Source organism: Nothobranchius furzeri, chromosome 3, assembly GCF_043380555.1.
Source record: "Nothobranchius furzeri strain GRZ-AD chromosome 3, NfurGRZ-RIMD1, whole genome shotgun sequence".
In the NCBI taxonomy this organism is placed as follows: domain Eukaryota; kingdom Metazoa; phylum Chordata; class Actinopteri; order Cyprinodontiformes; family Nothobranchiidae; genus Nothobranchius; species Nothobranchius furzeri.
Genome location: NC_091743.1, coordinates 65,493,570 through 65,781,927, shown reverse-complemented (window position 1 = coordinate 65,781,927; position 288,358 = coordinate 65,493,570). Strand labels below are relative to the sequence as shown.

The 288,358-nt window shown below is 40.6% G+C and overlaps 9 protein-coding genes across 13 annotated transcripts in view; 8 read left to right on the top strand and 1 right to left on the bottom strand.

The window, feature by feature from the left end:
• The first annotated feature begins 53,866 nt into the window (after positions 1-53,866).
• On the top strand, positions 53,867-55,157 carry gpx1a (glutathione peroxidase 1a). Its single transcript, XM_015958913.3, has 2 exons — positions 53,867-54,306; positions 54,476-55,157. Exons 1-2 carry the CDS (start codon positions 54,082-54,084, stop codon positions 54,827-54,829), a joined length of 579 nt encoding a protein of 192 aa, XP_015814399.3. The 5' UTR covers positions 53,867-54,081; the 3' UTR covers positions 54,830-55,157.
• A 688-nt stretch (positions 55,158-55,845) lies between these two features.
• On the top strand, positions 55,846-57,011 carry brk1 (BRICK1 subunit of SCAR/WAVE actin nucleating complex). The gene is made up of 3 exons (XM_015958914.3): positions 55,846-56,020; positions 56,393-56,475; positions 56,546-57,011. Exons 1-3 carry the CDS (start codon positions 55,903-55,905, stop codon positions 56,570-56,572), a joined length of 228 nt encoding a protein of 75 aa, XP_015814400.1. The 5' UTR covers positions 55,846-55,902; the 3' UTR covers positions 56,573-57,011.
• Positions 57,012-58,347: 1,336 nt separating this feature from the next.
• Positions 58,348-65,502, top strand: rbm5 (RNA binding motif protein 5). 3 transcript variants are annotated; one of them, XM_015958917.3, is made up of 25 exons: positions 58,348-58,486; positions 58,711-58,765; positions 59,549-59,714; positions 59,781-59,939; positions 60,015-60,084; positions 60,505-60,578; positions 61,223-61,306; positions 61,519-61,579; positions 61,826-61,891; positions 61,979-62,139; positions 62,221-62,318; positions 62,432-62,519; positions 62,593-62,661; positions 62,773-62,839; positions 63,009-63,109; positions 63,188-63,338; positions 63,421-63,512; positions 63,591-63,755; positions 63,839-63,979; positions 64,058-64,141; positions 64,236-64,421; positions 64,504-64,578; positions 64,661-64,764; positions 64,849-64,978; positions 65,067-65,502. In XM_015958917.3, exons 2-25 carry the CDS (start codon positions 58,734-58,736, stop codon positions 65,190-65,192), a joined length of 2,550 nt encoding a protein of 849 aa, XP_015814403.1. In that variant the 5' UTR covers positions 58,348-58,486; positions 58,711-58,733; the 3' UTR covers positions 65,193-65,502. The 3 variants fall into 3 exon arrangements, with proteins under 3 accessions (XP_015814403.1, XP_015814402.1, XP_015814401.1); XM_015958916.3 differs by having other exon boundaries at positions 59,549-59,939; positions 63,424-63,512; XM_015958915.3 differs by having other exon boundaries at positions 59,549-59,939.
• Positions 65,503-70,076: 4,574 nt separating this feature from the next.
• slc38a3b (solute carrier family 38 member 3b) lies at positions 70,077-103,568 on the top strand. The gene is made up of 16 exons (XM_015958918.3): positions 70,077-70,284; positions 84,519-84,670; positions 85,053-85,134; positions 86,957-87,072; positions 88,658-88,731; positions 90,072-90,164; positions 92,866-92,947; positions 98,153-98,235; positions 99,156-99,214; positions 100,366-100,539; positions 100,654-100,733; positions 100,817-100,917; positions 101,624-101,748; positions 101,830-101,974; positions 103,032-103,135; positions 103,233-103,568. The coding sequence occupies exons 2-16, from the start codon at positions 84,567-84,569 to the stop codon at positions 103,335-103,337; spliced, it is 1,527 nt and encodes a 508-aa protein (XP_015814404.1). The 5' UTR covers positions 70,077-70,284; positions 84,519-84,566; the 3' UTR covers positions 103,338-103,568.
• Positions 103,569-110,004: 6,436 nt separating this feature from the next.
• Positions 110,005-188,976, top strand: gnai2b (guanine nucleotide binding protein (G protein), alpha inhibiting activity polypeptide 2b). 2 transcript variants are annotated; one of them, XM_054730552.2, is made up of 9 exons: positions 110,005-112,663; positions 152,341-152,383; positions 160,596-160,737; positions 177,495-177,655; positions 184,685-184,813; positions 186,733-186,793; positions 187,209-187,362; positions 187,444-187,636; positions 187,969-188,976. In XM_054730552.2, exons 1-8 carry the CDS (start codon positions 112,546-112,548, stop codon positions 187,632-187,634), a joined length of 999 nt encoding a protein of 332 aa, XP_054586527.1. In that variant the 5' UTR covers positions 110,005-112,545; the 3' UTR covers positions 187,635-187,636; positions 187,969-188,976. The 2 variants fall into 2 exon arrangements, with proteins under 2 accessions (XP_054586527.1, XP_015814405.1); XM_015958919.3 differs by having other exon boundaries at positions 186,733-186,862.
• Positions 188,977-190,848: 1,872 nt separating this feature from the next.
• On the top strand, positions 190,849-193,430 carry inka1b (inka box actin regulator 1b). The gene is made up of 2 exons (XM_015958920.3): positions 190,849-191,031; positions 192,375-193,430. The coding sequence occupies exons 1-2, from the start codon at positions 191,029-191,031 to the stop codon at positions 193,275-193,277; spliced, it is 906 nt and encodes a 301-aa protein (XP_015814406.3). The 5' UTR covers positions 190,849-191,028; the 3' UTR covers positions 193,278-193,430.
• A 383-nt stretch (positions 193,431-193,813) lies between these two features.
• Positions 193,814-240,059, bottom strand: uba7 (ubiquitin-like modifier activating enzyme 7). The gene is made up of 24 exons (XM_054730540.2): positions 239,840-240,059; positions 239,593-239,761; positions 239,097-239,231; positions 238,894-239,000; positions 238,728-238,818; positions 237,912-238,044; positions 237,624-237,721; positions 237,391-237,540; positions 237,151-237,315; positions 232,236-232,340; positions 232,070-232,150; positions 230,543-230,698; positions 230,241-230,406; positions 229,958-230,154; positions 229,675-229,739; positions 228,426-228,636; positions 224,329-224,403; positions 223,488-223,689; positions 223,321-223,403; positions 220,346-220,438; positions 218,346-218,537; positions 201,267-201,368; positions 200,766-200,848; positions 193,814-194,085 (listed from the first exon to the last, which is right to left on the bottom strand). Exons 1-24 carry the CDS (start codon positions 239,884-239,886, stop codon positions 193,953-193,955), a joined length of 3,039 nt encoding a protein of 1,012 aa, XP_054586515.2. The 5' UTR covers positions 239,887-240,059; the 3' UTR covers positions 193,814-193,952.
• A 7,217-nt stretch (positions 240,060-247,276) lies between these two features.
• LOC107385200 (macrophage-stimulating protein receptor) lies at positions 247,277-266,879 on the top strand. 2 transcript variants are annotated; one of them, XM_015958922.3, is made up of 21 exons: positions 247,277-247,417; positions 248,051-249,320; positions 257,020-257,196; positions 257,274-257,393; positions 257,473-257,643; positions 257,715-257,881; positions 257,999-258,128; positions 258,207-258,343; positions 258,864-259,043; positions 260,482-260,578; positions 260,680-260,910; positions 261,016-261,162; positions 261,255-261,417; positions 262,711-262,800; positions 262,900-263,109; positions 263,206-263,286; positions 263,826-264,007; positions 264,081-264,190; positions 265,419-265,584; positions 265,662-265,798; positions 265,880-266,879. In XM_015958922.3, the coding sequence occupies exons 2-21, from the start codon at positions 248,115-248,117 to the stop codon at positions 266,103-266,105; spliced, it is 4,128 nt and encodes a 1,375-aa protein (XP_015814408.3). In that variant the 5' UTR covers positions 247,277-247,417; positions 248,051-248,114; the 3' UTR covers positions 266,106-266,879. The 2 variants fall into 2 exon arrangements, with proteins under 2 accessions (XP_015814408.3, XP_015814410.3); XM_015958924.3 differs by having other exon boundaries at positions 247,284-247,412.
• A 19,752-nt stretch (positions 266,880-286,631) lies between these two features.
• camkva (CaM kinase-like vesicle-associated a) overlaps positions 286,632-288,358 on the top strand; it is an 18,046-nt gene continuing 16,319 nt past the window's right edge. The window contains exon 1 of the mRNA XM_015958925.3: positions 286,632-286,771. The gene's annotated coding sequence lies outside the window, so the exon portion shown is untranslated. The remainder of the gene's footprint in view (positions 286,772-288,358) is intronic.

Genomic DNA, 288,358 nt, shown 5'->3' with positions numbered 1-288,358 from the left:
ACGCAATGTTGCAGAGACGTTTCATCCACGACAGCCCTACAACATCCATAGCCTTGAGATACCCAGGATGAATCTCATCTGCCCCCGGTGCTCCACCGCTGTGTAGTTGTTTGACTACCTCAGCAACTTCTGCCCCAGAGATTGGACAGTCCATCCCCAGGTCTCCCGGCTCTGGTTTCTCCTCGGAATGCACGTAGGTGGGATTGAGGAGCTCCTCAAAGTATTCCTTCCACTGTCCGACTATAGCCCCAAATGACGTCAGCAGCTCCCCATCCCCACTGTAAACAGTGTGAGCGAGTTGCTGCCTTCCTCTCCTGAGGCGGCGAACAGTTTGCCAGAACCTCTTTGGAGCCGATCGATAGTCTTTCTCCATGGCCTCACCAAACTCCTCCCACGCCCGAGATTTTGCCTTGGCAACTGCCACTGCTGCACCCTGCTTGGCTATCCGGTACCTGTCTGCTGCCTCCGGAGACCCACAGACCAGCCACGCCCTGTAGGCCTCCTTCTTCAGCCTGACGGCTCCCCGAACCTCTGGTGTCCACCAGCGGGTACGGGGGTTGCCACCACGACTGGCACCGGCCACCTTGTGACCACAGCTAGCAACAGCCGCCTCAACAATCCCAGAATGGAACAAGGCCCACTCGAAGTCAATGTCCCCCACTGCTCTCGGGACGCGGTCAAAGCTCTGCCGGAGGTGGGAGTTGAAGACCGTCTTGACAGGTTCTTCTGCCAGGCGTTCCCAGCAAACCCTCACTATGCGTTTGGGTCTGCCAGGTCTACGGGGCATCTTCCCCTGCCATCTGATCCAACTCACCACCAGGTGGTGATCAGTTGACAGCTCCGCTCCTCTCTTCACTCGGGTGTCCAAAACATAATGATTTTAGTCTCAAAAGTGTTTGTGAAATGTTGTCAAAACTGAAATTATTGGAAATAATTTTTATTTAATCCATGTGGGAAAATAATCAGGATTAATTCTCACCTTGTATGAAAATAGTAGGTGTTTATTAAGTTAACTGATACTAAAATCTATATTAAAAACAAAAATTAAGCTTTTTTCATCCAGAAACTTACTTTAGAGAAGTAACACACCACCCTTCATCAAACTTTTTGACAGGTCTATTGTTCTTTGACCTTTATGACCTTTCCCACCATGAATCAAATTGACAGGTGTATTGTTTTATGACCTTTATGCCCTTTCGCCCAACCCACCTTTCGTCAAACTTGACAGGTGTATTGTCTGTAGTCCCTTTTGTGATATGGTCTTTAATGACCCTATATGTCAAGATGATAGTTGTATAATGGTGCATGAAGTCCCCTTTTCTGAAGATGCATAATGATGATCTGCTTTGATGTGCACCTTATATGTCAAGAAATGAATGTTGTGTAGTGACACATGGTCTCCTTTTGTCTGAACCATTTTAGTTACGCTTGATAACTGTTTTGTGTTAACCCCACAGTTCCCACAGCCCTGCTTGCCTTTTTAAAAGCTCGGATCCATTTCAGCGGACAGACTGAGATCGTATCAGAATGGTGAAAGGCCGAAGAAATACCTCTAAGAAAATGTTGAAGCAAGAGTCTACAACCTCTACCTGAGATGCTTTCAAGAGCGCATTTTGAGGTCGATGACGTCACAGCGCAGCGACGAGTACTGTCCGAATTCCAAGAATACTCATTCTCGCGTCCTCAAATGCGTCCTTGCTCCGCCCACATTTCGAGGATGGGTCTGTTGCATCCTCACAGAACAAGGCTCTCCCAGCATGCTTTGCATTGATTTTCAACAGGAAGAGAAAATGGGGAGAGCTACAAAGTTTTACACGTAAGTTTGTTAAAAACTAGCCGTAGAAACCTAAAAAGCTTAAAGCGGTTCAGTTTATAAACATTTTTCGTGTGTATATTTGTTTTTTAATCAGTTAAATGTTTCACTTCTAAACTGTAAAAAAAAAAAAAACATTTTTCTCTGCAGCACAACGCTGAACCACAGCTCTTTTAAACAGCTGCTATAAAACAACAGTGTTGATTCAGTCTGCCTGAAAACTGGATCGGATCTCCAGAATCTAGGATGGTGTGCGGATCTGCAGCACCAAATGTGAACCCATCTTTAGCTTGGAGTGCAACACCACCCGTGGACTTTTAGTAAACATGAAACTGCATTCAGACGAGGTTTGTTGTAAAAAAAATTCCTAAAACATCTTTTTCTAACAAGTTTCACTTTACCCCCCCCCCCCCCCCCCCCCCCCCCAACACCACCCCAATTCCCCACAGCTCCTGGTGGGAGCTTCTGGACTCTTTGGTTCGGAGACTCCGCAATGCTGCTTGTCTCTCTCATCCTGTTGTCCAACAGTCCACTCCCAGTCCAGACCTTTGGACGAGCTTCCCCTGGAGCTCCTCCCTTTGGTGTCTCCTTGATCTTGGAAGGACGACACCACCGGTGACGTGTCTCTGCTGTCGGACAGGAGAACCCCGCTCCCTGAGCTGTACTTAATGTTGGAGTCTTCACCTAGAGCAGCGAGAAAACAAAGGGAGGGGGGGCGGGGGGCAGACAGATGGCAAGAAGGCTTTTATAAACAAACACCACATGAGAACAAGTCTGCCCAAAAACTCCACGCTGAAAATCAGCACGGTGTCGTTTAAGCTGCACTTTGATTTCATTCCAGAATGACACCTTTCACAATTCTCCCTTCCTTTTACAACAAATGATCAATTTTTGTTACATGAATTATGAATAGCCAATAATCACTTGTTGAGCAGGTTTCTTATAATAAAATGTCTTCAGTATACAAGGTTTTCTTCAAAGAGATTAAAGGTAACATCTGAGATTTTTCTCAAACACTTTTTATCATTATACTTGAAATGTGCGTCACCGATCGCTAAATTAAATGTTTTGTCAAAAAAAAAGAAAAATTCAGCTCTGTAACCTATAGTCCTGGAAAACACCACCCAATCCTTGTGCTGGTCCCCGTTTAAATGATTGGATCATAAATCAAACTGCTCTTCTGAACGTTTCTCACCCTTGTGCATAGAACACCCTCTGAGCAGCCGAACACGAAGCCAGCTAAACTGCCGAGTCACGGACAAAATGTTTCGTTATGTTTGCAGATCTTATTTAAGGAATTGTTTTACACACACTGTTTAGATTCTGTTCATGTTGGAAAACGTTTAGGTGACGGAGTTATTGTCTGGAAACACAGCTGTCTCAGCTCTGTCAGCTGTGCAAGAATGTGTGTGTGTGTGTGTGTGTGTGTGTGTGTGTGTGTGTGTGTGTGTGTGTGTGTGTGTGTGTGTGTGTGTGTGTGTGTGTGTGTGTGTGTGTGTGTGTGTGTGTGTGCATCTGTGTGTGTGTCTGTGTGTGTGTGTGTGTGTGTGTGTGTTAATCACAGAGAAGCTAAGGCATACAGTATATTTCTTGTCATATTTCTCTGCTTGTTAACGATCTAGGAGATACCAGCTCAACACCTTGGGCTGTTAGAGTCGGAAACTGAAAATAGGCACTGAGGTGGTGTTAATTAGAAACTTCGATGAGCTAAAGATTTTAATTGGATAGGATCACAGAAGAGCCCAAACACTTAAAACTCCCCAGATTCATCCCCGAATGAGAGCTGAGTTTGTTGACCTCTTATCTCCGTGTGGATGTTTAGCATTCCCACACAATACTTTTGATTTTTCCCACTTTTGAATCAGCACATAAAAGCAGACCCGAAGATCCTTCACAAAAACATCAGGAGCACACAGAAACATCCAAAAATCACAGATTTGTTAGAACTGAGACTTGGAGCTCCTTCCATCTCCTACGCATCTTTGGGGGGGGGGGGAAGACACAGATCTGTGGCCCCTCACACTCTCTATTGGATGCTCCTATAGAGAAACCTTACATATACAAGCGCGGGTATGCATACAGGTGCTCACATGGTGCTCTCATAAGTATGGACTTGGGCACGTTCAACACATGCTGTGGTTGGCACTTAATGCACTTGTTCAGTAAAACATGAAACTACGTGTGTGAAAATTATGTTATTTATTTAGCTTGATGAGCTCTGTCGTTAAGAGATATCCTCCCCAGATGACAGTAGCACGTGCAGCGTGCACAGACACTAATAACATTTAAAGTTAAATTCTGCCGAAGTACGGCGTACTTTAATCGAGTCAGATGACCAGAAAAGTGTCTCTGTGATGCAAAATGTGATGTTCAGTGAACAGGAGAAGCATTGTTTTTTTTTATGGTGCTCTTTGAGACAACACAGTCTCATCAATTGCGCCATTTTGGAGGGATTTCTGATGCATTTTTGGGGGTTGGAAATTAAGCAATAGCAATATTAAAGCAGCATCAATGCTTATTTTATTTTCCTTCTATTTTGCTTCACCAGCAACCCTTAAAATTTTACAAATAGTGGTCTTTTAGGCAAAATCTGCAGATGTCATTTCCCACTGAGGTACAACCAATCAGCGAGAGTTAACTCAAACTTCTGCTCTGGGACTCTACCGGGTCACTTCGAGTACATACACCAGCTCAGTTACACAGGCACCAGAAAAAGGCCCAGAAAATAGTCCATTTGCTCAGCCAAGTGCACACAGACAAGTTCTTTTTAAATTATCCTGAAGTTCCGATACTGGAAACGACCCTTATGGCATAAGTGGCGTGGGGAGAATTCCGGAAAAAATGGCGAATGGAATAAATCATGTGAACACAACAGCAGGGAAAAGGTAAGAGTCGGTTTCTAACTAATTTTTGTAAACACAGTTCTCTATGAGCTCCCTCTAGGTGTGCTACTTCTTCTGACAAGTAAACTGAGCTTGAACTAGTTAGTAGAACCCACTCTAAAATGGCAACAATCAATCTTAGTTGGTACCTTTGCCCTCCATTTACTACTCCCATAATTCACTGTTGATGTCCACCATGGACCCACGTGATCAGGGGCATAGGTGCAAAGGGTCAATAATATGAAAAAAATAGATCTTAAATATCTCTTTTGTGAAATCAAACTGAATAAAATTCATAAGAGGAGATCAATAATGATGCTGTATTTGAACATTACAACTAAATAGATAGCATTCTTGAAGGGTGGTGATTTTTATACCTTTAAATATTATTTAACTAGGGTTGCAAACTTTTCAAAGCAAGAATTTGGTCTAGTTCACTAGGCTAACATGTTTTAGCATTGTCGCCTCTTAGAAAGGAGACCCATGGATTCAACAGTCAGCTGTGTGAGTGGCTTTACTGTGGGTGCCCAAGTTTCCAACAGCAGTCGAAAAACTTGTATTTTGGGTTTTGTTCTAAATTTGTGATGGACCAGAGATCTGTGCTGGCTGTCCACTACTATAGGTTGTGCTACAATTTGACAAATCAAAAAATAAAGGATGACACTGATGGATCTCGAGGGCATTGTGCATTTTCTATTAAGGCTCTTGCCCTCGAATATTAATCAGGCTCCATCCCTCGCATCCTTTAAGTCACATTTGAAAACTCATTATTCCTCTTTAGTTTTTGGTTGAGATGAAAAATGCACTTACCGTCTTTTATTGTTTTCATGGGTTGTAAGTCCTATTTTATCGTGTTTTTATTTAATTTTAAAGCTATTGTTGTGCATGTCAATGTTCCATGATGTGTCCGGCCCTGGTCTCCCGGTTGGGCGTGTAAAAGTGTGTTATAAATTAAAGTGACTTGACTTGGCGTTACATTTAAAAATATATTAAACGGAAAAAGTGACCCTTTGTCCTATAAGTAAAAAAGCAAACGCTCAGTGAGATTCAACAAGAAGCCAAACAAGGAAATTTGTAAATGATTAATTTCTAACAGTAAATGTGCATCTCTAAAATGATTTTAACATGTTTTAATGTGTTAAACTTTACACAAATATAAACAGAAGAGGAAAGTCAGCACAATATAAAACTAAAATCCTATTTAGATTAACAAAAATGCACAGAAATGCCAATAAAAGATAACTTAGAATCTAGCCACGAGCACCACATGATTCATTTTCACCCACCTCGTACTCACGTGGTTGATGAGATGAGAAATAAATAAATAAAAACCCACAAAAAAGTAGCAAGAGTTTGGTTTGAAGCCCCGAAGCAAGTCGCAAAATGTAATCAGTCAGTGGGGAGGGTATAAAAAAATCCCATTTAAAGTGGAAAACACACATTAGGCATCAGATCTTCATTTGCAGGCTAAATGAGAGTTTCTTTGTGAGTTTTAGAGGCGACTTTAAGCAAAGGTCTCTAGATAAATCTGACTAATGACTGATCCACTATTAAAACAATAGATGACTGGGTTAAGATTTCACATCCTTTATGTGTTATGGAGGAAAGATTCAGGTTTAAAGCCCTCAGAGTAACAAGCAACACACACCGAGATGTTTGGTGTGCGGGGAGTTCAAAACTTGAGCTTCAGGATGGATTTGAGGCTCAAAAGCAAAAACATTCACATGATGCATCAGTTGCAAGTTGATACACGGATGTGGAGCTCCTCAAGAATGCAGGAACACATTAGGGTCTGGAGAGCGGGAGGCGTTCGGAGATGAGGGACTGCATGCAACGTGAGTGGCAGCGTGTATTTTCCTCCCACAATGCTCTGACGCTGCTAAAGACTGTCAGGAGAGAATAATGTGTAGAGAAGGTTTCTCAAGGACCATTTTCTTCTCCTTTCAGCACACCCGGCGAAACCAATTTGTCCGTGAACCCTCACACGTGTCACATTATTCCTGAAAATGACAGAGTAAATACTGGCAACTGAAGGAGAGTAATTAAATAAGGTAGATATTCACACAGGTGCTGGTTTCACAACACAGATAAAGCATCCTAAAAAAACACTAAAATGTCTAAACATACGAGAAACATCCCTCCAGTGTCATTGTGTTGATGGAGAAAAACAGAGACTTCTAATTTTAGTATTTTTTAATTTTTTTATCAAAAATAACATTTTTACAAACAAATAAAGGTACTCCATCGTGCCAATTAAGATTTTCCCCAATTTATTTTAAAGAACAATGACGGGAGCACACAAGCAGAGTTTAAACCATCTCTTTCTTCATTGGTGGCTGGCACCATAAAGGAAAACTGTATCTTATTTTTCAGAGAACAGCATTCCTCCAGAGAGTATCCCTGATTCTTTTTAGTAGCAGCTCAAAGCTTATTGTGCTTTCTCCGACCTTTAAAAACATTTTACAGTTTTTCTGCAGGAAAACATCCACATCGAAGATGTGCTACAAAATAACACAAATTTGTGGGATTTTTCAATGCTGGATATTGGTTAAAGCTGAAAAACAGAGGATTCCAGTTAGCTGCCGCAGAAATCGGTGTGTGCCAATAGCATACTAAATATTTCCTTGCTGCCTACTGAAAAAAATGACATTATGAGTCAGAGAAAGACCATATCGATTTCATCTGCTGATACAAATGCTGATTTCATGCTAGCATCCTCTAGACTCACTCTCTGTCAGTGTTTGGAGTGAGTTAATGATTGGATGCAGTCAAACTTCCTTCCGTTAAACAAAGACTGGTTATTTTCTTTGGAAATAAGAAGGATAGGACGGAGGCTATTGCTCAACCCTGCTCCACAGGAGTGAAAAGAAAACTTTGGTTAGAAATGTTGTTTTCATAACTGATTCAGACTTGAGCTTCACTTGTCACATTAAGGCACTAGATAAGTGTTTTATCATCTTCATCAAACAGCACGATTCAGAGGTCCCATGCACTGACAGGACCTAGAAAAACCTCATTCATGCACTCATTTCCAGCAACCTGGAATACTGCAATGGTCTTTGACTAGTCTTCCCAAAAAGCTATGAAGCAAATGCAGCTTATTCAGAATGCTGCAGCTAGAGTCTTGACAAGAACCAAGAGAACTGAACACATCACTCCTGTTCTTAAACCTCCACACTGGTTACAGATAAACTACAGAATCGATTGCAAAGTGTCACTACTAGTTTATAAATCATTCAATGGCATGGGGCCAAAAAACATGATCTCCTTCCAGTATAAATACCCAGCAGGGTTCTGAGATCCTTAGGAAACAGTTAGCTGGTAGAACCTCGGGTCAGAACCAAACAGGGTGAATCTGCTTTTAGCTACTACGCTGCACACAGATGGAATCAGCTTCCTCATGACCTCGAACGTGCCCCAACTCTAGTAACTCTAGTAACTCTAGTAACTCTAGTAACTCTTGCGTTCATCAGCTTTTGAATGAATGTTTCTTATGCTGCACCTTCTGCACTGTAACTGCTCACCCTTTAACTTAGTCTTTTTGATTCGTAAATCTAAAATTAATTTGTGTATTTAATTTGATCTAATTTTATTTGCGTTTTTAATTGTGTTGTCATGTTGATTTTAATGTTCTTGCTATTCCTGCTAATGTAAAGCACATTGAATTGCCTATGTGTATGAAATGATCCCTAAATTGCTGTCTAAATGACAAAACAAATTGTCGACTAACTTTCTTTAAAAAGCTCCTTGTCTGGTAAAATGGCCACACAGTAGATCTGATACACGAAGTGATCAGTCAGGGACAAAGGTTTCATGTGAAGCTGACCTGCTGCAGGACAGACTGCAAGGTGTTGAAGGAAAAGTGAGCCAGAGGGGCTAATCTGGTGCCTCTCTTCAGTGGAGAGTAGCTCAAATCCATCCAGATGGGTGGATTTGGAGCTTGATTGATTTGGGAAAACAGTAGCAGTTCACAGGAGTTTGAAATTAATCATGTTTTCTTACCGACACAGAAGGAAGGTGTGTTAGAGGGCTGTATGGAGAATAGAGAGTAAATATAAAGACCTCTGCAGCTTCAATAAAGTAACAGCTCCTCTATTGCAGTGCAGATTAGCATCAACTATTGTTTTGATTAATAAATATGTTAAACATGCTGATCAGCCACAAACATATCTTAGATAAACCACATTTTATGACTGAAAGTCAGTTTGTCATTGGGATCTTGGCAAATTACAAACTAAATTCATATCGGCGTACCAAAACATCTAAAGTTTGGGAGCTTTCTAGCCTGGATTCTGCAAATAAAAAGATTACCTGCATTATTTGCAAAGCAGTCCTCGCGAATCACGGCAGCACCTCGGTGATGCATGAACACTTAAAGAGAAAGCACGTCGGACAGTTGAATGAAACAGTCTGACTCACCTCGGTAAGATATAAATAACACGAAAGCCAATATGTTTTATTTTGGATGTATATTGTACATTTTTTAAACATATTTTTGCTTTTAAAAAAGAGATATTTAATGTTATGCCCGACTGTGCCGGATAAAAGTATTTTAATTTTGTTTATGCATTTATGTCTATACTGACTGAGCACAGTGCCTAATTGGTGTTAGACAGGGCATTTTTATTTACTTTTAGCATGAATTGGCCTATCAGCAGCAAAGTTAAATAAAATATGCATTTTCCATTGAAGTACCCATCTTTCTTTTGTTTATTGTAATTTTTCACATAATTAAAGCAATCTCATGCTAAATTTAAGAAAAATTTAATAATTATCCGATTAGTCGACTAATCGTTTCAATAGTCAGTGACTAGTCGACTATTAAAATAGTCATTAGTTTCAGCCCTAACAAACATTATATAATCTGCATGACCTAGATATGTTTATGTGGCATGTAACATTAAGAAAATGTGTGTTGGGTAAATATTTCCTTGTTGAAATATAACTTCTTGAAATTAAATCCCGGCCTGATTAGTCGCCTGTAGGAAAAGTTATAACTTGTAAGGACTGTGGATTCAAACAGCTAAACATGTCGGTAGAGCACCCAAAGAAATTGCCAAAATCTGTAGAAATACTCTTCAGTTGCTTCTTTCTGCAGCTTCAGTGCTGCCAGGTGTGTGTCAGTCACAGGTGTATGACTGGCACTGGGATGACAGCTCTCAGACAGCTTAGACATCCCCTATGTGCTAGTTACCAACACCACCATGCTGGGTGACCTTCAATGACTCCTGGTTGAAGAGTGGGATGCTGTTCTCCTGCTAAATGTAATCAGACTAGTGACCGGCCTGAAGAAAAGAAATAAAGGTTGGTAGAACGGCTTCCTTATGAACGTTACTTAGTGCATAATTAAGCATTAATAACCCCTTTTTTAACGTGTCCGATATTGTTAATTAATAAATGTCCACAAGGTTTGGACAAAAGGCTGGGGGGAGGGGGGGGGGATATCATTGCATTATTAACATTAATAATAAGTAGTTGTCAATTCTTAATAATGCCCTAAGTAACATTAATAAAGGGACCCTTATTGTAAAGTGTTATCAAAAGTTTTATTTTTCTTTTTGTATAGGGCCCTTCCAGATTCAAATATCAAGATGCTTCATAAAAACAACAAAAACTAAAAAAAAGGGGAGTTCAAAAATGTTTAGAAAATGGTAGAAACAACAGCAAAAAACAGACATGGCGATGAGGAGGAGCCAAGATCCTTTGTGGCTACATTAGGATGTTGGATGAATAAAATGTAAAAATGGCCAATATGTGTTTATTGTTCTTTATAGTAGTGGAAACGTGCAATCATCCAATGCACCAACAGCCCAGAACACATGTGAACACCCAAAAGAGAATGTTGGACAGGGCTGGGGTGAGGGGTCTTGGTATTTTTTTGGAGTGGCACTAAAGATACGAGCAACTGCTCATTGCATGTAGCATATATATATATATATATATATGATAGATAGATAGATAGATAGATAGATAGATAGATAGATAGATAGATAGATAGATAGATAGATAGATGATAGATGATAGATGATAGATAGATAGATAGATAGATAGATAGATAGATAGATAGATAGATAGATAGATAGATAGATAGATAGATAGATAGATAGATAGATAGATGATAGATAGATAGATAGATAGATAGATAGATAGATAGATAGATAGATAGATAGATAGATAGATAGATAGATAGATAGATAGATGTTAAACTTCATTGCAAATGGAACTAATCATTGTTTCCAAAGACGTAAGGCTACCAAAAAGTTTTGTTGCCAGAAAGAAAGAGATCAATTAAAAATAACTTTACTAGCCTAACAATGGACTAGCAACCTGTCCAGGGTCTACCCTGACTATTCTCCCACTGGCCCTGCAAGGGTAAGCGGGTAACAATAGATGGATGGATAGAAAGATTGATAAATGTACTAATCTGCGGAGCCAAAAAATGGGAACACGGTACTTCACTCCTGGTGGCTTTGAAAAGGCTCTTGGTAAAATTTTGTATTCATATTCCTGGTTTTGTTTCTCAGTCTCTTTCTGGATTGGCACCACTCTATTTAGCCCAGCTTGTCATGGTATTCACCTGTAAACTGTCTTTGCTCTGCTCAGAATGACCTGCTAGTGGTCCCTCCATCTAAACAGAAGTCTAGAGGTGACCAACCATTTTTTTTAATGTAACGTTATTGTGTATTTAGTGCTTTCTACATACAGCACATTGGGCCTCCATGGCTTGCAGTAGGAAGATGCTTTATGCATTTTTGGATGGTTGGTTGGTTTATTCATTGAGTATTTAATACTAATCACAAAGAGTAATAATTTGGTGTGATTCCAACAGAAAATGTGTGTGTTGAATCCAAACTTTGATTTGATTTGATGCTTGATAAGCCCCAAAACAGAAACAGGAGAAAACTGTGACTTGTTTAAAATCAACAGTTTGAGAAAGACCAGAAGCAAAATATACAATTTAGCACTGGAGCAAATTATACCGATGACTGACAGGATAATTGTTGGGATGCTGTCTTCCTACATGAGAAACAGAAGCAGAAGCTCCAGGTTGATAAGGTCACCAAGACAAGATTGGTATGGGGTGTGGGGGATGACGGGGAGGTTGAGTGCGAGTGTGCGTGTTGGATTGGTTGTCAATAGATTGAAGAAGCTTCCCAGTGGCCTGAATGCTCCACTGGCTCACTCTGGTTTGAGTTGATCCCAGTGTGACAGGAGCACCACTATCTGTCACATTACCATTCAAAGACATGGACCTGAATGTCACTCCCACTCTGCACTGTGCTCATGACACATGGGGAGCAGGATTTGTCACCAGCACTCCGCTTATCTCTGTTTAAAAAAAAAGGCAGAGGGACACTTTCCAGGTCTGGTTTTCTACTGTTGGGTGAAATTAGGATAAAAAATATTTGGCACAGGGGACAAAAAAAAAATATCCTGGACACTGACACAATTTTTGTTTTCTTAGCTTCACCAAAACAAATTAGAATTGGAGCTTTATGATGATTAAGTTAGACTTGTTGTGCTTCTCAATTCTTGAGTATTGAGTTCCAAATTACAGGCAGAAATTAAAGCTTTTTCAAATGTATTCTTAAACTGAATGAGTAAAGGATTTGGCAATAATTCAAAGTGTGGCAGTTTCATTTTGAAACGACTGCTATGAACCAAACACGGGTAGTCAAAGCTGCTCTCGCTGCATCGTTAGGCTGCAAAAACAAAACGAATCTGACAAATATCCTCAGAACACGGGAGGCACACTCAAAAGGAGCAAAAACGTACTAAAAAGGCATTAGAAAGAAAACGATCTCATGATTTCAAGATAAAAATCATGAGGCACTTCAGAAAAACTAAAAATAATTAAAGTATAAAAAAGATTTCAAAAAATTATTAAAAATATGTTTAAAATGAGAAAGAAATTAAAATTGTGACGTTGAAAATAAAGGAAAGGGAGAGAGAAAATGACTAAGAAAGAGGGAAATCAGTGGATCTTGGGAAAGGCAGAATAAGAGCAGAATAAGGACAGGGTGGTGACGAAGGTCACGCAAAATCCAGCTTGAACAGGAGAGTTTTCAGCTGCTTCTTGAAGGAGACCACTGAGTCCACTGATCTCAGGCTCAGAAAGAGAGAGTTCCAGAGCCTGGAGGCCACAGCAGCAAATGATCTGTCACCTCTGGTCTTTAACCTGGTGCGCTGCACAACCAGTAGGCTTTGGTCACTGGACCTCAGGGACCTGCTGGGGTGTAGGGACTAAGAAGATTACCAATGTAAGATGGTGCTTGTCCATGAACGGCCCTAAAGTCCAGAACCAGGGTCTTTAAATGAACCCTGAAGTTGACTGGCAACCATTGAAGCTGGAGGAGAAGCGGAGTGCTGTGGGTGTGGACTTGGTCAGAAGCCGAGCACAGGCAATCCGAACCACCTGTAGACAGTTCAGGGAGGATTTGCTCAGACACGTGAAAAGAGAGTTGCAGTAGTCTAAGCATGAGGAGATGAAGGTGTGGAGAACAGTCTCAAGTTCAGAGCGGAATAGAATGGGACTCAGCTTAGCAACGTTCCTGAGATGGAAGAAGGAAGTCAATAAGGTTAGATCTGGCACCCACAAAAACCTGACTGGAAGCTATCATAGATGTTATGTTCATCAAGAGCAGCTGTGAGTTGATTAGCCACAACCTTTTCCAAGATCTTGGAGATAAACAGAAGTTTAGAGATGGGTCTGAAGCCACTATGGAGAGAGGGGTCAAGACTCGGTTTTTTAAAGAAGTGGGTGGATTACAGCATTCTTAAAGTAAGCAGGGACCTGACTGGACACCAGAGAAGCATTAATTATGGACAGCACACAGGGACCGATGGGCTGGAAAGCATTTTTAAACAAAGATTAGGGTAAGATGTCGAGGGGACATGCAGAGGTCTTCATAGAGTTAACTAGTTTGGTTAGCTCAGGAGCAAAGCTATCTAGGATGACGGGCCGGGTTGAAGTCGGGAGAGATAAGATAAGGAGATGCTAGATCTAACCTTATTGACTTTTTCCACAAAGAAAGACAGAATGTTTTCGCAGTCTGCAACAGAGTAGATAGTGGCTGTAGGAGAAGCAGGAGAGACAATACTGCTGATGGTGTTAAACAGCACCTTCGGATTCCCTTTGCTCTGAGACACCAGGTTGGAGAAAAAGGTGTCTCTGACTGCAGAGTTAAAGGAGGTCAGAAGATCCTTTAGATGGAGCAGATTAACGTGGAGACGGGTTTTCTTCCACAAGCGCTCAACTTTTCTGCATTGGTGCTTCAGGCTGTGAAGTTTGTCATTAAACCAGGGAGTAGGGTTCACTGCAGGAACTGATCTGGTTCTGACAGGACAGATGTTGTCCAGAATGGAGAGGCAGTGCTCGTTAAACTGAGAAGATAAGAAATCTTGGTCGTTATCAGAAGAACAGGCTGGATCAAAAGCAGCAGAAAAATTGCTATCTGCTCTCATTAAGAAAACGAGAACTAACCAGACGGTGAGCAGGAGGTGGGAATGCAGAAGCTGACAAGTTAAAGAGATTGCAACAGTGATCTGAAATATAAACGTCTTCATTACAAACACTGTCAACATTTAGACTCAGGGTAAAAACAAGGTCGAGAGTGTGCCCCCGGTGTGTGTGGGGCCAAAAACACGCTGGGTAAAGCTGAAGGAGTCCATGAGGCTGGAGAAGCTCACGGCAAAGTGGTCTGAGGGATCATCAGTGCGAATGGGAAAATCACCAACAATCACCAGTCTAGACAACTTCACAGTGGAGGATTAAAAGTCGCAAAACTCCTGAAGAAAAGAACTGTTTGGGTCAGGAGGACAATAAACCACAGCACAGTAAAACGGGTCCTTACGCCCGACTTTAATCAGCTGCAGTTCAAAGGAAGCAAAGAGATGGGAGACTCTAAAGATGCAGAATATCATGCAATACCTAGAAAGGCACCTGATCTCAATCAGACCAAACTGAACATGTGATGACAACAGCTGTTTTAGCCTGGCAGGGTTACAAATGAAGAAACCTACTCTTTTATTTTCCAGTCTTTAGACAGCCATTCTACTTTATAAATACATTTTTAAAGAAACAATGTTTTATTTACAGCTGTGTTCATTTTTCCAGTTATATCTAAATCTAAAATATCATCAAATTTGCAGAGCTGTAACTCAGATCTTTTACATTGCAAAATTACATCAGCCTAACATTTCTGCATCTTACTGCATGCCAGTGGAAATCACTGCCAGCTCAGACCGTACAAAACATGACCGGCACCCCTTCATCCTCGGAAAGGTAAGAATTTAAACCAATTGAGTTTATGTCATCAGCATCTTCCGAAAAGATGGAGGATGTGTAAAACTAGTAGCAGTTTTATAATTAAAGGACTAAGTCTTAAACCATGCATGCAGAGGTCCCTTTATATACAGTACATACAGTAAAATATTTAGTCACCACTCAGCTCATTATTAGTGTGTTGACACAATAAAGTGTAACACCGGTGCACCATTTCCAGGAACCAGCAGTGAGCCACATCACAGCTGAGCTTCATACAACAGGTTTTGGAGTCTTATTTCCTGATATTTGGACATCTCGCCTGATTGGATAACAGCAACATGACTCTACCACTGACTTGCAACATTGATGTTTTATCTCCACAAACAACACAAGCCTGGAAGAGTTCTGCTGTGTGGTGGAGCTGCAAATGCTAATGGTTAGATTCTACTAGCCTAGACGTTATATGCTGATTCTTTAAACAATGCCAAAAAAGATTACAACTCAAACAATGAGCAAAGGAAGAAAAACAAGAAACATTTTTATGAAGAGATGCAGTGAGGAGATTGCTATTAGAGCAATGGATCATTCAGGGATTAAAATTAGTTTATAGAAGGTTGAATCATTTTTCATTAAAAAATACTGGTCTTTAAGTGATAAATCATCCTTGTTAGTTTTCTTCTTCTGCTTGTGGCCTTCTTTGTCTTTGATGCCACAAACTCTTGGATTAGAGACCTGGCTAACCCCAAAAAACAGGTAGAGTTGACAAAAAGGAATGAAACCTTTATGTGACTCCAGAACAACTCTCCTGATTCTAACTGAATGGACTCACACGGCGACAAAGCTGTTTCTACAAGTTTAATGGACTACTGATAAAAACAAACACTTCATCAGGACCTTTCACGTCTCCCTAGGATGATTTACCATTGTGTGGAAAGGCGTTTAAGGTGTTTTGTATCCGTTTCAGTGAAAGCTGGATTTCCATATGGTGTTTTTATATCTGCAGACAGCCTCTTAGTGAGTGGCAGCTCAGCTCCAGCAGAAGCTGTTGTGTTTGGGCTTTTCATTAACACCTAAGAAGGTGTCAGTAACAGTTTGCTTCTGCCTATAAACAAAACACCAGTAGAGACAAGGTCCAATTCCCCTTGATCTGCGGCCAAAGACCAAGACAGCAAATTACAACATCTTGTTTCCTTAATCCAACAGAAAGTAACTGTCAATTATCATATTTACCATATTTTCCGGACTATAAACCGCAACTTTTTCCCACGCTTTGAACCACGTGGCTAATAATGAGGTGCGGCTTTAGTCAACCAGAAAGGATGGATACTGGAAAGTCTAATGAAGGAATGGTTAAAGGAGTGCTACGGAAAGCGCCCAGGAGGATTTTTTTCACAGTAAAACGGCGCTGCTTGTTTTTCCAGCTTCACCCCGGGATGATGACAGCAACACGGAGAGCGACACTGACATCGCTACAGAAAAGGTATGTGACGAAGCTCTTCTGAGGCTGTTCAACTCCAACACTGAAGAAGATGACTTCAGTGGTTTTGGTGCACAGGAGGACGATGAATAAACTAATCAATAACTTTTCTGTTTTGTTTGATACTGATCAGTTCAGTTAGTTCAGTTAAACTATGTTTTCAATTCAGTAGATATCTGCGGCTTTTAGCCCGGTACGGCTTATATTGAGATGCGCTCTATAGTCTGGAAATTATGGTACTTTGCTTTTTGAAAAAAGTAAAAAACTCTCAGTGGGGATTAAAATGACTGAGGAAGATCAGTATTTCTATATTACCATGAACCAGAGCTGGAACTAATGAGATATCCTAACTCTGACATCCCCCTCAGCTCTGTGGAGCTTTTTAGTGTCCATCAGCTCACTGTTTTGCATTTACTGCCTTTTCTGCTTTGTTTCACTTTTACTGCTGAAAAGCTGGGAGCCAGAAAACACTGTGGAGCATATAGCAGCTTAACAGCAAGATATTTCCCTCAGGACCTCGTAGAGACAAAAACTGTGAGAGCCACGGCAGCTTGGGGCATCGCGGTGGACGAAGAGCTGCACTGCAACTCAATACTGTAAAAGTGGGCTGAACAAAACATATCTGAAGTCTGAGCTTAATATCCAGACATGTTAAAATTATAATTTTCGGATTTTACTAGATTTAATGTTGCATTGTGTGTGTGTGCATATCCAGCACACGAAGGCTCACATACTTGAGATGTCTGTATCGCTGTGAGACTCCTCTTGCTCTGACAGCCACCTTTCCACCTGCCGGACTTCAGGCACATAAAATTCCCCTGTCGTGCCAAGGGGACAATGAACTGGATCTCGTTGTCTCTGTAGATTTCAAGGAATGGATGAGCACAGAGCCGCCTATCCTGAGAGAAAAGAAGATAACAATTAAACTGAGATGATGGCAAAAAGAAAACATGTCAATCAGTTAAGAGAAAAACTCATTTTTGTATGTGTATTCATACAGTAGCTATTTGCAAGCTCTTGCTTCAAAGGCATGGATTGTTATTGTGCTATTAAAGAGAGCATATACTTGTTATTTCAATTATTCAATTATTTCAATATTTCAAATTTGCTGTGGTCTTTAGTATGAAAGGATGTCTTGAGAGTAATTTTCAGTAGGAAAATGGCTCTAACGCTCCAGTTTCAGGAAGTAGAGGTTAGTGGGGAGAGCGTGTGGCAGAAAACGGTGGGATTTGGAATCTTAATTATTAATACTCATGATATGCAAACATCTCACCTCTGATTGACTAACAGCAATGCAAAGCTTTCACTGCTTTCATTCACTCTTCTTTCTTTAGTAAAAAATGCAACGTTGATATTTTATCTCCACAAATAACACAAGTCTTTTTTCCGCCATGCTCTGCCATGGCCACACATTTTCATGTGTGGCCATGGCAGAGTGTGCCTGTATGTGTGCCTGTATGAAAAACTCTGAGTGACTGATTATAATCAGAAATAACCATTAAAAATTTCTTTCAGTGAACTACACCTTGAAAATATGTCAGAGTAGCTAACTAAGAAAGATATAAAGCCTTAGTTTATGTAATACTTCCATAAATCAATCCACCATCTTCTTTAAAGTCCCCATAATCAATAAGTGACCTGATCTGAGAATGAACGTGTCACTTTTTATGAATCTCAGCGAACGCTTCAGCTCATCAGAGTGAAACCCTGTCCTGACAACAACCATCTAACTCCCACAAGCTTTAAATGTCATGTGACACATTTACATTCTCAATGCAAGCTGAAGTAGCAATAGATTTCTAATCAGTATGAACTGCTTTATGACCATAATTCATCACATTGCACCAGCACATACACTAAAATCAAATGCATGTGAAATCCCTTTAGCACATCCTGACTTCACTCTGAGTTCTCCTAATGGTGGGGAAAGAACCTCAACCCCTTTCCAGGAAGGCTTGCCGGTTCCTCCTACAGGACGCTGGAAGAAACAGAACTACAGTGCTTCTCTTGTCATCCACCCTGCTAACAGTGATGGTGAAATTCTGTTTCCTCCCACTGAAGAATCTAAGGGTTTGCTAGGATCTCTTTATGTTAGACTGCAACTTCACCAAGACGGTATTTTAAGGGTGCGTTTTTAGAAATTGCGAGCCACTTCAGCCTTAAAATTAGATTTTACAATCACACCTATGCAGACATTGTCAAAGACAAAAGTTTCAACGGATTTAAGGCCTGCCTGCCACCTTTTATGGCAGTGTTTCTAAGATCACCTTATGTCAGAGTTTTAGCCCGTTTCAGTGTAGGCAGTAAAGTATGAATTTCATTGCACATATGACAATAAAGGTTTTAACCTTGAATCTTGATTTTAGTGAAAAATGAACAATGCCGGATCTCATGCAACATTGCAAGACCTCACATTATGTCTTTGTCCACAAACTAAGTTTTCTGAATGACTTTTTTTGTTCAATATCTTCAGAACTTACTGGGTTATTGCTGCTTGTTCAGTTTCTTAATGTTTTTCAGTCAGTTGGTTAAGGCAGCCATCTTTAATTGGGAGGACACCAAAAGTTTTTCAGTTGTAGATGTTCATTCAATGACTGCTGTCCAATTGTTCATGTGATATTTCACTAACCAACGTGCAGACACACACAGGAATGTTTATCAATTATTTTGCCAATATCCAATACCGATATTTCTGATACTGATATAAACCAATACCAACATATCTAGGATTCCCCCTCATATAAAAAACTAAATAATTTTAGGTAACCAACACCACATCTCCTATCAAGCATATTTCAATTTTAAATATTATCTAAAATGCGACAACAGTTTCAGTTAGGCCAGTTGTGCCAAACAAACAAAAGTATCTGAAAAACTAAAACTTGGATCTGTCATGTTTCAACATTTTGAGCGAGAAAAGTAGTTGAAGAGATTGATATATAACATGTGCATGGTATGTAAATGTTGTGTCATTAAATTAATATCAACAATATCAATAAGTTCCTGTTTTAAACTTTATTGCCAATATTGGCTGATAGTAATAGTAGGCTGATAATGCCGGATATTTTTACACAAAGCTAAGCAAGCTGCAGCCAATCTCCATGAATGATCAACGCCACATTACTCAATGCTTCAAAAGACCCCGCTGCTGTCCGCCCTCTGCTCCTCTCCTCCCACCTGTGAGTGGGGAGTCTCACATTTAATTATTTGGCTTAATTGATGATTCATGCACCTATTTTGTCTCTCTGTTCATTTTCCAGTTCTCACTAAAACACACGGCTACAGCAATCCAACATCTCAATATAAGGGAATGTTTCTAGTTTTAAATAGTTTTCTGATTTTATTGTGTTCATTTTACTGATAAAACGTGGGCGCTGACACTGTTTTGAATGTACATTTAATGGTGAATAAAGTGCAATGACTCAAAATCTTTTAGCTGTCATCTTTTGGAAAAGTTAAGACTTTTCTCAAGCAGTCAAGACATATGATTACTAATTCCAGACAGCTTCTGTAAGTATAATCCCAGCATGTCAGTGGATGTTCCAGATTCAGGTGAGGTGAGAAAAATGACATGTAGTTAAATCAAGAGGGGTTGCAGCCATCTGATAATCAGGTTCGTAGACTCAGCAGACACAAGCAAGTTAAGTTTTGAAGAGGAAACAGCTGACTTCTCTTCAGACTCCATCTTATCTTCTCTCTTACCATCTGTCTCAGCCTAATTATGACAGCAGCGGCATCCCTCTGGCTGCTGTCTGCAGGAATAATGCTGTCAGTCTCAGTCGTTTCAACAGTATGAATTATTGCTGCTTTTTTTCCCTTCAGAAACATCTGGGTATCTTTTTCATCTTCAGTTGAATGTGGACTACGTCTTAATGAATGTATTCATGTGTGTGGATTCATGGAAACAAACACAAGTTCAGATCTATTCACTCAATGACCTAAAGTGAAAATGAAATGCGATGCTAATCTATAGGGAAACTCTGCTTGCCAACATGATGTATAATTGACTAAAACAAACGATTAAGAAACTGGATCCGGTGGAACGGTGCTCACAGAAGTAATGAGGATGTAGCTAAAGTAAACACATCCATCATGTCACGTCTACTTAAGTTACCAAGGATGTAAGCAAAGAGTGGATTGGGAAGGTGTGATATATTTTATAATAATAATAAAAGACTAGCAGGTCTGGCAGGAAAGCATACCAGTCACAGACTTACGTTTAGTTTTTGCTATAAGGTAGAATCTCATGGAAAAAACTAATAATCAGATGTGGATTTATATCCAATGGTTACTTTCTGGAGTTGCGTGGTGTTGCAGTTGTTAGGACTGTTGCCTCAAAACAACAGGGTCACTGGTTTGATTCCCATTTGTGCACCCTTTCTGAATTAGCATGTTCTCCCTTCCATGACCCAAACCAAAAACATGTATATGTAATTAGATATTTTAAATTGTCCCAGTGTGTGAGGGAGTATTTGAGTGGATTTTATGTCTCTGTTTGTCCCTGTGATGGACTTCTAACCTGTCCACCACCAATATTTTATACTAGTGGTGGTAATGGTAACCACAAGAAAATGGAAGCCCAACCTAATGCCTCAAACAGGAGGAAAATAACAAATAAAGGTTGCAGCACACATGTAACGTTCCAGGATGTACTGGGAAACTTGAATTAATCCCAGACTGACCCACAGCTTACAATTTGAGTTATCTGAACACACGACAAAGTCTAGCTGCTTCAGGTCATGTAGGGCCATCAGGGTAAACCAGACAATCAGCGCGCAGCTCATTTAATATTCATATACTGGCCAATAGGGTTGGGCAAATCAGTCTTTCTATTGTAGGGCATTAGTATGGTATTGTGTTTGGCCACTAATCAGCACTCCTTGGTCGTTGTGAGCCCCAACAAACTTGCATAAACTATATAGATGCTAAAAGAACAGTTTCTTATGGTAAAGTAAAGTTTTTCTGCAATGCTTGACTTCTGAATTATAACCACAGAGGTAAAATGATGTCTAGAGGTTGGAATATGTGATAAAGATGCCACTCAGTTACTGAAAGACCAAATTTTAGCTGCATATCATTACCCAAGTTATTCACGTTAGTAGATCTGAAGGTCAGTTGGCTGTGGTGGCCATTTTGAATCACATTGCCTCCAACTGTTAATAAAAATTCGATCTTCATTTATTTTACATTATTAATTTTAATCCCAGTGGTTCATTTAAGGACAATCAAACTGATCACAGGCTGGTTTTCACATTTTGAGCAAAAAATAAACTGTCATGTTAACATTTGACGAAACAAGAAAGCTTCAAAGCATGTGATTAAGTATTTTTATTATTAATGATGCTGTTTTTTCTTCTTCAGTGATTTCTCAAAGCTTCTATGAGCCACTTTGAGAAGTCGTGTGTAAAAAAGAAACAAATAAAACAAATGAGTCCAGCTGCCTTTTACAAATCCCTTAGGAATGATCTCTGATGACAACAAGGGAACTGCCTGTTGACGTTTAAAGTCTGGTGTAACTGAGAAATAGTAATGATGAAATTCAAACAAAGAAAACCATCAGTTGCTGAAATTCAGAGCAAAAATGTGGAGATACCGAGCTAAAACAAGACATATGCACTTCAGCTTTAAAAAAGAACATCATTTCCTGTGTGAAATAATTGAAATAAAATAAAGCAGTAACTTCTCATTACCAGCCACTGGAAGATTCCCTGACAAAGCTGTTTTACTTTGGGTTTGAAAAACTTTCCGAGTTTGCCTGAAACTTTTTCAAACTGAATGACTCGGTAAAGTAATCTACGTTTCGAAATAAGGAGCTTTTTAAGTGCTGAGAGGAATGAAAATGGGGTGGAGAAACACAGTGACTTAATCTTTATTAAGCCAAAAAAACATGTTGTCACCTGGATTTAACTAAGCAAATGGGTACGAGCCTCCTATTGGATAATTACTACATCGATGATTACCTTTAACCCAACTGGTGCAATGTGCATCTTCTCATTTCTTTAACAATCATTTGGAAAGACAATTATTTGATTTTGTCACATTTCATGCTTCAAATAAAATGCCACAAATATTTGTATTAAGACAAATGACTAACTTTATGTATCTCACTAAGTTTTAGTAGTTATTTATGTTTGTTATATAAACAGCAAAGCAGTTTATATAACAAACAGTATTAAACCGCAGCAGTGTAGACGCACAGAAAACAAAAGGAAAGTCGTGGTGGATCATAATCAGCATTTCTTTTCTTTTTCTGAGCTGAAAGGGAAACAGACTACTCAATGATTTTGGTCCAGGAAGACAAGTAATGAATGAATTATGAATGTATGATTGCAATGTGGTAGCAAATCAGAACAGAGCCAGCAGATAATATGAGCTTTTTAATATTTTATGCAGTTCTTTAATCCAAATGTTATAAAAACACACTTGGACACGTTTAGTTCCTGCAGACAACTGCAAATTAAATGTTTATATTAAATTATTATAAAAATCATTAGAAAAAATATTTTCTTCCAGCAATGTTTCCAACAGAAATACAGAAAACACTTCACAAACAAAACACTATACACTCACTTCTTTAGGACCAGTTTTTGAGCACAGTATGTAATACACGCTGGTAAAACTGTGCACCGATCTTTTCCAACAGTTCAGGACATCCTTACTATTCGAGTGCACACACACACACACACACACACACACACACACACACACACACACACACACACACACACACACACACACACACACACACACACACACACACACACACACACACACACACAAACCATATAGCTATTACTTTGCTGTCAGGAGAGTCAAACAAAGGACTGACCTATAAAGACTGGCACAATAATGAGGTCAGTTTTCCTGTGCCTCTAAAGCAGACGACCTGGACCAGAAGGGAAGCTAATAATTAGACGAGCTGGGGAAACGTTGAGCCAAAGTGTTCATGGTGGACCCTTGTAATTGTGTAAAGGATTGTGGATGGTGTATTTATTATTTTTTGTTTGATTTTCCTCATGCGCCTCCCCTGAAGGATCATGACATTGAGCCCCAGGAGAGCCCCTTAAGGCACTCCAAAGTAACGGGGTCAGTTAAAGGTCATTTTTCTTCACATCCAATAACAGCACTACTCTAGGACAGAGAAAAATCAGGTGTCTGGTTTCATTTGGACGAAAACATTACTGCATTTGAGCATCATTTAGTGGCCAGCAGAGCATGACCCAGTGTTAGGCTGATTAACAGGACTAAAAACACGAGGTAAAAAGGAGGCTGAAGCAGATGCAGAAACATTTTATGATAGCTGTTTCAGGAGAGTCATGTCACACTAGTCTACTTTGAATTTCCACATTATTGAATCAAGATAATACACTAATAAACAAGCATTTCCAACTACCAAGACTATCAGGGAGTAAGGGATGGATGGATGGACAGATGGACTGAAATGGATGGACAGATTGACAGATGAATGAATGGATAGATGAATGGATGGATGGATGGATGGATGGATGAACAGATGGGTGGACAAAAGATTGATTTACTGATGGATGGCTGGACAGACAGGTAGAAGGACATACTATTGATGGATGGATGGACGGACGGACGGACTTATGGATGGACACACAAACGGACGAAGATGGCTGGATGGAAGGATGAACAACAGACTGAAGAATCAACAGATTGATTCCATCCATATGTAATTGTTCCGTACTCGGTTGATTTGCATCAAGATAATTCTCTGCTCTTGAATTCCAGCAGTACTAAATGTAACGTTCTGTAATTAAAAACCTCCAGAGCTTAAAGACAAATAGTAATTCAAGAGAAGAAATTACAAACACTGCAGATACCTTGTATTGTCAGGAATGGCACTGACGCTAAAAATCATGCACTAACAAAGAAAAACAACAAAGACTTGTCTCCATTTGAGTACAGTTGTCATTTCAGGGTCATTCTGGTCAGTTTTGCTGAGGGATATTCATATTCAGCTTTCTGTCATCATGGTTCAGTAAGAGGACATGCAGCAGATTTCTTTTACCCAAGCAGGAAACAAACAATAACAGTAATTTCATTAATGCAAAGAAAATTTGTGAAAAAAAAACTATGTAATATCTTGCTTTAAAATTCTTCAGCACCTGATGGATGACGTTAGTGGCAGCTTTCAGTAGCTGCAGAAAATCACCATCTCTTTCACAGATAACATGACTATGTCCTGTTTCTCAATACCATATTTTCTGAACAAAAAACACAGAAATATTGCAGTATTTAATGTTATGATACTAAAATTGATGTTTAAAAACAGGGTATTGATTTTCCTTTGATCATTTACGTGTAAACATCTATGTACAGTATGTACAGTCTATGGTAAACATTTACTGTATTTCGTGTGTCAGGAGCGATTCAAACTCTGACCACTAGGTGGCAGAGGTTTTTACAGCCTTCATTCTGACAGAACAAGATTTCGGAACAACACTCAAGGTGTCTTGGAAGCATCTGGTCTTAGTTTTCCAATTAAATACAGGCTTAAAATTGTAAATACCATCGGGCTTTTTGTGTTGTAATTTTAGTGTTGCAATATATTGTATCATCTCCCCTGAGATATATGTCGTATTGCCAGATTCCTGTCAAACCAAAACCCCTACTTTCAAGGTATACTGATTTCATGAGATTTTCAAGAAATTTAAGTCATAAATATCCTAAGGTGCCTCTGACATTGGAGCTCATTGAAAGAAATGTTAATGGTGTGGATTATGAAGACATGGTGACACTGGCTCATAAAGCGTTCTATAGGCCAAGGCTCACAACGATGTCACAATTAAAAGAAATGCACAAAAGTGAAGATCTAATGATTTTAAGGACCTTCCTGGACCTTCTGTGAAGTATTAAATCCAAGTAAAGCTCTTTTGAGAATGCAGTGGATCAGTGTGTATGGCGATGATAAAATAATACTCAAGAACAAAAGTAGAATCTTTCCACAGTAAAATAATACATATGGAGCTTCTGGAACTTGATGTGCTGAATCTGAGTTACAGGCTAAAGTCATATAATCTTTTAGATCATATGTGCATTCTTATGAAGTCCAAGTGAATTAGACCAGGATGGGACCCAGTGCATGGGCTGATCCTAGGCTTATGTGGTGGGATGATCTTGGGAATGAGCTGCTGACTTATGGAGCACGGTATTTTAAATGTTCAAACAACAGAATGACAATAGTGATCCCATAATGATACAACAGAGTGTGACTGCTTCACAATGAAGGCCCATATCTCTACAACCTTATTACAGCCTTCGTTTTATTTCATAGCTTTGAAGGAAAAGTCGGTTCAAAGAGCCTGAGGGCTTAATAAGTGACGGTCGCTACCGCCAGGATGAACAATCCAGGTGTCACTCAAGCAAAACCAGTTTTGACTCTGACTTATTCAACCTTGACAAATGACCAAGGACTGGAAGTCACACAGCTGAATAGAGCCGCTAAGTCTAAAGACGCCCCCACACTTTTCTTATCTTTAAGTTTGTTCAATGAGGTTCCAGAACTTCACACCTTGGTAAGATGCCCCCACACTGTTGTCACACTCATACTTGACTGATTTGAAATTGCCTCCTGAATTGGTTTTTAGAAAATCCCTCAAGGGGACACTAGGCAAATTCATTTAATTTGCATATCTATCTCAATAAAAGACACAGCCATATTGTTGGAATAATTTTTGCAGACAGAGAATGAGTGTGTTGAAGTGTGTATTTTCCTTATTTCTAATTTTCTATACTGGCGCTTAATGACAGAAATTGTTTGAAAATGTGTTGTTTTTTTACAGAATAATGTCACTTTAGTGATTTATCACAAAAAAAGTAGTAGTAGTGGTAGTTTGTCCTAAAGTTGAAGTGGTAGCAGCCGGTTGTTTCCCCTTCTCTGATAGTATTGAGCCGAGAACCTCTCATACCAGTGGTGTTCTGTTGCTAAATACGCAAGTGCATAACGAATAGAGGACCCAGGGAAGTGCTACAGTTAGGCAGCACCAAGAACTGTATGGTCCAATAGTTGCTTTCATTTCAAAACGTGTTATTGGTTTTTAGGTGTAGCGTACCCAAGGTCACGTTTTTCATCCAAATGAACAGAAATTAACTTTTAATTTAGAGCCACAAACTGCGTCACACATCCAGAGACGCATTACATCTGTCTGGCATCCAAGAAAGAAAAGCATGGCAGAAGAAGACACTCCTGGCTGGCTCACCATTAATATGTGGCCAATCCTTAACACTACATAGGGTTTTTAGACAAATTTGAGAGAACTACTTTAAAAGAAGAAATAATCTCTTATATAGCACCTCTCAACTCAAGATAAAATTCACGAGTCACTTCACAACAATGACAAAAAAATTTAAATTAAAAAGATTAAAAAATGATTAAAACATTAAATGCTGGGGATATTTTTTCTTCCCTTTTTGTTAAATCTCCACAATATATTTATAAATATAATTTATTAGACATTTGTTAATGAATGAAAAAAAATGTATTTTTGCCAAATTTGCCTTTGCAGCTTTAAAGGTATAAATGATCTTTTTCTTCCAGGTGGATCATCTGAACCATTGATCTGCTTAACTGTCAATCATTCTGGTGAACCATTCACGCAAGGCTGTCACCGTGCATCATTGTACGTTGTTGGGTAGTGTTCACTTCCTGCGCATGTGCAAAGCAAAGGTTGGGCTCCCCACAGACGCCTCTGTCGCCGGTTTTCTGCTCGACAGGTAAGCTGCAGTTTGGCAATAAAACGACCGCATATGTCATTTGAATGTTAGTCAATTGTCACATCTAAACAAATTGATCAAATGGTCCTCAAGCAAAAAAAATAAAATAAAAAAGCACAAAAACAAACAAACAATTTGTCTCATGTCTAAAAATAAACACCCCTCTTAAACAGCAATCACACTCTCCTGTCTGATCTTAATTCAGGGTGACAGTGCATGAGTGCATAAAGTTTAAATCAGATCAATCATATGTAGATGTGACATTTAACTCCAAGAGTAGATTCCTAGCTGCTGCTGCTGCTGGATGAAAGTCATGTTTGAACATTCAACACGCAAACTCCACAGCGGTTCCTGAGGGAAGAGTTCGCTTGCAGGGTCGTGATGCAACATACTTGATAAAGAGAGGCCGTTGACTTTGCATATTAATACAACTAGCAGGTTAAAAATAGAAGTGCATGCAAGAGATGCTGATTTAAAGTAACTGCATACAAGTCTTACAAAAAACTGCATGCACACAGATGTACAGTAAACACAGCAGAAAACAGCTTTACTTATACATTTGACAAGATTAATGATTAAATACTTTAATTTACAAAGATAAACACAGAAACTCACTTCTATCCTGTAATAACTTTCAGTTTACCCTGAAGATGTGTCATCAATCAATCAATCAATCAAACTTTATTTCAGACAAGGGATATGTCCATAACAAGAATAAAAAATAAAAAAGTAAAATACAAACACATTCTAATTACAAACCGTATAGGCAGTTGCTCCAATGTTTAAAAAGGACTGAGGAGTACCTCGTGTCACTGTAAGATAAAGATGACAGAGCTCTAACAACAGCGTTAGCTGACAAACTCAGTCGGCAGATGAATTTGTACATGAAGAGCCTCAGAAGCGCATGAAAAGTAGTGATGTTACTCGTAACAAACATGTGACTTGCCGAAGTCCATCTAGGGAGCTTCATGAGGATTCTAAAAGCATCCTGATAAGCCACTTGAAGCTTCTTCATTACTACCTTACTATAGTTGCACCACAAGTGGGCTGTATAGAAAGGAGTACAAAAGGAACGAAAGAGGGACACTTTAACAGGATCTGAGCACATGCCAAAGTTACGTGCCAGAGTGTTAGCCTGCATGTACAGCTTACTGCATTGCCTCTTAATGTCCTCGTCATCACAGAGGTCACTTCTTAAAATGTGCCCCAAATATTTTACTTTGCTTACCACTTCCAGGACCTGATTTGTTAAGTTAAAAGATGGAAAATTAAGCTTCAGGTCCCCTTTAGTAGCAGCAATCATAACCACACTCTTTTTAGGGTTAAACAGGATGTCAAATTGCTCATCACACTTAGCACATGCCCTGAGCAGCTGCTGCAGGCCTGCGCTATAGGGAGACATGAGGACTAGGTCATCTGCATATATGATTTACAAGGCGGTCACCCACCAAGCATCCAGTCTTACTTTCATTCAGAGTGACAGACAGCTCGTCAAGGTACAGGTTAAAAAGGACAGGAGACAGAATCCCGCCTTGTCTGACTCCATTCGACACAGAGAAAGGTTCAGTCACTTCTGTCCCCCACTTTACCTGCATCAGTTGATGAGAGTACCAGAAGTGCAAAATCCTAACTAGGTAAGAAGGGACCCCTCTGTTTTGTAGCTTGATGAATAATTTCTGATGATTGACTCTGTCAAAGGCCTTAGATGCGTCTAAAAAACACATAAAAACAGAAGTATTATGCCTCATGTATTTGCTTACAGTTTCTTTTAAAGCATAAATACACAAGTCAGTACTAAGTTTACCTTTAAAACCAAACTGATTCTCTGTCGTAGTTATAAAATTCTGCAGTCTTTCCAGCAAAATATGTTCAAGCTCTTTGGACAACACACTTGCCATCGCAATAGGCCTGTAGTTATCAATACAGGCGATTTTTCCAGTTTTCTCTTTGACTATAGGGACTAAGAGAACAGATAACATATGGTCAGGCAAGATTCCATGCTTCAAAAAGCCGGTAAAGCACAATGAAACTAACACCTGAGCTCTACAACTAGCGTACCTCATGTGCTCTGCTGATAGTTGTTTAGGGCCGCAAGCTTTGTTTAAAGACATTTTCTCTATAGCGAGACGGACTTCATCAGCTCTGACAATCATACCATGATTGTAGTCAATGTTGCCAAGATTGAACCTTTCACTATTTACACAGTTAAAAATTCTGCTAAAGTGATTCCTCCAGGCTTCAACAATGTTCTTGTCTCCTGATACCCCATTTATAGATGCAGGTAGCAGCTGCTTACTGATACAGGAGCGTTTTAACTCCTTCCAGAACTCCGAAACATCATTATTCTTTAGTTTGTTCGCTAAGGAGTTTGCCCGCATTGTTTGCTCATTTCTTTTAATGTAGCGAACAGCAATCTTGAACTTAACGTTCGCGGCTTTCTTAGACTCCAATATTGAACCGGATTTTGGTTTACCAGCAGCTGCCCAGGCTTTATAGGCTGCTCTGGACTCCGCATGTAACGCATAAGCATGCTCACTTCATCCTGGAAGCGGTTTAAATTTTGTTGATCCTTTTTGGCAGAGGAACTCGCTGGCAATAATCAAGCTGTCCACAATATTTTGATACAAAGTGCATAAGTGCAGCCTGTGCTCCATATGTTCACAGTTAACATCTTTACACTGTAACGTTTCTTTGTGGACATTAACAGATCTCAGACTACAGTCTGACAGTAAGGAATATTTCCTAATATCCTCGACTGACACTTTAGTCCAAGTAAGCTTCTCTGTGTGTGAGGGCCTCTGGTGTTGGAGCAGCACAGGCAAAGATTCACAGTTTACCACTAAGGAAACAGGGAAGTGATCAGTTGTTGCCAGGGAGTATAAGATTTCCACCCTGGATATGCATTCATGTGCATCCTCAGTGCATATACAGTGATCAAGCCAGGAAGTTGAGTGCCATGCCTCACTGACATACGTGTGGCTGTCTGCTGGCAGTCTCTCTTTGCTAGTTAAAACCAAGTTATTATTTACACAAAACTGAATCAGATGTTGCCCAAAGGTGGAGCGAGTGTCTGAAATATCAGCATTCGTATCACCAACAATAAAAACACAATTAAACTCACACTGACTGATAAATGAGCTTAAAAAACCAAGTTTCGCCAGATATTCATCTTCATTCTTCTGACTCTCATATGGCATATAAATATTTAAGATCATGAATGCCTTGTCATCCATAACAATTTTTACTGCTATGCACCAGTCCACATTTAGCCTGACAACAGAAATAAAAGGATCATAATCCTTGTGCCATAGGATGGCCACGCCTCCAGGTATCCTTCCTTGAATAATTCCAGATGACAGATCAGTAGTGGACTCCCCAGCACCAAAAAAATTGCAGTGAAAGGAGTTTAACCGATCCAGGTTCTGTTTGGGCAGCATTGTCTCTTGCAGACATAAAATGTCAACATCTTCCAAAAGTTTATCGACAACAATACGACGTGCCCTATCCCCAGCCCCGTTACCAAGGCGCAGGCCACGGGAGTTATATGACACAATTCTCATGCTTTACTGGATGCTCCCTGAGTAAGTGGCTCCCCACTGGGCCCACCCGCAGCTCCATCTACAGCCACAGCTCTGCGCTTCTCATAGAAACGCCTCACGAAGGTTCCTTCAGGCCACAGTTGAGGATCATACAGTTCAGATACCTCCTCAACTTCTGCCGAAACTTTAAAGGAACTACATCAACAATTAACGTCTTTCCTGTTGTGGACAATGCTTTGAACACACTCAAATTTGTAGAAACAGAAGGGACAGCGAGCTAACGGCTAGCCGCCACAGCAGTTATGCGTCCAGCCAGTCATCTAGTGTGACGTCATCGACAAACCCAGGAACCTGAGCCGTCCAGAAGAAAACATGGCATCTAATATGGCGTTCCACAAAGATGCTAGACCCACGCTTTATGTACTTTAGACCTGATTTTTATAGTTATAAAGCTGCCAATCTTTTTCAACTGGACATCATTTCATTAATTTTTAACATTTCTATGGATATTTCCAGAGATAAAAGGTAAAAGTACACACTGTCACTTTAATCAGTTTATATACATATCCAGCAACTCTACAAAGTTTAGATTCCTTCTGCATGAAACTGGATTCCTGGCATTCTCAAATATGTAAACCTGACAACCTTTTCTGACCTTTCTGAAAGGGCGTCACAGTTAGCTGGAAGTTGGCGTGTTTAACAAACCTTGCCAACCAGCATCTGTGCATCCATCTTGCTTGTTTGAAAAACAAGAACCATTTTGTCTTCTTGTCCCAAAGTGAGCTTCAATTCTCTGCTAGGTAACTTCATCAACACTTTAATCTGTGTCTGAAAACAGCTTTTTATCACTAACCAATTAAACCTTGCTTGACATTCAGCACATAACTTCAGTGTTGGCAGGAAACTCGAGTGCCCTCCAGCAAACAAATGCCCCATCATCTGCCTTTCACGAACTTTAGATCTTGGTGAATGTCAGGAATATTATCCTCCCTCTTCAGTATCCATACTCGTCTGCAGGCCTGGCCACCACCACGTTAAAACCAAGTCTCAGGATGCCAGTGCTTCGGTGATCTAGTCCTCCACTGAGAAGCCAAGGCACAGAAGAAAAACATCCAGGCCAATCGATGGTCTGACAAGGCAAATATCAGGTCTGGCCGTGGGGCAACGATTCAAAGTGTCTAACAGACAGAAATCATTCTGCCATGACAAGTTAGGCATGCTAAATGCTAATGAGCTTGTTTGAAAAGGTCTCACCATTTGGGATTTGCTCAGCCATCAACAGAATACTTTAATCACAGAATTAAAAAAAATACTGTAAACTTTTCTATTTATTTGCTTCTTGTAGACGTTAATTCAAGTTTAAATATTCTAGCTGATGATGTGAACAACAGAGTATAGTGCTCTGAACAGTCTCAGCTTAGAGAAACAGAGAATAGTTGTGACCTGAGGTAAAAGTCTGGACCAAGGCAAGTGGATTATTGCTGTCTTAAATCAACTACAACCTCAAAGATTTTTTTATCATGGAATTGATTTCATAAAGCTTTACATGGCCATCATCATCATCAAACGTGTCAAACATATGGCCAGTGGGCCAAACCAGGCCAGCTAGGGAGCTTAATGCAGGCCCATTGGTTAAATTTTGAAAGTAAAAGAAAAAAACACACACACATCAAAATTGTTGGAGAGATCAGCAAATCAAAACAGAGTTTTGCACAATAGCTGAAATCTGAGCAAAATGTAGAAGCAGCAGAAAATATAGAAGCAGGAGAAGAACGAGAGATCTGTCTATGGGTTGTGGCCAGACTATATGATCACATATAGAGGATGGCTTACCAGGCTAGTAGTTATTAGCAGTCAGAGAAATGAAGCTAGTTACAAGTAGGGGCAGCAGTATCTCAGGACACAGAGCCGGTTGCCTCGAGCCTGGGGCACACCGGAGACAGACACGCCGTGCTATGACTTTGAGAAGTCAACCTCTTGTGACATTTGAGAAAGCGAAGCTGTATAACACTCATAATGTATTAATTGTAGAGCAAAAAAAGGATTTGTGCCAAGTCTAAAAAGATCTCATTTGTGTACATTTCAGCTGTATTCCTGAACTGCTAATGAAACATTTAGTAATAATAAAAAATAATTAAAAAAAAGTTTTTCCCAGTCTGTTTTGAAATCTAAATTCAGAAATTCTAATTATACTGTAAAATTCCTGAAACACATCTAACCATCACGTAACATAATTAAGTGGGAAATTCTGAGAGGTAATATCATCAAGTAGAAAAATTCTGAATGTGCTACTTTTTAAATAGAATTTCATTAAAAAAAATAACCTGATAAAAAATAACAATAAATACTGCGCCTCTCGAGGGGGGCGGGGGTCTTTCTGGTTGCAGTCCCCTTGGGGTTCCTGTGTTCTGGGGCAGCGCCTGGATCTCTGGGACTTGGAGCTCCCCCCCCGTCTCCTGCGCATCTTTGGGGGGCGGATCTGTGGTCCCTCACACTCTCTGTTGGACACTTTTATAGAGAAACCTTACATAAACAAGCGCATGTACACACACAGGTGCTCACATGGTGCTCTCAAAAGTATGGGCTTGGGCACGTTAAACACAGGTCTTAAGACTGTGGTGGGCACTTAATGCACTGTGATTTATTATCGTGATTCTTCAGTTAAACAATGTTCATATATATTTCTTCATCAAGTTGACGCAGTGATAGCTTGCTCCTGATGTATTGTTGTGTGTCCCATTTTTTTCCGCTCTTCTCTTTCTGCAGGTCTAGAAACAGACTCTTGTTCATTACTGTTTATTTTTGTGGAACATCCACCCCCCCCACCCCCCCACCCCCCCCACCACCACCATTTGTCTTTTCCTTTCTCTTTCACCTCTGTCTCCGTGTCTGGTCGGAATTACAAAGCATTCAACAACAATAACAATAAAACTTGAAGCATCAGGCGTGACATTTAAAGCAGACGCTTTGATGCTCCACCTGAGAAAAATTCTGTAAGGCTTGTTACCAGCATTCAGACATCAATTCTGCTTGCTTCACAGCCAGACAGGACACGGTTAAAAAAAAAACAATAAATACATATTCTTTGTAAAATAATGATAAAATACTAAAAGAAAGAAGGAAGAAAAGAAAAAAGTTTATTTTGCATCAAAAGGTGCATGAAGAACGAGGAAGGCATGATTAATAGTCGATGGCTGCAGACCCGCAGATTTGCTGCTGCAGGCGTGAGTCTGCAGTCATGCCCTTCTTGGCGTGACCTTCCAAAGGTCCGCTCACCTGTTCTCCGCTTAGACGTCACAATCTTCCTCCTTCCTAGTGTCATGGTCTGCATCAGCCCCTTCCTTTTTTGTGCCTCCTGGTGTCCTCCATCCCTCTCTAGATTCCCTCTTGTGTCCCTTTGTTCCCCAGCTCCTCTTGTGCTCCACTCCAGGTTCCCCCCTTGTGCTCTCTTAGCACCCTCATGTGTCTTTGTCTGCATCCCTGTTATGTGTCTTATGTTGAAGCCCTTTGGCGCCCTCATGTGTCCTTTTTCTGCATGTCAGTTTAGTGTCTTATGTTATCTTTTCTACCCTTTCCTCCCAAGTCAGCTCCAGCCTCGTTCTCCCCAGCTCAGTGTGTGTGGGTATATGTGCTATGTCCTCCTCCAGCTAGTTTGTGTGAGTCCTTCCCTCGGTCTTTTGGTAATATTTGTTTAGTTTTGTGTTTAGGTATTTGCCCTCCTGTTTCTGTTTTCCCCATTGAGTTGATTAGTGTCACCTGCCTTCCCTCCAGCCCTCACTCCACACACCTGCTTCCTGTTTCCTTAATTTGTCTCCCAGTCTATTTAAGCCCGGTATTGTCTCTGTCTTGTGTCGGTCCATTAATGTATCTGTATGTTTATTCTGACAGTGTTTGCGCATGCTCTTGGTGAGCTTTGTTTCTCCAGCCTTGGAGTTTTTGGACTTTGGCTCAGTGTTTGTTCGTGCTCTTGATGAGCTTTGTTTCTCCAGCGTTGGAGTTCTGGACTTTAGGCTCGCTGCCTGGATTTACTTTTGTTCCTCCTTCAAAAATAAAGGATTTTACTTTTCATCATCTCTGCCTCGTGTCATCCTGGGTAACTGCATATTTGGGTCCTAACATCCTCAGAACGTGACACCTAGATCATCCAGCTGTAACCTGTTTCTGATCGTGTCTTTAGTCCCGCTGTAACACTGATGCATCAGTCTCAGACGTCATGGAGCTCAGGTGTTCGTAGAACCACCTGTGTGTCTTTACCACCCAGCTTCAGCTCTTCTGTGTTTGGGTCTGACACAAGTTAGTAAATGTAAGTCCTCCATCAGGCTTGTGCCTCTTCTAGTGTCATTTTAAAAGATTTTATTTATTTATTTAACCATAACTAGATTACCAGCAACAGAAATGCTATTAAAACACACAATTATGTTAAGCTGGAAAAATTAGAAAACTGTGCAAAATTTAATTTATTTCAGTAATTTAACTAGACTGAGAGACTGTTTAAAGGCTCAGAAACCTTTACAGGTGTTTCTCTTTGCAATTATAAATTTTAGCTGATTGGGGTCTTGTTAAATATTGCACAGTGACAATTTAATAGTCTAGATTAGTGTAATGTTCTGTTTATAGTTCCTCCTGTTAAGTGCCCATTTATTTAAATGATTCAGTTTAATAAAAATAATTGGACATATATTTCATTATGTTCCAGTCATTAGTCATTTATATTTCAGTATTGTAGTAATTTGTAGTAAGTTAAGTATGTTTAATTAAGAGGAGAATCCATTTTTCTTGCTTTCTTTAATGAAAAAAAAAGTATCAAAATTGTTATTTTTCTTGGTAATTAGTTACTTTTATTATCTTGTAACTTAATAAGTAACTGAGTTACTTGTTTTACAAAGTCATTGCTATGGATGCTGGACTCCCGCACCATGAACAAGCCCAGTGCCGCTCCTTTTGTGTTGGTTTCAGGACCTTGGACAGGTCCTCAGTCAGGCTGGCCTCTCCACCTCAGCCTGCTCTCAGTGCCCCAGTTGCAAATCATCAGCTGACGTGAGTTTCCACATCACTGACACAGGTATTGGTTAGATTTAAAACAATCATGTTTTTAGAATTAATCAGCCTACAAATACATTTATAAATAACATTTCTTGAGACAGCTTGTTTGGCGCTCACCCTTGCATTTACAAAAGTCTCACTTGCACTTTTCCATCTAAGCTTCCTTAGAATCAAACGTAGAGCATCATTATAGGCAACCTGCAGCATAGCATACTACGTTTCTTATAGGTAATCCATAGGTGGGTCGTGTACAGCGGTGTACAATGAGCCTTAAACAAAGTTATCTTTACTTTGTCAGAACAGGATCCAAACTTACAAGCAAGTGTATTACCCTGAGCATATAACATACGGCACTGCATATACATGTTATCATCATCTGTCATGTCCTCTGTGATGATATGACCAAGTTATTTGACTTTCTTGGTGACACTAATCACTAATCACAGAGTCTGACAGATAAAACTCTGGAAATTTCATTTGCTTGTCTTCCTTGGCCCGGAAAACCATAACCACACATTTAGCTGCATTATACACAATGTTGTGTTCTACTCCATAGTCAGAGCTGCTGCAGACCAGCGGTGCTCGGACTTAGAACCACTAAGTCATCTACTGATCAGCTCCAGAGTAATTATGATTGGCAGGTTAGGCAGATTCAAGATTTTTCCACGTGCTGTATCAAGAAAACGATTCATCAAATTACAGATATTTAATTTCTTTATATTCCTTATTTCATAGTAAGAGCTAAATTGTATAAATGTGATCAAACTACATAATCTTTGGCCCTGAACAGAAACTAGCTGCAGGCAGGCTTAGTAAGTTGACCTTTCAGACGGGCTAAGTGCCACTGGAGCAAAGCCAGACTCAAACAGCATCCAAACAGATGGCAGAAGCAGCAACAGACGGGTCACGCAAACACGTTCCTTCATTCAGCAGGCGCACAGCCACCGAGACAACCTACGGTGTCGCCACCTGCTTTCACCATATTTACAAAGTCCTCTGCTCATCCCAATAACTCACTGACACCATCCCTCAAGCAGCACTAAGTCAGATCACCCATCACAAGCTCAGGATGTTATATTTTTTGCTTGTGTGTGTGTGTGTGTGTGTGTGTGTGTGTGTGTGTGTGAGTGTGTGTGTGTGTGTGTGTGTGTGTGTGTGTGTGTGTGTGTGTGTGTGTGTGTGTGTGTGTGTGTGTGTGTGTGTGTGTGTGTGTGTGTGTGTGTGTGTGTGTGTGTGTGTGTGCGTGCGCGTGCGTGTGTGTGTGTCCTTCCCCAGTCAGGTCTGGTGTCCTTCTCTGCTCCTCCTCTAATTATTGGTTTCACCTGTGCCAGTTCACCACACACCTGCTCCACATCTCCTCTATCACTCCAGTCCCAGTGCATATAAGCCCTGTCTTGTCTCAATGTCTTGTCGGTCCATTGTTGTTGTCAGCGTGGTTTTTGGTGCTCTGTGTGAGCTTCGTGTCTTGTCCCGAGTTTGTGCTCAAAGTGAGCTTTTGTTCTCCTGATTCAGGGTTTTTGGCTTTTTGGCTCCCTGCTTTTGGATTTATTTTTGTTCATCCTTCAAAATAAAGGATTTTTCTTTATATCATCTCCTGCCTCGTGTCATCCTGGGGTATCTGCATTTTGGGTCCTAACCATCTCCTACTCATCCCGTGACAGAATGGACCGACCAACCCAAGACCCAGCAGAACCTCCAGGTACACCAACGCAGATGTACCGTTACTATGGTGACCCGGACACCTGTTTGAACTTCATTTGGGACTGTGCCCATTTTTTAGACTTGGAATTATCAGAGTTTAACAAAGTCTCGTTTATGGTGCTTTGTTTGGGAGGTAAAGCCATGCGGTGGGTTGCTGACCATTTTAACGTAGAAGAGCTAAAGACTGTATCGTTCTGGGATTTTGCTTCATTGCTGCTCCACGCTTTTGGCCGTGATCCTCCTCCTTCTGCTCCGAGACTTCAGTCCTTTCCTGCCCCGGTCCAAACCATCAGAACCGGTTTCATCTCCTTCTCCCCTGAACCTGTTGGCGCCATCTCAGCACCTCTGATGGGCCAACCCACCACACCTTCGTCTGGTCCTGAACATAGCACCTCCACCTCCTCTCGATTACGGCGTCGCCATCATCGCCAGCAGCCTCCAGTCCAGCCCGTCCACCAGGCTCCAGTCCAGCCCATCCACGAGGCTCCGGTCCAGCCCATCCACGAGGCTCCAGTCCAGCCCGTCCACGAGGTTCCGGTCCAGCCCGTTCACAAGGCTCCGCCCCGATCCAGCCCATCCACGAGGTTCCGCCCCCGGCCCAGCCTGTCCAAGAGGCTCCGCCCAGTCCAGTGCCTTCAGGTCAGAAGTCGACGCCCCCAGGCCAGAAGTTGACGCCTCCAGTCCAAGGGTCGACGTCTCTGCCTCCAGTCCAAGGGTCGACATCTCCGCCTCCAGTCCAAGGTTCGACGTCTCCGCCTCCAGTCCCGAAGTCGACGTCTCCGCCTCCTGCTCCAGGGTCCCCGGTGTTCCTGTCGCCAGTGTCACCAGAGTCCCTGGTGTTCCTGTCGCCAGTGTCTCCAGAGTCCCCGGTGTTCCTGTCGCCAGTGTCTCCAGAGTCCCCGGTGTTCCTGTCGCCAGTGTCTCCAGAGTCCCTGGTGTTCCTGTCGCCAGTGTCTCCAGAGTCCCCGGTGTTCCTGTCGCCAGTGTCTCCAGAGTCCCCGGTGTTCCTGTCGCCAGTGTCTCCAGAGTCCCCAGTGTCTCCGTCTCCAGAGTTCCAGTCACTGTCTCTGTCTCCAGAGTTCCAGTCACTGTCTCTGTCTCCAGAGTTCCAGTCAATGTCACTGTCTCCAGAGTTCCAGTCACTGTCTCTGTCTCCAGAGTTCCAGTCACAGTCCCCGTCTCCAGAGCTCCCAATCTTCCGACCTCCCAGCTCCAGGTTCCTGGTTCCCCGTTGCCGGCCCCCTAGACTTGCATGTTCCCACCTCCTGGTTCCCCGTCGCCGGCCCCCAAGACTTGCATGTTACCGCCTCCTGGTTCCCCGTCGCCGGCCTCTCAGAGTCTCTTGTTTTCCTGGTTCCCTGCCGCCGGCCTCCCTGGGTCTCCTGTTCCCTCCTCGCCCACCCTAGTGGGTTGTTTTTTGTTTTGGTCCCTCCTCTCCCACCCTGTGGTTTCTCGTGTCCTGTTTTTGTCTTGTCTTTTGCTTGTGTTGTGGTTTGTCTGTCTTGTGGGCGTCTGGTATCCGCCCTTAGAGGGGAGGTACTGTCATGTGTCACGTCTGCGTCTTCCCTCATGTGTCTCCTCGTGTTCTCCATCCTCAAGGTTCCCATTTTGGGTCTCATAAGCGCCCTCATGTATCCTTTGTCTGCGTCTCATTTATGTGTCTTCTCTTGTAGCTCCAGCCTTTTTGTCCCCAGCTCCCTCCTGGTTTTCTTCATGTATCTTAGTCTCCCCACCTCAGTTCATATCGGTCTTTTATTTCAGTGTGTGTGTGTGTGTGTGTGTGTGTGTGTGTGTGTGTGTGTGTGTGTGTGTGTGTGTGTGTGTGTCCTTCCCCAGCTCGGTGTGTGTGTGTGTGTGTGTGTGTGTGTGTGTGTGTGTGTGTGTGTGTGTGTGTGTGTGTGTGTGTGTGTGTGTGTGTGTGTGTGTGTGAGTGTGAGAGTGTGTGTGTCCTTCCCCAGTCAGGTCTGGTGTCCTTCTCTGCTCCTCCTCTAATTAATGGTTTCACCTGTGCCAGTTCCCCAAACACCTGCTCCTCGTCTCCTATCACTCCAGTCCCAGTGTATATAAGCCCTGTCTTGTCTCAGGCCCTGTCCACACGTAGCCAGGGATCTGCCAAAACGTAGATATTTTTCTACGTTTTGGCCTTTCATCCACACGAAAATGGAGTTTTTTCACATGAAAACGGATCTTTTTAAAAACTCCGGCCAAAGTGAAGATCTGCGTTTTCTCCGTTTTGGGTGTCTGCGTGTGGACAGACAAAACCGGAGTTTTAAGGTCCGCAACTGTTGGCGCCAAAAAGGTCAAGAGGTCATCTACAAAATGTATTGAGTTAAAGCTGAGTTCTTAGGTTGAAAGTGTTTTCTGGCTAGAGTTCGTGTGCTGTTCCAACATCAGCTCCAAAGGAATTTCCTGTTTTGGTCTCTGCTTGCTTCCAGTAGAATTGCTTAAAGCTTATCTGACTTGCTAAATACTTGATGTGATTCCAAAAGTGTTGCTGTGTCCCAGACAGAAGTCTCCACCCACAGTTTCCACAGAAGAGATGTGAGCTATAAAAAGGGGAACCACTCTTTTGTCGGGGTCTTTCAGCTGTCCTGACATGTGAGAAGACAAATAAAAGACCACGCTGTTCTTGACTGAAAAACTCTCTCCGACCTCTTGACCTTTTTGGCGCCAACACAACGTCATTTTCCGCAACAATTAAATGCTGACATCACGTGTGCGACCTGTGTTTACACTAGCCGACAGCATGGATGCCCTCAGAGCTGCTCTCGCTTTATCAGTTGTCCAAGCGCTTTTTGCTTGTTTGTTTTTTGCAAGCGGAATTACTGCTCCTTGCGGAAGCCCACAGACGAAGGGCGAGGTTAAGAACGGGGGAAGTACTGCCGCCTACAGGTCTAGCATGTCCTTAACAACGTATTTATCTGGGTACGTTCTTTTTAAAATGAGGTGGTGTGGATGCAAGTTTTTGGAGGGGCGGATATTCGTTTTTTTTAAAACCCGGCTACGTGTGGACTAGGCCTCATTGTCTTGTCGGTCCATTGTTGTTGTCAGCGTGATTTTTGGTGCTCTGTGTGAGCTTTGTGTCTTGTCTCCAGTTTGTGCTCTAAGTGAGCTTTTGTTCTCCTGATTCAGGGTTTTTGGATTTTTGGCTCCCTGCTTTTGGATTTATTTTTGTTCATCCTTCAAAATAAAGGATTTTTCTTTATATCAACTCCTGCCTCGTGTCATCCTGGGGTATCTGCATTTTGGGTTCTAACCATCTCCTACTCATCCCGTGACAACTGTAAGGACTATAATGTAAATTAGAATGTTATTGTTGACCAATTCAGCACAGACAGAATTGTGGGGACCCCCTGCAATCTTGTGGGGGACACCAGTTTGGGAACCACTGCACTAGGCTTCTTGTTTCAGTCACATATACACCAACTGAAAATTTATGTATTTTAGTGCAAAGCAAATGAACCAAATATGGATATCTAGAGAATAAAATATGGATGGTAAAAAATAATAGGAAATCAGAATTTAGATTTATAGATTTAACATCCAACTACACTTAAATTCAGTTTACTGGAATGGCATAATTGATCTGGAAGGTATTTTTGTCTTTGTGTTTTTAAACAATAACCAGCAGAAATAAAATAGGTTATACATAGAAATAGGCTATTTTAAAAATGTAAGAAGTAAAATGTTTGCTAACAGATAACTACAGACACCCAAATTTTCTATTTACGTAACAAAGCTTTTGGACTTTGTTACTTGACACCTTTGCGCTTCAACTGACCTACCAGACACTTCTTAGCTGTTCTAGGCCGGCATTCTTTAGAACAGAGATTTGTAGCTTATTGTTAAAAGCCTCCAAGACTCACTCTACCAGTTTGGAAGTAAAAGACTAAAAGTCCTTCGATTGGCACCAGCACCACAGCAGTTTTAACGTTCCACTAATTCTCTCTTCCAATTCTTTTTTGTTGCTCAAAATGTGTTTCTTCTTCTTGAATAATTTGTAACTGCCAAAATTATTTACAGCCTCCCCCAACATGACAACACCAGGAGTGACAGATAAACTGTACTGAAACTGATTGGACCAAAGATGTAGTTTGTGCATTATTTTCAATGTGCCGTTTAAATTTGTGAAAGAAAAAAACGAAGAAATTAAACATATGAAATATGACCTTTCAAGAATTTAATAATTTCCGCCACTATAAACAAAGGGCCATAAACACAAGGGTGTGTAATGTGAAGCAATGACAACAGCGAAACAAAACAATATATACAATCTTGGCATGTCAGCCAGGGTCCTATGATTAATCCAAACAAATACAACATTGAGTTCTATCTGGAAAATTGGACACAACAGCAATTATTTATGTTTCCTCTGTTTTTGAGCACCCTGGAGCCCATTAAACAAAAAAAAAAAGTATGCAACTATAAATGAATATTCCAGGTACAGGCTAGATGCTCTCCTACTGTGCTGAGATGAGCACAACGGAAGGCTCATGTAATAAATAATCTAAAATGATCTCATTTGCTCATACTTCATTCTTTCAAACACAGTTTGCAAGTCTAGGAAAGCATGTAGCATCGAGTTGTTTTTTTTATTTCTCAGACTTTCTTGAATTCTGTTTAAAATCTTCATCGGTATTCCTTCAGGTTTCCAGATGGTTTTTCAAGGTTTGTTTGTTTGACTTCGGCTGCTTTAAATGATGAAATTAATATAAATCTAGACCATCAGTTGCTGAAGCTAAATGATTTTGCTCTGCATGTTGGTCTAGCCTCGCTCCATTGGAATCTCCGCAGCCCCGGTTTCTCTGGTGCCTGACCAAACACAGCGTTCTGTTTGGTGGGCCAATCACAGTGCTTTATAAGTTTAGCGGGCAGGATGTTACTACAACTGAGCAAAACTAAGTTGGTGGCAGCTCGTTTGAAATGGCTTTAGCATCAAATTTGGACTATTTAGAATTTTCTTTGAGTCCAAGAGCAGATAAAGTTACTAAAGTTTATTTAGGAAAATAATGCTTTTTCGTCTTCTTCAACGTGTATGGTGGACTGCCCCATTGAGTGATATCCGTAACGGTGAGTACGTCATGTTGTTTGTTGTCAAATAGCATGCTTTGAAAATCCCTGAAAGTACAATTGCAGCTGTCTGGGAAACGGATCCAGAAGCCAATTTGTCCTACTGCCCAGAAAAACTGAGATGTTGGGGGATGGGTGAGTTTATTAGAGGTAGCAGTAACTCAGTAGGTAGAGTGGGTTGTCCAGTAAATTGGAAGGTTGCAGGTTCGATCCCGGCTCCCGGCAGAAAACTCTGCTGTTGTATCATTGGGCAAGATGAAGCTGGGAAGTTTTCGCCACTGTTGGTGCACTCCAGAGCAGCTGTGACTACATTGTAGCTCATCACCATCAGCGTGTGAATGTATGTATGAATGGATTAATGAAACCCTGTAGTGTAAAGCACTTTGGAGTCCTCTGACTCCAAAATGCGGGTCATTTATCATTCATTGATATATCGGTCGGTTGACATATTGGGCCAATATTCACCTTTTTTTATATCGACATTGGCTGATTTAACTCTTTAGTAAAACTGATTTAAAGCTACAAGGGCAAATTTGGAAAACAAATGAGCCTAAAACATTTTTCCATGCCTCTTAACAACGATGTATCATAGTATAGCTATAAATATATTTTGGAGATTTTTAAAAAACGTAAAATAAACTATCAAAGTGGTTATCTCGCATTTGTCTAAAAACCTCTGCTAATTAACCTGTTTCAGACCAAAAGCATATATTGGACCATCCGGTTGTTGGTCTCGCTGAACCGCCGCACTTCCGAGTCCTCCATTCTTTATGCAATCGTGTATTTAGCAACAGAACACCACTGGTGTGAGAGGATCTCTGCGCAGTAATACCAGAGAAGAAGAAACAGCCAGCTGCTACCACTTCAACTTTAGGACAAACTACCAGTCCCAAAAAGAAAAGCACCATTTGAAGTTGTGGACAACAAACAACGCTTGGACCTCACAGGTGTTTTCCGCTATCTCGTTTCCTCTGGCAATGCGGGTATCTGGTTCCAGCCAAAGCATCTCAGGGAAGATACTCGAGGGAAGGGGTGAGTGTTCCATGAATGTGTTTGCGTTCATAACCTAGCCTGTTCTGTAGATTTGCCATAACAGCTTTAATAAATATAGAGGTAGTTTACATTTCCTGTAAGCATATTTGTTTACATGAAAGGTAAGTTGTGGCTGGAAGTTTGGGGCCCACGATGCTCTGCACAGCCAGCCGATTCATCACACACACACACACACAGTCTTTGTTTTGCTCCTCAAGCTGCCCTCATTATGACACAAGTGTGATGCCTTTTGATGTTTCTTCACCACACTGACAGCTCATATAAAACAAAAAGTTGTGAAACTCAACTCAAGGAATCAAGCCGTCTTGTGTCTCAGTTGTACAACAGCAGAACAGGCGTCAATGAGGCGGTGTAGGAAAAAGAATATCAAAGTATCTTCTTCAGCATACAAAGCATTTTCTATGCATATTTGGATTCTGTAAAGCTTCAGTTTGTAAATGTTTTAAAGTAACTTTGTGGAAGGACAAGTACTAAATAGATTACACGATTCACCCCAAAGACTGAAACATTTCCCAAGCAGCCCCTCGTATCACAGCTTTTATCGCACTGTGACAGACACAATTGTCCCTTAAGAGTAACATATCCATCAATCTGCTGCATTTCCACTTGTCGCCTTTTTGTCTTTTACTCAGTCAACTTTCTCCGGTCCACAAACGCTAACCGTAATCACCCACTTCAAGAATCAAGTTTGACAGCATTTGTTCTATCTCCCCCACATAGACTCCCTCTAATGTTTGCAGGTTTCCAAGTTTGAAAGTAGAGGTGAAGTGCACACACTGGGTCACACAGCCCTCCTCCCCTGGCTTTGAAGCTGTGAAGAGGCTGATGGAGGAGAAGGTTTTAGTGGATCCCTAAATGCATGCTAGCTGGTTTTTTTGAAGGAGCAGAAAGAGCTGTTTCCATGGTAACCATCTCAGGACCAAATCAAGTTCTCATCGAGGTCTTTGTTTCTCCAGAGGAGCTGATTAAAGAAGGTAAAAGTGAGAAAACCGGGAACAGAATATGAGATAGCCTAGGCTTGCACTTATCCTCTGTCTGCAGTACTTTTGTGGGTTTTTTTCTAAATCCTTCCCACTGCAAATTTACTGGTGGACAGTGTCCCCCTATTTAAACACCAAACACAAGTCCTTCTATGTGAGAGCTCTCTCTGGGGGCTCCTTGTGAAGTTGGTGAATGGCATCCTGAGGCTTGGACGCTAATGAGCAGATCATTACCACAATTATTCCAACTTAGATCAGGAGTTGGCTGTGATTGTGCAGAGGAACCAGGACCCACTGCTGGTCTAATTGCTAGCTTTGGAAAAAAAATAGAGCATAAGCATGACAAAAGTGTTTTGATGCAGAACTGAGGAGAACCCATCACTGAACTCTGGTTACATTCTATCAGGTTGCTGTGGCAGGTAGCGCGACTCATGTTGCGAATGACCGCAGTCACCAATTCTTGTCATGTGTCTTACCCATGTATGTCTGATTTTTGATTTGTGTGTGCTGAAACTCAATTTCGTTTCTCTGTATGTCCTGCACATGTGGTAGAAATGACAATAAATTACTTGACTTGACTTAAAACACGGTGAATCCACAAACTGTTTAAATTAGCCTATTATTAAATAATACAGGAAGAGAAAGTCTGGAAATGTTAACACTGAGAAACCCTGACATAGTTAAACCCTGTTACAGTAAACTCACCATCTAAATATCTCAAAAGAACACAATGCAGATGTGGCTTGGATGCATCAGAGGTGTTTAGGAACCAAAAAGTTCTCAGAAATGACTTATGCATCACTGATCAGCATGTTTGTTTATGTTTATATGTTTATGTATTTAGCAGACGCTTTTGTCCAAAGCGACTTACAAGTGATAACCGGCATGTTGCCCTTGAGGCTAACAACAACAATAACAACAACAACTTGACATCAGTCATGGAGAGTAGGGAACAAGGAGTGGACAGTCGAGAGGGGGGACGGGTGCAGGGAGGGGTGTTTGACCATTCACGTTATAATTTAAGTTCGGCCTTCACCACTCTCTAGCCTGAAACTGACTGAAGTGAGCTGCATGCCCAGAAAAAGACGTCACATGCAGCTTGTTCTTACGGAAATAAATATGGAAGCTACAAATGTCAGCATATCTAATCTGAAGTTGTTCTGTGATCCGAGTTGACAAATAGTGACAAAATGGTAAAGGAAAACTTGTTTTGTGCATTGTTTACAGATGATTTTCCCCCAATTTCCACCTCCCTCAGAGCAGAATTGTGACATTCGTCACACTTCAGTGACATCAAAGCCAGATGAAAAGCAACATGACCGATCAAACAGGGGAGGCTTTGAAAAACATCAGATATGAATCCAATTCAGGACCACATATGAAAGTGACCTGAATCAGACTTGTGCTCCTGAGAATGCCTTATAAAATAATCTGCCATGGATGATGACCACTTTTGCTTGCAGAATAAACGTTGTCTTAGACGATCTTGTGTTGAGAAAAGCTAGAGTCGCAACCGTTATGGTCAAATATTGAAAATAACGTTATGAACGATCTACACCAAAACTGCATGAATTGCCTCAACCTATTACGACTCAAGAGAATAACATCTTGTGAATAACCCTTGTCTACTACCATAATAGCATTTAGCTCAATAAATGTTTAACTAACTGAGTTTTAGCTACTTTGTGTTGACTAATATCAGTTAGCTTTGATAACCATCTTGGTTCCATTATTCAATCAGCTAGATGAACATCCAGTTTTTTTTTTGTTTGTTTTTTTTTGGGGGGGGGGGAGAATTTCATTCAGTGGTGGATCGCTTTTTTTTTCAAACATGCCACCACACACACACACACACACACACACACACACACACACACAGACATACAGGCAAAAAAATCACCACCTTCCTTTAACAGGTGACAATAAAATAATGGTGAGTTTATAAAAGCAATTCTCTATCAGACAAAAATCTGTTCCTCAAACTTGAATCTGTTCACTAAAAAAGAACACTGAATTAATTGAAAGGCTGGAACCACATGATGTTGGTTGAAGAGATTTAATTTTTAAACCACTTCAGCCTTTTAACGAGTATCACCTGATTTCATGATTGCTTGATTAGACCGGAGTTTTGGCTCCAACAACAAAATAGGAACTTTATTATTTTATCTAATGTCACAGTTCATATCATTTAGTTACATTTCAGAACAGCAGACTGGTGCAGGTATAGCAGCCAGTTGGATACCAGTTTTGGCTAAAGTGTGGGCGGATCACACTCTCATTACTTACAATCCAAAAACGCTAAATACAAGAAAACAATAACTGACTATTTTTATAAGATGGTCCATCTTTTTTAGTTATTTCCACATTATAAAACCATTACCCATCCAAAAAATAATTTCAAAAAGTGAAAACAAGGTGCTTGGAAAATCACTTAAAAGTATGGTTGCAGATCCAGATGCTATTATGTCCTGCTGCTTAGAAAAACATCGATTTTTGGGAAATGATGAGTTCAAACTAGGGGTGGTTTGATATATGGTCGGCCAATATATTGGGCCTGTATTCACTTTTTTTTTTTTGTATATATCGATATTAGCTTATATCTCTCCTTAGTTTAACCAATTTAAGCTACAATGGCAAATTTGGAAAACAAATTAGCTTAAATGTGTGGATTACTCATTTATATATTTGCATTGATCTCTACTAGGAATTAATGCCTTGCAGGCAAAACTCAGGGCACTAAAAGCCCACAAACCCCTAGCACAGCATGATCAGGCTGCGACATCAGAGCTGTGCTTCAAACGGGAGGATATGGAGTCTTATTTCCTGATAATTAGACATATTGCCTTGGATTGGATAAAAGCAATGTGACTATCACTGACTCTGTTTGCTTGTATCCCACATGTTTTAATGTTTTCTCTGTTTCAACACACCTGATTTCAATCAGCAGGTGATTAGCGGGCTTCTGGAGAGCTTGATGAGCTGATGCACAAGTGATTCAACTGTGTTGAAACAGAGAAACAACAAAAAGATGCAGGATACCGGCCCTCAAGGACTGGAATTTGACACCCCTGGTCTATAGAGAGCCAAAGTCACGCCCATCTACTTGGACCTAGAAAACAGGGACTGGTGTTTAGCGCTCTTGTGGGTTTCCCGTTCCGGCAGAAGCATCTCAGGGAAGATAACCGAGGGGAGGGTTGAGTGTTCCGTGACCATGTTCGCATTCATAACCTAGCTTGTTCTGTAGATTCGCTATAGCAGCTTTAAAGCACATCTCCACCCCAGGCAGCCCGCATTTCAAAATTCAATTTTAAATGGATATTTATGTTCCTGAATGATGTCTGCATAATAAATGCTCAAAATATTGTTTCAAATAAAATGTATTTTAATTTAATACTCTTAAATATTTAATACTAGGTCAGTGAATTAATTTGTTAGATTAAATTCGGCTAAATATCTGATTTGAACCAGTCATGCTGCCAGGGAGTGCTTTCTAAGAAGGAAACCAATAGTCAAGTGTACTGCACAATGTCAGTATAGCACAGCAGTTGATATATGCTAATTACATAACCATAACTAGTCAAAACATTCATGTTACAGCTCACATCAGTCCTTGAAATTTCTGTGTATTATTTAAGGCTCCTGGAGGGATGTTGTTGGGAACTAATCTACAATTTCTACTCTGATTCCAAGGAGCCTTTTGGGAAATGACAGCTCACAGGTTCAAATGGAAAAAAATCAACAAGTATGGATTAAAAGAAAACACATCCAAACCAAATATGCAATGATACAATCAGGAAACAAAACAGGAAAGTCTCAGCTGTTTCAACCAAATATCAAAGCAGCAATCTTTAAAATATTTATTGAAAACACAAAAAGTCACCAAGGTGCTTATTTTTGTTTAAAGGAGCATTTTAATACAATAACTAATATTAACAGGTGAGAAAGGACTTCCTTCACTTGACATAAGAATGACATTATTGCCATCTAGTGGCAACCTATATCATCTTCCACTTCATTTCTTCACTTACGTTATTTCACAGTGCTGTGATAAAGTGTTTCGCTTATCTACATATTTCTAGTGGTTTTGCTTCTTTGTTGCAATTAAAATTTCTCAATCATTAAGCAAATGTCAATGTCAGAGAAAAGTAAACTATTTCATTAGTTAATAAAAACAAGTTATGGAAACCAACCTAGTGGCATGCAAAAAAGGATTGCATCCTATTGTTAAATGACGAAATCACTGATTAATCCCATTATTTTGAAATCTGTGATCATTTTTACTCACAGGGCTGATTATACCTGATTTATGCTAAAAGACCTCAAAAAGCAACATGTCACGCCCAGAAAATAGCACACAATGAAATACTTTTTCAAAGCACTGTAACGTGTAACCCTTAAATTGATCACTTAATCTGCTAAGAGAATGTAAATGGATTTTCTTTTCTGTATCTCTCCCATAAATTAACATACATGTTTCAGAATTCAAGGTATTTTCTTGTTATTAATCAAAAATATGTAATATCTAGTCCACTTTATTGATATCATTTTAAATACTTCAGCCATTTTACTGCGGAATTTCAATTTTTCTGTACCTTATTTTAAAATAGAGAATTCCCAATATTTTGTTAAATGTTCATTTATGATATAAGTAATTAATATACTAATAAGTAATTAATTAACTTGTTAAATGTTCATTTATGATATAAGTAATTAATTAATTGAATTTAATTTATTCAGGACTTATAGTCCAATTCACAGAGGAAGGAAGGTTATTATAGAAAGTTATAATTTGCTGATTCACACGTATTATTTGACAAGTGTGTGAATGTTTACCTTTTTAGGGCCATCATAAAACACCTTGATAAATGAATGCCCTGGTCCAACACAACGCGCTTCTTTAAAAAATTGCCAGCTTTTTTTTGCATAGTCCTCCTTCTTGGAATTTGTAGGCAAATGTGATCTTGTTTAAGGGAGAACAGCAAGTTTACAGTGATGTTTGTAAGAAACCCTGAATAAAAAATACATAGAAGAGAGGCGGGAGCATTCGTAACAAACGCAAAGTGATAGTCAAAACTTTAAGCATGAAATGGAGTTATCCTAGTGGCTCCAATAAGAGAAAGAAGCAGCATGCTTCATAAAAGCTTTTATCTTCACTTCTGAAAGTGACGTTGTTTTTCGATGTAAACATCAAAAGGAAGCAGAAAGGAAAGACAATGGAAAATGTTTAAAGGGAGGAAAACAGACCAAAATGGAAAATAGAAAAAAAAATAACTAAGGCTAAAGCACAGGAGCGCTGACAGAAAAAAGAAAGCAGAGCAAATATTGAAAGCACTCAAAGGGAGGGAAATACAGGAAAAAAAGAGGAGGACTAATAAAAAGGGAAAATAACTCATGTCAGAAGAGGGGAGAGTTTCGCAAATCCAGTTAAAGATAAGATTGTCGAAAATTTAGTGTAAGGAGCCCCATGTCTGTGTTCGCCTTGGGACCCCAAATTGCTAAATCCGCCCCTGATTATAAGCCTGTATTTAAAATATTATGAATTAAATGTGCGTTATATGGAAGAACATCAGCCATCCCCCCACCCCCTCTGTTTCATTTGGGAGAGATCCAGAGGTGAATTCCCCTGCGTCCCTCCCTATTCTGTTCTTCACACACGGCGCTCGCCTATACCTGAACCCTCTCGGTGAGTAGGAGCGCCGGCAGCTGCAGAGGGCGCCAACGTGCTCGTTCGAATCCAGACTGTCATATCTGACAGATAGAAAACCATGTTTTGGCCATAGACTGTACATACATACATACATACATACATACATACATGGTTTTGGCGCAGGTTTCATTGTTGTTGTTGTTTTTACTCAGCGATTTTGCGCCCCCTTTGTGTCATGAAATAATAATAATAATAACAATAATAATAATAATAATGCATTGAACTTACATAGCGCTTTTTAGGGCACTCAAAGATGCTTTCACACACTCACATTCACACACTGCTAGTGATGGTAAGCTACTTTGTAGCCACAGCCACCCTGGGGCGGTCTGACAGAGGCGAGGCTGCCATTTGGCGCCGTCGGCAAAACAGGCAAGTTGGGTGAAGTGTCTTGCCCAAGGACACAACAGCAGAAAACCCCTGGCGGGAGCTGGAATCGAACCCTCCGATCATGAGGCAACCCACTGTACCTCTGAGCTACTGCTGCCCACAGCACAGAATGCCGCCCCGGGCAGCCGCCCGGTCTGCCCGTGCCTAAAACCGCTACTGCGATGAGCACACACAGACTCGACCAGTCCGACATGATGTTAGCTCACATACAGGAGTAGCAGCTAACGTTATAAATCGCTGCTACTGAACACTTAACACTGTCATAGGCGTCATTTTAACCGGGGACGCCGGGGACATGTACCCGGCAAAATTTGTGATTGGCAGCTGTGTCCCTCCCACTTTCAAAAAAGCCTGCTGATGAGGATTTTTGTTTTACCAGCTCAGATCTTATGGGGTCGGCAACCTGTTCCCATCAAAGAGCCATTATTACCCATTTCCCACGGTAATTTTGGACGGACCTTAATAAGCAGTGACTTAAGTGAAGCAGGCAGGTCGCGCTAGAAAATTTCGTTTAAAAAGACGTCATAAATGTTTCCCCCATCATTTTTATTTATAAAATATGAAGTAAAAACTCCCAATTTAATTTTCATTCATTTGTCATTAATATTTAGTCTACACCCGTGCGTTAAGTGGACCATCTTCCAGTAAAAGCAAAGCATCCAGCCCACCTCTCCAAATGCGTAAAATGTGCATCAGCCGCTAGTTAGCCTGATCATCATTTAAATACGTAACCCATCACCTGTCGTCTAGTCCACGCTATCAACATTATTTTAATTGGTCTGTGTGTGTGTTTTCCACTTCAAACACTGGTCTAACCAACCAGACCAGCGTGTCCAGTAACATATTAATGTTACAATTGAACAGTTTCACTTCATGTAGGCTAGGAACATTTCACCTGCCGTGGCCCGACCGCTTCTGCTCCACATAAACTTTGTGCGTGATCAAATGTCTCTACAGGTGCTTTCTGAGCTGAAGAGGCGATTCTGCCTCAGACTGGATGCGTCATGCGTCTCCATATTGGAGACGGGAACAAGCGCTGTTCAGCCAAAGTTTCATAATTTCATAAAAAGAACATTTTTCCAAGTGACACATCCCTCAGAGAGACCGGGTTTCCAGACCGCTTCAGTGGGAGGAAATCTTATCGCATGCACCGACCGTGGTTCTGCGCTGCGCTGCAAACCCCTCTACAGATCTTCAGCCCACTGTCCACCGTGGGCGCTCCGAGCCGCGCTGAACACAGTGTCCAGTATACAGCTCTGATGTTCTGATGGGAATCATTTCTTGATGGATTTAGTTACCTCTGCGATGTGCGTAACGATTAAAGCAGCTCATCTGTGTGTGCATCACTGCGCGTCGGGGTAATTCTTTCAAAACAACCAACATCTTTGAGTTTATCCGTCAAAATAAAAGTCAAATGTAAATATCTGTAACCTGCCATTTAACTGTTTTGCCTTCCTGTGAAGATTGTTGCAAAGAGAAACAATTAAACTTGATTAACCCCAGAGCCACGCGTATAAGCTGTACTTCGTGACTGTAAAAGAGGGGGAAACGATTTAATCAGATCCTTTTCTTTTCAACATGGTTTAATGTAGTTTCATTCAGTAGTTGCACCAATCTAACGAGACAGAGCCTGGATTTGTATTCTGAACAGTTTAAACTGGGGAAGGTCAGAAAAGGATCCGATCAATTTGTTTTTCCCTCATTTACAGTGACGGAGATAACGGCGCAGTACGCCTGGCTCTGGTGTTAATCAAGTTTAATTTTATCTCTTTGCAACAATTTTCACAAGAAAACAGAACAGTTAAAAGCAGGGCTTGTGTTGACCGGATAGTTCTCGTATTTGACCGTTTATTTTGACGGAGAAAGAATAGAAAGAATTACCCCGACGCATGCAGACGAACTGACATTTTATTCCACTTAAATCGCAGATGTAGCTAAATCACTCAAGAAAAGATTCCCATCTGAACATCTGAGCTGGACATTGCTCGCTGTCAGCGTGCACTAGCGAGCTGAAGATGTGGAGAGAGGCTTGGAGCGCGTCGCAGAACCAGAGCGCATGCGGGAAGATTCCTCCGACTGAAGCGAGACTTGTCACTTAGAAAATGTTCCCTGATTATGAAACTTTGGCTGAATAGTGCTTGTTCCTGTCTCCAATGTGGCGACACATCCAGGAGCCGTCTGAGGAGAAGCCCAGAATCTCACATCCTCGTCAGCTCAGGAAGCGGCTATGATTACGCACAAGCGTGACGCGTCAACCCGGTCTCACAGTAAGACCGGGTTGGAACTGTTCAGGTTTACGCAGACAATCTTAACATTTAGAATTGACATACAGATGTAAAATTAATGCAGTAAAATATAAAGCTTTTTATTTAAATATCCACTCATTATTTTACAAGCACAGAGAGCCGCATCAGATGGATGGAAGAGCCGCATGCGGCTCCAGAGCCACGGGTTGCCGACCCCTGTGCTAGCCTACTTTATTGTCCCCAGCAATTTTTAAACCCCACTCAAGTGTATGGTTATTGTCCCCAGCAATTCTGAAAACAAACTGACGCCCTTGAACACTGTCATTTCCTACAGGAAGCAACGTGTCTAAAATGCGTTTTGCTCCTTATTTACAAAGCCTGCGCGTGATTAAAAATGGTCAGTTTTAGCCTGGCAAGCCAGACTAAATAAATTTATTATTGTGGTGGTTCCAATGGAGCGTGCCTAGACCAAACTTTGCAAAGAAAGAATTTGGTCTAGTACACTAGGCTAGGTTAGTTTTCCTCTAAGGGCAAAACACCAGCTCACACAGAACTTCCTGGAATGTACCACTTTTACCAAGATAGGGGTGAGTATCAGAATGGCAATAGTGAAATAAATATATACTAAATGGTAAATTGGTTATTTGTATGAATACATTTATCAATATATACGTTTATTAATGTATTGTGTTAGGTAGTGTTTAAACCAATAATTATTTAAAATGTTTAAGGTTTTGTCTGTGTGTGTGTGTGGCTGTTGGTTGATGGAGGCATGCCAAATTAAGAATAACCCAAAATGGCGGTAAAGTTAGGGAAAAATTAATTACAATTTACTGCTTGTGTATTTCTCGCTATCAGAAGAACAGTGATTTTGGAATTCTAGGATCACATTGATTATTCTTTTAGTCTTGATGTTTTGGACGAAATGACATAAAACGATGACTTTTTTATGTTTCGTTCCTTGTAGCTTTACCGGTGCGTCGTCCGGTTAAACTCCAATCCAAGGCCAATCAGCTGTGCCCCCGCTGTGTGTGCCGGTGTATAAACAGAGCAGACCCAGTAGCGTAGTCTTGAGTGGGTGGGAGCACTTCTAGGCGAAGGTTGGACTTTAAGCCAACTTGTTAACAGGAAGAGCGCGCGTACACACCTTCGTGCGATTTACAAGATATCGCAAACATGGCCCAAAACTTGAAAAAGTTTTACAACCTTACAGCTAATCTGCTGACTGGTGAAGCTTTTAATTTCTCCACACTTAAAGGGAAAGTCGTTCTCATTGAGAACGTGGCATCTCTCTGAGGAACAACAATCAGGGATTACACTCAGATGAACGAGCTTCATTCTCGCTATTCCGCAGAGGGACTCGTTATCCTGGGTGTGCCCTGCAATCAGTTTGGGCACCAGGTAAGTTCCAGTAGATATACGGAGAAACAAATAATGCACAGTACTTGTTTTTGTTACTTGTAGAAGGGTTAAGGAAAGTGAATTAGTAGAGTGGTTTAGAATCAAAGGTGCTTCCACATTTAAATTCATGCTACTTTAATGTATTTAAATATTTCGATTTGCACAATAGGAGAATGCCAAAAATGATGAGATCCTGAGATCCCTAAAGTATGTCCGCCCAGGGAATGGCTTTGAACCCAAGTTCCAGCTCCTGGAGAAGGTAGACGTCAATGGAAAAGCTGCTCATCCCTTGTTTGTGTACCTTAAGGAGACGCTCCCAACCCCCAGCGACAATGCCACGGCCCTCATGACCGATCCAAAGTTCATCATCTGGAGTCCTGTGTGCAGGACCGACATATCCTGGAATTTTGAGAAATTCCTGATCGGAGCTGATGGGGAGCCTTTCAAGCGCTACAGCAGAAACTTCCTCACCATAGATATTGAGGAAGATATTAAGGAGCTACTGAAAAGGAGGATCAAGTAAAATGTGCTACAACATTACTATTGCTGGCAGTGAAAGATATCTGTCGTGACCACACTGGCTTTGTAATGCTTATCTGTAGACCCAGGCGTTTCGGGTATTTCTTCTTGCTTTCCTGCTCACAGTTGAATTAATTGCCACAGTCCAAATATTGTGAAATTTTCAGTGGTATATACTTGGTTTTTCAACCCATTTACTTAATGATGAGGCTCCTGCAAACCTTTTTGTGTAGGGAGACTCTGATAAAGATGTAAATGTCTGTATTTACCCCTGACTGTACTGCAATTGGAATATTAGTTGAAAAAATGAAATAAACATCTTTTATCAAACACTTTTTAAAATTACATTTATAAAACGCACATATAAATCCTAGATTTTCTTTGGTGTCCGACAAATGTAGGCAACTATATCTTTATCTCATTTCAATTTTACTTTTTGGCATTTAAATAGAAGCATTTGCATTGAGGGTTTTTCTTTACATGATGCATCAAACCATAAAAACTACAGATTATTGAAAATTACTTCTGGAGAATAAAACATCTCCTATGATTGTTAGATTCAGAAGGTATTTTTAATGTTTCTTATTCTCACATTTATACAACGCTGCCACAAGGTGCTACCTTTAGGAGCCAATTGAGGTTCACTGGTCCCAAAACAAACCTGGGCTTATCACATGAGACACCTCAGCCACACGTTCGTAAAACCTTATGTGTGTTTGCATCATAGACAACAATGTGTAGTCTGTGGCGTATGCACATGTGCATAAAATAGTTAAATAACTTTAATAGATTAACTTTCTCAACTAGATTTTTTGTCTTTGTTTTTAGATGTTTTTTAAATATTTTTTCTGTCAAAACTATATATATATATGTATAAATTTCATTTTCTGGGTTTTTCTTTATATTCTAAATTTGAAAATTGACAAAATAATCTTCACTTTTACATACAGTGTTTGAACCGAGCGAAATAAAAAGCAATATTTTATTGATAATTATGAATCTCGCTAAATCTCGTGCCCAGTTTACGCCCGATGGCGCTTCCTGGATGAAAGCTTCTGCAACGACAAAACTGCTAACATGGCTGGCCAGGAAGACCCCGTTCAGAGGGAGATCCACCAAGACTGGGCGAATCGAGAGTACATAGAGGTCATAACAAGCAGCATCAAGAAAATCGCAGACTTTCTCAACTCGTTCGGTGAGCTTTTAGGAAAAGCTACAAAGGATTCGACCGCTGTGTTGTAGAAATATTTGAGCTGGAAGGTCGCGCTAGCTAGAGAAGCTAGCTGTCGGGCTGCTGCTAACACTGATGTTGATGTTTTTAAATGGCCACTCCCAGCTAGCTCGGACATTAGCACCGAGCTAATCGCTTTGTTTTAAAGGGTAATGATATTTCAAAGGAGAATTGCGTTTGCTTAGTTTATTATATTTATTAATTCAAGTGTCGAAGCTCTGCCACATCTTTAGGAACACAATAGCTACCAGTGAAGTTCATCTTCAATCAGTGCTCCCTACAGTTGTATCGTTGATATACCAAACTAACATTCAAAATAAATTTTAACCCAAACAGATATGTCTTGTCGGTCCCGCCTGGCCACTCTAAACGAGAAGTTGACAGCACTGGAAAGAAGGATCGAATATATAGAAGCAAGAGTAAGTAGAAGAATCACAGTTAGATGCATTGTTTTGAGTGATTTAATCAAGCAATTATATCTCTTTTCAGGTGACGAAAGGAGAAACCTTGACCTAGACTTCCATCATGAGGATCCTTAATATCTAACTACTTCCCCACCCTTTACCCTGAATTATTTTGGACTAAATGTGCTGGACTCCACTGTCCTGTTTTGGGGATTATGTGGACCATTTTTATATTATGTGACTGAGTTTTGTGTTTTTATCTCATGGCACATTTGTAAAATATATATAAAAACATGAAACAGATTCTGTATTAGTGGCACAAACACCATCATTAGATTTAAAATTGATCTCCATAAGTATTCAAAAGATATTCTGGGACTAAGTTGTGAATCTATTGTCAGCAGTATATATACAGTATGCCATTACTAAATCAGAGACATAAAGAGGGAACATTCATGTGTGCCAAGTTTAACATTGTCTAGTCTCCTTTATTTGCCTGTTTGGTAAGGTTTCAGACTTTAAATACTGAAATAAAAGCTATACGATGATAATACTTGATTTTCATCTTATTTTAAGTACTCCATTTGGTGTTTAAATTTAATTCAATGGCTAAGTGTGAACAAAAGCTACTAAAACATCTGTCAAGTAAACAAACATCAAAGATAGTTTGTTGCATAGATAAGTTAGATGCATTGGTTATGTGTATCGAAAAAGTCCACTTACATTAATGTGAACCAATATTAAGAAAAATAATTGAATATATCTATCCATTTTCATCCGGAGTCGGGTCGCGGGGGCAGTAGCCTAAGGCGAGAGGCCCAGACTTCCCTCTCCCCCAGCCAATTCGGCCAGCTCCTCCGGGGGAATTCCCAAGGCGTTTCCTGGCCAGGTGAGACATAGTCCCTCCAACGTGTTCTAGGTCTACCTTTAGGTCTCCTCCCGGTTGGACGTGCCCGGAAAACCTCAGCAGGGAGGCATCTTGACCAGATGCCCGAGCCACCTCAACTGGCTCCTCTCGATGTGGAGGAGCAGCGGGTATACTCAGAGCCCCTCCCGGATGACCAAGCTTCTCACCCTATCTCTAAGGGAGAGCCCAGCCACTTTGCGGAGAAAACTCATTTCAACCGCTTGTATCCGCGATCTTGTTCTTTCCGTCACTACCCAAAACTCATGACCATAGGTGAGGGTAGGAACGTAGATCATCTGGTAAATTGAGAGCTTTGCCTTCTGACAGCTCTCTCTTCACCACGACAGACCGGTACAACACTCGCATCACTGCAGATGCAGCACCAATCTGCCTATCTATCTCACACTCCAGTTTTCCCTCACTCGTGAACAAGACCATACACTTAAACTCCTCCATTTGGGGCAGGTCTCTCTCTCTCTCTCTCTCTCTCTCTCTCTCTCTCTCTCTCTCTCTCTCTCTCTCTCGACAGCTGTACATTTATGTGCGTTTAAGAGTAAATAAAGTAGTATTTATAGTATCTCATCGAAGTATGCTGTCTACCCTGTGTAAACTGACTGGGAACTATTTATTTGGTTAACCATAAACTATCGTGAAAACGTCGAGAAGTTAAAGACAAGTATCACCCAAAATTGCAAAATGGCGGATTTTGATAACTGGGTAAATTTTGCCCTGAAACTTACCGTTCAGGCATACTTCTGAAATTTCTTATCCAAGTTTAGATTAACATAAGGATAATTAATTAATGATATGCATAAAAACGTACTAAAATATTAATTTTACTCATGGCATAAATCATATCGAAGTCAACATCGAATTTGTTATTGTTGGAAACAAACCGACTGGAATTCAGGACTGCCTGTAAGGCAAACTCAGGGAATATTTTAACCCAATGAATGCCCACCCTGTTCTGCCCCCGATGCATTGTGGGATAAAGAAGGTTCTGGCGTCGAGCTGAGAACGTTTCTCCAAAGTCAGATGTAATTTCATCCCACAATTTACTGAATGGTTCAATAAAGAAACTTTTTTTTGCATTTTCCGGCGACAGAAGAACATAATTTGGTAAGTTTTTGTTTAATTACACTTGAAGCGAACTGCAGGTTGTCCATGGACTCATCGGCGTTATTTGCGTAACGCAGAAGCGGTGTCCATTTTACGTTTAACAGTCATTATTGTGTGTGTTTTTTAACCACGTCTGGCTTTAAGATGTGACGTTGATCTTGAGCAGTGAACGAAATGGCCGAAAGTTGAAATAAAAATGTTGTTTTCTTGTCTTTGTGTTTCAGGCAGCTGTTGCGGGAGTATACTCATGTCTTCGGAGAAAATGGGAGCTGATAAAAGGTACGTTCATCTGTGACGGAAGTCGGAGCAGATGCGTGGTATCCCGGCCGTCTCTTCCTTAACCATTGTATGTACCGATTGCGATAAAGACCCAACGATTACACCACATCATCAGAAATCCCAATCCATGTCTCCTGATAGTGGGTTGGTCGCATCTGAGAAGCACAAACAATTAAAACTATTCAAACTAATAAAATGTGTTTTCTTTATCTGAACCCGACGATCACACCTTAGTTTCGTTACACTCGTTCAACATGTTTCATTTTGTATAATTACGCAGCATACATTAGGGATGTGGAAAAGTATCTATGCACTCAAATATCGCGATGTTTCGTGTTTTGAAACTGAGTCAAGTAGTATCGGTTTTGTAAATCTGGATTTTCTCGGAAACATTTACTTTATTTAATTTATTTTTTGTGGTGCAGTTCTATTTCCGACCACTAGTTGGCAGCAATTTTTATCTCCTTCAGTCTGACGGCTAGCCATCTTATATAAATGAATATATAGGCCCAAACACAATACTCCACTTCCACCCTTGCACCCTTCAATTGCGTGATCCCGATATGGGTCTCCATAACCCAAAAAATAAATGGCTGTGTATTGAGTGATAAGTAATTTTCTGATGGATACATGCCATTAATTTAACATGATGTGTGTGAATTTTAAAGGCACGTTTTGATGCCAACAGAGCAATGTGATGGACAAGCCGTCGTCTTCCCCCCCCCCCCAAAAAAAAAAAGTGGAAACACCGCTATTCATTTAATTTTACACCTCTTTGAACAGGATTAGTCGGACCGAGCGCAGTGGTCGGTATGGTTCTGAGCAGTCCCGTGATGAATCAGACTGGCGAGACAGACGAGAGAGGGACCAAGATCGTGATCGCCGCTGGAGTGATGAGAGACGTGACCGTTACGATGGTGATCGCAGAGGGTCTCGAGACAGTCCAGAGGTACCCTCTCTAATATCTTTAGGCTTTTGTTTGTATTTTGTTTGTGATAATGTTTTTGTTTTGCAGCATAGAGAAAGAAAAAGGCGAAACAGTGACCGGTCAGAGGATGGTTATCCATCAGACGGTGACTACTCTGAGCAAGATTACAGACGGGAACCAGGGGACGACAAGAAGAGTAAGACCATCATGCTTGGGGGTCTGTCTCCTCACACTACTGAGGAAGATGTAAGTGTTTCATGTCTGGTCACCCAAAGAAAAGTTCTATAAAACTGTAAATTGTAATTTCAACATTGTGTTTAGATCCGTTTTGCCATAGACCAGTTGGAGGGACCTCAGCCAGTGGACGTCAGACTGATGAAAAAGAGGACAGGTGAGAACCGGGTGTAAGCCAGATCCGAAACCTCCCACCCCCCCAGAGTCTTTGACCATAGGGCAAATCTGCTTCCATTCAGACCCATTTTCCCATAGCAGCCAGGGCAAATCAGTTAAAGGGATTAAAAAAATAAATGGAATAAAAACGTTTTAATGCAAGACTTGTCATTTCAGTACGTTGTGGAACTCTTGAAGGTAAGTGAGAACAGCAGTAATAGTTTTAGGACAGACTGAAGCACTTGTCTATCAGTGTGGTATTCATGAGGATTTCTTGCTATGGTAAAACTCTTAAAGGCGTGGCCTATTGTTTACCAAACTTGGCCTGGGTCGTGAAGCAGTTTGTGGAAGAGTTTGAATAATATGCCCTTGGACTCTTAACTAACACACCCTCCCGTCTATATTTGAATGCTGTCTCTAGGTATAAGCCGTGGTTTCGCCTTCGTGGACTTTTATCACTTGCAAGATGCTACCAGATGGATGGAGACCAATCAGGTTGCTTCACAATCGCCAAGTCTAGTTTTAATCTTGGGGATCTGGAGAAATTACCCTAAAGGCAACCAGAATGTGTTCAACATGTAGTGTGGAAAAACTATAGAAAAGAAAAACAGTTGATAGAATGAATACCACACAGAAAATTCATGTTTGTGTATTAATTTCTGTGATTTGAAACGTATTTAACAAACTGAGTTTAGCTAATTATTTAGCAATTAATATAAAAAGTGCAGATTTGATTCATTCTTGGTCAATATTCATTATAAGAAAATATTTACTTCATTAGAGATGACAGATTTAAGTTCCAATTCTTTTTTTAGGCCAACTCTTCTAGGGATGGGGATTTTTTTTTTTTGTGTCTTTTTTTGTTGTTATGGGAAGTCCATAGAAGTTGATTTCAAAGCAGTATGAAAATGTCTTGCTAGGATCACACTGTATACACACTGCCCCAGCCTAGTCTGGGCACTCGGGTCCCAAACACCTTAAATCCTCTTTACATCCAGCTCACTTATGCCTGTCTTTAACTCAGAGGCTGTCTGTTGGGGGTCCCTCTCCCCGTTCTCTCCCTTCCAACACTGCTTGCTCCAAATGATTAGATCATTTCTCACCATGAACTTTTGAGTGATTTGGCTTTCCTCTTTCAGAAACTCCTCATCATCCAAGGCAAGGTCGTCGACATGCACTTCAGTAACCCTAGAAACAAGTATGAAGACTGGCTCTGCAACACTGTAAGTATTTTGTTTTCCTAATCCCAAGCACACATGTGAGAACTTCCTGTTTGTTAGGTTTGCTTCATGCTTTGTTGGAGATGGACGTGCGTAAGGATGATGGGTTGCTATGGTGCGCTGCACCAAAATAGATTCCCCTTTTCCCTCTGCAGCAGCACTTTTCCAGCCTGCAGTTGATGTGTAATAAAAATGATGTGAACGGTTACTTGCAGTGTGGCCTGTACAATTTCCGGAGGAGGCTGAAGTGCTTCAGATGTGGAGCAGCCAAGTCTGGTAAGTAGCTGAATCAGCGAGAGGCCAACCACTGCAAACATCTGGACTAGCTGGCCCTAAAGTGCTGGGATGTAGAGACCAAAGACTTCTATCGTGTCCCCCCTCCTAACTATTGACATGATGAAAGCTAGTTTATATTTCACATGTTGGCTCGTTTTTTCTTTTAGACTTTATCTAAACTTATTTCACAACACCTTTCATCATGGCTTTATTGATAATCTTACTACTTTGTAATTCTCTCAACAGATGGTGAAGCTAGCAATAATGCTGGAGCCTCTGAATCTCAACCCAGTGGAGATTTCTATGGCGACAGTAAGAACTAATCAGATGTCTAACAGAGTGGGACGAGAATATCTCCATCCATGAGGCAAAAACCTAACGGCGTCTCTTGTCTCATAGCAATCATCCTAAGAAATATCACCCCTCTGACCACGGTGGAAGCCATATTGTCCGCTCTGGCGCCATACGCTAATCTGTCATCCAACAACATTCGCCTCATTAAGGACAAGCAAACGGGCCAGAATCGAGGTTTTGCTTTTGTTCAGCTGTCCTCTCCTCTGGTAAAGCATCCTCATCCATATACAGATGGAAACAAAAGTAAAGAAATAAGTTTAAATGTGTAATGTGCCACTTTTTCACAGGAGGCTTCTCAGCTGCTAACCATCTTACTAGGACTGCAGCCTTCATTGAAGTTGGATGGGAAAACCATCGGGGTGGATTATGCAAAGAGTGCCAGAAAGTGGGTGCATTTAGTGATACAGGAAAAATTCAAATCTGCAAGTTTGAGTGATTTATTAAGATTTAACAGCAGAGGATTGATGGCCTTAAAAACTTATCCTCACCTTGCATTAGGAATCTCTTGCTGCCTGATGGGAATCGTGTCAGTGCCTTTTCTGTGGCCAGCACGGCCATCGCAGCAGCCCAGTGGTCATCAGCACAGGTAGACTCCTTTTCTCTAACCTGCTTGTTCTAATGTCCGAGTCGCTGTTCGATACTCATGATCCACCTCACAGCCTTCGCAGAGCTCCGATGGAATGTCCGAGTACGCCTACCTTCAAGAAGGATACGCTCCGCTACCACAGGTCTGTGTGACAAACTGCTTCTAAATCTGTTCAAATCTTTTTTTAATGAAAACAGGATTTCTAGTGAGTCTTGGGTGTTCTACGTTAACTTTTGTAACAAACGTTCTACAGGAATACCAGACCTATCAGCAAGGAGCTGCTGGCGCCAGTACCTCTCAGGGAAATGGACTCCTGGGAGGTAAAAGATTCTTTCATCACTCTGAGATTGATTCACATGGATGTTTTTGTCTTTATTGGGTTCTTGGGCAGTTATGTTGCATTTTTCTTTTTACTAACAAGCACAAAGAGCAGGATTTGATTATATTTGCATGATGAGCTCATAGAAACTCTTCTGTTCCCAACTGTAGCTGCTCCGGGTGTTAAGATTCTTCCAGCTGCAGTTGGAGTTGTTCTCTCACAGAGTGCCCAGGTCTACCAGCCGCATATCATCGCCCAGCCTACTGTAAAGGTAACCAATGCTTCTTGTTAGTTCTGTACTAAACTATTAGATGTTTAATTCCTTCAGTAACTATATTGCTTATTATAGGCTCTGCCGCTTGCCCAACCACTGGAGGTTAAAGCCCAAACTGGACTGGTACCAGCAGTGATGTCTGTGCCAGTTGTAGCTGTAGCTGCTCCTCCGATCGGTGCTTCCAGCACAGCGCCCCCCGCTGGACAGGCTGTAGACATCAGTACAGGTACATGGAGAAATGACGTGCTTGTTTATAACGTGTGTAATATGTTTTGTGTTTTTAAAAGATTTATTTTTATATTTCCCAGCAGCTCCTAACATATCCAATTACCAATACGACGAGTCTTCTGGCTACTATTATGACCCTCATTCTGGCCTCTACTATGATCCCAATTCACATGTAAGGAACATGCAGCCACTCTGTTTTGTCATGCGTGTAAGACCTGATGTTGTTTTTAATGCTTTGGGTTTTTTGTAGTATTATTACAATGGGCAGACCCAGCAGTATCTTTACTGGGATGTGGAGAAGCAGTCATACCTACCAGCCCCCACAGGAGAAAACGACAAATCAAACGGATCTGCAGCCGGAAGCAAGGAGCCCAAAGAGAAAAAAGAGAAACCCAAAAGCAAGACCGCACAGCAGGTGGCGACAGGACCATCACATTAGCTTATAGAGCTGTTGCTTTAAATGTTTAGTTCTCATTTTGTTGAATTTGAATCTTTCAGATCGCTAAAGACATGGAGCGATGGGCTAAAAGTCTCAACAAGCAGAAGGAGAACTTCAAGAGTAGCTTTCAGCCCATCAGTCAGGAGGAGAGGAAAGAGGCAGCAGCAGCTGATGCTGGATTCACGCTGTTTGAGAAGAAGGTATCTAATAATATAAACATGCTAGATGTGTGAAACATTTTTTACTCCTAAAGAGTAAACCCTTTTGTGTTTTTACAGCCGTGTGGTTTAGATCGACTCACGCAGGAAGTGTCGAGGAGCGCGGAAGAAGAGGCACCGATGAGCTCGGCTGCTGCTTCAAAGGTGAGTCTTTCTGTTTTGTTTTGTTTTTTTTCTCTTTTCAGGGACAAATAATTTAAACAGGACTAAATAAGGACTCATGCTGTGTTGTGGACAGTGTGGCCTTGTGGCAGCGTACAGTGGAGACAGTGATCCAGAGGAAGGAGGAGCAGAACTTGATGGCGGTGATGGAGTCCAAGACAAGTTGACGGACTGGAAGAAGTTGGCTTGTCTTCTCTGTAGGAGACAGTTTCCTAATAAAGAGGGGCTGGTTCGACATCAGCAGCTCTCCGACCTCCACAAGGTATGGTCTCCTTTATGTCTTCAGAGTTTGAGCCAGAAATCTCATTCGTTCACGTTCTCATTCTGGGTTCGGTCTCTTCTAGAAAAACCTGGAGGTTCTTCATAGATCCAAAATGAGTGAAGCAGAGCTGGAAGAGCTGGAAAGAAAAGAATCTGAGGTTCTGTCTAACATCGGATCCTTTCGATTCTTTTTGTTTTTCATAATTTCCTTATTAAAGATGTTTTTTCTTCCATAAACAGCTGAAATACAGAGACAGAGCAGCTGAAAGGAGAGAAAAATATGGCATCCCAGAGCCTCCAGTACCTAAAAAGAAGAAATTTAGCCAGCCAGCAGCTGCAGCTGTGTAAGCATCACTGGTCATTGTTGGTCACTAATCTGATTTCATGTTCTGTGAAAAAAATGTTGACATAAATATTTTTGTTTGCAGTAACTACGAGCAGCCCACGAAAGACGGCCTTAACAGTGATAATATTGGGAACAAAATGCTCCAGGCCATGGGTTGGAAGGAGGGCAAAGGTCTCGGTCGCAACCAGCAGGGCATCACTACTCCTATTGAGGTATTTACAGCTGCATTAGCTGGGTCATCAGCATTATTAACCAGAATAAACTCTAAATGGGTCTAATATCTGTGTGTTTCCTGTTCAGGCACAGCTAAGAACTAAAGGAGCTGGGCTCGGCACTAAAGGCACCAACTACACCCTCTCTCCTTCAGACACCTATAAAGATGCGGTTCGAAAAGCCATGTTTGCTCGCTTCACGGAGCTGGAATAGTGAGATGGGGTGGTGTTGATGTGGTGATCTGTATTACATCCGCTTCCTGAGGCACAAAAGTCTTCATAAATAACCCGTGAGGAGTTTACCTCCAACCAGACTAAACATCTGTCAGTTTACTGACATCAAGGAAATAATTTATAAGATGTACATGAGCATAATTAGTTCTTTCCTGGTTTACATAGTTGTCTTTTTTTTTTTTTTTTGTAAATCTGATCTATTATATATTTTTTTTGTGTTGACATGTTCAGTTTGTACAGTTTATACAAAATGTTGTCAAATTGTAAATAAAATAAATGGTGAGACATGATTCTTTTCTTTTTTTTATTTGTTCTTAACATACATCTTAACTTGTAAAACTAACAGCTGAAATAACAAAAACCACATGAAGTTGGAAGCTAAAACAAGATTTTAACAGCTTATGGCTAAGCTGTGACGTTTGCATTGTTCTCAAAGAGCTTCCCTCACATTCAGACCTACAGAGAGTCTACTAACCAGCTGCATAAGGGTCTGGTGTAGGAGATGCAACGCCTCAGACTGGATGTCCCTGCAGGATCATGAGAACAATGGAGAAAATCACTGGGACCCCTCCATTCAAGATTGGCCACTTGAGCCTGACCAGAGTACAGCACGGCACCTGAGACGTCCCCCATCCCCACCATGCAAGCTTCTGCAGGACGTCCAGATTCAGAGACTGCTTCTTTCCCCTGACTGTTGAAAACCCTCAGGCTATAAATACAAACTCACCAGCCCATGCTTGGGAAAACACCCCCACCCTCCAAAAAATATCCTCATGTTTTCCCTCCACATCTTATAAGAACCTTGGAGACCATAATATGCTGCAATGGTGATGTCCCTCAGTGCAGTAGCTGATTACACAGTCACTTATTTTTGACTCAAGGCAAGAATTCTTTACTTGGACTTTTAGTCCAATTCAGAGAGGTAGAAAAACATTGCAAGATAAAAGGAAAGGAGAACAATATGACATGCTAGAGACAAAATAATTACGAGAACAAGAGATAACAGTAGTGTGGAAAACCTATAAATTATAGTAACTCCCTGTCTAAAAACAAAGACTGTTATAGCAGTGTTCCCACATCTTTGACTGGTAACGTATTGCACTGACAGGTATTTATTGGTTAGATTTAAAACAATCGCATTTTTAGAATTGTTCAGCCTACAAATAAATTTATAAATACAATTTCTTAAGACGACTTGTAGGGCGCTCACCCTCGCATTTGTAAGTCTCACTTGCACTTGTCCATCTAGGCTTCCTGATGTGACAGGGTGAGCAACCTGTCACTGTATCCTGATTGATCATGCACCCTGGCTACTTGGCCATGGGGATATGTCTTTGGTTGGCTGGTTAGCATGCGTGACTCTCACCCGGGAGTCTGGGGATCGAATCCCGCCCGGGCCCTCACCTTTCTCCACCCTGCAACACTTACAATCAAATGCAGAGCATCATTATAGGCAACCTGCAGCATAGCATGCTATCAATGGTTCTTATCATTAGTCCATAGGTGGGCCATGTACAGCAGGTTATGTTTACTTTATCAGAGCAAGATCCAAACACTCAAGCGAGTGTATTACACTGAGCATATAACACACAGCATTGCCTATACATGTCATCATCATCTGTCATGTGCTCAGTGGTGATATGACCAAGATATTTGACTTTCTTGGTGACACTAATCACAGGGTCTGACATATACAATTCTAGAAACTTCATTTGCTTGTCCTCCTTGGCCTGGTAAATCACTACCACACTTTTAGCTGCATTATACACAATGTTGTGTTCTACTCCGTAGTCAGAGCTGCTGCAGACCAGCGGTGCTCGGACTTAGAACCACCAAGTCATCTGCATACATCAGATGATTTATGACAACACCACCAGCACAACCAGTCCTGCAGGCCTTTAACCTCACTGATAAGTCATCCATATACAGGTTAAAAAGAAGAGGAGATAGAATCTCCTATCTCTGAGGTACTGTTACCCCATTTTAGCTGTAACATTTGTGACCAATAAACCAGGATGTATACAATGTATCTTGGAACCTCTCTTTGCAGCAGCTTTATGAGCAGTTTCCAATGGCTAACTCTATCAAATGCCTTGGATGCATCTGAAGCACATAGAGAGAGAAGAGTTCATGTCTGTACCAAGCTCTGACTTAAAGCCAAACTGATTATCTGTGATTTTTAAGATGTCATTAATTCTGTCCAGCAGAATTCTTTCCAAGACTTTAGAGAGTATGCTAGCCAGAGCAACGGGCCAATAGTTATCCATGCTACCAACTCTCCCACCCTTATCTTTCATCACTGGGACCAATAGAACAGCTAGCATTGAATCAGTCAAACATCCAAGCAAGAAAAGATGAAAGGCATGTAGCAAGGAGTGGTGCTAATCTACTGCTAGCATGCTTTAGGTGTTAAGCAGGTATGCCATCCAGCCCAGCGGCTTTGTCATTAGGTAGTTTAGTACAGTCTTCCCCAACCCTGGTCCTCAGGGCACACTGACCTGCATGTTTTCCATGTCTCTGCACCTGATTTACATCGGCTCCTCAGGAAGACATCAAGTGCTGCAGATTGCAGTTAATCACTCATTCATGCAGAGACACACCAGTGTTTGAAAGGGCAACATGGAAAACATGCAGGACAGTGTGCCTTGATGACCAGGGTTTGGAAACACTGGTTTAGTAATAGCTTGATGGACCTCATGTGACATGATTTCAGCTATACTTTCACTTTGGTAAAAACTACAGATTATCTCTTTAATTCCAATAAATGTTTAACAAATCATTAGGTGATTCAAAAGCCATTATATGTGACAGTTAACTGTCTGAAAAAGGCTTTTTAAATCTGATTTTGTGTATTTTAGCTTTTCAGCCAGTCACCTGTAAAATTCATACAAATAACGTTTTCCCTGCCCCCCGTGTGCCATCCTTATGAAGTGAAACATCATCCTCTGTAAGTTTTTGATTTCATGAACCTCGTGTTGCTTCCATTTTCTTATATTTTCACTTCTTGGGGAGAAACGTGCACACCGGCCTCGGGACATCAATAGAACTTAGCAGCACAGAGTATGTGTAGATTTTGTTCGAACATCTTGGTATTTGAGCACCGTGTGGATGTCTCCACATACTGCGTAACGCAACCCCTAAAATCCAGCAGAGAGAATAAATATTAGAACATATGGTGTCCAAAAGCAACAGCCAGCTGCTGTCTTTGAATGCAGTTTGGCTTCTTAGGTTTCGGGCTCAAATCACAAAACCAACTGTTTTGCCTAAAATCATCAGGTGGCCACGTTTAAACATCCACAGGATGGAGTTTTCACATTTTGATCAGTTGAAATCGCAGGTAGATTAGTGGCGTTTGCTGCAGAGTTCGTGTTAATTGCGTCGTTAAGCATGGAAAAAATGATTAAATGTGTCGTGAACAGCAAACTGTGTTTAACTGTGCACCAACTGTAAGTGAAGCTTATGTATATAGCAGCTAACAGAAGAAAATCACACCAAAGCTAAAACATATTTAAAAGATGAGAAACAAAAGATCACAAAAGAATAAAGATCATAGAACAAATAAAGAAAGACAATTTTTAACAAATAAAGAAAGACAATTTTTAAAAGATCATAAAACAAATGAATCAAAAGAAATAAAAGGGTCAAAAGCACATCTGTTTCGGTACTTTGAGACTGAAAAAAATAAATATAATTTCCTCCATTAATATTAGTTTGTCCAGACCAACCAGTTGACTTGAGGTCATTTATCATTTACTTTTAGAACAACAAGCCAAGGCTTTTTTTTTTTTTTTTTTTTTTAGCTTTGGTGAATATTTTTAATCAAGAATTGTCCCAATTTTAAACCATTTTAGATAATTGAAAATGATGGGTTTTTTTTTTTTTTTTTTGTTATTTGTCTGATCTTTTAAATTGATATCGTACTTTTTAAAAATATCGTATTGTTTCAGTGATTCTGGCCGGGTGCACGTTTGCAGTGTCTCACGTGTTTTACAATGTGTTCATTAGCTCATTGTGGCCTCTAGAGGTCGCTAATCAAGCTGCTAATCCCATCATTTAGAAAAAATATTTGGCTTTTTGGTTTATTGGCTTTTTGGTGAATTTATTCCTGAGCCAACGTGGATGAGAAACTTCCTCTGCGTTTGTTTTTTAACTATTGCCCATTTCAAAACTTTATTTCAGACAAGGGATATGTCCATAACAAGAATAAAATAAAAAATAAAAATAAAATACAAACACATGCTAACTACAAACCGTATAGGCAGTTGTTCCAATGTTTAAAAAGGACTGAGGAGTACCTCGTGTCACTGTAAATTACAGATGACAGCGCTCTAACAACTTTTCTCAACTTCATCCCGTTGATGCTGCAGGCTTTCGAGTCAGGGCAACGTTTTGATTATCTGATAAATCTGATTATGTTACTGGATTAAACCGAAAGATTGTCCAAAATCTGGATATGTTTCAAATGCAACGTTTGATGAACTAGAATTCACATTAAAATCCTCAACGCACCCACCCAAATAAAACACGACTTAACGTTTCTGCTCTTTTTATGTAAAAGTCACGTTCTCACCTCAGGAGTTGTCCACTCAGAGGGAAAACGGATCTCCCCATTATTCTACAGGAAGCTGACAAAAAGGGCTGTTGTCACTTTTAGAAGTGACTTTTCAGTTTGAGCTGGATTACGCAAAGCGCGACGCAATCCCTTATCCTTTTATGCACCAAACATTTTCCGAAGAAGCCAGAACAAGTGTAACCTGACCTCTCAGAGGGCGCGCGCAGCAGCCAAGGAGAGGAGTGGGGGAGTGGGAGTGTGTGGGGGTTGAGGTTACTTAGGAGGCGGACCTAACGCGACCCCCACAGCTTGGATGAATTTTTTTTTACGATGCTGACCATTTCCCAAAACGCACTTTAGCCGTCGCGTTTGGGGAGAGTCTGTGCGTAAAAAGCCGCGCGCCAGCGTGTAGAAATCATAGATCAGAATAGAGATTAAAGAGGAGAGCCGCGCTCATCTCCACATCAAACCCTGGTTCAGACTCGGATTTAGACTGAAACCTTTGTAAGAAGATTCTTTGGTAAGGCTCAACTAATCTGTTTTTATTTGATCTTAGAGGGAAATTGATCCAATTGATGCATAATTATAGCTTTTTTTATTATAATAAATGATTTATATTATTTAAAGTCCCACATGTGGAGTTCTAACACCTGGTTGGCAGTAAGCAGGATAAAAACCGGCAGAATTTGAGAGTTTGTGTTTCAGGATCTTTTAGTGAGAAGATAGCTGTTTTTAGCAATCAGGGCTGATCCATGCAGAAAGGATGTTTCGGTCTGCGCCCCAAGTCCAGATGTCAACCACCACGACCATGTGCTGCTCGGAGTCTCGGTGACAGACTGTTTGGAGTCCCATCTATTGTTCGTGCGACTCATGCTGCGTGTAAAACTCATGCTTTAGCACAAGGAAACCCAAATCGCGCGTCGCACGCGCAGATTTCTGCTGTGCGGCATGAGGTGTCTTCTTCAGTTTGAGTTTTTCCATCTCTCTCTCAGCTCAGAATAAAACAGTTTGTTGGTGATCCTCAACACCTCATTACGAGTCATCCGCGTCTAGTTAGCACCTATTAAGATGTTTACGAGTGAAACCAAAACCTGTAAATTCTGATAAAATGTCAACGTTGGTTTATTTTTGCACTCGTGGGAAACAGAAACACGTTTATTAAGCTGAAGAAGCAGTTAAATATATTTTATTGTTGGTTAAACATGTGGAGGGAGTGCGTCACGCGAGGAAAGAGAATGCCGCACATTTTCACTTTTCTCACATCATTTTGTGGCTTTGGGTGACAAGAACGACGTTTTCATTAAGCTCGGCTGCGATGATAACCCGAAGGACATTTTTCTTTACTATAAATACGTTTTAGATGTTGTCATTTAAATACAGGGATGTGAAACTGATTTCCTGTCAGTTATGGGGTAAACCAAATAGTTATGATTAAATATTTAAACTAAAACTGATGTAGATTAGTTTTCTAAGCATTGTGAATATGTGTACATCTTTTTAACATTTTAAACGATTGTTTACACAAAGTACAGTAAATGATCTCTGGGCATTGAAGGATATTAACAGACATTTGGATGAAAAAATCAATAAAAGGAAACAAACAAAAAAGTCAATGTAATGACTGCCTGAAGCCACCTTAACGTGACTGGCCTGAAGTTGTTTTTCTTCTGGATAACAGAGCAACAGAGTCTGAAAAAACAGGAAAATCACCCCGATTTAACCAAACAAAGGCTGTTTTATCCTGTGTGTTGTAGCGGATACGTTTGTTTGAGTCTTTTCTAGTGATTTTTAACACATCTGATTCAATCATTGTTTCAGTGGCACTTGATATCATTGAGTGATTTAATGATGTGGTTCACAGAAAAACAGTGTTTAATGATTATTTCTGATTAAAATGTGTTTTTCTTGCAGCCTGAACATGAAAATAGACTCCTACACCTAGCTCCTGCATTAGATTCTGATAGAAAACAGACAGGAAAACTCTAGGATTTGAAAAGTCTGACAGATCTACGTCACACTGTCACTTAACGTTCATGGATTCACCCATCTTGGCTCACGGGGAAGACTGCTGTTGGTTTAGCATCCAGGAGACAGCAGAGATCGTCTCAACTAGAGGAAGCTAGCATTAGCAACTCTGCCACACACCAGAACTCCTCTGGGCTTGTGTTATTTATTTATTTAACCTTTATTTAACCAGATGGATCAATTGAGCAAACATGCTCATTTACAATGACGATCTGACCAAGAGGCAGCAGCTACTTTCCTCTCCAGCTGAATTCTCTGAGCGGATACAGGTGCTAATGGTGCTAATGCCCCCCAGTAGATACAATACATCCCTGTCTAGTAGAGACCACTGCAAATGTATTGATTAAACAAGTGATCCACATCTTTAATGGCTTTTGATTCTTTATTTAACAGTTTCTGCACTTCAATGATCCACAGCAATAAAGTGATCAGACTAAACCTTTTAAGATTTGTATTCAATTTCAGAAATATGTCTTTAGCATGGGCAGCTATATCTTTGTAAGGAACAACTGTTGACCCAGCAGGAAATGAAGTACTCATCTCATGCTTGCTCTAAAGTGAGCGCTGAATGGATGTTACAGAAAACTGAATGAGGAGAAGATGACTTTTGAAACAGTTTTCCAGCTTCTGGGATGCAGGAAGCATGCCTGAAAAACTGACACTGGTTTCCTTTTCCCACAACCTTATATGGGCTTCCATGCTCGGTTCATCTGAGTGGAGAAAATGGAACAGATAAGCTTTTGTGCGTTTGTTGACCTTGACATGTGCAGCGACTAAAGTAGCAGATCGTTTTAGAGAATCAGGACAGGTGCGTGGTGTGTGGAAATCAAGGTTCTGTCCACGCTGGACCCGGTCAGCTGTCCTTGTGTCTCTGGGAACAGATTTGTGTTAGCCTCAGTATCAGCCTCTCCACAGTTTATTATTACCTTATTATAGGGCTCATAATCTCAACGCTCTGTTTTCTATTTATAATGAAGTCATTAAAAATCCATGATCCTCTGTGGACTTTGTATATGTTCAGTCAGGAAGTGCTTCATAATTTTATGAGACACTGTTCCGACTAAAGCTCTCAAGCTGCATCTGTCAGCTGTGCATGAGTCTCTTTAGATTATTTCCTCTTGCACCGTCTGAGCCAACTCTTTAATTTATGCAGCCATAATATGTAAATTATTGCTTCACATGATCAGATGGCAAATTCATGTTTGTTCTAAATACCACAAACAAGTAAAAGCAATAATAAAAGTTTTACTAAGCTGTAACCTGATGGTAGAAATCAAAAGGAAAATTGGCACGACTGTTGTCCACATGACCGGCATGAGAAATACATAGTTTCTCTTCATGAAATTTAGAAATTTCAAGTCTCCAACTACTAATTTTATGGCCACTTCTGCCTTTTCACCTTACAACAGGTGTATGAGGTTAACTGAGAGCTGTGTTGAAGCTAGCTGACTTTAGGGAACTGGACTCTGGTCACTGGTTGCCAGATTTGCTCAGAGTTTGGATGGATGGATTTGAGCCAGTTCAGACTAAGCATTTGGCATCCAAAGACCTGGATTTGAGCTCGGTGTGGACCCAGGTTAGTTTCAGCAGCTGAGCTTGGGCCAGCGTTCTCAGGACGGCATTTGTTCCTGGTTATTTTCTCCCTGACCTCAACGTTGGTCATTATTGAATCTGAACCATTTTGGCTATTAAATCTGAAGAGTGACAGATGATAAACACAAGTCCAAATTCAATGTAAAGGTTCCTCGTTTGCTGGTTGTAAACAAAAGGGGGAGATGAGATGTTTTTCTGTGGGTTTATCTTCTAAGACAGCTGTTGTTCTGGTCTACTAACTCGTGCCTTATCACAGGACTGTTTGGCATGTTTTCTGTTTATTTGATGCCTTTTTAGAGTTTTCTGAAGCAGTTCGTTTAGATATGAATTACTTTTTAATTTTGTGTCAGGAAAACACGTTCGCTGATGTTTTCTGCAGTGGGCATCAAAGGGCCCCAATATTCATAGAGGGGCTAAGTATTGGCCATTTTAAAGTCCTATTAGTCATTTGACCCACCCTTGTGGGGAGCGGTGAGCTGCAGCAGTGGCCGCGTTCAGGAATTATTTGGTGGCTTAACCCCCTAATCCAATTTAAAGCTGAGTGTCAAGCAAGGAGGAATTGAGTCCCATTTTTAGTCTTGGTATGACCCAACTGGAATTGAACCTCAATCTCCCAGAGACTCATACCACTCAGCCACCAAGCAGTGCCTTTAAAGTACTTTAGTAAAGTACTTTAATATAATTATATCTGTATTTTTACTGCACATATACAAAATATAAACACGCACAGTCTTTAACAAATGGGTAATGTATCATTTAAAGTATGTTTTGTGGGTGAAATAAACCAGTGTTTCCCAAAGCTGGGATCAGGACCCCTCTGTGGGTCTCCAAGAAATAAGCAGGGGGTCTTTAGATGGTTTCCAGAAATCAAAATAAAATTCAAAAACATTTACAGAAGTTATGTTTTTAGCATTAATGTTACAAATTTGTCACAAGTGGAGCAGAAGGGGTTTTCTTTATGCTATTTAAACTTTTTCAAGGATTTTGTATTGTCAAATCAGAGATGTCTGGGTTTGTGTGTCTGCACAGTTGCTATTATGTTCATCTGAAGCTGAAAAGTTTGGGCACTACTGCGAAAAATATCCTAAATTCCTATTTGGTTCATTAACGCCACTAGTGTTTGGACTTGGAAATACATCCACATATAATGTGACCATCACGCAAAAGACTGATGAGTGACAAGCCTGGGGCACTTCAGATTTTAGAAGGGGCCAATGCCCCCATGGTCTCACCCCTAGAACCGGCAATGGATTTCTGACAGTTTAGATTTTTTACACTTGCACATGGATAAGTTTAGTGAATATAACAAGAAACTTTGAAATTCAGGTTATCGTATGCATTTTGTATTTATATAGTTAAATAGATTTTGCAATGGATCCTTTAAGGAATTAGCCAGCAGTCTGACATGATTGAATATGTTATCTTCTTCATTTAATTTAGATGGATTTCAATGATACAGAAACTTAATCTAAAGAAATGAGCTACCTCCATCTACATTGTTTTTACTGTAAACAGGTGCATACTTAAAAAGGCCATGAATAAATGTCACCCTGGAACATTTTAAACACACTTTGGTGCTGTAAAAAGGCAGCAGATGGTCATTTTGAAATGACCATATTTCAGAATCAAGGCTGCTCTAAAAGCGTATTGAAGTGCGTGACTGAAGGATCATTACTAAGGGACCCACTGCTGTTATCTACTGTGCTAGCTCAGAATGACCTGCCACATTTCTGCAACCATTCAGGTTTAATTTGAGTTAATTGACTCTTTATGTAACTAACAAAGTTTTATAGAAAATAAGGACTTAATCAGGCACATTCTCTAAAAACATGAAGAAAAATTTACTTGTCCTTGTTTTATTGGTATTTTATATTAAAAAAACAAATTGAACTCTCAAGAATATGGTCACTATCTCACACTTTACTCTTTAATTACATGTAATTAACATTAAGCTCCTCCTTGAACCGTCACCTTATCGTGGTAGAGGAGTTTGAGTGCCCTAATGATCCTAGGAGCTATGTTGTCTGGGGCACTTAGTGCCCCTGGTAGGGTCTCCCATGACAAATTGGTCTTAGGTGAAGGGTGAGACAAAGAACGGTTCGAAGGATCTTTCATGGCGGTTAAAACGAAGAGTCGGAGTACCCGGCCCGGAGGGTTACCGGGGTCCCACCCTGGAGCCAGGCCTGGGGTTGGGGCCCGTGAGCGAGCGCCTGGTGGCCGGGCTTTCGCCCATGGGGCCCGGCCGGGCCCAGCCCGAACCGGATACATGGGCTCGTCCAACTGTGGACCCACCACCCGCAGGAGGAACATGAAGGGTCCGGTGCAATGCGAATCGGGTGGCAGACCAAGGCGGGAGCCTTGGCGGTCCAATCCCCGGACAAGAAAACTAGTTTTTGGGACATGGAACGTCACCTCGCTGGCGGGGAAGGAGCCGGAGCTTGTGGCAGAGGTTGAGCGGTACCGGCTAGATATAGTCGGACTCACCTCGACACATTGCATTGGCTCTGGAACCCGAGACCTGGAGAGGGGTTGGACACTCTACTTTGCTGGAGTTGCTCCGGGTGAGAGGCGGAGGGCTGGGGTTGGCTTTTTGTTAGCCCCGAGACTCTCTGCCTGTGTGTTGGGGTTTACCCCGGGGGACAAGAGGGTAGCTTCCTTGCGCCTTCGGGTCGGGGAACGGGTCCTGACTGTTGTTTGTGCTTATGGGCCAAATATCAGTTCAGAGTACCCACCCTTTTTGGAGTCCCTGGGACGAGTGCTAGATAGTGCTCCATCAGGGGACTCCATTGTCCTGCTGGGGGACTTCAATGCTCACGTGGGCAATGACAGCTTGACCTGGAGGGGTGTGATTGGGAGGAACGGCCCACCTAATCTGAACTCGAGCGGTGTTTTGTTATTGGACTTCTGTGCAAGCCGCAGTTTGGCCATAACGAACACCATGTTCGAACATAAGGATGCCCACCGGTACACTTGGTACCAGGGCAGCCTAGGTCACAGGTCGATGATAGATTTTGTAGTCGTATCATCTGACCTGCGGCCGTATGTTTTGGACACCCGAGTGAAGAGAGGGGCGGAGCTGTCAACTGATCACCACCTGGTGGTGAGTTGGATCAGATGGCAAGGGAACATGCCGCGTAGACCTGGCAGACCCAAACGCATAGTGAGGGTCTGCTGGGAACGCCTAGCAGAGGAACCTGTCAAGACGGTCTTCAACTCCCGCCTCCGGCAGAGCTTTGACCACGTCCCGAGAGCAGTGGGGGACATTGAGTCCGAGTGGGCCTTGTTCCACTCTGCGATTGTCGAGGCGGCTGTTGCTAGCTGTGGTCGTAAGGTGGCCGGTGCCAGTCGTGGTGGCAACCCCCGTACCCGCTGGTGGACACCAGAGGTTCGGGGAGCCGTCAGGCTGAAGAAGGAGGCCTACAGGGTGTGGCTGGTCTGTGGGTCTCCGGAGGCAGCAGACAGGTACCGGATAGCCAAGCGGGGTGCAGCAGTGGCAGTTGGCGAGGCAAAATCTCGGGCGTGGGAGGAGTTTGGTGAGGCCATGGAGAAAGACTATCGATCGGCTCCAAAGAGGTTCTGGCAAACTGTCCGGCGCCTCAGGAGAGGAAGGCAGCAACTCGCTCACACTGTTTACAGTGGGGATGGGGAGCTGCTGACGTCAACTGAGGCTATAGTCGGACGGTGGAAGGAATACTTTGAGGAGCTCCTCAATCCCACCAATGCGCATTCCGAGGAGGAACCAGAGCTGGGAGGCCTGGGGATGGACTGTCCGATCTCGGGGGCAGAAGTTGCGGAGGTAGTCAAACAACTACACAGCGGCGGAGCCCCGGGGGCGGATGAGGTTCGTCCTGGGTATCTCAAGGCTATGGATGTTGTAGGGCTGTCATGGTTGACACGTCTCTGCAACATTGCGTGGTCATCGGGGGCAGTTCCTAGGGAGTGGCAGACCGGGGTGGTGGTCCCCATCTTTAAGAAGGGTGACCTGAGGGTGTGTTCCAACTATAGGGGGATCACACTCCTCAGCCTCCCTGGAAAGGTCTACTCCAAGGTACTGGAGAGGAGGGTCCGATCGATAGTTGAATCTCAGATAGAGGAGGAGCAATGTGGTTTTCGTCCTGGCCGTGGAACTGTGGACCAGCTCTATACCCTTGCAAGGGTGATGGAGGGGGCATGGGAGTTTGCCCAACCAATCCACATGTGCTTTGTGGATTTGGAGAAGGCTTATGACCGTGTCCCCAGGGGCACCCTGTGGGGGACGCTCCAGGAGTATGGGGTGGGTGGCTTTCTGTTAAGGGCCATTCAGTCCCTTTACCAGAGGAGCGTGAGTTTGGTCCGCATAGCCGGTAGTAAGTCGGACCTGTTCCTAGTGAGGGTTGGATTCCGCCAGGGCTGCCCTTTGTCACCGGTTCTGTTCATCACTTTTATGGACAGAATTTCTAGACGCAGCCGTGGTGTGGAGTGTGTCGAGTTTGGTGGCAGGAGAATCTCGTCTCTGCTTTTTGCGGATGATGTGGTCCTCCTAGCTTCATCCAGCTCTGACCTTCAGCTCTTGCTGGGTAGGTTCGCGGCCGAATGTGAAGCGGCTGGGATGAGGATCAGCACCTCCAAATCTGAGACCATGGTTCTCGACCGGAAAAGGGTGGCTTGCCACCTCCGGGTCGGGGGAGAGGTCCTACCTCAAGTGGAGGAGTTTAAGTATCTCGGGGTCTTGTTCACGAGTGAGGGTAGGAGGGATCGGGAGATCGACAGGCGGATTGGTTCGGCGTCTGCAGTGATGCGGACGCTGAGCCGATCTGTCGTGGGGAAGAGGGAGCTGAGCCAGAAAGCCAGGCTCTCGATTTACTGGTCGATCTACGTCCCAATCCTCACCTATGGTCATGAGCTTTGGGTAATGACCGAAAGAACGAGATCGCGGATACAAGCGGCCGAAATGAGTTTCCTCCGTAGGGTGGCCGGGCTCAGCCTGAGAGATAGGGTGAGGAGCTCGGACGTTCGGGAGGGACTCGGAGTAGAACCGCTGCTCCTCCGGATCGAAAGGAGCCAGTTGAGGTGGTTTGGGCATCTGGTCAGGATGCCTCCTGGACGCCTCCCCGGGGAGGTGTTTCGGGCATGTCCTGCCGGCAGAAGGCCCCCGGGTCGACCCAGGACACGTTGGAGAGGTTACATCTCCAATCTGGTCCGGGAACGCCTTGGGGTCCTGCCGGAGGAGCTGGTGGACAAGGCCGGGGAGAGGACGGCCTGGAGCTCCCTAGTTGGGATGCTGCCCCCGCGACCCGGACCCGGATAAGCGGAGGAAGACGACGACGACGACGACGACGTAATTAACATTAGTAAACGATCAGTAAATTACATGAAATTAGTTGAAGCTACAGTCTGCTTTAGAGAGTACACACAACCAGGGTTTACAGATGTCTTCAATGGTGTTCTGCAGCATTTTGTGACGCTCCTGCATTCACACCAGATCAGGTGATTCATTCTCATCATTATGGCACAGGTAGTTACACCCTTTTAGTTAATATCTACCAAAATCAGCACAAAAGAGAATGTCCTGTAACCCGTTAGTGATTCCTAAAGGTGTGGTCCATAAATGTGGTGTCACATCTGCCAGGAACCACACTGATAGGACTAACAGAACCTTTAAGGAACATTTGGGCTACACTTTGAAGATGCTCAGCATCAACAGCTAAGTTTATTATTATTAACTAAACCCTTCAAAACGGACTGTCTGTGGCGTGATTTACCAAACCGTGTTAGAGTGTGTATCCCTTTGAATTACCATTATCTCTTCTATCTCTGGAAACAATCTCAATCAGAGGATGATGATGATGAAGCAGGATGAACAGGTGTTCGGTTTAAAGCCACATGAAGGAAATTTTAAATTGGATGGAAAACAAGGCTGCATCACGTTTTTCTGAAATGACGCAAATGAAGATTTAAAGTTTGAATTTCTTTTTGATTTCTGGGAATACCTGCTTTTAAAGACTTGCTTGCGGAATGATTTATCAAAAGGTGTTAAGAGTTTTTTTTTTAACAATTCCGTTATGTCAGATGATGCGAGAGTCTAAGCGCCACATATGTAGGAGTCACCTTTTACGCTTTCTTCTCCTTCTTTCTTATTTGATTTTAGATTGAATATAAGATTTAAAAAAAAAAAGATTTAATAGCCTAACTTTTAAATTTCTTTAACATAGAACGTGCTACTACTAGTTCATCTGTTGAATTAATTACAGATTTACTTAGATAAAGGCAATAAATTTCATTTAGTTAAGAAAGAGTCTCTACTAAGAAATCGCAACGTATGCAGTCATAAAAACATTACTTGTGTGTGTGTGTGAGTGTGTGTGTGTGTGTGTGTGTGTGTGTGTGTGTGTGCGTGTGCGTGTCTGTGTGTCTGTGTGTGTGTGTCCTGTCTTCTCAATCCCCAATAAGTCGGATGGCTTCTCATGTTCTGTTGGCTTCTTCCTGTTAAAAGGGAGTTTTCCTCTCCACTGTCGCCACATGCTTGCTTAGTATGAGGATTGCTGTACAGTCACACAAACAACAAGTCAGTGACTTGATGCAACCTCCTTATAAACCTTTTAATTAACTGACATAATGAACTGAACTCAGTTGTAATGTTTACTTTGTGAAGTGCCTTGAGATGACTTGTAGTAATTTGGCGCTATGTAAATAAACTGAATTAAATAGAGATGAATTTAGTTCTCATATTTAAACATTTACACACATTTAATGTGTTATTAAATGATACAGCCATAGTTTTGGAAAAGTAAAAGTAAAACTTTACCCCTTGTAAATATTTTAAGGGAATGTCACATTTAAAATAATCCATTTTTAACTAATTATGTCAGCTCTGATTTTTCTTACTTCATTGTGAACATTATAGTTTTAAATTATTTTCTTTCTTGTCAGATGTTATTCTTTTAATTTGATTTCTCAAAAGAAATGACTAAAGTTGAACTGTATCTGTTTCTAACTGCATTTATATGGTTGAATTCATTATAAAATCTGGAAATTTTCAGAGTTCGTAATTGCACATGACATGAAAGTTATTAGTAATCAGCTGAGTGATCCGACTCATCATCTAAATAGAGTCAGTTGGTTTAGATCCAAGTGTGACCGACACGCGTTTGTTTTCATCTCTCCTCATCAGACACACTTCTGGGCTGATTTCCTTATCTTCATCCTCCTTTACTCCACTTTTCTCTAAATCACTGTCTGGTTTTATTCAGACATTAACAAGCAGAAACACTTTCTTAATCGTTTTTGCTCTGGTTCTTCCTCCAAGTGATTCAGACTTTTGTAATGACTAACAAGTACAGGTCACGGTATCCGAAGTGGTTGAAATGAAGGCAACTGAACTTCTTTGGTTTCTTGAAGACATTTCAGTTCTCGTTCGGGGAGCTTTGTCAGTTCTGAGTGGAATGGGAGGGTCAAGCTTATAACTGGCTGTCTATTGTTGCTTAACAAGGTAGTTTCTTCTCATGAAGTAGCAATAGACAGCTACAGTTTATAACCATGACTCCTATATTCCAGTCAGAATTGACAAAGATTCGAACCCTTTTGGGTCACTAACAAGACTTTTCACCTTCGATTTACCTCAAAACTGATTTTAAAAATCTTGTTAACCCTCTCACTGTCTTTATGGGTGACCTTGCGAGGAAAGTTGGCCATTGAGCAGGATTGATGGTTTATCTCTTGAGGTCCATGTGGCAGGGGTGAGGTGGTGCTCACTCCTCACCCCTGCCACATAGACCCAAGAGATAAACCATCAATCCTGCTCAATGGTCAACTTTCATTGCGGGGTCACACCCATTGTGGGAGGGTTACATATTTCTCACTCTAGAGAGGTCCAAGTAAATATTTCTATCAGAATTTAAAAGGTGAAAGTTGGATCCAAAGTTGTTTCTCTAACATTTAGAGATGGATTTGGTCTAATCAGCCATCAGTTTAAACAATTTCCTTTAGAAAATGTTATTCAGTAATGTTGAAATTTTATTTTATTATGTTTTTGGTTGTACTGTCAAATTGCCTATCCGGCATTTTCTATATTTGTCTCCAGAACAACTAAGATTCAGTTTTTATTAGTGTTTTAATATTTTTCTAATATTAGATTGATTTATTTCAATTCCATAAAGTATATACGTATTTCCCTTTCTATCCTGGTCTTGAGTGGACAGATTTGGGTTCAACGCCCAAAGGATTCATGGATTTGATCTTTTAAGCAAAATGCACAAATGAAACTTCTCGTGTTGCCCAACAGTCGTTCCAGCCTGTGACACGTTTTCACAGCCATGTGGTTTCTGCCCGCGCCACGCTGATGGAAACAACCAAGTCACAGTCTCAGTATGAAAAAAAACAACCTATTATATTTACTGTAAATTCAGTAATCCTGAACTTCAACAATGCTCATGAACAATAAACTGTGTTTTCTCCTGGGATCGATGACACAACACTGCCTTTGTGTTTGTGCTATTTTTCTATTTTGCTTTCACCAAATGCACAACAGTAATTTAGCTCTTAAAGGAAGAGATTAGGGGAATTCTGTGGAAACGTTTTTAACAAACTTGTTTTAGGTGGCTGTATTGATGGCCTCATTTCGAGTAATGGAGATTAGTTCCGACCAGATTGATAAGCTAACGGCTAGTCTGAGTTAGGCCAAAACCAAAGGAGATACTTATAAATAACTTTGATTTCAAACATTTTAAAGCACTCACTGCAAAAACAATTTCATGAAAAAATTGGTTTGCAGTCAATTTTGAATTTATTTGATATTATTCTGCTAGAAAAACTGCTTGAAAACTCACTACTTCAACCTAGCTTATACAACATAATTATGGACCTCACTGACATCTGCACTGTTTATAAATGGACTCCACAATTATCGACTTCCGTATTATTGAGGTTCTTTGTAAAATGTTTTTTCCTATTTTTATTTCACCCTGTGTCTTATTGATTTTTAGCTGTTATTTTTGGGAATTTTGTTGTATTTCCTTTTTATCTTTTATCTGGGTTTGACATGTTTCTATAACGCCTGTTTAATTAACCAACATTTTTAGTGTACAGCGCCTTGTTTGGTTGTAATGCCTTGTGAATGCACTTTATAAATAAAATTGGATTGGATTGGATTGGATAGAAAGTTGCTAGCTCAGATACCTAGCTCAGCTGCTAATCTGCATCACAAAGAACCAAAAACATGTCCGTAAATCTTTGGTTTATGTGAAAGCTATTATAATAAATGTTATAATGCTGTCAGTTTCACATAATGCTGCTTTTTTATTTGCAAAAACAAATGGCAGCAGCAGCTAGCAGTAGCTCTAGCATAGTTTGGGGCAATTTTTCCTTGTGTCAGTCTGAAGGTTTTTAGGACAGCATTCAGATGAAATTTTATGTAACTTTTGATGTTATTTAAAGAAGATACGGATAATCTTTCTGTGTTTAGCTGTTAGCTTATCAATTTGTTCAAAATTCATCTCTGCATCTCTAAACCAAGAACATTCAAATGATATTGTTCATAAGCTTTCAACAAAAACCCTTTAAAAAAAACCTGGACTATCCCTTTAAAATAACATTATTTCCTCTATCTCTGGAAACAATCACTATCAGGTGATGTTGAAGCAGGGTGCATGGATGTTTGGTTTAAAGCCACATCAAGGAACTTAAATTTGGTGGAAACGAGGCTGTGTCACGTTTTTCCTGACATGACACAGATATAGATTTTATCTTTGAATGTTCTTCTGATTTCTGGAAACACCTGCTTTTACTGTAATAGCCGCTACTTCTGATTATTGCATCCGGTATCATGATCACATCACTGACTAGCCTTGACTGTGCAGCATGAATAACAGTGATCATCCGGAGGAGAGAACAATGGGAACACTGTGAATCGGTCACAGCAGAAGCTGCTAATAAAACACAATTGTCCATCTGAGTTCACACTTGTTCAGTTGAGGAGGAGTATTTGGTGTGCTTCTGTGAGCCCATAGCTATGGCAAGTTTAATAATATTGAATTAGAGCTAAATGCAATCTTTGGGTTTTGCTTTTGGTTGGTTTTAGACTTTCATTGATTAAAGCTGATTACATTAAACTAGCCTCAGCGTTAGAGTAATAACTGTTTTGCAGATCGTGTTCTCAGAGACGTAATCGTGTCTTGCTTTATGCTTCTGTTCATGGTTAAAAATCCAGTGACTATATGAATAGAACACTGAGAATCTGCACTTTTACTTCATGAAAGAGCAAACAGAACGTAGAAAACTCAAACAGACTTTAACCTCTTGGCTTGTTTGCCTTCCTCTGTACAAAAAAGCCAGACTCATAATTTCTGGAATATTATCTCAACCTGTCAGTGTGTGTGTGTGTGTGTGTGTGTGTGTGTGTGTGTGTGTGTGTGTGTGTGTGTGCATTGCAAAATGTCCAGGCTGAGAGCCGAATGAGCGGAGGAGGTCAGATCTTCTTTGTTGGAAGTCACTGTGTCAAAGTAGAGTTAAATCACTGCAGCTTGTTTGCTGCACAAATATTTTGCATAGTCTAGAAAGGGAAGTCAAATATGTAGAAATGTGAGATCAGACTGACGTGATAAACGCTAACAAAGTCAGATCCAAACCAATGTTCAGTTACTTTGAATCTGCTTTTTGGGACATGCTGTCTGAGAGCTCTGCATCCGCTGACCTGAGATCTGTTATTTCTGGAGTAAACTGGAGTAAAGTCTTCAGCATCTTCTTTTCTCATGTTGCATAATGTGTTTTTTCCCATCTTTGTGTTTCAGTGAAACTGAATTGAAATAAATATGCCACAAATAAAATGCGATGTTAATAAAAGTATTAATTTTTTTATCCTGCATATTAATGGAAAATAGAATTACTCACAGGCATATCTTTAAACCCGCTGAGCAAGCATGTAGCGGCAGAGGAGAGGAAAACAGCAAAAAGATTTTTTTGCAGACAAAAATATAAATGTATAAAATACACAAGAAAACTGTGGAATGGCTTCAAAAAGTGTAAGATCTATGCACAAATACATAAATACATTAAAAAAACTTATTTTAAAGTTTTAAAAATTAAAGCATGTTGTGCAAAAAATAAGAAAATGGTGTAGAAATAAACCTTGGCCTACTCACAACCTTTCATCTTCTGGTTTAGGTTCACATCAAACCCACTCAGACCAAAGAGAGTCCGGCATCTCTGAAGATGGAGCCCTCTCAGTCAGAGATGAACATATTAGCTAACGGGAAAATCCACGATCTTGGAGATGACTTGGTTGTGACGATGAAGACGCTGCTCGGCGAGGATCAGTGAGTCTTGCCTTGTTTGTTGAGTTTGCAGCATCACTTTTGTTTCTCTGTATCAATATCAAAAGATAAGGCGGAACAGATGTCTTCATTTATTTATTAAAAACAACATATGTAGTGTGACTTATTTTGGGAAAAAGAGCTTTTTAAAAAATTTGCCCTGCTTTTGTGCTTGCCTGAACTGTTGGATCATTAAAGAAATGGCACTGAACCATTCAGGTACGTTCGGAGAGAGCTGTGTGAAGCACTTTTATCTGCAGATTTGTTTTAACAGCATCAACAATTACGTTAAATGTGATTTACTGCTGAGTGCATCAGATACTTTTACACTTTTAAGAGCTGGATAAAGAAACCATCGATTAATAGGTGTATCTTCTGCTCGTAGATATGATGACACAGAGGGCGGACTGGAGAGTGAGAAGTTTTTGCCCAGTGCAGATGGAAAGAAGCCTGTACGCTTCACTGATGTGAGAAAGTTGAAGTTTTATGTTATTACCTCTTCTTTATCATCTCCACCTAATTTGAATTTCCATTCTTGCTGCTTTAATGGTGCCTTTAAAGTGGAATCTTTACTTTTAGCAGCTCCATGTTAGGGGAAAACAATGACTTTAAAATTGCTTAAAGGGGACATTTTATGACTTGAAGCTACAATAGCAAATTTGGGAAAACAAATTAGCTTAAAACATTTTTTTTCATGTCTCTCAACAACATTTTAACATAGATATAAATATATTGTGGAGATAAACAAAAACGGTTCTGTCGTGATTGTCTTAAAACTTCCACCAGTAACACTTTTTGGACCTAAAGTGACCATCAGACAATCCCGTTGTCGGGCTCGTCAAATCACCACACTTCGGGACTTTCCTGGGTCCTCCATTTATTACGCACCCACATATTTAGCAACACACCCTTGGTGTGAGAGGTTCTCCACTCACTATCAGAGAAGGGGAAACAGCCAGCTGCCATCACTTCAACTTTAGGACAAACTACCGTTCCCCCCAAAAGAAAAACACCATTTGAAGTCACAGACAACAAAAGAAGTTTGGACCTAGAAAACGGCAACAGGTGTTTAGCGCTATCTCGTTTCCTTTGGCATTGTGGGTTTCCGGTTCTAGTGGATGTGGATGTAGGGAAGATACCCGGGAGGTGTGTTCTGTGGCTGTGTTTGCATTCAAAACCTAGTTTGTTCGTAAATTATGATAGTTTTATATTATATAGAAACACATTTATTTACAAGTGATTTCAGAGGTTTCATTCTTGACAGTTTCAGTAGTACCTTCCAGAATGGGCCGTTTCAGGGCTCAGTACCTTTAAAGCTGAGGCAGTATCAGCGAGCCTTTTGTCATTCATAAGTGGACAGTAATGTGATGTGATCTTGTTTTTCACAAAAGATAAAAGCAATGGCGGGATAAACAAGGTGTGGGAGTAGTTTCTGTGCTGTTGATGTGCAATCACGGATATCCTTTTAGGTTGGATTTTACTTGTTTTTATCCTGATTGAAGCCACGCTCTGTAATTTTCTTCACAAGCCACTCCAAAACTTGGATGTCCTTCACAGTCCCAGCCTGGCCATCTGTTCTTCAGCTCTAAAGGCCAGAAGCTCTGAGATATCTGCATTGCTCCAGTTTGCCACCTCAGCTGCAACTGCTTGCAAATGCAAAAGGAACTCCCCATGTTTACACGCATTTTAAATATTGTTGCCATCTTGATCTTTGTTCAAAAGTTCAGCATTGCAGTAATATTAGTATCAAGATCTAACAGTGCTTTACTGTCACCTCGCAATGCCGCCACAACGCTTTCAAAGGACAGGCATTGGCGACCGTATTACCCTGATATACCACTACGGTGTGTCTTTTGAAACTGGCTTAAGGAAACAAATTGGAGCTGGTCAAGTCCACCCATTCCTTGTTTGGCTGCTATGAGGTGTGGAGCTCCAAAACCTAGGAGAGGTTCAAAGTAGAGCTGCAGCTCCTCCAACCTGCAGAGGTGCTTCTATGCAAATTTCCCCAACTGTGATGTCACACACGGGGACTTTTGGATCATAATTCCTAAATAGCAGAAAATGAATGGATGAGTATTCCTTTTTACATTGGGAGTTTTAGATAGGCAGTAGAGACCCACTTGGCAGCACAAAAACATGTCCCCTTTAAGCAACACCTAAACTAAAATTTAATCTTGTATTTTGACGAAATTAACACATTTTGGTAAAACTGCACTACAAAATATTTTTAATAAAGATGATGTCCTCCACGATGCTTTCCCTTTAAAAAATTATCAAATTCTCTTACAGTTTGAAGGAAAGACGTCTTTCGGCATGTCAGTCTTCAACCTGGGCAACGCTATCATGGGCAGTGGTATCCTTGGACTGGCTTATGCCATGGCCAACACTGGCATACTACTCTTCTTGTGAGTACATGGATTGATGCCGTAAATGAGACTTAACCTGATACCTTAAAATGACCAAAATGCTGATGTCAAATGTTCTAAATGCTCACTGGTTTGGTTAAAGTCTGTAAGAATAGTCAACTAAAGTAAAAAAACATATCTAATTAAAGCAGTTGGTAACCAACATCTTTAATATTTAATAATATAAGTCTGCCAGAGCTTCTAAAAGTCAATGTTAAATGGTTAGTTGTTCATTTTGGCTAAATTAGGCTTATTTCTCTGCATAAATCTTATAATCTGCTATGTTTTTGCCAAGTTTTTTTTGGGAAATTGAACAAATGGTGGCTATAAAAAGTATTCTTTGTATTTCATTTACTTTCAAACAAAATAAAGGAGCATTGTTGTTTAGTTTAGGAATCCTTAGGTGTCGATGGAACCTCTAATGGGTTTTGTGAGGAATTTCTCCTTTGAGTTAATCATGGATTTACTCTGGCTGTTGTCCATTGTGCAATTACTTAAAGAGCTAATTTACAACCTGTCACGACTTGATCTTGCACGTACAGCACACACCGATATGCCCACTTCTATTCATATCCCTGCTTCTCAGACACTGTTGCTGCAGATAGGTCCTAGAAAGGACACGGCTCAGAATAACCAAACGACCAGACCACAGTGAGGAATCCGGACAGGTTGTTTACTTTCCTCTGCTCCATGCAGACTGCTGCTGTCAGACCATGACTCTCAATGTCTTCGTCATGTTGTCTGTGTTTATGTAGCAGCAGGGAAAGCGAAAAGCATGGAAACATTTACGCATTGAAACTGGATAAATACCAATAATAATCTACTTTTTTTACATAGTTCACAATAATCACAATAATTCAACTTTAAAAATTGGTGAATGGGAATACAATAAATGATTTGTTGACAGTTGTTCATTAATCTCCAGCATCCTCATTTTCCTTCTGTGTCACTGGTGAAATGTGGCCAACAGCCGGTTATTTAAAAGCAACTCAAGTTTACCGTTCAGGACAAATCGATTTACTTTTTCATTTTTCATTTTCAGGAAGAAAGAAGCAGTTAAACTCATAACTAGTCTTAATGTAGTAGAGGCATAAAATAAGCAGAAATTAAAAAGGAAATTAATTTTCTCATAATAATCTACCCTACATCTATTAAATTAAAGCTCCAATGAGACCTTTAATGGCTGCGTTCATCCCAGACTATATGTGACATGTGTGAGGAAGGCCCATGAGAGGTTAAATGTATGTAAACCATCGGACCCATCAGCAATGTTAAACCTGAAAACCTGACTCAAACCTGCTTAGGCTGAGTAAGAATGAAAAGTCAAAGGGGTTATGGGAAGCAGTTCATAAAGGACGATTAGTCACCACCATTGGAGGTCATTTATGTATATTTCTGTAGAAAATATAGATCTTGTAGGATAGTTTTATTTTGCAATACTTGCAGTTTTTGCTGACAATAACGAAAAATTATTATTATACCATTTTAAAAAACAAAAATACATTTCTCCACTGTCTCAGGTTTAATCAGTATGATAAAAAAAGAAAAACAGACAAAAAATGAGTAATTTTTATTTGTGTTGCAGATTCCTTCTGACTGCAGTTGCACTCTTATCATGTTACTCCATTCACCTAATGCTTAAAACCTCCGGCATTGTGGGTAAGTTTTATATCATGTTACATAATGTCCACTTTTGCTGGATATTATAATTAAAATGTGAGATTTAAGGCAATCAGAAAACACAGAAAAACTATTTTCAGTGATTAGTTCTGATTATTTTTGGGTTTTTTAAGGAGGCTAACCATTAAAATAGTCCTCTAATCCTATCTCCTGCATTAGCTTCTGACAGAAAACAGTTGGTGAAAATCCAGGATTTGAGAAGCTTGACAGATCTATGTCACACTGTCACTAAGCATTCATGGACTCAACCATCTTGACTTGTGATGGGGAAGTCTGTTGGTTTAGCATCCAGGAAACAGCACAGAAAATCTCGGCTATTAGAAGCTAACCATTAGCATTAGATACTCCACAACACAGCAGAACTCCATCAGGTTTGTGTTATTTGCGGAGATAAAACATCAGTGTTGCAGAGCCAATGGAGTCAGTGGTAGAGTTGGGTTGCTGTTAGACAATCTTTGGTGAGAAGTCCAAACATCAGGAAATAAGATGCCAAATTGTGCTTGTTTGAAGCTACCTTTTCCTCCAACTGAATTATCTGTGCTGAAACAGGTAGCCTGGCCTGCCAGACTCATCCTCTGTTCTACACAGAGAACTAGTCTGGTTACTCACAGGCAGAGAGGCGTATAAGGGACGGGACTAGCCAGCTCAAAAATAACCAATCCGAAAAAAGGCGGAAATGCAGACTGCACCACTCTTTTTAGGTGTAGTCACAAATGGCGTCTGGCAACGGCACAGACATTGTTTTGTTTTTTTAAGAAAGGCTTTTAGCACTTCTTGTTGTGAGACATGTTTAAGTAATTTACAACAGAGGATAGAGCTGCGGCAAACTCCGCTTCAGTCGCCATGTTTACGAGAAACTCAGCGTTGTGGTGTGTGACGTATGCTGCTCAGCGCTGATTGGCTCGATTGGAATTCTCAGACGGTGGGGTTATTTGAATACAAGAATTCTCAGACCCTTTGCTTCCAATAAGGAAGTCAGCAGATGGCCACAGAGTTCTGTCCAATGTGATGTTGCTCATGTTTCTAGCTCCAGAACCACTGAAACCAGTTTGAAAGCAATAGCTTAAAGTGCTAAAATCACTTTAGCATTGCTTTAAATGACAACTGTTTAAATAGCACACTTTTGGCCAACACTGTCATTATCTCTTACCGTTCAGTAAATGAGTTGGAGTCAGTTTTATATGTCCAAACAAATATTAAAGCAGTGAAAATGACAAATGGATTCAACCTTTTTCAATTTTGTGAAAGTGTTTTTATTGTTTTGCCCAGAAAGGCGTTTGAGCAAATCTAAACGAATGCTGTTTGTAATCTGATTACAGGAATTCGAGCTTATGAGGAGCTGGGGTACAGGGCCTTTGGTACTCCTGGAAAAATGGCTGCTGGAATAGCAATTACTCTGCAGAATATTGGAGGTGAGGTTCTCTTGTCTGCAAACTCCTTAAACAATAATTATGCACCATATTCCCCAAACATAGGGATTAAGCATAAGAGGATGATATCCTCTTTAACTCGAGTTAGTTAAATGTATGTAGGGATGCTTCACGAGAACACAATTGAAATCTTGTTAATAATAATAATAATAACAATAATAATAATAATAATAATAATAATAATAATAATAATAATGCATTCTATTTAAAAGCACCTTTCAAGGGACACAAGGACACTACAGCAATAAAATAACAAGAACACACAGAAGCCTAAAAACACAAACTAGATAATAAAATCAATGAAGATGGAAAAGGTGACACTAGCAGTATGCAGTCTGAAACAGGTGGGTTTGAGTCTAGATTTAAAGGAGGGGAGCGAGTCAGAGTAACGGATGGCTTGAGGGGGAGAATTCCAGAGACGGGGAGCAGAGCTGCTGAAGGCTCTGCTCCACATAGTGCTGAGACGGAAAGGTGGGACAGAGAGAGTGATAGAGGATGATTATCTGAGGGAATGGATGGGAGAGATAATGTGAATGATGTCAGACAGGTATGGGAGAGAAAGTTTATGGATAGTTTTAAATGTGAGGAGAAGGATTTTAAAATCTATGCGTCGTCTAACAGGATGCCAGTGAAGCTGTTGCAGGACAGGGCTGATATGGTGACTCACAGGGTTTTTTAGAAATGATTCATGCAGCAGAATTTTGGACCAGTTGGAGCTTATGGAAGGACTTTTGTGGTACACTAAAGAGAAGTGAATTGCAGTAGTCGATTCTTGAGGTGACAAGGCTGTGAACAAGTATGGAAGCAGAGTGAGGGGTGAGAGAGGGGCAAAGGCGATTTATGTTGCGCAGGTGAAAGTAGGCAGACCGAGCGATGCTATTGATGTGGGAAATAAATGAAAGAGTGGTGTCAAGGATGACACCCAGACTCTTAACCTGCAGGGAAGGAGAAACAGAGGAGGAATCAACAGTAAGGGAAAAACTGGGCGCTTTGGATAAGGTGGATTTGGTGACAACTAAAAGGATTTCTGTTTTGTCACAGTTAAGTTTAAGAAAATTTGTGTTGCACCAAGATTTAATTTCAGCTAGACAGGAGGAGAGGTAGGGGGGTGGAAGTGGAGATTTGGGTTTTAAGGAAAAGTAAAGCTGGGTGTCATCAGCATAGCAGTGAAAATGAATGTTAAATTTGTGAAAGATATGACCAAGGAGATAGAAAAAGAGAAGGGGCCCCAAGACAGAACCCTGGGGCACACCTTTGACAACTGGGGAGGGGTCTGATCTGAAGGATTTGAGTTGTATGAATTGTGTGTGGCCTGAGAGATAGGAGAGTGTTACGTCCCCAACAGGAGATGTTAAAATGCGAAGCAGGGGGTAACATAAGAAATACGACAGTGAAGTTAAAACTAAATCCGAGTTAACCTTAAAACACAGTCAACACTAGGTGACATGCGCAAAAGATCCATGTGGATCACTCAGAGTTAAAACTGTTAAAGTTAAAACTCATCAAAACGAAGGGGTTAAAACCAAAACGAGGCCTGGAGGACAGCAGAACCCCTGCACTGCTGCCTCCCAGACTGCTGAAGGCACAGCCTTTTTATCCCAGGTGTGGGTCATCAGCAGGATTTAGCTCAGCTGTGCTCCTCAGCAGCCTGGAAGAGAGGAGGAGGAGGGGCGGTGCCAGGCTGATCACCAGGGCTGGGTGATCCTGGCTCCTGCATCCCAATGGCCAGGCTGGTAGCCGTAACAGAGAGGAACCAGTCAAGTGTGAGATGGGATATGCCAATATATGAGAGCCTGTCAAGAAGAACTGAATGAGAAATGTTATCAAAAGCTGCGCTCAGATCAAGCAGGATGAGGATGGTAAGAAGGCCTGAATCGGCAGCAGTCAGAAGATCATTAGTGCTTTTTAAGAGAGCAGTTTCTGTACTGTGACCGGGGTGAAAACCAGATTGAAATTGTTCATAGAGAGTGTTTTTTTTTCCAAGTGAGAGTGGAGTTGGGAGAGTTGGTTTGTGCAAATGGAAATAAAAATAGCCACAAGTGTAAAACAAACAGCATGTGTGGGTAGACATCCACCATATGCTTTTTACCACTTATGAAAAAAATCTAATTTGATAATTTACTCTGTCCAAAAAAATAAAAAAAAACATGGGTGCAATTTTAAAGTATTGTAATTACTTTCTTCTGTTTATCAGGGTTTACACACAGAAAAACATGCACCGCGTTATTCCTGATGTGCTGAGACTCTCACCACGTGTAAAAACGTTTGTTTGCTGACCCAGTTATAAGCAGAATCTAGGTTCATTCTGGCATCTGTGTTTGACTAAATGTAACCTGGCAGTAAAAAAAAAGGAAGAGGATAGCTTCCCCTGACCTGTGAACATGACGTTTGTTGACTAGACCGTATTTACTTGAAATGTGAATCAATAAGTTGCGTCTCCTTTTTCTGGACTGAGGCCTAAACTCTTTTTAAGTGGTCCAAAAGTGATAAAAGTAACCAGAATCAGAAGACGTGACCACATTTGCTGTCCTCAGCAGTAGAGTGGATGCCACCCTGTCAAGTACAAAAACGCCGTGTGATGAGTGTTGACAAGAAACAACTCTGCTTGTGGGTCGAAATGTAACCATATTTGCTTTCAGTTGAGTGTGGGAATTTATGTCTCCTCTGTTTTGTTTGATCGCAGCCATGTCCAGCTACCTGTACATCGTTAAATCCGAGTTACCGCTGGTCATCCAAGCATTCCTGAAGGCAGATCCCAATTCCGAGTGAGTATTGCTCTGCACAAGATGCACAAAACCCAGGCTGGCACAAAAATGTCAGGAGCAAATGTTTCAATTTCCACTCGTACCATACCATACCATACCATACCATACCATACCATAAATGATAATGATAAATGACCCGCACTTGTATAGCGCCTCTCAGAGTAAGGACTCCAAAGCGCTTTACACTACAGTGTATCATTCATCCATTCACACACACATTCACACACTGATGGTGACGAGCTACGATGTAGCCACAGCTGCCCTGGGGCACACTGACAGAGGCAAGGCTGCCGAGCACAGGCGCCGCCGGTCCCTCCGACCACCACCAGCAGGCAAGGTGGGTTAAGTGTCTTGCCCAGGGACACAACATACCTTACCATACCATACCATACCATACCATATCACACCGTACCATTCCATACCATACCATACCATACCATACCGTACCATACCATACCATATCACACCGTACCGTACCATTCCATACCATACCATACCATACCATACCATACCATATCACACAGTATACCATACCATACCATATCACACCGTACCGTACCATTCCATACCATACCATATCACACCGTACCGTACCATTCCATACCATACCATACCATATCACACCGTACCGTACCATTCCATACCATACCATACCATACCATATCACACCGTACCATACAATTCCATACCATACCATACCATATCACACCGTATACCATACCATACCGTACCATTTCACACCGTACCATTCCATACCATACCATACCATATCACACCGTACCATTCCATACATACCATACCATACCATACCGTACCATACCATACCATATCACACTGTACCGTACCATTCCATACCATACCATACCATATCACACCGTATACCATACCATACCGTACCATACCGTACCATACCATACCATACCATACCATACCACATTTATTTGTAGAGCACAGTTAAAAACAGCATATGTCATTTGACCAAAGTGCTTGAAAAGAAAGAAAGGGTGACAAAACACAAAAAAAAAATACTGCAGTTTTTATCTATGCTGTCAGAGTGGGAGTGGGATTAAAACGAATGCGTGGAGTTGTCCGAGCAACAGGAGTGCCATGATTGGTATCCATACAGGAAATAGGCTTTCTATATTGCCAACAAGTTAAAGCAAGTGACCCATGGAAGAGTCATGCTGAGGACACGAATACCCTATTCAGAAAGAAGCATGTTGTGAATCCCAGCTGCCATTTCAGATGAAAGCATGTTCTGAGAAGGAGCAGCAGGGAGTGAAACTGTAGCCCCCTGTGCTGAACCAGAGCACAGCAGAAATGTTGATGCAGACATCCAGGACTTGATGCTCAATCATTTGGAATACCAGGGAGAATTCAACTCTGTTTCTTTTCATTGTTTTGTTTTATTTGATCGTCACCTTCAGACAACACTTGTATAGGTTGCAGTTTTCCCAAAAACAAGAGTTTGTCATTTTCTGCTGATTCATTTTTTACAATGAGAGATTATGTTTAGAACCCCGTCCATCACTCAGTAGCATCGGATCCAAACTTGGAGTTCTTTTTCAGTGACAAGAGGTGTGACCTCCCTGGGATCTCACGCCCTTCTAGAATTACATAAAGACCTTGAAAACAATATTTTTACAGTTGAAAATAAGGTATTGAGCTTGCGCAAGTTGTTGCTGAAGTGACAGCAACATGTGGTGTTCAAAAAACACTGTTGCCAAATTCCAAATGCAAGCACACGAACAGGTCAGCTCCGGCCCAGCTCCCACTGTCCGCTTCCACTCAACACTCTTACTGTCGTCCAGATCTGTGGCGTCAAAGGAGCTGAGAGGAACAGGAGGTGCAGTTGTGAGGCTGCAGCTTTATTTAGGACCACAGGCTCTTTAAATAGACTTCACTGACGTACAGCCAATTGATGACAAGAAACATTTCTAGCAGAACACTAAAATGGACAGCATGTTTGAATTATGGGTTAATTCTGACAATTGTTTGGGAAAGTATGAGATTGTTGAGAAGTTTGGCACATAGGAGGATTTTACACTTAGTTTTTTGATCTTATGGAGGTAAATAAAACAAGATTGCAGCTGATTGGATGTAGAAAATACACACAAAGTTTAATTTCAGAAACAAATCATTGCATAGTGTGATGTTTAAAAGGAACTCACTGCTCACTGAAGTTCAGAAACCCCAACGGCTTGTACTGTAGCAATAAAGACCTAAATATAACTCGCTCTGAGTCGAGAACTTGACTGAATATATCTGTACTTTGTGTCCGGCGACTCTCACTTGTGAAAGCTGATCAGCTAAAGTGACCCGCTGACCAAAAGGCTGAAGAGAGCACAACCTGTTATTTGTGCTTTCAAGGGATTCCTTTAAACCAGCACACACACTTATTTACACACATGCTGCTTGTCTCAGAAATAGCTACAAGCCTACAGAACTGTAACAGACCAATGACTAAGTTTACATGCAGCCAATATCCGGGTTATGATCGGGTTAAGGTCGGTATTCGGGTTTCTGAGTTGATCAGAATAACCCGTTTACAAGCATAAATAGAAAGAGTTACCCCTAACTTGCATAACCAGATTTAAATGTGGACGTTGGGGTAGCGTCAGGACGTATGGACTACGTCCAGACGCATTATGCGTCATTTCCGGTTCTTCTTCTTCCGGTATCCGTGAAAACAACAACATGTTTCTCAGTTCGGAAGAGATAGCGACCGCGTTTGTTTGTGCTTTAGTTTCTTCGTCACTCCAAAAGTGTGGTGCTGTGCCGCGACTCGCCATTTTGCTCCCAACTTGTTGTTTACTTCCGGTGTTCTGGCGCATACAAGACGTCTCGCTACTCAAAAGACCAAGATTCCTTGCGAACAGAGCATGCGCAGAACACACGCTTTGATGGTGATATCCCGATATGCGTTTACACGACCAAACATTCGGGTCAGAAAAGGGTTACCCCAGGTGTAGTAACCGGCTTTTTAAAAACCCGGTTATGAGCATATCCGGGTTTTTGGCGGTGTTTACAAGGACCTGCGGAACCGGGTTATTGTGAATATTCGGGTTTTAAAAGGGTTACTGGCTGCATGTAAACACACTGATTGATCCCCTTTGGTTGGATCTCATACAGGGTCAAGAATAACAGGATTAGCAGCTTACAAGAAGCTCAGTGGGACAGAAAGACCTTTCTGTACCCAGGATTTCAGGGACAATAGTGCTTGAATGGACTGACAGTAATTTACTTAATCTGCTGGCGATGTTCCTTGTTCATATTACTGCCGCTGAAATAAGTCCATTCACATGACAATCAGTGAGATGTTTAATGACATGATTGTTTGCCATACTCAGTCATGTCAGAGGGGTTATAAGAAACAAAACTGCTTTTATCTTTGGTTAAATTTCTGCTATTTACTCTTTGCTAGCAAAACATCCCCTGAGTCATCGGAGGGATTTAAAATAAACTCTCAGAAACCAATCAGCTGCTCATCTTTGTGTTCTTTTTGAAATACAACTAGTCACTCTGAGATGCATATGCATGGTGCATACAAAGAGTTTCTTCAGCCCCTAATGCCTGCATTCAGGGCTCGAATGGCACCCTGGCTTCTGGGGGAGCCCTGTGCGAGAGCCGTAGGAGTGAGGGTGGGGGATCCATCCAATCACCTTCGTTCTAACGCTGTATGAGGGGGGCTGGATCATTTTTCGGACCCCCGGGTGTGTCAGTTGACGGCTTCTGGGGGAGCCATTTGCCCTTTTTGGGGAGCCAGCTCCCCTTAGCTTCCCCATAATTGAAACCTTGCCTGCATTAGCCACAGAAAGAAAAAAGATGAGGAAACAATTGGGTCAGAAAAAAACACTCTCTTCTACATCACAGGGAAAATTAGCATCCATGGCCTTCCCACCTCAGCTTGTGACCACATAAGGCTGTGTTCATTTGTCAGCTAGGAGAGAAAGGGCACGTTAAAGCTAACTATTAGCATGTTCACAGCTTGGTGGAACACATTCAGGCTTGTGTTATTTGTGGAAATAACACATCAGCGTCAAATTTTTTACTCAAGAAAGAAGAGTGAATGAAAACGAAAATCAGGCTTTTTACCCTATCTCTAAGGGAGAGCCCAGACAACGTGGAGACAGCACATTTCAGCCACTTGTGTCCGCGATTGGAACGTAGATCGACTGGTAAATCAAGAACTTCGCCTTCTGGCTCCGCTCTCTCTTAACTACAACAGACCGGTAAAACGCCTGCATCACTGCAGACGCAGCACTGATTCGCCTGTTGATCTTGTGCACCATTTTTCCTCACTAATGAACAAGACCCTGAGATACTTAAACTCCTCCATTTGGGGCAGGACCTTGGAGAAGGCATTCTACCATACTTTCAGAGTTGACCTAATTCAACATGGCCACCGCAGCTAATCAACCGTAGCAAACATTACTACGGCTAAACGTCAGCTAATTTGGCTCAAAATATATGTGCAAGTAGCTGAGTCTCACACACACACACACACACACACACACACACACACACACACACACACACACACACACACACACACACACACACACACACACACACTTGTGAAAATACTTCAGATCTAACATGGTAAGCAACTCAGGTAAACTTCCCTCAACATTATAACACGCCCACGTGTGTTAAGAATATACGCACAAGCATGAGCTATTGATGATGTATGAGGCGGGGCCACAGTTGTAAAAACAAAACATTTACAGGATGTTTGTCCTAAAAAAGCACGTGGACTCTGCATATGCTTCATACAAGGAGGTGGTATGTGTTTATACTTTGACGATAGGTTGTTGAGTTGAAATAGGGGTTAAAGTCAGAGGCAGATGTCAGAACTAACACATATTTGCTGAATTTTTTCAGTGTTCTTTTGGCTCCATCATGTTTTCCCTTCTCTTCTGAAACTGAACCGTTGCATAAATATCCTGTTATGTAACACTCTATTCTTGTACTTGTGTTGAGAGCAACATAAGCAGACACATTTTCTTCTTGCCTTTAGGGGGCGACATTTGGGCCAGCAGATTTTAAACAGCCTCGTGTTCTTCAGACACAAACACAAGAGTCATTTCGTTTTAGTCAACTAACAATAAAATTTTCTCTCTATTCTCTGCTTTCCTGTCTGCGTGTTTTTGTTTGTTTTTGTATGTGTCTCAGTGATAATGTGTGAAATGTTTCTCTCAACAGTGTGTGGTACCTGAATGGCAACTACCTGGTTGTCATGGTCTCTGCTAGTGTCATCCTGCCCCTCGCGCTAATGAAGCAGCTTGGTGAGAAATGTGACATTATCTGAGATTGTTCCTTAACTTAGTATTTTTCTTTTCTCTATAATGTCTAAAATCCCAGAAATTGACAACAATGACTTACATTTGATCAGGTTTCCTCACCAGTGAGGTGATTTTCTTCTTCTTAAAAGAACAATTCACTTCTGAGAGATGCTGATCAGATTTTTTTCACTCACAGAACCGCTGCTCACTGGATGTTTTCCCTTTTTCGGCCCTTTCTCTGTAAACCCTAGAGATGGTTGTGCATGACGATCCCAGAAGATCAGCAGTTTCTGGAATACTCAGACCAGCCAGTCTGGCACCAACAACCATGCCACTTTCAAAGTCACATAAATCACATTTCTTCCCCATTCTGATGCTCAGTTTGAACTACAGCAGATCATCTTCACCATGCCAACGTGGCTAAATGCATTGAGTTGCCGCTGTGTGATTGGTTGATTAGTAATTTGCGTCAACGAGAAAACACAGGGCATGTGTACCCAATAAAGTGGCCAGTGAGTGCCTCTGTTAATCGGCATGTTCTGTTCTATCAGAAACTTTAGTTTGAATGTAGAATTACAAAGACTGGGCCAGCTTTTATACTTCTTGTATAATGACTCATGGAGTAATTACGCCAACATCAAGCAGTTAGCACGTTTTTATTTGACCTCTGGCAGCGAGGAGCAGCAGGTACTCCTCATTTTCTCCAAAATAATTGCAGCCTTGTGTCCAGTGTAATCTGCTCATTATGACATGCTATCAACATGGGGTTTCTGCCCTTGTTGGTGCTGTGAGGTTGTTCTGACGAATTATTTCCATTTCCCCTTTTATTATAACAAAACACTCCTTTTCCATTTTTGTAGATAAACAAGAAAGAGATTCAGTTTAATGCGTTTTAATGTGAATTCTGTTCTTTTTTTTATCAGGTTACCTGGGCTACACCAGCGGATTTTCTCTCAGCTGTATGGTGTTTTTCCTCACTGCAGTAAGTTGGACAAGCGGGTACATTATTACAATTACTAGATACAGTTATTACAGGGGCCAGTGTTGCTGCTTCCTATTTTAGCAGTGTTCATCTATATTTGAGAAACTGAATTCAGGTTGGTACATGAAATACTAATCATAAAGTTTATTTTTTGTTTTTTGTTTGTTAACCCTTCCACTGTCCTAATGGGTGTGACCCCGTGGTGAGGTACACGTGGCAGGGGTGAGGTGGTGCTCACTCCTCAACCCTGCCACATGGACCCAAGGGATAAACCATCAACCCTGCTCAATGGTCAACTTTCCTCGTGGGGTCACACCCATTAGGACAGTGAGAGGGTTAAAGGTGTGGAACACTGAAAAACATTTTTAAAGATAATTTCTGATTGTAATGGGTCACTCTTATGCAGGCTCAACATAAAATAGTCTCCTACAACTGTCTCCTGCATTAGCTTCTGATAGAAAATAGACGGTGAAACTCTAGGATTAGAAAATCCTGACAGATCTACGTCACACTGTTACTTAACATTCATGGACTCACCCATCTTGACTTGCAACGGTGAAGGCTGCTGTTGGTTTAGCACCCAGGAAACAGCAGAGAATGTCTTGGCTAGTAGAAGCTAACCGTTAACATTAGCAACTCCACCACACAGCAGAACTTCTCCAGGCTTTTGATATTTGTGGAGATAAAACAGCATCATTGCAAGTCAGTGGTAGAGTTGTGTTGCTGGTATCTAATCCAAGATGTAATCGCCAAATATGAGGAAATAAGATTCCAAATCCTGTTGTCTGAAGCTATTTGATCTGGCAAATCTTCTAGTTCTTGAAACAGGCCCATCAGAGCCCCAACCAGTACAACTTACAAGACATTCATTCCTACTGAAGACCACTGCAAATGTATTGAATAAATGAGTGCTCCACACCTTTAAAACTTTAGGAATAGGTGCATTAATTATGACACAGCTGCCATTATAGAATGGACGTGTGAAAGTCATGAATATTAATGAGTAAGACTTCAAATCCTGACACATTTTCTGCTCCCCTCTGCTCCGGCTAACTTCTACTGCCTGAAACAGGAGCATCAGAGCTTTTTTCCCCCACATATTCCCACAGGATGATTTAGATGTTTCTCCAATTTTGGCTGTTTTTCTGCAGGTTACCTACAAGAAGTTTCAGATCCCTTGCCCTTTTGAAGAGTTTTCAGTAAACGGCACTGATGCTCACCTCAGCCTGAATGTATCAGACCAGATTAATGGATACAGTAATAGTTTGGTGCACGAAGAGAATGGCTCCCACTGCACCCCACGCATGTTCACCATCAACTCACAGGTGGGTGGCTAAAGTAGGAAAAAAAACAAAACAGTTGGCTGATCTGATGGGGAACACTGACACCAGATCTGCAGAAGTCTGTTTGTGTATAATAACAGTGCCTTGTGCTTACAGACCGCATACACAATCCCAATCTTGGCTTTCGCCTTCGTCTGCCACCCTGAGGTTCTGCCCATCTACACCGAGCTCCGCAAGTGAGTCACTCCTTCATCAGCCTGTGATATTTGACAACACGATGGTGCAGAATGTGGCATAACTTTTAATTCTCTCATTTCAGTCCAACAAAGAAGAAAATGCAAAAAGTGTCCAATGTCTCCATCTTTGTCATGTACAGCATGTACTTTCTGGCAGCTCTCTTTGGCTACTTGACCTTTTATGGTGAGAACATTTTTTGTGCTGTTTTTGTTTTTGCATGGATTTGCACAGTTTTACATCCCTGCACAGCAGTTCATACGCCATATATGTTCATTTAGTGCACAATGTGGATTTAACAACTTTTCATTTGTATTTTCTTATTTTCATTTGAGTTTTTTTCCCTAATTTTTTCAGTTTTTTATTTGAATCTTGTCCTCATAGCAAAGAAATAATTTCAGTGTACAAGCTAGCTTGTGTCTTCACAGTGCACATGACAAAAAACTTGAAACCGAAAGATAATTCCTAAATGCCCAATAAAAATCATTTCAAAAGGGGGGAGCAAAATAAAGCAGTTGTTTAAACTGATTCTGGCATTAAAATAACTTTAACTCTGGCTTTTATCAACAGGACGAAATCTTTTCTGCAAACATGCACTGAAGTGAGGACACTTGCAAGCTATTATTAAATTTGGAAGCAGATGTGGAAACCCTTAAATATAGTTTATGTCAAATCCCTAAATGACTACTACTTAATTTCAAGGGATTCCTGACTCTATTCAACTAGCTTACATTGATGTTTGTTTAAAAAGAAATGATTGATATGCAGGTTCTGCAGCTTTTCTGTAATACAGAGTCCAAGCTCCCTTTTGTGGCAACTGTATAACAAGATGTTTTCACGTTTTGACGTTAACACAAACTCATGAATTAATTTCTGTTGTATGTTTACACAGAGAATGTGGAGCCTGAACTGCTGCACACGTACAGCCGCATTGACCCCTACGACACTTTGATCCTGTGTGTCCGTGTGGCCGTCCTCACTGCTGTGACTCTGACTGTCCCTATTGTGTTGTTCCCTGTGAGTAAGACCCATTTTCATCAGGTTTATAGACTTTATGTTGTTTCACGGTTTTAACTGAAATAAAATCTGTATCTGTAGGTCCGTAGAGCCATCCAGCACATGATATTCCCCAGCAAGTCTTTCAACTGGTTACGTCACATCTCCATCGCTCTCATTCTGCTCATGTTCATCAACATGCTGGTGATATTTGCTCCCAACATTCTGGGCATCTTCGGCATCATTGGTTAGTTCAGCAGCAGCAATGTCAAAATAAAATGACACGATCTAATCCTCTAAATGATTGAATACTGTTAGTTGAAAAAGAACTGCAGAAGAAATATCAAGGATATTATATAAAATTATTTTATTTATTTGAAATGTATGCAAACTAAAAACAATACAAAATTATGGACTTTTATACACATACACACACACACATGCACTCAGACACACGCTAACACATGCATATACTCACACACACATGCACTCGGACACACGCTCACACATGCATATACTCACACACACATGCACTCGGACACACGCTCACACATGCATATACTCACACACACATGCACTCATACACACGCTCACACATGCATATACTCTCTCTCTCTCTCTCTCTCTCTCTCTCACACACACACACACGCATGCACTCATTCACTCACTCACACACACAAACATGCAGTCACTCACACACACACATGTACTAACTCACACACATACATACATGCACTCACACACACACGCATGCACTCATACACACACACACACACACACACACACACACACACACACACACACACACACACACGCGCACACACACACACACACACACACACACACACACACACACACACACACACTCATTCACTCACTCAAACACAAACATGCACTCACTCACTCACTCACATGCAGTCACACACACACACACACGCATACACACACACACACACGCATACACACACACACACACACACACACACACACACACACACACACACACACACACACACACACACACCCCTCAAAGTAACACACAAGGAGTACATGTTTGCTCGTGGAGAAGGAGACCTTAGTGTTACCGCTACAGTGTGTCTGCGGAGCTGAGGCTACATTTTGTAGGTCTGACAGGAGTAAAATTGGAAAACCTTACTTTGAATGATGCAATAAAATAAAACATGGGAAGCTCCCCTAGTGTACTCCTGTACTCAGCGAGACGGATCATTTCCAGTTTGACAGCTTGTCTTCATCACCCTATGTCTCCATCCTCCTGACCATTACGACCGCTCTGTCTCTCTCAGGTGCCACTTCGGCTCCCTGCCTCATCTTCATTTTCCCTGCTGTCTTCTACATCCGCATCGTGCCAAGAGAGGACGAACCCTTGACTTCTCTTCCTAAGATAATAGTGAGGCTTTCATGTTTTTGTTTTAAACTGAAAATTTGACACACTACTGTGGCTTATTTAGTATAAGTGAATTATTGATCCCCCCTGTCATTCTCAGGCTTTGTGCTTTACTGCTATGGGCGTCTCCTTCATGGTGATGAGTCTGAGCTTCATCTTCATGGACTGGACTTCAGGGACCAGCCGTGCTGCTGGAGGTCACTAATTACCGTTTTAATGTGTGCGCTTTCAGTGGAGGGGATATAATGTGTTCAGTAAAGGGAGCACTATCCTGTCGCCTTGGTATAGACTCTCCAGCTCAGCTCAAACTCAAAGTGGTTAAATTATTTCTTTGGCTGTAACTTAAAGGCCCAGTGTGTGATATTTTTACCTGTTAACTATCAAATCCTGTGTTTCCAGTTCATAAACTTATCCTTTTTCACCAATATTTCATACCAACATCAATTCTAAATAGTCCTCTCAACTTGAAATTATACATTTTTATATACATAAACTGGTCGAGGCTCCATGGTCATCCACCATCTTAAAATACAGTAGCTGTTTAGGGACATACGAGCTCCACGTTACCGTTTGGACTATGACTGTAACCTGAAATAACCAGCAGAGGGCAGCAGTGCGCCCTGGAAGCTTGAAGTCTGCTAATTCAACTAAGAAATATAAAACGAATAGCTACACCGTTGCTGTACTTGTTAGTTTGAATAAAATAACAATTAAATCAAAAGACACATAAAATTTGTCAGTTCGTCATCATGTCCAACACAACGTTACTGCATATGTTCAGATCTCCACTCGCTTATATCTGAACGCCAGTCTCCGATTAGTGCCCCTGACTCCCAAACTCATCTCAAGTTGTTCATTCGTCTTTTCCTAGTACCAGAACTCCCGATCCGGTCCGAACGTGTCCTTTCCAAAGTCCTTTTACTCAAGTCTCCTTTCTTCCCGCAGCCTGCCGTCTCTCCCAACACGCACCAGTGCTCGTTCGCTAGCCAGTGGCTAAATCAGCAATGTTTACTCTATCTCCACAACACTCTACTAATGGCGATGTAGTTCTCCACACGTTACAGAGACGCTCCGACACAGAGGGCTTCTTCTCAAACATTACCTTGGGTCTCCTTTTGCTGGTAATTCGTGGGAGTTTACACACAGCGTACAAAGCGTGTCCCCGGATAGCCATGGCTAATTAGTAGCTCGTGATGCCCATCTCCACCTTGCCAGCCATGAGCTACGATTAGCTGGTGGGTAAGTCAGCATTGTTTACTTGATATCCAGCATGTCCCCGGCCCACCAACACTCCTTCACCAGCCGTGGTTAACGAGCAGCTAGTGATCGCTCCATAGATGGTAGCGGCAGCCAGTTTGTTTACATTGAGTGCACCATGAGCCGCGTGAAACGGGTGTTGTGGGAAATTATGTTCTCCTGAAATATTCTGTTTCCCTTAGGCAGTCAAGAGCAAATATTTCCAAATTCACAGAACTGATTGTTCATTATGAGGAATTAAAAAACCTAAAATAAAAGATGGTTAAACTGAGTGAGATTACATCGTTTTACATAACTTTCAAAAATGATAAATAAGCTTGCTGCAAAAGAGTGAACAAGAATGTTTTTACTGTATCTTTTTATTGTTTTTAGGAGGAAATATAGATAAAAAGTCACAAGCATAACATTATTACATTACATTACATTATTTTCCCATAAAAGTTTATCACAGATGTTGTGAAAATAGCCAGAAGTGCGATCTCCCAACATGGGGGGACAGATTCAATATTTCAAGGGAACACAATTTCTCAAGACACCTGACCTCCCGGCTGACGTCACCCCTCCTCCGTGTTTGAATCGAGACAGATTCAAGAACAGAACTAGTTAGTTTCCTTCAGAAATGGTAGGTTGATAAATAATTATAAATGCTTTTTTAAAGAGGTAAAGTAGCTTGTTTTAAGCTTTGTGTGGGTTAGGCCGCACAGGTTGGAAATTGATTATACAGTCAAACTAATGAGTGAGCCACTGTAGCTGCAATACTTTCTCTGAACTGCACAGCGCTAAAGAGTCGCATTTTTTCATCATGATTTCAATGGATTTCACACATGGGGCCTTTAAACTCTCTTTTGCCTACTTTATAAAAAAGTTTTCTCCAAAGCAGATTATTCAGATTAAATCTAAATGAAAGTGCAACAAAAACCAAATATCCTCTCCTGCATGCAAACAGCTGCAGCTGGTACTGTGCACACATATATGAAGGCAGGAATGCATCAACAGGTTTGAAATCCTCACACTGAGATGCACAAAAGATGCAATCAGACGATTTCACAGGAAGCCAGCGTCCATCTGTACTGTAAACCATCACCATCTTTGTCATCAGCAAAGGCCTTAGATTGCAAGGGACGTTTTAGGCATCTGTAAGCCTTTGCTCCATATGCAGTTGACCTGCGACGCCTTTTACCACTTAGAACTACACACAAACATGAAATAGTGTTTATTTATTTAGCTGACTGCTGTATCTGTTTTAAATTTTGGATTAACTTTATTTAACTGCTGTGCGTGATGACATCACGAAAATCTGTACATTTTGAAGTCCTTTACTTTATGAAAGTGGCATTTTAGCCATTTTGAAATGTGTTTAGTGTGTAAAAGTTGTGAATCTTCTTGAACAGCCTCTGTTTAGAGAAATAGTTTACATCCTGACAGGACTGATCTTAAATTGGTTACAATTTCTTAAATCAGTTTATTGCAGGGGAGGTGCTAGACGAAGATGGGAGGGGGCAGCCGCTCTGTTAGCGAGGCACATCTGTATAAAAACATTGCAAACATGCCTTTAAATATTTCAGATTTTATTGTTTAATTACAACAATAAAATGACAGCAATTCAGTTACAGTTCACTGAGATACAGGAATTATTTAATAAGTCTCAAAATATAACTATTTTGGAAAAAAATGCATCATATCTGAGTTATCTATATCAGTAACAATATTAATATATTTGTCTCAGCATCTCTTTTCAGCTTCAGATAAAAGTATTCACGTGCTTTAGTTCTACAATTTAAAATGGATGTCACGGGATGGTGTAGGGCAGGAGGAAGTTTAGGACCCAAGATGCAGGAAACCAGATGAATGAGGCAGGAGGTAGATGATGAAAATAAAATCCTTTATTTAGGAGTAATCCAAAGGCAGGGAGCCAAAACCAAAAATCCAAATGACTAAACCAGAGATCCAAAAACACTAGAAATCCAAATGACTAAACCAGAGATCCAAAAGCACTAGAAGCTAGAGAGCAGACGAGACTAACAAGAAACAATGGACCGACAAAACATAGAGACACAGACAGGGTTATATACACTGGGGAGGATGAGAGGGAGATGAACTGCAGTTGTGTGGGGAGAGAGAGACCAGGTGAACTCAATACTAATCGGTGAGGAAACTAACATGACCTAAGAATAAAACCTAAAGGCAACAAGAGCAGGGAACATAACTAATAATCTAAGGGGGGGGGGGGGGGGGGGGGGGGGGACCACAAACACCGGTGGGAAAAACACACTAAAGAGACTAATAACATGATCAGCTGTAACTAAAGGAAAATGACCTCAAGAGAAAAACCTAAAGACCAGAAGGGCAGCAAACATAACTAATATTCTAAGGGGGAAGCTGAAACTAGAGGAAAACACTACAGAAAGAAAAACTACAGGGGCGTGACTAAAGGGGGCAAAGGGAGCACAGGACCTGGGAGGGGGATGCCTGAGGAGGGAAACCTAGAGGGCTGAAGATCTGGGGGCAAATGGGGAACACCAGGAGACACATGAGAAAGACGCAGACAAGGACACATGAGGGCACTAGGAGACACAAAAGGAGAACCTAGAGAGGGATGGAGAACACAAGGAGACACATGAGGGGAGACGCAGATGCAGACCATGACAATAGAGAATAGTATCACGACCAAAGAAAAAATATTTTTTTTAAGCTCTGCCCTTAGTAAGGGGGGCACAGGCGGTCTAAACTTGCTGTCAGGTTGGCTGCAGCCTGCCCTGGAGCCGCTAGAACCGTCACTGGTTTATAGACCTTCACATGCCAGTCAGTTTAGCTTTAAATGGTTATTTCTGCAGAAATATTACTAAGAAACTCCTGGTAGACTTGACAACTGTACGCACATTTTTCTGCTGCTGGTGATATTTATGCTTATAAAAACCCTATGCATGTAAATAGGACTGGGTCAGCAGTCCTGTTGGATGTAAACTCCATTTCTCAGAGGCCATCCAGGATGCTATCCACATCATGTTTTACACAAAAGCACACTTTAAAATGAAGTGGTATTGTTGTGCTACAACTAGGCTACTTCTTCGATAAAATTATTTAGGGTTTGAGGGCCTTACTCTAAAATGTCTTCAGTGCAAATATTATGTTGCAAATACCAAATGCAGATTAAGTAAACCTGGAACAGGTTGGTACTCTTTTTTTTATTTTTGCTGAGTTTTAACTACAATAACAACACTATTTTAGTTCCAAACAGATGATCAGGCTGACGGTGAGAGAATGTCCTGAAACTAATTGACATCTGAAATCTGCCATCACTCAGGTTAAATACTCAATTTATAGATTAAAGTTTTTATAACCCAGGCAAATGTAAATATCTTAAAGTATCCAATACCATAAGATAAATTGCAGTAGTGCCTCCATGTCTTGTGCCTTTTATGATCCTGCCGCAGTGTTTCAAGTCCTCCATGTTAACTTTTCCAATCTCTGGTTAATGCTTTGCACGATAATGTCCTCTGTTCTATGCACCCAGTCGGAGTTTGCTTCCAGCATTATCGTGTGTGGATATTTTTTGTAATACTGCACATTAGGCAAACTGTAGTGAAGTGTTTTGAAGTCTGCGTCGTAGTATTCTGAGAACCTGAACAGACATGAACTGTTGTTTCAGGCATGACAATTACTGTATAAGTGCTGTTAAAAGAGAGGGATGAAAACTTCCATATTTATAAAATTCTTAACTTGTTTAGAGACTTGTATAATGATAACAACAATATGCACAACTTTTGTAAAAATACCCCCCCCCCCCCCACACACACACACACACACACCAAAAAATAAATAAAAAAGAGTGATTCGGAGATTTTATCTTGGAAAATCAAAAATGAACTCAAAGACTCTCAGGTTGTTACGAAAAAGGATCGGGGACACTGAAAAGGAAAAAATGAAAGAGAATTCTGACTTTTCCTCAGAATAATTAGTCAGAATGTTTTTCCTTTTTTTTTCTTTTCAGTGGCACTGATCCTCTTCCGTAGATTGTAGAGTTTAAATCTAGATTTCATTTGGCGTTACTCCATTTTATTAACAGGTCTTTCACTTCAACACGGGGATTTTTACAGAAAAAGGTTTTGACTCATCAAGAGAAATGTTAACCAAACATCATTTGTTTCTTGCTTTTTTCATGTTTATTTGCAGAAGTTGTTCTGGTGTCTCATTTTTCTTCATGTTTTGTTCGACGATTGTTTATTTTTCTCCTTAAGAAATTGTGTTTAAAAAGAAAAAAAAAAAGCAACAACTGACTACCTACTGCTTTCCCCTGTTTTAATGTTTTGCTTTATTACATCCGATACATCCGTATCGTGCACGGATCCATGTGATATTTTATGTCAGGATGTTAAAGAACGTGGTGATAAATGAGGTTTAGAGATGCTGGTGGATAAGACACAACTTTATATAAATAATGTATATAAGTGGAAACATTTTATATTTGTGGTGCATATTCACAGTAGCTTGTAAATTGTAAATAGCCTGGACAGTATTAGTTTGGCTAATAAAGTAATTGTAGGTGTTTTTAGATCATCTCTGTTGTTATTTCTTTTTAATGCTTGATTTAGAAATTGTGCTTTTCTCATTTAATAAGTTGCATAATAAAAGCCAAGCTGCATAAACATCCATAAGCACAATGTATGAAAGCAGCACCAATGTGGAACTTTTCTAATGCACCATTTACTGTTTTGTGTCGATATGCTTCAGGTTTGTCTCGTGAAAATCTGCTGAGCTGTGCTGCCCTCATGGAGGGGGCCATCGGCTTAAACACTGTTGCTAACCACTTAAACATTCTCCCTCTCCTGATAATAACATTTTACTTTCTTTGACATTGAATGTGCTACTACTAGTTTACCCGTTTAATTATAGATTCACTAGGATAAATACAATAAAGTTTATCTCTCACCAAACAGAATATTTACTAAAAAACAGAGTGTGTGTGTGTGTGTGTGTGTGTGTGTGTGTGTGTGTGTGTGTGTGTGAGAGTGTGCGTGTGCGTGTGCGCGTGTGCTCTGTCTTCTCGATCCCCAGTGAGTCGTGGCAAATTGCTGCTTATACTGAGCCAGGAGCCTCTGGAGGTTTCTTCCTGTTAAAAGGGAGTTTTCCTCTCCACTGTCGCTAAATGCTTGCTTAGTATGAGGATTGCTCTAAATGCAATTTGCTGGGTTCCTTATATAGGAAACTTTTTTCTGATTGGCTTAATGATCTGACCTGTATTGGAATGTTTACTATGTGAAGTGCCTTGAGACGACTCTTGTTGTGATTTAGCGCTATATAAATAAACTTTAGATGGATTGAAACATCAAAGTTATGTTTTAAATTTATGATTTCTGGGACTTACAGACAATTGTTGGTGCTGCATTTACTTAGGTAAAGTGACCGTCAGAAACTGTAAGTAAAAACCTCTTGAAAGGGTCTGTCTATAAAGAAAAATTCAAACCATTTCAGTTTAATATGTTTAATAGATCTAAAATCATATCTAAACATTTATTTTATGGAACAAAAGATTTAGTAAATTTAAGGATTATTCTGCTGTCCAGTCGTGTCCCCCCCCCCCCCCCCCCCCCCCCCCCCGGCTAAGTTACACAGGTCCAGAAGGGAGACACACAGACATCTTTCTTCAGCTCCTCCTTGAGGATTCCCTCCAGCAAGTTCTAGTTCTGCCTTGGGATCTCCTCCCAATGGGATATGGCCAGAGAACCTTCAGATCAGGGGTCACCGACCTTTGGTGAAGCTGAGAGCTAATTCATGGATACTGAGCGATACGAGGGGTTACCAGGTTGATACAATACAGATCTTTGAACTGGAAGAGATCAGAGTTAAACTAAACTTCATGTATAATAAAGACCATTTATTGTTTTTAAAGAATGTTGCAGTTTTTCATGAATTTGTGATGAAAAAGATGGCAGCATATTTTGTTTGTTTATTGTAGACTTCTGCTATTTAGAGAAAAGACCTGTTGGCACCTTACATAGCTCCCAGGTGCTCTCACAAGTATGGACTTGTGCATTTTTAACATTAGGCTGTGGTTGGCACTAATGCACTATAAATTAATACCATGTGCTTTTCAGCAAAAATTGTCACAGCTACATATCCTCATCCATATTTTGGTTCTGTTGTATTTTTTTGTGTGTCTCCTTTTTTCTCTTTCACTGCAGGTCTAGAAGCAGATTCTTGTACATCATTCATGGGTTATTTTTGTGAACTTTTTTGCCCACCTCTTCCTTTCCTCTCCATTTAAAACAACCACAAATATTTCTAATAAAGTTTTGGTATCAGGCGTGGCAAAATAGCTGAAGCTATACTGCTCCACCTGCGAGAGTAAAACTGTACGGCTTGTCTTCGGCACTCAGACATCAATTCTGATTGCTTTACAGCTGGACAGGACACGGAAAAATAAGTAGGCAACCTTTCATTATTTATTTTTGCCCAAGATCCCTCTCCTGGCCTCTACAGGCCACCCCACTGAGTTCCATTTAAATCTCGAAACAATAGGTGGCAACACACACTTTAAACCAACAGAAAATTTCTGTATTATAAATATTATTATTCATTCGGTTTTTTTTTCACATAAAAAATATTTAGAGTCCAAGTTCCAGTCCCACTCCACTCCAGTTGGTGGCAGTAATGCACTAAGAAGTGACTTATTAACCTCCACAAAACAGCTCAAAGAAGAAGAACAGGGGAAAATAGGCCCAATCCCAATATTCACACTTCCACATTTGCACCCTTTAATTTTATGATCCCGGCCAGGGGTGCCAGTGTGTAGGGTGTCCCAATTCTCAAGAGCCGAAGTTGATCACATCCCTTTTACATCCTTGATTCACACTTCACCCAAGTCCACATCGAAACTTGGGCAAAGAGTATTACCCACAATCCATAGCTGCGGGAAAATAGGCTCAAGGGCCTTTTCTGAAAATATGTATTTTCACATTAAGTTCACTTTATGAGGATTAGTTGATGCTCATAATGTGTTAGACAAAGCAACAATTAATGTAAACTTATTTGAAATAATTGTTTGGTTGGTTTATTTTTATAAAGTTGTTAATAAAAGTTTTTTTTCAAAAGTAGCACAGTGACCAGCATCCCGGCATGCGTTTCAGTTGATGATGCAATGCTCCCTGTCCCAATTCAGTAATTATTTGCACACCTTTTGTACCACGCACTCAAAGCCTTACTGTGCACTTCCTCCAAGTGCACTTCACAGAAGACCGCAGGGTGCAGTGCAAGTATTGGAATTGGGCCTCATTCACTAGAACGCAAAAGGAAAGGAAAAACAAACAAAATAAAAATAAAAAATACAGTAACCATTGGTGCCATCCATGCCCCACCTTGGCCACCCCATTTTAAAAGGTCTGGACACGCCACTGGCTGTTACCTTGATCAGTAAGAACATTTATGCTCACAGTTTGTTTTGCCAGCTCTTCAATAAAAAAAAATCATATTTATTTTTCCATCATGACTTTGTTCCACGTGGTGGCGCTGTAGGTCCTTCTGCACCAAGTTATTTCTCTAACATGTGACTCATTAGTCATTTTATCAGCAGCTCCCCAGACAAAAAGCGCCTCCTGCCTGGTGCAGTCCATCACAGAGGGGGGTATTTACAAAGCTAGGTGAGAATTCACCAGGAATGCTGAGGAATGAAGCTGGAAACAAGCCGCTTTAATTGGTCCCAGCGCGCGCGCAGCTCACCTGCCTTTAATTGGACTATCGCGACAAGTTGTTGAAGTGACGTCGGCGAAGCTGACTCCTTTCAAAGCAACAAGGATCTTCACGCGAGACTAATTGAGCGTCGCGTAGGACCGCAGCGAGGCAGGGAAGGCGCTGATCAGCATCAGGAGGCCGAGCAGAGGAGACGGGTAGCGGGCGCTGGGCGGGCATCTTAGCCTGATGTGGGTGGATGGATGCAGGGCAGAGGGCTCCAGCGTCTCAGCATGGACATAAAATATTTCATCTGAGCAGAAGAAGCAGGGACTCTGACTTTTTTTGAGAAAAAAACTCTGGAATTGGTTTTTTACTCCCTCCCTCTCTTTCTATCACTCTCTTTGGGGAAGCAAAAGCTGCTCCATCCCTGTACCTGCCACCAGGTATCCGTCTCGTTTTGGCGCGAGTGGTCCCCAGATCTCGGAGACATGGGGTGCACTGTGAGCGCTGAGGATAAGGCTGCAGCCGAGAGGTCAAAGATGATTGACAAAAACCTCCGAGAAGACGGAGAGAAGGCAGCAAGAGAAGTGAAACTGCTTTTGTTAGGTAGGTTCCCTCAGGCTGTGGCAGTAAACTGTTAAATCTTTGTTCATACAAAATGTGTCTTGATATATATTAAAACAAATCCTAAACAAAATGAATAAACTCAAGATGGGGAAATATGCACCAATTCTGATTTTGAGGGACGATGCCGATTTTCTGTTTTTGGTCATCTCTGAACCTGCTGATACCAACTTATTTCCAAATGATTAAGATGATATATTTAAAAACATTTATACTGATGAACTTGAAATTTTAAATGACATAAGTAAAAACTGTCATTTAAACTTTTATTATGAATTATAAAGTTAGGGAAGGGAAGTTAATGGACTGGAAAAATGTCACATTTTTAATTGGTGCTTGGCAGTAGTGTATACTCATAGACTAAACAAAGGATAAAATAATGATTTTATTTTTATTCTTGATTAGCCCTCTAAATAGATCCATCAGCTGATTTTTTATGTGTAAAAACACCCATATAGAGATAATCCTCAAACTATTCAAGATGCAATGAGATAAAGAGAGAATGCCGAAGCTCATGTGTCCAAGAGGCGCTATGAAACAGTATTTAACGGTGTTATTAATTGGCCAAAACAAGTGTCCGTATTCTTGGAGATAAAGCCAGATATCGTCATGTCAACGCTGCTCAGCTTCTCGGAGCTCTGAGCTGACATTTTCCCAGAAAGCTTTATTTCAAAGGGTCTATCAAACATGGAGCTGGACTAAACATTAACAGATACACACCGACAGCTCTTCCACCAGTAGAAAGAACACAACTATTCCCAACTGTTGGCTACACACACACACACACACACACACACACACACGCACGCACGCACGCACGCACGCACACACACACACACACTTTCTCCTACCGCAACTGCTCTTACCCTTTGTATGCCCCTCTTTTTTAAATAGATCTTCCCAAGTAACACTGGAATATACTCTTTGGATGTGTGTGTGTGTGTGTGTGTGTGTGTGTGAGGCCAACATGGACGATGGTAGAGAAAGGCAGATGGGATGCAAGTGTCTCATCTTGCTGAGGCATGCTGTTTATAAAGACATGGTCTATAGCTGAGTGGTTCTTCAAGTAACAACCAGACAACAACACACACCATACACTAATTAAATGATGGCACAGACTTCTGTGAGGCTCTGCAAAACATTAGGGGCGTAAATCAATATAGTTCAATCGCAATATGATATTTTGATGCAGGGGATTTTGACTTGATGTTTGCTGATATCTCAAATTCAGTCACATTACTATTTTGATATGATTCGATGTAGGATCAAGGGGTAATCTCTGGCTGTCAAAAGGAAAGTCAATGCTGAAGTGAGAAAACTTGCAGTTCCACTCTCATCCGCTAGGGTCTGGTTCCAGAAGGGAGCGAGTTCCCTTTGACACTCATGTTAAAATGCAGAAATAAATAAATATGTTTACAGCTTGGGACAAAAAACATTTGAGGTTTAATGGGTCAAGTTTACAGTCATGACATCTAGGGATGTAAGAAAGTATGGATATGGCGATACATCGTGACATTTTTTGCTGTGATATTATATCGATAATCAAAAGCCATCTATCTAATTTTTGGACACATTTACATGCAAACATTTGTGTATTTCCTTCTCTTTTGGTGCAATTCAAACACTGACTGCTAGTTGGCAGCAGTGTGCAATGAGTTTTGTTTCCAAAAATTGCAACGAAGCAAAACAACAAATATTCCGGTTCCTAAGAAATGGTGCTCATTTGAAACGGCTTTTGTATCAACTCTGGACTATCTAAACCAGGGTTTTTCTTTGGGAGGTGAGCAGATAGAGGTACTCCTTCTTGTACCTCTTCGACACTTTAAGACATACTCCCTTGTTGACTGATTTCGATTAAAGCGTCATATTGTTCGTTGTTCTTGATTCAGGAGGAGCAATGTGGTGTTTGTCCTGGCTGTGGACCATTGGACCAGCTCTATACCCTTAGGGGGGTCCTGGAGGGTGCATGGTAGTTTGCCCAACCAATCTACATATGTTTTGTGGATTTGGCAAAGGCGTTCGACTGCATCCCTTGGGAGACCCTTTGGGGGATACTTCGGGATAGGGCTGCTCGATTATGGCAAAAATAATAATCACGATTTTTGTGACTGAAATTGAGATCTCGATTATTTAAGACGATTTTTCAATTTATGTTGATTTTATTTGTTGTTATTCAGTCACAAAATTTCTCAGGCCACAATCAGGACAAAAATAAATAAGAAACAAGATGATCACTAAAATAACTCCTGATTCCCAGTATAAAAATACCAATATAGTTATAGCTCATAGTCTATGACCCAAGGGCTATAGACCTTGGTTTAACTCATTTAAGTCTAACCAGTACAGACCCAAATACCAATATCTTGCAAATACTGACAGCAAGAATTATACAGTAGCATTTATAACAAATAACTGCAAATAAATTGATGTTCACAAAATGTTGCATAGTATTTATTTAGTCATGTCAAGGTGCTGTAGGAGAGTGCACGAGCACCGTGTCCTCAGAGAGATTAGTTATTATTTATCAGCGTGAGGAACTTATTTCTATCTATTTCTACCTTATTTACAAACTATTTATTTACAGGTCCATCAGTTAATGTAATAATTGTTCCAACCACAGCTGCACCCCCCTCCCCCCAACCCGGTTTCACAGCAATCATGGGCAAGCCGCATGCGCACATTTAGCCATTTTTTGCAGCTCAGGGGTCCGCAGGTACGGTGTGTGTCACTCACTCTGGTTAATCCAACAAGGAGCCGGCTCTGAGAGCCGTTTCTTTAGCGACTGACACGTCACTACATCATTCCCTTTCCTAATGTCCTGAAGAACGGTCCGGAGCGCAGGCGGAGTGTTTAGCTAACCTGCAGGAAATGTCAACGACAGTTATCCAGAAAGTAGCTAAAGGTTACCAGAGATGTTTCTGAGGTGTTCGCTAGGTATTTAAAAAGTCAAGAAGGGGGTCTGAAAAGCTGTTAGAAATAGCGTCAAAATCGCTAAGTTGGCAACACTGTGGGAGGAGCGCTTCATTTGCAACTCAGGGCAGCGCAAGTGGGAGGAGCAAATAATCGGCTTGTTTTGTTTTTATAATCGTTCAAAACTCTGATCGTAATTGGGATTAAAATTCGATTAATTTAGCAGCCCGACTTCGGGAGGATGGGGTACTGGCTCACTAATACTGGCTGTTAGGTCCATATATGACTGGTGCCAGAACTTGATCTGCATTGCCAGCAGTAAGTTGGGCTCATTTCCTGTGAGAGTTGAAGTTTGCCAAGGCTACCCTTTGTAAACGATTCTGTTCATAACGTTTATGGACAGGATTTCTAGGTGCAGCCAAGACGTTGAGGGGATCCATTTTGGTAGCCTGAGGATCGGGTCACTGCTTTTTGCAGATGATGTGGTCCTGTTGGCTTCATCAGAACGTGATTTCTGACTCTCATTGGAGCGATTCGCAGCCGAGTGTGAAGCAGTTGGGATTAGAATCAGCTCCTTTAAATCCAAGACCATGGTCTTGAGTCAGAAAATGGTAGAATGCCTTCTCCAGGTCAGTGATGAGGTCCTGCCCCAAGTGGAGGAGTTAAAGTATCTCGGGGTCTTGTTCACGAGTGAGGGAAAGATGTTGCGCAAGATCGACAGGCGGATTGGTGCTGCATCTGCAGTGATGCGGGTGTTGTACCGATCTGTTGTGGTGAAGAGAGAGCTGAGCCGGAAGGCAAAACTCTCGATTTACCGGTCGATCTACGTTCCTACCCTACAAGTGGCCGAAAATAGTTTTCTCTGCAGGGTGGCTCACCCAGCTGGCACAAGTGGCTGGGGAGAGGGAAGTCTGGGCCTTTCTGCTTAGGCTACTTGCCTCGCGACCCGGCCCTTGATAAACAGCCAGAAATAAATGGACGGATGGCACTTTTCTCCACCAAGACATTTAGCAGTTAAATGTACATTTATTAATTGTTTTAGTCCACATCGATCCACTTTTATAAATCTAATAACATGATTTATCAACCGGAGTAAGATCATTGATTTGATTGAATCTGTCTAGTTTAATCATCATTCAGTCCTTTGAAAATCCTTCATCGGTAATGTGCAGTCTTTTAATTTAGAAGAAAAACCATTTACAACTTGCTTAACATGCAGCAGAGATCAAACAGCTCTCCTTCATCCAGATGAAGAGCCTCTCTGACGTTATTCAGTATAACGTAAATATTTCACCATGTGTCTAGAGGAATTAAATCAAACGTATTTTGCTCGTGTGTAAGTGCTTTTGTACGGGACTTTTTCTTGGCTGGATGCAGTGTGTTCTTGCTGATAAAAACCCTTCTCAATCAATCAATTTCCCTCTGGGATTAATAAAGTATTTTTGAATTGAATTGAATGACAACAGAAGTTCTACACATCAGTTCAAGGCCCGCAAGTCAGAAAATGTCAAATAATGACTTCAGGAGTTTTGATAAACCTAAGTAGAAGCCTCTAAAGTCTCACTCATTAAAATATTATTTAATAATCATCTTAAGACATTTAAAAGCTCCTCACCCTTAAAATATGCCTGCATGTAATGCCCGCATAAATATGTATTTTTATGTATTTATTCTGTGTTTTAATATGTCCTGACTGATAGACATATATCTCATCGTATATATAGAAATGTCCCATGACAGATAAATAAAACATGCATGATAGAGTTTGATTTAGGATTACATAAAAAGCTTGGGGCAGATTTATAGAACCAGGATCATAATTTCAGCTTTGTGTTGAATTAACAACTTAAAACGTAGCTGTAGCTTAATATTTAAGAAGAAGAAGAAGAAAATATTATTTCTATAGCGCCTCTCAAGATAAAAATCATGAGGCGCTTCACAAAAACAAAAACAAAAAATAAAAATTGTAAAAATATAAAAAAGCATTTCGAAAATGTTTAAAAATATATCCAAAATGAGCAAGAATAAGCAATTGCGATTTAAAAGAAAAAATGTTAAGAAAGAGAGAGAGTGAATAGGAAAGAGGGAAATCAGTGGATCCTGAGGAAGGTGGAATAGGTGGGGAGAGCAGAATAAAGAGAGAGTGGTGAAGAAGGTCATACAAAAGCCAGCTTGAACCAGTGAGTCTTCAGCTGTTTTTTAAAGGAGACCACTGAGTCCACTGATCTCAGGCTCAGGGGGAGAGAGTTCCAGAGTCTGGGGGCCACAGCAGCAAATGATCTGTCACCTTTGGTCTTTAGCCTGGTGCACTGCACAATCAGTAGGCTTTGATCACTGGACCTCAGGGACCTGCTGGGGGTGTAGGGACTAAGAAGATCACCAATGTAAGAGGGTGCTTGTCCATGTAAGGCCCTATAGACCAGAACCAGGATCTTGAAATGAACCCTGAAGTTGACTGGCAGCCAGTGAAGCTGGAGGAGAAGCGGGGTGATGTGGGTGCATTTGGAGGACTTGGTCAGAAGCCGAGCACAGGCATTCTGAACCACCTGAAGACGGTTCAGGGAGGTTCTGCTCAGACACGTGAAAAGAGAGTTACAGTAGTCTAAGCATGAGTAGATGAAGGTGTGGAGAACAGTCTCAAGTTCAGAGCGGGACAGAATGGGACTCAGCTTAGCAATGTTCCTGAGTGGAAGAAGGAAGAGCGAACAAGAGAACTGACATGAGAATCCAGGGTGAGAGCTGGGTCAAAGGTCACACCAAGATTCCTGACGGAAGGTTTGGTGTGGGAAGCAAGCTGACCAAGAGAGTCTCTGACTTTGGGAACCAGCTTGTCTGGGGCACTGATGAGTTGTATGTGAAAATTAGACGTATCTACAAGCATCTGATTAGGGATGTAAGAAAATATCAATATGGCAATATATCACAATATTTTTTCCCGTAACATTTTAATGATATTCAAAGGCTGTGTATCAGAAATATTGGTATGTACACTTGATCCCTGTTCGTGGTCCTGGGTCCACGTCTCCTTATCTCAATCGCTTCTTTGATCCATCTTCCATCTCAAACACAGAACAAACGTAACAACAATGTTACCATTAATCCCAAAAGTCAGAAATTAGATCTGGGAATGACATTTGAGTCCGACCCAACTTAATCCTATTCCAGTTGTGAGTTAGAAAACCCGTATGTGCTGATGGTTGATCTCTGTGAGGTTACCTTTGATCAATAGATTATTCTTTTCTGCATGTTCAAGGTTTGACAGAATTCGACAGATGACGTATATATACTATAATAAGTTGATTATTGCAGCTATGGGTTTTCTTGCCAAGACAGCCATGTTGGATTGTGAGTTTGAGGCTGGCCAGAAATGTCAGATACCAGAATTCCAGCTTTGGGCTGGGGCATCCCAGTTGGTTTTCTTATTTTAAAAGCTTGGAACAAGCAGAAGATTTGGGCAAATCTCACTGGAAGTGTTAAGCCTTCTTTCCACCAACTGTGAAAGTGTTTGGAAGTGTATTTTGCGGAAATTATCTGGTGTAATAGTGGACGAGTTCCTCTTCACTAGCAGCAAAGTGTAACGTTTTGGACGCTAACCCTAACCTTAACCCCAACCCTATCATTCTGTTTCGTGTATATTTTTACTTGCTACGCTTCAAAAACACATCAAATTCCCCAGTTTAGATCGAGCCAGACAGGAAGTCACACATAAAAACAGTGTAAAACATCTGGCAACTTTCAAAGTAAAAGTCACGTGCAAATAAATATGTAATAATAGATCATTTACGTCATTTCATGTAAAACCCCTGTAGCTGAGATAAACAGAACAGAAAATAAACCACACACCTTTTTGGACACATGCAACCGTCCTGCTTTTAACTTCTGAAATCATGCGTGGTGTTGCAATACTCCCATGATTTTGTGACCTCTTGGGACCAGCTGTGTGGAATGCTTTAGATCTGGCTTCGCGTCAGAATCCATCTCAGTTGGAAGGGAGCTTGCAGGTAAAACGCCACTATTACGTTACATGCCGCTTTCACGTCTGGGGAAAAGGAGATTTTACAAGCTCAGCTTAAACTGCGCCATTTAGCTAAATCCACTGATACTTTCTGTGAAAAAGAAAAGGAAAATGTTGTGTAAAATTAAAATGCGTTTTAAGTCAGTAACCCATATTGTAAGTGCTTCTACTGTTACAAGCCATTAGCCCATTTATTTAGTCTAGGGCTGCAACTAACGATTATTTTCATAATCGATTAATCTGTCGATAATTTTTTCGATTAATCGGTTTGTTATTGTTTAGCTATTTAACCTATACAAGTGATGAATACATTTCAGTTAAGAAAAAGAAAAGCATAAGAGAATTGTGCAGTTGACTGCAATCTATTTTATTGCACATGAACACAGTCAGCGGTGTAAAATGAGTTAAACAGTGCAAAATATCAGTCCAGAATAATTTTTTGGCATCAAAATATAAGAGGTAAATTCCATAAAAAATAATGTAGAATCTAGAATAGAGTTTGTAAGTGGAATGCATTGCTGGGGGGTGAGTGTCTTGTTCCCCATGTAGTTGTCCATCGTTGCTTGTTTTTTTCTGCATAAGAAACACAAATAGACTGAAATAAGTACACATATAAAATAAAGCAGCACACACACTACAACACTAAATCAATATTACATTATTTGAATTAATTAACAATATACAGTGATCATTTATTTTGACAAAAATGTGTTGTGAGGCATTTTACAGCGTTAGACAGTAAAACAGCCTTTTAATAGTAAAAAAAAAAAGACTTTCTGAATTTCTCCTGTATTTAAAAATTTAAAGCGTACAACTATCTCGCGTTATATTCACCTGGACACAGCTCGTCTGTATATTTTTCTCTGCGGAGTTGTCCTTTTTTGAATGAGGAACATAGTTATGGGTTTGTGCCGTTTTTCTCTTAACGAGAACATTCTTATGAACAGACGTCCTAAATTTGGCAAGCGCATGATACACAACACGGAGGAGATTCACGATTGCATCTAGTCAATCAGAAGTAGAACACCGTAGACTGACGCAGCAAAAAACATGTTTAACATCCACTATAACGAACTCAGCTCCCAAATTTGATCTGCGTTAGCTTGTTTATTTTCTGTTACTTACCGGATTTACCGGACTTTCCTCTGCTGCATCAGCCCCCACATGTTTTCGTCTCAAATGTTCACTTAGGGACGTCGTGCTTCCGTGCCATGCTAGATGGTTTTTGCATATTTTGCAGGTCACCTGTCTTTTCATGGCATCTAGAGTGAAGTGCTCCCATACTCGTGAGGTTTTTGTCTGGGGTTTCTCTTCAGTTTTGTCGCTTCTATTTTTCTTCCGTATTTCTTCTTGTTCCGCCATTTCTCACAGCAAGATGAGCATCAGTAACGTGTTACATCATGAAAACCGAGGGCACTTATTGGCTCGTTTCTTCTTCTACGGCTCCGCTGGTAGATCAGTGGCTCATTACTGCCACACACTGGCGGCAAATTTAACAGATTGTAACCGATGTCAGATTGTGGTAAAAAATAGACTTTATGCGGTAAAATATGATTATTAAACAACAAATCGATGACAAAAAAGTTGTCAACTATTTTAATAATCGATTATAATCGATTAAATCGATTAGTTGTTTCAGCTCTAATTTAGCCAGATTCTCTGTTTCCTCAAAACTGAGGCTGTTCAAAGAGCTTTTTAAAACAGGTAAAACATTAACCAGTTTCCAGTTTGAAAGATCAGAAATATTCCTTAAAAGTTTTTAAAGTCTGCAATAACTTTGCAATAAACACAGAAACATACAATGTTACAACTTCCTCTCAGATATTGTTTTTACTGGCAGTTCAGAGAACATCCAGTCAGCAGCTTCTGAGGATAAGTGAAAGTTTTATTTCTTCAGAAAAGAAATTACTTTCTCAAAAACTGAAGCATGAAACGATGCTTACCATACTAGCTTCATCTCACCACGTTTCTGTCAGATTCATACATATTTGCTGTTTTAGCAGTGAATTTAAATAACTACGTAGATTTAAAATGCCTGTTTATTTTATTAAGGTTCCATATCACGAAAAAAACACTTTCTAGAGCATTTTGTCATGTTATATTGAAATTTCCTCATTGGCTGCATTCATGCATTTTCCTGCGATTTGGTCTGTGTGAAGATTCTTCCTGCAAACAGGAGAAAGTAGCCCACACCAGGCTTTTCTTCTCCCCTGAATCTGGTCTGGTCTCAGCTCTGAAACCTCTAATCTGGTATGTTGGTTGAATAAGTTGCATTTCAGAAAAAGTTCAGCCCTCTTGAAACTTTCCTCTCATCACTTTCATAACTGATTTCACCATGTTGCACCATACTCCAGCCCTCCCTGTCAGAGTTACTGACCAGATAGCACGACCTCATTTTGATGGGAATCAGGAGCAAAAGATAAGATTGCATAAGTTTGCACTAATTTGCTCCAATAGGTGCTAATAATTTGTTAAACATCAGCATTTCTCTATGCTTTACTCGTAAGGATTAGATGTTATAAACTAAACTTATAATAAAAGATCCCACAGGTACCTGTATCCTTAGCCTTTTAATTCTGGCAACTTTTATAAGAATATAGTTTTTTTCATCATAGCGTATCAACAGTGAGTTAGCTGTCAGACCTCTGGACTAATTGTCACCCTAACAAAAGATAATATAGTTTCCTTTGCAGCTTGAGGGGTTTAACTGAAGGCAAATACATTTACAGAAGGTTTCATTTTTGTTCCTGAATCTTCAGTAGATTCAATCATCTCTGCCATAAAAGCTAAACTGTAATTAAAGTCTCTGTCTAAAAAAAAACCAAAAAACAAAATAAATACATGAACATAACTTTGAATGTATACTTGAAATTGAGCTAAAATTATTTGAAAATCTTGAAAATATCTCATTTCACCATACTTCTAAAGGCAGGAAGTTGGCTAATAGATGAGCACTTGTCTGTTTTCCTGTCTCACATTTTCAAGCCCATCGAATCACCATCCACTGCAGCTTACGTCTTAATTCCCTCCTCAAGCTGACAAGCTCTAATAACAGTGCTTCACAGACATTAGTCACATCTCATGGCAGAAAGAAGAGCTCAGCGTGAGACTGTCCATCCAGGGACGACAACCACACAACTACCCACTTACTGAAAGAATATACTTATCCGCTGTTAGTCACGTCTCTGGAGAACACCACAAAGTCATCAGGAAATGCATGTGCAGTCATGTGCTGAACTAGCATGAGGTTTTCAGTGTGAGGAACACAGTATTTAATGGCAAATATTTGATTAAATGTCTCTTTTATTTAATAATAGCACTATAAGGTAGCTTTCAGAACATAGAATGGGTACGCGTTTTGCGCCTCATGTATGTGTTGTGTTGAAAGAGGTCATGTCTGAGGTAATTCAACCATAGTGTTTGCCTGCTCGCCTTTGATGGAGTGGGAATGGAGCGCTGTTTATTTCCTGAGGCAGGATGTTAGCTTATGACACCCTGAAGGAGTGTTAGGTTTGGTGTGGAAGTGAGAATTGCATGACAGTTGTCACATGATCATGACATAATGACCCCTTCCCCCCCAATATGACTTTCTTCACTTTATTTATTTTGGGAGTAACAAACACAATGCAGCATGGGTGTTCAAAAAAGGAGATATGGGGCAAAACTACTGACACTATTTGGCAGATTAGGACCTATTTCTGGAGAAACTTGGGTCTTGTTGATAATTAGTTCTGGTTTTAAAGAAACATTCTATGCAGCATCAATACTGAAACTTAGTGACACTCTACAGTAATTATAAATGGCTGCCATTAAGACAAAATCAATAACTGGGACATAAACAGTCCCATTTTTAATGTAAAGAGGTTCTAGAATGTTTATTTTATTTTTTTTTTTTTTACAACTGGACACTGTTCTGTGAGCCTCTAAATATGAAACTTTGTTGGGGCTCACAATAGCCTAGGAGCTCAGATAAAAGGTCAAGCTCAACCCTGTAATCAAGCCTTAAGCCTAGTTTCCTTTTCCATCTGGGTCGGTACGGAAACATGCAATACCGTTATGCATCGGCACAAGAGCCCTCCGACGGGCTCACAGAGGGTGACGGAGACTACAAGCTTGTGAATGGTCAGCAAGCACTGATTACATTTGCTGTAGCTTTTTATTTTTGTTCCATCAGTGTTACAAGCTATCTCAGTATTATTTTTAAAGTGAACTTGTGCTTTTTTATTTTTGTATTAACATGCCTTTTTACTGCTATTATAATATTGTATTATATTGTCTGTGTGTGTATATATATATATATATATATATTCTAAGTACAGAGTTAGTGTAGAGGTAAGTTGCAATATTCTTCAGCCACCACAGGGGAGACACATGCTACCACAGACATATGGTTGTAATGTTGGGAATACTACTGTGAATCACCTGATGCATGCGGACGATTTGGTAATCTTCAGCCCATACAGTACTGGCTCGCAACAACTGCTAAGAATATGCTCACAATATGTTTCTGAGTTTGACATCAAGTTTAATCCGATAAAAAGCAGTGTTAAGATTGTCAGGAGCAGATAAAAAACTCACCTTCCCTGACTTTCTTTTATCAGATGGTATTCTTTCAGTACGTGATGAAGTTAAATACTTGGGGCACTATTTGACTGCGGACTTGTCAGATTATAGGGATATATGTAGGTAGTGCTGCCGGCAATATGTGCAGGTCAACACGCTCATATGAAAAGTCTCTGTGCTCTGTTCTTGTTAAATTAACACTGTTTAAAGCATTTTGTACTCCCATGTACTGTATATTGCCCATTTATGGCGGAATTACAGAAAAAGCAGTCTACAAAAACTACAAGTAGCATACAATGATGGGCTGAGGTTTCTGTTGAGGATTCCTCGTTCGAGTAGTGCAAGCCAGATTTTTATGTATGCTGATATTCCTTGTTTTGCTGCAGTGTGTCGTAATCTTATTTACAGATGCATGTGCAGACCATCAGTCTCTGAAAACAGTAACATTGTCAGCCTGACCAATATAAAACAGAGCTCGGTTCGGTTTTTATCTAAATTGTGGAAACAGTGGAGGAGTTGTCTGTACGTATGAATATTGTGTTTATTTCGTGTTACTGTATTTTATGTGTTTGTATCTTTCTCTTGTATCCTTTCTATGGACTATTTTTTGTGTCCAAAATAAAGATGATGATGATGATGATATATACAAAGACGCGCCCATGAACTGGCACTGTCGGTTGGAGCTGCCGTAGTTGCCTTCCGCCATCTTGGAGTGGCTCTGCATTCATCCCCATTGCATTTATTTCTACTGAGGCAGGTGCTTACCCAACTAAAAACACATTTTATTATGCTTTTTCACAAAATCAGACAAATGGTATGGCATGATAATTAACATTTAAATGTAATTAAACAAAATCAATTTAAATATATTAAAATATAAAATTCCAACAGGCAGACAAGGACAGTCAATAGTAAACACACATGATCTGTTTTCAATAATGCGCTGGTTGTTGCCACCATAGGCTGCACAAAAACAGGCATAGTTGTCCACTTTGCTTTGACTCCAGTTGGGTTTGGAGAGTAAGGAGACCCATCTAATATGGCGGCGACGCAGTTACACTTTCCAGCTCTCAATGGAGCATCTACGCATTTATGTCTATGCATGCTACCCCTCCACTACTCATGCTAATTTCATGTTGACATATATTCAATTATTCCCAACACATTTAGGCAACTGTGACCTGTCCCAATAACATTATGCATTACATTCAGTCATGGTCCCCCATGCAGTATTTTTTGTGACATTCAGTTGTGAAGTTCTCCATCTTGTGTGGTTCAGAGTTGTGTGGTTGTGCTAAATCACAAAAGATTAAACCAGTCCATGCAGAAAGGGTTTAGGATATGATACTGCTCAAGAGTGGCAGCTTCATATAGTCCTGTAGATTTTGAATGTCTCTCACCTCATTTAAAGGGATTGACCAAAAACAAGCTTCTCCTTGATGACATAATGGGAAGAAAACTCAATCATCCATTAGTTTATTTGCCCCAAACAACTATTAAAAGGTATTTAAAGCAAATGTAGGTCAAAAATCAAAATTTTTATTATTTCTAACAGCAGTTTGTTTTTGATAGTTTAAACTTATTTATCAGTCCCACTTTTTATACTTTGAATTTTACACAAACATACAGTTGCAGATTAAAAGTGTAACCCATCAAATGTCCAAAAGTATGGATCAGACCATCGCTCATCACTGTGTTTCCTGGACATCATCAGTTTTCAACGCTTGTGGGAGGTGCTGGATGTGCAGTAACTTGGCTTGACCTTCAGTTTTTAATTGGTTCTCCAGGAACACTCAGAAAACCTTGTCAGTATGATGGAGTGTTGCAGTGAGAGATGGTGAAACACACGATGAGAGGTGGAGATAATACATACTAGAGCCAGGACATAATGAAGCCACAAAGGTTTGCTTGGGAATTTTTTGATTCCATGAAGTTAAAGAAAAATGATATTTAAATAAAAAAATTGACAGGAGAAATATTAAATCCAGTTTTTATAGAATAGACTTATTTTAGTTCTTGATAAGATGGCCTTTTATTTATTTATTTATTTTTACAGGAAATTGTACATATATATTCTCCTTTCCATCTTGAACATGCATGTTTTTGGATTCAACAGTTTTTAAACTGAATAACAGTTTAAGCTTTTTATTTAAAGGAGTGATTGACTTGGTTAATCAATACATTTGCAATGGTCTCTAGTAGAAATTAATGCATTGTAAGTTGTTCTTGGTGAAAAAAATATTCTGTTGCACAATTTCTCTGACCTAAAAGTTGCTCACATCACAGCTGAGGATCAGACAGCAGGTTTTGGAGTCCTGTTTCCTGATATTTGGACATCTGGCCGTGAGTTGGATAACAACAACGCCGCTCTACAACTGACGTTCTCCATGGATGTTTTATCTCCACGAATAACACAAACCTGGAGGAGCTTCTGCTGTGTGATGGAGTTGCTATTGCTAATGGTTAGCTTAAACTAGTCGAGATATTTTCAGCTGATTACAAGACGTTAAAACAACATCAGCCTTCTTTGCCATGAGTCAAGATGGGTGAGTTCATCAATGCTAATTCGCACTCAGTTCAGTTACATGCGCACTGGCCGACATTTAAGTCAATCCAGGTGAAATTTATTGTAATAAGCTGGGAGTCTTTATCCTAGTTTACATGCCCATTAGAAAACCGGCCTCTCAAATAAAGTTAGTTCCACTCCAGTAAGTGGCGACATGCGCTTTTCATGTCGGCATTCTTCCGTATTGCCTCAGCGTACTCAGTAAGTCACCTCTTGGAATTGAACGATTCTTGGGTTTAAAATCTCTTGAGGTCAGTTTTTTCCTACCATAATTGATCTTGTTACTTGTGAAGTCTCTTTAGTTTTTCAGTGTAGTCATTGATTTTTTTTATTGCTAGACATTTTTGTAGTCAGCTTTAATCACATTATTGTCCGTTTGCATTATTATTTAAACTAAATTATAAGAAACCTCCAAAATGCCAATCTTATCGTTTGAATTCTTTAGCATTTATAAGTGAGTTTTATACTTTTTTTGTCCCCTCTGAGAATGGTTCTGTCCTCTAACAACAAACAAGCGGTGAAGACATAGGAACAATTTAAAGGGCAGCAGGCCACATAAAATCCACATGATCAATTTCATTGATCCATCACTCCTCTCCACATCCTTGTGTCCATTACTGGGTAAATTTACCTGAATACGTTCACAGGCACAATCCAAGCCTCTTACTGTCACTGCTTCCTAATATATCCTGTGTCAGAAGCTGGTGCAGAGGAAAACATTAACGGGCCAGGATATTACATTCATCGATCAGACACACACACACACACACACACACACACACATGCACTCACGCACGCACGCACGCACGCGCACACACACACACACACACACACACACACACACACACACACACACACGCACGCATGCACGCACACACACACACACACACACACAGAGTCACTGCTAGATGGGGTTGTTAACATAGGGCCTTTAATTCCTTTTCTTTTCTATGAGTAAGAGACACAAATGGAATCCTGCTTATTATAAGCTGTTAGATGCATGCCCAATGTTCTTCTGACTTCACAGGTTATTTAGTTAAAGGGATACTTAGCAACTTTTCCAAGTTTTTAAATCATTTTCTTGAGTCGCTATGTGCTAAAATGACCCTTTACATGGTTAATGAAAGGCCACCCAGCCCCTATCGCCCCTGTGGCCAGAATGTCCCACTTGCGACTTCAGATTGGCGGTCGGCTCTGTTGGGACTTAGAAACAATTGAGCTGACATACCGGCACTGCAGTCTGGTTCCAACATGTTTCCTTAGATCATGAACTCAGCTGATTTGTTTATTTAGAGATGAATCACTCCTGTAGACACTAAGGAAGGTGACATTTCAGCTGTTAAGAATGCACAGCGAGGAGATAGGTTTCAGTTTTGGGTGCTAAAAGACAAGCCAGTGCCCCAGTGACCACAGGCACCACCGATGTCTTCACTCTCCAGGCTTTCTCAAGTTCTTCTTTGAGGCACTGGTACTCATGATCCTTTTTCCTGATGATGCCATCACTTGGTATTGCCACATCAACCCCAATGGATGTCCTCTGTTGTTTGTCCACCACCACAATGTCCGGTTGATTCGCCATCATCATTTTGTCAGTCTGGATCTGGAAGTCCGACAGGAGCTTGGCTCTTTTGTTGTCAACCACCTTAGGGGGTGTTACCCACTTCGACCTTGGGGCTTCCAGTCAATACTCTGCACAGATGTTCCTGTACACGATGTCAGCCACTTGGTTGTGATGCTCCATGTATGATTTCCCTGCCAGTAATGTAGATGTTGCTGATCAGTGAAAAATGAAGCAAAAAAAGCATTGAGAATGTCACGTTGTCTGTTTGCAGGTTTCAAAAAGGAAGAAGGCACGAGAAGCCCAATAAAACATCCCAAAAGGTGTGAAATAATAACTGTGTCGTTATCACCTGACTGCAAAGCGTGCAGGTTTAACTTTTACTAACTTGGGACGAAAAATCACCAGGATGCTGCTGCATCTTCTCGTGCCTTCTCCCGTTTTGAAGCCTGCTTTATCCAGTCAGAGAACCACTCTGCTATCTAGTGGTCATTTCTTTTAACCCTTTGACTATGTTTTCATGGCTCATAGTCACATATATGGCTAAATAAACAATTTTAGATGATTAAAAACCAAATGTGGGTCTATCTTTTATAACTACAGGATCCTGAGACACTGTATTTTTCCACAGAAAAACAGGTTTGTCCCATCAACACAAATTTAGACTAATTTCAGAAGAAATTTAAATTTCCCAGCTTCCACCCAGCATTCAAATGCACCATGTACGCACAAATCAGTCAGGTGCGAAAAGAGTCTTAAAAAGATATTTGTACTTGTAAACTGATCTGTGTGTAATGTAGTTTTGTCAGTGTGTGCCAGGTGATTTGAGTGTGTAATGATTTGTATGTGTAGGAGCTGAAGTTACACGCAAAAATGTAAAAACAAGTTCTAAATCAAGAGTTACACATGCTTAGATCTGTCTACACACACAAATCTAGATACACACTCACAAATCTTATTTACGCACACACAAATCTACATATACACACAAATCTAGATACACATGCACAAATCTAGATACACATAGATCTTTTGAGGCTTTTTTCTCCCTGTATTTTTACCTTTAATCTTTGGAACTATCTATCAAAATGTTGAAAATTAATAAATAAGTGTTGAAAAATATTGGCAGCTTTGTACCATGAAACCATAAAAAACCGGGTCTAACGAACATAGGGCGCGGTTCTAGCGTCTTTGGGGGATGCCATGTTTCCTTCTGGCTGGTTTGGGGTCCTTTGCCTGTTGATGATGACACAGTAGATGGTTGGCTGAACTTACTACTTACAGAAGTTATTTTGCCACGTTCAAAAACATTTAGGTAGTAAGAAACACAAAGTTAATAACAAAACTGCTCAACTCTTTCAAAAACATACATGAAAGACAGAATTGAAAAAGAGATGCAATATATTTTAGCCGAGCGTTATTGTATGATGGTGTTATCGGCAGGCGCAGGACTCCGAGCAGATCCGGAATCTACAATGCCAGAAAACTACAATTGGCATTGCATTTTCTCATGGAATTAACTGCAGGACCATCAAAGTTTTAGGAGTCATGCCAAGACCACATGCTTTCTGCTCCACAGGTAACATTTAATGTAAGTTTTTTTTTAAACTAGCGACAGTCAGGCAGATATGGAGTAAAGCTACCTTAAAATGTATGTTTGTACTGCCCCTAGTGGTAGGAGACTACACACTGCCACTTTAACACATATATAGCCTATGAAAGTATGCACATCAACACACACAAGCACATTGTTAACCAAAAAAACAAACAAACAAGCCCCATTTAGTAAAGTTATTAGCTGCAATGACCTGTGCCATGTGTTTCTATGGTGAAACACATAAACTTCACAGAATTACATATGACCTTTTATTGTTCGTTAGCTTGAAGTACTCCATACCACCGACATATGTACACAGACACCCCGTGGACTGGCGCTGCCCATCGGAGCTGCCATACTTGATGGTGTCCTTTTGCCCCCAGTACATTTATTTCTATTGGAAGGTGCTTACCCAGCAAAAAAACTCAAAACTGTATAATTTTGCTAAATTAGACATAAGGTTAAAATATTAAAATATAAAAATAATTAAACAAATTAAATTAAAATATAAAATACCATCAGATAGGCTAGTCAGCAGTAATCCCACGTGATCTGTTTTCAGTAGTACGTCAGTTGTTGCAACCATAGGCTGCACAAAAACAGACATAGCTGCCCACTTTGGGTTGGCTTTGGAGAGTGAGGAGACCCATCCAATGTGGCGGCGACACTGTTTCACTCTCCAGCGCCCAATGGGGCGTCTACGTATTTGTGTCTATGCTCTATACTTTTAACTCCTTTGGTCTTTGAAAATCTTTATAATTCTGTTCGTAGCTCAAGACTAGGAGCACCGACTAGTGGTATGTAATAGAATTAATGCCTTATAGTCAAAACATTTAAAAGTAAAAATGATAAATTCATATTATTTCTTTAAAAACTTTATTGTGTGGACTAAAACTACTGATCGGAATTATAACCAATGTCACGGACTAAGATGACTTTTGACGGCAGCACCAGTTTATTGCCATCATGAGGCGTCTGTTAATGAAATACAGATTTTGGAGCGTCAGCAACCTCTCAGTTATCAGTGACACTGCATGTGTTTTGGTGGCTGTGTGTCCTCATAACGTAATTATATCAGGTTCTGGTCACATCACAAGACCTAATGTGATTTATGTGAGATTAAATTGTCTACACTCACAAGTTCCCTATAAAATTTAAAAGTGTAAAAGAGACATTTTGGGGATGATTTTGCAGCACATTTCAGCCACAGGAAAGGTCGGCTGAAGGAAATTTTGGAGAAAAGTTTCATGTTTTTGTGTGAAAATGTTGCCGGATTGAACTGAACATCAGAAACAAAACAGAAAGTTCCTGTCTTGTTGAAATTCTGCCATCATAAATATCTTATAAATATGTCTGAAGAATTACTGTAACAAATCATGAAAGGCTGGAATTTTTTATGTAGATATTTTATACGTCCTCATAAAACAGCTCTTTAAAGAATTAAAATTTCTACTAAGGAGTGGCGTGAGTACATAACTCAGCCCAGTAATACTAGGAAATGACTTTATTATCCTTGAAACACTGCAGCAGCTCCTGATGCCTCATCGGTTTTACAAATGCGTGTGTGTGTGTGAGAGAGAGAGATGGAATAGGATTAGGCTGACGTGTTGGTACAGAGAAACATCGAGAGGTGGGAGAGAAAGCAGAATGGTTTCAAGGTAAACACCAGCTGTGACGGTTTGATATATGAGGTGTGATTTTCCAGAGCCAACATGTGAGAAGCTTCAGTCGTTGCGTCATGAATAATCTTGTCTCCTGTTCAGATTCTGCCAAGTTTGGCTGCAATGGAATTTACTTTTTTTTTTAATAGGAGATCTTCAATGGAAAACAGGAATTCTGTATTTACATTAGGGGTGGGAATTGATAAGTTTTTAATCAATATTACAGTTTTTCTCAATTGTTTGCCTCATATTTTCAAAACTCTACGCACAAATCCAAAAAACGCACACAATGGGCAAAACCCCTCAATTAACCTGCAAAATGAAACTTCACATTCAAAACAATGCTATTTCTCCTTACAATGTGATTTTATTGTCAAATGACACACACAAACCATCATATGAATAGACATTTATAAGAACCAGCCGAACACTTTTGTGCTCAATGTTAAACACTATGATGAATGGAAAACACGTCTTCTCCATTCATCATAATGACTTAAGCCTTTTTGGTTCAGTGTTACACCTACTACAGACAGTATATACATGCATGCATGTGTTGTAAAATATTTCAGAATATTGTTTTTACACTCTGAACACACAAATACATGGTAGAAATTATTTTATTTTTCCCACTAAACGTTGTACACAATGTTTATCCCATTCCTAACCAACACAAAGTTGTACACATACACTACATACAACAGAAGAATTTACTGTATACAGTTACAGTAAAAAAGAAAACTATGCTGCATCCTCTGTTCTGTTGCGGTCTGGCCACAGCGCCTCATCCACATCACAAGCAATGTTGTCCCTGGCCAAGCAGCGGGGGAAATATCTCCTAGCATGGTGATTCCAGCCATGAAAAGAATCAGCTGCTATAGCTCCACATGTACATGCACAAGTACCAGAAAATGTGTGTAAACAATTGAGAAAAACTGTAATGCCATTGTTTATTCTATTGATCCAATTCTCTTATTGTCGTGTTTTTATCAAGGACTCCAGTGACACCCTGTCGAGCACCCAAACTCAGACTTTTATTGAATCACTTCCCCTCTCTCCCCCTTCACCATAAAACCCAGTTACACTCAAACAGATTACACCACATCCTCCTTTCGCTGAAACATCTAACTTACAAGAACGTTTACTGCATATAAGAACACTGTACTTTTTTTCCCCTTAGAACCTTTCGTAGAAACTTTTTCTACTCTTCAGCTGAAAAGAACTTTCTTCTTTTTTTCTCGTTTTTTTGTTTTTTTTCTACTTCACAAGTCCAGTCGTTGTGGTTGTATGACAACCCTACCAGCCCTAGTTCTAACAGGGCCTGCGTCTGCTATCTTAGGAGTCAGAGTAGTAGCCGCCGATAGGTTAGAAGCAGGCAGGGCGTTGTCTGTTGGACTGACCGGCGTGCTTGGGGTTTGTAACTTTGGTGTGGCATCTGGCAATGGCTGAAGGTGATGCCTATTTCTCCTGATGGCTCCTGAAGGGGTCTCTACAATGTATGAGTGGGGTGTGGAGTGAGAGGAGATGATAGTCCCTTCTCGCCTGGTGTCTGTAATCCACACTGGTTGCCCAGGAGAGAGCGGAGGAAGTTCTGTCACACAATGTCTCCTGTTGTACGCTGCACTGTCCTTCATCACTCTCTCTCTCTCTCTCTTTTGTCAACACTGTAGCTCCGTTGGGAAGGCTGGGATTGAGTAAAGAAGGAAGCTGGGGAACTGGCGTGCGCAGTCTTCGTCCCATTAGTAGTTGTGCTGTGCTATATCCATTAGCCAATGGGGTCGCTCTGTAGGCTAGAAGTGCCAGATATGGGTCTTTTGCTTTCTTTAGTAGACTTTTCACAGTTTGGACATGACACAGCCTCACCATTGCTTTGTGCAAATTCTGGACTGCTCGTTATGTGCATGAACCCATAAGCTGCTGCGAAGTCTTTGAACTGTTGGCTTGAAAACTGAGGTCTGTTGTCGCTGTAGAGAAGCTCTGGAATCCCATGTCTGGAAAAGATTGACTTTAGATGCACTATAACATCCTCCGATCTTGTGGGAGTAAGTTTGGCTATTTCCACAAATTTAGAGTAGTAGTCCACCAGAAGCACATAGTTGCTGTTGTTAAACGTACAAAGGTCTGCTCCAACTTCTTGCCATGGTCTCTCCGGGAGTTGACTTGGCATTAAAGGTTCCACTGGGTTGGTACGCTCTTTGATGCATATGGTGCAATTCTTCACAAGGTAATTTATTTGCCCACTCAGACCAGGCCACCATACTGTCTCCCTGGCTCTCTCTCTGCATCTAGACATTCCTTGATGTCCCTCGTGTAGGGCAATGAGGACAGAGTGGTGCATAGCAGTAGGGTTCACTAGTCTGGTGCCTTTGAGTAGCAGATTGTCATGATAAAAACACGACACTTATCAATTCCTAAGTTGTTCAATAGGTGGCAAAAAATTAACTACACACGGTCTTCCGCATTATAACTATCAGTTTATTAATTGTGTCTGGAATTTTTGGAAAGATCTTTCCAAATGTTCTCTTGTGAAGGAAGAGTCATCTTCATCTTCTTTTGCAAAATTGGCTAAATCTCACCACAGGTTGGACTTTAGTCCCTGTGTGACGATTAGGAGAGGACATGCAAACATCACCGCTGCTATGTTGAAATTCTCTAGTCTAGAGCGGTTCAAAAACACAACAGTCACTTTAAGTTATTGTGTATTTCGTGCTCAAATCCTTTTTCATGTTCATAGTGTTTCCTCCCTTTGATAAAATATCTACTTTTAAAGTATTGCAAGTTGCCCTTTTGTCATCATTAAAGTATAACCAAACGTTTCAGCGTTTGTGCCGCTTAAGTGGCTTGTTTCCTGCTGAGTAAATGCATAAGGTACACAACGTGTGTGCTGACGTCATTCGCGCAGACTGAAATTGAAACAGTGGGAACCGGTTCTCAACAAGAACCGTTTTTTGATTCCCACCCCTAATTTACACCAAAGTAGATAAAAACAAATCAAGAAATGCCACATTGCATCATCATGAATGTGCACCAAAGAGAAACGTGGTCTAATTTATTCATTTCTTTCTATTGTTTTGTCATTATGTATTTTCCACTCAGCAGGAGCCCCGATATTGATTGCTTTTTATATCTGTTTATGTAAAAATATTAAAGAGATTATTTTATTAATTACCCAGATATAAAACAAGTTTTTCCTGCAGCTAGGTGCTTACCCTTTTAACCAAATTAGAGAAACAATTTAAGTGTCTAAAGTATGATAAGCAATTCTCATTAAACATTTATTCATGCCAAACCAGACAAGTTATTTTTATTGCACCACATATTTTCATTGATATAACATCTATGAAGTATAACTGCAGCTGCTATACTCGGTGGGGGTGTTTTGCGGTTCTTATCTTGAGAGGCGCTATATAAAACATAGTTTATTCTGTTTCTCCTTCTCCTTCTTCTTCATCTACCAGTTGTGAACTGGCATGTCTTGGATGCTTCCTAAACGCATAGTGATGCGTTGCTACACTATATTTATCCTTCGGGTATATTTTTACAAACTTCCAGAGCGCATCAAAAACAGTTCAGGACATCACGCACTAGAGCTGCGTGAAACGTCCGGCAACTTTCAAAATAAGACACCTGCAGATTCCCTAGTGCTGAACTAGTAAAGCGTCTGTTACGTTACACTATGTTTACAAATCCGGGTAATAGGATTAAGACTTTAGTCTGAGACTTGGTATTGCCCTCAAAAGACTCAACATTTGACCCAGACTTCCTTCTTCTGGACATTTATTATCTTGTTTATTTATTGAAAGTAAACAGATTGGTAAGCCTCAAAGAGGGTGGTAAACATCAGCGATCCAATGGCACGATTGGATCGGCCAAGTGAAGTTGTAAAAAAAAAAAAACCCGAATTTGACCCATGTCTAAATAATTAGGCTGTCACTGGACCAGATAGCTGAAACCATTAATGTTCCATATCTCCTAGCTAATAAAAGCTTTAGTCTCATCCTAGTTTTTTCAAAAGGCTTTAGTTCTATCAGCTTAACTGCTTCATTACAGCTCATGCACATGTTGACTGTTGCAACCAGGAATCAATATGCTTTTCACTTCATTACGGTAATTAAGAGAGGTTTAGGGAAGCCTGAACAAACATTGATTTCTTTCTAAATGACCTAAGTGATTGGTGTTCTGCACAAATAATAATACTTCCAACAGCCAGATCCAGTGTAAAATCTAAAATCATATCCTCTGACAGGGAGTAGAGTCCCCTTATTTTTAATGGTTGAAAAGATCTAATATACAGTATACGATAAAAAAAATAATAATGAACCCATGATTACTCTTCAAGCATGGCAAATTATCGAGAATATTTACCTGTTTACTTATAATCTTTAACAAGTACATTTTTAGCATGTTGCATTCATATGAGGACTTAAGAGGCATATATTGAAATATTTTCTGATAACTGGGTCTGAAAATTACATTCAGATAAAACAGTAAAAACAGAAACATTATTTATTTTTTCCATGTATATTTTTAATCCCTTTTTTATTTATTTAGTAGTTGAGCCCATTTTTAAATGCATTTCATCACTCTGCTCCTGTTTGACCTGAATTTTTAGGGAATGAATTTGTGCACAACGGTAACACAAAAGACGATTTTGTTTCCTGTTTTTTAGGTTCATGGATTAGAAGATAAAGCTTGAGCGTCGGGTAGCTTAACCTTTAACATTTTCCATTTTAAATTATATTTAAAGCTTTATTTTTTGATGTCACAGCACATAAACTGGTTGGGGCTCAAGCCCTGCTTCTCTGTAGTGTTCGAAGATCTGCAGGAGATTAGCACTCAAAGCTACATGGAGCTTGGAGCCAACAGGGCTTGCTGCAAACTAGTTGAGCTAAACCAAAGCTAACAAAGATTTTTAACCAGAAAAATATAGTTGAACAACCCAAAGAGCTGCAGTATTTCTGTGGTCTTTCTCAGAAAGCTTCACAGACAACCAGCATGACAACAGCCTTGCATGGAAGCCATGTGGCCGCGCGGCCTGCCTGCCCCGGGAGACGGGAGTAGCTGGCTTGCTGTGTCTAGCAGCAATTCCCAGGCTGGAGACAGGAGCAGCCGGCCAACCACCTCGCTGGTAGAGCCCTGCACGGGCCTAAAATCTGAGCCCGTGTCCGGCCTGGCCCGAGGGGGTGGAGCCCCAGCCCAACCCGGTCCGAAAAGGTTTTCAGGATTCTCTGGCCTGACCCGAGCCTGAGCCCGACTTTTTTTCAACCAACTAAATGAAAACAAAGTGTGTCAATCCTGACCAATGTGTTAAAAGATGTGCAGGATGCGATCAATTTGTTTTTCCTTCATTTACCGTCACGGAGAAAACGGCGCACTGGCTCTGGTGGTAATCAAGTTAAATTTGATCTCTTTCCAATAATTTTCACAAGAAAACAGAACAGTCAAAAGCAGGGCTTGTGTTGACCAGATAGTTCCCGTATTTGACCGTTTATTTTGATGAAGAAAGAATAGAAAGAATTACCCCGACGCATGCAGATGAACTGACATTTTATTCTACACACAGCGCATGGATCGGGATGAGTATTATGGAGTCGGCAACTGATGTTGAAAAGAAGCTGAAACAAGGCCTTTATGACACAAAAACCAAAGCAAGGCAAGTCAGACATTTGGAGGAGTTTCTCCGATCAGGTCTCTCTTAGAAAAGCGACCTCGATCACTGCCTGATTGCAGAGGAGAATAAAATATGAAACGGCCTTGATTTCATTACCCCTTTAAGCACCACACATTAGCTCCTTTATGTATTTTTTAAGAATTTTATAGTTTAAGTAGCGAGGAGTTATTTGAAATCACATGCGCCGAGGCGTCACCGGTGATCATCGGCATTAAAGAGTTAAAAACTAAATGAAAACAAAGTGCGTCAATCCTGACCAATGTGTTAAAAGACGTGTAGGATCCGATCAATTTGTTTTTCCCTCATTTACCGTCACGGAAAAACAGTTAAAAGCAGGGCTTGTGTTGTGTGGACTGGATAGTTCCCGTATTTTACCGTTTATTTTGACGGAGAAAGAATAGAAAGAATTACCCCGACGCATGCAGACGAACTGACATTTTATACTACACACATCACAGATGTAGCTAAATCACTCAAGAAAAGATTCCCATCTGAACATCTGAGCTGGACACTGCTCAGCGCAGCTCGCTGTCAGCGCATATGTGCGCAGCGAGCTGAGGTTGTGGAGATTGGCTTGGAGCACGTTGCAGAACCAGAGCGCATGCGGGAAGATTCCTCCCACTGAAGCGAGTGTTTTCCAAACCCGGTCTCTCAGAGAGACTTGACACTTAGAAAATGTTCCCTGATTATGAAACTTTGGCTGAATAGTGCTTGTTCCTGTCTCCAATGTGGCGACGCATCCAGGAGCCTGTCTGAGGATAATCCCAGAATCTCACATCCTCTTCAGCTCAGAAAGCGCCTATATGATTACGCACAAGCGTGACCCGTCAACCCGGTCTCACAGTAAGACCGGGTTGGGCCTGTTCAGGTTCACGCAGACAATCTTTTCATAGAATTGACTTACAGATATAAAATTAATTCAGTAAAATATAAAGTATTTTATTTAAATATCCATTCATTATTTTACAAGCACAGAGAGCCGCATCAGATGGATGGAAGAGCCGCGGGTTGTGACATGTTTTCTCCAGGACCAGAGAGGACGCAGACTCAATACATCTCTTTTATTGTGAGGTAATAATTTCTCAGAGTTTTGCGGTTGCAGGCGGTAGTAGACATGTACGCTGCAGGTGCGGGCGGGAGTGTAACACACACGTTGCAATTGCGGGCGGTAATTGTCAGAAATTCAGCGGGAGCGGGCAGGAGCGGGATGAAGAAAACAGTCCTGCGCAGGGCTCTACTGCTGCGTTTAAGTGTTTCAATTTTTTTAATGAATTCGATTAAAAATAAAGGTTTCCGGCCCGTGTCCGAGGTAATTACACAGTCGTTGGTCCGAAGCCCGGCCCGAGGGCCGTCGGGCCGGGCCGACCCGAGGGCCTAGGGCTTCAGTGCAGGGCTCGCTGGGTTTCCCCCAGGAGGCTAGAGCGACAGATTCACCCATCTCTGATCGCAGGGCCACCACTGCAAAAAGAACCAGAGCTACAGAGCTTCAGAGACTGGCTGGTAAATTAAGAGAGGTGGGCATTGCCACCCCGTAAGTGCCCCACTGCCGAATGGACACATCAAAAGGTGTGTGGACTTGCTTGCTCAGGTGTCACCCATAAATCGTTGAGCTACTAAATCATTGTTTTGCTTTTTCTTTTTCTTTTATTATTGTAAACAGAGGGTATATTAGAAGAACATTCCTCACAGTTTTCCAGGTTGACTTTGTGATGGAGACCTTTATGACTCTCACCTTGGAATATAGCTTTTTGTGCTGCTCTGTTTTAGTCGGGTTCAGGGGAATGGTATGAAATATAAATAGAAGCATTACTGACTTCTTGAAAGAAAAGTCATATTTGATAGAGAGCCAAAGAGGAGAACTGGAGCATTTCTACATTCACATCCTCATCCTGAAAAGACTGATACAACACGTTCAGATGATCCACCTCAGATGGATTTGCTGAAAATGGCACATTTCAGACTCTATATCACTGGTGTGAACCGCGGTTTTATTGATGCATTTCTTGACACCATGAAGTCATCTTATTAAAATGTCAAGACTGGATGAATGATCTGCTTTTAAACGTGGATGCAATGTGGCATCACAAGTGCAGCCAATAAAATGTACATTTTGCTGGTGTTTGATGGAGGAGCATGTACTGGGAAGATTAGAAGGGCAGTTTTACACGGAGCATGTTGTGTTTGCTAAACAGGGAGATGTGTGTGACTTAGAAGGTTGTAGTGGAAAGACGTAAAGCATTGGAGAGCAGTGCCGATAACAAACACGTACTGCTTCCAGGCTTCAATTTAAAACAGGACGATCAATGATGCTGAAGGATGCAGTGAGTTCTAAAAGGATTAAATGTGAAGAAGTGTTATTAAGCACGTCGCCTCTGAGCTCAGCGTTCTTCCACCGGCAGCAATGATCGATTGTGTTCAATATATTTTCATGCTACATCATTGTTTGTAATATTTCTCTCATTGTGTGTGTTCTCTGTGTGCTGTTGTGGGTTCATTGGCCCAAAACAAGGCTGCCACTTCCCTGTCTGTGGTTTCTTTCTCCATTCTTCTTTTTCATTCTCCAGCTTTTTATTGCTGCAGTCTGAGAGTGCAGCAAGCTTCCTACTCTGCAGAGCAAAGCACAGAAGCTCTGCTGCTCCCTGCAAGGCTGATGACCTACTTTCCCACTTCAGGCAGTTGCACAGAGTGTAATGTATCCAGCCTTGCAAAATTCCTCCATCTTTAGCTACCCTGCATGTAACAAAAAGTGGTTAAGGTAGCTGCGTGGCTGATTGAAGCACTTGTGCTACAAATTTTGGGCTTGTAGATCCATTAAAGCAGTCTGTGTTTTCCTCTTCTAACAGAAGTGCATGAATTCCTGCATGAAGGATTTCATCAGGAGGAATGTAGACAGAAAGGCTAAGTTGAAACTGGCTGATGAAATAAAGGCTTCTTAATAACTGCCTGCAGACAGAAGGCAATTTATTAGACCTTTAAGTGTTTGGCTAGGGAAAATATCTATATCTCTATAAATGAGTGGCTTTAACTGAATTAACTCTCAGACACTTGGATTCTTGACCACCAAAACACACTAAGCTAGTTAATCTGTTGAATATTCCAAATCCCATTTAACCTGTCCTTTACTTTTTGGTGATTAGTCGTTATAAATGGAAAAGTGGTGCAGGGAGGTTTCTAGACTTTAAAAATCACACACCAGGAAATGAGCTGCAGTTGGAAACACCCCCCAAATCAGTTCTGAAGGAACTATATATATATTTGGGAACTGTAATGTTTTGCTGGGTGTTTGATGTATTGTCACCACTTTTAAAAAGCAGAAAATATGGTAAAAATTATACATTTGTCAGATTAAAGTTTTTATTGCTACATTACAAAAATTGTAATATAGTAGCCTGATTTGATTGGTTGACTAGTGGTTGACACACTAGCATTGGCTTCACTCCGCCTGGACTGAGTTTAGAGTGTTCTCACTGAGGTATTCTGGGATTTAGCCGTGCAAAACCGGACGATTTTCAGCCCTCTTTCTGACGCGGTCTGCCTGGAGCTAGTTCAACCCGCCCACTGCTGACTGATTGGCCGGCTCAAAATCACACGTACCATTAGGGGGAGCCTTCGATCGGCAGATGGAATCAGCCCGGGGGGGGGGGGGGGGGGGCTTCCCACTTGCTGAATTCATTATCATTTTGGATGCTGTGGAGTTAATCAGCCTCTGACTGAAGCCATTTTTTTCACTGCTGTGAGGAGTGTGTGCATGCACACACACACACACACACACACACAGTGCTCCCAGACACAGCGAAGAAGGATGAAAATCAGTCTCCAAAAGCAAGACTACTTAGGCTGTTTTTGTTTATTAATGGAGACACCGCAGACTTCTCTACGCTCTTTTTCCCAGCCCATGTGCTCAGAGATGCACTCATGACACCACAGGCCGACCATGTGCTCAATCACGTCCACATTACTAAGGCAGTGTGGAACGAACGTGGCCAGGCTGGGGCGGGTGTAGTGGAGTTTAGGGGAGTGGAGCCGCTGCTAGTGTGTAAGTGGCATAAGAGATGCACTGATTCAGGTAGAGCTGAGTGATATAGAAAAAAATCCTTTTATAATATTCATTTTCATATTGGTTTATATTGATATTTAGCATGATATACATATTTTTTATTTTTTTGTCAATTTGGAATGCTTTCTGGTACTGGTGTGTGAAATTTGAAGAGATCAGATAATTATTTCTTATTTAAAGGTTTGTTTTCATTAAATGTGACATTTAATAACTGTTTAGTTGGAACTAATTTTTAATAAAAATCTTAAGGCTTTTTATATATTTATTTAAATTTAAATTTAAATTTTAGAAGAAAAAACAGGAAAATTGCTTCATGGCAAGTGTGCTTTCACGAACCAATAGAAAATACAAAAAAATTAAAGATTGTTGAGTTTCAAACTGACTGACAACAGAATTTATTTGTAATCATGCCTATGCTTATTTTGTGATTAATAAGTAAGACATTTCTGTTTAAGATGCTGCATCAGCAGTAGGCCTAGCATTTTTTATTTAGTGTATTCTAATCTTTTGTGTCAAGCAGTGTTGCCAACTTCACGGTGTTTTATATACACATTTGTACATTCTGATTTGAGGTCCTATCTGTAACATAAATGGACAAGAAAGGATGACATTTCATTTCAGTGGAATTTTTTAACCACTGTTAACTTTGAATTTAGGGCCAGTGGGTCTAGTTTGCTTTCATTATAATTATCTTATTTCTTATGAGGTTTGTTTTGCTTTAAAATATTAATCCATAAAAATGATGGATATTGCATTCTGTCAAGCTACCCAGGTTGGCTGTAACTGCATTACTTGTACAAATGATGCATTGGATAGAGTTGTCTCCGCAAATAAGATGGCTGTGTTTTTTAAGTGACTAATTTAGAAGTAGTCTTCCTATTTATTAAAAAAAACAACATTATTTGTGTTTCCCAGTGGGATTTTTAAAAATGGTTTTGAAATGTTACAATTTCAGGTGAATGCAGTAGGAGGTTGATTAAATTATTGTAGATCAACATTTAAATAAATGAGATAGAGGAAAATCAAAAGCTGCCTTTATCTGTTTGGACTCTGCCTATCTAGGGTGGACTTCTGCTCTGTGTGCTTTAGGAGATTGTGTAACAAATCCAGACAAAGTTAATCCTGTGCCTGTTATTGCTGTGTGTTGTAATAACAGACTGTTGGTCTTAAGACTGACAAAACAGCAGGTCAGGAGGTCAGGAATCCCCGAGGACCATAAAAGCAACCATTAAATAAAAAAATGATAATAGGCAGGAGGGGTTTGTTAAAAATATAGGTTCTAGTTCAAGTGAATCTTTAGATTTGGTCCGTCTCTGTTCGTTCTTAATTCTGTGTAATAAGAAGCAAAACTGCACATCCTTTATTTAGTCACACAAAACACCATGTCTGCATGTGTTTGCTGAATTACATCAGTACTAGTACTAGGCTGGTACTGATATAAAAAAATCATATTCATCAATATGGATGATTACAGAAAAAAAAAATATTTTTTTAAATAAATGAAACTATATTTTAAGTGCAGCCCTGGCACTTTCAATAAAGAACACAAAACTTATTTCAGTTCGAGATTTTATTTAAACATCTTTATTTTACTAAGGCTGAACGATTTCAAGAAAACATTGAATTCCCATCATTTTCCTGGCAGAGATTGCGATTTCAGTTGGATTGACATTTTCTTCATAAAAAATCCTTTCTTCTCGTTCTACTGTAATAATCCAGTGTCATCAATACCCCCTAGAGGCTATCCTGTGTGGACAGTCGTGACACTAACATTCGTTAGCAGTGAGTTAGGGTGAGAAGGGAAGAGGAGTGGTGCTACAGCCGGGTTGGTGAGTCATGGTAGTTGTTTAGACAGTAGGTGGCCTATGACGCTGGTGGATGATGAGGTGAAGGGTTAAGGCGGTGCTGAAATGGAGGAAATAATACCAGGTTATTGAGCTATGACACGTGGAGAGAAACACAGTGTTTGTAATTATAGCCTTCCTAAACATAGTGGTGAAGGAGCAGAGAGCATTTGGGAGCGAGTGTGTGTGTGTGTGTGTGTGTGTGTGTGTGTGTGTGTGTGTGTGTGTGTGTGTGTGTGTGTGTGTGTGTGTCACAAATAAAATCCTTGTCTGAGTTGTTTTTTCACTTTAGATTTATTGTGTTTTGCATCTTCTAAGTATTATATTTGAAACAAAAAGCTCCCCCCCCCCACCCCAAAAAATTGTTTTTGAATAAAAGCAAAAATCCCACGGTTGTTATTGTTAAACAACATTTACCATATTGAACATGCTAACATTCAGTCATGAACTCTGAAAACATAACACGGGTGCATTTTAGACCTGCATTGCTTCTTTAGGAGCATGCCAAAACTTACATCAAAAGAAAGCTGCTGACTTTCCAAACTGCCAGCAGAAACACAAAGCAATTTGGCTTCAAATCGTTGCTGATGCTGCACTCTCACTTCTGCTGCAATGTGTCTTTTTGTTGTGTGTGTGTCTTTTGTGAGTGTGCTCATTTGAATACAGCCATGCAAACTCATTAATACAGCCATGCAAACTATTGAATACCCCATATTTGCAGCTTTATGGAATGATATACCTGTATCACAATATTCCAACTTCAGCTTCTCTTTTTAACAAATATTCTTCTGGATCTTCTGGTTGAATCTATTTTTTATTGTTGTCCTTTTTATTTTCTACGTAAAAATCAATAAAATAACTTTATCAGCCATCGGTACCTATCCTGTTATGCTTTTTGTGTAACATGTTTTTATAAAAATATTTTGTCTCATAAAGTGTCCTGTGCTGTTGTGTGTTTTGCTGTTGGAAGGGGTTAAAAGAGGCGGTACATCACATATTGAAGCTAAGAGCAGTTGCTTCCTTTACTGTGTAAGCGATATAAAAAATTCATATCCACAGGAAATTTCAACCGATGCTCTAGATGACTTGGTACACTGGCCAGCGCAATCACAAAGCATGTTTTTAGTTTTGGACCAGTTCTGTTCCCTTACTGTTTTTCACTTCATTTGCTCTCTTTTGTGTGGCTGTTAACCGAAGAGATGTGCTGATTAAGAAGACACAAATATCTAATAGCTCATTAAAGCTACAGCTGTGTGTGTGTGTGTGTGTGCGCGCGCACTTGTGCATGTTAATGGTTTTATAGGCTAACGCTGAAAACTTCTGTATTCAAATCATAGTTATCGTTCATTTATTGTTATCGAGGTGAAATCCTCAATATATCGTGTTACTGATTTTAGGCCATATCGCTCAGCCCTACTGTAGACACAGTAAACTCTTTAACCAAACCACTAGGAATTTAAAAAAAAAAAGCCTAACTCTCTATTCAAAGCCTCATATCATTGGCAGAATAGAACCATCCCAAACATCTTTTTACGTGCACAAAGGTCTGACTAATGTCGTCCAATCAAATAGTGACTCATGTAGGGTCAAGAGATTGGGGTGTTAAGTTATGACCAATAAGATATGATTATTCTATATAAATATAGAATATCAACCTGATTGATCTTTGAATGTTTAACCAGAAGAATTTAGGATTCTTTGCTTAGTCGGTGACCATAAACACACTTCGTATTAATTCAGACAGAGTCAACATATAATTAAAACAAACTTTATTTTCTAGACTAATTATATTACATGACAAGTTATGAATAACGATATGTATGGATGAATATGTGTGGATGGAATGTGATGTGTGGTGATGGAATGTGATGTTTATCAGAACCTTTGTATCTGGAAGAAATTGTGAGTTCTGGGTGTAAAAGAATTTGGTCTGCTATGAACTAGAGAGTTGATTATTAGTAAAACAACATCAGACGCAATCTTGTCGTGTCTACGTACCCTGATCGGAGACCCCCCGGTGTGATCCGGAATGCCAGGAAATCTGGTGGACGTCAAGGCACCAAAGTTCGTAGAAAAACCGCAGAACGACCAGTCCAGTCTCGGGTTGTCTCCAGGTCACAACAGGCAGGAAGGTTGTTGCGTCAAAGACAGACTTTTAAGGAGTCGAAGCTGTGTCCACTTTGCAGCGGGCAAACAGGTTTTGACTGTATGTCTGAGAGATGTTTCTAAAGAGGCTGGTTCTGGATTGGCCACTCCGGAGTGTCAGCTGGAAACAAACTTACTCAACTCCACTCATCTGAACTGAATAACCCGGGAAGTGATCTAAGTTTTATTAATTCCTATGTTATGATTTTCTGGCAAATCACAATGTGCCATGTTAAGGAGGTTTTACCAAACAAACCTCAGAAACACTCCTACAGATAAAAGATGCTCTGATTTTGTGGATAAGAAAATCTCTATGTGTCATGACATTTACTGTACCCTTGTGTAAGGAGTGTGTGAGCTTGTCAAGTAGACTGATTATAAAATAGACAGATCATTGCAAGGACGCATTCATTTCAACCTTATTAATTTAGGCACAGATTAATCAAACATTTCATTTAACCGCTTGCTCATACTTGTATGATTATTTACATATTTAATTTCATCATTCAGTATTAATTATTATAAAAGATCATTCTTATAAGGGTTTGCTCCTTTATTCTTTGCAGGACAGTCTAGATAAGCAGACAGGCTTGGCAGAAAGACCTTGATGCAGGAAACACTGTGTTAACAATTTCAATGTCAACAACACTGTAGAACCTTTCTTGCAGCTTGGAATATTAGAGGGCACACAGAGGCTGAATTATGTCTGTAGATGACCGGATACTGAAGAGGTCAAATTGAAGATGAAAAATGACCCTTTCTGGACGTTAAACTCGACAACAGGTCTTACTATCACAATCCAACTAAATATACAGCTGAAAACATTAAAAGTTTTCTTCAGATGCATTTTCTCATCAAAACCACTGCTAGTATTATCATATTGGCTTCAGACATTTGATTGACACCTTATCTGATCCAACACGTGAAGGGTTACACCCTCACCCCACTCTGCAGAGGTAAAATCTTTAACTATTGGCTGATCAAAGTGCTGCCCCCTAATCTCACATGTAGCTTGAACCAATTGAAATACATTTTTGTTTGCAAAATCAAATAGCCAATCCATTTCTGAAACCAACAATCTCAAGTATGAGGCGTAAGAACAATTTGCTATTCATAGATTGCTCTGTGCAGTGTTTTATAAATCTCCAAACCTTTATCACAATCAGATATAACATTTTGAAACGTGACCTGTAAAGAGTGTAACATGGATTCTGGTTACAATGCAGTGTTCTGCCACGAAAACTTACCTTTGCACCAAAAAACTGTTGGAATTTTTCTGAGAATACTTAAAATATCTGAATAGATCACCCAGCCTTCAAACTCTCAGTAGAAGTTAGCAACATGACAAAAATGTCATAATGATAGTGACCCTACTAGTGACAGTTTGATTATGAATATTTACACACACTTGTAATAGATTCCCATAGTTTTGCATTGCAAGTTACTGTTCAGTGCAATCAAATTATTTCCTCTTAACACTTCAAAAATACATTATTTAGGCCGGATAACAGATTTTAATCAATATATGCAATTTTGCAAAGAGCAGAATAAACACTATGATGTCTACTTTGGCAAGCTGTGAACATAATCCCTCATAAAATATTATCATCGTATCGCCCCAACCCCTATGACCTCACACTATTCTGATCTGATTTAATGGAATATTGGATATGTCGGCCATATCCATAACGCCACATCAGAAAAGCCCAAGAGACCCTAGACCTCCAGAAGTGACAAAAGGCAGAATGTTCCCATATTAGATGTTTGACTGATTGTATCTCTAATATACATTTTCTTTCTAAAATTGGGAAATTAAATAGGTTGACTGATTAGAGGCTCGTCAATAATAGTTGATGGTTAATTCCAGAGTGAGTCAATGATGGAAGTGAATGTATTGGAGAGACTTTGCCTTTTTCCAGCCAGGCCAGTTTTGATCCTCCTATACTACAAATCATGTTACCACTCGTCTTCCTTTTGGCACTCTCAGAAATCCATCTTGGGAACAGCTATGAATAGATGGAATTAATAAAGCAGAAAATGGAGGCGTTTTCTTCTCGTTGGCAGGAAGAGATTCTGATTCAGCTGTAGCAACAATAATTTTTATTAAAGTTTTATAGAATCTAACTTCGTGTGTAATTTTCTTTTTTAAGATTTAAATGGTTTTAATGTTTTTAGAACTTAATTAAAACACTTTGTAAACATTTAAGCTTGATGTGAGTAAGTTTTATAATCAAATACAGAACCGGTTATGTTACTGAGTCATAAAACTGTTAATACCCTCTTCAGTGTCGTCCGCTCGATCTTCAGTTTTACGTTCTGTCTCGTTTATTTAGACTCCTGAGTGTTTTTCCTGAATTAAAGATGAGCTTGCTTTGTTCTTCTCTCTTTCTTCTCGTTTCGTACTATAAGAATAAATCAGCAGCCAACACAGTCTTTAACTTAACAAATTTCAGTTCAGAAGATGAGAAATATCAGGGTTTTTTTATGTTTTCTTATATTTATTAAGTTGCTTTGCTCTTTGTTGTATTAAGTTTAGAGTTCTCACATATGATTCGATGTATAGCTCCGACTGTTTTACTCAATTAATCTATATTTTTCTGCTTAAAACGCACAACCACACACACATTTTTTATTCTATTTAATGTATTTGTTTTCATTTAATTGTTTCATACTTTCATCCTTTATGATGGGTTGGGTTAGGGTTTAAGCTGTCTAGGATGTTTATTGGTTTCTTCAGTACTTACTAAAATGTTTTATTACTATGCAACGTAACACTAGTAAAATAGATAACACAACTAACTTGATAATGTTCTTTCACAATTTGCTAAATGTAATTTTAGCGTAAGTTTTTCTTACTTCACTTGTTTTAAATAAAAATCTAATTTGTCGTCAACCCCCATTCCGCCATACAAAATAAAATAAATAAATTAAACTGGTGCTTACGTTTAATTGGTTGAACATGGAAATGAAGGAAGACCAATGAGAGTTTATTAGTTTTAGCTATTTTTGCTATTTTGAGTTTACCATCCATCCATTTTCCTCCACTTATCTGGAGTCGGGTCACAGTGGCAGCAACCTAAGTGTACTAATGCAGACCAAGCTCTGACACCAGTCATACAGGGCTCTAACAGCCAGTATCAGAGGGCGTGGTCAGTGTTGCCAACTTAGCGATTTTGTCACCATTTCTAACGACTTTTCAGACCCCCTTAACAACTTTTTTTTTTTCAAAAAAGCGCCTAGCGACAAATCTGGCGACATTTCTGACCCCCCTCAGCTACTTTGACTACAACTTTGTAGCCGACTTTACCTGCAGATTAGCGATGCATCTGGATGCATCTGAAGCGACAGGACCGTCCTTCCTTCCAGAGGGTCAGAAAGAAAATGATCTGCGCATGTGTATGCATCATGATCACGCTACCCCCATTGACAAATCAAACCTTTTGTGGGTTTTCACAAGTCCATTATTTGAGATAGCCACCGCAGCTACATAAAGGGCGACCGCTCCTTCCGCCATCCTGCCGCCTTTCGGCAGCTGAGCTCGGCTGGCACTGGCAGGCAGCGTCGCACTCACCCATGGCTTCTCGCACCACTTGTGGTGCATTCAAGGAACATTGGAACTCTATGATGACTTCAATAATGTAGCACATTTAAAACTTTTATAAAAAACAGAATAATATTGTAAGACAAACACCTCAGGTCATTGGCAGTTTGCATGTAATGTTTCTGAATACTAAATACGGCCTGCTTCTTTTTACATAAAAGTACTAAAAACAACAAAACCAAACTAAAACTATATCTATCTATCTATCTATCTATCTATCTATCTATCTATCTATCTATCTATCTATCTATCTATATATACATACATATATATATATATATATATATATATATATATATATATATATATATATATATATATATATATATATATATATATATACATATATTATCTTTTAGGTCAATATATAGCACTGAATCACAACAGAAGAATACATCTCAAGGCACTTGAAAACTACAACAGAAAATTCATTTTAATTCAATCATACATACATTCCTATCAATTTAATATTTTTGTGTTTACAAGTTCCATTCTCTTCAGACAAAATAGAAATATTCCTTCCATTTTTTGTGCCATCTTTACTTGATATTTTAAAGGATGCTGTTTTGTATTTATTTTTATTTTAATAAAATATTAAAAAATAAATCAAATACTTTTTTTTAATCAAATCACGCAGGTTTTGTTTGATTTACTCTACGAGACCGGTGACGTCATTGCGTTGTATGCAAATTAGCACGTGACATCATCTGGCGACATCTAGCGACTTTTGGGGGAACTTCAGCTACTTTCAGTCAAAAACAGTTGGCAACACTGGGCGTGGTACCCCATACACCTGAAGTACCCCACAAAGGGCCTCCCAAGAGACGCAGTAAAACGCCGTCTCCAATCGACAAAACACATGTAGATTGGTTGGGTGAACTCTCACACACCGTCTAGGATCCTCCTAATGGTATAGAGCTGGTCCAGTGTTCCATGGCCAGGACGAAAACCACATTGCTCCTGAATCCGAGGTTCGACAATCCGCCCTCCCCTCCTGAACGCCTGAATAGACCTCACCATGGGGGCTCAGGAGTGTGATCCCCCTGTAGTTGAAACACATCCTGCAATGCCCCTTTTTAAATAAGGGGACCACCACATCTAGAGGCTTAAGGAAATCCGGGTGGATCTCATCCACCCCTTGGAGCCTTGCCACCCAGGAGCTTTTTTGACATGACGTTAAGCACAATTTTCTTTCTTTTTTTTTTTTGTTGCTTGTTAAGGACTTAGTTTAACAGAAAACGTGTTTTCTAACCCTCTCCACATAATTTGATTAAAAAATAACAAAATTAATCTGGAGAAATATGTTTCAAGAGAAGTAGAAGATGTTGCTAAATTACCTGCAGTGACACTAAGCAGACGTTTTAATTTTTAGCACACTCCGTTTAGACCCTCTCTGTCATCACTATTTATTTTTCCACCTTATGACACTCTTTGCTTGTTAAGATGTTTTAAAGTCCATTATCATCTCCTGATAAAGCAGAACTGTAAGCCATTTGCAGATGGATGACTTCTGGGTCACAGAGAGGTTTCAGGATCCCTAAAATGCCATGACAAATGTTTTTGTTTTGCCTGTTTCTAAAAATCTCAGTTTTAAATTAAATATCTGTGACCGCCTCAGGAAAAGACAAAAAAATAAAAGAAAATAAAATTCTAATTGGATTTCAGTCTGTAGATGAATTATAACAATAAAGCTTAAATTACATTGTTTACTCCCTTGTGTTGCAACACCAAGTTGATCTGCTGGAGATGTGAAGTAATTTGACACCCCCACCCCATCCCCAGATTCCACAATAAAAGCAGCCAATCCTAATAAAACACCTTAAATCAAAAAATCAGAAGACTCCTCTTTTCTCTGTTGCTCACGAGAGTTCACCTCCTTGTAGACTTGAAATATTAATCGAGGAGTTTTATTTTTGTGCTAGGAAAGTGACCTTCATGTGTGTATGTGTGTCTGCCGAGAGGCTGATATTTCGCTTTCCATTGGCTACATTTTCTCCTCACACGAAATTTGTATTATCCTGTAAATCAGATGCAAAACCAATATTAATATTTCTTTTGTTTTGTGACCTTTGAAGAATGGCATACAAAGATTTGTCTGGATTGTATTTGAGATTAGAATGTTGGTACATCATAATTCATTCATCTGTAATAATAAAAAAAACTATAACTAATAAAACAGGTGAGCTAATGTGATGAATTTATAAGAAATATCTGGTTGACGTTTGCACCTGTTGTTTGCTGCGTCAGCTGGCTAATGATTGTTGGTCAGGTGATTTAAAATGGATAGTAGTGTATGGCTGGGTCAGAGGTCGCGCTAGACATTTTTGTTGTCCGTCATTTAGACCAATATGGGTTGCAAAAATAAACTATCATGATTTTTTCCCCCCATTTAAAATCAGGGTTCCCCTTACATAGGCGTAGCCGTGGCGATCCGCCACGGCTGAAATCCCACCGCCACGCCTACAAGATCCCAAGTTTTTTTAATTTATTTATTTCTACTATGTTGTCGCTTGTGATCACAGCCGGCGGGCAGCAAGGAGGAGCAGGCAGGGCAAGGTGAAGTTACAGCATAAGTCACTGAGTTTAAAATTAGAAAGGTAGCAGTGGTTATAATGCTTTTTGGTTTACATGTTTCAATAGCATTAATAAAAATGAGTGTTGACGATCTTGACAGGGTTTCCTCCAGTGCTTGTTGTTTGAAATGAGATCAAATCAGTGCTTCTATGGGTTGGCTCCTCTGTGCAATATAAAATTTTACTTTATTTAGAGACGTGTCATAATTTCTCCCAAGCCCTGATCCTGTTTGACATGTGCCATGGATTAAAGTAGCTACAGTATTTATGTTTTCTTTCATCTGACGCCACTATCTTGTGGCTGACAAGCGTATCACATCATGATCTACTTTCATTTTTGTATTTAAGGTTTAAAGCAACGCCTCTCGTTCATGAACGTGTTTCTCTAGCCAATGCCAACAGAGCTAAAGCACATTGTTTTACAATTACAGTGCTCATGCTGTGTTGTGTTTTCATAACTTAGTCGTCCATGAGTAAGGTCGCCAACCTACATCAACTGAGCTATGTCCATAAACGCTCGAGCATGTTCTGTGATTAACGTCTGTACGTAAGTGGTAGTCTAATGCTATTGGTCACTGCTGACCAGCACTCAGTATATATTGCAATGAGATCTATTGGACAGGTGGCAGGCGTGGCCTTACATCCATATCAGTACAATGTGTCCCCTCAGAAACAAAAACTGAAAAACCCAAAAGACTGAGTTGATTTTGAAGGCAGGTCACCACTGGGTCACGCAAGTTCTCAGTGCTAAAGTTGAACTTTACACTAATTAAACCACACACACACACACACACACACACACACACACACACACACACACACACACACACACACACACACACACGCTGAAACCCTGTTTTAGTTCTTGCATAACTCAAATGTTTTTACATCTCAACAGGTGCTGGGGAGTCTGGGAAGAGCACTATTGTAAAGCAAATGAAGTAAGTTATAAAATCAATCTTTATTCCGTTTACTTTGATCTGTTCTGTGTAAAGGAAATACAAAAAAATAATAATAAATTAAAAGCATACATGTTTGTTCCCGGTCCTGCACTGGTTTTGTCCTCCGTGGTTGGATAGCACACCCAGTTACCAACTATCACACATTAAATCAGGTTCACAATGATAACCATGCCACTGTTAAATGCAATGAATCTAAATTCTTGCACTTAGGTTTCTAGAAGTGACACAATCACGTATTTCCTTTGCGTGTAGGGAATGTCTGATTGCAGAGGTACACATAGAAATGGACCTGCACCAACTGAGGACACTAAATAGTTCAATTATTCAAATTCCTCAGGGCTAACTAGGCATTAAATCCATTTTTCATGAGCTGGAAGTGAGAACAGTCCATTGTTTTAGAAATAATTTAATGAAACATCCAAGCACACAGATAAATCACCCTGTGAGGCGCTCATGACTCCACTCTGTTACACAACAAATATCCTGCAGGATGTCAAAAAATCCATGTTTGTAAAGCAGCTGCACACAAAGGCAACGGTTTTCCAATTTCCCACCGGTCATTATTAACATTTACATCACTGTTTAATGCATCAGTCAGCTTGATTTCACTATAAACAGAAAACTGGCTTGGTTTGCTTTCCCTTCTCTTTCCCGCTGCTGCCTGATGCAAAGACACTTGGTTTCCTCGCTCTTACATCCACAGAATTATTATTGCAAAAGCAGGAAAAAAGCACGAAGCACTGCATCAGCTGAATGCTGCAGAGTGGAAGCAGTTCAAACTGTGTGTCAAGCACCCTGCTGCACACCATTCTGCACAGGATGTCTTCATTTCTGAGAAATGTGATACAGAGGCGGCTGCATCTTCACAAACCAAGTAGAAATGAAGAAAACGTGAGATCATATATTAAACGATGGATTGGACCTTTTATTAGGACTTTTTTGCCTTTAAATACATGTCAGGGTCTTTTGGTGTAGGTGCTGATGTAGAACTACCTCTTAAGATAACTGTTTCTGTGTCAAAGCTGGTTTAGATACTGGAATCAAAGATGAACTCTATCTTTGTTTGCTTGAGCAGTCTAAGACCACTTTTGGAAACATCTCATTGTTCACATTATATGCAGCAAATACCGACAGTATCGTTAGCGCAGCTAACATGTAGTCAGCTGAAAAAGAATTCAGTTAGTTTAACTATTTTGATTCATTTCAGCACAATTAAGTTCAAGAGCAGCAATAGAACGCTTTTGCTTCTCCAGCATGAAGCAGGCGTGCAGCAGCATCACTATTGCAGGAGAGCAAATTCTGTGATTATATTCAACTTGAGTAAAACTGGGGAAAAAAGGCTGCAAATCTTAAAGTGACAGTGTGTATTTTCCCTAGCGAAAGGGGGCAGTAGATACTTAACATGGCAAGCAAGCAGTATTTTTGTGTTTCAGTAACCCCCAAATTCCAGTACCTCCGCTCCGCTCCTCTCCGCTCCGGTCCGCCCCCGCCTTCCGCAGCCGCTCGCTTCCGAACTCAATTTTTACTGGTACCAGCTCTACAACGGCTCCGCTCCGGTGCGGAGACCTGAGGGGGGCAAACAAGCATGCGCGGGATTTTCGAGATCTTGCGATACAGTCCGAGCAATAAACGCGGAAGTTAGATCCAAACACCCGTTGTGTGGGAGAAGCATCGGCATGAGCTGTTTAATCTGCCCATCATTTGTATTGAGAGATCAGCAGTGTTTGGATCAACAAAGTGTGACTACCTTGATCGTAGAAACTGTATTTATGGCTTACTTTTGTGCATTTAAACTTCAGCCGCCATTGTTAGTTGTTAAAAGTTGTTAAACCTGTGCATATGAAACAAAAAACGCCTTTTGTTTATCGATTTATTGTGAAAAACGGAAATTCTGCTTGCTCCTTTTCCTGTTGGGCCGTTGTGATTTCTGTCCATTTACTGCGGAGGTGCTCCGGCGTCCGGCGAAAATAGGATCGATTCTATTTTTGCTGGACGCCGGAACAGAGGGCGGCGCACGGCGCCGCACTGCCGGAGCACGGCCGCAGTAGTGGAATTGCTCTGATTGACTACAACGGGACCGATTTTGCTCCGGCGTTCGTGTCGGAGCGGAGCGCAGCGGAGCAGAGGTTACCAACGGATGGCCATTAGGGTCAAAAATCCCTGGGAGCGCATCTTCCAGCAAAATGACAAAAACGTCTGACTGTCTTTCTTCACTGGCAGCAAACGAAGAGGTAACTGTGTAAAACAACATTTATGAATGGTGAAAGTTTTGTAACCATTTGTTAGAAATCAGTAAATGCATTTTGTCCTCACTGGCTCCTGTAGAAGGAAACATGGCATCTAATAGGGAGCCTAAGTCTCCTTCCTTTCCGGTCGGCTCACGGGCCCCCGGAAGAACGGAAAAATGAATGCAGGTCAACGGGGCTAAAATAACTATTTTCTAATCTGCTTTGCCTTATGCCCTGGATCACACCAGTGTTGGGAGTAACGCCGTTTAAGTATAACGGCGTTACTAACGGCGTTCTTTTTTAGGCAACAGAATTATCTTCCATCCCCACACAACCTTCCATCCAAGGCCGGATTAACCATATGGGCAACTGGGCAATTGCCCAGGGCCCACGAACTCTAAAGGGCCCAGGGCAGCAAGGGCACGAGCAAAATACTGTATCTGTAATTTCCCGCTTTATGAGGATAGGGTGACCGTACGTCCCGTTTTCCCCGGACATGTCCACTTTTCACTCTCTGTCCGGGCGTCCGGACTGGGGGGTTCTTGTATTGATGAAAATGTCCGGCTTTTCATCCAGGAGCCGGGATCGAATTATGGGGGAGTTGGATATCCTACACATCCAGGGGAACCGGAAAAAAGTTTTCTACCAATATTACATCATTTATGGACTCTTTTGAGCAGAGAGCGGCACAGCGCTGCTTTGTTGCGCAGCGATCCAGGCAGCTGCTTCCAGCGCACGGTCCATTCTCAAAGTGGCGCAACCAAAAAACTATAATTAACACATGATCGTTCATGTCCGCACATGTTCTCTATTTTCTGTCTTATTTGCGCCTGAAGCGCTCTGTTACTGCGGAGCTCATCACCTGTGCTGCGGTGATTTCACCTCACTGACGCAGCATCGAAACGCGCACTCCGCTTTGTAGTCAGGAGATCCCTTTGATCTGCTCAAAAGTAACCGATGAGGAGAAAAAGTACGAATCCGGGCAGCAGTTTTTCTGGAGAGTTTAGAGGAGATGCAGGAAGATGAGAGACAGACAGGACAGGAAATAGTTAAATAAAAACAAGAAAACAAAACAAAAAGTAAAATGTAGGTAGATTTATCTCCATTACACGTTTTTACCTGTATAAAGCAATAAGTTATACACATGTAATATTTATACATCTGATACAATTCAGATCACCTTCAAAACTCAGTCAGACACCCAGGGCCGTTTCAAGACATTTTGGGGGCCAAGGCAAAATGACCACCCCCATAACAGGGCTCCCCAGAAGCCTCTGTGTAATCCATACCCTCTCCAGGAGTGTTAGTTATACAGTGTTTATAAAAGCCCCTCAGACATTACTGACATGTTCTAATATTATCAGATGAAAAACTAAATTATCAGACATGCTGTCTCATCTGCTGCTTTTATAAACTTGCAAAAAGTAACAAAACCATTTGAAAGCCACTATTTGTGGATTCTCTGAAAGTTTCCATGGAGTGTGTGACAACTTATTTTTTCATTGATCCTATCGTCTAATCTCACAGCTGAAACAAGCATCCTTGATAATCTGTGCACAGGAAGCTTACCGATGCTGTAGTAAAACAAAAGGTAATAATTTATTATGAATAAAACCTTGTTGCAGCATTAAAGCAGAAAAATGAGATTTTGCAATAAATATGCTAAATGGTTACATATGAATTGTTTTAGAGCCCTTTTATTGGCAGAATCTGATATTAATTTAGTTCTTTCAAAAAAATGGGTCCCAACGTGGTTTGTGTGGCGTTGCCATAGTGTGACGTCATAGACACAGATCCCCTGTCCTCTTTTTTGGAAATGGAAATATGATCACCCTATATTCAACAAACTGTCCACCCGGGCTTTTGCGCTGCACAGAGACGCTTCGCTGCCTACGACTGAATGTCAGTTGAGAGTCAGTCTCTTGCAGACTGACCAATAAAGAGAGGGCCTCAAGTTAAGACCCTCTCCTCATTGGTCAGTCCACACGAGGTGGGTCAAAGGTTACCCTGAGCAGGTTACATGATGTCAGACATTCAAGTATTGAGTATATTTACTGCATATTACAGTAATATATTTTGCATGTGACCATATTATGGTGATCCTTGGGTTGTGATGATGGGGCCCTTGAATATTTTTGCCCAGGGTACAACAAAGTGTTAATCTGGCCCTGCTTCCATCCCCGTACTGGGGATGAAAGGTTGTGCGTTACTATGTGCTTGTCGAACGTTGAGCAACAGTGTGAGGCTTTCTGACCACCACACTTCAGCTGCAGCCAGGGAGAGAGAGGAGTCGGTAACGCACTTACAAACACGATGATGCTGGGTGGTCGGAGACCCTCAGTGTTCTCGCTGTCACTGCATGCTGTAGACACAATAGAGCAGTGATGGGAATACCGCAGTTTAAAATGACCACGTTACTAAAACAATTTTTTTTTCAGCAACAAGCAAACTAATTAATTACGTCTTCTTTTATCAAAACGTTGTTTCTGTTACTGATAAGGAAATGCGTGCGTTAAGCAGCGCAGTGTGTTGAAGCTGTCATCAGCTGATCAGGAGCTAAAGAGGCAGATGTTTTCATCCAAGCGCATCACGGCCCGTGAAGAACAAGGAAGATGTGATGAATAAAATAGTCTACGGCTGCAGACCCACAGATTCGCTGCTGCAGGTGGGAATCTGCAGCCGTGCCCTTCTTGGCGTGACAGCGGGATGTTCCGAAGGTCCGCTCACCCATTCATCGCTCAGACGCCACGGTCTTCTACCTTCCTAGATCATCCAGCTGTAACCTGTTTCTGATCATGTCTTTAGTCCCGCTGTAACACTGATGCATCAGTCTCAGACGTCATGGAGCTCAGGTGTTATCAGAACTACCTGTGTGTGTTTACCACCCAGCTTCAGCTCTTCTGTGGTTGGGTCTGACCCAAGTTAGTAAATATAAGTCCTCCATCTGGCTTGTGCCTCTTCTAGTGTCATTTTAAAGGATTTTATTTATTTATTTAACCAATACTAGATTACCAGCAACAGAAATGCTGCTAAAACACAATTACGTGAAGCTGGAAAAATTAAAATACTGTGCAAAATTACATTTATTTCTGTAATTTAACTAGACTGAGAGACAATTTAAAGGCTCGGGAACCTTTACAGGTTTTTCTATTTGCAATTTAAAATTTTAGGTGATTGGGGTCTTGTTAAATATCACTCAGTGACCTTTTAATAGTCTAGATTAGTGTAATCTTCCTGTTAGTAGTTCCTCCTGTTAAGTGCTTATTTATTTAAATTATGCAGGTTTATAAAAAACATTTGGACATACATTTTTTTATGTTCCAGTCATTACTCATTTATATTTCACTATTGCAGCACTTTATAGCAAATTAAGTAAGTTCAAGTTAGAGGGGAACCCATTTTTCTAGCATTCTTTAATGAAAAACGTAACTTAGTAGTTATTTTTCTTGGTAATTAGTTACTTTCATAATCTCGTAACTCAGTAACTGAGTTACCTTTTTACAAAGTAATCAGTAACTATAGCTAATTACTTTTTAAAAGTAATGTTCCTAACACTAGATCACACATATGTTGTACTGCAATTTAAATGAAAACTAATGATGGGTGTTTCGACCACACCAGTCATGTACTTTGAGCTTTATCAGCTTGTAAAAGTTCATAATTAGCATGACTACATTGGCACGTCGCATATGTAACATCACCACAGAATCTCCTCTCCCCTAGCATAGCTGCTACTTACCACATGGCCAGATTTATTGTGGTTCTTTCCTCCTGAAGGAAGGATTTGAAGTTTGCTAAACTTACAGCCATTTTCTCTCAGTTTTCTTCGTGTCTGGTTCGATGACATCACTTTCGTGATGCGCATTTGTAGTCCTGGTATTATTTTCACACAAAACCTAAATAATGTTTCACCCCGTTTGAAAATAAGTGCGTTCTTGGTATCAAAAGCTTCTTTAAAATTCATGGAAATCATATGTGAAATCCATGGCACATAACAAGCGATATTAGAAAATAGCGTTTTTAGTCCCATTGACTTGCATAAATTTTTTCGTTCTTCTGGGGACCCATGGTCCGAAGTAGATGGGCGTGACTTAGGCTCCCTATGGCGTCGCCTAGAGACTAAGGCCTAGTCCACACGTAGCCGGGTTTTTAAAAAAACGAATATCCGCCCCTCCAAAAACTTGCATCCACACCACCTCATTTAAAAAAAAAACTGTCCACACGTACCCGGATAAATACGTTGTTAAGGACATGCCAGACCTGTAGGCGGCAGTACTTCCCCCATTCTTAACCTCGTCCTTCGTCTGTGGTCTTCCGCATGGAGCGGTAATTCCGCTTGCTAAAACAAACAAGCAAAAAGCGCTTGGACAATTGATAAAGCGAGTGCAGCTCTGAGGGCATCCATGCTGTCGGCTAGTGTAAACACATGTCGCACACGTGATGTCAGCATTTTTTTGCCGCGGAAAGTGACGTTGCGGACCTTAAAACTCCGGTTTTGTCTGTCCACACGCAGACACCCAAAACGGAGAAAACACAGCTCTTCACTTTGGCCGGAGTTTTTAAAAAGATCCGTTTTCGTGTGAAAAAAACATTTTCGTGTGGATGACAGACCAAAACGTAGAAAAATATCTACGTTTTGGCAGATCCCCGGCTACGTGTGGACAGGGCCTTAGATCCATTCCCATGTATTTTAAATCATATCTAAAATCAGTGAGGTCCAATGCAGACCCCTTCTCTGTGCAGCAGTGGTTCATTTTGCTTCTGATCAGCTCTTCAGAGGAATCTGACAGATGGTCTTATTAAATAAATAACTGTTCAGACTTTCCTCCTCCGTGCTTTTACCTTTGATATTTAGCCTCAGCAACTAGAATCTGAGCCAAATACATAAAACAGCTTAAAACACAGGATTTTTTTTCAGGTACATCTTCTTGGATTTAATTTTAGTGTTCATATGAAAATATTTAGCTGCTCATATTTATCATATTCTAACACAATGAACCCTATTTCTCCCTTTATATAAGTTTTATGACACAAAAATAATAAAATCTCAATTTTAACTGCAGCCCTCAGAGTTTCTTTGTGACTGTGCAGCTACACATTTGACTACCAACAGAACTGAAGGCGGGAATAATGGAAAATACTAAAAAGGTGAAAATAATGGATGTCGTTTTTTGTTTTTCTCTGGTTGACACATCCGTTGTTGCATTAGTGCAATTAAACCTTCATGGAGGTAATAAAAGCAATACTTCTGCTGCTTTCATCTACCCTCAATATGTTTTTTTGGTTACTGTGCACTTAACTTGCAAATGTAAAACATTATGATCACTTAACACTGTCCAGTTTGCAGGAATGATAAATTACAATAACCAAGACTGCTTGTCTTTATTTAATCATGTTGGAAACAAACTATAGAGATCAGCTCATCATGGGTTTATTATATAAAGCATGGTGATGCAATACTGTGTTATTACTTTCATTTTGTGAAGTAGAATTTTGGAGAGAAACCATTTGAGATTATGTTAATCTACCAAGCCTGACACTTTACTGTGTATCCGAGCATTACAACATCCTGTCATATTGTAACATTTTTTATAGATTTATTAACATTTATGCAGTGAAATTATTGTTGCATGGCAGCAATAGCTCAAGAGGGTTGTAGGATTGATCCCGGCTCCTGGTAGAGAGTGCTTCTGTTGTGTCCTTGGGCAATATGCTTAACCCACCTTGCTTGCTGGCGGTGGTTGGAGGGACCAGTGGCGCCTGTGCTCTGCAGCCTTGCCTCTGTCTGTGCGCCCCAGGGCAGCTGTGGATACATTGTAGCTCGTCACCACCAGGGTGTGAATGGATGAATGACTGATTGTGTTGTGAAGCACTTTGGGGGGGGGGGGGGGGGTTAAGTCTCCCTAAGGCGCTATACAAATACAGTCCATTTAACATTTACCATACTATGTGAAATTTTTCAGGATCATCCATGAAGACGGATACTCAGAAGACGAGTGCAAGCAGTATCGAGCGGTGGTGTACAGTAATACCATCCAGTCTATCATGGCTATTGTTAAAGCCATGGCCAGTCTCAAGATAGACTACAGCAACCCTGCCAGAGCGGTAAGATACACAAACACACAAATATCCATTTTTACTTCGTTGGATCTTTCAACTGCAGGTACTAGCATCAGATAACCACATTCAATAGAGTCTTTAGTAAAAGCAAGGCCAGATGCAAATATTCTTTAGTTTGTGAGATGTAGTGTCATGAATGTCCTGTTTTTGACCTAAAGGTCATGATCTGCTCGTCTGCTCGAGCAGAGACATACAGTCTCTGACACAGGCCTAATCTACATGAGATAGTGGCCAAGGTCTTTCATGCACTCTGCTCATCTAAACTGCTTCACCTCTGTTACAGCTCAAGATGAAGACGAAGAACTCTCTTGATAAATACATAATCAAACAACGTTTGTTATTGCCAATAACAATGTGAGCCCAATGTTCGATCAATCTGTGAAATGACAATGTTATTACTTGATATTATAATCCTGTGATTTTACAAGTAATTATAATCATGGACATTTGCACTAGACACTGATGATACGTAATGCTAAAGTCACTCGACACATTTCCTTTTCTCTGATCCAATCAGAACCGTCGTTTCTGACGCGAGGCGTGGTTTTCTGTGGTGTTTGTATAAACCCTCTTTTGCATGTCAAATTCTGATTCACCAGTAAACCAAAATATGACAATTATAAAAACTATTCCACGCCACCTTTTCTTTAGTTCTAAGCATTCTAGAGAAGTCTTGGACAGGCCATCCGGATTTCCTCTTCAGCTAAAAGAACCGCTACAAGCTGGATAAAATCTGTTGCAAGTTACACCTGACCGCAACGGTTCCTTCAGAATAAAAGCTGAACCTCACGACCCCTTCAGGGTCTCGCTGATGCCAATGATAACCTGTCGTGACCTGGAAGCATTCCAAGACTAGTTTGGTTGGCACCGTTGCTTTTCTACCGGCTTCGGTTCCAAGGAGGGTCCAAGAGGACCTCGACATTCTGGATATAAACAGAGGCTTCCCCTGGGTACGTAGACTGACAGATGGCGTCTCATGTGTGTTATAAATCTCCAACTAAAGTTCAGAGCGAAACATTCACTTCCACTCAGAACTAAATGCTTCTCCGGATCCTAAGGTTCTGATAGCAACATTCCACACATACCCCATCATCTCACGTCTCACTCCACCTTAGTACCATCAGTCCACCGAGTGTTTAAAGTTAGTCTTGTTTAAATTGTGTAGAAATACATTTCTTAACTATTATAAACCTGACTCTCTTTCTTTCCTCGGAGTTAATACGAAGTGTCAAGTAATCCCTGCAATAAAAAGTTCTGATCTTCTGGTTAAAATATTCAAAGATCCATCAGATTGATATTTCATATTTCTATGGAATCTCACATTTTATGGTTTATAAGTAAGATGTAATATAATAATAATAATAATAATAATACATTTTATTTGAGGGTGCCTTTCTCAAACCCAAGGTCACCTTACAAAGACAAAAACAAAAATCAACAGAGGTTAGATAGGGGAATAAGAACAAACAAGATACATAAAAATTTGAAACAATTCTTAAGTCTAGGTCTAAAGGGAATAAATTTGTTTGAATAAGTGGGTTTTGAGGTGTGCCTTGAATAATGGAAAAGAGTACGTATTTCTAATGGCAGAGGGAAGTGAGTTCCAGAGCCGTGGAGCAGAGCAGCTGAAAGCTCTGCTCCCCATGGTGGTAAGGCGAGCTTGAGGTTGAACCACATGAAGTGCAGATGAGGATCTAAGAGATCGGGAAGTGGTAGCAATAGTTAGTAAATTACATAGATAAAGTGGAGCCATGCTATGTACAGATTTAAATGTAAGTAGTAGGATCTTGTATATGATCCTGGTTTCTATTGGCAACCAGTGTAGGTTTTTAAGAACAGGAGTGATGTGATTTCTTGAGGGGGTCCCAGTAATGATGCATGCTGCAGAGTTCTGGAGAAGTTGGAGTTTATGAAGGGATTTAGTTGGGAGACCAAATAGAAGGGAATTACAGTAGTCAACGCGAGAGGTGATGAGACTATGAACGAGGATTGCAGCAGCATGAGGCGTGAGAAAAGGACGGAGTCTGTTGATATTGCGAAGATGGTAATATGCGACTCGAGTAACATGGCTAATGTGAGATTGGAATGAAAGTGTACCATCTAGTATGACACCAAGACTTTTTACCTGTAAGGATGGGTGAACTGTGGAGTCGTCAATATTGATAGAGAAGTTGGGAGAATTTTTTAAAACAGAAGCGGTGCCAATGAGTAGGAGTTCCATTTTATTACTATTTAGTTTAAGTAGGTTCTAAGAGAGCCAAGATCTAATTTCAGATAGACAGTGAGAGAGGGAGATTGGTGGAAGGGATGCATTTGGATTGGAGGAAATGTACAGCTGGGTGTCATCAGCATAACAGTGAAAATCAATGTTGTATTTGCGGAAAATGTAACCAAGGGGAAGCAAATAGATGATAAATAAAAGAGGGCCTAGAACTGAGCCTTGGGTAACTCCTGCAGTAACCGGGGAAGAACTAGAAGAGTGAGACTGAAGTTGAATGAACTGAGTACGATCCGATATGTATGAGGTGAACCAGGCTAGGGATGTGTGACTAATGCCAATAGATGCTAATCTTTTGAGAAGTATGCTGTGAGAAATGGTGTCAAATGCAGCACTTAGATCTAGTAAAACCAGAATGGAGAGATGGCCTGAGTCTGCTGCCATTAGTAGATCATTTGTGATTTTTACTAGTGTTGTCTCCGTGCTGTGTTGTGGTCCGAAACCAGATTGGAATTGTTCTTGTAGATTATGAGAATTGAGATATGAGTGAAGCTGAGAAGCAAAAACTACCCATCGTTACAGAGAGAAGGAACTAAAGGCATACTAGTGATGGCGTGCTTTCACACCCCCTATTGTTCTTTTTAATTCACTGTCTGTACTCACTGTGCCCTCTTGTTTTCAATCTAACAGGTGAAAAGTCTCCTCAGCCTTCATTAGTGTCTACAGGAGCGGTCAATCACTAAATCAAACAAATCAGCTGTGTTCATGATCTAAGACATGCAGGTGAATAATATGACCAAAACTGAAGAAAGATCCTGAGAGGAGGAATCATGTGACCTCAGGGAAAGGCTGTAGTGAGTTGGTAATCCAAAATGCAGGTGTTGAAGTGCTTGTTGATAACAGACAGGCACATTACTTTAGAAGCTACAAGTGGCTAGCTGACAGGAACCTTCCGAGCGGCGCGGCTCAGCGGCAGACAACTTCTCATAGCATGGACAGCCGGTAGTGTGGCGCGGTGAGAAATTGATGGTGTGTGAGGATATGAGGAGCTCGGGTAGAGACGAGAAAGTGTCAGTGACTGAGCGTTTGCCAGGTGAGAGGAGAGTTTATGTGGGTCGTAGTGGCAGAGCAGATTGACTAACATGTTTAGAAGTAATTACAAATGAAGGAAAAGTAAAAGCATGCACAAAAGAAAAAATACATATTTAAGCTGTATTTACAAGCGAAATAGGATGATCGTTAGGTCTGCATTTGATCTTAATTCTCTCCCGATTCAGAAAACTATTGTGGTTGGATGTTCTTTTTCTCTTTTTAGCTTCATGATAAAGGTTTTCTTTGTTTCTTCTGAGGCTCTGCCACAATAAACATATTACAATAAATGCTAACCAGGTATAGCTCGTCTGACCTGAGGCGTGAAGTTAGATTGCTGCAAAGCGTTACTCCTTCTTGTGAGATAGGTGACGTCGTGAGGCTTCAGGGCAGCGGGTCGGAGAGTCTCAAATTGCAAATGCAGTATCCTTGCCACAGGGAAGGGTGACTGAATGACTTTTCATTCACCATGTAAAGGGTCGTTTTAGCTCCTATGGCTCCAGAAAATATGAAGAAGTTACTTAGTATGCCTTTAAATGATCATTGCTATCCTTAGGCCATAATAAAATCCTTTTTATCGCTAGAATTCTGTGATTGTGCATTCTGTACAGATGCCGAGGATTTCAGTGAACAAAGATTATTTCAAGGCTATGACACCTATGGAAAGCCAGGTCTGCTTCTCACATCTTTTCCCCGTCTCACAATTCTTTTTCTGTCAATAACACTGCTAAGCTGTGCCAGTAAAACAAACATGTGATCATGTGGTTTGCAGCATGCACCTGTTCACAGCAGCCTTTTTGTCTACAGAAGCACTGATGTGGTCGGAAGCGAGGAAAACAATGGAATCCTTTTCCTCGTGCAGCTCTGTGTGCTGCAGGGATACAGCCCTTGTTTCCCAACCACATTTTCTCCATCTTTGATTTGCTCTGCCACAAAGTTGTTTAATAATACAAAACTCAAACTGCATAGGCAGTCAGGAAGTACTCTATTGGGAAATGGATGTTTTCAAAAGATGCTTTTTGTAACTTCAGAATGACTGAATTTGTGATCGTAGGAATATCCAGCTGTATCGCTTCAGCAATCTTTTTTTTTATACCAAATTAATAAAAAGAAATGTCAAATTATACTTCCAATGCTTACAACTTTGAAAGTTTTTAAAAAATACACCAGAAAGTAAACACTGACAAATCAATATTGTAACTAAAAAAATACTAATAAATGAATATCTACCTAAGTAGCTTCCACTTGGTTTTCGTCCTGGTCGTGGAACTGTGGACCAGCTCTTTACCCTTGCTAGGGTGATGGAGGGGTCATGGACGTTTGCCCAACCAAACAATACATGTGTTTTGTGGATCTGGAAAAGGCTTATGACCATGTGCCCAGGGACACCCTGTGGGGGATGCTCCAGGAGTATGGGTTGGATGGTCTTTTGTTAAGGGCCATTCAGTCCTTGCACCAGAGGAGCTGAATTTGGTCCGCATAGCCGGCAGTAAGATGGACCTGTTCCCGATGAGGGTTTGACTCTGCCAGGACTGCCCTTTGTCGCTGAACCTGTTCATAATCTTTATAGACAGGATTTCTAGGTGCAGTCATGGTGTGGAGGGTGTGGAAGGTTTGGTGGCAAGAGAATCTGGTCTCTGCTTTTTGCAGATGATGCAGTCCTCCTAGCTTCATCAAGCTCTGACCTTCACCTCTTGCTCGGGAGGTTTGCATCCATGTGTGAAGCGGCTGGGATGAGGATCAGCACCCCCAAATCTAATCTGAGACCATTGTTCTCGCCCGGAAAAGGGGGGTTTGCCAACTCCGAGATGGGAGAGAGGTCCTCCTCCAAGTGGAGGAGTTTAAGTATCTCTGGGTCTTGTTCACGAGTGAGGGAAGTAGGGTGCGGGAGATTACCAGGCGAATTGGGGCAGCATCTGCAGTGATGCGGATGCTGAACCGATCTGTCGTGGTGAAGAAGGAGCTGAGCCTGAAAGCAAGGCTCTCAATTTACTGGTTGATCTTTGTCCCAATTAGGGCTGCAACTAACGACTATTTTAATAGTCGACTAGTCACCGACTATTGAAACGATTAGTCGACTAATCGAATAATTATTTCATTTTTCTTAAATTTAGTATGAGATTGCTTTAATTATGTGAAAAATGATAATAAACACAAGAAAGATGGGTACTTCAATGGAAAATGCATATTTTATTTAACTTTGCTGCTGATAGGCCAATTCATGCTAAAAGTAAATAAAAATGCCCTGTCTAACACCAATTAGGCACTGTGCTCAGTCAGTATAGACATAAATGCATAAATAAAATTAAAATACTTTTATCCGGCACAGTCGGGCATAACATTAAATCTCTCCTTTTTAAAAGCGAAAATATGTTTGAAAAATGTACAATATACATCCAAAACAAAACTTATTGGCTTTCGTGTTATTTTAATCTTACCAAGGGGAGTCAGACTGTTTCATTCAACTGCCCGACGTGCTTTCTCTTTAAGTGTTCATGCATCACCGAGGTGCTGCCGTGATACGTGAGGACTGCTTTGCAAATAATGCAGGTAATCTTTTTATTCACCGAATCCAGGCTAGAATGCTCCCAAACTTTAGATGTTTTGGTACGTGTAGCTGCGGTGTTGGACGCCACCATGTAGCTGCTGTGTTGGACGCCGCCATTTCTGTTAGTTGTCGCTCAGCAGAGAAGCTATTGCGCATGTGCGAATCTCGGCAGAGATTGTAATGAAACTGAGAAGTTAAGGAATCTGGGTCGTTATCAGAAGAACAGGGTGGATCAAAAGCAGCAGAAACATTTCTAACTGTGCTCTCATTAAGAAAACGAGAACTAACCATATGGCGAGCAGGAGGTGGGGATGCAGAAACTGACAAGTTAAAGAAAATGCAACGGTGATCTGAAATATAAATGTCCTCAGGACAAACACTGTCAGCATTTGGACCCAGGGTAAAAACAAGGTCCAGAGTGTGCCCTGGTGTGTGTGGGGCCAGAAACATGCTGGGTAAAGCTGAAGGAGTCCATAAGGCTGGAGAAATTCATGGCAAAGTGATCAGAGGGATCATCAACGTGGTATATATGTTTATGTTTATTTATTTGGCAGACGCTTTTATCCAAAGGGAATTACAATTTATAACCTATAGGGCATGTTGTGATCTGAAGGGGAAACCGGAGTACCCGGAGGAAACCCGCGCATACATGGGGAGAACACGCAACTCCACGCAGAAAGGCCGCAGCCGAATTTCAAACCTGCAACCTTCATGCTGCGAGGCAACAGTGCTAACCACTGCGCCACTATGCAGCCCATCATCCTGGTGATATTTAGACATCAGTTTGCAGGAATAACAAAACATACCCTCTGATATTTGGAGATAAACTACATCTACCTACACTGTGATCCTCTACAGAAAATTACATATGCATTGTCTTTAAGAATTTTAATGGTTAGTCTGCAAGTGTGTGATGGAGATAAAATAAAATAATTATTATTGGATTGATATTGGCACATACTGCATCTTACATGACTCAGATTGGTATCAGAAAAACAAAAATAAAGCATTGTGAGGACATGTTTAATTATTAATAATGAATGTCAAGTTCAGAGTGTCACTGTACCTCTAATGTAGAAACAGAGGATGAGAAGATTAAACAAAGATTCATCACACAACTTTAGACAGAGTAGGTGTTTTGTTTCATCCCGTCATGTAACAATGTCTCCTGCATTGTGTGTGTGTGTGTGTGTGTGTGTGTGTGTGTGTGTGTGTGTGTGTGTGTGTGTGTGTGTGTGTGTGTGTGTGTGTGTGTGTGTGTGTGAGAGAGAGAGAGAGAGAGAGAGAGAGAGAGGCCATCTATAGCATGTATTCTCACTGACAGTTCTGTTAAATGGCTCTGTGTACGTGACGGTACTCTCACACTCCCACACAGCAATTAGTGTGTTAGCCTGTTCACACTTAAACACATCGACACTGTAGAGAAACACTCTCACACACACACACACACACACACACACACACACACACACACGCACACACACACGCACACACACACACACGCACACACACACACAAGCAGAGATGTGCATGTTCATTTAAACTAACAAAAAAAAAACTTGAAATTAATTTTCCACTCACATTTTATCCACTCTACTTGCTTTTTAGTTGATGGAGCAGTTTAAAACTGCATCATCCTACGACAGACCGACAGTGGAGGCTATCAACAGCTGATAATTAAACTCTTTATGTGAAGCCTATTTTAATCAGCTAAAACAAGCAACCAGTGGAGTACAATGAAGTGTATTACTGTCTGTTCTAAGGCTTAAATACAAACACAAAGTTGTAATTAATTTAACAGAAGAGCAAAAGTTAATGTTTTACTTAGTTATATATATATATATATATATATATATATATATATATATATATATATATATATATATATATATATATATATATACACACTCAACAAAAATATGAACGCAACATCTTTGTTTCTGCTCCGATTTTTCATGAGATGGTCTTAAAGATCTAAAATTCATTTCAGATACACAGTATTACCATTTCTCTCAAACATTGTTCACAAATCAGTCTAAATTCTTCATTCTAAAGAGAATTAGAAAATTATGACTGGAAAAAGGTTTATGTGGAAGACACTAATGATGCATATAATGCATTTCTAGACATATTTTTGTCAATCTATGACAGCCATTGTCCACTGAAAAAGTTTTCTGAAAATCTCAAAAAGAAAAAAACATGGATGACAAAAGGTCTGGAAAGAGCATGCAAAAGGAAAAATAAGTTATATAAGATTTTTTTGACAAATAGAACTAAGGAAAATGAAGACAAATATAAGAAATATAGAAACAGATTAACAACTATTTTGCGATATGAAAAGAAAAGTTATTATGAAAAGCTGCTTCAAAAATCTAAAAATAATATAAAGGCTACCTGGAGTGTACTTAATAAGATAATAAAAAATCAGAATAATATATGTTTTCCAACATGTATTGTAAAAGAAGGTAATGTAGCGATTAAGAATATTGAGAGTATAGTCAACGAATTTAATGATTACTTTGTTAATTTAGGTCCCAATTTGGCAAAAGAGATTTCTGTACCAGGAAGACATGATGACAAATTTTTAAATTTTACTTCTTATAAATGCAACTCAATGTTTCTTGGGGGAGTCTGTGAGAGTGATATTATAGATGTGGTGAGTAAATTTAAGAGTAAAAAATCCATGGATTGTGACGGCCTTGATATGTCATTAGTTAAAGAAGTTCTTCATAGTATCCTTCAACCGTTAACTTATATTTGTAACAAATCATTTCAAACCGGAATTTTTCCAGATAAAATGAAAATTGCCAAAGTGATCCCAATATATAAAAATGGAGATAAACAGGTTGTGTCAAATTATAGACCAGTATCTTTGCTGCCTACATTTTCAAAGATTCTTGAAAAACTATTTGAAAACAGACTAAATTATTTTCTTGAAAAATATGATTTATTGAATGACCATCAGTATGGGTTCAGAAGAAATCGATCAACATCTCTAGCAGTAATGGAATTTATTGAAAATATTGCAACAATTGTGGATAAAAAACAGATTGGAATAGGTGTGTTCATTGATTTACGCAAAGCCTTCGATACGATAGATCATTCTTTACTGTTACAGAAATGTGAAAGATTTGGTTTAAGAGGTGTTGTACAACTTTGGTTAAATAGTTACTTGGAAAGAAGGTTCCAATATGTGAGTATTAATAATATGAAATCTAAACTTAGACAAGAAACTTGTGGAGTTCCGCAAGGATCGGTGTTGGGACCAAAGCTATTTTTACTTTATATAAATGATATTTGTACAGCTAGTGATATTTTAAAATATGTGATGTTTGCTGATGATACAAACTTATTTTGTTCTGGAGATAACATAAAGGAATTACTGAAAACAGTGGAAATAGAATTGATGAAGTTAAATAGATGGTTTGTATTTAATAAACTATCACTGAATGAAAGTAAAACAAAATTTATGTTGTTTGGAGGTATTAAGAATAATATTGAAGTAAAATTAAATCTAAATAATGTTGAAATTGAACGAGTAAATGAGACTAAATTTTTAGGAGTAATAATTGATGATAAACTTTGTTGGAAGTCTCACATAGATCATGTGAAACGGAAATTATCTAAGTCTATTTCTATTCTTTATAAAACAAGAGATTTATTGCACAAGAGCTGCCTTTATTGTACACTTCCCTTTGCTTGCCTTATATGAGTTATTGTGTGGAAATTTGGGGGAAAACATACAAAACATATCTGGATTCAATTTTTAAATTGCAAAAAAGAGCTATTAGAATAATAAATAAAGATGGATATAGGGAGTCCACAAACCAATTTTTCGTAGGATCAGCTATGTTAAAATTTAAGGACATTATATATCTTAAAACTTTAGAAATGATGTATAGAGTGGTGAAAAAGAATGTTCCAATTTGTATTTTAAGTATGTTTAAATTAAGAGATGGAAAATATGATTTGAGGGGGTCTTATATGTTTGAAATACCTAAAGTGAGAACTAATGTGAAGTATAGATGTGTGTCGGTTTTGGGAGTGAAGTTATGGAATGGACTTAATGATGAACTGAAGATGTGTTATTCTTTGTCGTTTTTCAAGAAAATTTAAAAAAATTGCATCTTCCAAAGTTATAGAAACTTAGTTTGATGTCCAACCTTGTGTTGATTTGATTTCTTGATTTATCATTGTTTTTTCTTTAAATGTTATGCATCTTAGCTATCAGCCTTGGTTAAGGATTTGATTATGTCTGTGGGAGTTAAGGATAGGCTAATTATAAGCCACTAGGCTTCAACCTATTCCTTTTTTCGGTTGCTTGAGTACTTTTATGTAAAATTGATAAATTGCTGTTGTTGACCGAATAAAAATATCTATCTATCTATCTATCTATCTAAATGTGTGATAGTGAGCACCTGTGCTTTGCTGAGATAATCCATCACACCTCACAGGTGTGCCACATCAAGATGCTGATCCGACATCATGAGTAGTGCACAGGTGTACCTTATACTGCCCACAATAAAAGGTCACCCTGGAATGTGCAGTTTGTTGCTTTATTGGGGGTCTGGGGACTCAGAACCGGTCAGTATCTGGTGTGACCACCATTTGCCTCATGCAGTGCAACACATCGTCTTCGCATAGAGTTGATCAGATTGTCAATTATGGCCTGTGGAATGTTGGTCCACTCCTCTTCAATGGCTGTGCGAAGTTGTTGGATATTAGTGGTATCATGGATTTTATCAATATGTTTATCAATAACCCATTTCCTATAGTGAAGAGAGAAGGAAAAAATGAGCAGACAAGTCAAACAGTTATAACTGTGGCAAGATGCCAAAGCAAACGCCCCGAACATCTGTTCACAGACTTTTATTTATATAGAGGAGGAGTGAGGTCATTGTGTGAGAGAGGGAGAGTCCGTGTGTGTATGAATACAAGAATGTGTGTGTGTGTGTGTGTGTGTGTGTGTGTGTGTGTGTGTGTGTGTGTGTGTGTGAGAGAGAGAGAGAGAGAGAGAGAGAGAGAGAGAGAGAGAGAGAGAGAGAGAGAGAAGATGCAGAGAGGCATAGAGCAGTACATATTACATCCAGTTGGTTGAATCCATGATCAAGAATTAATATACATAGATTTTTCCATAACAAGTGGGAACTGGTACACGCTGTCGTATACGCCGGTCAAGCACATCCCAAACATGCTCAACGGGTGACATGTCTGGTGAGTATGCTGGCCATGCAAGAACTGGGACAATTTCAGGTTCCAAGAATTGTGTACAGATCCTTGCAACATGGGGCCGTGCATTATCTTGCTGAAACATAAGGTGATGTTCATGGATGTATGGCACAACAATGGGCCTCAGGATCTCATCACGGTATCTCTGTGCATTCAAAATGCCATCAATAAAATGCACCTGTGTTATTCGTCCATAATGCCTGCCCATATCATAACCATAACCACACCACTACCATGGGCCACTCGATCCACAACATTGACATCAGCAAAGCGCTCACCCACACGACGCCACACACGCCATCTGCAATCTGCCCTGAACAATGTAAACCGAGATTCATCCGTGAAGAGAACACCTCTCCAACGTGCCAGACGCCATCGAATGTGAGCATTTGCCCACTCAAGTCTCTGTTACGGCGACGAGCTGGAGTCAGGTCAAGACCCTGATGAGGACCACGGACATTCAGTTGAGCTTCCCTGAGATGGTTTCTGACAGTTTGTGCAGACATTGTTTGGTTATGCAAACCAATTATTTCAGCAGCTGTCTGAGTGGCTGGTCTCAGATGATCTTGGAGGAGAACCTGCTGGATGTGGAGGTCCTGGGCTGGTGTGGTTACACGTCGTCTGCGATTGTTAGGCCGGTTGGATGTACTGCCATATTCTCTGAAACGCCTTTGGAGACGGCTTATGGTGGAGAAATGAACATTCAATGCACGAGCAACAGATCTGGTTGACATTCCTGCTGTCATCATGCCAATTGCGTGCTCCCTCAATGCTTGCGGCATCTGTGGCATTTTGCTGTGAGACAAAACTGCACATTCCAGGGTGGCCTTTTATTGTGGGCAGTATAAGATACACCTGTGCACTACTCATGATGTTAGATCAGCATCTTGATGTGGCACACCTGTGAGGTGGGCTGGATTATCTCATCAAAGCAGAAGTGCTGCTCACGATCACACATTTAAGGTTGGTTTACGCTTGACGCATCCGCGAGGTCCACACGGCTCCGCGCGGCAAATTTGCGTCATTTTAACAACCACGTCCCTCCACCGCGTCTCTGCACGGCCCAAAATTTCCACACCGCGCACCTAGGAAATTTTTGAACCACGCGGACGGTCGGACGCGGAAAAACATGGCGGACCGGCAAAAACTAGTATGGCAGAGGTTCGTAAATACAGACATTTGTATGATTCAGCTCTCAAAGATCACCTTGATCAACATGTTGTTAATAATTCTTGGAGAGAAATAGCTCGCACTGTCGGAAAAGACGAAGACGCTGTTAAAAAATGCTGGAATGCCATGTTGTAAACAGTAATTTCTACTTCTACTATGGTGTAGTGTTGGGTACATGCCGTAGAGCTCCATGCTGCCCCGTTCAGTTTGGGAGAATATTGGCTCACCGCAGAGAAAAGCCGCATGAACCATAAACGCTGCGAGTTGTGAAGCGCGTTCCATCCGCGAGCTGCATCACTAAGCAGAAAGTGAATGCGTCAAGCATAAACCAAGCTTTAGACTGATTTGTGAACAATTTTTGAGAGAAATGGTAATATTGTGTATCTGGAATGAATTTTAGATCTTTAAGTCCATCTCATAAAAAAATCGGAGCAGAAACAAAGGTGTTGTGTTTATATTTTTGTTGAGTGTGTGTATATATATATATATATGCATACATACACACACACACACACACACACACACACACACACGTATATTTATAGCATAATAAACATATTAAAACTGAATTACCATTAAGAAGAGCATTGAGACACATATTGGGACAAATCTAAACTTGATTATATCTAAAACCCCCAAATTATATTTATTAATTTTGAAGCATTTGTGAAGGTTTATGATGATGTGCAGTACATAAAGAAAATACTGCTCAACAGTTACTATGACTCATAGAATTGCAAATGGATGAATCACCCATGTGTATCACTGAGATTGTAACTTGGTCGAGATGTTTAATGCCACACAATTGGCAAGATTATGGCTGCCACTGAGTCAAGCAAGCACATTTTCCATACAGTGTCTAGTTTTACCATTAATAGTTGGTTTACTGTGTCCATTTTGTGTGGGGAACATTAACACATTGAATTGGTTCCATAATAACCTCTGTCTTCCTGGCTGGAGAATAAAAATGTAGCAACCATAAAATGTGTTACACCCAAGGCAGTTTGAGTAGAGGAAACAACCATTAACATAGTTATTTAGGTAGATATTGAAATTATAATTAATCAACACTATTAATAATTGGGTGTTATTGTTAGATAAAACTGATACTGACTGGACGAACTTTCTACCCCCATGGAACACAAACGAACATGTTCTCGCGGTCCCCTCAGTCATGGGAATGGGGACCCCTGAAGGATACATCTGGAAATGCGGAAGCTCTCTCTGTACCTGCCACTCAACTGGTGTGGAATTTGCAGTTTGGCTCGACTGCACCCCTCCTCATATGTCGTCACGGAGGAAGGGGCCGTCCTTACGAGGATATCAGAGCTGAAGAGGAATAAGAGAGAATTTAAGCCTGTTATGGCCTTCCGCCCATTCTTCAACGACGAAAGCCGCGCCCCTCTCTACGACGACCCCAAAGGAATCCTCTACACCAGGGGTGTCAAACTCATTTTAGCTCAGGGGCCACATTGAGGGAAATCTAGTCCCAAGTGGGCCGGACCGGTAAATTTAAAAAAAACTTCAGATTGTTTTCTTTGTTTCAATACAATCAATATAAAACAAGGCTGGAGCCTGAGGACAGTGTATCCAAAATAGTACAACACCTGAAGTGTACTTGAAATTTTGAAAAAAAAAATCAATAAATAAAAAAAAAACATTCCTTAGTGATTCAAAGAGCTTACAGATCACATGGCTAGATCCGTTTCATGCAGCACTTAAAGTATATTTGACTCATTTTACTTTACATCTTTTAGCTTTCACCAGCACATCAATATCAGAAGTCACATCCTGAGTGGCAGCCAACTTCAGGATGTGATTCAAGTTCTTGTGTGAGCCTTGAGTGCAGCTTTGTTGTATTTATACTCATTACAGAGAAAACTTGCTCACAAAGATAAGTTTATTTTCACTCTACATTGTAAAGTATGAAAATAAAGTTTACATAACCATCTCGCGGGCTGCATGTTTGACACCTCTGCTCTACACCATCTTTCCCCAGTTGGGGACTGCCAGTCTGATGCAACGTATGAATGAAGTGTGGTGGTCTCTGGAAAACATCACCACTGTCCTCTCTGATATGACCTTGTTTCTGGCAGACAATCCCAAACAGCAAGCTATGAGAACCATGTTGATGGAACACCAACTAGCCCTGGACACTCTTTTCTCCTCCGAAGGAGGACTCTGCGCAAAAATTGGTGAGCATTGTTGCACCTTCGTCCCCTCGTCACGTGACAACTGGACTTTGATCCATGACCGTGTTCAAGTACTCAGCAACTTCCTGAAATCCAGAGAATCAACTGGAGGCTCCTGGAGCTTAATGGATTGGCTCACTACTGGTAGTTGGTATCAGCTCTTGTTAAAATGTCTTGCACCTGTTATTTTTATCCTAGTCATAATTTGCTTGGTTATAAGCTGTGTAAGCCCTTGTCTGAAGAGTATGGTAAACAAGCTAATGACAAATGCTTTGGTACAGTACATGCTCCTGCAGCAAAGAGAGGAGCTGGAAGAAGAAAAAGAATACCTCGTCTGATAAAGCTGGTTTCATTATGATTTCAACAATGTAAACTACAAATTCTGTAACCGTTATTGATTGATGTCCTAGTTATCAGCTCAGTTGATTTTAATATATTTTATCTTTTTACTTTGTCATTATTATAATCATTATTATAATCATCCATTTATTACAGGTTGCCACCTATTGTTGCAGCCTTCTTTTGTTACAGGTTGTTACGTATATTACAGCCTTTTTGGGGTCACTAATTATTTTGTGATCGTTTCGTATGTTAGAGTTTGATTTTTACAGCTACAAACATATTTACCTTAGTCGTAGTATTGTTATTGTTGTTTTTTTCTCTGTTAATTATAGAGGATGAACCTAGCGTTTACAGGGAGGATTGTTAGATAAAAACTGATATTAATTAACTAATGTTAATGTCTTGACTGCTAACATTTGGTGCCTTATTAAACGTGGTTTCGTCCTGTTGGCAAATACCAGGCACCACTAGGTCTTACAGGGAGGATGACCTTGCCTTGGAACCGACCTTCATCAGTAAAACTCCCTTGAGAAAGTCTAGCAATGGCTTTGTTTTATTTAGGGTGCACTTGGAGAAGTTTAGACTCTCTTTACAGCTTTCCCGCCTGAGAGTCTTAAGGAATGTCAAAATGTGTGTGCGTTAATCTTTGTGTGTGCCTAATAAATGCTTTCGGAGGACGTCAGTCTGAGAGAGTGAACTGAGACCCAGGTTTTGTGTGTATTTTTCCTCTCCACTTTGCGAAGTCTAAATTGATTGTTTATGATTGGTATTGGTGTTGATTGATTGATTACTATAACCCCCTGTGCTTTAAACTTTCCCTAAGGTAATGGATTAAAAAAATTACCAAACTGTTATTTATTTTTCTTCTTGTCCAAAAGCACATCAGGAATGCTCTGGCGTTAAGAGACACTTGAGCAGTAGACTGAAATTCATGATTGCTTTACCAAAGGTTTACATTCTTTCAAAGTTTTTTTTATTGCAGTACAGTTGGTCACACTGAGTTTCACATACATGCTGACGGCTGTGATCGCCGCGTCTGAGGCTCCGCTTGTAATTTAACAGTCCCAGTCAATAATAGATCTCCACAGGTGACCAGCATGACTACAGCCCCTACATGTACCGTACATGGTCTTCAGCTCCAGTTTTCCATATTAGCCACCAAAAGAAAACAGACAGATAAATAGTGACTTTCTGTTATTGTGACGGCAGTAAGTAAGGCTCGTTCCTGGTGAGACTCCGCCAAGTGTGCCCGTTTTGACCGATTCTCTTTTCTAGTTGCAGTCAAGGTGTTGAGGGAATCTATTTTGGAGGCCTATGGATCAGGTCTCATTTTTGTAGATTATGTTTTCCTGCTGTCTTCACCAGACTGTGATCTCCAACGCTCACTGGAGCAATTCACAGCTACGTGTGAGGCAGCTGGGGTGAGAATCAGCTCCTCCAAATCCAAGACCATGGACTCAAGTCAGAAAAAGGGTAGAAGGCCTTTTCCAGGTCAGGGTCAAAATTCTGCCCCAATTGGAGGCATTTAAGTATATCAGGGTCTAGTTCACAAGTGAAGAAAAGATTGATTGGAAAGGTGGATTGGTGCTGTGTCTCCTGTGATGCAGGTGTTGTACCGATCTGTCGTGGTAAGGCTACTGCCACCATGACCCAACCCCTGATAAGCAGAGGAAAAGAGATGGACATTTGATTGATAACATCAATTTGTTTCCAAACATGAAGAAAATAATGCTTTTAAACTTTTAGTTTTACATGATGCAAAGCCATGTTTAGTTTGCAGAATATGGACGTGGGTCCTCCTTAATACGATTAACAAGGTGAGATGAAAATCTCTCAAATGAAAGATTTTTACCAGAACATCTTTACAGGTTGGAACATTTCTGTGCAAGTGTTTGCTCAATTATCTTCACTAACCACCCTGTCTTGACTTTCATTGCCTTTTCTCTCACCGCAGGACGATGCCCAGCAGCTCTTCGCCCTTTCTGCCGCTGCCGAGGAGCAGGGCATTCTTCCTGAAGACCTAGCCAATGTGATCAGGCGGCTGTGGGCTGACAGCGGCATCCAGAGCTGCTTTACACGGTCGCGAGAATACCAGCTGAATGACTCAGCAGCGTAGTGAGTAATGGGAAATGATTAAACGCACAGTTTTTGAATTACCACTGTGAGCTCATTCTTGCTTAGCTATAGCAGACTTTGTGTTTTATTAGATATAAATGTAAACGTGTTAAACAGATGTTTTTAAACACTGAATTTATTTATTCACATTAGGTAATTACTGTTGAACTTAATTACAGAACATCATCATTTAAATGCAAACTCAATTTTATATATATATATATATATATATATATATATATATATATACACACGTGGACATTTCAAATTGGTGTTATTGAGGCTGCTTCTCGCTTGGCTTTGGGATGGATTCTATTTGCAGCCTCACTGCTATGAGCTGCAGCGAAATCCTGCCTGAGTTCTCCGGGGGAGTAATGGAGACGGGAAGAAAAGGCCAATAACTTCCAGTTAGTGAATATTTCTCCCTCTGAGGGCTTGATCTTTAATGCTATAACCTGATAAGCAGAGAGGAGAACTAAAAGTAAATAAATGGATGTTTGCCTCAAGGAAATTACATTTTCAACTTAAGAATTAACAGTATTTTACCTTCAAACTCTTCTTTGTGAACATTTTTTTTTATTTCATGGCAGCTCATTTAGAATTAGATAACAAAAAAAATGACATCACTTTGAAAATGTCTTTGTTCTGTATGCTTCCGTTAAATTTGGGAGCAATAAGAAGGTGACGTGCATGACGGGATGGGTCAGTAGAACTAAAATGCCAGATGTATGTACAAGTGTAGGTTGGCAGGGTAACTGAAGCTTCCAGCTGGCTTTTGGAAGATGGTGCAAGGCTTGTGTTAGCAGGGCAGCCAGCATCAAGCATGGTGAAAATGCTTCCACCCCCCACTGACCAACAGTCTGTCAGAAATCAGATTAAATACAAAATGGAGAAATACTGAAATGGATGAGTGCTAAATAAAGAAATAAAGGCACAAAATGACTAATTTATCAAACATTTTTTGTCACCTTTTAAAACATGATTTTGTGCTGATTTGAAGGCAGGCAGATGCAGATCAGACATTAAAACACAGCACTACATCTGTTTTCCCCTTTCATCTAGTGTCCTGTTATTTCCGGGATTTTTTTCTGTGCAACACCAGCAAACACTCCAAAGGAAGTTGGAAATATAACCTTGAAAAAGCAATGTCAAATTTACCAGGAAAACACTGAGACTTTGATTTTTATCTTTAAATCAGTTGTATAAGAAAAGTTTTTTTATTAGAATAAAATGACTTTTTCTACTACATTTGCAACCCAGGAAAGAATATTTGCTAAGGGATACAGACTTAAAACACTTGTTTAGCAGTGGTCTCTAGTAATTTGTACTGGGGGGACACCGGTGCACCATGTCCACAAACTAGAAGTGACGCACATCACAGCTGAGCTTCAGACAGCATGATTTGGACTCTTAATCTCCTGGTATTTGGACATCTCACATCAGATTAGATGGATAACAGCAACAACACTGACTTGCAACGCAGATGTTTTATCTCCACAAATAACACAAGTCTGAAGGAGTTCTGCTGTGTGGTGAAGTTGCTAATGCTAACAATTAGCTTCTACTTGCCAAAACATTTTCTGCTGGACGCTAGACCAGCACCAGCTGTTGAAACTATCAAAACAAAAGATACAAAACATGCAACCAGTTGAATAGCTGGACCGTGCAAACTTTGGCTTTTTGATGTGCTGTATGGTAAGTGTGTGTAGATTTATTCTGAGGGACTCTGTGCATCTATGATTAGTTGTTTGCTTCTTGGTTTGAAGAATTTCCTCATAACTAGCTGATGTTTGCAGAAACTATGCTTATTTTATCAATTAGTCAAATAAGTTTGTAACATCCAAAAGGGTCAATTTTCACCTATATATTGATCAACATAATAAGCTTTCATACACGCCAGAAACTGCAAAGTCAAGGCTGCTCCAGCTGGAGGATCCAGACGCCCAAATCAACCTCTGCCCACTTATTGTTCCTCAACGCAGACATAAATAATCTGTCCCAAGGTCTGACGCAGGAGCTAGACTGCCGAATTCCTCACTAGCTAATGGCAGATCCTACAGGATTTTATAGTTATAAGTCAAATAATCAAGTGATGAATGAACAAGATGTTTAAATGAAATGTTTGAATAGTCTGTGCTTAAATCAATGAATTTGAAATGAATATTGTTCTTACATTGATCAATTTATATCACAAATCAGTATGTGTTTGATTTAACAAGTTAATCATTGTTTACACTCATACACATTACAATAAGATACATATTAAAGCTAATATGGACCTCACGTAAGAGTTTAAAGATTCTTATTCACAATCTTTGTATCTGAAGGAGGGTGTGGCTTTCTGAGGGATTTTGGTAAATACTCAGAAACGTGTCAAATTCTGATTTGCCAAACTTGGCCAGAATTCATAACAAAGTAGTTTAAGAAAACAAGAATTACTTCCCGATGAATTCAGTTTCCAGCTGACTCCCGATTCGGCCAAATCAGGAAAGAAGCCTCTTTTGAAACAATTTCCTTTGACCAAACCTTTGACCTTTGACAAAACCTTTCTGCGACGTTGCAAGCTGATACAGCCAAACAGCTTTTCCAGAGCTACTTTAACTCTCAAACATCCACCTTGGACGCTGACAAGCATTCCAGCTTCCTGTTGTGACCTGGAGACATCTCAAGACCGGACGGGTTGTATCGGAGCTAATCTACGGGCTCCAGATACCTTGGGGTCGACAGTCCGGATCTGCTGGGGGTCTCCACGCGGGTATTGTAGACACGACAGATCGCGTCTGATGAACTTTTATTAATAAACAACTCTAGTTTAGAACCAAACAACTAATTCTTTTACACTCAGATTTCACAATTTCTCTCAGATACAAAGAACGGTTGCTACAACATCTAGCTTCCATCACAACACCTCACATCCACCACACCACATCTCCTTATTCATATCTTGTCATGTATCATTAGCTTAGGAAAATGAATTAAATTCATTTTATAAACTATATACTGACTGTCTGAATTAATACAAAGTGTGTTTATGGTCCCTAAAGAACCCTAGAATCTTCTGACTAAACATTCAAAGATCAATCAGATTGATATTTCATATGTATATGGAATATCACATCTTATTGGTCATAATTAATATGTATTCATTGTTACGTATTAATGGCGAGCCAGCCAGGAGGTCCTTTTGGACGTTACAAATCTATGTAGGAAGCTCAGGCCCATACACACACTCATGAATAAGACAGATGTAAATATTTCTATAAAGATCATATTCTCAAGTAAATCCATTGAGAATACGCATGTCAGTGTAAAAACATTTTTGCTACAGATTGTTTCATTAAAGTACCGGTGCAGAAGGTGTCCCATAGTTGTTGTTTCAGTTCCATTTTATCACACACAGATATGTTAGCGCAGATTTAATTTTTGCTGTCTATCTCTTTGCTTTCTGTGTTAAAAATACAGATCCAAGTTTGCATTCGCTACAGATCTCAACACCATGTACAGGTCCTTCTCAAAAAATTTGCATATTGTGATAAAGTTCATTATTGTCTTTAATGTACTGATAAACATTAGACTTTCATATATATTAGATTTATTACACACAACTGAAGTAGTTCAAGCCTTTTATTGTTTATAATGTTGATGATTTTGGCATACATACAGCTCATGAAAACCCAAAATTCCTATCTAAAAAAATTAGCATTTTCATCCGACCAATAACAGAAAAGTCTTTTTAATACAAAAAAAGTCAACCTTCAAATAATTATGTTCAGTTATGCACTCAATACTTGGTCGGGAATCCTTTTGTAGAAATGACTGCTTCAATGCGGCGTGGCATGGAGGCAATCAGCCTGTGGCACTGCTGAGGTGTTATGGAGGCCCAGGATGCTTCGAAAGCGGCCTTAAGCTCATCCAGAGTGTTGGGTCTTGCGTCTCTCAACTCTTTCTTCACAAAATCCCACAGATTCTCTATGGGTTTCAGGTCAGGAGAGTTGGCAGGCCCATTGAGCACAGTAAAACCATGGTCAGTAAAGCATTTACCAGTGGTTTTGGCACTGTGAGCAGGTGCCAGGTTGTGCAGAAAAATGAAATCTTCATCTCCATAAAGCTTTTCAGAAGATGGAAGCATGAAGTGCTCCAAAATCTCCTGATAGCTAACTGCATTGACCATGCCCTTGATAAAACACAGTGGACCAACACCAGCAGCTGACATGGCACCCCAGACATCACTGACTGTGGGTACTTGACACTGGACTTCAGGCATTTTGGCATTTCCCTCTGCCCAGTCTTCCTCCAGACTCTGGCACCTTGATTTCCGAATGACATGCAAAATTTGTTTTCATCTGAAAAAAGTACTTTGGACCACTGAGCAACAGTCCAGTGCTGCTTCTCTGTAGCCCAGGTCAGGCACTTCTGTCGCTGTTTCTGGTTCTAAAGTGGCTTGGCCTGGGGAATGCGGCAACTGTAGCCCATTTCCTGCACACGCCTGTACACGGTGGCTCTGGATGTTTCTACTCCAGACTTAGTCCACTGTTTCTGCAGGTACCCCAAGGTCTGGAATCGGTCCTTCTCCACAATCTTCCTCAGGGTCCGGTCACCTCTTCTCGTTGTGCAACGTTTTCTGCCACACTTTTTCCTTCCCACAGACTTCCCACTGAGGTGCCTTGATACAGCACTCTGGGAACAGCCTAGGGCTGCACGATATTAGGAAAACCTGTCTCAAAATAGGCTTAATTAGCAATTAGCTATCCACTTAATTAATAATGCATAAATGGATTAATAAGAACTTTGTTCATGGTTTGTTAAGTATGAATAAGCCATAAATAAACAGCTTTTACATGAAACTAGTCATTAGAAGTTAAGCATTAATTAATGTGTTTGTCAGTTGCTTAAAAGTACTTTGTTAATGGTTTGTTACATATGAATAAGAAATGAGAAAACAGCTTTTACAAGGGACTAATCATTAAAAACAAAGCATTAATTAATGCATTGGTTAATTGTTTATTAAGTAAGAGTCATTGTTAATTAATTATTTGTTAGTAGTTACTTACATGTTTGTTCGTGTGTAATTAAGGCTAAATAAGATGTAGTTATTATAAAGTGTTACCAAACCTGCGATATTCGATAACAGTGATTAATATTGCGATGACGATATTACTTGAGATAAATAAAAACTTGACTCAGGAATAAAAATAATCAAAAACAAAGAAATAAAAAACTCATAAAAATGAGAAAAGCAAAAGATGTGAGGAAAGGGAAAAAGAAAAGGGAATCCATGGATCCCGGGAAAATCAGAATCAGCAAAAAGAGCAGAGCAAAGCTAACTCAGGTGTTTGCTAACCATCAAAATTAAGTGCCATCTGCCTCAGGGACGGACATCTGACCTATGAGAACCCACCCGATTGGCCAAATGAGTGAAGAGCTCTATTAGATGTGTTAAAAAACATCATGCTTCCGTTTGACTGAAAGAATAAATTATGTGTAGCAAACATTTGAGCTGACCGGTCATTGCGATATTTATCTGTTCTCTGCGATATGCATATTGTGCATGCTGATATCGCGATAACGATACATTTACGATATATTGTGCAGCCCTAGAACAGCCTTTTTGTTCAGAAATTTCTTTGTGTGTCTTACCCTCTTGCTTGAGGGTGTCAATGATGGCCTTCTGGACAGCAGTCAGGTCGGCAGTCTTACCCATGATTGTGGTTTTGAGGAATGAACCAGGCTGGGAGTTTTTAAAATCCTCAGGAATCTTTTGCAGGTGTTTAGAGTTAATTAGTTTATTCAGATGATAAATGATAAATGACCCGCACTTGTATAGCGCCTCTCAGAATAAGGACTCCAAAGCGCTTTACACTACAGTTTATCATTCATCCATTCACACACACATTCACGCACTGATGGTGATGAGCTACGATGTAGCCACAGCTGCCCTGGGGCTCACTGATAGAGGCGAGTCTGCCAAGCACAGGCGCCACTGGTCCCTCCGACCACCACCGCCATGATTAGGTTAATAGATCATTTAGAGAACCTTTTCATGATATGCTAATTTTTTAAGATAGGAATTTTGGGTTTTCATGAGCTGTATGCCAAAATCATCAATATTAGAAACAATAAAAGGCTTGAACTACTTCAGTTGTGTGTAATGAATCTAATATATATGAAAGTCTAATGTTTATCAGTACAGTACAGAAAATAATTAACTTCATCACAATATGCTAATTTTTTTAGAATGACCTGTATTAGTCACACATTGCAGCGTTGCAGCTAAAACAGACAGATGAAACTCTCCTAAAAAAGCACCACTTTTACAGCTGCAGGCTATAAAAACCTGCTGTGCAGGTGATATTTACCTCCAGCATATTACACCCAGCTTACATAAAGCAGCAATTCATGTGGGAATTGTTTCCCAGAATGTCCAGAGGCTGCAAGTAATTATCGTTAAATGCATGTTGTTGATTAATAAACAGAATATTTGCAACAAGTCACAGCTTCAACCGTGACACTTCCAAAGTGAACCACTGGATCATGAAAACCATCAGCAGCAACAATCAACTGGAAAATGGGCTTCAGAATCAATCCTGTGCATACAGTGTTACACAAAAACTAGAACAACACAGGAATCAATTCAAACTGTTCCCTTAAGCACATTGACTCTTTACACTGAACAAAATGGGAGTGTGTCAACATTGTTAACTACCAAATGAGCTTTATGTGTTTTTGTTTGCAGATGACGATTTGAAGCTTAAATAAAATGCAGTGACAGTTTTAATGCATGTATATATGTCCTGTAAAATAGTTTGGCAGGACTCAGGAGTATAATTTGCTATTTTGCAGCTCTGCAGAGTCTCCATGGTTATTTACACAGTGGCTTAAAAAACACTTAAAGTGTTCGCAGCAAGTCAGATCAGCTGAGAGCAACAAATGCCTGGGTGACGTGTGTTATATAAGACTTGTGTGTTTCTCTATGTCTTAGAGGGTAGAAGTCATATGGAAGTCCTATACACCTTTCTTTCTTCCCCCTAGTTACCTGAATGATCTGGAGAGGATAGCAAAAGCAGATTACATCCCCACGCAGCAGGATGTGTTACGAACTCGGGTTAAAACCACCGGCATTGTTGAGACTCACTTCACCTTCAAGGAACTGCACTTCAAGTAAGAATATTCCTTATAACAAAACTTAGAAAAGTCCTACACGAATCCTTCCACTGAAAGGCTTTATATGTTACAGTAGTCACATAGGGGGAAAAAAACACATGGTAATTTGTAGCACAACCAGGGTTCGAATATGGGGAGCGAAGGGGAGCCCGATTCCCCCAAAAGGGTGACGAGCCCCTCTAAAAGCCCTCAACGTACACACCCGAGGGAACCCCAAAAAGCATCCAGTTTCAACCTATATTACATGATTTAAATGGTCTCTCAGTGTAGCGGAACTTCTTTTGAGCGGAAAGGACGGAGAACGCTGATAGTTTACGCGCTCCAGGCAGCTGTGTCCTGCGCATAGTCATAGTAAGATTCTCAAAGTCATGCCACCAAAAAAATATGTGGCATGTCCGCTCATAATCTTTGGTGCCTTCTATCTTTTCTTGGTGGCTGACGCTCTCTGCTGCAGAAACTCCACCGACTCAACCTCACTGGGACTGCGGTGCTGTGTGCATTTTGCCATTTTTGCAGTCGGTACATCCTTTTGAACTGCTTAGTTCAAAAGAAACTGGATTGATGGACACCCCTTAGTGTCTGTTTTTAATCACTGTTGTAAAAACAGCAACTATTGTCCTCTCCCCCTCAATATGCGCACTTGTTTCTAACCCTTAGCATTCCAGTGTCTCCCCATGGGACAAAACACATTAGTGTACTTTTAACGTCTTGATCCCGGCATTAATTAGCAGCGTGTCTGCTTTTATATCCTGGTCAGCTGACTAAAATCTTCTTGTTGTGTGCTTTTGTTTTGTTTTGGGGGCAGTAATGCACAATAACAGCTTGAACATTACATTTTATGACCATTAATTTTAATATAATTTTTGGAATTACTCTGATGCCACCTTAAACACAAAGTTATCATGGTCCTCTTTATAAATCTCTGTAGCAAGTTTACAAGTTTTCCCATCTAACGTAATTCCAGAGCCAGAAGCATTAAGAGTGCTCGTCCTTCCTAATTTAAGACCCATGATTAGTTAAGAGCTAAATTATCACAGCAATTACAAACTTATTCAGCATTGCTCCTCTCAGAGGTGAGTTAATGAATCCGATCCTGCCCATGATGCACCTGTTGAATAAAACAGGACTGGAATAGGCTGGAAGCATTTTAGTACATGACACATGGCTGATGCTCTTACATAAAATATGTTCTGAAGTGTGGGCTAGGAATGGATGCTTAGCCACATCTAAACATATATAATCTGTTATATAACAAAGTCGAGAATTTTAAAAAGGAGGATTTGGATTTATTGAAGTAATTCTTCCTTTTACAGATTTCATGTAGATGGTAGTTTCTCCTATTGAAAGCATCTAAACAGAAGTGACTAATACCATCGGCGGCAGCAGCCTCATGGTTCTGCTGTGACCTGTTTCCTGATCAACTCTCTGACATTTACTCTGTGCCTGTGTCTCCGTGTTTGGCCTGAATAACACACACAGAGGAAATCAATGATAATAATGAAATAAAGGTGGGGTCAAGTTTTTATTCTTTTCCGTTTGTCACCATGAACATATATATGGGAAATATTCAAATGCAGAGCAGAGGTATCAGTGCACGACCTCAGTCCTGTGGACATCAGCCAGACTTCAATCACAGAAGCGCCTCAGGTTCTGAGTGTAGAGGCACGTCGGGCTCCATAACCCTCGCTGACCCTGCTGTCTTTCATCAATAACCTGATGGACATCTTTTTGCTTCCTCACTGCTTTTGTTCTCAAAGAACCTCATGAAAATATAATGTATTCCCTCCCTCGCACCCCTTCTTCCTGTAAAACCACTCTCACTTCTCTTTTCTCTGTATTAACCTTGTTTTACTAAAACACTCACCCCCACAAAAGCCACCTGATTTATCCCATCTTTGTTTGATATTTCCTTGCAGGATGTTTGATGTTGGAGGCCAGCGCTCAGAGAGGAAGAAGTGGATTCACTGTTTTGAAGGGGTAACTGCCATCATCTTTTGTGTTGCACTGAGTGCTTATGACTTGGTACTGGCTGAAGATGAAGAGATGGTAAGAAAGCTTCCTTCCCCTGATGTGTTTGTGGGAATCTGTTTTCTGTGTTTTATTAAAGTTTTAAACTGTCGCCATCTCCTTGATGCCGTAATATCTCCCACTGATTGCTCACATAACTTTAATTAGAAATGGCACTAATAAATAAAATTCCTGATTGTTTTAAAGTGTTTTGAAACTGCCCACTCCAGTATTCTGAACTCTTTTAAGTATTTATGAGAGACTCAGCTATAAAATGCTCTTAAGCACTTCCTCCTTTTTAAACTGTAGTGTGAAGCAACATTGCCCCCTGGTGGCAGCTCCGGTGCATTATCATCAAGCCTTGATTTGTTTTGTTTCTCTCCAGAACCGAATGCACGAGAGCATGAAGCTCTTCGACTCCATTTGCAATAACAAGTGGTTCACTGAAACCTCCATCATCCTCTTCCTCAACAAGAAGGACCTGTTTGAGGAAAAAATCACTCGCAGTCCGCTCACCATCTGCTTCCCTGAATACTCAGGTACACTGCCAGCCCTGCGTCTGCAGCACGATGCTTCTGTAGTTTTACCCCATTTAATAATGATGTGTTGTTGCTTTTCAGGAGCCAGCAAATTTGACGAGGCTGCCAGTTACATCCAGACCAAGTTTGAGGACCTGAACAAGAAAAAGGACACCAAGGAGATCTACACCCACTTCACCTGTGCCACTGACACCAAGAACGTGCAGTTTGTCTTCGATGCCGTCACTGATGTTATTATTAAGAACAACCTGAAGGACTGTGGTCTTTTCTAAAGGTAGGATCTAGAAGTGAAGGTGTGCGTGGCAAACTTATGTGTTAAACATTTTTTGAATGTTAAATATTTAAAGGATGTGAGTTTATTTCATGAGTTTGATATGTTACTCCACCATGTTTCCACGTTTCTCTTAACAATCTACTTTCAAGAGTCTTGACTCACAATCCTGTAAAGTTTGTCGGTGTGTGTAAACCTGACAAATAACAATGTGTAAACAGCAGAGAACAGCTGTTCCTTGGCATCTTGTTTAATGTGTGTAATCAGAAAAACATCCATGCACACAAAAACAATTATTTAATTCAACCGGACTGATTTTTCTTCTTGTTGTGCAGGACAATGCATCCCACCGCACACAGACTGCATGAGAGACTACAACAGCCATGTGATGATTAATGCTTTTCATAATGAAAACCAAGTCAGCAGATTTTTGAGGAGGGAACCTGCCAGAACTTCTACAATCAATATGACACAAACACCACCTTCTGTTGCCCATCATGCTTGCTCCCTAATTTGATAAAAGCAATTAAGCTACTTTATTTTATCTGCAACTATACATATATATATATATAGTTACTACTGAGTAATAATAATAATCCCATATTATGACCTGATCAATGGATATACTTCAAATTTTAAATACCTGCCACCTCTAAGATGTTTATGGACCATTTATTAATGCTGCGTTCATTTAATTTGTCTGTTTTGTATTTGAGTTTTTCATGTTTCTCTTTTTGATTTGGACGTTACAGAGGACACTTGACAAAAATAACCCAGACTTTTTATAAATGAACTTATGAACACATGAACTTATGTTGACTCTCAACTTCTGAACCTTTGAAACTGCACAGAGCTTATTTTTTAGAAGAAATCCTACAAGCATGGAGAATGAGAAGGAATGGGGAGAAATGGTTTTTGTACACTGTTTACACTGAATCAATATTCACTCTTGTATGTTGCATCGTTCTGCATGACGGTCTTAGATTAGGTTGTGTCGCTCCGCCCCACAGAGTGAAAAACATTCCTTAAGCATCTTGTTTAAAGAAACAAAGCAGAAATGTGTCACTTTTACGGTATCTACGAGATTTTATGTCTGTTCCTGATGACGATTGTTCTCCGTCTTGTCATTCCAAGTCTTTTTACATATGTTTGTGCCTTGATATCTGTTTACACTTGTTCTTTAGAGATGTGCTGACTTCCATATTGTGAAATTGGGGCTATTTTTACTCCATCACAGAATCACGATCTAAAATGCATCATGACACAAATGGATGATAGCTGTTTATTAATCTTAATATAAAAGCCATTCACTTGTTTAGTGTAAATAAAGTTTGACCACATTACCTTGGAGTCACTGGTTTCATTCTGTTCCTGCATGCCTGTATTCCGACGAGCCATCCTATAAATGTAAATATATAGTCTGGACTCCACCCGTGGGCAGAGCTCAGTCGTGGGGCGGAAGCTACGGTTGTCGTTCCGATGGTCTCCTCATGCTACTGGACAACGAACATGACGTATTCACCGCTACAGATGCCAGTCAACGGAGTGGTAGGCGAGCAAGAAGATGCAAATACAAGCTTTTTCTAAATAAAGAACTTAAGTACCTCTGTTTGCTCTCGACTCAAAGAAAATCTCAAGTCTAAATAGTCCAAAGGTAATGCCAAAGCTCTTTCAAACGAGCCATTACCATCTTTGTTTTGCTCAGTTCCAGTAATATCCTGCCATCCCGATAAAGCAAATGACTTTGGGCCACCAAACCAATAGAGCGCTTTAAAAATCAGAGTGTGAGTTTCTGGATTTTTTTTTCCTCCCTTTGTCTCTCATAGTTATACCATTGATGAAAAGTACAGGCCTCTCTGACCTTTTTAAGTGGGAGAACTTGCACAATGGGAGGCTGACTAAATACATTTTGCCCCGCTGTACATTAAAGGTGCATCATGTAAGAATATAGTGAGAATATTACAATGAGAAAATCCCGAAAGAGTCTAATGTTTTAGTCATTTTAGCAGAAAGATTATACTGAAACAGATTTCATATCCAGCTGGCTGCTGGATTGTCAGTTTTACTCCTTTCAAAACAAAGGAAGAAGGGAAGGGTAACTACTGTTTACCATCAGTGAGTGTGGGGTTGCTGTATCTCCTGTGAGCTAGTACTGCAGCGCCGGCAGTTGTAATTTGACGACAGCCGGCAAAAAGTTCCACAATTGTTTAAAGTGGTTGCAGTAATCAAATTATATCATAGGATGTCATTTCTACCTTACGTTTACATAATGCACCTTTAAAATATATTACACATTAAAAAATGCATATAGTTTAATTATGATTTTTCAAAAATAAACTTTTTATATTCTACACTTAGTGTATAAAAATATCAAATGTATTTTAATTTGTAATTTCACAATAATAAACCTGGCTTCTGCGGTACTTCCATCTTCCACCAGATGACAGAATACATCAGCCGGATGCAGGTTTTTGAGGGGAAGTGCTTTCTCTTCAGGGGAAGAGAGATTTCAAATAAATAGAATAATATGTTCATCAAACATGATTCGACTTCTGTGTGGGATTAAAAATTATACTGGGGAAATCGGTTTTTATTGTTTCAAAAAGAAATCTCACAACATGTCTCACTGCTGTTTTAAACTCATGAATTTAGTCTGTGGAGTGAAAGCAAAACGTGCCCCTTCACTTTAATATGAGGAGGGGCAGAGTGAAGAATTTACTCCCTTGCAAATGAGAAGTTAATTATATTTTTTGATTTTGCATCTCAAAGGTGAAAATTCATGACTGGAAAGTTTGCATTCACCCTCATTAGACTGTTTAAAAAGGTCAAACGTAACAAGAATCAGAAAGTGGTGAATTTAGATTTGAGTGAATACTGCTTAACTTGGTTGGCGCTGATCTATTCTCAATTAAATAAAAACAATCTACAGTTGAACACAGTGAGATATGCTGCAACTGTCTTTGTGTATTTTATCCAAAGAAATTACACTTTTTAAGCCAATAAAGTGTGTGTGTGTGTGTGTGTGTGTGTGTGTGTGTGTGTGTGTGTGTGTGTGTGTGTGTGTGTGTGTGTGTTTACAAACAGAAGGACCCCTTCTTGGCGGGGTTTGGCCTACGGTGCCTTCCTATTGGCTAATATTGTTGATGCTTGGCGATGATTGGCTGCAGCAGAACTCTCCTCTGCGTCATATTCCGCTGACAGACCAGCACCAGAGCAGAGCAGCAGACACATCACCTTCCAGCTGCTGCTACGTGTAAAAGTACAGTTTACAACATTTACAGTTTGATCAGTTTAAAACTATAAAATGTTCATATTTATTTCCATGTATTGCTAGTTTTTCAACAGTTTTTCAAAAGGAAAAAAAAGGTTGTGAACTTAACTGCGGATTTAAAGGAATGGTGAGTTATATTTATTTTTATGTTTGATTATTTTTGGTATTAATATGTTTGTTTATCCCATTTGTGATTTTTTTATTTAAAATTTAATATAATAAAATAAAAGTGCTCCAGAAATGTATATTCCATTTCTTTCTTGAATGATTTCTGCAAATTCCAACTAAAATGATTTTAGTTTTAGATTTGGCTAAATGCATGAATCACCTCTCCTTATTGAGTGAAAGCAGCCAAGGCTTTTTAAATCGTGTCAGGCTGACCAGAGTCTCCCTGTGGGTGTTTCTCCAGGTCTGATAAGTCCTTCTCAAGGACCAAATGGTCCAGCAGCCACAGCTGTGATAACATCATCAGAGTATCCCTACTACTCCCAAGTTAAACACATGGACACATGGAGGGCTTTGAGTTTGGGGAGAGAAAAAATTAGAAAACAAACTTAGAATTTTTTGAGAACACAAGGATTTTGAATTATTCAACAAAAGCTGGAAAAGAGAGAATAATTCCCGATGAGCAGATTTAGTGTGATTATGTGGCTTCTGTCATTTCCTGCTTTATTATACACACCAGTCAAACATCCTGTGGGCTGAAAGAGTCAGAGGATACGTGAGCGCACCGGTCCAAACTCAAGCTTCCCTTCTGGCTTTAGCAGGCGGGGACAGTTTGTGTCAGTTTAAAATGAAATCTGATGGTGTTCTTAAAGCTGCTCGGAGGTCTGGGGGTTGTTTATCTCTCACTTGCAGAAATCTTATTGTCTCAGTTCTGGAAATTAAACCTGGAAGTGTTCATATCTCAGCTGAAACACAATGGAAACCTGCTGTGGTAGTTAATTATGAGGGTATCTTATGAAAAAGTTAACATTTCGTTTCTCTTTACACATCTTAAAGACCAAGTTCACTGAGAAACCACTTTTTACCTGTTTGTTCTGAAATATGATCACTCTGAGTTTCACATGCAGGCTAAATGTGAAAATAGTCTTCTAGCCCCATTTCCCGAATTAGCCGCCGTGGGAGCCTCTGCTTGAAGCTTCCGGACCCAGCTCAGATGGAGCTGACCAAAGTTTAAATGGGCTAAAGCTTCTACTTCCTGAAACAGGAGCATCAGAGCTTTTTTTCCCCACAGAAGATACCTCACAAGGCATTCATCCACAAGAGACAATAGCAGATTCATTGAGAAAACATATAAATGGAGCTTTAGAGTGAATCAAAACAATAATGTTGTGTCAATTTAGATTATGACAAAGTTGATGTTGCATTTGCATCCAGTAGCACCAATCGCAACCATCAAATCTTACTGGCTTACTTTCCTGTTTTACACATTTACCTAAGAACTGTTCCATTCCTTCCATTTTGCAGCAGTGTTTGGGAAATTCCACCGAGTGTCTCCGGGATCAGATGCAGTCCATGATGAGGTCCTGGCAGGACTTGAAGCAGACGAGAAGGCCGAGGCCACTGAGCGAACCGTGTGTTCGTTCTTTCGCTGTAACCAGGCTCTGCAAACAGAGGACACAGCAGGAGCGGCTCACCCGTCTCCGAGCTTCTGATGCCAGTGAAGCCAGCACGTATGACTCTGCCTGCTGTCTGGCTCACCCGCTTGAAGAGAAGGAGGAGGAGGAACAGGAGCATGAACGTCTGACACGGGACTCTCCCAGCAGTGAGAAGAGCGTGGACTTGGACTCGGGCTTCTCTGAAGCTTCCTATCACGATGAAGGTGTTGTGCTGAGAAGATCCAGAAACGTGAGAGTCTCCTCCTCTGCTTGTGTCCGCATGAATCGCATCCGACCCAAATCGACGTCCGACGTCTGCCTGGAGCGCTGGACTTCTTTTGAAGCAGGTGATGTGGATGACTGGACGACGTCCCTACTGAGCCGCGGCAGAAACAGACAGCCTCTGGTTCTGAGGGACAACAGTTTTGCTGACCTTATAAAGAACTGGATGGACCTTCCAGACTGCCTTGAGCCAGCAGAGCTGAAGCCCAGCGGAGGCCGGCGACTGGCAAAAGACATTTTGGGAAACATGCGGCGGAGGCTGGCGGGGGTGTCTAAAGGCGTGGAGCTGGAGCCCAAACGGCTCAGCAGAGCTGCTGAAGCCCCCCAGAGGAGGTCGTGTCCTGTACGCGTCGAGGCTCTGAAGCCATTCTTCCATCAGTCCCACACAGGAATACATCAGCTGGACTCAGATTTCTACAAGTTCACAGCTCTGATGAAGACGGGCAGCCGGCAGCCAATCATATGCAACGACATCATCGGATATGTTTGACCAGAACGGCACAAAAACTCTAACAAGAATATTCCATCAGCATAAATAAAACATTTTGCTTCATGAAAATCCAGAATATTGTTCAAAATGTACATTTTCATACCTGAATTAAATGTTTTCATTCACAAATATTAAAGTAGCTTCTTAGTTTAACATTTTTTTTAGCTTTGCATCCAACTTTAAAACAGGAAGTTGTGAGACATCTGCACAATAACAAACCCAGACAGATCAAAGACATCTTTAATAAAGTGTTCCCACAGAATCATCACAAATTGCATCTTTAGCATCATAATTAATAAAGTTTAAACACACATCATTCAAATGTACTCACCCAGGAAATCAGAACAAGGGTTTAAAAGTGTGTGTGTGTGTGTGTGTGTGTGTGTGTGTGTGTGTGTGTGTGTGTGTGTGTGTGTGTGTGTGTGTGTGTGTGTGTGTGATGTTTTTTTAATCATATGTTAAACTTTTGGTTGGTACCTCAGAAAATAAGAAGAGGTACAACAATATTTCTCTTGATTTCAGTTAATCAAAGAACACTTAGTAATAAAAAATAATGAATACACGCAGGAATAAAAGTCCCAAACCCATAAAATTCAATCACACATCAGGATTAGTAAATACTGCATTACAATCAACAACTTTATTAAACGGCTCAAAGACTTTGGGTCGCCTGCATCATGGGAGCCGGTACCTGATAGTCGGTACCGTCTCACAGTCCTCATCTTCATCAAAGGAGGGGGCCAACTCCAGTATCTTCTTATGAGGAGGAATGTCAGCCTTTGTCACCAGTTTTACAGCCTCAGACACCCTTAAAGACAACAGATGTTTGTTTGTTTTCTTTTTTGTTGTTGTGTGCAAGAAAACAACAATCTCAGTGCAGGTCATGATGATCTGATGACCAAACTAAAACAGAAATAAACTTCCGTAAAATCATAGTTAACCTCCAGTTGGAGCGCATGAGAATTCAAAAGCAGCACGAGGAAGAGTTGGGAATCCTGAAGGATCAACTTCAGGAACAAGTCTCTAAACTCGAGTCAACGACTATACTGTAAATCTGGAAAGTCTACAAGAAAATCTGACCTTGGGACTGAAGGCAGCTGCAAAAAAAAAAACAAACAGGAAAAAGTTTGTGTGTGGAGGCGTTTCAAGAAATTTGTAACCCCCAGGATGTCTCCGTCATTACAAAAATAAACAACCTAACAACTGACCTCTCCAAAGAAAAGAGAAATAACTCATTTGAAGACTCCCCCATCTCCACCCCCTCTCAAACACACATAGGAAAAAACGGCATCGTGGAGGAACAGTGGCTAGCACTGTTGCTTCACAGAAAGGTTACTGGTTCAAACGTTAGCTTCCTTTCTGCGTGGCGTTAGCGTATTCAATTCACCCCATGTATGCGTGGTTTTACTCCCGGTGCTCAGGTCCCCCCCCCCCCCCCCCCCCCCCCACACACACACACACACAGGCCAAAAACACTCGTTTAGGTCAACTGCTGACTCTAAATTGTCCCTAGTTGCAAGTGAGTGTCCCTGCGAAGGACAGGACCCGTCCAGGAAGTCCTACGCCTCTGTGGGCGATTATCCTAAAGTCACCCAAATGTTATGAATTTCAGTTGTTCACCTCATCACCCAGATTTTTATTTTTTCATTTTGAGTGTGTGCCAATCATTAGCATAACATTAGTATAAGTATCAATTGAATATACACATAATTAATTGATTATGGATGGCATGCTCTGGAGGCTTTTTTGCATTATGCATATCTTGTGCCAGGTGGCAGGCCCCTTTTTAAATTTTCTTCAGGACTGTTCTAGTTATGATTGCACTGGCCCCGCCCACTTGACATCTGATTAGGCCCCTGAAACAGAATGTGTCAAATCTCCTGTTGTAATGAAGTCAATAGAGGGTAAATTGGATTAAATAAATTGCTTAAGAGCTATTTAATTTTATTGTCATTACTTGCGACCCATAGCTGTGATAACCTATTAACTATAGAATATCACCTGCTTGGTCTTTAAGATGATTAGGCAGAAGATTGTTTATTCAGGGACTGTCATCACTTTGTTTAGGATTCAAGAACCAGTCAGGTTTGCAAACAAATAATAATTTATTTGACAAACAATTTAAGACTTGGCAAATGGTTTCAACTATTATTTACTGTGAGTGGATGCAAACTAAGAGATGGGTGTTTGGAACTAGGTGTGAATATACAGTGGGGCAAAAAAGTATTTAGTCAGCCACCGATTGTGCAAGTTCTCCCACTTAAAATGATGACAGAGGTCAGTAATTTTCATCATAGGTACACTTCAACTGTGAAAGACAGAATGTGAAAACAAATCCATGAATTCACATGGCAGGATTTTTAAAGAATTTATTTGTAAATCAGGGTGGAAAATAAGTATTTGGTCAATAACAAAAATTCAACTCAATACGTTGTAACATAACCTTTGTTGACAATAACAGAGGTCAAACGATTACTATAGGTCTTTACCAGGTTTGCACACACAGTGGCTGGTATTTTGGCCCATTCCTCCATGCAGATCTTCTCGAGAGCAGTGATGTTTTGGGGCTGTCGCCGAGCAACACGGACTTTCAACTCCCTCCACAGATTTTCTATGGGGTTGAGGTCTGGAGACTGGCTAGGCCACTCCAGGACTTTCAAATGCTTCTTACGGAGCCACTCCTTTGTTGCCCGGGTGGTGTGTTTGGGATCATTGTCGTGTTGGAAGACCCAGCCGCGTTTCATCTTCAAAGCTCTCACTGATGGAAGGAGGTTTTGGCTCAGAATCTCACGATACATGGCCCCATTCATTCTGTCCTTAACACGGATCAGTCGTCCTGTCCCCTTAGCAGAAAAACAGCCCCAAAGCATGATGTTCCCACCCCCATGCTTCACAGTAGGTGTGGTGTTCTTGGGATGCAACTCAGTATTCTTCTTCCTCCAAACACGATGAGTTGAGTTTATACCAAAAAGTTCTACTTTGGTTTCATCTGACCACATGCCATTCTCCCAATCCTCTGCTGTATCATCCATGTGCTCTCTGGCAAACTTCAGACGGGCCTGGACATGCACTGGCTTCAGCAGCGGAACATGTCTGGCACTGCAGGATTTGATTCCCTGCCGTTGTAGTGTGTTCCTGATGGTGACCTTTGTTACTGTGGTCCCAGCTCTCTGCAGGTCATTCACCAGGTCCCCCCGTGTGGTTCTGGGATTCTTGCTTACCGTTCTCATGATCATTTTGACCCCACGGGATGAGATCTTGTGTGGAGCCCCAGATCGAGGGAGATTATCAGTGGTCTTGTATGTCTTCCATTTTCTGATAATTGTTCCCACAGTTAATTTTTTCACACCAAGCTGCTTGCCTATTGTAGATTCACTCTTCCCAGTCTGGTGCAGGTCTACAATTCTTTTCCTGGTGTCCTTCCAAAGCTCTTTGGTCTTGGCCATAGTGGAGTTTGGAGTCTGACTGTTTGAGGTTGTGGACAGGTGTCTTTTATACAGATAATGAGTTCAAACAGGTGCCATTAATACAGGTAACGAGTGGAGGACAGAAAAGCTTCTTAAAGAAGATGTTACAGGTCTGTGAGAGCCAGAGATTTTCCTTGTTTGAAGCGACCAAATACTTATTTTCCACCCTGATTTACAAATAAATTCTTTAAAAATCCTGCCATGTGAATTTATGGATTTCTTTTCACAGATTTCTGTCTCTCACAGTTGAAGTGTACCTATGATGTAAATTACTGACCTCTGTCATCATTTTAAGTGGGAGAACTTGCACAATCGGTGGCTGACTAAATACTTTTTTGCCCCACTGTAGTATTTCAGAGTCGGTATCATGAGAAAGCTGAATCCTGGATGGAGAAAATTTGGATTGCAAGTAAGCTACAAGCTGTTATTTATCAAACTGCATACAGACACTGTCTCACTGTGTTCTACATACCCAAGTGGAGACGCCCTTGCGGATCTGAAATGTCAGGGGGGTTGGAGACCCCGAGTAAAGAAGTCCATAGACTAACTCCTAATACGACCAGGTCGATCCAGGATCGCTTCCAGGTAACACAGGTGGACTGGATGGAACCAAGCGTCTCAAAACAACTCTGAAGAAGTGTCGCAAAATCAGCTTTGTTCTGCAGGAAAAATATCTTGTTGTTCAGCTTCGCAGGTGCAAAAGCTTAAGGTTTTGACTGTGTCAAAAATCCTTCTGGTGAAAGAGGCTTGCTCAGATGGCCGTTCTGAGCTTCTCTCTCTCTCTGTCTGTCTGACTTACTGAGACTGAGAGTGAAGCTCTTTTTAAGGCCTGGTGTTATCTCAGAAGTTGCCAAGCATCTCAGAACACAGTCTCTGATTCTGAACTCTGAAATGTGGGACAAGGTTATTTATGTGTCATGTCTTTATCTTAGCCTTATTCTGTCTGCAAGTGTGAAGACCTAATCCAGTAAACAAACTTAGTATCATTGAAACAGATTCATGAAACATTTCATTATTTATAATTATACATGGCAATATTTAGTGATTATTAATTATAAAATCTTAGTTATAAGATCTTCTTTTCTTCAACGATAATTTTGAATTATAAAATGATTACTTTAGTTATGAAATCTTCTTTTCTTCTGGGAATAAACGTTTATTCTAACAGAATTCTGTGCAGAACCTTGGGGATAAGAATGATACTGTCATCTTTCATTATCTGATGAAGCTTCAGTTCAACTGATGAAGTCATCTGATTAAAGAGCCTGCATGCAGACATTCCATCTCCTGTCAGGGTAAAATACAGCAGAACGTGTGTAGCCAGGGTTATTTGCTCTGGCCGTGCAAATGAACTGTGGGATCTCAAAATCAGTCCCTTTGGTGACGTTACACTGTTTTAAAATAACTTTTCTATCCAAGATGCTTTCACAGCAAATCATTCCCAAAGACATTAAGAAGAAGAAGAAAATATCATTTCTACAGCGCCTCTCAAGATAAAAATCACAAGGCGCTTCACAAAAACAAAAAATATAAAAATTGTAAAAATATAAAAAAGCATTTCGAAAATGTTTAAAAATATATTAAAAATGAGCAAGAATAAGCAATTGCGATTTAAAAGAAAAAATGTTAAGAAAGAGAGAAAGTGAATAGGAAAGAGGGAAATCAGTGGATCCTGAGGAAGGTGGAATAGGTGGGGAGAGCAGAATAAAGAGAGAGTGGTGAAGAAGGTCATACAAAAGCCAGCTTGAACAAGTGAGTCTTCAGCTGCTTTTTAAAGGAGACCACTGAGTCCACTGATCTCAGGCTCAGGGAGAGAGAGTTCCAGAGTCTGGGGGCCACAGCAGCAAATGATCTGTCACCTTTGGTCTTTAGCCTGGTGCGCTGCACAACTAGTAGGCTTTGATCACTGGACCTCAGGGACCTGCTGGGGGTGTAGGGACTAAGAAGATCACCAATGTAAGATGGTGCTTGTCCATGTAAGGCCTTATAGACCAGAACCAGGATCTTGAAATGTGTCATGGTCTGAGGTATTTCCCTGCTATCACTCCCTGTCTTTTGAGTTTTCCCTCCGCAGGTGGGCGTGTCTGGAGGTGACCAAGCTGCAGCAGATCTGCTCATCAGCTGGCCAGGGGTATTTAAGCAGCTGGGAGACTCCTACACTTTGCTGGATGATTACTCTACCTGGGTACCTTCTAACAGCCACTTGTGTAACCTATTCGAGTTCTTTAACCTCTTGAGACTTAGATTTGTTTTTGGATATTGGATTTTTTGCCTTTTGACCTCCTGCTCTTGTCACCAGATCAAACCTCCACCTTCATCCCCGACTGGCTATTCTCTGGAACTCCTACCCATTTGTCTCTCAGCTTCTCCCTGGCCAGAACCACCTCCAGCTGCCCACCTAAGCTCCCTGGATCTCAGTAAACTCAGCTCCCTCCACGTCTCCCCTTCTGGATCTCAGCCTCAGGAATCTCCTCTCAACCCAGACCGGACCACTCCTCCCTCTAACCAGTTCCCTCCTCTCCAGACCGTAAGTCCTCCGCACAAGTCCGATTCCTTATTCCCTCCGCAAATTGGATCTAACTCCGATCTGTCCACAGATTTCCCACCTCAGCTTCCTTGTGCCAGAACTCAGCTACGTTTACGCTGCTTCCTTGGTTTCCATTTAATAAATCCTTATTTAACCATTTTACACCATCTCAGATCTGATTCTGTATGTCGTGGGTTAGATTTCTTCACCACAACATGACAAAATGAACCCTGAAGTTGACTGGCAGCCAGTGAAGCTGGAGGAGAAGCGGGGTGATGTGGGTGTGTTTGGAGGACTTGGTCAGAAGCCGAGCACAGGCATTCTGAACCACCTGTAGACGGTTCAGGAAGGTTTTGCTCAGACACGTGAAAAGAGAGTTACAGTAGTCTAAGCGTGAGGAGATGAAGGTGTGGATAACTGTCTCAAGTTCAGAGCGAGACAGAATGGGACTCAGCTTAGCAACGTTCCTGAGATGGAAGAGGGAAGAGTATTGGGACGTTACATTTTTACACATTTTAAAGGAACAGTTCAGAAGTGATTGTTTGTTTTCTACACTGCCTCCTCTGAATATATGGTGTGTTTTTTATCTGAAGTTTGGTGATTTTATAAGAGAGCATCTTCAGCAGATAAATGCTAATAGTGATGAGTCATTACTTCGGATACTTCATCTTTTATTTAATGATGCAGCTGCCATTGCGGTTTTTTGATCATGCATATGTTGGTCACCAGGGATTTCCAAAGGGAGCAAAGAGACTAAAGAATAAAAGATAGGTGCATTTATTTTCAAAGACAATAATTTTTATTGTGTGTCTTTTAACAAACTTTTTCACTTGTTAATGATTTGTCGGTTTTTCTGTTTATGTGGTCCTTCTGCTTGTTCAGTGGCTCAGCACAGGAAGCCAGAGGCTGGGCGACTGAACAGGAAGTGACTACTGGAGGCTTTATCGTGGAGATACTGCTGTCCACACACTCAGAACTCTGATCCCCCATTCCTGCATCCTAATCTAACCAAAACACCGCCTCCACAGAGAGTCGAGTCTCAGAATAAGTAAACAAATACATAGTTGGTACTAATGCCCAGAGGGCTTTCAAAGTGAGTGAGCTACTGCATGTAAACATGATTGTTTGTCCCATTCTGGGAGAATTAAAATCAACCCTGCTGGGTTTAGTTTCTTCACCAGACGAGGAGACTTCACACCCTGGTGCGGCTGATTCATTCGCCCTGAGGCTCAGCGAACACGTGCTTAACTGAACAGGCCTGAGCAGCGTCGCTTCTGAGATGCAAAAAAGTTCATCCCTCTTTAACTCCCGAACGCTCGTCCTCCACAAACAGAAACCCGAGGAGGCGTCTCAGTCATCTGAACTCAGTGATGCATGAGTGTGTGTCAACAGGCTCAGAGAAAACACCTCATCCTGCCATTAGGCTCTGAACAAACAAAGGAGCCCGGCTTTCTGTGATTTGCCATGTGCTGGACTGCACGAGTAAATTCGTACCTCATCTTCAGTCTGTCTTCGTGTCCGTTGTAGAGGATTGCAAATCCATAAAAGAGACTGCAGATGGTCAAGCCATGCTTTTCCTGCACAAAAGAAAGTCAGGTTTGTTTTATTCGCAGCTCAGTATTGCACATTTCATTAAAATAGCTCAAACAACCTGAGAGAACATGTAAACTTAACCAGCATCTCCATAAGCAAAGCAGAGGACTGCCATCAACACACACACACACACACACACACACACACACTGGTGTTCTATTGTGTTTCTGTGACTGAAGGTGACAAACCAGGTGGAACAGAACACACAATAGAGTACCCATAGAGTAGATATGAACCATGCAATGGGTAAAGTAGATGTAAAAAGGAAAATCTCTCAAAAACAGTGAGCCTTGTTGCACTGGAGGAAGGCCGGTAAATTTAGAGAAACAAATCAGTGACAAGACAAATAATATAAAATTGTGACGATTCTGTGTGAAGAAAGTTTGTGTTTCCCTGCAGTACCTTAATAAACTGGATCAGATCAGCCAAGGTCATCTCCTGCTGATCGTCACGTCTGCCTTCAACGAGGAAGTCATCCCACTGGGTGTATTTATTTCCTGCGACCTGTTGATGGACATGTTACATAGTAATACCCCAACAATCTACACACACACACACACACACACACTGAGCTGACTGATGAAGTGCAGCTTGAGGAAGTTTCTTAGTCCATAAATATTTTGGTGTTGTGTTTCAAACCAGTTGTGTTTCAAACCAGTAGAGAAGAATCCTCACAAAGGTCAAAAGGGTGCTTCCTCAAGTGAATCACAAAGAATTTAGCTTTTTTGAAGACAGATTACCAAGTTTGTTTGTTTTTCAATTATAGCTAGAAAAACACCAGTTTCAGAAGTAACAGTGAATCTCTGACGTCAGCTTCTTTTCCCAAATGAAGTTGCATGCATAACTTTTCCCACTAATCATCATAAAAAAAGTCAGGTGTACTACAAAGATGTTTTTCTACAATAGGAAACTGTTCTTTAGCCTCTAAAACCAGCTTCTCTCACAACGTGGAGAAAACATTGTGTGTACTGAGCTCAGCATCTCTAAGTAACTATTCCTGCAGGAATAAACCTTCAAACCAACCCAGACAGAACAATGTAGCCCCCTGCAAACTCTTATAGTTTACTCTAAACATCCTAATCCACACATGTAGGGCCTTAGAGACAACAGCGTCGGACTAAAGCGGGTCAGGATTCTATATGTGCAAAATAAAAAAAAATAAAAAAACTATAAAGGAAATTGGCCAAATATGTTGCCTGGTCAGACGGTGCAACACAGACACACATACACACACACACACACACACACAGACAGACACGCACGCGCACACGCACACACGCAGTCTGGCAAGAAGAGTTGTGAATACCAAAACCCCAGCTGAACCTGGCTCCAATTATCCCTGCTCCAGCAGTCATGGGGAACTTTTCGACCAGTCCTCAAAACTCCCACCACTTATGGGGTTTCTGAGGTTTGTGGAGACACACTTGAAGCAGACCTCTCTCAAAGCTTAAACAAGTGTGTGTGTGTTTTGTCCCAGTTTTCAGACAAAGCACGTTTTGTTTGCAAGATGCACATAATAACACAAACCTGGCAGCTGTTTGAAATGTTTGCGGAGAGCTCGATAAGAGTCAAACCATTCATGGGCAGAACCTTAAACACACATTTAGCACAAATGAGGATTGTTTTAAATTCCTTTGCAGCAAAATGGACCTCATTTTTAAGCGGCCCCATAGCAGATATTTTCACAAGTGCTTTATGTTTAAATGCTGATTCTACACAATGCAGAGCGGGCGTGGAGTCTATTTTTACCCTCTCTCCTCCCTTCCTTCTCCTGCCTCTGAACCTGAAGAAAACCAACGGAACTAACGGTCCGTGTACTTAGCGAAGTAAAATGTTCACAACAGAATAAAGCTGGAAGAATGCTGGAACTAACGTGGCTGCTGGGAACAATTACAGAAGTTCCTCCACAAGCACAACAGCATAACTTTTTTATGGAACGTTCACAGTAAAAACAACAATGGAGCAGCTGGACTGGGAGGAGACAAAAAAAAAGTGAAACGGAAAAGCAGCAGCTTTTGAAAATAACCATTTATCTACATGCAGTGCGTTTCATTGCATGCATTCAGATACATATGTTCACTAATCAAGGGTGTTAGTGTTGGTGACTAAATCACCAAGATGTAACTTGACAAAAAAAAAAACGTTTATTTATGCAGCTGTGAGAACGTTTCATACATGAGGCAGCCATGTTGGATTTAGCGGTTGGAACGGGCAAAAAAACTCCAATTTTTCCAGACAAAACGCCGACATTCCAGTTAATCTTCAGCTTGGAACACTTGAGAAAGCTAATGGCGCTCAGTGAACTGGTCATTCAAACACTGCAGCAACGTTTTTCTTAAAATTGTTTTAATAAATATGGATCTGTAATGCAAACCATAAAAGTGGATTTTCAGGTTGGAATTTGCCAGGAACCTCAGATTATCCGAGTAGGAATTATGACTCAGAAGTGTTCTAGGAGATTTTTCTGACTTGGAACTCAGAAATTCCAACATCGGAAAACAAAACAAAGTCCAACCAATTGTTTTACAAGAGTCGGTGACAGCTTTATCCATCTTAAATAAGTAGGGATGTTTTGTTTTGATGAATCAACATAAACCAAAGTAAAAGGTCTGCAGAGGGATGGCAAATGCAGAAATTATCACAGAAGTAAGTTGAAGAGGTAATAAAAATGATTGAGGACGTGAACGAGGCAAACCCTTCATGCTATAAGTGATTAAAAAATAAAGCTTCATAGTTTTCTGTCAGTTCTGATGGGGAAGATGTAACTGTTTCCTCTTTTCTCTCTCGTCAGTAAACAAGTCTTTAAACTTCTCCTTTAATAATTACAGATGCTTTTTTTCCCCAAAGCTGAAAACAAAGTCTGTTGAACTTCCCTCTTCAACATTTAAACAGCTCATAACAAACAACGCCTCTGATGTTCTGAGCTGATGCATAAAAATCAGTGTTTAAATTTTATGACTGAAATCATTTTGTTTTTCTTCTTCCATAAGGCTAAATGTCAAAGTTTAAATTCTCATCTGTCAACCATTAAACAATGTGCATGCTGTTCCTCAACGTCTGAGCCGAACATCCAGCAGAGCAGGCTGCTTCCTCTTGTTTACAGGAAGCCTGAAGAGGTCCGGGTCTCTTCCTGAATCCAGACTGTGATTTATAAAATCAAAAATAAATTTAAAAAAATTACAAACAATAACTGACCAGCAAGTTTGTTTTTTTTTTTTCTTTAAAAAGCATCATAAATGAGTTAAATGAGATAATGTTTGCCGTTTTAAAGGTTAAAAAGAAAACTGAACTCCCAGATGGACTAAAGCACAATCATGTTGTTATATAATAAATGTCCACCGTGCTTCTCCAAGTCCTGCCCTTTAAAACAACGGAGACAGGAAGTGTGAATCAGCGGATATAAAGTCAACCTTCCTTTGTTCTAACTCGAGAAGCATCTCTGCGGCACGTTTCTGTCTCAGTTTTATCATCAGAGTTCCAGAGTGGAGGTGCACTCACAGCCTGGTGCGGCTGGAGGCCTGTGTAGCGGTCACACTTTATAGCGTGATGGCTGCAAATTAATTATGACCAATAAGATGTGATGATTCCATATATACTGTATATTGCTTCCCACACCAAACCTTCTGTCAGGAATCTTGGTGTGACCTTTGACCCAGCTCTCACCCTGGATTCTCATGTCAGTTCTCTTGTTCGCTCTTCCTTCTTCCATCTCAGGAACGTTGCTAAGCTGAGTACCATTCTGTCCCGCTCTGAACTTGAGACAGTTATCCACACCTTCATCTCCTCACGCTTAGACTACTGTAACTCTCTTTTCACGTGTCTGAGCAGAACCTCCCTGAACCGTCTACAGGTGGTTCAGAATGCCTGTGCTCGGCTTCTGACCAAGTCCTCCAAACACACCCACATCACCCCGCTTCTCCTCCAGCTTCACTGGCTGCCAGTCAACTTCAGGGTTCATTTAAAGATCCTGGTTCTGGTCTATAGGGCCTTACATGGACAAGCACCATCTTACATTGGTGATCTTCTTAGTCCCTACACCCCCAGCAGGTCCCTGAGGTCCAGTGATGAAAGCCTACTGGTTGTGCAGCACCAGGCTAAAGACCAAAGGTGACAGATCATTTGCTGCTGTGGCCCCCAGACTCTGGAACTCTCTCTTTCTGAGCCTGAGATCAGTGGACTCAGTGGACTCCTTTAAAAAACAGCTGAAGACTCACTTGTTCAAGCTGGCTTTTGTATGACCTTCTTCACCACTCTCTCTTTATTCTGCTCTCCCCACCTATTCCACCTTCCTCAGGATCCACTGATTTCCCTCTTTCCTATTCACTCTCTCTCTTTCTTAACATTTTTTCTTTTAAATCGCAATTGCTTATTTTTGCTCATTTGAAATATATTTTTAAACATTTTCTAAATGCTTTTTTATATTTTTACATTTTTTTATTTTTTGTTTTTGTGAAGCGGCTTGTGATTTTTATCTTGAGAGGCGCTAAATGATATTTTCTTCTTCTTCTTCTATATGAAATATCAATCTGATTGATCTTTGAATGTTTAATCAGAAGATTCTAGGGTTCTTTACTTCTTCAAAGGAAACTTTTTCTCTTTAGGATTTCTTCAAAGCCAGTTTGGGAGTCAGACAGAGATTTGTGTGGTCTCGTTTTGATCGTATTTGTTTATCTTGTTTATCTCTTTTGGCTTCTCTTGATTCTTCTAGACATTCTGGTAACTTCAGACCTTATGTCATAGATTAGTGCACAAGTCAAACCGCTGACGGCTACTGTATACTTTTAAAATCAGTGTTCTATAAATAACCCTTTTTCTAGACTCCTAAAATAAAGGACTTTTTGAGCAATTTCATCAAAATAACCAACAGTGTGTGAATCATGTTTTGATGCTGAAAACAAATAATGTGACCTTTCACAATATTTGTGTTTTCATGCCAAGTTCATCCTTCCACTTATTGTAATGGGACTTAATGTCATGTAAATTGTACTGTTGTCTAGTCGGGAGTCTCATCTGCTACTTGATCACTATTGATCACCAGTCTCTTTGGTCTGCAGTGAAGAAACAGATGGCTAAGACCTCCAACTGCTCTTTCAGCCCCCTACGACTGAGAAAACCCACAAAGATAGGATGAAAGCAGCCCAACACTGCCTACATCAGAACTGCAACCACAGTAACATTTGGTGCACCCGAGCCAATGTGAAGGAGGTGGTGGTGGAGGAGGTGCAGCTCAGCAGACACTTCTCAGTTGAGTGCAGAGTTTGACACAAGGACAAAAAGAGGCCCATTGCTTTTGAAAGGCTGCCACTGACATGTAAAACAACAAATAGAATCTCATTGTGACTGTCTTTCAAATGAGAAGATAACAGCTCTCCACCTGACTGAAAATGACCCGGGGCCCAAGTACCAGGTTAATAAAACTCTGACAAATGGATCTTCAACATGCTGGAGCCCGAAAGCAGCAAATGTTGAAAAACTGAAGGTTAGGAAGACAAAAACATCAATCCACCCACCCATCCATCCATCCATCCATCCATCCATCCAAATATCCTTTACTTTGCCAGACATTTTCCATTAGAATAAGCTTGTTCTTTAGAGCTCAAGTCAAGCTATGGCAGTAATCAGTGTGTTTACATGCAGCCAGTAACCCTTTTAAAACCCGAATATTCACAATAACCCGGTTCCGCAGGTCCTTGTAAACACCGCCAAAAACCCGGTTACTACACCTGGGGTAACCCTTTTCTAACCCGAATGTTTGGTCGTGTAAACGCATATCGGGATATCCCCATCAAAGCGTGTGTTCTGCGCATGCTCTGTTCGCAAGGAATCTTGGTCTTTTGAATAGCGAGACGTCTTGTATGCGCCAGAACACCAGAAGTAAACAAAAGTTGGGAGCAACATGGCGAGTCGCGGCACAGCCCCACACTTTTGGAGTGACGAAGAAACTAAAGCACAAACAAACGCGGTCGCTATCTCTTCCAAACTGGGAAACATGTTGTTGTTTTCACGGATACCGGAACAAGAAGAACCGGAAATGACGCATATTGCGTCTGGACGTAGTCCATACATCCTGACGCTACCCCAACGTCCACATTTAAATCTGGTTATGCAAGTTAGGGGTAACTCTTTCTATTTATGCTTGTAAACGGGTTATTCTGATCAACTCAGAAACCCGAATACCGACCTTAACCCGATCATAACCCGGATATTGGCTGCATGTAAACGTAGTCAATGAAGCTAACCGTAACCAGACTTGAGCCTCTATCCTTGTTTACATGTCAGTTGGAAAACTGAATTATTGAATAAAGGGCATTCCACTCCATGACTGTAGGTGGCGACATTTGCCCTTTCGTGCCAGCACTCTCCGGCTGACCTATACACAAGTAGTAAACAAATGTTGGTGGGAGTAAAGCTTATGGAGTAAAAGCAGGATATGCACAATGGCTGAAGAAATAAACGACAATGCTACATGTCAGATTGCTGCAGGGTCTTGTGGCGATGACTGGTCACCCTTGGAAAGGGGAAGGCCCAGGTCAGTCGGAGCTTAGCTTAAGTTGGGATGGTGTTCACATGCAGAGAAATCTGGGTTTCTCACCGCATCGTCTGGGTGCTTTAACTCAATTAGGAGTATGCTAGTTCAGTTTGACTTCAGACAAAGTGAACTGGCATATACATGCATTTAAAAAGTCTGACTTTAGTCAGACTAAGACGATAATTTGTTTGTTTTTTTTCTTACTGGATGTTAACCCACTGATTGATATTCAGGTTTTTATGGACCAATAACTCTTTACAATTCAATAACGGTGGCAAATTTAAGAGGACATCTTAGTGACGGTTGACTATTGAAAATATCCATCTTGTGGTATAAACTAATCACAGTAACGTAACGTAACGTTAAAGTTTAAGCTGAAAACAAAACGCCCCCTTGTGGCTGGTTGCAGCAAACTTTATTTGAAATCCTGCGCCTTCACGAGGCAACCCCTTCATGCTGTAAGCGCCAGCTTGTAAATGCTTAAACAATAAAGCCTCAAAGTCTTTTTGTCAGAGGATGTAATTGTTTCTCATTTTCTGTCTCATTTGTAAACAAGTCTTTAAACTTCTCCGTTTATCCGCGGGCAGCAGAGGATAAATGGAGTAGGAGGTGACGCCACCATCAGCGTCAGCTCTGGGGAAGTTAACTGTCAGCAAGGTAAAAATAAACCTTTTCTGTGTTTTAAAAAAGAACCAACAATGCAGTTAGAAAAGCAACACAGCAAGAACGTACCAAAGATGTTTAAACAAATGGGAGGTTTTCCTGACTAAAAACTGTGAAATACAACTTAGTGAAATTTTCCTATCTACTGATTTTTATTGACTCATGTAGTTTTTACATTGCAGCAGCATATTGTAATATCAATTTTCTAATTATTTAGTAGGGATCAGTATGAAGCACTCCTAAACAAAATATTTTGGCTTCACTTTTGCACAATGGATGATAGCTTCATGCATGGTCATCTGTCGATTAGCCCGTTTCTTAATCACAAAGGACAACTGTAAAACTAAGAATGGTATATTCCAAGTGCCATGCATTCTTCTGCATTGCAATAATATATTCAGATGGACTCTAACTGCCCTCGATCAGTCTTTTAAGCTGTGCGATGATGGAACTGATTCTGTGATTTATTGCAAAACAAGACATTTGGGGCAAACGATCGTTGCTGTAGAACCCATCAGAAAGGCGACACAGGTTTGAACTCTGATTCAGTTCACTGAACATCAGCTGTCTAAAAGTCCTCCTATGTGCACCATGACTCAGGATTAAATATGCGTGAGATAAGGAGATAAAATTGAAAACGATTTCAAGGAGTGATCAGACAAAAAGCCTGGAGCACTGTGCCTAAACGTAGACCCTGCATGCTGAGTTTGTGAGCTGTACAACACACACCACTACATAAACGACAAAACATTGTACCCTTGTACAATATCCCATCTGATGGCACATAAATAAACACCCTCTCTGTAGACGTAGCACTGATCTATGGGGAGAAAATACACAGCAGGTGTAAAACTACAGAACAACATGTGGCTTTACAACCCAGACAAAACCAACAAATAAAGACCTGAAAACAGCAGAAGGCACAAACCATAAATGTTGATCAGAGATTAGTCCCTATCCCACAAGCACTATTCATGTCTGGGTCTTGAGTTACTAACTGCACAATGATCTCTGAGGTCCTCTGGGAACCCGGAGGGTCCTGGATCATGTTCACCCCCGTTTCTTCACAGGCACGGCCAGAGGACTCAGACAAAGGTTCTAACCACATGTGAGGTAAGCCTCCTCCATTGTTCTTCGCTCTTCAAACCATTTACTTCACGTTTGTGACAGATGTCCGAGCTTCGATTATGCAAGGACTCAAATCACAAAGCAACATGTTGTGTGTATTTATTTATGTACATAAGTTAAACATGTTGCGTAAAGCATATATACCAAAGCATCCTATTTATCTGGTAGAGTGCCTTGACTTTTCTCCAAGGCAAGAGAAAAAAGAGAATAGACATAAAAGTGTGACCGCGGTGAAGGAGTTGGGTGCACAGGTAAGAGAAGAATGAGTCTTCCATGGAGCATAAGCAGGAGGTTTCATAGGAGACAAGTAAAGGCAGCATATGCTAGTACAGGCAAGCTGCTGCAGGGATGAAGGCTTGACTAATTTAATATCCAGCTGAAACTCGTCTTTGTCTTCCCTCAGAAGGTGTTCCTGCATTTTTTTCAAATTGCATCTCAATTGCATTTGAAGGAGAACAGCATCTATAAATCTTCTCGGCTCTTCAACTATCTATTAAGTCTTGTTCACACATCAGTCACAACTCTTCTCCCACATGATTTTTTTCATCTTTTGTAATCGACATCAATCAAACAGATGTGGAGACCTGTGGCATCGCTGTGCGTTTGTACAAAATGATGCATGGAGGTGCAATGCCTTTGATGAGAGACATGTAACACAAGCAATTCATCAGACTGACTACTCCCTCGTGACTCGTGTCGAATCAGCAACAAATCAATTTCAACCCTTCTGTACTTCCACATCAAACACTAATGTGTGATTCTTTAAGAGCAGATGAGGTTTTCTGCAGTAGTAAACCATATTGCTTAATTCTACTTAGCATTTTTCTCCTTTCAAATTTAGCAAACTGTTGTTTAATTTCCCTCTGGGATTAATAAAGTATCTTTGAATTGAACTGAATTGAATTTTCAGGAGGATTTTTCTATTTTGGTTGTGGTCAGGATCATTCTAGCTGTGTTTTAGTTCCCCACAATCTCCCGAGAAATGAAAGTATTTCTTTTATGACTTTGTTTTCAGATGTACATCCGGTTTATCACCTTTCTTTTCTCAAATACCTCCTGCCTTGTGCAGAAAAACTGGTTTCCATTTAACCAAAACCAAATAGAAGTCATCAAAGATCTTCTCATGCATCAACATGAGGGATCCGTCTGCCTTTTTCCTTTCAAATATGCACAGAGAGGTAAGTGTTTTCCTTTTAGTGACGACTTTTGAAGAGGAAACGCTTCAGAGTGACAGACATCTGAAAAAAGTCTCAACACCAAGAAGCATAACATGGAGAAATGGTGGGATATAAAAGAGTGCAGATGTGAAAGTGGTAATGAGGTTTTCAGTTTGTATAGATTCCCCCCTCACAAACACACATGCACATGCATGCATGCATGCACTCACACACACACACACACACACACACACACACCACCACCACCACCACCACCTCCCGAGAGAGCAGCCAGTGAAACTTCCTATTTTGGGAAACAGCTGCTTTAAAACAACAAGCTCTGGAAAATGTTTAAAATGATGGGAGAATGACTCCCGCAGCATTCTCACCAACTTTACACTTTCAAAGAAGTCATAACAGATGGTAACATAGGTTGATGGTGGCTGGCGCACATCTGGCGCAGCTGTGGTGTGGCACAGTAAATTTTGGGTGGGCGACCAGTAGAACCAGAGATGTGAGAGTCGTTATTTGATGCTAATGAACTGAGTCTGATTTCATGAGTGGAGAGTCGCTGCAGAAGTAATCTGAGCTCCTGATCCTGCATGTCTGATCTGTGATATTTAACAGCTGCACGTCTGCAGCTGCTTCAAAGGCAGACAAATAAAAGCCGCTTAAACTCAGATCAGAGAGATAAAAGAGTATAAATAATAGCAATGCTCCTTTTCTCCTTGGTGTAAAATAAAATCATTTCAGTTTAGACGTGTCAGTTTTGCAGGTGTAATCCTGCCGGAACAAACGAGTTAAAATGATCTAAAGTTATGTTTTTCTGTTTGGCTTCATCATATCTAGACCATGTTAGACTCAGGGATGTTAAGGAGAGTTAGAAAAGCATTACATTTCTCAGATTTTAACACATCAGCCAGGGATTAAAATAGTCCTAAATGCTGGTCCATTATATCAGCTTGTATTTATTCAACTGAGATCTAGAAAAATGTATCATCTGAATAAAAGCAAACAGGAAGGCCTTTTAGACCAGAAGCTTGCGAGTTTCTGCTACAAATGATTATGCTGTTATTTGCATGATATTTATGCTAATAGTAGAGATGTGCAATCATTATCGGCCTATGTTAGCATTAAAATGTAATATTGGAAATGATCTGTGTTAGTTTTTACTCTTTTAATTACATATTTTACCATTGTAAGGTTATGAAGTTCATGGTTTTCAACTCCATACAGCTGGCCCCTGGGCACAATAACACCGTGTAGAAAAACCAAGGTCGGGTTGTTCCTCAGACTGTTTACATTCCAGGAGAAGAGTCCGAAGGAGAAGAAGAAGCTTTACCTAATCAAAGTACTTTATTTGTGATTAAAATTATTAAGCAAAACAGATGTTGATCAACAATAATCAAGTGAATGATCTGTGAAATAAATATGTCATGAATTATGTTTAATGAAACCAGGACTACGGTGCAGACATACTGATCCTCATCTCCATAGAAACGCATGACACATTGTTCCAACCAATCAGAGCTTTCGGCTGCCGCAGGAGAATCTGGTGTTGACTTCAAGTGTCCAATCTACTTTACTGAAACTTATCAACAAGTCAGAGATATAAAACAAGGCAACGCCATTTTAAGTCAGTTCCATCTTGACTTCAGTTCTGTTCACCATCATCCTAAAGACAAGCGCAGCCTGGCCGGATGCGTTTTCTTTAAACTAAGAACTGTGAAACGGGAGATTTTCGTCGTTTAACAACCAGACGACGTCCTTTCAAAATAAGAGCACCTGCTGACGCCGCTGAACGGTACCGGGGTCAACCCTCCAGACGGGCTTTGAAACGTTGTGATCGCTGCACCGACAGCTCCACCGTACATCCGAGGTTTCCAGACCTGGCAATTCCTGATCTACTTGGGAGACCCCACTGGGTACGTACACGGCAAAATAGCGGCTCATGTCATCACTTTATAAGCCTCGTGATACCTAGTCATAACAAAGACGACCAGATTCGATTACGTCATCCTAGAGAATCTGAACCAGACACACGCACTCACACACACGCACCAACACAACATCCGAATCCATTCTCATCCATCACAGAGTAGTCCTGGTAGATTGTTTAGAATTTATAATTCAGAAATTAGAGATTCTCAAACGATCCCATCTCTCTCTCTTTTATTGTCTCAAAGTCAATACAGAGTGTTTAATTAAACTCCCTGATGATAAAAACAGCCTATTCTTCTGTTTATAAAAAGTGAACTACTAACACTGTATTAAAATACAACTTTGGTTAGTTACATCACTTTGATTCCGTTACATATGGCGAGCCAGCCAGGTGTGTGATTGCTACGGGGATCCAGGCCGGGTGTCAGACGACGCATGCGCGGCGGTCCGCCATCTTAGGTGCCCGACACGTAGCTCGACCCGCCATCTTGGGCAGGTCAAATGACAATGATATTTTTTGGCATTATTGAACAATTTTGCCCAAAATATTAATTCACCAGCCAAGCTTCCCTGTAACTAATTCTTTAAAAAATCTACAGGTAAGGTTTTTTTTTTCTAAGTAAACATCTATTTAGAAGGGTAAATTAGTAAATAAAACAGGAAAAGACTATTTACTATTTTGGAAAATGGACTCAGAGGTAGCGATGCAATTTCAAGCCCAACTTCAGGCGGCGATTCAAAACACTTTCCTTCCCATGATGACTAACATGATGAACATGATTTGCGCTCTTCAGAAAGACGGCGAGGACGTCAAACAATTCATGCGTGATTCTCAGGCGACACGGGCTGCAGGTCCGGGTTTGCCTGAGAAGCCACAAAATGAGACTGAAATGCTGCAGGTTGATGTTTTCACAGGTTCTGATTCACAGGAAAACAACAACACCTCTAAGGAAAGCGACGACACCTCACCGGTCGTTCCATCCGTGGCGATGTTAGGCGATGAACCCGCAGATGCCGACCGCAGTACCACTACTACCACCGCCGTCACTGAGAAAATTTTGCTTGCACCTCTGGTCGTGAGAAAGGGATCTAATAGGCCCGCAGTGGAGGTCACTGTTAATCAGAGACATCGCTGTGTCGCATTATTAGACACAGGAGCGGACATCTCGCTCATCAGCGGAGCTCTTTACAGCAGCATGTGCGAACAAAGGGGGGAGGACATCTCACCCCCACACTCATTTCGGGCCCAAAGGATTTTGACGAGTTCTATGGCGCTCCCTCGCCCGCGGCTGCGACGACTGAGGTCAACATCTCGATAGGAGGCATGTCCTTTAAACACCTCGTGTACATCGCCGAGGAGATGCCGATGCCCATGCTCTTAGGGTTGGACTGTCTTCAACGCCTTGACGCTAGAATCAGCGGTGCGTCCGGACGACTGTTTGCACGTGTGCGGGAGCCAAAGCCGTACAAACCGTGGCCTGACACAGGCGGACGCCCTTCGGTGGCATGTCTTTCGCGGGGGGACGCGATTTCGACCTCACCACCACTCTCGAAGCCACCGGGTAGACCCCCGGAACTTCTGTTACAGATTGAGAAGGTCATAGACCACTTCTACGACCAGAACCTGCGAACTCACCTGCTTGCAGCATTCTCATTCGCACAGGCATCTCTGGGAAAGTCAGCTGAAGGCAGAAAAACTTATTACGATAAGAAAGCCTCACATTCCGAACTCGATGTAGGTGACCAGGCCTGGTACTACATTTTCGCTCCCGAATCGGGTAACAATAATGCGACCTCGGGGAAGCTGGCTAAGAAACTTTTGCCCAGATGGTCTGGTCCATACCTGGTTACAGATAAGATCTCTCCGGTCGTGTATCAGATCATGATCGCCAACAAAAACATGGCGCCCGTCTACAAAGGGGTACACAGGGACCATATCAAACTGCACAAGGGTCCCACAGATTTGGCCGATACCAACAACAACAATCCACCAACTTCAAAAGGGGGGTGATAAATACATCCCGTTGGTTCCACAGATTTCTATCTCTGATTACACAAATTTGTTTGTTTGTGAGTGTACATGGTTGTCTTTCCTGTTATACGTCACGTGCAGATTTAAGGTGTGTTGAGATGGACGTGCTGTGGGCTCCTGGAGTCAGGTAAAAGGCCAGGTAACAGTGAGTGGGTTAGGCCACATAGTACTGTTGTCCAAAATTTTGTTTTTTTTAATCTTTACTAATCACCATTCCTTAGAGGTACATTAACATGAACATGATTACTAACCACTGATTTACATTTTAGTGCTGATTTACATTTCCGTTTTTTTTATAGTACCTTTGACCAGTTGATTTTAACAGTGAAAATTATGTTTGTGATTATCAATTCTTTGATTTATCCTACTGGGCTGTAACCAATTTTGCCCCTGTCCTGACACGAGTATTTACAGTGAGGATTCACTGATACCGGTTAGGGTTTCTTTCATTTTTCTGCTTCTCGCATCATCCCTTTTTGCATCTTACACAGTCAGGGCTGCATCCATTTCTTCACTTAATGGGTAATTACACTTAAAACTAACACATAGTACAAAAGGCACTCATAGAGTTAGGTTTTTATTATTTTTATTTCTTTGATGACATGAAATGCACTTTTGTCGTGTCTACATTGAAGTGCCTACACTGTGCTCTCTCTCCTCTGTTGAGCTTGTGAGGATCCTGCGTCCTGGGGGTGGATCCGTGACTCGTCATCTGCATCGACTACTCCTGAGGGTGCTCCGGCTCGTTGGCCTTGGACGACTGTGGTTCCGGCGTGGCTGCTGGGACACCTCATTCGTTGGGTTTACTGTCACCCGCTCTTCCCTTTTTGTGGATTACGATAAGTACTCTTACATAATTCAATTTTTATTTGGAATATTGCCCTGCCTGCGGATACAACAATCGATTTTTAATTGGAATACTACCCTGTTCGTGGATACGTTCAAGATTTGCTCCTGCTTTGCTTTATTGCCCGTGAGGATATGACGTTGCTGTTGCTTCGTTTATGACTTCCATGGGGAATAATTAATAACCTACTGACTTGTGTTCTTCCTGAGGAGTGTGCGAGACTGTTCTCCGGCGTGGGGTTCGTGCCTCACCACAGACGGCTGTTCCCTTGGGATCGCATCCGGTTCTGTTGTCGAGATTCTTCATAACTTGGGTTTGTTCAACGACCAAGTGGTCTCTTGAAGGACCACATTGACCTTGAAAAGGGGGGATATGTAAGGTTATGAAGTTCATGGTTTTCAACTCCATACAGCTGGCCCCTGGGCACAATAACACCGTGTAGAAAAACCAAGGTCGGGTTGTTCCTCAGACTGTTTACATTCCAGGAGAAGAGTCCGAAGGAGAAGAAGAAGCTTTACCTAATCAAAGTACTTTATTTGTGATTAAAATTATTAAGCAAAACAGATGTTGATCAACAATAATCAAGTGAATGATCTGTGAAATAAATATGTCATGAATTATGTTTAATGAAACCAGGACTACGGTGCAGACATACTGATCCTCATCTCCATAGAAACGCATGACACATTGTTCCAACCAATCAGAGCTTTCGGCTGCCGCAGGAGAATCTGGTGTTGACTTCAAGTGTCCAATCTACTTTACTGAAACTTATCAACAAGTCAGAGATATAAAACAAGGCAACGCCATTTTAAGTCAGTTCCATCTTGACTTCAGTTCTGTTCACCATCATCCTAAAGACAAGCGCAGCCTGGCCGGATGCGTTTTCTTTAAACTAAGAACTGTGAAACGGGAGATTTTCGTCGTTTAACAACCAGACGACGTCCTTTCAAAATAAGAGCACCTGCTGACGCCGCTGAACGGTACCGGGGTCAACCCTCCAGACGGGCTTTGAAACGTTGTGATCGCTGCACCGACAGCTCCACCGTACATCCGAGGTTTCCAGACCTGGCAATTCCTGATCTACTTGGGAGACCCCACTGGGTACGTACACGGCAAAATAGCGGCTCATGTCATCACTTTATAAGCCTCGTGATACCTAGTCATAACAAAGACGACCAGATTCGATTACGTCATCCTAGAGAATCTGAACCAGACACACGCACTCACACACACGCACCAACACAACATCCAAATCCATTCTCATCCATCACAGAGTAGTCCTGGTAGATTGTTTAGAATTTATAATTCAGAAATTAGAGATTCTCAAACGATCCCATCTCTCTCTCTTTTATTGTCTCAAAGTCAATACAGAGTGTTTAATTAAACTCCCTGATGATAAAAACAGCCTATTCTTCTGTTTATAAAAAGTGAACTACTAACACTGTATTAAAATACAACTTTGGTTAGTTACATCACTTTGATTCCGTTACACCATGCACATATGCATTCAACTCTTCAGCTACTTCTCTCACTCAAAATGTCAAAACATGACAGACCTGAGGTTCCGCTGCTCTGATATTTGTGTTTGTTGGCACAACTGGCCTAACGTACATTAAAGTGGTTTTTTGCACAGATAGTGTTTACAGTTTAGGTGTGCAAGATAGGAGATGTGTGAAGTTAGTTACCTAGCATGATTTTCGTTTTCTCTCAGTAAAAAACAGATGCTGAACACAGCCTATACTAAATATTTGTCATTTGGCGTGGAGTTTACCAATGATGTACAACAGGAATTGCAGTTAAATGATGCAAAAATTAAATTTCAGCTCTGAGGTGCAAGTTCTCTCAGTGACTATATTGTATTGCGTAATGAATGAAAAAAGTAAAGGTTTATTACTGCAGTCTGAGATGAGCATACCTGAGGGGAGATGAGCATACCTGAGGGGGTCTGAATGCTCTTAAGAGTCCAATCTCAGGTCATTAATGGGAAGTTTTTGTAATCAGTGCCACAAACACTAAACTAACACAATTTCTGTAAATGCATCCATGTTTCAACCATAGAGATGAAAATAGAAATATATTCAAAACTTCAAGATGTGCAGATGTTAGCTTTTCAGAATAAAAGCATAATTATATCATGAACATTTAAACCAGTCTTTGGTGTTTCAGCTGATGGGATTCATTTTTAATAATTACTAATAGATGCATTTTATTGAGCTAAAACCTAATTGGCTGGTGCTGAAATTTTGTGAAAAATGGTGCAAATCATCTAATTTTGATATTACGCCAGTGCAGTTTGATGATTTAATTTGAAAAACAAAATTTAAAAACTAATGATTTAAATAAATGTAGCATTCACCTTCAGGCTTAAATAACATCATCAGATCCAAAGATCCACACACAAAAGAACAGCGCAGACACTTTGACAGACAGGAGCGGTAAAACAAACTGTCACCTTTGAATAACTGGAGTCTCTGAAGGGCAGCTGCCTCTGTCATCAGTGCAGCCTTTTCTGCAGATGCTGACTTTTTCTTGTAACTGAAGCTGAAACCAGATCTACACTGTCTCAAACCCCCTGCCAACGCCCCCTCGAGTTACACAGGACACAGTTACCCCACTTGGCGACACCCGGTGACCCTTGTGTGTCAGAGGTTTGCTGGTGTGAGAGAGAACGCCTGCAAGTTTGGATGGAATATCTAATTACCCCTCTGTGACTTCTGAAACTCATTATGGCATTATCACAATCAATCTTAAGCATAAATCTGACCCTGAAATAAAGTTTTCTAAAGACTAAACCACTTTCTTTTCTGGCTGATTTACAGTCACCTTGAATTCACTTCCTGAGTCGAAACATAAGCAAGTTTCGGCCTGTTTGAGCGTTTGCTCTAAACCATCCTAAAACATGTGCTGAGCCAAATAAAGACTTATCTGTAGAAGCCTGAAGTATGGCAGTAGACCCTCAAAGCACTCATTCATCACCTAATGTTTTCCATCTAAAGAGGAAGAGCTTCAGTTTAAAAACATCTATCCCAAATAAATGATGAGTGTATATGAAGTAAAGGTCTGTTTGACCCTATGAAGGTCTTTAGTCAGCATTATGTGACTGAAGACTTCATAAATCTTGTCCTTGAGTTCCCTACAGCCACTAACCGAGACCGGCTGTTGGCTGTGTGGAGCCGCTACTCACTTCAAAGCGTTGAGGGCGGCTCGGCTGGGACAGGACAAAGTACTGTACAGCCAGGTTCAGGTAAGCCGTGCGGTATGAGCTGATCTTCTTGTGACTCTGGACCAGTTTAAACAGCTCCAGGCACATCAGCCCAGCCACGGCTGCTGTGGTGGTGGCGATGGCAGGGATAATCCTCCCAGCGATACGCTTACTCTGGAAAAGAAGATTAAAAAGTTTTCTTAAAGGTGCATTATGTAAGAATGACAGCCTGTGGTCAAAATTGGGTACTGCGATTAGTTTTAAAAAAATTACATCAAGTTGTTGGTAAATGAAAAATTAGCTTGAGATATTTTTAGAGCCGACTGCTTCAAATTCACTGTTAGCATTGTTAGCTCAACATTAGCCCCTAGCCTTCTTTGACCAATATTAGAGTAAAACAAATGATGCCGTTTCGTCTTAGGGGTACAAGAAATAATTTCTAGGTTGCTCTTTTTACTGGCTTCCATTGTAAATGCTGCTGCTTTTTTCCAGCCGATGTCGAATTGAAAATGCCAGTGCAGACTTGGCAGCTTTACAAGCTCACATATGATTTCTCTGGAAGCAGGAAGCATGGAGGCGGAGCAGATTGTAAACAATGACTATGTCCCTCTTTAGCCTTTCTAAAAGAAAAAAAAAATAACTGGCCTCCACCCAGCCAGCTGAGAAGGAAATCTGTTACATTATTTCACATAAAAATTCCTACTTATTGCACCTTTAAGTTGTGAAAGTTCTATGATCTATACAAAATATGTTTATGGACTTCTTTGCACAAAATCTCTCTGACATAAAGGGATCTAAACAGTTTTTTTCCCCTGACAGTTTCAATACCTTCCAGAATGAGCCGTTTGAGGGCTGTGTCACTTTAAAGGTCCTGTTTCTTGCTCTTTTACACATTCCAGAGCAATGGGAGGCACTATGTGTGATGAAAGCTTACTGATGGCACATTTGGTATGATATATAAGTTATTTTTGTGACCTATTACTTCAACTTGGAAATAAAGGCACTTAGAATAGATCAAACCCTGTATCCTACTGTATAAATTACACAGTAGACCCAGGGATGGCAGATTCACACTGTTATGTCCCAGTCAGAACCTCAGTGAAAATAAACTAGAGCTGGTCACGCCCACTCCTCCCCTGATCAGGCTGTAAGCGGAGTTTTGCATAAAATGCTCCTTTTAATCTTTATGGCAAATCACAGCGAGACATTAAGGTAACTAGAATATGTGAAGTCCACATTCTGATTTATCCTAACAAAGTTGCGTTGGTTTATTATCGAAAAGGCAGCTTCTCACGGTTCCAGATGGAGCGCTGTGGCAACATATTTTTCAGGAGGCCACAATGACCTCATGCATGGGCTAAAATCCCATCATGCAATTTGTAGTGCATCCTGGTAGGGCTTTGGAAAGCCGTCCGAGGTCGAGGGGGTATTACTTCAGAATTCAGCTTTTACAAAAAAAAAAAAAAAAATTGAGATGATTAATGACTAGCTGAGGCTCAATCACATCACAGCTTTCCACTAAAAAGGCATATTTGACAAAATAAAGTGAAACTTTTGTTAATTAAAAAAATAATATTGTGTGAAAATATTGCTGAGATTTACAATACTCGGCTCCCTTCATGATGCCTTTTTCCATCACAAAAACTAGTCTGATTGAGGCGCAATGGAATTGTTTGCATGATTAAACTCAGGGGTAACTCTTTTGTCTCCTTTTGTCCCACATGGGGCCTCCATCTGTCTGCAGCGGCGGCTGGTACAAGGTGCAGCTCAGGTGTCACCTCCTAGGCAACAGGTAAAGTGCCGTGATTAGTTCTGCTCCAGGAACAAAAGGTGAGGAGGCTTTTTCTGTGGCTTTGGGGCAGGTGTGTAAAGAGCCAACTAAAGACATGACACCCCCCACCCCCCAGGGAAGACATCTTTTTTTTTTTTGGTTCAGTTTTCCAAAAAAATACAAAAAACACTTTTAGATGAGGTAAACAGACCTGGTGGCGATCAGCTGGAGGAATATCATAGTTCTCTGCTCTCAGGTTGGACGCAGCAACAATGTAGTCCACATGAAAGTTTGTGTCATCATCCTGTTGAGATAGTAGATGCATCATTAGTCAGTGTCAGAAAACAGTTTAAAGCTCAACCTAATACTGAAAGCATGATCAAATCCACCTCCATGCCAGGTGATGATGCTATGCTGTTTATCATCTTCGCCTGCTTTGTTGCCGTGTCACTGTGTTCTCCGTGTCAGAAAGGAGTGGAAATGAGAGTTATGATGTGATGGACATGGTCGCTGATGTCAGGCCTGTGCTCACACAATTCCACAAAAGCTTGGAGACTGACTGTCACTTTGGGATCGCTTCAAGGTTGATGATGAAGCTCCAAACTGGCAACCCGATGCCTTAAAAACCCTCCTACACACATTCCATCTGTCCACAACACGACCAAGGCACACAGGGATAATATGGAAAAGGGGGAGTTTGGAAATCTTGTTTTTTTTTTTATTAAAGAGGTCATTCAATAGGTGCCTGACTTACCTCATGCACATTCATTGTTGCCACCAATGAGTCACTTAAAAGTTTTTTCTAGAATATCATTCAGATAGATGCTTAAAGACAGTTTTATTCTCCTAATCCTTTAATAACTAATAAATGCTGCAACAGAGGAGCTACAACTTCTCTGGAGTTCTTTTTAGCAGGTTATAAACCAAAATGTCCAAGCCAAATATTCATTTCATTGCTAACCAAGGAATGTTCTAGAGGGGGCCGGCTGGGGCCAGCTGTTCTGTTCGAGAGGCACCTTTCAAAGGCAACATCATATGGTTTTAACTGCAGACTAAAATTTAAAATACTTAAAGTCAATGTTTGTAGTAGCAGCAATCCAGGTTCAGTTGTTTCAGATACAACAGTTTTTCAATAAGGTTCAAAATATAATTATTTAGTAAAATACTTTGGTATCTTAGTCATCTATGTTAGTGACGACATAAAAATAGTTCTCTCAGCATCTCTTTTCAGCTTCAGATAAATGCATCCATGTGTTTTGGTTCCACGCTAAATTATCACAGAAAATCAATAAGCCTTCTTTATACTTCTCCGTCAGCTTGAGTGTGGAGTCGCGGTCATGCATTGAAGGAGGTGTTTTTCCTTGAGATATCTTTGGGAAGTGTTGCAAAGCAATTCCCAACAAGACAACAGAGGGCATAGCAGTGCTTTCTGGGCTATCCTGCCACCATGCAGTCCAATCTATTGTGTTTACTGTTGTGTTTACATTGTTTTAATGTATTTTAGAGACTTTTTAACACAGAAGAATTTGTACCTCATTCTTTGCTGTCTCTTCATATGATTGGCACCTCTAAACCCACATTTCCCATCGTTTCCATCCACAAATAAAAATGCTTACTGCTTATCTTACTTCATTCAAAGGTGAATAAACTTTCATATTTTTGGACTTTTTCTGCTAAATATCTTTGTTTTTTGAGGAGACATTGGTGGTGCTGTTGACACATTTAACGGAAGCGTCCTGACCAATCACAAGCTCGCAGTCTCCTTCACTTTCGACGGATAGTTAAAAAGCTGAGCATGTCTCTGTCAGCCTTTGCGAGCCTGTCGAAGAGCTCTTGCACCAGTGCATAATGGCGTTATGTGTCTCCTAACTAACGCAGATGGGGAAGTATAAATTAGGTTTTAGGCTCTGCCCTAAGCTGGGGGGTCCAAGCTTGCTGCCAGGGTGGCACAGGCCCACCCCATACCCCCCTCCTAGAACCACACCTGGTTTTAGCTAATACTACAGGTATTGATGCTTCTTTGTACAGAATGTGAGTCTGGATATTGTATCTGCTGAAGTATTTTCTCATTTTTGGGGCAGATAAAGACAAAAAACCAAAAGGTTCACTAGAGAGAAGCCAGTCAGACCTTTGCTTCTATTCATCTAATCTATTATTGAGTGACCTCCTCTTTATTTTCTTCTGCTCTGGTTCTGCAAAATATTTACAGCCCTAACCGATGGATTAATGACTTGAAGTTCAGGATTTGTGGTAAAGGTGTCCGTTTCCTAGTTGAGTTTTGGGGACTGATTCCATTAATGTTAGTTTGATGGTTTGATCCAGTCTGATTCTGTACAGTGCAATATTTAAAATGTGGCTGAATTCAGAAACGGTTCCAACATCATGCTTCACCAGAGCCATAGTGCTGGAAAGGATGTGTTTAGTTTGCTTTTGAAACTGAAACATGATTCTATGGAATTTTGTTTGGAAAAATAATTTGATTCTTATGTTTCGGGAAACTGAAGGATTTGGGAATAATGGAAAGAAGACAAGCAACATAAACCCGAAGTAAGACCTTTTTTCTGAGTCCACACCACAAGAAGTCTAGTTAAACGCAGTTCATTTAGAGTCCTGATGTGGGACGTTATTCTCTTATCCCAAAGGGAAATACCAGCACCTGTGACGTCTACAGTGAACAGTCTAGTCTATGTTGGAAGGGTCTGCTATTTTAAGAAAAACTCCGTTATTGGCCATCAGAAAGCCCAGCTTTCTTATCAGCAGTGTGAATGCAAACCTAGAAAAACCTCCTCAAGGTATGAGGACGTAAAACAAAAATCACCCAGTCAGCTACTGGAGTTATTGGCTAAAATGATGTTAAATATAAACCACTGAAATACACACACAGTTTAATTAAATGTGATGTTTTCCTGTTGAGTGTCAGTTTCTTATAAAGTTTTGAAAAACCAAGAGGGGCATTTCCAACATCTGACTCTTCTCTGAGGGCACTGTGTGTGCAAACAGCCTCCAGCTCTGTTTCATGGCTGGGTTGAGTTCCTGGCTGAGGTTCAGGTCATGGAGTTGCCAACGATGTTGGGAGAAAAACAAGATAAACAACCATTCTGAAAGCAGCTATAGATTAAAGCTCCCTGCTAAGGCCCAGTCTTCCCGCTGCAGCCTCTGCAAAGCAGAAGCATCAGTGTGCTCTACCTTCTCAAAGTCGAGGGGGTACATCTGAGAGGAGCCTTTCATTGAGGACAGCTTTCTCTTCAGCTCATCCAGTCGGGCTTTAACTGAGGCAAAGACACAGAAAGATTAACACTAAAGGACAAGAAGTGGAAGAAACCAACTTAAAGAGCCCTAAAAAACAAGCTCACCAGCATCATCACCCTCCTTTTTCCTCTCCTCCTCCATCTCATTGTCTGTAAGGTGAATTTTTACGGACGACTCGGGGATGAAAGACGGCACTTTGACGTTCTCTAAGATTGCTCTGACTTTGGTGCGGTCTCTCGTCCCTTTGATCCCGTAGATCTGCCCGTACAGATTAGCCGCCGCCAACACATAATCCATGTGGGTAGACTAAAACGCAAATGTATTTATTTACAGAAAATGATTTAAGTATCTCCAGATTTGAGCCCTTATGATGGACTTGCCTGGAGGATTATCACAAAAAAAGTAGAGTGGGTATAGAATTACATTAAGGCAGCGCCTTGGGGGCAGATTACTGTTCTGAGCTCAAAGCAGGAGGCTGCTGTAGCAAAAGCTCAATTTTCAGTCCCTCTTACAACACACACACACACACACACATTTACTACTTTATGTGTAAGTACTGATTACCATAAGACACCAATGGAGGGCGAGGCTCCTTTCAGTTCAAGAAAAATAATAAACTAACACTTTTTTTGAAAGATTTTAGTTTGATAAAATATCTGCTTTGTGCTCCCAAATGCTAGCTTTTAGGTGTGTGTGTGTGTGTGTGTGTGTGTGTGTGTGTGTGTGTGTGTGTGTGTGTGTGTGTGTGTGTGTGTGTGTTTAAGCAGTTCTTTATCTGTCTTTTATTGTCCGTGTCCATCTGCTGCTCAGATACGAATCATTAGGTGATCAAAGTGAAGAAGAACCACAGTCAGATGAGATAAACAAGGAATGTGAGCAGATGTGACTAAATATGGAGACTTTTGCATTGCTGCTGCATGATACACCGAGCCAGACACTACTCACATTGTCAGGGTCAAAGGTCAGAGGGTGAGGGCATCTCTTAGTTCCAGACCAGAAGGGCAGACCGTTGGTGGTCACCTGAGGGGGAGCCAAAGAAATTCCCTTCGTCACATTAAGGAACATCAGTAAAACCACTGCAAATCTTCACGGATATGACAAAGTTTGGTTTTATGTAGCAGAAAGACTTTAATTTACTGGGATAGATGCTTTTATAGTCAGTGAGTAATCTGATAAGTCCTGACTCTGGTCTTCAGAGGCAGCAGAACAACAGGCAGAGACAGACATCATTATCAGCCATGTGTCGACTGAACCATTTGTACGTCCGATAAAGGAACAAAGGCTTTGGCTGATTTCATGTTGACAAATGGTCCAAATGTGGAGATGAGGAGAAGATCCAGCTGTTTTCACTGCGAGGGGAGCTTTTTAGAGCCAAAAGGGGGGTCAAGATTTTTTATGTTTCAGATGACTCGGGGATCAAAGCATTAAAAATAATTTATACCTGCAAAATAACAAAAAGCCCATAAAATACAAATAATTATGTTTTTTATTGTCTTTCTGAAAATAATCCTTCTTTCGAAATGTTTTGTGTGCTCTAAAAAGTAACCAGAGTGGGTAAGACAAGACGAGAGACTAGATAGATAATAGAAATAAACATCTGTAAGTAGAATCATTAAATAAACACAGTTAGAACATGAAAAAAGACGATTTAAGTACAAATATGATTAAAAAAGACTACAATTACAAAACTTATTTCTATTTTTTTATATCCTTGTTTTATATTCGGTCCCGTCCTGGGTTCGCTTCCCAGCCTGGGATCTTTCTGCATGGAGTTTGCATGTTCTCCCTGTGCATGAGTGGGTTCTCTCCGGGTACTCCGGCTTCCTCCCGCAGTCCAAAAACATGACTGTTAGGTTAATTGGTCTGTCTAAAATTGTCCTTAGGAGTGTGTGTGTGTGTGTGTGTGTGTGTGTGTGTGTGTGTGTGTGTGTGTGTGTGTGTGTGTGTGTGTGTGTGTGTGTGTGTGTGTGTGTGTGTGTGTGTGATTGTTTGTCCTGTGTGTCTCTGTGTTGCCCTGCGATGGACTGGCTCTCTGTCCAGGGTGTACCTCGCCTGATTGCCCATTGACCGCTGGAGATAGGTACCAGCAGTGCCCCCCCCAACCCCCCCACCCCCAACCCCCACCCCTAACGTGGACAAAGCAGGTTCAGAGGGTGGGTGGGTGGGTGGACGGACGGACGGATGGATGGATGGATGGATATTTAGTCCCCACCTTTGGCTACCACCCATCTCACACTGCACCCAACCCCTTTGGCCCTTCCAACAGTTGGTGAGCGGGTTAGGGTTTTCCATGGAAAGGGGGACCAACATCTATTCTTCGGGATGTGCCGAGCTGGGGCCCCATGGGTGAAATCCTGGCCACTAGATGCTCACCAACAAAATGCAGGTGCTGCTTTTTGCAGCTGATGTGGTCGTGTTGGCTTCAGATTTTGCTGGAGCTGTTCACAGCCGAGTGTGAAACAGCAGGGATGAAAATCGGCCCCTCTACATCTTGAATCGGAAAAGGGTAGAATGCCTTCTCTGGGTCAGGGACGAGGTCCTGCCTTAAGTGGAGGAGTTTAAGTATCTCAGGGTCTCAGGGAAAGGTGGAGTGTGAGAACAATAGCTGGATTGGTGCTGTGTCTGCAGTGATGCAGGTGTTGTACCGGTCAATCTACGTTCCTACCCTCACCTATGGTCACGAGATTTGGGTAGCGACCGAAAAAAAGAGATCAAGGATTCAAGCGGAATGAGTTTTGCTGTATAGTCACTGACACTTGTCAGTGACTTGATGCAATTTGCTGGGTTCCTTATATAGGAAAAATTATTTCTGATTGGCTTAATGAACTGTCCTGAATTGGAATGTTTATTATGTGAAGTGCCTTGAGACGACTCTTGTCGTGATTTGGCGCTATATAAATAAACTTGAAATAAACTTGAAATAAAGTTTTCTTGGCAGGGTGTCTCGGTCATCCAGGAGGGCCTCAGGGTAGATCTGCTGCTCCTCCACATTAGGTTACATACCTCTGCACTAGGACTACAGACATTTTTAAAAGCATAAACCAATAATAACTAGGGATGTCCCAATCCGATCACATGATTGGAAATCGGCCCCAATCACGTGGTTTCAGACTCGATCGGGACTCGGGCTTTACTTCCCGATCCGGACTCGGATACTGGGTTCAAATTACAGGAGAGCAGCGTGGTTCTACTTAAAGGTTGTCGGGCTTCCCTGATGCCCTTAACTTACACACCCAGAAGGAGCACAAAAAAGATCCAGTTTCTACCCATATTATATCATTCATATGGACTCAGCGTAGCGGGGATTCTTTTGAGCAGAGCAGCAGGCAGACCGCTGATTATTCATGAACTCCAGCTGCGTTCTGCACACGACCACAGTAACATTTTCTAAGTTTCTAAGTGGCGTCACCAAAAATACATAATTAACACACAGTCATTCGTGTCCGTTCATTTTCTCTCTGGTAAGTTCTGTCTGTATTTGAGCATGACGTGTGGACGCGCTCGCGCTGCCGCGCTCGTCACTGGCTCAGCCGGGCAGCGCACACTCCGTTTTTTTTTTGCGGTCAATAGATCAATTTGATCTGCTAGTTAAAAAGTTACTTGTGAGGTGAAGAAGAAGGAAGCAGGCAGGAGTTTTTCTGGAGGACTGGGAGATGCAGGAAGATCAGAGACAGACGGGACAGGACGATAGGAAAATAAAAACCAAGAAAACAAAACAAAGTTCTTAAGAAAATAAAATGTAGGTAGATTTATCCCACTACACGTTTGTACCTGTGTGAAGCAATAATTTATCAGCATGTAGTATTTATATAGTTGATACAATTCAGATCATCTTCAAAACTCCGTCCCATGCCCAGGGACGTATCTAAGCATTTTGGGGGCCGAGGCAAAATAGACCCCTGGCAGGTATTTTAAGTTGTAGTGCTATCTGTTTTTATATTAGACTTTTTATATTTGCAATAAAGTCCAAAAGTGAAGAATTCATGTTATTTAATACTTGATTGTTCAAGCTACCTCACAGAAGTGATCTGTTGTTAAAAATTAAAATAAAAAGGTAATTAAATAAAAAATAAGGAACATTCTGGAACTGTTACTTCCTTTCTTTTATGTATCGAAAATATCGGATCGGGATTCGGTATCGGCAGATTCGCAAAATCAAATGACTCGGACTCTAGGGCAAAAAAACCTGATCGGGACATCCCTAATAATAACGTTGCTGCTTGGCATCGACATCCAAGAGTTTCTGTCCACCTGATCTGCAGTTCCACGCTCACATCTATGTGACTGCTGGAAACCACGAAGTAACGTCAGGTTTGTGGTTATCTGCAGCGGTTGTGTACCAGTATTTGTCAGGTTGGCCTGCAACAGATAGCTGACATCAGCTCCCTTATCACAGTTCCTCAGAAAGTCTGTGGCAACAAATGACTTTCCAACTGAACAATAGAGCTTTAAATCGTCATAGATGTAAACATGAAAGAAGGGAAGAAAAAAAAGAGAACCAAAACTATGACGCCGTCAACCGATACACGGGTAGTGGTTTTGTGACTGTCACACAAGACGAAGATAGAGATTTTTTTTACAAGCTATGTTTTCTTTAAAAGAGATGTTCAGGAAATTCTCCAAACTTGCATAAATATTTAAACAGCTGTGTGCAAAGTGGAATAAATGGAGGGCTTTCCAGAAGCGTGCAGGAGAATCTGTGACTGGGTTTAGTTACTGGGGTTACTGGGGGGTTTGTTTGGGTAGATACTGATCCGTGACCCCACCCCACCTCTCCAGGTGGGACAGCAACATGTGACATCACTCTGTCTGCATGCTTCAGCAGATTACAAACACCCCTTATAGCCCCTTTGATAGTTATCAGCAGTGGCTTCCAGACCGGGTTCATCTGGTGAGTGGTGCTAAAGCTTCTCACTGCCATGTTTAAAAGGCTGATGCACAAATATCTCACAGGCCAACAGTGCCCCCATGTGTCCATAAACACCAATGACATCTGGCTGTGAGCTGATGTGTTCTTTCTCTGCCCAGAGTGTGATTTTTACCTCTCCAGGAGGGAAACAGTGCAGAAGCTGATGGATATCGTTGCTGTAGAGGGATTCCCACTTGCAGCGCGCCCAGTTCACACAGTCCTCCCAGCTCTTTGGATGCTGTCCTCCAGCTCCCATGTCCTGTAGGCTCCTCCAAACACCTTCCAAAATCTCCAGGGCCTCGGTATCTCCATGAGTAAGAGTTCTCTCCACAAACTTTGGATCGCTGCAGGATAGAGTCGTTACAATTCAACAAACGCCCTTCAGAATACATGCTGGCTACTGAGAGGGGATGCAGTCATATTTAAATGGATATCTGTATTAAAATCTCCTTGGACATTAATGAACTATACTTTAAAAAAATAAAAGGCCTGATGGAGATTGTGCTGATGCATGAACCACTGAAGAGAATTTAGCTTTTAGTGTGTTGAATTGGCTCCTACAATCAATAATTATCAAATTATTGCCTCTCTATGTTATTATTATAGTGTGTTAGGGATTTTATCAATATATTTATCAATAACCCCATTTCCTGCAGCTAGAGAAAAAGAGAGAGACAATAAGCAGACAAGTAAACCAAATTGCAATCTGTGGCAGAGCACGAGGCAACTGCCCCGAGTTCTGCTCTGCCAGTTTATTTTATAACATGGGATAAGAAAGGACAGAGGTGTGCGTGCGTGTGTGTGTGTGTGTGTGTGTGCGCGCGCGCGTGCGTGTGTGTGCGTGCGTGCGTGCGTGTGTGTGTGTGAATGAGAGTGAGGTCATGAGTGAGAGAGACAGTGTGTGTGTATGGGAAGAACAGTGTGTGTGAATGTGGGTGTGTCCGAGTGTGAGTATGCTTCCAGCCATAAGGTAATACATTAGTTAATAGTATTAAATAAATGAAATATAACATTTCCATAACATAACATGCTTCTTTCTTATTTTTGCTTATTTCTTTTGTTCATTTATTTTTTATTTTTTGCATGTTGTGATTGCTCACACACGACAATAAATCCTTCTGATTCTAATTCACTCAATACATTTTCTGTGGTCCCTTAGCCTTGCAAGCCATCCTATATATGTGATTATATAGTCTGGCCAAAGCCCATAGAGAGTCAAGTCAAAATGTCCAAAGTTGATGGCAAAGTCGTTTCAAACGATTTTTATCTTGAGCGGCGCTATAGAAATGATATTTTCTTCTTCTTCTACTACTGAGATTAGTCTCTCCTGTGTTCAAATTCAGCTCTTTTATAGTGGTAAATATAACCAAATCAGGTCTTACCTTAAGAAGAGGTTCACATTTTCAGGTGTTTGTTTGTAAAGTCCCTCAAACTGGTCCCGGGCCCACTGAAACAAAAATGTGTTCACTTAGCATTGAACAAGACATAAGCGACCTTTTCTCCTCTACAGAGTGGAATTTTATCCATCCCAAAAAAAAAAAAAATATATATATATATATATATAATTTTTTTAGATGTTAAAACCTGAACATTTTAACTTTAAGGACTTTTTCTGTGTATCCCAGGGGAGCCAAATATCAACACAATGCTGAACAGCGTTAGTACCTGCAGCGTGTGCTCAATTCTGTGAGGGAAGTTCTTCAGCGTGCACAGTGGGATGTCGTGGCCAGAACCCGTCTTGGCCGGTCCGTAAGACTCTGTCAGGTGAGGCACCACCACCAGCGTGTGACCCTTGCATCCCAGAGTTCCGCCTTCCAACATCGGCCTCTGGTGCTGAACGCAGCGGCCGTCTAGATACACCCCTGGGCCACAGAAAAAAAAAAAAGAGAGAAAGATTTAACATTAGCAAATGTGCTTTGAATATGTTTAAAAGCCCTCATGTCCTCACTGGCGTCCACGTTATCAAGAGCTGCAGCCACTCCATCCAGAGCCATGAAGAAGTCGTAGCTATACACCCCCTCACTGTCAGAGTCCAGACGATTCTGATGAGCGGTGATGTTCACCTGCGGGTTCATCTCACACACCGCTTTGGCTGCAACTTCAGATTTGGGTTTCTGTTAATGGATAAATGAGAAAGTAGCTGATGTGATGTTGAGTTTGTGAGGAAAAGGCCTCATATTGTTTCACCAAACTGGATTAAACCAGATCCATCAGAGGGACTTGCAGAGGGGGAGCTCTGTGGTTTCTCACCCCGATGTCTTTAGACCTGAAGAGAAACTGTCGATTCAGGTTAGATCTTTCTATGAAGTCCATGTCTGTGACAGTGATGTGGCCGTCCTCTCCGGCACCGAGTCCAATGAGGGCAAAGTTTTTAAGGAGCTCACAGCCAATGGCACCTGCTCCAACCTGAAAAACTCATCAAAAGTTTACAAAGAAACAAGAGTAACTTTTCAGATCAAGTTAAAGCTAAAGAAAAAGAATGCCAGATAAATAATGTAGTTGTTATTGTACATGGTGTTCCTCACTCTGATGTTTTCTGTTTATTTAAGAGACCAAAACAAACACGCAGTCAGTAAATATTTAAAAAAAATAGCAAAGAAAAACAGAGAATATGCTTAGTGGATGCCTCCCATTTCTTATTTGTGCAATCATTCACACAAGATAAAAAGAAAACATGGACAACAACATGGTCAATGGTTGCTGCTCAAATTTCATTGGATATTTCCACTCGTTGTCTTGTTCTTCCTCTTCGTCCTCCTATTTCTTGCCCTCCTCCTTGCCCCCCCCCCCCCCCCCCAATCCTCACCCTCTCACATGAATTCTTCTATCCATTGTCACACTTTCTCATTCCCACCTTCAACAACCTGTTTGCTCTCTGAACTTGCTTATATTGGTTGTCACATCATTTGAAACGAGTGAAATCTATTTAGACCGATGGAGTTCAATCAATGACATTTGTGCTCTTGTTATGGGTAAATGTGTGCCACTTGTGTTTACCGTTATGGATGACATGCACATTAGAGTGCAGAATGTGGTTTAAGAATGAGAATGCGTTTAGAGTTTTGCTAAACCGTGTGAAATGGTTTAAGGTTTTGACAACAGGCTCAACAGTTAGTACGTCTGTGAAGGTTCTCAGTCATCCAGGTCATTGTAGTCTAATGAGCTTTGAAAGGAAAGCGTCTGGACTTCTTTGAGTTGCTTGAAGACGTTTCACCTCTCATCCGAGAGGCTTCTTCAGTTCTAAGGTCAAATGGTGGAGAGTCCCAGATTCAAACCCAGTGGGAGTCGTCCCCCCCCGAAGAGGGAACAAAAGACCCCCTGATGATCTTCTACATAAACACATGAGCCAAGGTGTGAGGGTGGGTGTGGGTCCTATTCAGCCAGAGTTTCGGGTGAGCTCATTGTGAAGCCTGGCCCCACCCTATCATGTGAATTCCTGAGGTCAGATGGCCCAGGATATGTGCCCCCTCTTCGGGGGGAAACTCCCACTGGGTTTGAATCTGGGACTCTCCACCATTTGACCTTAGAACTGAAGAAGCCTCTCCGATGAGAGGTGAAACGTCTTCAAGCAGCTCAGTGAAGTCCAGACGCTTTTCTTTCAAAGCTCCTTAGAGCTCAACAGTTAGCTTAATGAGTTCAAGCAACTGAGAACTTTCTTCAGTCAATGGATTTTAGTGTTTTAGCAATTGAGAAAAACTGTAAAACACAACAGAAATGGGGTTCCTGTGCTGCAGTAGAAACAGCGCTCTCTGTTGGACAAATATCAAAACTCCTCACCAGGAAATACTTCTGGCTCCCGAGTTTCTCCTGGAACTCTGACCCGAAGACGGGAATCTGTCCGTCGTACCTTGAGCTTCTCTATCAGAGAGATAAACAGAAGGACTCAGATTACTTCAGGGCTTTTCTTTAAAGGCTGATTTTGTACCATTGTGGTTCAGCGTACTGGTTGAAAAAAACTCTCTGCCAGCTGTTGCTCATCTTCAGGGAGACACTCCAGTGCATCAAAGTACAGCCACTGCTGGAGAGGGGTGAACTTCCCACTACACGCCTGCAGGGATAAACAACCAGTTAGAAACACCCACTGGTGTCAGTCTAAAGTTAGGCTTTGAGTACTCCTGGATTGATGAGGGGTAATCAGTAAAACTGAAGGAAAGGTTTTCTAAACAATGTGGACAATGATCTTGCCGTGATTGTTAAAATAAAGGCCTAAAGCTAAATATTTTATTATAAATAACTGAGTTTTGAGCTAGATTAGGAGTCTTCAACTTTCGACTCTGAAGCCACAAGTGGCTCTTTAGACTCTCAACAATTGTTCTTAATAACATGATCTGAAAATTATTTTTAAAAAGTTCTTAAAAAAATATAATAATATAGTATATAAATATAGTTGTAGTCAGCTACGTCTTTTCTTACTAAACTTAAAACATCTTTTGCGGCCTGTTGAAAATAAGCACTTTCTAGGTGTCAAAATGTGTCTTTAAAATTCACAGACATCATATGTGAAAACCCTGACACACATCAAACGAGATCAGAAAATTACTTCTATCTACTCAGACTCTCATCATTGTTTTTTTGGCGGTGAGAATCCATGGACCAGAAGTAGTTGGGTGTGACTTAAGCTCCCTATAGCAACACAAACAGTCAAAGACGCTGACACGAAGTAAAAACTGAATATGCACAATGGCTAAAGGAATGAACAACAACAACGCTGCAGCACAGCAGATTTGGTGCGTACTGAACTGTTTGATGGTGTTACACATTGTGGTAATGATATTATTCCATGACTGCTTGTCATTTCCAGAAGGCGAGTGTCCGACCGGTATCAGCTCAACTGATTCGTTCACATGCAGAGGAAGTTGGGTTCCAAAAACATTATTTGGGTACTTCAGCTTCATTAGAACAGCTGCGCCTTGAGCCAGAGTAACTCGTTTACATGCATTTAAAAAGACTGACTGCAGTCATTTTAAGGCAGTAGTTCGGTTTTCAGAGATGCATGTAAACGCGCTGGGTACTTCTGGGTTTATTGTGCTTCGTGCATCCTTTTAAAACTTGATCACAGAGAACACTCTGATTGGCTTAAGATACTGATGTCAGAAGTCCCAAGAATTTCAACATCCCTCCTGAAGTCCTGAAGCAGGGTCAAAAGACCCTTTTTTAGTCCACACGTCCACACTGATGACTCTGATCGCTCCAATTAGCATCCCTTCATTTGTAAATGTGGCCATTGCCAGAGGAATCAGCAGGGGGGGGAGGAGAGACGAATTCCACACAAAAGTCACATGATGTTGTACCGCACCGCATTATCCAGGTCATTTTGCCAAATGTGAGAGGACTAGAAACATGAGACATGAAAACATGAGAGAAGTTTTCACTTTTTAAACATGAGTGACCTGTTTTGGTGGAGATATGACATTTTGCTGCTGTTCCATAGTGCTTCACTAAACCATATAGAGGATTTTGCCAAATACACCCTGAATTTTGAGAATGTCATCTCAGTTTCGAGAAATTAGCCAAACTAAATGAAAAAAAAAAAACTGTAAATCAACTTAAACTTGTTCAAAAGTTGGGGATAATTTGGTTCAAAATGACTGAGTGTAAGCTGCTCCTGAGAGTGTCTGCCCATCCCCCAGCTGCATTTTTTGCAGGGCCGTCCTGCAACAGCTACAGAAATTTGCATGCAGCCTTTTGTGCTGTGGAGGATAAATAGGTGACTGCTTCACCTATTTTGTTGACAAGAAAAAAAATGCAGAGGCTAACCACTCAACAGGCATTGGAACTGATCGTGAGCAAGGCCAACCCTTGTGACTCAGATGGAGAAGACATAGCCCTTCAACCACATTCGGACTCTGAGCTGTCTTCAGGTTAGATTTCTCAAACTACCTATTTTCATTTCCTGCCCATCTCTTTTTATTTAGAACCAAACAAAAAGTTAATTTAAAATTGTTTATCTTGCAGATGAGGAGACGACTCTACCAAAAAAGAGAGCTCGGTTGGGGAGTGAGCTGACAGAGACCTCAAAAGATGGCACTGTGTGGTGTGAAAAACAAGTGGGGACATGTCTCCATATCACTCCAATAGAACCTTACGCCACAGCTGGAGAGCCAACGGCTAAGGCCAAACAATGTATCCGGAGTCGCCTTCAGAGCTTCTTCTGTTTTATCACACTTGACATGCTTCGAACCATTCAAGAATGGACTACTCAGCATGCACGTCACACGGAGCAGGTGGACTGGTTCTTGGATCTCCCTGAACTAATGGCATTTATTGCAGTCATTATCTTGCGGGGGGTGACCAAGGTTCCATCACTACGTGACAGCTGGTCAGCAAACCTGGCAAACCCAAGGATCATTGCAACTATGGCCCGAAACCGCTTCCAAGACATCATGCGACACTTACGCTTTGATGACATGTTCACACGCAGCGAGCGAGCGGAGACCAATAAGTTTGCTGCAATCTCCGACGTGTGGGGATCGTTTGTCACCAACTGCATCGCATCCTACAACCCTGGTCAACACATCACTATTGGTGAACAGCTTTTCCCATCAAAGACTCGCTGCGGTTTCCTACAATACATTGCAACAAAACCAGACAAGTTTGGCATCAAGTTTTGGGTGGCTTGCGACTTGAAATCAAAGTACATCTGCAATGTCCTCCCATATCTTGGCAAGGACCCTAGTCGTCCCAGTGGGGAGAGACTGTCTGAGAGTGTAGTGATGAGGCTAATGGAACCATTCATGGACAAGGGCAGAACTGTAACCACGGACAATTTCTTTACATCACTGTCACTTGCGCAACGACTGCTTAGCCGGAAAACCACTATCCTCGGCACAGTCAACAAAAGTCGCCGGGAAATTCCTCAATCCGCTAGACAGGTGGACTGCACTGAATTCACCACTCAGGTGTTTTCAACCACTGGTGTCACACTGACAGTGTATGCGCCCAAACGGAAGAAGGCTGTATACGTTCTCAGCAGCTTGCACAGCAAGGTTGAGACTGAAGATACCACCAAAAGGAAGCCAAACACGGTCACACAATGTAACAGCACAAAGTGCGGTGTGGATGTGATGGACCAAATGGTGCGGGAGTACAGCGTGCGTGCAGGAACACGGAGGTGGCCAGTCGCCGTGTTCTACAACATGATTGACATGGCAGCGCTGAATGCACATGTGCTTTATCAGGCATGCATTGGGGTGCAGGAGAGACGGGTGGACTTCCTGGTTGAGCTCGCAAAAGAGTTGGGTGACGGTCATGTGAGTGAGAAGAAGGCACGCAAGGAGAAACTGCTTCGGCAAAAACCTTCCACACCCAGCCCTGGCAAAAGGGCTAAGTGTCAGGTCAACCATCGTTGCACAAACAATTGTGCAACTGTGAGATGTGTTGACTGCTACAAATATACATGTGGCAAATGTACCAGAGTCATACCCTGGCAGTGCCAGGTATGTTCCGACAGTGCAGACGGACTGCTGAGTGAGTGCTGATGCCACTCACACACACACACACACACACACACACACACACACACACACACACACACACACACACACACACACACACACACACACACACACACACACACACCTGCAGCCCCCCCCCCCCTGCAGCTTAGTGTAAATATGTGTGAAATTGTTTTATTTGTTGTATTTTTTGTATAATTTTTATGACAAAAATAAAAAGCATGGAAACAAATAACAGTTGTTCTTTTGTATATTTCTCATGTTGAAATTTCAGTCCTCTTGACTTAGACACAAATGCTCCTGGTCTTTGCTCACAGCTGGACCTGGAAAACCTTATTTACAAAACAAAAGTGGCTGTTCACAACTCATTACACAATGTTAGCTAAAATCCTTCAGGTCACTCGACCCATCTCTGGGTTCCAAAGGTAGAAATGTTAAATGACCCTTCTCTGGGACTTCTGTTAAACACATCCTACCTGAGCTACATCTGACCTCACTATTAAATACATGTGATTATAATAAAATTGCATGTGTCAGGCTTACTGTAAAGATCAGACCATACTTAACACAACATGCCACCCAGCTCCTGGTGCAATCTACTGTCATCTCCCGCCTTGACTACTGCAATGCCCTTCTAACCGGTCTTCCAGCCTGTACTGTGAGACCACTTCATATGGTCCAGAATGCAGCGGTGCGTCTGGTCCTCAATCAGCCTAAAAGAGAAAATGTCACCCTTCTGTTCACTGAGCTCCATTGGCTACCGTTAGCTGCACGCATCTAATTCAAATCGCTAACACTAGCATACAAAGTTGTGGACGGTACGGATCCCATCTACCTGAATCCTCTTGTAAAGGCTTACATCACGGCTTGGCCGCTCCGGTCATCAAAGGATTGTCAGCTAGCAGTGCCTACACCACGTTCAGGACAATCCAGACTCTTTTCATGGTTCGTTCCACAGATGTTGAATGACCCACCAAGCACTACCTGAACAGAGGTGTCCTTGTTGATTTTCAAGAAACTCCTGAAGACCCAGCTTTTCAGAGAGCAACTTGTAAACTTGGACCCTCCCTGCAGCCGTCCCCCACTCTACTGTCCACTCCTTGTTCATTTCCCTTTAAGATTCATTATGCTTCCTCACTGCCACCCAGGACTGTCTGATTATTGTTTTGTTGTTAGCCTCAAGGGCAACCTGCTAGCTGTATTATCACTTGTAAGTTGCTTTGGATAAAAAGTCTGCTAAATACATAAACATAAAGACTTTGCTTGCAATTTATGTACGGGCCACAGGTCGATGATCACTGATCTACAGCATCAGAACAAACCCAATAAATGGGCAACTCACAAAGCAAATAGAAAGAATATTAAAGGTTACTTAGAGTAAATCAAAAAGATAATAAAACTCACCTTAATAACTTCCTGAGCAGCCACGCCTCCAAAGAAAGCATTGAGAGGAGCCAGATCCCCCCGAGCGGTGTAGGACAGACTCCGCACGGCAGCCTCGTCCAGTTCTTCCAGCTGTGCCGCTTCGTTCAGCTCTCTCACAATGGCAACCAGATGATCTGCATCTGCCTGTGTGAGTATTAACACACATTCACATGAGCTGGATTCTAAACGCACCGTCTCGTCACATCTGCATTAGCACACCTGAGACCATGAATGAGGAAGACGCTGTTGCTGCTTCACAAAGCTGTGGAGGGCTTGGAAGGCCAGGTGCAACGTGTTGTGTCTGGCGATTTTCCCATAATCATTCGGAATCAAAAGCTGATGGTCTCGCAGAGCCTCGCTCAGTGGTTTCTGTAGAGCAGGTGGATGTTGTTTAAACAATCAGCGAGGCCTTATTCAATTATTCCCCCTAAAATAATTTCACGGAAACTCACAAATTGTAACTTTAGTGGCTGTTTAACTTCGGTCACGACTCCACCGCGCTCGTAATCGGAAAAGGCGGAAGTGTCACAGATGCTGAAGGAATACTGGCCTGGTGATGGTGGAAACAAAATAATTCTTCCTATAGATGTTCAAATTTCATTCAGATTCTCCTCAGAGGGGTTACTAAGAAGCATGAGAGGAATGTCGAATGACCTAAAGGGACTATGGCTTGATGGAGGCTGCTGCTACTACCCCCAACCAGGACTTAAGAAAATAAAACAGAGTGAAGCAACACCAACCGCAGACTTTGATCTCTACAGGTCCCATCGTGTTGAGCTCAGTCATGCCTTGGACTTCAGAAAAGATCACTTTAGAGCCATCTGAGAGTCCGTGTTTTTGGTCATCGGTGCAAAGAACAACTCCTGGATTGTCCTAAAATAAAGTTGAGAAATATTCACATAAATCTAGTTTAACACATTTATCTCCCAGTTAAAGACCCTTCATTCAGGAATATTTAGGTTTTTATTAAGGGTAGATCAATATATCGGTCGGCCGATATATCGGGCCGATGGTTAACATTTTTAATATATCGACATCGGCCGATATACCTCCTTAGTAAAGCCAATTAAATGACAACATCCCAGAGCAGAACGTGAATTTATATTTACATTCCTGAATAACATCTGCATAATAAATGCTCTAAAATTCTTTTTCAACTTAAACATTTAATACTTGGTCAGTTTTTTGAATTGTTTAATGTTTGATTTTAACACTGAGCAGTGCACAAAATTAAGATTCACCGTGTTCAAAAAACGATTCAAATAAAAAATGTGTTCATCAACTGATGTTACTAGTTACATTTTAGCCTGAAAATATAGGGTGGAAAAACATTTAGCTATCAGCCATGAAAATCAGCAGCACGTATCGACTGACCATGAACTTTAGATACAGTATAGAAAAACAAATATTGGTCAACCTCTAATTCTAATCATAAAGCTTTAAATCCTGATGGATACATTTGGATTTTCTTGGTGAATATTAAAAGTAATGAAAGGCAAACTGATTTTCTTACAGACAGAAAAGGGATTATATTAAACCAGAATAGAAAGTGAAACCTTGGTGATCCGATCTATCATCAGTGACACGGGGGTCTCTCCATCTGGGTCCATAACCTCAAACTCCTCCCCGAAATCACAGAACAGCTGTCTGCAAAAAACAGGCAGAATTTTTCCACCTCTCATTCCCACTAACATATTTATTTCTGACAGTGTGTCTTCTTACCCACAGAGTCCCTTTGTGTCCGCAACTATAAACTGAATTCTATTTAAATGGCAGAGATCCCCAAAACGCTTCTGATCCTCCAGAGAGGAGTCAGTGAGGACCACCACCTGGAAGAATAAACAGTTTATGATGACATCACATTATGGAATGGTGACATATATCAATCGGTTCACTTTTTCTGTGGTTAAAGGGGTGAAAAGCACCTGATGTTGAAGGACCAGGTCCTTGTTCAGCGGTCCAGTGTGTTCTGACACAAGCACGTGAGGGTTTAACGCCGCCAGATGTGGTAGGGAACATGTGGCCCGGTTTTGACCGAGATGACACTCCTGCAAAAAAAACTGGAGGCCAGGAAATAAAATTATAAGAGGTTAGCAAAAACTATTTTATCTTATTCTTTATTAATATATTTCCTCCATAAATCTAGTTTCATTTTCATGAATCTTTATTTAATGATATAAAATAGTTTACTACATAAAAATAACTAATTATGGGTATGTTTGCTCAATAGTGAAAGCAAAAGCTATTGTCAGCTTCACATTTAATTTATCCTTTATTTATGTGAAACAAAATTACAAGGCGGTCTTTGAGTTGCCATCACAAACTAAGGCAGGAAGCTAGTCTAAAAATAGGACAAGGAGCAGGTTAAGGGGGTGAAAGATTATGGTTTTGTTGTTTGTTTGTGTTTGCCTGTTTAAGTACCTGTGATGACAGATCTGACCACTCGGTCCGGCCCTCATCCTGAACAGTGACAGACTTCACCCCGGAAAGGATCACATTTTTGGCTATTTCCACCCCCAGCCCCCTCAGCCCTGCGATCAGAACCTTGGCTGATCCCATCCGGTGCATGGCGTCGTGGCCCAGGACATACCTGTATAAATAAAATAACAAATAAATAAACCACATGTATCCGCGGTCAGAACGCATTCACTAAATCCCTGTTACTTACAGCTGTCGGGAGTAGAAACCCTCATCGATTTCATTGTGTCCTGCCATGTTTGTTCCTGTAGTCTCCTGTTTTTGAAGCGCTTCAATGGGATTTAATCCTAATCTGGGTTAAAAGGAACGAAGATCGGACCGAACCAGGAAGAAAAGAGCACCGGCTCTGAAGAGGACAGCAGTTTAAATGCGCCGGGATTTCACTTTCGCTTCCGAGTTTCTTCTCTGAGGAGTGTCACTTCTTTAGGCGTGATTGCAGGTGTTGGCCACTAAGGGGCAACGCAGGACTTCTAATAAAATATATATTTTTTTCCCACGAAGAAAATAAAGATAAGTGCCGGTCAGAGGAATGGTAAATGTTATTTTTTATTTTAACGATGGGAATGACGTAACCTGCTAAAACCCGGCGCGCGCATATTTTGATCTGTTCAGTCGCCTGAAAGATTTGCGTCACATGATCCCAAACGACAGTTGCGTCACATGACCCAGAAAGAAAGAATGCATGCAAGTGCATGTGAACAAGTTAATTTTCATTGCACTTAAAGACAGCTCACGCAGGGAGGTAAGATATAAATGAATAACAAGACAACACACACACACACACACATACATACATGCATTTTGGGTTTATGAAACCACTATGACTTGTTGGTGCTTTATGAGGACACACCTTTCTCTGCATCTGGTGAACACGAAAATGTCATTTTCTAAATTTTATCCACGGTAGAAAAGTCTCACTTCAGAAATAGAAAAAACCTATGAGAACATACATACATTTCACACATGACATTTCACAGGCTTATGGGGACTTGACAACAAGGTGGTTTGTGGAGACAATTAGGGTTTCTGTTAACAAAAAATATAAAATTTTAACTGTTTCATGCTTTAAGGGGACTTTCAAACGTTATGAAACCTGTACGCACATTTATATATAACATTCAAAATATCAAGAAATCAAAGAGGGAATAGAGGCGTTGTGAGGACTCAATGTTTGTTTTATTTTGGTTGTCTTAACCTGCCATGTAAGTTATATTTGGCAGAATTGTAGTTTATCTTGGTTGCACACTAGAATTGTTTTTAGAGTTTTCACTCCAAAGATGGTCCTTCCTTCTGTTTCTTAGCCTGGTAAGTCATAGAGAAAAAAATGTTGCCTCAGCAAATGATGTCTAGATTGTAGGCTACCTTTTTCCTTGACAATGGAGGCCTTTTGTTGTGCCAGTAAATTTTTTCTCCTTGCATGTTTTTGTTTTCTTCCAAGCAATTCACCTTTTATTGTACAGTTTCAAAACATGCTTGTTAGATTAATTGCAGCTGAACTAAAAGATTAAATGACAGTGAGTGAACATGGTTATTGGTTTTGTGCTGCTACTTATGAAATCTGGAAAAGGCTCCTGTCTTCTTCCTATATAAAGTATATATATATATATATATATATATATATATATATATATATATATATATATATACACACACACACACACACACACACACCGTAAGTCCTCTAATACAGGCCCGGGCCTGTATTTGACTCAAGCTCATCAAGCTCCAGGCCTTTATTGGAAGGTGGACCAGAATTAGAGGCAGGCCTCTATTTCTATTTGAGTAAAATAATGGTCCACTGGAGTTTTTGACAATTAAAATTGTGCCCACATTTTTTTTTTTTAAACCGTGTCCGGTCCGGCTGTGACGCAAGCAGAATTGATGTCTGAATGCTGGTGACAAGCCTTACAGATTTACTCTCAGGTGGAGCATCAAAGCGTTTGCTTTTAATGTCACGCCTGATACTTAAAACTTTATTGTTATTGTTGTTGAATGCTTTGTAATTCCAACCAGACGGAGACAGAGGTGAAACAGAAAGGAAAAGAAAAGGTGGGGAGAGAGGAGGGGGGGGGGGTTCCACAAAAATAAACAATGAACAAGAGTCTGCTTCTAGACCTGCAGAAAAAGACAAAAAAAGGAAAAGGACAAAAAAAAAGGGACACAGCAACAATACAACAAGATCTAGCTGTCATTGCGTCAACTTGATGAATATATAATCAACATTGCTTAACTGAAGAATCACGATAATAAATCACAGTGCATTAAGTGCCCACCATAGTTTTAAGACATGTGTTGAACGTGCCCAAGCCCATACTTTTGAGAGCACCATGTGAGCACCTGTGTGTGTACACGCGCTTGTTTTTTTAAGGTTTCTCTATAGGAGCGTCCAACAGAGAGTGTGAGGGACCACAGATCCGCCCCCCAAAGATGCGCAGGAGACGGGGGGAGCTCCAAGTCCCAGAGATCCAGGCGCTGCCCCAGAACACAGGAACCCCAAGGAGACTGCAACCAGAAAGGCCCACGCCCCCCTCGAGAGGCACAGAGGATGGCCCCGGGGGGCCACAACCAGCAGCCGGCAAAGTCCCGGGAGACATCAGTGGCAAGCCCACAGGCCCGCCCGCAGCCTCCCACCCCCTAGCCAGCCGAGCCCGGGACCCAGCGACCCGGGACCCAGGGGCGACCACCCCCGCCGGGGACCCAGCAGAGCCCAGGGACCCAGACCCCACCAGGCAGCCACCGGGATCTATCAGGCAGATGCCAAAATCTTAAACCCCCAGACCCGGTTGCCACGAACACTCAGGCAGACCAAGGCACAACCCCTCACACCAGGTGTGGCGGGGGAGGGGGGACGAAGATCTATATCATCAAGAGAAGTTCCAGGAGAAGGGAGGAATCAAAGGCCCCACCTGACATATACAGTCATACACAAACACAGTCACACACTCCCTCCCTCATGCTCACACATGCACTTACAACCAAAGACTTACAAAAATGCACGCCGGACACCCACTCATGCTCCCCATACACACCCTATTCACTCTGGTCCCGGTACTGCTGCACATGGGGTACAACCATCACTGGTAACCAGAGTTTGACCCTTTCTGCTGGGGTGCTGATGAGCAAGCTCCCCCGCCCAACGCTCAGCACAGCAACCTACCACCCCAGACCCCAACCAGATGGCCAGATCTCCCTCCTAGCCTCCAGCCCCAGGAAGCCAAGCAACAACAGAGGTGGCTAAGACCCCTAGTCTCCCTCCACCTGCTCCAATATAGTGTTGTGGGATCATGAGGTGTATTCCATGGCTGTGGTGAGCGGGCAGTGCGGGCATCATCCAGCCTATGCCAGCTGATTCCACCGCACCACCCCACTTACACCCTCAGCCATCAGTGTCTAAGTGCGGTTTAAAATTGGAAGTGGGCACCGGCACCCGGGAGGAGGCTGAGATATCCCCCTGCCAAATGCTGTTGAATGTGCTCACTCCCAAGGCCCTAAGTGTGTGTTTGTGTGGAATGTCGTCAGTGGAAGTGTATAAGGTGCAAATAAAATTGGGGGCAGGTTGCCACAGGAATGCGGAAATGGGGTCCATACCCGCACTCCCTGACTTGCCCACCCCCCAAGGTCCTATGTGTATGTTTGTGTGATTATGTGCCCAAAGTTAAACACATTTCTTTTAACAACAGTAGTTTCTGCTTCAGTCCTCTCCCCATTCCCCCTGCGCAGCAGCCGCAAACTCACTGATACGCCTGCAGCCTCTCGGAGTTCCTGCTGCTCTAAACATTAAAATAATTATTTCATTTTCTGTTCCTCACTTCTGATTACCTTCAATGGTGTCTGTTTGTTGCAACCACCAGGTACAAAAACTAACTTGTTTTTATTTGACTATTTTTCTGTCCTGTCTGTTTATTATCTTCCTGCATCTCCTCTCAATCCTAAAGAGAAACTGCTACCTGGGTTCATATATATTCACCTTATGAGTTACCTTTGAACTGCAGTTCTAAAAGATCTACCGACCGCAAAAACAGCGGAGTGCTCGCCGGCTGCATCAGTTAGGTGCGTCACTGAGGACAAAACAGGTGATGCGCCCTGATCCACAGCAGCGAAACGCATCAGGCACAAATAAAAGAATAAAAGACAGGAAACATAAAAGGAAATGAGCCGACATGAACGATGGCGTGTTAAATTTGTTTTTGAGGTGGCGACACCTGATTTGATAATGTTACTGTGGCCGTGCTCGGGAGGCAGATGTCTGGAGCGCGTCAACAATCAGAGCGTTGCATGCGCAAACTGGTTAAGGTTAGGATGGGGGTGAGGGGAATGTTAAATTGCAAGAGGGTAAATTTCACAATTTGGTTAAATGTCCGTTTTACGGCAGGTGTCAGTACCGACGATCTGGCACAGCGAGTTGCCTCCCGACGCGCAGGAGCTTGTTACCTGCTGACAGCAGGCTGCTGTCATTTCCGAGGACTGCATCTTGCCGGTCATTATCACGTGACAGCGACTAGTCGATGACAGGCATAAAAAGTCACTATAGAGCGGTGAAGTCGACTAGTGACTAGTTCATACAAACCCTACTGCTCCCCAGAGTGTTCTGCAGCATAATCAGCACGTTCTCTTTGAACTTGATATCAAATTTTCTCCTCCTGTTCGTCTCTGCACGGTTAAAGTTACCCTTGCGGTCTATCACTGGCAAATCAAAAGTGAGACGGATGACACAACCGCCCCCCCGTACTTGCTTGTTACCACATTCCACCCAGCCACAATAAAAAAAACGGCCATTATTCACCTCCGCCCGACTCCGACACTGGCCAAAATATGATACCCGGCAGTTAATTAAATACAGGCTAATATTAGAGGATTTACGTTTATATATATATATATATTATATATATATATATATATATTCATGTCTTTGACTGATTAGGCCCACCACAGTTGTATCATTCACAAACTTAATAATAATGTTGGTGCTGTGTTATTAGCACACCAGTGTCTATAACCCAATCACTAGAATAAACAACCTTTAATAAAGACCTCATTTTCTTGAGTCATCTGAAGACTCTGAAGTCTTGTGAAGAATCACCAATTCAAGTGGATAATAAACAACATGAAAAATATGATACATTTTAAGAATAAAACAAGAATGACACAGGAAACCCATTTTTGCTCAGTGCTTTTGCTGAAAAATGTGGCTGCTTTAGGGTTTGAAGGTATTAAACCAGCTGATATTGTTAGATATATGTTTGCACAAAATAATGCAAAGGTAAAATTATATTTCTGCTTTCTAATAATAAAAAAATATATATATATTCTCATTTAATACAATCTGAGTACTTAACTTGCCAGCACAAATCTCTTGTAGAAAATAACCATTCAATGTCTGTTTATTTAGAAATCTCTTCTGGGATTTTGTCTCTCTGGACACTGTCCTCCTTTCCTAAAAAATCATTTTATGAATTTTATTTTTATAGTGCAACTTTGGAAGTACTTCGGTCCGAATTAGATTAAAGAGACTGATGCAGACTTGTACGTAACAGGAAATCCTCACAGCTGTTTTTGTTTGGTTAGAGTTGCAGTCTGTTGGTTTAATCAAGCCTGATGCTGTTGACCTCTAAGTAAAACAACTTTTCAGTTCCACTTCTTTTGCTGGCTCTATGAAATGCTGAGTCTCATCACATGCTTAATCTTTGTGGTTTGAGTGTTTGGAAATACTATGTGTGTATGTTAGGACAACAGCGCCTGTGTTTGCTGAACTTCGGATTCTGTTATAGATGTCTAACTTTTGGATGCTTAACTGGACATTTTCAGTAACTTTGGTTGTTGATTTTTGAACATTTGTAACAGCGTGAAGCAATCACTATCACTGAGCTAACACAGATTTAATCTCTGTGCTTTATCTTTATGCAAATAAGAGATTTAAGGGGGGGTTAAAATGCATAAATCACTGATTCCAACTAATGCCTGCATTGCACATTTCACCTCCTCTCTTTTCCCTTATAATAACAAAAACAGTGGTCAGTCTGAGGAGGGAATACATTCCTCTCATAGCTTCCTGGCTTCAGTTGACTTCATAACCTCATGAGAAAAACACCCATTTCTGGCAGAAATCATGTGAACCGACTTTTTTTCTTAAACACAGAGAAAGTTTTTCCATAATCTTTCCTGAGAGGAAGTATAGGATTCAGAACTCCTCTGTAGGAAACGATTAGGGCACGTTAGAGATGGGTGAGGGTGGAGGAGGGGGTGTCCAATTTCGCAACAATTTTGCACTTCCTAGTAGCGGGTGTGGCTTGACAGGACAGCACTAGCACCCAGATGGGTAGAATTAAGCACACAGCAATGTGCATGCATTTCCGGTAAGTTACCCTTAAAAATAAAACTACACTGTCTCCTCAACAGGCTAAATTACCATTTTTTCTTCTAAAGTTTTAAATTGTACAAATTAAACTGTTTAATTAATAGAGAAAATCAACATTTTAAGCTTGGTCAAATTTTTAATAAAAACAAAAACAAACAACACCTTTGATGAAGAGCCATACTCAAATTAAGCAGCTTCTCGGGGGGGGGGGGGGGTCGCATCATCAAGCCTCCCCCAAGAACACAAAGATAGCATGCAATTTTAAAAATTACTTTAAATAATTTAAATTAAATTATATCAAACATAGAAAAATATTTTATATATTATTTTGTATAGCATTTTTATATAGTGCCGTTTGGATTTATTTTGTAGTGATTGCACATTTTATTCCATTTTATTCTTTTCTAAATTTTAAGAACAAAAAAGAATGAACTTGGCTTTAAATTCTGTCTTTTTCTGCTGATGTTACTTTTAAATAGTTTAACTAATATAGCACAAAATAACACATATGAAAACCATTTTAAGGCTCCTCAAAAGATTAGGCTGGCCCTGCTTTGATGCAAAACAATTGGTCTCACAAGATGAAAAACTATAGCCAGTATGTTATATAATGTTTCCTCATATAAATATGACTTTTTAACCCCCAACCACGAGTTTAGTATCTGAGATTAATGACAATAAATAAAATATACTAGAATAGAATGTCTTTGTTACGTTCGTTCTGGGCGGTTGCTCTGACAAAAGTGACATTAACGCCGAAATCTCAGCAAAGGTTAAAACCATGTCTGTGTGCTCTGTGTATGATGAAGAAACAAAAAATGAAATAGAATGGAATATACTTTGTTTATCATACAATGGGAAAATTCACTTACAGCAGCACATGCACTTAGAAAAAAGGAAGAAGAAAAATAATAACAAGACTACAAGTAAATACACAAAGGCAGTAAGTTATTAATGTAACCTTCAACCACTAAAAACAATGATCAAAAAGGAAACTTTGACGTCCAGAACTATGCAGCATCAGGTACACAGACATCACTTTTGTAAATGTTTGACTTTTATTTTCCCAAATTTTTATCTTTTCAAATTTACTTATAAACTACTACTGATTCACTTTCAACCATATTTTGTGTTATCACAAATGGCAAATTTCTATTGATTACAGTAGATGGGTTGTCTTTCACAGGCTTTTATTTTGAAGGTGAGTCCAACTTCCTGTCTTTGCCTTTGGGCTGCAGGTAATTTTAATCTAACAACCGCTTCGCTCCCACACTGAACAAACTGATACTGTGACGCGGTCAGGTGAACTCGGTCGTGGAATTAATGACCACACAACATTTAAATTTCTCTCTTAAAGAATAAACCTGAACAAGAATATAATTCCATTGAACACGTCTTCCTTTTCAAAGTAAGGTAAGAGTTTTGCTTACTCACTTTTACTGAGGCAACAATCCTGCTGTGTTTTAAGAATAACATTTATTTTGTTATTAACTAGTCATCATCTATAGATGTTGATTATTTGTAATATAAATAAATAAATAAATGTATACATTAAATAAATACAATCAACACTAATTATTCCAGATGTTTGTTATAATCTTGTACTGATTATTCTTCTAAAGCTCACTAATTAATTACATGTAAATGGATAAAAAATAAAAATGTACCTGTGAATTATTTCTAGCATACTCTAGTGATTACCATGTATTTGTTTTGTGTGGCTCTGTAGGCATTTCCAGGGTTACTCCACATGTTTCAGCAAGTCCACTCTCCCTCAGATTTATCTTCGATCAAGTTCTTATTTCCCAATGTTTCATTGAGCTTTACACCTGTTTCTCTTGAGAAGGTAGAATCTGTTTATAAATTAGTTTAAGTACAAGTTTGTTCTCAGATTAATTTGTCTGTACTGTTTCCACCTTCCGCTCCCTTCTTTAGAGGCAGTAGATCTCTGTTAAACGTGAGAATGAATCATTACAACCCTCTACCTCTGTTAAATCTCAACATTTTTTTCCATTTCCTCACACAAATATTTTCTTCTTCTTCCAGAATGTTCTCTGACTGGGAAGTGTTTCGCTGGTAGTGCTGAGTCACAATTGGCCGTGACGTTGAGATGGTCACTTTGACAGCCTTGCTGACGATATGCATGTGGATTCAAACACAAACGGCCTCAGGAGAGAATTCCTGTCCATCTGCTCCTTCAAAACTGGTGGATTTTGATGTGGAGTATTCTGTACCTTACTTCCAAACAAACAAAGCAATTCAGAATATTGCGGTGAACTTGGAATCCCCTCCAACAGAGGTGTATCTTGGATCTCAAAATGCAATAGTGGCATTTAGTAATTCTATGACTAAACTATGGGAGGTGAAAACCGGGCCTCTGGACAGTCCTGACTGTCAGACCTGTAAGGCTTGTGGCATAGAAAGTGATCCTGAGGATTCTGTGGACACAGACAATGAAGTTCTTCTTTTCGAACCGGTAGAAGTTTCCCTGCCATACTTGTACGTTTGTGGAAGTACTCAGCGAGGAATCTGTTTCTTCATCGACACGAGTGATCCACTTGAGCCTAAATGTTTATACAAAAGAACGAGAAACTCTCCTGATAACTGTCCCGACTGTGTGGCTAGCCCTCTTGGCACTAAAGTCACCATCGTTGAACAGGGAGCAACTTCACTGTTCTTTGTTGCAGCTTCTGTCAACAATAGAGTGACAGAGAATTATCCAAGGAAGTCTATTTCAGTGATAAGGCCACTCGCCACTGAGGATGGCTTTGAGATGGTCATCAATGGCATGACGGTGCTGCCGAGTCTGCGTGACACTTACAAAATAGATTACATTTACAGCTTTTCCACCAGAGATTATGTCTACTTTCTGTCCCTGCAGAGGGAAATCCCCTCTAAAAGCAACTCACCTTTTGAGACTCGTCTGGGACGGCTGCCTATTTCAAGTCCGGAGCTGTGGCTGTACAGGGAAGTGGTCTTGGAGTGCCGGTTTGAACCAAAGCGCCGGAGGAGAAGGATAGGGACTCGTGCCATGGATATTGTATATAATGGGCTGCAGGCAGCACATTTTGGACACGCTGGTAAGGACCTGGCTGACGAGTTGAGGGTCGACGTGAAAGACGATATTTTGTTTGGGGTCTTTGCCAAAGTTGACAAGCAAGGTGTGGTTCAGAAAAACTCAGCCCTCTGCGCCTTCCCTTTAAGTAAAGTCAACCATGCGATTGAGGTGGGGGTAGAGGCGTGCTGCAAGTCAGGTACCGAGCAGCTGTCAAGAGGCCTCTGCCACTTCCAGCAGTGTGAGAACTGCCCACATGAAGTGAGTAATCAAACCACTACACAGTTTAGCTTGTGCTCATGCATGAAGTGATCTGTCCAGACTAACACTGGGTTGATAAATCACATGTACCCAAAGCAACATAGAGTACAGTTTACAGAGGTTTTAAGTATCTATAAAAACTACACTTTGCAAAGAAAACATTGGATTTTGGAATATTGTGTGTATCAAACTCTATATTTGTTGATTTTAGACATATGGTGTGAATTAAGTTTTAGTCATGGTCAGGGTTAGAAATGGATTGATAATGGTTAGGGTTAGGGAAGATAAGCGTGTGTGTGTGTGTGTGTGTGTGTGTGTGTGTGTGTGTGTGTGTGTGTGTGTGTGTGACCAATGGAAGGAAAAGCAGACCGATGTCAGAGACTAATGGGCTCGACACACGGGAGGCGACAAACGACCGCGATCAGCGAAATTTGTCGCCATCGCTTTTGTTACCTGACACACGGGAGGCGATCTGCAGCAGCGGCCAGCGGCAAAGCCGTCTACGCGTTCTGTTCCATGGCGAAATTGAAACTTCCGTTGTTTTGTTTGGCTGTGTCAGGTTGGAGGGAATTAAGGTTATTTAAGCTGTTCAGAGTTAATAAAGCGATAGATATGATGTTTCACAAGGTGCTGCTAGAGTTATGTGAAATCTTACTTCTGATTTTACTATATAAAACATAATAATAATAATCAACTTCTCCTCCATGTTTGCTCGGAGGTGTACGGAGCATAATGTCCGCTCATTGGTCAGTGAATGAAACCTCCGTTGATTGGTCCTCGTCCGAGCGACAGCGATGAAAAGTTGAAAATGTTTCAACTTTCTGGGATCGCGTCGCTGGGTCGCCTGTGCACGACACGTGCACGAGCGCAAAATTTCACACTCACGTTTTTCGCGTTTCGCTTGGTAGGAGGGAGACTCGCGATTATCGCTTTGTCGCGCATGTCTCATTGAAAATGAATGGTGGAGAGGCGATGTCACCTCCCGTGTGTCGAGCCCATAAGGGATGGTTGAGTCTGTAATGTGACATGAGCCTTGCCACATTGTTTCTATTTTTTCAGCTTCAGTGTTAAAATTTAATTCGTCTCTAAAATATAGAAGCAACAATGGAAAACTCCATCACTTGACCTGAAGGGCAACATTCATACATTATTGTTTTTGCCTGTGGGTGAGGTGTGTTTTCTTCTCAGATCCTCAACTATATCAGCTGATAGTCGTCTGACAGGTACTTTATGCACAAGCAGGTTTTTATGAGATGTTGCAAATGTTTCAAAACATTGTTTCTAAGAACTGACCTAAAAATAAGGTGATTTTAGGTTCAAACTCTGGAATGTTATGCAGAAAGCAACATTCATTCATTCAAGGAATGTTTGGCATTTTATTATTTTGTGTTCCTAGCAGCCATGTATGCTCATAGTTTACATGTAAGATGAATGTTTCAAGTATTATTTTTAACCCTAATCCTTTGGAGTATTTACAAGAGTTTATAGGGAAGATATTTCAGTATTTCCTACTCTATTTGTGGAACTAAATACACTTTTCTTTGTCCCGATCAGCTGAAATGTTATGTTGATTATAAAAGTTGTCGAGTTTATGCTTCAATATTTGTCTTTTCCTGTGCACGTTGGAAGTAGGTGAAGTAACCCAAATCAGTTGGACCACTCCAGCTCAGTGAATTAGCCCGGAGTACCTACTTTAAACTCATTTTATTGAGCTACAGTTCCCAACAAGAAAGGTGTGGTTTCTTCCTTTTATGGACTTCCAACTGTGAACTTTGAGATCCCACAGACATTCCTACACCTTCAAGCATGAGAGCCAACAAATACAAGCTGTAAATCCAACTGATAAAAAGAGGAATTTCAGTGGGAAGGGTCTGTGTTATCTGTTTTATGTCAGGAATAGGAAATAAAAACCAGGATTAGACTCAATGTTGAGGTTCAAGTTTTTTGCATGTGGGACTTGGTGAGCAGGACGGTCAATGCACATTATAGAAAACAAACTAATTGGACAACAGGATGCACAAAGGATGTGCAAAATACGCATGTGTAAGAATGGATGTAACTGCTTGAACACTGTTGCTAACCACTTAAACATTCTCCCGCTCCTGATAATAACATTTTGCTTTCTTTGACATTGGATGTGCTACTACTAGTTTACCAGTTTAATTATAGATTCACTAGGATAAATACAATAAAGTTTATCTCTCACCAAATAGAACATTTACTAAGAAATCACAATGTAACCATATAAACATTACTTGGTATATATGCTGTGTGTGTGTGTGTGTGTGTGTGTGTGTGTGTGTGTGTGTGTGTGTGTGTGTGTGTGTGTGTGTGTGTGTGTGTGTGTGTGTGTGTGTGTGTGTGTGTGTCTGTGTGTGTGTCTGTGTCTGTGTCTGTGTCTGTGTCTGCTCTGTCTTCTCGATCCCCAGTGAGTCGTGGTGGATGGCTGCTTATACTGATCCAGGATCCTCTGGAGGTTTCTTTCTGTTAAAAGGAAGTTTTCCTCTCCACTGTCGCTGCATGCTTGCTTATGAGGATTGCTGTAAAGTCACTGATACTAGTCAGTGACTCGATGCAATTAGCTGGGTTCCTTATATAGGAAACTTTTTTCTTATTGGCTTAATGAACTGACCTGTATTGGAATGTTTATTATGTGAAGTGCCTTGAGACGACTCATGTCGTGATTTGGCGCTATATAAAGAAACTTGAATTGAATGTACTGACGAATTGAAGATTAAGTGAATGTTGAAATAGATTTCAAGAAGAAGAAATAGAACACTTTACTGGAGTTTGTGTTGCAGTTTTGCAAAAGCTTGAATGAGAGTAGTGCAGTATACAAGATCCAACTGCACATTTACCAGCACATATAAGAAAAATTCAAAATATGCAATTTGATGAGCACAGAACTATGCAAAAAATCTTGGATCATCTCTTGGCGGTTTGTATTTTCCGTCCAATGAGCCAGATGTTCTTGTAAGTTTTTAAATCTTCCTGAACAATATTCTCCAAACTTGTCTCTTGGGGTTTGGCTGCTCTTTTTGACTAAGTTTCAGTCGAGTGCAGGACCATTTTCTGAAGAAAGTTTGCATATGTGCTCATCAAGATACTTGTCTCTGTTCTATGAATCATTCAGGCATTAACTTTTAAACCCAAAGGTCTTCAGAAAAAAGATCTTTTGATACTTGCTGCCACAAAAACAGATTTATTTCTGTTTATTAAGTTAAATCAAGGAGGAATACCTAGGCTGACACAGTTCTAAATGTAAAATTGTAATTTAGCACAGTAGATATTTACAGAACATTTGGCTTCTTTCATATCTAGTTTCAGCTCTTTTCTGGATTATTTCCCCACGCCTTTCAGATTACATTCATCTGAAGTAGACATTTTTAATGTGTGACACTTTGTTTGCCCTCTACTTGTCTAATTCTTTGTATTTTTAAGCATGTGTTGCTGAACATGTTATGATACCAAATAGTAAGTAAGTGAAACAGCAGAGAAAGCCCAAAGAAAGACTTTGAAAAACCTTCACGTAATTTGGAGAACTGCTGATCTTAAAGGATTACACAAAACATTTTCTCCATAGAAGTAAGGGGGGGGAGGGGGGGGGGGGGCTGTAAGGGTGGTTTATAATACAGTTTGACGAAGAAATTGCATGTGATACTTTCAAAAATAAAACAAGGAACTTTGTGTAGAAGCAAGAAAAACATGTCTGGACAAGTCAGAAAAGAGCTTCATAATGGAATGTTTACCATGAGTGTAACACAACGCCTGGGACTAACTCTCTGAAAGCTAATGGAAACTTGGTAATGAAGTGTTTTATGAGTTCCTAAGTGCATAAAGTCTAGTTTCACTTCCAGATGATACATACTATGAATCAGTCACCAAGTCAACAAACCTGGGATGAATTAAGTTTTATGACTCTCCTCTCACTGTACGACTTAACACAGGCGTAGAATACTTCCTCTTTTAATGACTGATTTAAGTCTATTTGTCTTTCTTTGAAATTGCATCGTGTATATGGGGTGATGGTAGAGGAGGAGTTACGTACCCGCCCCGTGACTGGAAGGTTGCAGGTTTGTGCCATGTCACAGTTGTTATGTCCTTGGGCAAGACACTTAACCCACCTTGCCTGCTGGTGGTGACTGGAGGGACCGGCGGTACATGTCTACGGCAGCCTCTGTCAGTTTGCCCCAGGGCAAATGTGGCTAAAATGTAGCTTATGGGTAAATAAGTGTTGTGTTGTAAAGTACCTTGGGGGTTGTACAACACTATATAAATACAGGCAGGTTACCACTAACCATATAGACCCATTGAAGTGTTACGTCACATGCCCACTAGAGGTGGGAAAAATGATCGATTCTAAGATGCATCGCGATTCAGCCGTGCATGATTCCGCATCGATGCAGCAACGTGACATAATGAGATTTTCTCCCTATGTCTATGTCGGGGGTCGGCAACCCGCGCCTCTGGAGCCGCATGCGGCTCTTCCATCCATCTGATGCGGCTCTCTGTGCTTGTAAAATAATGAATGGATATTTAAATAAAATGCTTTATATTTTACTGCATTAATTTTACATCTGTATGCCAATTCTATGTAAAGATTGTCTGCGTAAACCTGAACAGTTCCAACCCGGTCTTACTGTGAGACCAGGTTGACGGGTCACACTTGTGCGTAATCATATAGGCACCGTACGTACGCGCCGACAGTGAGCTGCGCTGAGCAGTGTCCAGCTCAGATGTTTAGATGGGAATCATTTCTTGGGTGATTTAGCTACATCTGCGATGTGTGTAGAATAAAATGTCAGTTCGTCTGCATGTGTCGGGGTAATTCTTTCTATTCTTTCTCCATCAAAATAAACGGCCAAATACGGGAACTATGCGGTCAACACAAGCCCTGCTTTTAACTGTTCTGTTTTCTTGTGAAAATTGTTGCAAAGAGATATAATTTAACTTGATTAACACCAGAGCCAGGCGCACTGCGCCATTATCTCCATCACTGTAAATGAGGGAAAAACTAAATGATCTGATCCTTTTCTGACCTTCTCCACCTACAAAGTTTAATTACAACAATCAAACGTGACAGAGCCTGGATTTGTATTCTGAACAGTCTAAACATGTTTTAAAAAGAAACGTGTGACAAAAGTGGCACCTGCTCAGTAAAACCACCAACAGGGTGAAAAATATCAAAATATTGTAGGCAGAGACAGGCTACAACTTCTGGATCCATTTTATATAAATCGTTTTATTGATTATCGTCTTATGAAAGATAACTTTGACGTACACGAGCGACCGGTACCGGCTGCTGTCACCTGTTGTGGGCAGCTCTCTGCTGTCTCCCAGTGTTTTCTTTACTGTGGGAAATGGGTAATAATGGCTCTTTGATGGGAACAGGTTGCCGACCCCTGGTCTATGTCTATGCAGGACAATAAAGTTTTGAGGTTTTACAATTACTTCTGGGGGCAGAGTTGCAATGGCATGCGCACTGCGTTGCCCTAGCGCCAATTTAAAACAGAAAAGGCGGACAGGGATACAGGGCCAACATTACCAGTAATCAAAGATGTACCCGTTACATTTAAATCGGATGTCTGGGCTAATTTCGGTTTGGGGATCCTGGATGTGAAAGAATCACTTAACACAGTATTTGTTTACTATTTTTAAGTTCAGTAATAGTCTATCTTAAAGCTGCTCTACCGAAAACATTATTTCTTATATTATTTAAGTAATTATAGGCAGCACACTTTAAAAATTATTCCTTACTATAGTGAATTTTCAGGGATTTCGAAATCAAAAACAAATTGAAAACTATTCTACTGCTTTTATTAAGTAATGAAAATTTTTGTGTGAAGAATTGTGATGCATTTCAGACTCAAATCGAATCTTTAGGCAGATAATCGGAATCGGATTGAATCGTGAGGCAGGTAGAGATGCACACCACTAATGCCCACATCCCACCACAAGAAGCCGTAACCTCCCAGTTGACCACAGTTGTGTTTATCAGTTACTGTAGTTGTCAATAAACAGAACTAACTAACAGCAAAATAAACTATCAGCATGTTTAACACATGTAGAGCTGTGGACTGCACAAGTAGACAAAATAAGGACTGAAAATTAAAATTTTTACAGGTTTCCAGCTGATAAAATACACAAGGTCAATGGTTAATGACCAATTCTAGTGGATAAACCACCCACATAGTGGCAGGCAAAGTCTCATGACAGTACAAAAAAGTAAAGTATCTTCCCCACATGTTCAGAAATAATCATGTCATAGCCATCTAATGACTTAAATGCGTTTCATATATAATTATGCACGGCTGCGGGGACGAGGAGCCGGCCAGGGGAGAACCGACCGACTGAGCAGATCAAGCAGAAGGATGAACTTTGCTGCAGATCAGTCCTGGGAAATAAATGTGTGTGTGAAAATAACGCCAATGTGATGTGTAGTTCTGTATGACCCGCGGTAACAGTCTTGTTACAATTACTCAAAATGTGTTGCGTAATTGGAGCTTTTGTGTCTGTTTACTTTTCTAATCGGACTCGTCTCCAAAGAGGAGTGGTGTCATGGTGATCCTTCAGCATTGACCCACAAAACGTACAAGAAACTTTGTTGCACCTTCAGTTCAGCTATATAAGGTCTAGAACAGTGGTTCCCAACCTTTTTCCAGAGGGACCAGTTTTTTACCAGTAAAATTTTTGACGACCCCCTCCTATTCTCTCTTCCAGTACAAACAGTATTAATAAATGATAAAATTGTTCAAGTCCATTTTAATTTGCTTTGATTCAATAGATAACAGTAATAGTAGGCTCCAGTACAGAACAAAGTCATTAACAAAACCAAACAGAGCATAATGTGCTTGACAGTTTGTATTACTTTTCTGAACACATCTTTTCTTGTAAACACTGATAAATCAATCATTCCTTTCAATAAACGTTTGACACATAAAAAATACACTGAGCAAAATGTACTTAAATGTGTATATTACTGTTTATACTAGATTATTTACTGTAAACGCTGTGATTAATCAACCAGTCCTATCTTTAATGAACTTTTGACACTTGAAAATAAAACAGTGAGTTGAGCAAAATGTTCTTAAAAGTGTGTTACTTTTTCTGTACTAATTATTTCCTGTCTTAATATCAGTAAACTTTTCACTCATGAAAAAAAATGTGAGCAAAATGTAGGCTATTAACAAGTAATAAATGAAGTTTTAACCCCTTAAAGTGGAGAGGTCCTGGCGACCCACTGAGAGGCTTTGGCGCCTCCTTGTGGGGGTCTGGACCCCCAGGTTAGGAACCACTGGTCTAGACTGCCGTTTCTGAGGAGGACTGTCGTCCCCACAGCTTGCTAACTTTTTCAAACTGAGCGGATATGGAAGTTTTATGCTAAAAACTTGTTACATGATCTAAAGTTGTAAAATCAAAATCCTTAGGTTTTATTTTGTTAGCTTAAATCGTGGAAATACAGCTCTGGATAATGGCTGGAGATAGGTTTCATGCCATCCAGCTAGTGTGGATGTGCACAGTTACCTGGATGTAAACAATAACTTTCAATGAGTCTATATATCTGCAAACAGTTTACCACTAAACATAAATTGCGTGTATCTGCTTTGCTAACAGAGGACTGAATGTGGCAGACTTAATTTACAAAGTGATGAATTCTTAGTTCTGACATAGAGTAACTGTGATTCTTTCACATTTACAGAGCTCTGAGGGAAATGACACATGCATTCATGTGCCCACACTAGTATCAAAGCCTTACTACAGACTGGATCTCTTCAACAGCCAGATGAATGGTGTCCTGTTCACTTCTGTTCTGGTCAGCACCATTGGGAGTCACACAGTTGGACATTTTGGCACCTCAGATGGCAGGATACTGCAGGTAATCAGGAAGGAAGTTGGAAGTATTGCAGTTTTACTAAACATGTTACAGTCCTTGTCTCTGGTTTGCTCATTTAGATGATTCTCTCACTGATCAAACCAGTTGTTTTTGCCAACTATTCACTGGGAGAGACAGGAATGTCCCGGACAGCAGCTGTTCACTCCAAGGATTCACTTCTCTTTGTTGCAGGAAATAAGGTACATAATTGTTGAAGTCTGTTCTAATTATTGTTGGAACATTTTCTTTATTTTGATGTCTCACCTTCTTCTGATCAAGGTGTTCATGGTGCCCTCAGCAGGACCAGGGTGTGCACATTTTCTGACATGTTCCTCATGTTTGATGGCTCCACTCTTTATGAACTGTGGCTGGTGTTCAGGAAATTGCACTCGGAAGGATGAGTGTGCCTCACATTGGGACAAAACGTCCTGTGCACCTGTTATAACTCAGGTAGCTTAGCAGCCATTGCAATAATTTGAACTGAGTTGCAGATTGTTTGAGTCGCGTTTACTTTTTTGTAGTTTTTTCCCAGAACAGCTCCTGTTGGTGGTGAGACAGAATTGACGCTGTGTGGCTCCGAGTTTCAGTCTCCCCTGCGGCCAGCTATCATCGGTGGAAAAACTCATGTTGTTACAGTGAGTTCAGGGAATCTATGTGCTGTTCTTCCTGAGAAGAGCAACGGTAAAAGGTGAGTGGCACAGACAGATGGCATCTGAAATGTAAAAGATTTGTTACAGCAGGTTTTTGAGGAACATTCTTATCCTGTTAGAGATTCAGAAGCAATGGTGCATGTGCTTCTTTACAGGCTTGTGTGCAAAATCCAAGAAAACATGCCAAACCATGAGCTGAGCATCACTCTGGAAGTGCATGAGGGAGAAGTGGAGGGCCCCTACTCAATTGAAGGAACAGCTCAAATATCTGGTTTCTCTGTTGTGGTGAGAATGGAAAATGTTCCTGCTTCCTATGAGATTATTTATGTGTTTTAGTTATATGTCGTATCTCTACTTAATCAGGAACCCAGCATAACAGACATCAAGCCTGACTTTGGACCCTTGTTTGGAGGAACAAACATTACACTAACAGGGAAATATCTGAACTCTGGCATACAAAGAGACATCCTATTTGGAGATGAAAAGTGCACCATTCAAAAGTGAGCTCAGACTACACTACCTAGAAAGGATCATTAAAACACAAACACAAACACACACACACACACATACATATATATGTACATATATATATATATATATATATATATATATATATATATATATATATATATGTGTATATATATATATATATATATATATGTATATATATACACACATATATATACATATATATATACATATATATATATATATATATATATATATATATGTATATATATACACACATATATATACATATATATATACACATATATATATATATATATATATATATATATATATATATATATATATATATATACGTATATATACGTATATATACATATATATATACACATATATATATGTATATATACATATATACATATATATACACATATATATATGTATATGTATATATATATATATATATATATATATATATATATACACACACACACATATCACTAACTTGTGAGGTATCACATTTTTTCTCTACTATATTTATTTGTCTTTCAGAGTTACTGAAGAAACAGGGGATTTGTCTTCAATTATTTGCAACACATCAGCTGCAAATGTAGTTGACGAGGTGCCAGTAAAGGTTTCTATTGACGGCCATAAAGTAAACACCACTAAGAAGTTCTCCTACAAGGAAAATCCTGTCATAACTTCCCTGGATCCTCTCTGTAGTTTCCAAAGGTGGGATGGGTTCAATGTTATAATTACTTCCAAGTTTATCATTAGATTTAAAGTGTTTGCTAAAATTATTAAAGGCCAAGTTCACAGAGAAACCATTTTTACTTGTTGTTTTAAAATATTATCGGTCACTCCAAGTGTAACAAGCAGACTAAATGTGAAAATTGTCTTCTACCCCTATGTCCTTCATTAGCCGAAAACTAGCTGAACGCTCAGATTATAAAACTCAGTGACAATCTCGCATCAAAATGTCAAATTAGCATTCATAGACCCATTTCGGCTTGTGACTGGGGACAGCTGGTTTTGATCTAGCATCCAGGAGAGAACAGGGTAGCTCTTGGCAAGTAGAAGCTAACTTTTAGCATTAGCAACTCCACAAAACAGGAGAACACCTTCAGGCTTGTGTTATTTGTGGTGATAAAACATCAACGCTGCAGAGCAAATGTGGCAGTGTGAGCGTCCTGTCACTGTGTCCCGTTTGATCATACGCCCTGGCTACTTGGCCAAGGGGATGTCCCTTTGGCTGACTGGTTAGCGTGCATGACTCTCATTCGGCAGTCTTGGGATCGAATCCCACCCGGGCTCTCATTTCTCCACCTTGCTACACAAACAAAGAGCAAGTAGAGTCAAGTTGCTGTTAGCCAATCAGAGGCAAGATGTTCGAATATCAGAAAATAAGACTGCAGATCCTGCCGTGTTCAGCTCAGCTCGGCTGTGGCTCACTTGTTTCTCAAACAGGAGCGCCAGAGCTTTTTTCTTGCAGAGATTAACTCACAAAGCATTAATTTATACTAGAAACAACTAACCTGGCAAGCCAGACTAAATAAAAATATTATTTAGTCTGGCAACCCCCCATTGACAGCTCTCGGTCGTGGGGCAGGTTCTACCGTTGTCTTTCAATTGATCTCAGCATGCTACTGGACAATGAACAACGTGACTTACTCACCACAATTGATGTTGGTAAACGAGGCAGTTCGCAGCTGAAGAAGGTGAAAATGCATTATTTTTTTCTAAAAAAAGAACTTAAAAGCCCAAGTCCAAATATTCCAAAACTGATGTAAAAAGTCATTTCGAACAAGGTGTTGCCATCTTGTTCCACTCTGTTGCATCATCCTGCCCACCAGACAAATCGAGGGTCCCTATTGGCCCACAAAGCAGATAAAGTACTGTGATTTGTCCACAAACAGATAGCGTGCCTTGATTGGCCCACCACTGTAGACCAATCACAGCTCTCTACATGTTTGGATCCCCTATAGAGAGCTGTGAATGGCCAGCCAGAATGCTGCTAGGGGCTGCAGAGGTTCCAATGGAGCGTTCCTAGACCAAACTTTGCAAAGCTTGAATTTGGTATAGTTCACTAGGCTACGAAACAACAGCAATTGTGTTGAAAAAAGAGTGAATTTGGTCTTTATTAAATTGACTTTGTTAAACTGCCACACAGAGGTTCCAAGCTGGTGATAGAGGGTCAGAATCTCAACCATGCCCACCAAATCTTGGTTCAGTTCACTCCCAAAAATTATCAAGCTACTCTTCAAAAAGTGAGTTGACTGGTCGTTGTTGAGGATTTCATTTGGATACAACTTAACATTTCACTTCAAAGGTTTTGCATGTGATTTCAAACATGTTTGTTTTACTTGAGGTTTGCAACGGTACACGACATGCCACGCATGTGGAGTGTTGGACCCCAGCCTTGCCCGTCGAAATGCCTGAGGAAAACTTTGTGACAGGAATGATTTCAGTTGAAATGGATGGAAAACGTTACAAGTGGAGGGAACGCTTTGACTTTTACCCTGATGCAGAGGTCATCCACTTTGAGCATGAGGACAAGACTTTACTACTGAAACCAGGAGACAGTGAGGTTTCACTGCATGTATGAGGATTTAAACTACTGCCACAGATTATCCGTTTATGTATTTTTATTCACAATAATGTGCCAGTTTCATATTTTACCCCTTTTTTTCCTGCTGTGACACAGCATAAAAAATTGAATGCAGTGAGCAAGTGCATGAACATTTCCATGAGTATCGGCAATCGTTTATGCAACGTTCAGGTTCTCTCGAATGAACTCACCTGCAGGATTCCTAAAGGCCTGGTCATCCCCACTGAGGGATTACCTGTCAGAGTAAGTTGATCTCCTTCTAAAATACCATTTTGGAGCAAAAGACAACAAATTACACATGTTGATAAGAGTCATCTTCTTTATCGTACCTGTAGGTGTCTGTGAATAGGGAAGATTATGATGTGGGTACAGTTGCCTATGACAAAACCAACACTTCCATTGTGATTGCCGGGATTGCCCTGGGCATTATTGCAGCTCTGGTAGTAGGCGCCAGCCTTGCATTGATTGTGATGAAGCATTTGAAGGCAAAAAAGCAAGGTGAGAAAGATTTCATCGATTAGCCACAACAATATGACCACTATGAGCTGATTTGTTTCAAAGACAGGAATAGCTTTGATAAGCATTCTGTCCTCGAAATTGATGAATGACATTCCTATTTTGAAATAAATATTAGGAAAACACCCAAATACCATATAATTGTTGGTTATTGAGATAATGACATAATTTGCATATTCAGTCATCACTATGTTACCATACAGTACCAACTGTAGGCATTTAGGTGATTAGGAGAACATCTGATTGTCAAACATATTTTTGCAAGTAGTTAGAATCTGCAGTTTTTTAGAAAATTTTTGGTATACTGTGCAACACTAGCCTTTCAGGTCTCAGTGTTTTATTAATCAGTTGTCTATGTGATTCAGTGGACCAAGAAGTGTGATATTTGGGCAGTCCACCTTGCTTCTTGCATGACTTAAAAATGTTTGCTACCAATTCTTGTGGCTTGAAATCCCAGTACAAGTGGTCATAATGTTATGGCTTACTCATCTGTGTTCTAACAAAATTTATGCTAATATTCCTTAACCCTCCCACTGTCCTAATGGGTGTGGCCCCGCAAGGAAAGTTGACCATTGAGCAGGATTGATGGTTTATCCCTTGGGTCCATGTGGCAGGGGTAATGAGTGAGCACCACCTCACCCCTGCCATGTGGACCTCAAGAGATAAACCATCAATCCTGCTCAATGGTCAACTTTCCTCACGGAGTCACCCATAAAGACAGTGGGAGGGTTAAAGCTGCAATATCAAATACAGTATACAGAAAAAGCTAGCTTTCAAATGCAAACATGCTCATGGAACTCTCACCCCTCCCATCGGCTATCATCCTTGGGCCACGTCCAGCAGAACTGGAACCTGCATTGCCAGAGGAAACGAGACAATGCTAAACACCAGTCATCGTTTTCTAAACGTCCAAATGTCTTTTGTTGTCCATGACTTCAAACAGTGTTTTTCTTTTTGGCACTCTGGTAGTTTGTCCTAAAGTTGAAGCCGGCTGTTTCTCCTTCTCTGATGTTGTTGAGCCGCAAACCTCTCACACCAGTGGTGTTCTGTTGCTAAAGGAGGGAGGTGTGGTGGTTCGGTCCGAGCCGTGGTATTTGCTGAGGTTTTTAGTCAAATGTGACACACTTGTTTAAATCTCTGCTATATATTCATAGCTGTTCTGTAGCTTGTTCTGTAAATTTGCTATTGCACATTTAATTATATTTAATCACTTTATTAGGATTTTTGCCTCTTTATACTTTTGATGACTGTCAACAATTAAACATTTCCTTTCAGCAAACATAGAGAACCGTTTATCCACAGTGTTGTCCCGGGCCCGTGTTGGCAGCCATCTTAACTCGTCTCCCACAGATGACTACAGACGAGGTGAAGCACTCACATCCAAAAAATCTTAAAGAGTGTTAAAACAAATGTGTTTGTGTTCTTAATAACAATTATTTTTCATTTCTTTCATGACTATTTTAGGTTTCCATTCCGGCCAAACGTCAGGTTCAGGAGCAACCACCTTCCAGGGTCTGTTGTACTCTGCCAGCTACGATCACCTGGCTGCTCCTTTGATGCCGGGTGAAACTGTCTCCATGGTTAGCTTAAATACTGACTTGCTTGAAGAGGTTAATGAGGTGCTAATTCCTGCTGAGATGCTCAGAATTGAGGAGAACCAGATTATTGGAAAAGGTGAGTCTCTTTGCTTGCCTTTTTTCACAATTTTCAGCTATAATGTTAAATTTTCCCATTTACTATTTTATTAATCTAATTTTTCTTTTCATGCAGGTCACTTTGGGACAGTTTATCATGGATTCTTAATAGATAGCATGAAGCAGGAGACTCACTGTGCTGTTAAGTCATTAAACAGTAAGTGCGTTTCATTATAAAATATGCTGTGTTTTTCAGATGTGATGGAAAGGTTACACGAAGAAATTTTAAAAGACATTTAAAAAGATTTTTTTTAAGTGCTCGTGGACATTTTCCACTGAGCCTGTTTGTAAAAATGTCAGTGAGGACTGCAGGGGAGACCATCTGTAAATGTAGCAGCCAAACATCCTGAACATCCACTGGCAGTGAGTTAATGTGCAGATGTGTTTGTGCAGTTCAGAGCTGCCACTGTCTATTTTTGTCTGCTGATCTAAAAGAAACTTTTTAAAATGTGTGTGGTCTTTTGATCAATTCTCACCATCAGTTTGCATCTTCCACCATTTTTTAGCCATTGTGAAACAAACAGCTACTTTTCACACAGCTTGTTTAGTATCACTTCCTGCCCAAAAGGGGTGATCGTGGTGCATTTATTTGCAGAGTGATATGTTCACGTTTCATGCTCAGAGCTCATCTGCTGCGGTCTCCAAAACTCCAAAATCTGGGTCGCTACTAATGGTAAAGTGTGTTTTTATGAGCAGGGATCACAGATTTGGGTGAAGTGGATCAGTTCCTGAGAGAGGGCATCATCATGAAAGGATTCCACCACCCCAACATACTGTCGCTGCTCGGTATTATGCTACCCAAGGAAGGGCTCCCTCTGGTGGTTCTGCCGTACATGAAGCACGGAGATGTGCGTCATTTCATCCGCTCAGAGAAGAGGGTAAATCAAACTTCTTTCAAAATCTGCTCCTGGAAATAGTCTTCTTTGATTGCCAGTTATTTGTCCTCCGCAGAACCCTACGGTGAAGGACCTGATTGGGTTTGGGCTCCAAGTTGCCAAAGGTATGGAGTACTTAGCCCAGAAGAAGTTTGTTCACAGGGACCTGGCTGCACGGAACTGCATGTGAGTGTGAATCTAACTCTGATTATTGACTGTGAGAATGCCAGTGTATGTCGTCCTGATTACAAGAGGCACTGGAAAGATCAGTGAACATCAGATGGTTGCTTTCGGGCCATATCCAACCTTTTGATGATCAAACCGTTTGGCCTGCAAAGTACTAAATATAAACCTAGAACACTGTATTTAGCTTTTGATCTGAGTTGGTGCTGACAGTAAGTTTTTAAAGGGGACATTTCGTGCAAAATGCACCTTTTTCATCCTTTTGGTTGCCATTTGGCCTAAACACTCCAAACTTGGAAAAAAAAGATGTCCATTCGTTTTCTTTCAGTTTTTGATTTTAGTAATTGTGTGCCTACAACAAACGATTCCAAAAAGTCCCCTTTTGTGACATCACAATTAGGAAAATTAGCATAGAACCGACTCATGTGCAAGAGAGGGCTGTTGCTGGAGGAGCAGCGGCTCCTCTCCAAGCCCCTTTTGGGTATTGGAGCAGCCAATCAGGGAATGGGTGGGCTGTCTGCTTGTTTTCTTAAAGTGGCAGAGCCCTGAAACGGCTCATTCTGGAAGGTAATGAAACTCTCAAAAATAAAACTGCTGAAATTGCATTGTGTGAGAGGGATTTAGTGGAAAGAACTTAATAAACATGTTTTCTATCAACCATAGAACTATTATAAATTAGAAAAACTGTCTTCTTTACAGAGGATCATGATTTGTGTATGGATACGTCGGTATGTGCAAAAGTGAAAAAGTATAGATATGAAAATTTTGGCTAAGACAAATAACATTAAATTATGTTTTTTTTTCCTTTTGTGTCATTGTTCTTTTGTAACCACATGTAATTCTCTATGTTGTTCCTCTGCTGCCTTCATACACCAGAACACTCGTGCAAATGAAATTTGACTTCTCAATGTGTTTCAACCAGCTTAAATTAAGGAATGATAATGACTTCCTTTAAAACTATGTCCATAAATACCTTTCATAAAGTAAAGTTTATCTCTCACCAAATAGAATATTTACTAAGAAATCACAACGTAACCATAGAAACATTACTTGGTATATATGTGTGTGTGTGTGTGTGTGTGTGTGTGTGTGTGTGTGTGTGTGTGTGTGTGTGTGTGTGCGCGTGCGTGCGTGTGTGTGTGTGTGTGTGTGTGTGCGTGTGTGTGTGTGCGTGTGTCTGCTCTGTCTTCTCATTTAAGGGTATGAAGCTATGTTGGTTTCCTCTCTACAGGCTAGATGAAACCTTCACGGTGAAGGTGGCTGACTTTGGAATGGCCAGAGACATCTATGACAAGGAGTACTATAGCATTCAAAATCACAAGAGAGTAAAGCTGCCAGTGAAGTGGATGGCCATTGAAAGCCTGCAAACACAAAAGTTCACAACCAAGTCAGACGTGGTGAGTGTGTTTAACACTCACAGATGTCTTCATATTTATTGTATCTGTATTTATAATTAATCACGAGTGTTTTTTAGTGGTCGTACGGCATTTTGCTGTGGGAGCTGCTAACCAGAGGAGCTAGCCCGTATCCAGATGTTGACCCCTATGACATCACATACTACTTATTACAGGGGCGCAGGCTTCCACAGCCGCAGTACTGCCCCGATACTCTGTAAGCATCTCGGATTCTGTTTATCACCTCATACTTTAGCTTTACTTTCATGCTGTTGGAGTAACAGAGTTTAATCCACAGCTATTCAGTCATGCTGACGTGTTGGAACCCGGACCCAGAGTGCAGGCCCAGCTTCCGCAGCCTGGTCGCAGATGTAGACAACGTCCTGTCCTGTCTGAAAGGAGAGCACTACATCAATCTGAAGGTTACCTACATCAACTTGGATCAGCCAAGGCCGTACCCATCCATGAACGGCTCTGCAGACGAGGCTTCAGACATGGATTCAGACACTCCTACAGCCAGCTAAGGATTCAACAACAACAGAACGCATAGCTTTAACTATCCGATGGGCTGCTGCTGTCTTCATATGGGAACAGATGGAACATTTGACTACTGAGTAAAGCAACACTGTTGACTCTATGAGCTCTAACTGGAGATAAAATGATGCCGGTTGCTCCTCGTGCTGGTCCTTTTGTTTTATTTGTAGCAAAACAACATTTTCAAATCAGACAAAATCAATGGAAGTGGATTTTGTTCCCAGCATTGCTGAATTGTTGTATTTTGTGACACACAGACTTTTCTGTTAGGACAGCGGCCTTCAGTTACTTTTGCATCACTGACTAGTTTTGATCAAAAATGTTTCTATAGACCAATGGGGTGGGGGGGATCACAAACGTAAATCATAATAAATTGACATTTAAAAATACTTATACATATAGTAAATTTTCGCTATTTATTTTACTAATAATTATGGTCATTTTTTCTAAATGAAATGCACTGCAGACCATTGTATTTTTTAAAAAAGTATCACAAATTCTGTGAAAGATGTTTGTACTGTTTCTTTGCTGACTGGTACCAAATAATTCTGTTGGTCGAGGACCCGTGTGTTGGCAGGTTTACCCGTTAAACTGGTGCTCAGAGGTGAACTGTGTCTTTTTCCCAGCATATTGTAATTACACATGCATTTATCTGTAATTGTGATCAGAATATTAGATTCAGTATGCAGAACAGAGACATGGACTTAAACTGCATGTTCAGACACACTGACCACTAGAGGACGACCAAGGACTCAGTTTAAGGACTGATGCAGTGAAGCTGTGCAGGAGGCCGAAAAACATCTCTATTTAAAGGTGTTGCTGAAAAGGTGAAAACGCTCCAAACCATCTGTGCTCCTCTGAGTAAAGGTAACAAATCCAACATTTTAACTGAGTAAAAACAACAGGACAACACAAGAAGCCTTTGGGAAAACGAGCACTGACTGTTCAGCTTCTTTTCTGTCATAGTTTAGCCAGAACAAATTTTCCTACTGGATGGCTGTCTTATGTTGATGATTGTCACTGCCACATGTTATGTTTTTATCCTTTTTTATGATTTTTTTTTGTTTGTTACCATTTTTACCAGATTGCATTGATTCTTTTTTGAGTAAATACTTGATTGAAATAATTTTCCTTTGTGTAAAAATTATTTTCTTAGTTTTAATAAATATTAAAAAAGGAAAACCTTGGTGCTTTGCAAAAAATTTAAATGATCCAAACTAATGCTTCCCTTTGAAATCATAAGAGTAAACACATTACAAAAGTTTTTCATGAAAGAGGAACATCAAAGCTAAAGGGGAAATTGGTTCGGAGTGTAATGACACCAGTCTGAACAGCTTTTGTTATCTGTGATGTAGATGAGAGGAAACACACACACACACACACTGAATACATCAACCTATCACAGTAAAGTCTGCATCTACCTAAACTGTGTATATCTAACATTACATATTCTATGAATGATTTATGGATCTAAAAAAGAAAGTTCTGCATCCTCTTGCGTAAAATTTTCTGAAATCATTGCAGTAATAATGAGAAGGCCTGTCTGCTTTCATGCTCTAGTTTAGAAAATTTGACAAAAATCAAAACAAAGCACTAACAGACTATATAAATTTCACTTTAGGTGAAAACACTTGCATTTTATTTGCTTTGGGAAGAATATTTATTTTTTTAAATTGTGTTTTATTTAGTATAAATAGTTAAAATCACAACACATTCATCTTGTTCAGCCACAGCAGACTGTATTAATTTGAAAATTACCTCATTTTTGATCAGCTTATCAATTGTTTATGTTGTTTATAAGTTGTTACCTAGTCACCAAGTACATGTTTAACTGTTTTTAATAATGACACTAAAGCAAAAACTGAAGAAAAATAGGCCTACTTTAAAGTGACAATGTGTGTTTTTTACCTTTAATCTCTAAAAATATTGAAACGTTGAAAACAAATGAAATGATACCCAGTTGTTGAAAAATATTGACTACTTCATAACATATAACCATAAAAATCAGGTCTAAAGAATATTGGGCCATGATTTTTGAAAATTTGAAATTGGGTGAAAAAGATTGGATTTTATCTTTTAAAACAACAAATTTGACTTTATACTTCATCCTGACATAAAGGTTTTATAACTGAACAACAATGACTTAGTTTTAATCACATCAAGGTCAGAATGCCTTCGTTTCTTGGAAGAAAACATCATTATCTCATACAATTTACGACAGGCAATGATTCAGACACCACTGCATGCAGCTGTTAGCTGGTAGGCTAACACAGAGCTAACATGTTTCCACAGGAGAGCTAATGTCTGTATTTTAGTAGTATTCTAAACCGGACACCAAAGGCAGTGCAACAGCCACTTGTAATGTGTGCATATTGGGTATTCAACATGCTGGAAAAGACAGCTGCATGATGAGTAGCCTTGAAAACATACTTTCTCCTTTGGCTTTTTCACTTCAGGCATTGTGGCATCACAGCGAATCATCGGTCCCAGTTCACAGCAGCATCTCTGACAAAAACATGGAGCCAAACAACAGTGAATGATACATTAATAAATACAGAGAAATTGCAGGCAAAAAGCAAAATGTCGTAGTTTCTTGTTCCGAAGCACCTGAGCTACAGGTGTGCGCATGGACGTAATTTTTGGGCGGAACAGGGGGGACATGTCCCCCCCCCCCACTTTTTCCAAAGTCAAGTTTTGACCCCTGCACTTTTTACCATTACTTTATATTAAATTGGCACTAGTTGAGCTCTAGGACCAAGCAGAAGACAACTATTTGTGTTGAAGCCTGTTTCCCATTAGAACATACTGTAAAGACACCCCCCCCACACACACACAGACACACACACACTTCTAAAGTGAAAATTACGTCCATGTGCGGATTAAAGTTAGCCTGCAGGTCCTGGCGCCGCATGCCTCCCTATGTCACGGGAAGGCACATCACTCATTAGAGCTGCATAATCAGGACATAAACAATTAGAAATATGAGCAACTCTGCTACTTTAAAATATATTCAAAATGTTATCACATAATCAATGTACTTCATAAAAAATGGAATTTTTTGGTAGACAAACGAATGAAATGAAAAAAATACAGAAATAAAGAAATACTTAAATAATAATTTTTTAAAAAATTCTGGAAACCTTGGTTGTATTTCCCCTTTTTTCTTCTTATTTCAATGCTTTGCTGAAGTATCGGATTGGGACTCTGTATTGGCATCTTTACTGAGCAGATACATAAAAATCCAACTGCTTACTTTTCATTCTAAACTATGAGGTATCATCTCACACTTCCCTGCACAGAAACCCTGCTGAAAACCAGCGGATCATTCTCTCTCTCTCTCTCTCTCTCTCTCTCTCTCTCTCTCTCTCTCTCTCTCTCTCTCTCTCTCTCTCTCTCTCTTCTCTCTCTGTGCGTGTGTGTGTGTGTGTGTGTGTTTTCTAGAATGATATTATATATATGTATATATTATTTTTTATTTTATTTTTATTTTTTTCCCCCATAAATATTTTACACTTTTTCTTCTTCACACTGTCCTGGTTTTGGTGCAGAGATGAAATCTGTGAAATATCGTACAACAGCTGTTGTGCGATCCATGAACAAGCCAGAGAAACTGGCTGTAGCTATTTCCTGTCAGGACTCATGCAGATTTGTCCTCTAATGACTAAAGGAGACAAAATGCAGAAAATTTGTTATTTAGACAGTATATCCAGAATCATAAGATCATTTTTAAAATTGACTGGTTTCTATCAAGTGTGACAAAATCAAATTGGATCGGCATTAGAATATATATATATATATATATATATATATATATATATATATATATATATATATATATATATATATATATATATATATATACTTGAATCACTGTTCACCCACTCCATGCAGTTTTGGAGTTGCAGGTGTTGTGAATGCAGTCTCACATTTTGAAGCTTTTCATCAGTGCTCAAGGTCTCCGACTCCAGATCCCACTTAGAATAGATCTATAAAGACAAAGAAAGGTGATAAAACAAATCTATTGAGAATGAACATATTGTGTTTAACTTCTTGTTTCATAAAAATTTACGAAAAACTCTCTCTTTTTGATTCTTATATACTGAAGATTTCAAACTCAAGATGCACATCCTTACAGTATATATCATCATGTCATTTCTGAATCACGAAAATTATTATTTTTTGATCATCATTTTATTTTGAGTGAAATTCTGCTAAACCTCTTTTGAATTTTGCAGCCTGACTCTTGCTGAATCTGCTATCCTTGAGCTTGTGTACAGTCAGTATCTGCCTGAATAGCGAGGCAATCTTCCTCCCTCTGCCTCACTCTTCTCCATTGTCGCGCTGCATTCAGAAAGAGGATAAGGACTTGGGAGGTCGCAGATGGAGAGAAGTGTTATGTTTGTTCCTGTCTCCGCTCTCTGAGTGAATGTCTCCACAGATGGGAGTAGATTGAAAGGCAAACAGAGATTTGCAGTGCAGTGAAAGGCCTTTAGAAACACAAGGTCGCACACATAGGTAACTGCAACTCATTTTCTTTTTGCATTTGGAGTTTTTCATCTTCCATCATCGTACACAGGTATGTTATGAGGCTCACAAAGTGAAAAGTGTGCGTGACAGCATCGGTACCATGCCACATAAATATAATTAAATATAATGCAAAAATAATCAATCCTGTTCAACCTCCCTTCGCTTTAAAGAAGTGCTAGAATGCAAAGCAACATTTTCCATGTTGAATAAAGACATCTTGAGTGGTCAAATGCAGCATACCAAAATTTCTAACCTGTGTGTGACCTGCTTTTTTATGTAAATTAGAAATGTAAAAAAGGTGAGAGAAAAACTTCTGATCTGAACAAAGCTGTGATAAAACGTCACATGATAGCTCCTGCTACATCTACATGTTCCAGCAGACATATATGTATACATAGACGCCTTTGCACTGACGTCACCTAATCACGTGAGTCCACCATGGTGGATGGCAAAAGCATGTAAACAGTGAGCGACACGATTACAAAGGGAAAAGTAGAGCCTGAAATTGTTTTTGCAATCAAAACAAATCTCCTCCAACATTCCTTCAACTAGTTCATGCCCAGTTCAGTTATCAGAAGAAGTAGCGCATCTAGCGGGGTCTCATGGAGAGCGGTATGTTAACTAGCTTACCAGCGCTAGCTTACGTTCTCTCTGCAGCTGTTCACCGATGTAAACATGTTGCTGACTTTGCCTAAATTCACCCGTCTGGATTTATAACATTATGTTATAAACAGCGTTTCACTTTACACCAAAGCTGATTTTTAAAAAGTCTGGATGTCTACCAGCTTCTGTTGCTGTTGGTGTTATCGGGTTCAGCTGCTGCTCTCAAGCTGGAATGAGAAGATCTCTTAACGGCAACGCTCATATAAATAAATAACGTAATTTTAACACGCGTAATCATACGTCGGAGCTTTAATATTGTTAATAATTATCTCACTTTATACTACAGTGGACGGAGCGCAGCCTCCGTGGTGAAATACCCATCCATCAGGATTATCAATAACTAGTATAAACACATCACATTTATCCCTGTCCCTGTCTTCCTGGTGAAATAAATGAACGTTAATCTTACCCGGTAAAAACATGCTCGCTGCAAATCTGAGGGCTGCGTGTCAGCTTGATTGATCGCTGCAGTTCACCTCCGCCCTCAGTCTCCATCAAAGTTAATAAAAAACAAAACAAATTGTTTCCATCCTTGTCTGTTAGTGCAGCCAACCACACAGCAAGCTAAAACCATTTTACTGTCAAATCAACTAAATAAAAGCTATAAAAGGCTACAAACTGGCTTGTTTTGACTACCTTCACTGGAGTTTCAACAGGTGTATACTGCCTCTTTGCTGTCCATCATGGTGAAGGTGGCGGTCTCATGAGTGGCGGGACGTCACGTGCAAAGGGTCAATAGGAGCTGCCGCAGTGCCTTTCAGCGCCTTGGGCTTCCTGGCAGGGTTGCGGAAGGCGCTTTATAAATAAAGCTTTGATTGATTGCTTGATTGATTGATTGATTGATTGATTGATTGAGTGCCTGGCCGCCTTCTTGGGTGGGTCTCCACTTGCTCCCACTGCATTTATTTCTACTGAGGATGATGCGTACCCAACTAAGAAAACATTTCAAGATTCAAGATACTTTATTGTCGTTGCACAGGTGGACAAAGAAATTGACTTTGTGCTCACTAAAGACAGCTCACGAGGTAGTAAAATATAAGTAAAATAAAATAACAAAGCTAGTATAAAAGTCACGCACTCTCTCTCTCTCTGTCTGTCTGTCTCTCTCTCTCTCACACACACACACACACACACACACACACACACACACACACACACACACACACACACACACACACACACACACACACACACACAGCCAGTTTAAGGTGTGAAAATGTAAAAGTATAATGTAAACACGGTAATAAGACAGGTCTACATCTACTGACTTCATCTGCCTGATCTTATTCTGACTTAGCTTCTACAGAACAATCTGCGGACACATCAGCAGCAACACCAGTTCAAATGAAGGCAACTAGACTGCTTTTTGGAAAAAAATAAAAAAAATAAAAAATTAGATGATTTTTTTTCTTAGTCCAAACTAAAAAGAACAGAGTTCCGGGCTTTTAAACTGCATGAGGCCATTTATTTTCTACCATCATTCCACTGATTGCTGCACCTGTTTTCTTTTACGCGTCACCTCTCTGCTGTAAAATCTGTCTCCCAGGTTGCGCTCGATCTGGTGTTTATTTCCTGCCACACTCAGATTGTCAGAGTAGAGTTCATGTTTTTGTACATTCTGCCAGCCAGCAGCTTGGCTTTAGCTTCAGAATGACTTACTTTGCTTATCACGTAGCAATATTTTCAGTATATTTGTCTTTTGTTACACTAACTTGTAAATGTCTGTCAAAATCACAGAAACTTGGTTCAAACTTTTTAAAGTGGCAGCTGCTTGTTGGTTTTTGGGGGGTTGATCTTACTCTAACATGTTGATGCCCATTTTCAGACTTATTTTGTTGTCTGTGAATTCAAATGTTTGTCTTTTTGCGACTCTGGTTTCTCCTTTGAAGTGGTAGCGGCCGGCTGTTTCTCCTTCTCTGATACTATCCAGCCAAAAAGCTCTTTCCAGTGGTGTACTGTTGCCGAATACACAAGTGTATGATGAATACAGGAGCCAGGGAGGTGCGGCGGTTGGGCGAGACCGACAACCGGATGGTACGATGGTTGCCTTCGGTTCGAAACATGTCATTGGCAAGAGAACCACTTCATAAGAGGCACGAAAAAAAGTAAATAGTAAAATTTAAACTCAGTTTTCAGGAACAAATGAAAAAAATAAATTGACTGAAGTATTTTAATTTTTTTTGACACATCAGAAACAAACACACTTTAACTGATTGTTTTGGAGCATCCTGGGAAAAAATTGCAATAAATATGTCTAGAAGTAAGATTTGCATGGACACATTTTTCTGCATCACTTTGGGACAGGATGTTTCAGTCTGTCAGAGTCACACTTCACATTTGCAGAGACTGTATCTGTTACTTTCACACTCATTTGCAGCTCTGGACGTGGCTCAGCAGAACGTGGCATTGTTCAGGAGGGTGGAAACAGTTTGTCCAGGATGCATCTAGCTGCATAACATGTCAGCATCAAAAGAAGAGTTGAGAATTGTCCCCACAAACCAAGTAAGATGAAGGGGAGGCTTGTTTTCCCACTCATTTCTATTGGATTCAACTTTGTTCAAGAGTTGAAAATTCTTCTCAGAATAAAAAAACATAATTAGTTTACAAATCAGCTCCAGTTTCAAGTTTGATATGAGTAAGAAAAGAAAATGAGGCTTTGACATTTTCCCCCAACCAGTGACAATTTTCAGTCGATACATCACGTCCGAAATAAAAATTTCAAAACAGAAGGAAAACCACTGACAGCTTCAAGTCGAGGTGGTGGAGTTGAGACTCATCTCCAGACAGAAAATGGAGATAAAGCAGATTTTATGCTATGCTGATGCGTATTTGTTTTCCAAAAGCCATGTTGTGGCTTGTGAGCTTGTTGCCATGACAACCGCCATTTGATAGCAGTTGTGTGTAGGAAGGCAGAGAAAAGTGGTTGAGAATTAGCACTGTTTCATGCATGTTTCATAATCTATTCATAATTTTTATGTGTTTTGTGTCAAGGGAATGGTTAAAATGAAGAGTTTGAGAAAACAGGATTCATTCAACTGTGGAATAACACGGGTTGCCTCTCCCGATTAATGAAAAGGACGATCACACTTTATATGCTTCAAAGGGAATACCTTATTATGAGCAACTTGAATACAAACATTTATTTTTTTTTAAAGAATACAAATGTGGTCTTTTTCTTATATTTTTTAGGGAAATGAAAAAGTGACTTAAATCTAATTGAAAAAAATGAGCTATTGAGGAAGAATTAAAGCGTGCACCATTACTTTTTGCAGAGATCTGAATCTGCTGGTCTCTGTTGGTGCAGCATCCTGTTTGAAGTGTTATATATCTGCAGCAGAAACATTCCTGCAGCAATTAAGGAAGGAGGAAGAATCCCACTGTTTATGAAAGTGGTTAAGTGCTTGTGCGGACCCAAAGGCAGCCCTCATAAACTGTGAATTAGCACCAGAGACACGGCGATGAACCGCCATTACACATGAGCAGAGAGACTACAGTAATTACAAGGATACCAGCCCTTCCCTGTGTGCTATTGTATTTATTGGTGCTGCTCTGTCCCAAGAGCACAACCTAATAATGAAATGTAGCGAGCTTAAGTTTGTTACCATTGAGCTTTGCTCTCATCACTGTGTTTAATCTTAGTTGGGAGAAGATGAACTGATGTTTTACCACTAAAGCTCTTTTCCCTGCAGTGATGCGCACGATGCAGCAGCTTGTTGTAGACCGTTTGTCTTTGACACAGAGAAGCATCGATGCACGACTCCATCCAAGCTAAGCGACATTTTGGACATCCGGTCTCACTGTGTTGTGGTAGCTATGGTAACCTCAGAGAGCACCAAATGTTCTGCTTCGAGTGTGAGAGTATCATCTGTGACATTGTGCCTCCCTTCCTGTATGGATGCACAAATACAAACAACATCTACAGCTGTCAAAATAATCTATGTTTAAAGGGTTGAATCACCCAGTCAGTCTTGCAGGTTCTCAGATTTGAACAAATTTGTGGAAGTTTTGGTAACACTTTACAATAAGGGTCCCTTTATTAACCTACTTAGTATCAAGCATTAATAAACAAAGGATCCCTCTATTAACGTTCCCGATATTGTTAACTATTAAGTGTTCTTATGGTTAGGACACAGGACCTAACATTAATATTAAGCTGTTGTAAATACTTAATTTAATGATTAATAATGTACTAAGTAACATTAATTAATGGGACCCTTATTGTAAAGTGTTACTTGAGATATTTTGAGTGCTTCTGAACCAAAAATCAGACGTGGGATTTTATTGAACTGTCCTAACAACGAAAGCATGCCTAACAAATTATTACTTTTCATTTTGTGCTACTCTTTGCCAAGCATTGAGCCGCTTGTTTATTTGTCCCAAACTAATAAATGTTACAATTTATTTCCCTGTGATGCTCAATAAATTAAACTAGTCATAGAAAATTAGGTGAAATGGATGTTTACGTCTTTTAACCAATGATTAAACATTTTGCGCTGTTTTGAGATTCTCGGAGAAAAAAACAATTCTCAAAAATTTTAGAAAACTTCTTAAACGCATTACCATGGGAGTTGAAGATAAATCTGGACCTTTCCAAAAGGCTTATTTGAAGGGATACTTGGTTATTCGTGTGTTTGCATGAAAATTCTACATAATAGATTCCTAAATGGCCTCTGTCTAACTGCAATAATTTAAAGATATCTTTATTATCCAAACTGTCAGAACATTATTTTTTTAGTTGTGTATTCCATCTTTGAAGATCACAGCAGTTTATGTGGCAGAAACTTGCGTCTCTTTCTGTGCACCCACAAGTCAATCAGGCAAGAATTTTGATTGTTTCTGCATTGCTACAAATTTTCATGAAATTATTTTCACTTTTTATTTCAAAATATTTTCTATTGTTTCTCTTCTCTAGAGGAAGTTTGTTGAGCAGTTAAGATGGATGCCTGATATTGCTACATGTGATGCAGGTTCAAATAAAGCTTGGACCATGTCCATGGAGGCTTTTTGGCGCTGATCGGTGACATCACTTACTGCTGAATCAGTCGTGATATGTTGACATCGACTAGCAGGAGCTAACCTTTAGCATTAGCAATTCCACCACACAGCAGAACTCCTTCAGGCTTGTGTTATTTGTGGAGATAAAACATCAATGTTGCATCAGCAAACTGAGTCAGTGGTAGAGTTGCATTGCTGTTAGCCAATCAGAGGTGAGATATCCAAATATCTGATAATAAGACTCCAAATCCTGCTGTATGAAGCTATTTTCTGTACTGAAACAAACCCCTCTTGCTTCAGAACACAGAAAACACGGTTTGATTCATATAAACAAGCAAAAAAAAACACAAAAATCAAAGGCTTCTCTAAATGGATTCACATCTCAAACTAAATTTCACAGCAGTACATGTAAATGTTATTTTTTAAAGCTTTGCATTGTTATGTTTGTAAAAAGCCAGGGAACCTAAACAAACGACGAGAATAATGAACTAGACCAAACACAAAACACAGGATCTTACAGGTAAAACAGGAATAAACTAAAAAAAAGAAGAATGGCTAACACACAACATAACTAACAGAGGAGGAAAACAGGGGTCATAAGGTCAGGGACAAAAAAGGGAGCTAAACAGGATGTGAAAATACTAAAACTACGCAAAAAACAATACAGAAGAGAAAACTGATAAGGAGTAGGACCTGAAATTACAACTAAGAGGGACAGGAACACTAGTATATGAGGGAGTGGGGAGAGAAAGGGACAGGGGAGACATGACACAAGACATGACACTGACTAGCTGTTAGCTCATCAATCAATCAATCAGTCAATCAATCAATCAATCAATCAATCAATCAATCAATCAATACTTTATTCATCCCAGAGGGAATCAGTCCTTTACACCTAAACCTTATTTCTTCAAACTGAGGACATTCAGTAAGCTGTCTCCTATAGGTCAGATAGTAATTATTTATACTTTTTACACAGTAGATTCCCTGAGTTTGACCAGATAAAAAAAGGTAGAGGAAGAAGTGGAGTCAGTTTCCTCCAACCTCCATGCTCTACATTTTCCTACAGATTTAATTTTTATCAGTACATCTAATTAATTTGTTTTGTTTAAGTACTTACGCTTGTATAAATGTAGCAGTAATAAATAGAATCCTGGCATGTGTTTGAGTCCTTTAATTAAAAGATGATTTATTTAGTATTTCATCTGTTTCTACATCTTCATACAGTCCAACACCAACTTTTAACTGACTTTTGTCCTCTGATAGAAGCTGAATGACCTCAAGTTTATCTTCTATCAACCTACACACTGAGCAATGTTTGATCCACCCTCCACACACATATGTTACACACACGTAAAATTAAATAATTACTGCTGTGTAATTGGGAAATTGTTTGCGTGTCTTCGGAGACTGCAGTATAACTGCTTTCAAGGTCTCCTTCTAACACCAGAGAAGCATGCCTTCAGCTCTTCAAAGGATTCCATCACAGACCCCATGACTATTGGTTTTGGTTTCTATGGCAACTAAGTTGAAATATACGTTGACTCATCTTTTACAAGCACAAGTACAGGACTGTGGAGGGAAAATGTTGGTCCCCAATATAAGTCAGTCCTGTTTTTGGAGAAACAAAAAGAAATGTACTTCTCCAAAATAATGAAAATTATGCTTTTTCTTTTCTTTTGTGCCTCATGTAATTATGTAATTCTTATGCCAGAGACATTTTACTGTCAAAAGAATTATGGGACGTAAAAACTGACATTCTAGAATTCCCTCTAAAGAATCTGTCAGCAGTCCAGAAGGAAGGACTAACATGTTGAGACTGTGAGGCAGCAGAGCCCTTGGAGTCCATTCACAGACTTACAAACGTTGGATTACCACAGTGCAGCCATGGTAACATGAGGATGAGCAGAGCATTGAGTATTTTCACTGTGCTTCTGTCTGCGAGCTTCGTGACGCAGACTCCACTTTTACGTATGCCTCTGCTGTATGACAGAAGGCTCAAAATAAGTTTTGATAAAAGGACGAACAACTAAGTCCTTCAGGGGTACTTCTGAGTTGAAAAACGCTCATGAAATACGTTTGTGGAGTAACCAGGCAGGTAGGTTTTAACTGCTGCAAATCTGCAACGCCTGCCTCCATAGGGTTAAAAAGCCTCACTGTGTGTAATCATAGCTAATTCAGATTACATCTGCCAAATATGCTGCATATTATTAGAAACAACTGATAAACAGTCTGTACCTTTCCTGAACATTTGCGAGGCTAATAAAATGTGGTGTTATTAATATTTACAGGAAGAGAATTGTGTATTTTGCATGGCCTAAAAAGCTCAAATGTGTTACTTTTAAACATTTACTGATTTATTAGACATCTTCAATTATATTACACCTACTGAAAATATAAAAAATATTTAAAAAACACAGATAATTAAATTGCAAGACACAAAGTTAATCTACAAGCATGCTTATATAAAAGTGGGATTTTGCATTCATTTCAAATTCTTGAATTTTTATTCTAAACTTGGGGTAACTGTCGCGTGTTGAGCGTGAGGTTGCTTGAATGATGCAAAACAACTTGTTCTAGCCTCATTTTTCCATTCCAAACTGCACCAAAACACTGCAATATCCATGTCCTTAAAAAGCCAGTTACTATGGCGACAGCGCACCAACATCATAGATGTCAGAGTCAGGTTAGCTCCTGTTCCAAAACACATGGATGTAGAATTACTTGAGCATAAACACACAGGTGCTGAGTAAAGTCCAGCAGGATGCACAGATTTCTGATCAAGTTCAACTCTGCATGGGAGAGGAGCCGATAGTTTGTACTGAAGATGCATTTGTGATGTAAACTCCTAGAATCTGACTACATTTGGAGAAAAATTCAATGGTTTTTGTGCCAGTAGGAGCTGCACACCTATCAAAAGGGCTCTTAAAGTTTTAGACTTTTGTCTCTTTGGGTTTAAAGTAAAGTTTTGCATCTTGGAGTTAAGGTTTCAAATGAACAAGTGAGACTTTCTCCCACCTGCAGTGAATGACTGGATTAAAAACTCTTTATATTATATTTAGAAGGAAAAGTTTTAAAAGAAATTCAAGGATTCAGATCAGATAATATAGCACAGCCTGAAATGTAGAGATATATGATGCAGGCAGTCAGATGAGAGATAGAGTAGGAGGTTTTGTGGGTTGGTGGGGAGCAGGTTGAAGATGCTCCACCACTCTCTTTCCTGTTATCCCAGTGGCCTTTTAGCAGCGGCATTACTCATTTTAGGAAAGAAAAGACACTCGTGTTACATAAGGCAGTGCTACACAGCCTGCCTACCATCTAAAATCCCAGCAGACTCTCTGTATATACCTGCAGATAATTGCAAACTTACTGATGATCAGATCAGTGCTCGCTCCGTTCAGGGAGCTCTTAAAATGTTCTGTACTGAAAATGCACACCATCATCAGAACATTTAGGTTCATTTCTAAACCTGTAAGGCACATCCTCCAAACTATTAGAGGTTTATGATAGTGCAATAGCTTGTGCACCAGTGTTAGAACAGTTGGAACTACCTCAGATAAAACCCTCTTCAGGAGATTTATACTGACTTTGACATTAACCCTTTGATGCATGAATTATGAAATCTTCAGCCATGATTTTTTTAACAATTTTTTTCATTCATCTTTAGGTGTGAATGAAACAAATTTCAACAAATATTTTTTGTAAAATTTTATAATTTACAAATAATTTATTACAGGTCCACCTTAGTGGACCACGTGCATTCTGAACATGAAATATGTTGGCTTGACTTACTGAAGTCCAAATGGAGGGGCTCAAATACAATAAAGTCTTCAACAGCTGTGCTTAATAGCAAAAACAAATAAATAACAATTTTGAGTACCTGTCCACTGTAGTGACCATCATGCACCAAAGGGTTAAAGTTGGGTAATAAACATTTTAGAGTGACTTACATTGCTCCAACAACATATGACTATCTGAATCCTGTTCTATGATTTGAAGTAGTAGGTCATCTTTCATAATTGTATTATTAAGTCGGTTTCCTGGCTTCTACAACAACAACAAAAAAATCATTCATATGAGGCTAAAGCATTGACCAATAGACCATAATATTATAACAGCAGATGCAGATGCCTCGGTCAGCTCAGCACTCCAACCTAGCTTGAATGCTAACTGAAAATAGCCTGGCAGGCCATCCTACACTGTAAAACAGAGAGTTTTAATTTTGCTTTATTAACTTATTTTAACCTAGATAGAGTAAACCAGCTCAACAGCTTCATTTATGGTCAGTGTCAAGTTCTGCACACAAGAAGTGTTCATTTCTACTCCACAGAGAGTTCATTTACTTTACCCACCTTTTTAAAATGCATTTCAGAGTTAATTATAACACTAATTTGAATGAACACAGCTGTGAACCACTGTGAACAGCTGGGCTGAGAATCAGCTCCTCTAAATATGAGACCATGTTCTTGAGTCAGAAAAGGGTAGACTGCCTGCAGGTCAGGGATGCCGTCCTGCCTTAAGTGGAGCAATTCTCAGAGTCTTGTCCATGGGTGAGGGAAAGATGGAGTTGAAGATCAATAAGTGGTTTGGTGCTATATCTACAGATATGCAGACCTTGACTGGTCTCTCGTGGTGAAGAAAAAGCTGAGCTTGAAGGCAACGCTCTGGACTTATTGGTCGATCTACGTTCCAACCCTCACTTATGGTCGTGAGATTTGGGTAGTGACAGAAAGAATGAGATCATATATACAAGCTGCTGAAATGGCTTTTCTCCATGGGGTGTCTGGGTTCTCCCTTAGAGATACTGTAGGGCGAGAAGCTCGTTCATCTGGGTCAGCCTCTGAGTGGATACGCTGCTGCTCCGTATCGACACAGCAACATAACTCTAAAAAAACCTATGGTGCTTTCACACGCGGTTCGTCACAGACCAGCCCTGGTAGAGTATACTGTGTTCACATCTGGTCACACTGTGTCTTTTCTGTGCTCAACCGATCATTTTTTAGGACCTCTTCCCCAAGCGGTCTGCTTCGGGCTGAACTGACCTAACACACCCACTGCCGGACTGATTATCCAGCTGAAAATCACGCCTATGGGGAGCCTCCACTGGCTGGGTAATCAGCCAGCAGCAGCTTCACACACACACACACACACACACACACACACACACACACACACACACACACACACACACACACACACACACACACACACACACACACACACACACACACACACACACACACACACACACACAGGATTAACACGATCATTTGCATGTCAATAAAGGGCAACGATAAGCAACACAACATTCTTGAGTCAAATGTAATTTTTCTGTTTAGCGGCTGAATCAAGAACCTTTAGCTGAGCAGCAAATCTAACCCAGTAGCTGAAAAAAAGAAAAAAGGTGATACGCTGAAAAGGCTCAGTCAACATCCAGAAATCAACTTGAATAAAATGTTTCTGTGGGACTTTCAAAGAGCTGGACATAAACAAATGACTGTACACCTCAGCAAAAAAGATTGAGGGGAAAATCCCCCCCCCCGTGATGTGTGAGAGAAAGATTCGTGGAGAGGATGATGACCACCTCTCACTGCTGCCAATAGAGTTTCTACAAGTGCTTAGAGTTTTAATTTTTTAATTTTTTATTTTAATGCTTGTTCTGCCTTTTGGCTCAAAAAATAAGCTTTTCAGTGTGGATTTGAACATGTGGGTTTTGTCTGGGTGCTTCGGTTTTCTTCCACAGTCCAAAATAATGCATGCTAGCTGACGTTAGGTGTGAGTGTGCAGGATTGTGTTGATTCTGTTATAAAACTGGTTCAGGTTGCTCCCCACCTCCTCATTCAGCTCGACTAGCTCAGTCCAAAGCTCCAACCTGCCACATCCTCGATGAAGCTGAAAATAATGTATTCACATATTATGTCATGTTTTGTTGCTCAATAAGCCTTCATTCACACCGGAAACACACCAGATTTTTGTATCTGGGGAAAAACGTTTCCGTTTGTGATTTATGAAACAAAGTCTGATTTATCTCTGGCGTCTCTTCATTTATAAATCTGCTTTAGCATAACATTGTCGGGTTTCAGTCTTTTAGAGAGGGCAGCTGTGGCGCAGGAAGTGATTAGACAAAATTGGAAGATTATTGTGTAATGTGTGGTTTTGAGAAATAGCTCAAATGTTTGATGCATTCCATATTGGTTTGACAGTCAGTTTGCAGAGTTTCAAGTTAACCTGGCTGAGACCTGTTCAGTCAGTGATCGCAAACTTTTGCTCATATTTGTACTGTTTTTTTTTTCTATTTTTTTTTTTTCATTTGTTCGTCTTGTGGGGAAAACTTAAGTAACGAAGGAGAAAGAAACGTATTAAACTGAACTAAAGTGGTGAAACCGTAAAGACTTAACTAGTTTTTCCAGACAGGTCATTTTATAAGCAGTCTCAGTCCAGTCATTTGGAGTGAGTTGTGTTGTTGGTATTTTTAATTATAGATAGACACTTCTTACATTATAAATGATGTCGGTGTGCCTTTTTATATAGCAGTAGTGAAAGATTTAGCTCTGCAGGTCGATCTGACCGTGTTCTATCGAAGCCTTTGCAGGTGTAGCATTGGCCTGAACAGTTTTGTGTCTTGCCAGTAATACTGCTTTAAGTCCGTTGCGTGGGCTTAGCATCAGAGTTGCGTATATATGTCGATGGTTGCGATGAAGAAAAGCTACAAAGATGGAGTCGGCTCAGGAAAACGTTCCATTGAAAAGGCTTTAGCATCAACGTTGGACACTTTAGAATCGGGCTTTTCTTTGTGAGTGTGACATGAGGAGATAGAGGTACTTAAAGGTCATCTTTACTAATCTTTGTGTCACGGTCTGTCTCTATCAGCAGGAGAGGAGACCTGGCAGTCAGCTTTTGTGTTGCAGGTGGGTGTGGCAACGAGCTCCAGCTGATCCTGATCCTGCTAATCAGAGGGCCAGGGGATTGCGGAGCGGTGTGACACAACTCCGGTGCCGGTTGATACTCTCACCAAGAGTAGCTTGTAGCCCAGTATATCTCCTGAAATTCCTGCGAACTTGTCCTATGAAATCCTGTGTTCTTGTTCCAGTATCTCGCCTCGTATCCTCTAATCACGCCTGGAGTTGTATTCCATGTCCCGCCGTTCAGGATCCTCTGGCCTCCACTCTCCATCGCTCGCCTGCCTGCCGACCTACACCCTGGACTCGTACAACCATCTCCTGACCACCTCCTCTTCAGTCATCGGTTCTCTCGCCTCTCTTCAACTGATCTTCACCCAGTCCACCACCGCTAAGCCCTGGTCTATGACTGTAAGAACAATTCTACCCAGAAATAGATTATTCTCTTTGTTCTCTGGTTCCGGCACAAGTTTCACGATTGTCTATTCTTTAGTTTTAGATTCCAGTCCCGTCCTGTTCTGTTTTTCTGGAGCAGCGCCTTTAGTTTTCCTTATCCTCAGTTAATAAATCCTTTTTCTATTTTACTTGTTTTATTTTGTGTGGTTCTTCATGTCCTGGGTTAAACAACGTGCTCACAACATGACACTTTGCAATACATTTGCAGTGGCCTCTAGTAGAAATTAATGCCTTGTAAGTCGTACTCTGGGGACAAACATTTCTGGTGCACTTGTTTTAGGAACTAGAAGCAAGCCAGATCAGAGTTGATCAGAGTGACCGATTATAATCTGAAATAATAATTCAAAACTAGATTCAGTGAAGTGCAAGTCACACCCTGGATCTTCACCCACACTTCCTGTTAAAAAAATGCACACAAAGGAGGCGTCATCTGGCGGAACAAACCCCATCAACCCCCCCCCCCCCCCACACCACCACCACCACAAGCGCACACACATACACGGCAGACTCACAGCTCAATAGAATGAGCAAACAGAGAAACTGCAGCAGGCTGGAGGGTTTTCTCTCTACCTCTATCACTAGAAAAAGTTTTTTTTTCTTTTTTAGGGAGGCAAGCAGCTCTGAGCTGTATAGTTTCATATCAGCTCATGAGTGGCTGAGCCAGCTGGAGGTATGGCCGAGACTTGGCTGGAGTCTAGTGCAGTGCAGCCACTTAATACAAGACAGACGTCACCCTGCACCTCTATAGCTATCAGCTGTGGCTGGTTCTAAATCAGTGTGGGGCAGAGGTTTAACATGAAGAGGGAGATATAATCATAAATTTTGAATAAGATGCAGTAAAATGCCAAAATAGTGATTACACGTGTCTACTGCACTATTATACTCATTTATACAGGTTATTAGCAAAACATTTTATTTAGGTGGTACTTGCACTTTAATCAATCATTTTATTTAGGTGGTACTTGCACTTTAATCAATCATTTTATTTATAAATCCCCTTTCCACCCCCAGTCAAGGGGGCCCAAGGTGCAGAACATAGTCCTTTTATTTTGAAAAAGCATGCATTTGCTTCTTCTATGGCTTGTTGGCAGATAATTTTAGCAATGAATAAGTCAAGTTGTTTATTCAAATTTGTACTAGTGCCGTCCAATTGGATGCAGATAAAGTTTGAAAGACAACCAAAGATTCTTCCCCTGCAACTTGTTTAGTTTCAATGGGTTGTGGCCAAACTATACATTTACATTGTTACAGACGCTGAATCGAATGGCTTTCCAGGCTGCCTTTAATCTATGACTCAGTCAAGCATAAAAAGGCACTCAGAATATACTTCACAAAGAAACACATTTTTATGGCAGTAAACGGTGGCTCAGGACTTTTGCCCATTACTATATGTATAGGCCTAATTGGGTTTGAGGGTGGCAAAAAATATCACTTTGACTTGGACAATTGCCCCTTTGATTGTGGGTGTTTCTCGGGTACAGGTTGCAATGTTCTCACTCAGTGAGAATCAAGTTCTGAATATTTTTGTTCTTGATATTATTTTCATCCAAGCAGGAAGTGACAAGAAAAAAAATAGTCCTTAAAATGGAAAAAATAACAACACCTACTATCTTTGAGAGAAACGTGTGTGTTTTGATATGCTAAACTCTGAAATTGTGTTTTTGTGGATCAGTTTCTCTCCTGGCTGTAATATTGAGTTTGATCTGATTTATTAATTGTTTTGTTTGCAGCAGCTATTGGCTTTGTGCTGCTATTTCTCGTGTCAGCATGTCTGCTTTTTAAAAAACCTCTCTCCTGCTACTTTAGTAAGTACACCTTTCCAGTACCAGATTGGACCACCTTCTGCTTTCAGAATAGCCTAAATCATTTGTGTCAAAGATCCAACAAGGTGTTGGAAGCATCCCTCAGAGATTCTGGTCTATACTGACACGACAACATCACACAGTTACACGTGAATCTCTCATTCTACCTTATCCTAAAGGTTCTGGATTGGAGACTGTGGAGGTTGTTGGAGTCCAGCAAACTTATCATTATGTTCAAGAAACCATTTAGAGATGATCTGAGCTTTGTGACAGGGTGCAGAAATGTTGACCCGATCAGAATATTTCAGCAGAAATCAAGATGAATCAGACCAGGAAAGATTTTTTTCAGTCTAATGGTCCAGTTCTGTTGATCCTGTGTGAAATGTATAGTTTTCTGTTTTAAGTGGCACCTGCTGTGTTCTTTTGATACTTGATGGTTCAATATTCAGAGATGACAAATGAATGGTTATTTGAGCTACTGGTGCTTTCAATTATCCAATCCATCCTGCCCATTCTCCTCTGCCCTCTGACATCAACACATGTTGCTAACTGGATACTTTCTCTTTGTCAACACATTCTTTTTAGATATACTTGGGAGAAAAAAAATCCCAGTAAATCGCCAATTTCTGAAATATTCATAGCAGTTTGTCTACCTTAAATTCTTATCTCCATTCTGATGCTCACTTTGAACTTCAGTCTTCAGGAAGTCACCATAGATGCCTTAATGTGTTGAGTTGCTGACATGTGATTGGCCAATTTGCTCACTGTGTTAACATTCAATCAGACAAATGTATAAAATGAGAGCATAAACCACGTGTGTAACTTTATGGATCCAAAACAGCATTTTGTTTCTATTTTTAGTTTACAGTTAAGTGTATTTTCTGTAGAAAAAAATAAGGAACTGGAATTTTACCCTATCATATTCAAACCTGGAAAAAAATGTTTGCATAAGTCAGAAAAATGGATTTCTAAGGAAGGAAAATATTTTCTAACTATTTTTTTACTCCTCCTGGTTGAACAGTGTGAGCATCACCATTAAAAGTTGTAAAAAAAATCAAACCGATCATGCTCGATGAAACATTTGATGCAACGCTGCAGCGCAATCGGCGCGCGCGCACACCCGAACACAACTCCTCCTCCCAGCATCACAGCCCGCTCTGGCCATCATCACACTCACGTAATAACGCTCCCGTGAACAAGCTGACTTGTTGGGGATGCTTCAGGATCTTACATATCTCTGACTGCTCGCTGCCCGAAACATCAGCGACATCTAAGGAGCGGGATTGCTGATCAGAGCAGTTCACTTCATTAACGGTGAGTGAGCGCGTTTAGATTTGGTTTACGGTAAATAAAATTTAATAATTAAAAGATAAAGCGCTGAATAAATGATGGACACTGAATAATGTAGTTCGAGATTTATTGATTTCGCAGGTGCACGTGATCAAATAAACCTTTGTTTGCTTGTTTGTTTGTTTGTTTGTTTCAAAACTTTTGTGATGAGATCCGATTTTGGTTGGATTTGGATTGTGTCTCTGCAGTTTGTAGGTAATGTGACAAAGATGTCAATCATCCTGAGCTTTTGAGGTAATCTGTTAATTCACAAAGTAGCCCGCTGTGGTTTTAAAATGACTTTTCTGTCACTTTCTTTCCTAAAACTGGACCAAATTAAGTTGTTCATGAAGATTTGCCACAGCTGAACACATGCTGATGATGCTGTAGCACTTACAGCCTTTTTTTTTGTTTGCGTTAACATCCTTCTCACTCACTCATTTGCCTTCTTATTACTTGTCATCATTTCACACCCAGTTCTCCACACTTACACTAAGGATGCTTAAACCGTCCCTTCATACAGCCCAGAAGGGGGAACAAGTGGGCGTGTCAGAACACTTGCTCCCTAAAGGAGATCTAATAGTTTATGTTTATTTATTTAGCAGATGCTTTTATCCAAAGCGACTTACAATTTATAACCTATAGGGCATGTTGTGATCTGTTGGGGAAACCGGAGTACCCGGAGGAACCCCACGCATGCATGGGGAGAACACGCAACTCCACGCAGAAAGGCCGCAGCCGAGTTTCAAACCTGCAACCTTCATGCTGCGAGGCAACAGTGCTAACCACTGCACCACCATGCAGCCCAATAGTGAAAAGGACTCCTCTGGAATAAAGCAAACCTCAATTTCATGAACCCATAAACTAGTAACTTTTCAGAATTTACTGGTAAAAAATTCAACAAATGGGTGAAATAAAGCAAGGGAAAACAGTAACTTGTGTTTAAGTCTAAATATTGCATTCAAGAGACAATGAATGGTAATTTATGAGTGTTAAGCATGAAAAATAGAATAAAAATCAGACTCTGTGACCAAAGTGGTTTTTTTTTTCCTTTTTTTTTCCCATATGGTTTGGTGGTTTTTGTTGTTTTTTTTTTTGGTGACTTGTACCATTTTGTTTGTTTTAATGTAGGTTTTGTGTTAGACTTAGTGAACAAGTAAAAATTACTTGTATAAAGGGGTAGGGACATATAAGTTTCCACCTCAGCCTACTCCTTTTCAAACAGAGAAGAAGGGATGATATGAATTTTTTCTGTTTGTGGTATTTTTAAAAAAAAATTATGTAAGTTTTCTTTGTTTGAAATAAACTAAACTAAAACTAAAAGTAGCCTAAAAAGTAGAGCTTTTTTTTTTTTACTTAAGGTGTGTTGCACTGATTGGAAGACTATGTTGCTTTTTTACGTCACTGGACGTTTACCTAAAGGTTGCTAAGTTAAACGTGTAGCTGTCAGATCGCTGAGACAGTCCTGCACTAATGTAGGTGAAGTTTGGATGCTGCTGCTGCTGCTGAAGTCTCTTTTTGAATTGGACATCTTGTAACAGTCTCCTGAAGTGGCAGCTGTCTTGGCCAGTG

Bases quoted from the DNA above. Each gene is read 5' to 3' on its own strand.
- uba7 (XM_054730540.2), bottom strand. From the start codon at position 239,886: ATGGCAGGACACAATGAAATCGATGAGGGTTTCTACTCCCGACAGCT. The intron at 238,819-238,893 runs GTAAGAAGACAC...TGTTTTTTGCAG, and splicing joins GACACAAAGGGACTCTGTGG to ACAGCTGTTCTGTGATTTCG. The intron at 237,541-237,623 runs GTGAGTTTCCGT...CCTGCTCTACAG, and splicing joins AGCCACTAAAGTTACAATTT to AAACCACTGAGCGAGGCTCT.
- gnai2b (XM_015958919.3), top strand. From the start codon at position 112,546: ATGGGGTGCACTGTGAGCGCTGAGGATAAGGCTGCAGCCGAGAGGTCA. The intron at 177,656-184,684 runs GTGAGTAATGGG...TCTTCCCCCTAG, and splicing joins CTGAATGACTCAGCAGCGTA to TTACCTGAATGATCTGGAGA. The intron at 184,814-186,732 runs GTAAGAATATTC...ATTTCCTTGCAG, and splicing joins TTCAAGGAACTGCACTTCAA to GATGTTTGATGTTGGAGGCC.
- slc38a3b (XM_015958918.3), top strand. From the start codon at position 84,567: ATGGAGCCCTCTCAGTCAGAGATGAACATATTAGCTAACGGGAAAATC. The intron at 87,073-88,657 runs GTGAGTACATGG...TTTGTGTTGCAG, and splicing joins ACTGGCATACTACTCTTCTT to ATTCCTTCTGACTGCAGTTG. The intron at 100,918-101,623 runs GTGAGAACATTT...ATGTTTACACAG, and splicing joins TGGCTACTTGACCTTTTATG to AGAATGTGGAGCCTGAACTG.
- LOC107385200 (XM_015958922.3), top strand. From the start codon at position 248,115: ATGGTCACTTTGACAGCCTTGCTGACGATATGCATGTGGATTCAAACA. The intron at 262,801-262,899 runs GTGAAGCACTCA...TGACTATTTTAG, and splicing joins CACAGATGACTACAGACGAG to GTTTCCATTCCGGCCAAACG. The intron at 263,110-263,205 runs GTGAGTCTCTTT...CTTTTCATGCAG, and splicing joins GAACCAGATTATTGGAAAAG to GTCACTTTGGGACAGTTTAT.
- brk1 (XM_015958914.3), top strand. From the start codon at position 55,903: ATGGCTGGCCAGGAAGACCCCGTTCAGAGGGAGATCCACCAAGACTGG. The intron at 56,021-56,392 runs GTGAGCTTTTAG...TAACCCAAACAG, and splicing joins AGACTTTCTCAACTCGTTCG to ATATGTCTTGTCGGTCCCGC. The intron at 56,476-56,545 runs GTAAGTAGAAGA...ATCTCTTTTCAG, and splicing joins TCGAATATATAGAAGCAAGA to GTGACGAAAGGAGAAACCTT.
- rbm5 (XM_015958915.3), top strand. From the start codon at position 58,734: ATGTCTTCGGAGAAAATGGGAGCTGATAAAAG. The intron at 61,307-61,518 runs GTAAGTATTTTG...GGTTACTTGCAG, and splicing joins AAGACTGGCTCTGCAACACT to TGTGGCCTGTACAATTTCCG. The intron at 63,513-63,590 runs GTAAGGAACATG...GGTTTTTTGTAG, and splicing joins ACTATGATCCCAATTCACAT to TATTATTACAATGGGCAGAC.